This window comes from Pelophylax lessonae, assembly GCF_965119305.1.
Source record: "Pelophylax lessonae genome assembly, chromosome: 3".
Classification (NCBI taxonomy): Eukaryota; Metazoa; Chordata; class Amphibia; order Anura; family Ranidae; genus Pelophylax; species Pelophylax lessonae.
The window spans coordinates 466,700,125-466,988,482 of NC_138770.1; the positions used below are offsets into that span (position 1 = coordinate 466,700,125).

Genomic DNA, 288,358 nt, shown 5'->3' on the forward strand with positions numbered 1-288,358 from the left:
GCAGAGCTAGGGGAAGGAGATGAAACTCATGGCATTAACCCCTCAATGTCCTCACCTCTACCCGTATGATTCATTAGAACAAATATAATATAACAAAATAATGTGACCTCGTATACACTACAAGGCCAACTCACTAAAATACAAGGAATCCATACAATTATAAATAAAAATTAAAAATAAAATTACAATTAGAGAAAAAAATCTATATATGAAAAATATAAGAATGTGACAACATTTGATAACTCAATAATGAAAACAATAAATTCAAAAAATAAAAAAATGAAGAGGAAAAAGGGTAAAAAGGAAAGGGAACAATGGAAGGCAAAACTCCCCAAACAATGAAAATATTGAATAGTCTAAACTACATTGTGTATTTCAAGGTCCTCATTTAGACTATTGGGCGACAAGGAACCAAAGTTCTAAATCCAAAAAACTTTCCTCCTATAATGGTGCTGTAGGCCTGAACTTTAATGTAACAAACATACCTTTTTTTTTTTTTTTTTATAAAAAAAAAAGACTTGACAACAGACTTGCTGGATTGATTGGCCGCGGCCATTTATTAAAATATAAATACAATATATACTTAAAATGGTTCAGCTCAAGAGCTCGAACCAACCAAACTCCACACACAAATGTAATGCAGCTTAGCCAAAGAGCTCAAACTGCATATCCAATAACTTAAAATAAAAAACCATTCCAATTTAGGAATTTACAAAAACAAAATGACCGCGACAAATGGGGGCGGGAGGGAGGGAAAAACCTTCTTCCTCTGCTCCCGCTGACTGAGCCAGGGCTCACTTAAACTTCTTCTTTTATAGGCAACTGATTAACATAACGGTATTCAAATTTGACCAATTACCTTTTAGTGACCAGTATTTTACCAATCTATTTCATCCCTTTAACTGACCAATTGTATTTCTATGTTTAATGACCAATAACCTTACTACTTTAAAAAACTGACAATTTTTCCTTAACTATTGTCAAGCCACAGCCCCATATATGCTGATTGGGTACTTTTGGACCCCATCTGCATATTCATGGTGCTGTAGGCCTGAACTTTAATGTAACAAACATACCTTTTTTTTTTTTTTTTATAAAAAAAAAGACTTGACAACAGACTTGCTGGATTGATTGGCCGCGGCCATTTATTAAAATATAAATACAATATATACTTAAAATGGTTCAGCTCAAGAGCTCGAACCAACCAAACTCCACACACAAATGTAATGCAGCTTAGCCAAAGAGCTCAAACTGCATATCCAATAACTTAAAATAAAAAACCATTCCACCAGCCAAACACATAATTCATGTGTTTGGCACCACCACCACGCCAGCGGCCTTCTCAACACAAGTCTGTATATCAAGATTTAAAATATCATTGGCTATGTCAGATAAATGTATCATATCAGACCTATAAAATCCCAAAAGCCCACCTTCAAGATCAGAGTGTCGAAAAGAAAAACCCGAAATTGAAGGTAGAAATTTGGAAACAGCTCTATTAATCCGTTTCCTACTTTTTTCCAAGAACGCATAGTCATCGGAAAACCATAAGAGACGGGGGACAATTTCAGAAAAAACAAAACAACAACGAGGAAAAATAGAATGAAAAAACAAAAAATCTGCCTTAATATTCAAAAGAAGATCCACTGACTTCCTAAAACCCAAGTCATTGCCCCCTAAATGTACAATAAATATGTCAGGGGTAGGCCACTGAAGGCAAAGTCTATCAAAAGTGGCTGCCAAATACCTCCACGACATTCCCCGGTTGCTGAACCAAAAAAGTTGAATTTCTGATGAAGGAAATCCTAATTGTACTCCATAAGGACGAAGCTCAGCACGTTTGTAGGCCCAATAAATGTACGAGTGGCCAATCAACCACACCACTTTAGGAGTACCTGAAATTTAAATGCATGCGTTAGGCCTGATGTATGATCTAAATGCTTCAGATTGCCATCTGCCAATAGCTTTAATGGTATCTGAAGAAAAGCCAAATTTAGCCGCAGTAGTAGCAACACCCATCCTGAAAGAGTGTGCAGATATTGGCAGGTGGCTTAAGTGCAAAAACGACAGACAACATTTCAAAACAGAATTAAACTGATAAACTGTCAAAGGGGAACCCGAAATATGCACAAAAAATTAGGGGAAAGGCAAAGGCCGAACCCTAACATATGCAATAGACCATAACACCGGACAAATATTTCCAGAAGAACACTTGCGAAGAGACACCCAATTGCCTTTCCCCAATCTATCAGTTTTACTATGCCTCAGAAAAATATGCAATTTGCCATCTAAAATAGACACATCCGAAAAAAACAAGCCATTAGCAGCATGCTTAGCAGTAGCCAACAGCTCCGAAATTCGGAATGCGCCGAAATAACAGACACAAAATGCGCATTTGAACAACAAACTTTCATATGCGGAAGAACAAACTGTGTCAACCGCTGTGCAAAGTTGACCCAAAAGGGACAGAGATATAGCAAACCTCCGATCATGTGTGACCACCGACCTGCGATACCCCTTCAACGCGGTCCTTACTGAAAAAAAGTCCATAAAAGAAGGACCTCCATTCAGTTTAGCAAAAAATGAAACACCAGATAAGGATTTCAAAATATGAGAGAGGAATAATTCTTTTGCATCAAATAATACAAAAATTGTAGCACCACATTTTCATGAAAAGAATTAGGGGCAAATTTCATTTCACGTAGAAAAGAAAGCCACAATTCCCAAGAAGAATGGTAAGCACGCCAGGTAGAAGGTGCCAACACATTACAAATAGCTGAATCAACTGCGCTCATACCAGGCTCCAAAGGTGAGGAGGGCAAGGTAGGCCAACAACATCCGCTCCTGGCGCCAAAGCATGGAAACGGTCCATCTGCTGACGAGAAAGGGCATCAGCGACATCATTAGACAACCCAGGAACATATTTAGCCTTAAGCCAAATATTAAATCTCAAGCACAACAAAACTATATGTCGCAACACAGAAATAACTGGGAGAGAACGAGAAGCCAAACAATTCACTGCAAACACTACACCTTTATTGTCTGAATGTAAACGAATGCGCTTGTTACGAAATTCAGGGCCCCACAATTCCAGTGCAACAACAACTGGAAATAGTTCCAACAATACAATACTAGAGGTAAGTCCCCTAGAAATCCAGGTAGGATGCCACTTACAAGCAGACCAACGTCCGTCCCAGAATGCACCATATCCATGGGAACCAGCAGCATCGGTAAACAAATTAAGAGCAACTGACGAACAAAAACAGTCCTGCCACAAGGAAGAACCATTAATTCATCCAAGAACCGTAACCAAATCACCAGATCTTCTCTAATCTCAGAAACAACCCTTATAAAACGATGAGGCCCTACTAAACCAGAAATGGCCCTATACAATCTTTTAGAAAAAACTCTACCCATAGGCAATACTCTGCAAGCAAAGTTCAACATACCAAGAAGAGACTGGACTGTCTTAAGTCTCACTTTAGGTTTGCTCAAAACATAATGCAAAAGAAACTTTAACCTTGAAATTTTTTCTAAAGGCAAACGAAATTCCATAGTAACAGTATCAATGACAATGCCCAAGAATTCAAGGCAAGTCGTAGGAGCAACAGACTTACCTTCGGCCAACGGAACATTGAATTCAGCACAAACCGCCTGAAATTCCTTAAACATACGCAAACAATCAGATGTACCAGCAGAACCCATAAAGAGGAAATCATCCAAATAGTGCAAAATTGCACAGGAATTGCACCGATAAGATACCACCCACTCCAAAAAGGTAGAAAATTTTTCGAAATAAGCGCAGGATAGGGAGCACCCCATCGGCAGACACCTGTCAAAGTAGTAAAAACCCTCAAAAAAGAAACCTAGAGAGCTAAAAGCACTGGGATGTATAGGCAACAGCCTAAAGGCCGACTTCACATCCGCCTTAGCTAACAAAGCCGAAGACCCCACTATCCTAATCTTATCTAACGCTTCATCAAAAGTTGCATATGTAACCGAACATAAGTAAGGGCTGATCTCATCATTTAGGGACATACCATCTGGATATGATAAATGATGTATCACCCTAAATTCCCCAGGCTCCTTTTTAGCTATAATGCCTAACGGGGATATACGAAAATTCTCAAAAGGTGGATCCGCAAATGGTCCAGACACCCTACCCAGCTCAATTTCTTTAGCAATTTTTAGACGAACTATTTCACTAAAGGAAGCAATGGAAGGCAGGTTAGCTTGGATAATGCAACCTGAACCTGTAAAAGCAGGTAGAAAAAAACCAGAATCAAAACCTTGAAAAAGCAAAAAGGCATTTTCACTGTCTGGGTAGAGATGTAGCCATGGTAACATTTTTACCAAGCTCACCCGAGTTTCCGCTTTTGAGAAAAAGACTTTCTCTAGGATTTTGAGCCACCATACCTGAGGCCTTCTTAAAACATTTAGTAGCAGGATGTGACCCAGCACAAAAAGAGTATTCATGCCTAAATCTGCAGTTATTAGGCCATTTACATTGGCTGTCATTAAAACTGAAACATACACCTTTACGGTGCTGTCCCAAAGTCCCTGTTTTAGGAAAAACGACAGGCTTTTGTGGTAACAAAAGATTAATCCACAGCCCAACGTCTTTAACTCCCCAAGTCAGGGACTTGTAAATAGACAATTTCTGTCGAAAAGACTCGTCATAACCATACCAACCCAGACCTGGAAAACTCTTATACGCCTCCAAAATAATTTCCAGGTGCTGGAACAATCCGCTACACAGCTCAGGTCTCTTTTCCCCCAAAACACTCGCAAAGATGCAGAAACCCTGTAACCAATTGTTAAATGAACGTGGAGGAGATCTAAGCTTGTCCTCATGTACTTTGTCACCGTCAAATTTAGAAGGTCTAAAGTTAGGTAACAAGGATAAAACATCCACATAATCCCCATTCCAAATTTTTTCTTTCACACCATCTTTAAGATGAAACCCCAATGGGGAAACAGCACACGGCAATGCCTCCTTAAAATGGTGAGTAGGAATAGCAACAGAAGGTAGGGGGGGAGAAACACTGGCCATAACACCACTACCACTAGCCATCTCACCAGTAGGAATAAAAACATCATTACAATCACCCCATACCTCATGTAAATTAGGGACTACATTACCAGCAACATCGGATAAACAAGCAGGGTTAACAACATTACATTTAGGCATTAACTTGTCACAAAAAGACTGAAACATGTCAAAAAATTTTTGCATCACAGCATTAGACTGAGGCTCACCTTCAATACCTGCGCCACTAGTGACTGCAGGACCAGGAGAAGGCGACCGTTGAACCCTCGGAATCACCGTTGATGAAGGATCAGGGACGACCGACCTTGTACTCGTAGCAACTGCCGCTCTCTGACCATCCACCGGAGCTTCATCCCTCCCCCTCTTCGCTGCCCCTCTCGCAGCAGAAACGGGAACCGGACCGAACCTCCGTGGACGTTTTGATAGCCGTAGAGATCTCCTAGAGACTCCTCCATCTTCGGCCGACGAGCGGATATGACGACCGCGGAAGTCGTCACCGAGGTCAGGTCCTCCAACATTACCGATTTGCCGGCTTGAAGATGCGTCATTTCCTAGGTCAACGGGGGCCGGAAGAACGTCATTAGCAGGCGACGAAGATGGCGGATCCGATGTCCCGGCAACGACCGATTCAGGCTGCATCGACAGGCACCTCCGCAACCAGGCTTCTCCATCAGCACTGCTCGCTCTTTCTACCAACTGCTTCAAAAGCGACTCCATCCAGGCAAGTCACAGGCAAAAACCTTCTTCCTCTGCTCCCGCTGACTGAGCCAGGGCTCACTTAAACTTCTTCTTTTATAGGCAACTGATTAACATAACGGTATTCAAATTTGACCAATTACCTTTTAGTGACCAGTATTTTACCAATCTATTTCATCCCTTTAACTGACCAATTGTATTTCTATGTTTAATGACCAATAACCTTACTACTTTAAAAAACTGACAATTTTTCCTTAACTATTGTCAAGCCACAGCCCCATATATGCTGATTGGGTACTTTTGGACCCCATCTGCATATTCAAGGAGGGAAAAATGCTTATTGTCAGTAAGCATACCTTTGGGAATAGCTTCTATCGCTATCACGTCTAGGTATGCCTACTTGACAACAAGCGTTTTTCCCTCCTTTGTAGGAGGTACATTTTTTGGATTTACAATTTTGTATCCTTGTCGCCCAATGGTCTAAACGAGGCCAGGCCAGTTAAGTTCCTCCACCCAAACCCACTCATCCATGTCTTTATGGACCTTGCTTAGTGCACAGGTCCAAATCATTTGGCGAAGGGGGATTATGGTGTGCGGCTGTTTTTCAGGGGTTGGCCCCATAGTTCCAGTGAAGGGAACACTTAAGGCGTCAGCATACCAAGACATTTTGAACAATTTCATGCACCCAACTTTGTGGAAACAGTTTGGGGATGGTCCCTTTCTGTTCGAACATGACTGCGCAAAGCGAGGTCCATAAAGACATGGATGAGCGAGTTTGGTGTGGAGGAACTTGACTGGCCTGCACAGAGAAGAGAGAGAGAGAGGGAGATAGAGAGAGAGAGAGTCAAATATAGAGCTTAAAGCACACCACCACTTGTTTTCCTTGCCCATTTTTATTAAAAGAAACTTTATCAAGCACAAAAATAAAAAGGGATCCATGGTCAGGTTATTACTAAAAGCCCAGAACACACCTGACAAATTAGTATGCTGGCTGTTCTCAGAAACCTCCAGGCTCCAGGTCCCGAAATTGACTTTATAAAACACTGAGGAAACTGAAAAGCCAATTTCCTCTCCATGACACAAACTCCCTGGAGCCCCTCAACCCTCCTGGTTGAGAATTCTGGGTCACAATTTCTTTCTGGACCCTGGCAGGGCAAAGCTCTGCCACATACCCCTTCTCTGTTTTTCGACCCCAGGGCGGACGTAACACACCATCCTACTTTCTTTAACCTCCCTGGCGGTATGATTATGTCAGGAATTCTGTACCAAAAGCGGTACAATTTTTATCATGGAAATTTGGCGTTATGTATTATAGGCCTACAATTCTTAGTAATTACTGACTTAAACCTGACCAAAACAAGACTCTAGTAGACATCCCAGATGTGATAAATTTGAAACACAAACGCATGAATTATAATCTAATCAATAATATCATTTTATTATATAATATATAATAGTATATATATATATATATATATATATATATATATATATATATATATATATATTATATTATATAATAAAACTATATTATTGATTAGATTATAATTCATGCATTAAATTATATATATATATATATATATATATATATATATATATATAGGTGTGTATATATATATATATATAGGTGTGTATATATATATGTGTGTGTACATATATATATATATATATGTAATGTTATGTGTGTGTTTGTGTTTTGTGCAACGTTCAACGTTTGAATTTCCCTCCCTAGTTCCGCTCCCATGCAGCATTGCTGCTGCAGGGAACGGAACTAGAAAGTCATCACACCAACGGAGGACGGACGAGCGGCGGGGATCTCAGATGGCTGGCGATCACAGCAATGGGAGATCATCACTGGATCGCCAGGAGAAGGTAAGACACCGCTGCGCGCTCTGCCTATCCACCCCGATCGTGACTCGGGGATTCCGATAACAGCATGGAAAATCCACCCCGAGTCACGCTCGGGGATAACGCTAGGCAGGTTAACTGGGAACCTCTGTACCAGTTATCACCCACAAGGGATAAACCCTGTCTCAGGTGACTTTCCCTGTATCCCCATTACTTTTTACAGGTGCGCTTCCAAAATCGACACCTTTTCTTTGGGACCACATTAATCACTTTACCAGTGGGGACTTACCAAGGACTTGTTCAGTATTTTCTAACTCTTTTCTCTTTACCTCCAAAGGAGTCACATTTCTAAACACCTTTTTAGCCATAAGTGCGGGCTCTTGAATTTGTGTTACGTTGGTCCCTCCCTGCATTCTATGTATGGGCACTTTCTTACATTCTGACCTTAGCCCCGCTGGTTTCCCCATGGTAACTAAATCATCAACAATTGCCAGTGCCTTGCACTTTTCCTCATTGTCAGAACTATCAACACATCTCACTTCACCAGTGTTCTGCAAGACAGGGTCTGGAGGGCAATCACATAAAGCAGAGTGGTTGTCTCCCATGGCAATGTCACTAACCACTAACTCCACTGGCACATGATCCTCTTCCAGCAACTGTCCCGACACCTGATCACTATTATATCCATTGTGGCTTGTGGGCACAACCTCTGCGATGTGCTCAATCTCGCTTAGCACTTCCATCTTGTGAGGGATACTATCTGCAACAGCAGCAAGCAAGCCCTTGTCCAAAAGCTGCTCTGCAGTCCCTCCATTTAACACAGCAGAAATTGTGTCCACCTCACTATTACCTTCAGAAATTTCTTTCCATCATGCTAAAAGCTTTATGGCCATACTATCCCAGTCTGTCCTGTTGGTGCTCCATTCAGCAGCACTCCACAGCACTGCTCCATCTACCCACGAAGACACAGGACACAGGAGTGGCTCGCAGCAGACACATTGCACATATCACTTTGGTTTAAACCATGGGTGTCCAACCTTTTGGCTTCTCTGGGCCACATTGAGTATAGAGAAATTGTCTCGGGCCGCATATAAAATATATACTATACATAAAGTATAGAACACATGGTGTTCAAAGAGAGTTTGGGACTTTGTATGAGATGTGGCCAGTTTGCACATGATGTTGTGAATCGTAATTCATATACATATGAATAAGGCTACTTTACTTTACCTGGTCTGGGCTCATTCTTGTTACTAATATTAGTTCATTATCCCTGCATATATACTACTGGCTTGATATATATATATACTCTTTTGTACAGCCTTGTGCTACTACCAAGTTGAGCCCTTCAAGACCTCCTATTAAGATTAAGATTTCTACTACACTATGGACCTTACGCTCTGACCATGTGCGGGGACACCACTCTCTCAGTTCCCACCTTGGACTTTTTTTTTTTTCCGGGCGATTTTAGAACCTCACTGACACTCAATATTCATATGTAAGTTATACTTCTTACGCAATAATTACAAAATATCCTCTCATTGGATGTAATATCATTCATGTATATATATTTTTTAGATACTATGATCACGCCTGCTCCTGAGGAAGTTAAAATGTATTTCACGAAACGCGTTGAGCTTATGAGGCAAACAATCCTCCTACAAGCTTCATCATGCATATACTTCTTTTTCATTCATCCTAATTATCGTTATCTGGAACACTTCCTTTATTGTCTGTAATATACTATTTATGGTTTTATCAGATATTATATATACATACCTTGTATTCTATTTATTGCTGTTGTATTATACTTGTACAATGATGTTAACTGCCATTCTTATATATTAATAAACACGTGATGTTAATTGATTCTATACTTGTTTTGTGCTTACCAGCATATGTATATGAATTACGATTCACAACATCATGTGCAAACTGGCCACATCTCATACAAAGTCCCAAACTCTCTTTGAACACCATTTGTTCTATACTTTATGTATACATAGGGATGGAGACCCAATGGCAAGAGACTCATTCAAAGTCCCATTTATTCCCTATTTTTCCCCCTCCCCTTCTTTCCTCCCCTTCCCCTTTATTTAAAAATATATACTATAGTTAAGGTATATAAGTAATAAAACGCTGCCACGCCCTTCCCGTGCTGCCGCACCCACCCCCCCCAGCACTAATTTAACACAACTAGTGGATGATCCCCTCAAAGGCTGCCTCTGTGGCCATGCCCCCGACTCGACTTCCTTAATCCCCAGCAAAAAAAATAAAACATTGTCAGGGGGCAGTGGGCCGCATTGCCGGGGGCCGCATGCGGCCCCCGGGCCGCAGGTTGGACATGCCTGGTTTAAACTAAACTGTGGCAATATATTTTTTACCATAGCAGGTTGCAGTACCACACCCTCACCCCTGAGCAGATGAAGCTTCATTTAACACATCAACCTTTACATTTTCATTGCCAGACTGCATTAACCCATTAACACCATGACCATTTTCATCCCTTTCAGATTTGTCATGCAACACATTCTCATCACCAAGTTAAAGAACCCTCTTATCTATCAGAGCTGCACCACAGTTGTCCAACTTCAGCTCCAAGACACAGAACTCCCTGGAGGTTTCTAGGGACACCTCTGCAGCCTTATATACTGTTGCTAGGGGAGATAGAATACCCAGCTTAGAGGTCACCCCTACCTCATTCAATTCAGAACCTTGTTCAACTGACGCAGCAACAGTTTCATACAAATTATTAAGCATCACATTATCAGCTTCAATTTTAACACTTGTCTCCCCACTGGACAGGGCAGAGGCGTAACTAGAACCTTCAGGGCCCCGGTGCAAGAAACCATGAAGGGCCCCCCAGACCCCTGGCGGGGCCCTTACCTCCAAGCCCGGGGCTCTTCCCACTGATCCCGGGGCCCTTTACTCTCGTTTTGGGGCCCTTTATTACGGTCCCGCAGCGGGACTCTTTCACAAGTTCTGCAGTGGGCCCCATTCCTGCCATCTTGGAGCCTCCCCATGGTGGTGGAATGCCAGGACCGGTCACAAGTGTGACCTTTGCGATCCTGGAAGTTCACCCACTGGTGTCAGTAGATTTTATTTTTTGGTATTTTAATTGTAATATTTTTTATCATTTTAATTTATTTTTTTTTACAGTGTCACTGACTATGACTCTGTCCATTCAGAAAAGGAAGGAGCTGGTAAATTACATATTTACCGACCCCTTCCTGGTTCTCTATTGTGACACATCCCCTGCAGCAGCCGACAGAAGAGGGAAGGGAGCACAGTGGGGGGGGGGGCAGCACAGTAGGGAGGGGGGGACCAGGGGAGCACACAGAGGCACAGAGACAGCAGAACACAAGTGAACTGGATAGGAGGAGTGGGGGGGGGCAGCATACAGAGGAACCAATCTCCTCCATTTTCCTCCTACAGCTACAGGAGGAAAAAGGAGGACAGTGATTTCTCTACATGCTGCCCCCGCCGTCCCTCCTATCTGAGTGTACATGGGAGCTGTACAGGCCCCCCTGGAGCATGGTGCCCGGTTGCAATTGCAACCCCTGCAACCCCTGTAGTTACGCCCCTGGGACAGGGCACTGCAGTAAGGAAAGTCCTTTTTTGCACAGATAGTGGATCACCCATTTGGGGGTCACTTTCACTCCAGTGTGCGCAGACACATAGTCAGTCTTTCTCACCCAGTCTGCAGACTTAAAATCATAGCCATTTCTATGGGCAACTGCCCTTCACTTAAACTTTTGGATAGCCTGTCCTTCATTCCAGGCACTCAGATAAGACTTCAAGATACTAACCTTTGGCAGGTAAACCTCCATTTGCACTGAAACTGGGAGAATGGGCACTTGGAGATAGTATGCCCCCACTCACTGCACCACAAATAGCACACATGGCTCAATGTCTTGTCCAGGCTTCCCACACTCTTTCAAGCTTAGGACTCTGAACATCAATAGCTGGTCTTCTTGCACCAGGGTTGCTAGGGACAACAGCAGCCACAGCCTTCCTCTTTCGCAAACTCTGTTCAAGCATGTATGAGGCTTATCCAGGCAGTAAAAACCCCTCCAGCCGCAGAGCTCTGTTTGTCTCTGTCTCTCATTTCAGCCATCCTTGCTTCTTTGACCGCCCCATCTTTACAGTCCCTCCACAACAATTTTGCATAGTCCAGCAAAAAAAAAAAATAAAAAAATTAGAGCACTGTCTCTTTAAAGCAAATTGCTTTTCTCTTGCAGGTTCTCCTCACCTGCACACACAGATCGTGCAGTTTCATGCACCAAAACACAGTTCATATAACAGATGAACTTATTTTATTACAGGGATCGCAAATAGTGGCCAATGCCTTCTCAACCAATTCTAGGGACTCATATCAAATGTAGAGCTTTTAAAGAATACCATCACTCACTTTTCTTCTTTTTAAGGGCTTTCCTCGCCTGTTTTTATTAAAAAAAAGTTAATCAAGCACAAAAGCAACAGGGTTCCCTCACAGGGGTAATCAGCATCTCAGTCTTACTTCAAAACAAACGATCATTCAGCCCTTTTGGCTTGTACTTGCTACCATTCTGGCCTTAAACTCCAGGCCTTTGTCTGTCTCCTACAAACTGGTTGCCTGCCAACTGGTGTACACAGCTAACAGGCCCATGCTGCACTGGCTCCCACCTCTCTCCTAGGTGGAACCCTCCTGACTCCTGGGCCAGACCTCCTGTCTACTGGGTGGAGCCCAGAACCATGGTCAGGTTACTACTAAAATCCCAGCACACACACCTGACCAATTGGTATGCTGGCTGTTCTGAATAACTGGATCCAGAATTGGAGATTTCATTCCTCCCGGATCACCTAGAAATCTCCAGACTCCAGGTCCCAAAACTTTAGACTTAAGAAAACACTGAAAAACTCAAAAGCCAGTTTCCTTTCCAAGGAACAAGCTCCCTGGAGTCCCTCAACCAACCTGGTTGAGAATTCTAGGTCACAACCACTTTCTAGACCCTGCCAAATATATACACGCACTCACACGCACACTGTACATACATGCACAGAGAAATGTTTATTTACAAAGTCCGGCACTGTAGACACTGAGCAGGTCAGCTCTCTGGAAGAAGCCCCTGCCATTTAGGGATCTGTACATTGTCCGTTCTGCTCATTAATGTCACCTCTCACTTTACCAAAGCTGGGCCTGGCAGAGCTGCAAACTGTCAGTAGAGGGAGAGCAGACCGGATATTATCTCACAAAAGTGAGTACACCCCTCACATTTTTGTAAAAATTTTATTATACCTTTTCATGTGACAACACTGAAGAAATGACACTTCGCTACAATGTAATGTAGTGAGTGTACAGCTTGTATAACAGTGTAAATTAGCTGTCCCCTCAAAACAACTCAACACACCCCTAAGTGTCAATGTCCTAATTGGGCCCAATTAGCCCTTTTCCCTCCCCGATGTCATGTTACTTGTTAGTGTTACAAGATCTCAGGTGTGAATAGGTAGCAGGTATGGTGAATTTGGTGTTATCGCTCTCATTTTGCCATACTGGTCACTGGAAATTCAACATGGCACCTCATGGCAAAGAACTCTCTGAGGATCTGAAAAAAAAGAATTGTTGCTCCGTGATGTCGTTATGGAGGGAGGAGTGGGAGAGAACTCCAGTGGCAACCTGTGAAGCTCTGGTGAACTTCATGCCCAAGAGGGTTAAAGCAGTGCTAGAAATTAAGGGTGGCCACACAAAATATTGACAAATATTTTTTGGGTCAAATTTGAACATTTTTGACTTAGGGGTGTACTCACTGGAATCATCTCTTTATCCATTAAGAGCCATATGATATGACTATCTGCTAAAGACTTTTGCAATTTCATGCCCGACCTTGTCATTTTCACTAAATTTATGGGATAGACTGTTGGCAACAAATTCAGATCCATGTACAACCCCCTAGCCCCACCACTTCATAATTCTGCTTTCACCCTGGGTCTCCCTATGCAAAACTTTAACTGGTAGACCTACAAGGGTTTACTGTGAATTGCAGATTTTTACGACAGCTGTGGCGTTTTATCAAAACAATTCCTGCGGGAAATGATCCAACTATCACATACAGAATATGTTTACAGTTAGTAAATTTTTTAGGCTCTTTAAAGTGCAATTCTGATTTATCCTTTCCAACCCCAATGGAACACCTAAGCATTTTGAACAGCATACAGGCCACATATCTAAGATTTACACCATACTCACATCCACATCTGTGTCTGCCAAATTGTTCTATATAGAGAAATGAGAATAAGACATACAGTTGTGTTCAAAATTATTCAACCCCCAATGCTGTAAAGGGTTTTAGGGAATTTAGTGTACATTTGTAATTGTATTCAGAATGAAATCCTACAAGGATTTCTTAAAGAACCATATGCAACTAAAATTACATCAATTGGTTTTGTAATACAGTAGTAAATGTTTCTTTTGTGAATTCTTCATTGACACAATTATTCAACCCCTTAAAGACTACCACTCTGAAGAACAGAGGTTAATTGAAGTGTTTTCAATCAGGTATTGAAAACACCTGTGGATGTCAGGGAGCAGCAATAAAGCCTAAAAAGCACCAATTAGGTAGCTTTAAAATGACTGTGATATTCAGCTCCTTCTAGACATTTACTGGTGTGGTTACAAACATTGTGAAGTCAAGAGAATGGTCCAGGAAGACAAGAGAAGAGGTGATTACTCTTCACAGGTGTAATGTTCCGGTACCTTTGGTACCCTAAATTACACTTTCCACAAGAGTATGCGCCCCACCATTTACTTTTGGAAAGGTGCGCATACACCTTTAAGACTGGAGCTGTCATCACCCAGCGCCGGACTAGATGGCTATTTAAAGCGCCGGTTCTCACTCACATGTGTTCGTTCAAACACCCTTACCTGGATGCTAACCTTGCTTGAAGCTTCCATGCTTGCAAGCTTACCTCGCTGATGGAACCTCGCCGCGCTGATCCCTGTATCCCGCTACTGGATCATCCGCCTCTCCTGAACCACCCTTCGGCTGTATCGCTAATAGTGCTAAGTACCCCGCAGGGGAATTCTCTATAAACTTATACTAAGCTTACACTATCTAGCTCTGCATAGTAAAGACTGTTTATTACATCTGCATAACTAGATTGCTAGCTCTTGAGACTACTGCTACTTTTCTGCACTGGGTTGATCTCTTTTGTATGTCCACCTGCTATTCTGTCATCTGCTACCATACAACATTGCTAAACCTTCCTGCATCCATCTGCTACTGTCTCACCTTCAAGTGACTATCACCTACCACCTCCACTCAACCTATCCCTCAACCTTCATCATTGTATTACCACATACATAAAGTCATTCTAGGAACCAGCTTGCTAATTGTGTGTATTTACTGGCTGAAATAAGACCTTCCACACATGATGAGTCATTGAGGTTGGGAATGGTATCTCAGCATATCTCTTACATGACTACTGACGTGGAACTATTTCTGCAGCTGAAAATCCACACCATATAAGAAACGCAGGAGCGTTACAGATTGAATGAACCCAATTTAGGCTTGGCCTATCAGAAGCCGTTAAGGACGAGCTCGCCCGAGCAGATCTGCCAAAAACCCTGGATGCATTAATACAAAATACAATTTTTTTGCTCCATTGAGCAAGAAAGGACCGGGATTGAGAGAAAGTGAGTCTTTCGTCTTTCGTTGAGCCTGGATAGATACCAAAAGGCAAACTTATCTTGCCTATAAGGTGAGAGGCTAGAGCACTCAGAGGTGATACACAAGGTGAAGGAGATCACAGTCACTAAATCGCATGAGTTAAGCACGGATATAAAAGAGGAACGTATTCACACAAGCCATTTTGGATTACTTTATATAATCTTTTTTTTGGACTATTTTATTTTAATTTTTATATTTGAAGGATCGCAATTGAATTATTCACAGATATTGTTTCTAGCACCATTTTTAAGAGAAAATTGCATGGAGCACTTTATTTTGAGCACAATATATATGTGTTTTTATTTATGAATCAGATTGAAGACCTACACTGAATTTATTTATTTATTATTTTTTGATATCACTGGTAAAGAAGTAACACTCCGATTGTTATTTATTTATTTATTCATTGATACACACCATACTCATATAATTATTTATTTCAAGAGATTCTCGACATTGATTGATTTTATACATTTGCACTTTTATCACCTAATTATTTAAAAATATAAATTTTATATTTATTACGCGGAGCACTTTGACAGCAAGAATTGTACACATCACTGCCATCAACCCAAATAGAAATTCATTAGAGCCTATCCCTGAAGCGCACCACTACCCTTAGAATTATATGATTTACTGCCTTAGTAACAGTCCCAGTGGCGCTGCAGCAGGGAGACTCTAGCCATCTCAGACAGCGCAGGGATCACACACCCCCCGATACAACTCAGTATTACCATAGATAGAAGACTACGAGAAAGAAAGGCTGAAAAGATGGGAATGCCATTATCCGTTTCCTCTCGGAGTCTGGCCGTTCCTATGGAGGTAGGAACCATACGCCCACCGCTATCAACTATGGAAAAAGCCAAAAGACGAAATGAAAATCTCTGCTTGTACTGTGCATCCCCGGATCACAAGATAAACGTCTGTCCCCTAGTCAACAAAAAGAAGGGTGAGTGTTCACATGTCTCCCTAGGAGGATTGACAACTTCATTCACTAACCCCTACATTTCTGTTTTTTTGACATTACAGTGGGACCAGAACAGGATTACTACTAAGGCCATGATTGACACAGGATCTTGTGGAAATTATATGGATATATGTTTTGCTGCTTTAAATAAAATTCCTATTATTTCTAAACTCAAACCTGTCTCAGTAAGTCTTATTACCGGTGTTCCGTTATCCTCTGGTCCGATCACCGATCAGACACAAGCACTTCTAGTCACTATTAACGAGTCTCATAGGGAGACTTCTACCTTCGATTTAATACCATCACCCCACTTTCCCATTGTGTTGGGACTTCCCTGGTTGCACACACACCAACCAACCATAGATTGGAAGAAACGGTCCTTGACCTTCCCTTCTTGTTATTGCGAGGAAACGTGTAACCTCCCGTTTTCCGGGAAGATTCTGTCTGTGGTGACAGATGAGATTGCACCACTATGTTATCAGGATCTTTCTGAGGTTTTTCTTGAGAAAAATGCTCAAGCATTACCTCCTCATCGAGACTATGATTGTAGCATTGATCTACTCCCAAATAGCAAATTGCCGTTCGATCATGTTTATCCTCTTTCACAGGATGAACTTGCCCATCTCAAAACCTATTTGGATGAGAACTTGGAAAAAGGTTTTATTAGACCTTCCACTTCTTCCACAGCAGCAGGACTCTTTTTTGTTCGCAATAAAGATTCAAGTCTCAGACCTATCATCGACTACAGGAAATTGAATGCTATCACAATAAAAGATCGCTATCCTCTACCGCTTATCCCTGAGCTCATTGAGCAGGTGCGTGGAGCTACCTATTTTTCAAAATTAGACCTGAAAGGAGCATACAATCTCATTCGAATCCGTGATGGACACGAGTGGAAGACTGCATTCAGAACTAGATACGGATTGTTCGAATATCTTGTGATGCCATTCGGCCTATGCAATGCCCCTGCAGTTTTCCAACGATTTATAAACGATATTTTTAAAGACTTACTAGATGTCTGTGTTGTGGTATATCTGGACGATATACTTATATATTCACGGACCCTGTCTGAACACATAAGACATGTAAGACTTGTATTATCGAGATTGCTTGCACATAATCTTTATGTGAAGCTGAAGAAATGCTTGTTCCATAAAGATGAGGTACTCTTTCTAGGCTACATCATATCCAAAACAGGAATCGAGATGGACATGAGTAAAATATCCTGCATTCAGGATTGGCCTACACCAACTACACGCAAGGCGCTACAGCGATTCCTGGGATTTTCAAATTTCTACAGGAAGTTCATAAAAAACTTTTCTGCTATTGTGAGACCCCTCACACAGCTCACTAGCATAAAAATACCATTTAAATGGTCAGAAGAAGCAAATAAGGCTTTCCACTTGTTAAAGACAAGGTTTACTTCCGCTCCCATATTACGCCATCCAGGCCCATCCCTCCAATACATTCTGGAGGTAGATGCGTCAAACATGGCAGTAGGAGCAATACTCTCCCAACGACCTACCCACACTTCACCACTTCATCCAGTCGCTTTTTTTTCTAAATCCCTGAGCAGTCCCGAGATAAATTACCCCGTGGGTGAAAAGGAACTGCTTGCTATAAAATTGGCTCTGGAGAATTGGCGACATTTACTCGAAAGCACCCAACTACCAATAATTATATACACGGACCATAAAAACCTCCAATATCTTCAGACTAGCAAAACTCTCTCGCATCGACAGGTACGATGGTCACTATTCTTTCTAAGGTTTAACTTCCTAGTGACCTACACACCTGCAGATAAGAACAAAAAGGCGGATGCACTATCACGACTAACTGAAGAAAACTACTTTGAAATCCCTTCCGTTCCTATAATACCTCACAAACGCATTATTGGAGTTGTCCGTTCCTTAAAGGAAGAGGTTCTGCATGGTATAAGTTTGGATTCACCCCCACCACAACTAAATACTGATGCAGAAGGCTTCCTCTACTACAATGACAAACTTTACATACCACCTACCCTACGCACCAAGATCTTGGAATTATCGCATGATGTGCCTATGGCAGGACATATGGGTATGACAAAGACTTTCAATTTGATTTCTCGGCAATTCTGGTGGCCTGACATGAAAACATCTATACAAAAATTCGTCTCTTCATGCAATGTCTGTGCCAGGTCCAAAATTGACACTACGAGACCATCCGGTCTACTATGCAGTCTACCAATACCCCAAACTCCATGGGAGGTTTTGTCATTGGACTTCATCGTAGAATTGCCTCCTTCCAAAGGATTTAATACCATCTTGGTGTCAGTGGACCATCTGACAAAGATGGCACATTTCATTGCTATTCGCAGACTACCTTCGTCCAAACAAACGGCAGAACTCCTGATGAAACATGTCTTCAGATTACATGGTATCCCAAAAACTCTTCTGTCTGACCGTGGATCCCAATTTATTTCTAAATTCTGGCAAGAACTATGTCACATACTACGGATTGAGCGGAAGCTCACTTCTCCTTACCATCCGCAGACCAACGGACAGACTGAAAGAGTCAACCAATGCATCGAGCAGTATTTACGTTGTTACACTTCTTACCAACAGGATGATTGGTTGGATCTTCTCCCCCTGGCAGAATTTGCCTACAACAACGCAACTCACAGTACAACCAAGCAGAGTCCGTTCTACTTGAACTATGGGTTCCATCCCTCTATTCTCCCTCCACGCATCCTTCCTTCAAATAACCCAGTAGCCTCAGACTATCTTACCCAAATAAAGGATTCTCTGGGTTTACTAAATACTACCATTGCACACGCTCACAGTCAACAAAAGAAGTACTATGATCTTCGTAGAAGACCTTCTCCACAGTATACTATCGGGGACCTCGTTTGGCTCTCAACAAAAAAACTTGAGACTGAAGATCCCTAGCAAAAAGCTTGGACCTCTGTTCTTGGGACCTTTCCCAATCAAGAAACTTATTGGAAAAGCTGCAGTGCAGCTTACATTGCCAATGGACCTAAAAATCCATCCCATTTTCCATGTGTCGCTACTAAAACCCCATGTTCCGGACCAAGGAATAAGGCCTAATATTCCACCTCCCCCTCCTGTACAAGTTGAAGGTGGAGAAGAATACGAGATAAAAGAGATTCTGGATTCTCGTATCTACAGAAGAAGACTTCAGTACTTGGTTAGATGGAAGAACTATGGGCCCCAAGACGACACCTGGCTAAACACCTCTGACATACATGCCCCTAGATTAATCCGCAATTTTCATGCGAGATACCCAGACAAACCAGCTCCAGAGGCCTTCAGGAGCAGGCCTTAAGGGGGGGGTATTGTAATGTTCCGGTACCTTTGGTACCCTAAATTACACTTTCCACAAGAGTATGCGCCCCACCATTTACTTTTGGAAAGGTGCGCATACACCTTTAAGACTGGAGCTGTCATCACCCAGCGCCGGACTAGATGGCTATTTAAAGCGCCGGTTCTCACTCACATGTGTTCGTTCAAACACCCTTACCTGGATGCTAACCTTGCTTGAAGCTTCCATGCTTGCAAGCTTACCTCGCTGACGGAACCTCGCCGCGCTGATCCCTGTATCCCGCTACTGGATCATCCGCCTCTCCTGAACCACCCTTCGGCTGTATCGCTAATAGTGCTAAGTACCCCGCAGGGGAATTCTCTATAAACTTATACTAAGCTTACACTATCTAGCTCTGCATAGTAAAGACTGTTTATTACATCTGCATAACTAGATTGCTAGCTCTTGAGACTACTGCTACTTTTCTGCACTGGGTTGATCTCTTTTGTATGTCCACCTGCTATTCTGTCATCTGCTACCATACAACATTGCTAAACCTTCCTGCATCCATCTGCTACTGTCTCACCTTCAAGTGACTATCACCTACCACCTCCACTCAACCTATCCCTCAACCTTCATCATTGTATTACCACATACATAAAGTCATTCTAGGAACCAGCTTGCTAATTGTGTGTATTTACTGGCTGAAATAAGACCTTCCACACATGATGAGTCATTGAGGTTGGGAATGGTATCTCAGCATATCTCTTACATGACTACTGACGTGGAACTATTTCTGCAGCTGAAAATCCACACCATATAAGAAACGCAGGAGCGTTACAACAGGAAGGGCAATGGCTATAAGAAGATTGCAAAGATGTTAAACATACCAAGAGACACCATAGGAAGCATCATTCGCAAATTCAAGGCAAAGGGCACTGTTGAAACGCTACCTGGTCGTGGCAGAAAGAAGATCCTGACTTTGACTGCTGTGCGCTAGCTGAAGCGTAGAGTGGAGAAAAGTCCCAGTGTGACTGCTGAGGAACTGAGAAAAGATTTGTCAGATGTGGGCACTGAAGTTTCTGCTCAGACAATACGGCGCACACTGCTTAATGAAGGCCTCCATGCCAGAACTCCCAGGCGCACCCCCTTGCTGTCTCTAAATAATAAGAAGAGTCGACTGCAGTATGCCAAAAGTCATGTGGACAAACCACAGAAGTTTTGGGATAGTGTTCTGTGGACTGATGAAACAAAATTAGAACTGTTTGGGCCCATGGATCAACGCTATGTTTGGAGGGGGCCTATGAAGAAAAGAACACCTTGCCTACTGTGAAGCATGGCGGGGAGTCAATCATGCTTTGGGGCTGTTTTACTTCTGCAGGTACAGGGAAGCTTCAGCGTGTGCAAGGTACCATGAATTCTCTTCAGTACCAGGAGATATTGGATGACAATGTGATGCAGTCCGTCACAAACCTGAGGCTTGGGAGACGTTGGACCTTTCAACAGGACACTGATCCCAAGCATACCTCCAAGTCCACTAGAGCATGGTTGCAGATTAAAGGCTGGAACATTTTTGAGTGGCCATCACAGTCACCAGACTTAAATCCGATTGAGAATCTCTGGTGGGACTTAAAGAAAGCAGTTGCAGTGCACAAGCCTAAGAATGTGACTGAACTGGAGGCTTTTGCCCATGACGAATGGGCGAAGATACCTGTAGATCGCTGCAAGACAATTGTGTCAAGCTAAGCTTCATGTTTAAAAGCTGTTATAACTGTAAAAGGATGTTGTACTAAGTACTAAGATTGAATGTCACTTGGGGGTTGTATAAAACTGATAATGATGTGAGCACAGAAAAGACATTTGTGGTTATTTCATTATAAATGTTATGTTATATTTGTCTGACCTACACGTGCCTCTTTGATTTAATTGTAAGCAGGATGACTGAATGATCAAAATCAATGTCAAACTGGCCAAAACAATCAATTTCAGTGGGGGTTGAATAATTTTGAACACAACTGTAGATGAGACTCTTGAATTGGATGATTTGTACAAGCTAGCATAGTGCATTTCTAGAACATACAATAATGCCTCAATAATAGAAGCAACCTTGAAAGTACTTTTGAGGTGATATATGCTTCCAACAAGAGTGGCATGATGTGTCCCAGGAGCCTCCCCACAACGTTTCAGTGGTACAGCCTTCCATACTTGGTGGACATGTCCTAAAGTAAAACAATTTTGGACATGTATCTACAACCTTATCCAGTCTCTCAACCAAGTAAACCTTAAAAAATCACATCAACAGTCTCTATTAGGTTGCCCAATTGGGGGGGGGGGGGGGGCTACTGGGACACACAAGGAGATTAATTGCATTTATCTTTGACAAATCTCCATTGCCAGGTCTTGGAAGTCGCCTGCAATTCCATTTAAACTGGTGAAGACTAAGCTGTCCTGGATCATGGTTAAGAACATCTCTTTCCTAAATGTTAAAGTTAAACAGTTTGAGAGTTTGGGGCCCCTGAATCAAATATTTAGCTGGAACCACATGATACGCTAGTGATGGAAGTATACATGTGGAATGGATGGGCTGCATATTTCTCTCTGCTCCCTTTTTTCCTTACTCTTCCTTTATCTTTTTTTGAAAGTTCTCTTTGTCACTTTGGAACAATGTCCAAAGGAAAATGGATGGAAGGCAGCCTAGGATTCTAGGAAATGAACCTCAGCTCTGTGGGGCTCCCTGAGAGATCTAACACCGTGAATCTTGGGTGTAACCTGCCTATGAATTTAGTATATTATTTACTGAAGAGGGGATTGTCTGGTCAATAAAGTTGTGACATATAGTGGCTTTCTGTAGTGAGACAACATTAAAGGAGTTGTAATGGCAGGAAGATTTTTTTTATCTTAATGCATTCTTTGCATTACGAAAAAAAAAACGTTTTTTTTTTCTTTGATGTACCTGCTGCTAGGAATATCATTAGGCACTGCATCAGTTTTCCCTCCCCCTCCTACTCCCATTTCCCCCCCCCTTATTATCTTCCCCTCCCTCTCTCCCCCCCATATTCCCTCCCACCCTAGTCCCCCCCCCTTTTTTTAAGATTTAAATTTGTTCTCGTTCATTCACCCACTTGTGACTAGTCTCTGGTTAGAATCTACAGTATTTCAAAGTGTTGACACCTGACTTTGGCATATGCTCTCTGGGTTCATGCGAATTACCTTCAATAAAATGTTGTTAAAAAACAAAAAAAAAGATAAAAACCGTTCTGTGTGTAGCAGCCCCCCTCAGCCCCCTTAATGCTTACCTGTGCCCCTTCTCTGTCCAGCGATGTCCATGAGTCCCTCGACTGTCCGGTACTCTCCCTCCTGATTGACAATCATGGTGCCATTCGCTCCCGCGGCTGTAAATCAAAGTCAGTGAGACAATCAGGGGAGAGAGGAGGCGGGCCGAATGGCAGTTCCTTGTCTGAATGGACACACCGAGCTGCAGCTCTGCTCGGGTGCCCCTATAGCAAGCTGCTTGCTGTGGGGGCACTCGATAGGAGGGAGGGGCCAGGAGCAGCAAAGAGGGACCCGAGAAGAGGAGGATCGGGGCTGCTCTGTGCAAAACCAACAGCACCGAGAAGGTAAGTATAAAATGTTTGTTATTAAAATAATAAAAATTAGACTTTGCAATAATTTTAAGGCCAGCCATACACAGAGGTGAATTTCTTTCCTGCAACCACAGTTAATCCCTCCTGTTGGGCCATTGTCTTCTCCCCGCGAGAGGGTGGGGAAGCCTTCCCTGCCAAGAAAAGACAGTGATTATTGCAAGCGGCTAAAGCAGCCGGTAGCGATAATCACAGGTAAAATCCGACATGTTGGTTGTACCCAAGTTGATTAATCGATCAACTTAGTACATTCAGCCTTCCCATACACAGTGGAGACTCGAACCGTGTATGGCCTGCCTTAGGCAGGCCGAACTACAGGCCTCTGTTTACATATGAAAGCCCTAGAACCCTTGGTCTGATGCCCTATGTATGTGAATGACAGGAATGTTTCCTCTGTAATTGTTTTCTTTTGTATGATGAAAATTTTATATTATGATATATGTAGTAGCTATGTACTCTCTGTATTGCTTTTGAAATATAACAAATACAAATTATTAAAAATGAAAAATGTTTAAGATTTTACAAAAATCTTTTCACAAAAAAAAAAAATAGTCCATTTTCACCATGAGCTGTATACTGTCCCATTGGGTCCCAAGCCCTACTTCATAGAAGCCCTGGTTTTCATACTGTACACTGCATTAAAGATGGCAAAACATTCTGAATAAGCTTTATGCAGTTTGAATGGCCCTATAATGTTGGGCAATATTTGCAGTGTACATCAGTGGTTTCGGATGTGCATTTAGACATTTGGACAATAGCGGGGAAAAACAAGTTTGCATGGCTCAACACATCGTTTAGAGATGTGGAATAATCCTCCTATTTTTAAATATGTGATGGAATGAGACATGTGAATACCTTCTGTCTTAACCACTTAAGCCCCGGAGGATTTGGCTGCTAAACGACCAGAGGGTATTTTGCGATTCGGCACTGCGTGACTTTAACGGACAATTGCGCGGTCGTGCGACGCTGTACCTAAACGAATTTGGCGTCCTTTTTTTCCCACAAACAGAGCTTTCTTTTGGTGGTATTTGATCACCTGTGCGATTTTTTGATCACGCGCTATAAACAAAAAAAGAGCGTCAATTTTGCAAAAATAGCAATATTTTTCCCTTTTTTTTATATGAAATTCCCCCCAAAAAAAATGTAAAAATCAAAATTTTTTAATATTTTCGGCCAATTTGTTTTATGCTACCTATGTTTGGTAAAAAAAATCGCAAAAAGCGTATTTTGATTGGTTTGCGCAAAAGTTATTGCGTTTACTAACAAAGGGAAAGATTTTTGTCATTTTTGTTGTTTTTTTTTTTAACGCGTAATGGCGGCGATCTGCGATTTTTTTTGCGGTACTGCGACATTGCGGCGGAAAGATCGGACCCTTGACTGACATTTTTGACACTTTTGGGGTTACCAGTGACATTTCTACAGTAATCAGTGCTATATATATGCACTGTTACTGTAAAAATACACTGGTAGTGAAGGGGTTAACTTTATTTGAGAGGGAGGGGCTGTGTGTGTCCCTAGGGGCGTGATTCTAACTGTGATTGGCTGTGGCTTCAACTGTATGCAGAGTGATCAATGGATCTACATAGTAGATCCATGTGATCAGCTCTCATACAGAGAGGAGAATGACAGGCAGCTTGTTTACACAAGCTGCCTGACTTTCTCCCTCTCCCCCGCCGATCGCAGAGTGGCCGGCGGCGATCGGGTCCGCCGGTCACACGCGCGGGGGGGTCCGTGACCACGCGGGAGCGGGAGCGCGCCTCCGGCGGCGCGCGCTCGCTCCCTAAACCCTCACAGGCGAGCGACGTAGACCTACGTCACTTTGCCTGTGAGGGGCTGACCGCCGCCGTAGATAGTCGTGCGGCGGTCGGCAAGTGGTTAAGAATGAAAAGGGGGCACAAGGGGTAGTGGATGCCAAGTGTTATAAATGAGATTTAGAATAAAATTAATTCATTTAATTTGAAAAAATATACAAAGTATATACCACGCGCCAAAGATGGGGTTCCAGGTGGATATATAAATAAATGGATGGGAGATTCTAATAAATGGAAATAAAAGCAGCTGCTGTACAATAAAGGATATAGTGTAAAAAAAATGGACTTTAAAAGAAAAGGCCACATTTAGCTAGTAAGCGCTGTATGTGGCCTTTTCTTTTAAAGTCCATTTTTTTACACTAATTCATTTAATTTGTTGGTTAATTAAAGGCTGTGGCCCCTTGAAGAGCGCAGCTAGCATTTATGGCGGGAAGATTAGATGCGCACGCATCTTTCCAGAAGCTTCTGGGCTACCTTATATAAAGGGCTGTCCAGTCAGAGCTGCTCACACCTGACTGGACCATTGACGAGCTCCCCAATCAAGCCCCCCCCCCCACCCCGTCGTAGGCGCTCTTATGTGGTTTGTCACCCTTGATGCAAGGGGGGACTTATGTTCATAATTGCTTTGATTAGATTTGGCTTGAGTCCTTTGACTAAGCTGTGTTTTGGTATTAATTGATTGATTTATTTAATTATTTGATGTTTATGGATTTAATAAACTTCTTTTCATTTTAAACCAATAAAGTGCCGCGTCCATTTCTATGCCAATTAATAAATTGTCTGAGTCTTATTTATGTCGTTGTAAATATGTTTATTTTAATTTACTGAGAAATGCATCCTGCTGTCCCATACTTTACTATGATACACGCTGATTAGAGTGAGGCTTTTTGTATTGCTTCTGCATTCTCACCTGTACAAAAAAAAAAAAAAAAATACTTACTTTAACCCAACTTTAAATACTTCTGAGAGGTGAGTCACCATGCCTCCCGGGCACGCAAAATCCCATGAGCATGCATTCTTGCATCAGGCGGAGACACATTCTATAAGGCTATCCCAGGAGGCAGCAGTGAGACAAGGTGACGTCCCCAGCATTTCTAAGACATGTCAGTAGCTGCCAAAATTGATGAAGTCAGGTGACATAATGCATAATGCAGAGCCGAGTGACATCACAACATTATACAAGGAAGTTACCGGGACATACCAGCAGAGTACAGCAATATTGATTTTAATGCTATTTTGTCTTAAGGATTTGTATTTAAAAAGTGGTGTACCTATTTGTACTTAGGCTTGGTGAACAAAAACATGTGAGTGTGATACTTTTATGTTTTTATTAAATGTGTTTCTATTGAAAGCGCTATGAGAGTTTTAAGTGACAATATCTGAGAAGATAAAGCAGAGGAATAAAGGCGGATGGTGCAACCAAACCTTTAAAGGTCAACACAGGTCAACTCATTAAGGTGAGAGCACAACCAGAGTGGAGATAGATAGGGTGGCTTGCAATGAATTACCGTATATGGACATTGGTACAAGGTAGATTTCACAGCACAGGAATATGTTTTTCAATACAGTGAATACATTTTATTTTTTTAATATCTATATTTTTTGGGCAATGGAAGAAGGAACACATCCTCATCACATAAAACCATTTATTGATAAAATCACCTACTGTAAAAACATGGAAATGCACACTCCCATAAATCAAGTATTACATCCAACACTCAAAAATATCTCAGTGTAACATAAGAGGTCTTGGCCCCAGCAGCACACACAGGCTGCGAACTGATCTCTGTGCTCACAGGATGACATCGGACAAGCCCGACCCTACGCGTTGCATTGCGATGATGTCTTCGGGTTACCCTATTTTTAAGTGTCAATTGTAATATTTGATTTATGTGAGTGGGCATTTCTATATTTTTATGTGGTTTTTAGCAATAAATGGTTATGTAAGATGTACATGGTGCTTTCTTGTTTCCGGCAATATTTGATTACAAAAGAGTCATACTGAGGAGGTCCTTTGGAGGATATGCCATTGTGGTGAATTGAAAAGTGGACCCATTGAATCATAGGTTCTGGTGAGTCTTTCTGTGTGACTAGTGGAGGTTTCACTTAGAGTATTGAAGATTCAGAACACAGGACACTGTTGGAATATAACGCATGTTTATTGTAAAACAACACTTTTGAAGCACTGGACACTTTGCACAACATGGGGATGGATTGATACATTATCACATTTGGTGTTTTTACGGATATTATTTATTGCACAACATTTCTTTTTTTTGTATTCATATTGTATTTTTTTGATTCAAGTAATTTTATTTTATGTATTGATGCACATATTTCATGCAATTGATTGATTTGTTTTTACCGGCATACCCCACTTTTAAGTACACAATGGGACCAGAGCATGTATGTAAAACGAAAATGTACTTAAAGTGAAGCAATACATTTTTTCATTTCTCAATGCATGTAAATACACTAGCTCCATAGGAAATCTTGGTCTGCTTGACATGGCACTGCTGACAAGGACACCAAGCTTGGGGAGCATGTTAAGGGGATCCAGGGCTATGATATGGTAGATTACCTTGGCAAGCTGGCTGGCCACAAATAGGATATGTTGTAGTCCTGGGTCCCCTCTCGGTGCTCCCTACGTTTGGTATCCATGTCACTTATGGTTTGGGAGTAGAGCCATGTTAAACTGACCAAGATTTCCCATAGACACCAAAGTTAAAAACAGGGAGTAGTGCCATGCCAAGCTGACCAGGCTGTGTCTGTACTTGCGAGTGTATGTAAAGTGAGTGTACTTAAAACGGGGTATGCCTGTATATATTTATTTGATTAATATGGAGAGGAAATGTGTTATAGTTAGCTTTTTTTTAATTTATTGATTTGCAGCTGGGAGGTATCAATTGATGTTTCTTAAAACATCAATGTATATACAGTATATACATTTTTTTAATATTGATTTTCCCATTTCATATTGATTTTCCTATGTTTGATAATTGTAAGTGGCACTGCATTTTTTTTATATAGTTTTATTGTAGCAGGTCTAATTTAGTATAATGCATTTTCAGGCCTATTTAACTCATAGCAAACAGTAAGATTTCAGCTCACTGGTATCAGCTAATTTAATTGCTGGTTCTTATAGATTACTTACTTGCACGTAACTGTCTCTGTTTACTGTCTTCTCTTTATCATCCCTTTAGCAATCAGAAAAAGACAAAAAAAATAATTATTTTATCTGTTTGGACCATTCCGGACTATCTATTAAAAGGAACAAGTACACATTCGCTGTTATTGAATTCAAATACAGGCTGCAATATCTGTACACTTGCAGACATCTGAGATGACTCAGCATCTATTGAAAAAATACTAGTTCAAAATGATTATCTAGATTTTTTTCTCATGTTATTGTATTTTTAACCCTCTGCCAAGTGTTCTAGCTTGATCATGCATTTTGATTCATTTATTTATTGCGAGTAACTATAAATCTTGATTGTAACCTTTTTTTTCTACACAATTCATTCATTAAAATAAAGTGAATGCTCTGAGATTGAGGCTGCTGTAATGATGTACACAGATGAGGACCACGCAGCAATTTCATCAGGATCAGCTTCAGCTTGAAGCTGTCAGCAATGTGCAGCTGAGCACTGAGCATGTCTCTGAGGAGCAGCCTGCAAGCTGCTCATTATGCACAAAGGCAGCAGACGGAAGAGAAACACAACAGACTAAAGCATCTCTTCCTGTAGAGCAGAATGAAGAGATTTCTCTTTCTATAAGCTCTTTCATTATATGCTAGGGAAATGACTGACTGGCTAGAGAAAACGTATTTCTGAACAAGATGGGGAATCAGGATGGGAAGCTAAAGAAATCCTCTGGCGATGGGCAGGAGAGAATAGACCCTAGGCCTGATGATGGAGAGAATGCAAAAAAAGGAGGCAGAAGGACCCTAGGAAAACGCAGCGACCACCATGGTAAGAAAAGAAGCAAGTCTGAGTCAAGATCATCTGTATTTTCCAATCTGAGGATAAGAAAGACACTATCCAAGTCCAGAGATGGCACCTGCGATTCAAAAGAGGATGTCCTGGGGGGGCCAAATATGCATACGGAAGAGATGGACAGTACCCTTTCTATTGCTACGAAAACTCCAGAAATTAGCATTTCAGCAGATGAAGGAGGCCTCTCTGATACAGATGCTGATAATTTTGTCTGCAAGTCCTTGACAGCAACCGCTGCAAATGAGACGCAGGAGGGACAAAAGACCAGTTCGGGATCTGACACGGATATATACAGCTTCCATTCAGCCACAGAACAAGATGATTTGCTTTCAGATATTCAGCAGGCAATTAAGATGCAGTTCTCTCAGGAAGGGTGCAGTGAAGCTGGCGAATTGTCGAAAATGTTTCAAGGACAACTCACAAGCTCTCACACTTTATTTTGGGATGTCAGTGAACAGTTCCCATCTAATAAAGAAAAACTGCCTGGCAGCCCTCAAGAAGAAAAGAAAAAAACTATAGTCTCTAACGGTATTAGTGGAGGAACACCTGAAATTGTGAGTACCCACATTGCTTTGGAAAAACAATTTCCAAATTCTGCAGATGATAGGCAGATAGTACTAAAGGAAATTGATGAGGTCTCTTCCATACCCGATACAGTTTCCCCAGCTGAGATTACCAGAACATGTGACAACACAGATGGAGCTATAGTGGCTCAACATTACATAGAAAATAAAATAGATGATGCAACTGATATGACTGAGGAGAGATCTGATTTATCTAAAGAAAATTCTGCTGAAATACTTTCTAGCACTGCAGATGTCCCTCAGGAAAGTTCCTTAGCTAGTGAAAACAGTACGGAAGTCAAAACCTATCCTGCAGCTAAAACAAGCAGGTCTCCAAGTTCATGTTTTAATACTTTAGGCCCACCGCTATATGGTTACCAGTATCAACAATTGCAGCACTTCAAAAAAGGAGAAGGTAAAGAAGGCGATAACTTGTCCAGCAGTTTATCAGGGATCAACAGCAAGTCTGCAGACTGGACAACTGAACTAATTAAGGTGCAAAATAAAAACCTGACCAACAGAAGTTCTCCAGATATTTTATTGTATGGATCAAAAGATGGTGCTGTCTCCAAGAATACTGCAAATGTCCCTCTGTCTTCTTTAAGCTTTCCCAATATACTTTCAGGTGAGAAAATATTGAATATTCTTTCATTGTAAAATAATCATTGTTTTAGTTATTTCTATCAGTTTTCATAACTGCTTGATATTTACATTTGTTTATCCTACCGCCATTGTATAGGTATGGTTACATGGGAATCTGTAAATATAAAACTGGCTATTAATTAAAGTGGTATTAAAACCAACAATGTAATAATATTTTGCAGCTTATCTATTGTTAGATGTGGTAACTGTATTCATTTTCTTTTTTAAGGCTTTTTTCCTCTGTTTTTACCTGGTGTTCTGGCCATTAACATACCTCCTGTATTAGAGCCCCTCCCCCTTCTCTGGATGAATGAGATCAGGAGACACAGTTGGACAGTCTGGGAGAAGGGGAGTGTTGAATGTACTAGCAAATTTAAATTTCCTTTTGGGATAAAGGTTTTTTCATTAATAAATAAAAGCTGATCATTGTAAGCACCCTTATCAATGTTAAATGGTTTGTCTCATCCCTGTAATTGAGACAATCTGCAAGAGAGCAACAGACTTACTGGCCAGATCACCAAATTAAAATAAAAGAAAGAAAGCCTATAAAAGAAATTGAATGCAGCCATCTCATAGTTACATAGTAGGTGAGGTTGAATAAAGACAATAGTCCATCCAGTTCAACCTGTGTAGGTGTGCGTGGCTGTAATCATCTCACATAGCCCTGAATGTTCTGATCCTTGAGATGTAAGTCTAAGAGTCTTTTGAAAGCCACCATACTTCCCGCAGAAACCACCTCTTGTGGTAGAGAATTCCACAATCTTGTAGCCCTAACAGTAAGGAACCCCCCTCGTTGCCTGAGGTTAAAACGCTTCTCCTCTAATCGCATTGTATGTCCTCGAGTCCTCATGCAATCCCTTCGAATGAACAGCTTTTTTTCTAAGCTGAGATCCCCATTAAGATATTTATAAATTGCTATCATGTCCCCCCTCAGACGTCTCTTCTCCAGGGAGAATAAATCGAGCGATTGCAGACGCTCTTCATAGTTAAGGTCCTCCAACCCCCTAATCAGTTTAGTTGCCTTTCTCTGGACTCTCTCCAGCTCCAACACATCCCTCCTGAGGACTGGCGACCAGAACTGGACAGAATACTCCAGATGAGGTCGGACCAGAGTTTTATAAAGTGGAAGGATTATAGTCTTATCTCTGGAATACATCCCTTTTTCTTCTCATCTAAGAATTGGTAAGCCGCAATATAATAAATGTTTGCTTTTAGGTTTAATTCCACTTTGTGTTGAATTATTTAAAAAAAATATTTATGCTAAAAGTAATTTTCTATTAGTTCCTGTCTTCTATCATTAGTATTAGATAGTCAATACATTACTACACTTTGTTTTGACCCAAGGAAGACCAAATGCATATGATAATTAAAGCATATCTAAACCCAAGAAAAACAATTGGAAGTATTGCAGCTTACCGGTCCTTAGATGTGGTGGTTGCATTTGTTTTTTTTTTTTAAACTTTTGTTTCCTTTATTTTAACTGGTTAATTCTGCCATGTATTTACTTCCTGTCCTAGGGTGACCACTGTACTGAGCAGAATTGTCACTGTAGAACAGGAACTGTGTTAGGACTACATAGTACAGTGTTATAGTGGCCATACACAGTGTGATAACATTGAACAATCAATGCCAAATTGACATAATGATTGAATTGAACATCGAGCATGGCAAAAATGGAATGAGCTGGTGTGTGATGAGTGACAAATAATGTTGGTTTTGATCGACCCACGTTGATCAGTTGTGCCAGAAAAAATAGACTGTACAGGGTCGATCAGTGATGGAAGTAAACAGAAGTTGTTTCCCTCACGATGTTAGCGTGTGAAAAGAAGAAAGTAGTTAACCGTCTTTTGTTAGAGGGACATCAGTCCCCTTAGTGCCCACCAGTGTTGCTAATCAGTGCCCTCCAATGCTACTAATCGGTGCCCACCAGTGCCATCTATCAGTGCCCATCACCACTGCTAATCAGTCTCACCACTGCCACCTATCAGTGCCCATCAGTGCTGCCAATCAGTGCCTCATCATTAGTGTCACTGATCAGTAATGCCTATCAGTGCCACCTATCAGTGCCCATCAGTGTCACCTATCAGTGCCACCTCTCTGTGTAACCTATTAGTGCCCATTAGTGCCACCTATCATAGTCCATCAGTGCCCCCCTATTAGTGCCCATCAGTGCTGCCTCATCAGAGCCCACCAGTACCGCCTCACCAGTGCCCATCAGTGCCTCCTATCAGTACATATCAGTGCCATCTATCAGTGCCCATCAGGGGTGCCTCATCAGTGTCCATCAGTGCAGCCTATCAGTGCCCATTAGTGCCCATCAGTGAAGGAGAAAAATTACCTGTTTGCAAAATGTTATATCAAAATATGAAAAAAGCTTTGTGTTTTTCAAAACTTTCGGTCTTTTTTTGCTTAGTAAATAAATAAAACCCCAAATGGTGATTGGATACCACCAAAAGAAGCTCTATTTGTGTGGGAAAAAAAAATGATAAAAATTTCATATGGGTACAGTGTTGCATGACGCATGGAGTTCAATGGGGCTTTTTTTTTTGGCATCACCTGATTAAAGCCAGAGGCTCTAATAGGGCGATGCAAAGGGTGGATCTGGGGCGCAGAGCAGTGCGTCCCGAGCCCACCCATTGTGTGACAATAGCGAATGAAAATTTGCTATTGTCACACGGATCCTCCTCCTGGCCAATCAGGGAGCGCATCCGATACGCGCTTCCTGATTGGCCGCAAGGCAAACCCCATGCCATTGGCCGAGGAGTAGGCGGGAGCGGGAGGACTCGAGGAGACACGCCGCCGGGGGATTGAAGAGAAGCCGGCCGCCGGGACACTGAGGAGAAGGCGCTGCTGCGACAGTGCTCCAGGTAAGTGCACTGGTCTGGGGGGGCACACTGCATTGAAGGGGGCACGCACGCACGATGGTCTCTGCATGTATGCTGGTCACTGCATTGAAAGGGGGCATGTATGCTGGTCACTACATTGAAAGGGGGCATGTACGCTGGTCACTACATTGAAAGGGGGCATGTATGCTGGTCACTACATTGAAAGGGGGCATGTACGCTGGTCACTACATTGAAAGGGGGCATGTACGCTGGCCACTGCATTGAAAGGGGGCATGTATGCTGGTCACTACATTGAAAAGGGGCATGTATACTGGTCACTGCATTGAAAGGGACATGTACGCTGGTCACTACATTGAAAGGGGGCATGTACGCAGGTCACTACATTGAAAGGGGGCATGTATGCTGGTCACTGTATTGAACGGGGCATGTACGCTGGTCACTACATTGAAATGGGGCATGTATGCTGGTCACTGCATTGAAGGGGGCATGTACGCTGGTCACTACATTGAAAGGGGCATGTACGCTGGCCACTGCATTGAAAGGGGGCATGTACGCTGGTCACTGCATTGAAAGGAGGCATGTACACTGGTCACTACATTGAAAGGGGGCATGTACGCTGGTCACTGCATTGAAAGGGGGCATGTACGCTGGTCACTGCATTGAAAGGGGGCATGTATGCTGGTCACTGCATTGAAAGGGGGCATATAAGCTGGTCACTGCATTGAAAGGGGCATGTACGCTGGTCACTGCATTGAAAGGGGGCATGTATGCCGGTCACTACATTGAAAGGGGGCATGTACGCTGGTCACTAAATTGAAAGGGGGCATGTACGCTGGTCACTACATTGAAAGGGGGCATGTACGCTGGTCACTACATTGAAAGGGGGCATGTACGCTGGTCACTGCATTGAAAGGGGCATGTACGCTGGTCACCGCATTGAAAGGGGGCATGTACGCTGGTCACTGCAATAAAGGGGGCAAGCTGGTCACTGTTTTGAAGGGGGCACGCTGGTCACTGTTTTGAAGGGGGCACACTGGTTACTGTGCATTGTAAGGGGGCATGCTGGTCACTGTGCATTGAAAGGGGGGTCACTGTGCATTGAAAGGGGGCACGCTGGTGTCTCTGCATTGAAAGGGAGCACACTGGTCTCTCTGCATTGAAAGGGGGCACACTATACCTTAATTACCACACTTTTGCAACCTCAAAGTCACACAATTGTTTACGGCGTTTTTTGCTGCAAAGCAATGCCTATTATATTTTTTTGTTTGCGCCCCTTCAAAAATTGTGAGCACCAGCCGCCACTGGTCGAGTGGCAGAAAGCACAGGAAGATATCAGCTCACAAGATTTAGGCTGGATTTTATTTTTATTTTTTATTTTTTGCATTTGTTAAACAGATGTGATAAACCATTTTTAGTTGTATATTTAAAAGACCAAAAGGGAGCAAGTAATATAAAATGATTGTTATAGCTTACTCACACTTGAAGCTATTTATACTTGTGTGTGTGTACATCTTTTTACCTTATACACAGACCACTGTGACTTGCTCTTGTCGAGCCTTGGCATCAGGCTTTCCTCGCTGAATTTAAACCTTGTTACTTAAATAGACATTTGTGCTAACCTATTCAGTGATGTTGGCATGATGACGCATCCTTTGACAGGCCTGAAAATTTGCACTGCCCTCAAAGAAGAAAAAGGCAGTGAAAAGTAAATATACACAGAGAATGTGAAGGGGGAGATTGCTGCAACATACTGTGGACCACTATAATACATCTTTCAGTCTTACAGTAGGTCAGGTAGCTTTACATATGACAAGGTAACTCTACAGTTGTGCTGTACCCTTATATTTTGGTCCTAGATGGATTTTGGTAGATTTGGCTTGAGGTTGTAAGTTTGAATATTATGTAAAAGATTTATGTGTTGCGGATTTATTTGCAATTCAAGATTTTTCACAGAAAAAAAAACAGAAAAAGCTCCTTATCTGACTACAACTGCACACATATATCTTCAAAATACAAAAAAAAAAAAAGAAGGACTACTGTACACTACCTACAAAATGTACTTTTATTATCCATACAGCTGTATAATCAAATAAATATAACAAATAGGAAACAATAAATCACACCACCAACATGGGCACCCATTGATTGTCCAGTATGTGCACATACTCAAATGTTTCCCACCAGAAAGATATCTCTTTGTAAATAAGTACTCTGCTGTCAGAAAGGATGAGCTAATTGTATAATCTGTTGCAAAAATGTGCCAAAGAGGATATTCCACAAAAGGAGGACATTTTTGTCTGTGTCTGTGAAATAAACCAACACTAATGAGCAGTATCGAAAAATGTTATGTGGACCATACACGGTGCTATTAATCAATCAGTCTAAACTAATCTAAACTTGAGCTAAAAACTGATTGCACAACGAACATAATTTGATTGATGTTACATACACGTGTACCCCAAGTGTCCATTGATCATATCAATGATGCAGAGGGCACGTGGGGTGTGAGGGGAGGAGGAGGGGGATAATCACTCAGAATTCTCTTGAGATTGTTACTCATGCCACTACTGACCACATTATGGAGATCTGTACTTTTTGCGAGGTCCTCACTTCCATGACCTGTGTTCATGGCAATACTCCCACAACTCCCGGTGTAGACGTCCCCGGACAACTTTCTGTTCATAACATTACGTATTGTTCCTAGAGCTGTTTTTTACATATATTACATCTTCTCCTGAGGAAGTGAAATACAATCCACCAAACGCATCAAGCATTGAGGATGCGATCTACATATTACAAACATGTGTCTGATTTTACATATGAATTTTTGCCAATTTTGTACCAACAATGTATTGTTTTATTGACATCCATATACAAACAGCTCTTAATCCAATATCAGTATGCTAAAATGTGTTATGATACAACTTAATCATTAATGAACACTTCCACCACCACATGTATGGATTACTGTAATCATGCACTTTTTATAATCTATTGATGAAGCCTCCTAATAAAATCCACTCTCAACATAATTTACATCCACTTTTGGCCACTTTTTTACTGTGTTATGGCTATATATAAACACAGGTAGCCACATATATATTGTGAAGGATTAGCTCGGTGGTAGGCGTGGATGACCCCTTTGGGGGTGCGTTTTCACAGAGAGATAGCCGAGCAGTGGTTGCAAACAACACTGATTTATTCATGCAATTTACTTCACACAATTGCAAGCCTCAAAACAGCCAAAATAAAATAAAACAAAATAAATCCTTGCCACTGTGGGCAGCTACCTTCTCACACACTGGAACCTATCTAATGAAGTCTGTCCCCAACCTACTGTTGGGCAGACTTGGCTGGTCATACAGCAGACTCTCAATAGTCCATGTTTTATCTCTCCACCACAGCACATGTTCATTTAAGCTGTCCCTTTGTTTCTTCACACTCCTCTCATTGAACACAGTTCATTTGTTTGTCTCTCCACATAGCAAGCAGTGCATTTATTTACCTTGAGAAGTCTTCACAACTGGTTACCCTCCTTAGCACACATCACTTCAGGGGGTCTTCTCCCATGCCCACACAGCTTATCGGGAGGCACTCATCTGACTGTCCTCCTTCTCCCAGCCCACACGGCGACAGGAGGCAGCAATCAATAGGACTTCCTTTGTTCAAATTATAGAGGCCTTCATTTCCTCATTCTGAACAGCTGAAATCTGTTCAACTTCTTGCTGGCTAGGTTTTCTGTAGCCAACACCCTATATTAATTAGTGAACTTTCTAAATCAGGTGGAAATGTATCTCCTGCCTGTGACTACATTCCCAGATTTACCTGACTTCCTGTCACAATATATATATATATAGAGCCAAATACAGGACCATTTTGGAAGAAAACGTGATGGAGTATGCAAAAGACCTGAGACTGGGATGGAGATTTGTCTTACAACAAGACAATGATCCAAAACATAAAGCAAAATCTACAATGGAATGGTTCACAAATAAACATATCCAGGTGTTAGAATGGCCAAGTCAAAGTCCAGACCTGAATCCAATCGAGAATCTGTGGAAAGAACTGAAAACTGTTGTTCACAAACACTCTCCATCCAACCTCACTGAGCTCGAGCTGTTTTGCAAGGAGGAATGGGCAAAAATGTCAGTCTCTCGATGTGCAAAACTAATAGAGACATACCCCAAGCGACTTATAGCTGTAATCTATAAGCAAAAGGTGGCGCTACAAAGTATTATGTAAAAGTGGATATTTCTGCGCTAATATAATTATAAAAAATTAGTATTGTAGGGTGAGCTGCTGCACAAAGGAATCACAGAAAAAACCCATAGTGGAAATTAAACGAAAATGTGCTGCGCTAGAAAATAGTGAATAATGAAATCACCAAAAAAAATACAAAAAATATATAATACAGAAAATATATATATCACTCTGTATGTGTGTCAGGATAAGGTAACCTGAAATTAATCAGTATTCCTTAAAAATGTGAATTTCACCAATGTATATCAATAATCACATAAATCATAAATCATCCAGTGTAAAATATAATAAAGTGAAAAATTAGGATAATAATTAAATTAAATCCCAATAAAGTCCATGCAAAAATTAGGAGAAAATCCAAGAAGGTGTGCCACAAGATCCCAAAGAGTGCATCCACGCAATTCCTTGTAAGAATATAATAGACACCAACGTGTAAATCACCCAGGGAAAATCAGATGGCTGCTTACCAGAACGGGTAGGTCTCTCAAGCTAATGAGTAGACCACAGAAAGCTTAAGTGTAATGCCAAGGATGGCCACAGGATGTCTCCTTTAAACTCTCAATGGCGATGTCCACATAGTGGGAAACAAATTACGACAGGGACATAGTGTAACTCCGTATACAAGGCATTTATTTAAAAGTAAAAAGCAGATAAAACCACTCACATTTGCGATGTGAATTCAAGGCATCTAAAGGTTACAGGTACGCTGGAAACGAACGAACATCTCCCTCGCTGTTAGTATCTAGGTAGCCGGCTTGTTGGGGGCGTGGTCTCGTCACGTCTGGGTCACCCGACCGGTTTCGCTATAGGTTAGCGTCATCAGGGGTGTGACCATCAGACGTGACTCCACGCCTATATACCCCATATTCATAAGGCGGGCGGGGCCGCGCATGTCTCCAGGATATCTGTAAGAGAGGGCGGAAGTGAGCACCCTGGATGGCTTCTTGTGTGGGCGGAAATACATCACATGAAGGAGGGCGGAAGTAAAAACACTCAGCATTACATGAGTGAGAGCAGAAATGATGTCAGTGATAATGAAAAAACTTTTCAGCGTCTCCAGGACTATTTTATCCACTGCAGTTTATTTATTACAATGGATAGATATCGACCAAGTTACCAATTGATATTCATATGTTTATGGGGTAACATAAATAATAATGTGACTAAATTAATAGTATATAAAAAATAGTGAAAAAATGTGTAGGAAATAAATTGTGCACAACGCCATCTAGTGGATAAAAATAATTATGCAAACTAGTGAATCTTATAAGAAAAATTAATTCTGAAAGAAAACAAAACGAGGTGCTTAGTCCCGATCTCATACAGATACAAATGGTATCAAAGATATAATTTGGAATTATAGCCTGGAGATGTTCGTTCCTTACATCAATCATATTATCAGTAATGTATTCCGTCATATCACCATATATTATTATCACATAAAATCAATAAAAGATTAATAAAAAAATTTTTTTTTTTTTTTTTTTTATTAAAAAAACAGATAAAAACAAAGAAAAATAAGAAAGTCATATTAGCTATTATTAATAAAACTGTTTACGTCCCATTCTACATTTAAGCCGAATGGCACGTAAGACTTGAGACAATAAATCCATCGTGTTTCGGCCCTTGAGATTTCTCTCTTGGCATTGGAGCCTCTCCAATGAGGAGTATACTTGTCAATTGCTGTGAAAAAGGTATGTTTAGGGTTCTTATGATGGCATAAGCTATAATGTTTGGACACGTTGTGTCCAGGGAAACCCTTTCTTATATTACCAACGTGTTCGCCAAGGCGAACCTGCAGGGCCCTGGTAGTACGGCCAACATACTGTTTCCCACATTTACATTGTAGCATGTATACAACATTTTTTGTGCTGCAGGTGATAAAGGAATTGATTGAGTATTCCCTTCCTGTCTGTGTGGAAAGAAACTTTTCAATCTTTCTTCCTTTAAAGCTATTTATAGCGCAGATGTTACATCTGCGGCACGGATAGTATCCTTTTAATTCAGCAAAGAATGTGGGTTTTCTTGGGATTTCTATTACATTCTGGGCTATTTGATGTCTCAAGGATGGGACACCTCTGTAGACTACCGCAGGTTGATCTGGTAAGGTTGGACCCAGAATGCGATCGTTTTTTAGCACAGGCCAATGTCTTTTAAGGATTTTTTTGATGAGGTAATGTTGGGTTGAAAAAGTGGTTAGAAATATGTCTTTGAATTTATTTTGTTCCAAGACATCACGCCTCTTGGGAACCAATAGGGTGTTTCTATCCATATTAATTACCTCACTAAGGGTGTTATCAAGGGATTGTTCATCATAACCTCTATCAATGAATTTATTTCTTAAATCTGAGGCCTGTCTTATGAAATCCCTGTGGTGTGTACAGTTACGTTTTAAGCGTAAAAATTGACTTTTAGGTACACCCGTAAGCCAAGCCTGGTGGTGACAGCTATCTTTGGGAATAAAACTATTTCTGTCCGTTTTTTTGAAGTGAGTCCTTGTAACCAAGGAGTTGTTAGATACTTCTAAATTAAGGTCTAGAAAGGTGATACTTGTAGAACTACTATTATGTTCAAGCTTAATGCCTCTATCGTTAAGATTAAGGCCCAACATAAAACTGTCTAAGGAGGCGGAGTCGCCATCCCATAGGAGGAGGACGTCGTCGATGTACCTCCTCCACAAAACAAGTTGAGGGGGACGGTTACCAAAAACGACGTCCTCCTCCCATTTTGCCATAAACAGATTTGCAAGGCTGGGCGCAAATTTCGCGCCCATGGCGACTCCGCGATCCTGCAAATAATATGTGTGGTTGAACCAAAAAAAATTGTGTGTCATGGCAAACTTGAGTAATTGGAGCACAAAATTTCTTTGCTCTATTGGTATTGTACCATCCATCTCTAGAAAGTATTTGGCTGCCTCTAAACCATGGTGATGGGATATGATCGTATAGAGCGAATTCACATCCGCTGTTGCCATTATGTATCCATCCCTCCAAGTCAGATCTTGCACCAGGTTTAGGACATGGGTGGTATCCTTTAAATAAGATGGCATCTTGGTAACCAGTGGCTGAAGAAATTCATCGATATATTTCCCGATACGGGAACATAGAGAATCTATGCCACTTATAATAGGGCGTCCTGGAGGTCTTAAAGGGTTTTTGTGTACTTTTGGTAAAAAGTAAATAACCGCTAGTCTTGGAGCTAAAGGGATGAGGAAAGTTTTTTCTTTCTTGTTAAGAATGCCTGTGTTATAGGCTCTATCAATAATGCCTTGGAGTTCTCTCTTATATTTGAATGTGGGATTGTTTTTTAGAATTTTGTATGTGTCCCTGTCATCTAGGATCTTTTTCATTTCTGAAATATAGTCTTCTTTGTCCATAACAACCACCCCCCCGCCTTTATCAGCGGGACGGATGACAATGTTTTTGTCGTTACATAGTTGTTGTAACCCTACTTGTAATGCGTCATTGGTTGGGGGTTTCTTAATACGTATTTTCTCAACATCTTTAATTACTAGGTCTCTGAAGACCTGGACCGAAGAGGAGGATCCTCCGGGGGGGTTGAAAAGTGAAGCGTTAGCTAGTGAAGTATGGATGTATCCATTATTGTTGTTGTTTAAGGTCGAACGGGTGGGATTTGTGATGAGGTATCTTTTGATATTCATTTTTCTTACATATTTTTGAACATCTATAAAGGTATTAAACTTGTTTAGAGTCTTCGGAGGTGCGAATTTTAGGCCTTTGTTGAGAACCAGTTTCTCTTCCTCCGAAAATACCTTTTTAGATAGATTAAAGATGCCTATATCCGTTATACCCGTCTTCTTTTTCGACCTGGTGCGCCTCCCCCCTCTGGTCCCTCTCTTTGTTCTGGATCTCTTTGGTAGGAATAATTTTCCCTGTGAAAATCCATAGGGTGTTGTTCTCTATTTTGATTGGAATTATATGTTTGAAAGGGAGGTCCTGAAGGTTGTAAAGGTCTCCTCGGTGAATAAAACGCTTCTGGGCGTGGTTCCCTATTACGGTACCAACCCTGATTAGGTGTATGTGTCGGATGTTGGGTAATGACCCTATTGACACTTGGAGTGTCAAAATCTTGATCCTCCAACGGCGCATACCGGTTATAGGTGGAAATGGATCCACCCCTTCTTGGTGTCATATTATGATAATTTTCATTACGTGGGGTGAAATTTGGGTTGGAGAAATTCCCATTCCTTCCTTGGGGGGGTCTTGGTGAATACCAGTTATTAGAAGGGTGTCTTGGACCTTGATTACCCCAATTAGGGGGTGGTGGTCTCTGATAATTATGTTGGTTATTCTGAATGGGTCTATAATTGTTCCCAAATTTATTTGGGCGTGGGGCCCCTCCTCCTCCTCTATTTCCCTGTTGGTTTTGTCCTCTTAGGGGGGTGTTATTCCCTCTAATATTAGGGGGTTGATGTAATGGGGCAGTATTAGCAGGTAATTCCATGGGTTCTTCTTGATTAGAATCCCCCGCCACAGTGTTTTGTGGCCTGTTACTCTGCCACTTAAACACTGTGTTGTTCTTGTAATCAATGATGTCTCTATTAAACTTACGTTTTTTCTTATTTTTTTGATCGTTACCCTCTTTCTCTAGGTGTTTTGAGAGGAGTTCTGATTTTTTCTTATATTCCTCACTGTCTTTTAGTTCTGTTAAGGAACTTTTTAGACTAACAATTTCAGTATCAATTTTAGTTAGTTTCAACTTTTTCCTAGATATCAAGAATTGAAGGAAATTAATCCCTGCTTCATTAAAATAAGTGAACCATTCATCAATATTCTCATCATTAGGCGGATTTACCTCCCACCTTAGGCTTCGTGGGACCATTTTGTCAGTGACATAGCGTTCTAAAAAAGCTATGTCCCAACTGACATGTATCTCTGTTGTCATGAGATTCTTGAGTCTCATGAACTGGCCTCCGAGGTCGTCCATAGTGTGTGGACTCCCATCAAAGACGCCATCTAAATCCAGAATTTGTTTACTACGGAATTCAAAAATATCCATGTTTAGTGAATAAAAGATTCCCTTTTTTCAAAAAACGTGAATTAACGAAGAGCTGCAGAAAAGATTCTATGCAAAAAAACAATGTAAAAGTGGATATTTCTGCGCTAATATAATTATAAAAAATTAGTATTGTAGGGTGAGCTGCTGCACAAAGGAATCACAGAAAAAACCCATAGTGGAAATTAAACGAAAATGTGCTGCGCTAGAAAATAGTGAATAATGAAATCACCAAAAAAAATACAAAAAATATATAATACAGAAAATATATATATCACTCTGTATGTGTGTCAGGATAAGGTAACCTGAAATTAATCAGTATTCCTTAAAAATGTGAATTTCACCAATGTATATCAATAATCACATAAATCATAAATCATCCAGTGTAAAATATAATAAAGTGAAAAATTAGGATAATAATTAAATTAAATCCCAATAAAGTCCATGCAAAAATTAGGAGAAAATCCAAGAAGGTGTGCCACAAGATCCCAAAGAGTGCATCCACGCAATTCCTTGTAAGAATATAATAGACACCAACGTGTAAATCACCCAGGGAAAATCAGATGGCTGCTTACCAGAACGGGTAGGTCTCTCAAGCTAATGAGTAGACCACAGAAAGCTTAAGTGTAATGCCAAGGATGGCCACAGGATGTCTCCTTTAAACTCTCAATGGCGATGTCCACATAGTGGGAAACAAATTACGACAGGGACATAGTGTAACTCCGTATACAAGGCATTTATTTAAAAGTAAAAAGCAGATAAAACCACTCACATTTGCGATGTGAATTCAAGGCATCTAAAGGTTACAGGTACGCTGGAAACGAACGAACATCTCCCTCGCTGTTAGTATCTAGGTAGCCGGCTTGTTGGGGGCGTGGTCTCGTCACGTCTGGGTCACCCGACCGGTTTCGCTATAGGTTAGCGTCATCAGGGGTGTGACCATCAGACGTGACTCCACGCCTATATACCCCATATTCATAAGGCGGGCGGGGCCGCGCATGTCTCCAGGATATCTGTAAGAGAGGGCGGAAGTGAGCACCCTGGATGGCTTCTTGTGTGGGCGGAAATACATCACATGAAGGAGGGCGGAAGTAAAAACACTCAGCATTACATGAGTGAGAGCAGAAATGATGTCAGTGATAATGAAAAAACTTTTCAGCGTCTCCAGGACTATTTTATCCACTGCAGTTTATTTATTACAATGGATAGATATCGACCAAGTTACCAATTGATATTCATATGTTTATGGGGTAACATAAATAATAATGTGACTAAATTAATAGTATATAAAAAATAGTGAAAAAATGTGTAGGAAATAAATTGTGCACAACGCCATCTAGTGGATAAAAATAATTATGCAAACTAGTGAATCTTATAAGAAAAATTAATTCTGAAAGAAAACAAAACGAGGTGCTTAGTCCCGATCTCATACAGATACAAATGGTATCAAAGATATAATTTGGAATTATAGCCTGGAGATGTTCGTTCCTTACATCAATCATATTATCAGTAATGTATTCCGTCATATCACCATATATTATTATCACATAAAATCAATAAAAGATTAATAAAAAAATTTTTTTTTTTTTTTTTTTATTAAAAAAACAGATAAAAACAAAGAAAAATAAGAAAGTCATATTAGCTATTATTAATAAAACTGTTTACGTCCCATTCTACATTTAAGCCGAATGGCACGTAAGACTTGAGACAATAAATCCATCGTGTTTCGGCCCTTGAGATTTCTCTCTTGGCATTGGAGCCTCTCCAATGAGGAGTATACTTGTCAATTGCTGTGAAAAAGGTATGTTTAGGGTTCTTATGATGGCATAAGCTATAATGTTTGGACACGTTGTGTCCAGGGAAACCCTTTCTTATATTACCAACGTGTTCGCCAAGGCGAACCTGCAGGGCCCTGGTAGTACGGCCAACATACTGTTTCCCACATTTACATTGTAGCATGTATACAACATTTTTTGTGCTGCAGGTGATAAAGGAATTGATTGAGTATTCCCTTCCTGTCTGTGTGGAAAGAAACTTTTCAATCTTTCTTCCTTTAAAGCTATTTATAGCGCAGATGTTACATCTGCGGCACGGATAGTATCCTTTTAATTCAGCAAAGAATGTGGGTTTTCTTGGGATTTCTATTACATTCTGGGCTATTTGATGTCTCAAGGATGGGACACCTCTGTAGACTACCGCAGGTTGATCTGGTAAGGTTGGACCCAGAATGCGATCGTTTTTTAGCACAGGCCAATGTCTTTTAAGGATTTTTTTGATGAGGTAATGTTGGGTTGAAAAAGTGGTTAGAAATATGTCTTTGAATTTATTTTGTTCCAAGACATCACGCCTCTTGGGAACCAATAGGGTGTTTCTATCCATATTAATTACCTCACTAAGGGTGTTATCAAGGGATTGTTCATCATAACCTCTATCAATGAATTTATTTCTTAAATCTGAGGCCTGTCTTATGAAATCCCTGTGGTGTGTACAGTTACGTTTTAAGCGTAAAAATTGACTTTTAGGTACACCCGTAAGCCAAGCCTGGTGGTGACAGCTATCTTTGGGAATAAAACTATTTCTGTCCGTTTTTTTGAAGTGAGTCCTTGTAACCAAGGAGTTGTTAGATACTTCTAAATTAAGGTCTAGAAAGGTGATACTTGTAGAACTACTATTATGTTCAAGCTTAATGCCTCTATCGTTAAGATTAAGGCCCAACATAAAACTGTCTAAGGAGGCGGAGTCGCCATCCCATAGGAGGAGGACGTCGTCGATGTACCTCCTCCACAAAACAAGTTGAGGGGGACGGTTACCAAAAACGACGTCCTCCTCCCATTTTGCCATAAACAGATTTGCAAGGCTGGGCGCAAATTTCGCGCCCATGGCGACTCCGCGATCCTGCAAATAATATGTGTGGTTGTTCACAAACACTCTCCATCCAACCTCACTGAGCTCGAGCTGTTTTGCAAGGAGGAATGGGCAAAAATGTCAGTCTCTCGATGTGCAAAACTAATAGAGACATACCCCAAGCGACTTATAGCTGTAATCTATAAGCAAAAGGTGGCGCTACAAAGTATTAACTTAAGGGGGCTGAATAATTTTGCACGCCCAAATTTTCAGTTTTTTATTTATTAAAAAAGTTTGAAATATCCAATAAATTTAGTTCCACTTCATGATTGTGTCCCACTTGTTGTTGATTCTTCACAAAAAATTACAGTTTTATATCTTTATGTTTGAAGCTTGAAATGTGTCGAAAAGTTCAAGGGGGCCGAATACTTTCGCAAGGCACTGTATATAAAATATTTACGTATTTACTATTTACCAATTGTTTTGCACGCACCTCATTAAGAGTTGGTTCACACTATGGCGACACGACTTCGGGGGCGACTGGTGAAGTTCACATAATGGAAGTCAATGCAAGTCGCTCCGACTTCGGTCAAAAGTAGTGCAGGAACCTTTTTCTAAGTCGGAGCGACTTGAGTCGCTCCTATTAGAACGGTTTCCATAGCACAGAATGGAGCACGCCTGACAAGTCGCGGTAGTGTGAACTGGCAGTTAATCGCTTGGGGTTTAAAAAAACAATAAACCTGTACTATTGATTTTTTTTTTTTCTACAACCGATTGACTGGGTCATTTAAAGCATTATTTGTCGCTTATCACTTGGTCGTGCCTTTTTGTCATGCTCAATCAATGTTAGATTCCACTGATCATTTAGTTTTATAACACCGTGTTTGGCCATCATTAGTATTTAAGAGGTAAGCTGTATGGACGTTTTAAAGCAATTTCCTCAGCTTATCTTTCACAATCTGCACAATCCCATAAGACAGCCACACCCTCTAGAAGGATACCTGCCAGAAGTATGGTGCAGAAACATGATTTATGATATTGTATTGTATAGTGAGAGATGAAGGTGAGCCACACATTATACAACTTTTGTTCCTTGAAGAAAATAAGCTTGCTCAATTCCCCCCAATCAACACAGTCACATCCCTCCTGCTTTGCTATTGTATTCTGACAGAGTGAGGTTTCCTATCCGTCAGAATATAATGATCACTGTTGGTGGCTATACCACCAGCAGTGATCGCAGGAGAAAAACCCGACAATTACACTAAAGTCCAATTCGTCCAAATGCCTGCATTTGCTTTATTGTTGAAGTCCTATCCAGCAATCACTTGCTTTTTTGGTATCCATAGGAAGTCTGCAGAAAAAATAGAATTAGAACATCTCAAATATTTCAGACTTCCCAAAATATGAATCTCTTCTACAGGTGCCTAGACCTGGGCACCCAAGGCACATGCCACAGATCTTCAACTAAGTACCCTTAGTCTCTTTTAAGATATGGAGAAGATACATTCTATGCATTATACAGTATTGAAATATTGTATAGTGTACTTTAATCCCTTTATTATTTATTTTGTCATCATAATGTAACATTACTGTTTTCAGACCAATTCATTTTTGTTCAGTTAAAAATGATTATATTTGTCTTAGATTTGATTCAAAGTGGTCATCAGGTATCCTACCAGCCCCTCAACATTGTATTCTGTGTGCCCAGAGGGGGACTTGATCTGTGACAATCCTTGAAAGCCCCTGCTCTAGTCATGGATCTGGTATAAAACACACAGTCCCAAAACATGTCCAGCGTAACAACAAATTGCAGAACAAGTAAAGCAATCCCAGGGCTCAAGAAGAGTAGAAACAAATCAAAATTCACTCTGTGAGAACATGAGTCCCTTCAATGATAATAGTGTAAGTAGCTAAGGCAGCAGTGTCAAGCAGTATAAGTAGTAAAACAGGACACTCTGGTGGTACTCATTCCATGTGCTGGTGACCAAAATCCTAAGAAACCGGCTGTTTGTCCAACCACATTGTACATTCACCTCCATCCTGTTACTCATGGAGCTTACAATCTAAGGTTCTTATATCGTGTGCATACACACTTGGTCAGTTTAGACAGGAAACAATAACCCTACCAGTATGTCTTTGGATGGTGGAAGGAATATGAGGTGCCTGGAGGAATTCCACACAAGCACAGGGAGAACATTCAAACCCCATGCAGATAGTGCCTGGTTGGGCTTCAACTAAGGTCCCCAGTGCTGCAAGCCAGAAAAGCTAACCTCTAAACCACTGTGCTACTCACAAAACTATACAGTTTTGCTTTCCCCTTCTTGCAGCAGATTACTAATTTACTAATGGGGATCTTTATAGTGGGAAGCATCTGAGCATATACACATACTAGAAACTTCAGGATCAATACATGTGCTTGGGTAGCAATGTTGTTAGTGTGAGATTTATTGCTCTTAAGTGGTTGTAATATTTTATTGAATATACAGCTCTAAGAATAATACAAGTTATATTTTGTGGCAGTGTACAGCTTTCCCAATTTGCTTTGTATTTTCCAAGACATGTAGTGCTGCTGTGGTCACATTTTTATGGTTTTTTTTACTCCATGACTCTAGACCAGTATTGTGAGTATTATAGTCTCTGTTGTTTTTTTTATTTTTTAAGTAATGGTATGTGTCAAAATAACACAACATGACAAGATAACATAAATGGGTACAAATAGGCCATGAAGAACAATCCCCAATAACATACTTAAAAACAAACCGAATACAAGAATCAGAACTTGTGAACATGGCCTTCAAGCTGTCATACCCACGATATCAACACACATCATGAAGCTTCTTGAAATATTTTTGAAAATAGGGGAGAGAAACACCCTAGGGTGCCTGAGGGAAAAAAGGGAATTTGTAAATGGAGAGAAAGATATATAGGTAGGGGTAGAGGAAGAGGCGGAATGATAGGTTGTATGGAAGGGGTGGAGGTCCACGGTGGGGTGCGACAGGTCTTCAAATTACATCCAATACAGAAAATGTTAGCAGGTTAAGATAACAATAAGTCTCTGTTGGTTTTAAAGAAAAAGATTTTTACAAACATATTGTATAACTCCTTCTTTATCAAACCGTCTGATGCAAAAGTGTGCTGTGTCACAAAGCAAGTAGAATATTGTCAATTTTAGGGCAAGTTGGAATCAGAATACTTCCTACTACCTTGTATTAGGCAAAACAGACAGTCCTAATTTCAGACACTGATAAAAGAGCATGGTGCTGTAACCTAAACCCAATCAATGCAAATGATCTTCTAAAAGAAATGGGTATAGCATACCAAGACACAGTATTTTTTAAGTCATTTTCATATTTTCATATAGTAATGACTCTTTTCTTTGTGCAGATTTTTTGTAACCTGCATATGTATTTATTAACTAAATATATAACTTACATTTACAAAAAGCTGCTGTGAAATATGTTTTGTTAATTAAATTAATTGATTAAAAATGGATATACGGTATCTCCTACGTAAGAACATCATCTGTGCACAACTATGGCAATCTGCCATGACAACCACTGAATTATATTTCTTATGGCCCTCTACATTAGGTGGTGTAGAGGTATATGAAATGATTCTCTTATCACTGTATTTTGTTCTAACCTAATAAAATGTAAAACTGGATCTACACATTATCACGTATTCACACTTCCCTTTTACTGTATATGCTGGCATATAAGACGACTTTTCAACTGTAAAATCATCCCCCAAAAGTTGGGGGGTCGCCTTAGAGAACTACAACAATAGGACTACCAAGCTGGCCCAAAACTAATGTTCCTAATTTGTCAGCTGGCTGGATGTGCGGGATACTCTATGTATCGTAGCTTCGGCTACATACAGTATACTGCACTGAGCCAATCACGGTGAGTAATGTATTCTATTTATGAATACATAGCCAGCTCAGATTGGCGGAGTCAGAGAGGCGGGCTGATAATGTTACAACCTCTGACTCAGCCAATCCGAGCTGGCTTTGTATTTATTAATAGAATACATCGCTCGCCGTGATTGGCTCAGCGCGGTATACTGTATGTACCCGAAGCTACGGTACAGCCTTCCTACTTGAAGTAGCTTAACCAAGGTGAATTGAGTAAATCCTTAATGGAAAAGCATAAAACGTGAGTAAGAAACCAACTGATATCCTTTTTTGGACTGTTTGCTGAGATTTCTGGCCTTTTCTCTTGCTCTTAGATATCAATTTACAATATACTTAATGTTATCAGTCAAAAATTTTAAAACATGCTCCAATTGCAATCTAAGCAGTTAAAGTGTATTAATAACCTTAACCGCTTGCCGACCGCCGCAAGTAGATATACTGCGGCGGTCAGCCCCTCACAGGCAAAGTGACGTATATATACGTCACTAGCCTGTGAGGCTCTGGGGAGTGAGCGCGCGCCGCCGGACCCCCCCCCCCCGCGCGTGTGACCGGCGGACCCGATGTCCTCCGCTCACTCTGCGATCGTCGGGAGAGAGGGAGAAAGGCAGGCAGCTTGTGTAAACAAGCTGCCTGTCATTCTCCCCTGTGTATGAATGATGATCATACGGTTCTCCTATGTAGAACCGTTGATCACTGTTCATACATCTCAAGCCACAGCCAATCACAGTAGAAAGCACGCCCCTAGGGACCAGTGATGGTAGTAACTGCGTTTAAGTAAACGGCGTTACTTAACGCAGTTACTTTTCAGGGTAACGAGTAATCTATTTGATTACCCGTCCTATCCCTGTAACGCCGCTGCCGCTACTTTCGGCCGCGTTACCGCAATTACATCTACCGCCACTAGATGGCAGTAGATGTAATTGTATTCCCCCTCTCCTCTACAGGGCCGCTTTAAGCAATAATTGGGGGCCCCCGGCCACTTGAAGCATTGGGGCCGCTGCACCCCCGGCCCCGCTGCGCTCCAATCGGATACACTGATGTACTTTCCTACGTCAGCCGCTATGAGCGGCATGACGTCACATCCGGCGGGAGCGGGCGGCTGCGCGGCGGTGGATCGTCGGACTCACTGCAAGCAAGATGGTAACAGCGCAGATGCCGATCCGATCCCTCCCACAACAAAGACAGACGCCAGCATTCACAGCCAGGTAAACTGTGTTCCACCCAGTTGTGCCAAATGTTATATTTCTGGGGGCAGCGTCAGTGAACATACTGTATACAAAAGTGGCTTGAATGGGAGGGTGGCATCAATTTCAGAGATCCATAGTGCCTTTTTCGGAAGAAAACGAAGGTCAAGTTTTTATGTGGACTAAAACACCAACATATTAACAGAGCTATTTGTTCATTTCCTTCTATTCTCCCAAGTGGTCTCTCTCTCATGCTATTGATGGATCAGTGAAAAGACATGTTACTTTAAATTTATTAAGCCTTTACCTTTTTTGTAATGAATTCAATTTTGGTATTTCTTCAGCTTTACAACATTGCTGCCCCAGCAAAGAGTTTACGTGATTTCAAAGTGCAATTTGTCCCTTTCCACAAAGACCTTGGATACCGGCACAAATACATATATAAGGGCTCTTTCACACGGTCCGCTCCGCAGGCGGATCCGTGTTGCTCAGCGGGGATCGATCCGCGATCCCCGCTGAGCCGGGCGGATGACAGCTCCGTCTCCGCTTGCAGAGCGGAGAGGGAGGTGTCTCAGCCCCCGCTGCCCTCTATGGGGGATCGGATGAGAGCGCTTGTCCGCTCTCATCAGATCCGATCCGCTCCGATTACTGAACGGATGGAAAAATAGGGTTTCCATCCGTCCAGATTTCAAGCACAGGATCGGATGCGGATGGCAGCGGGTGTCAGCGGAGATGTCTCCGCTGACACCCGCTGCCCCATAGAGCTGCATGGAGGATCCGATCAGATCTGCCTAAAAAACTGACAGGCGGATCTGATCGGATCGCCCCTGTGAAAGAGCCCTAAGAGTCCGGAATTACGACAGATACTGAGGAAAGCAGGATACATGCGACTTAGGATAGCTATATACCGCCTGATATAAGGAAACAGTGCAGCAGATCTGAGCATTATTTCTAGCCATTAAACGTGTAGAATACTTTCAGTTTTCAAACAAGTTAGTCACAGAATTTTTTCTTTTCTCTGTACTTCACAGAGCATGTACTGCATCCATATGTCAGCTGATTCAAGGGAAATGTGGGTCCTGGCAGTTCATTTTAAAGTAAAACGATCACGTTGTATAACAACTCATTCAGTTTAAAATAGAAATGAAAGGCAAAACATTTTTTTATAGATATAGAAAAAAAACACTATATCTTTTTCCCTTTTTAATAAACAATCACATTTACTCTGTTCTCAGCTGCATAAGAGCAGGGGAGGAGAAGCAGCAGCTTGAGCTTGCCAGTGAATGGCCTTGCAGCGGGGGAGTGTCAGGACAAGTCTGATCATTGGAGGAGAGTACACCAGGCTGCCTGGCTGGTGGTGGCGTGGCACACTGGTGGTGACTTGGCACACTGGTGAAATAGCCGCTCACCTCCAAATCACTCTTAATGAGTGTTTGTACCAATAGGTAATAGGTCTCCAATGTAGACGGAGACCTACCACACCAGCCGTCAGCGACAATGGCGACAAAAAAAGTCAAAGTTACTTTGCTGAGTAACTAATTACTTTTTCAATATGGTAAGTCAGTAACTCAATTACTTTTTGGGAGAAGTAATTTGTAACTGTAACTAATTACTTTTTTAAACTAAGATGAGCAACACTGCTAGGGACACACATAGCCCCTCCCTCTCAAAAAAGTTAACCCCTTCACTGCCAGTGTATTTTTACAGTTACAGTGCATATATATAGCACTGATTACTGTAGAAATGTCACTGGTAACCCCAAAAGTGTCAAAAATGTAAGTCAAGGGTCCGATCTGTCCGCCCCAATGTCGCAGCACCGCAAAAAAAATCGCAGATCGCCGCCATTACGCGTTTAAAAAAAAAAACAACAAAAATTACAAAAATCTTTCCCTTTGTTAGTAAACGCGATAACTTTTGCGCAAACCAATCAAAATACGCTTTTTGGGATTTTTTTTTACCAAACATATGTAGCATAAAACAAATTGGCCGAAAATTTAAAAAAAATTTGATTTTTACTTTTTTTTTGGGGAATTTCATATAAAAAAATGTGAAAAATATTGTTATTTTTGCAAAATTGACGCTCTTTTTTTGTTTATAGCGCGTGATCAAAAAATCGCACAGGTGATCAAATACCGCCAAAAGAAAGCTCTGTTTGTGGGAAAAAAAGGACATCAAATTCGTTTAGGTACAGCGTCGCACGACTGCGCAATTGTCCGTTAAAGTCACGCAGTGCCGAATCGCAAAATACCCCCTGGTCGGAATGGGGGTAAAATCTTCCGGGGCTTAAGTGGTTAAAGACATATGACATAACCTCAGACATGAAATATGAAGCTTGGTAGTCCTAAACCTGGAGTCCGCTTAAGGTTCACATTTTATACTCCAGCCTGATTAGTGGGTGTAAACGGCTGCTAAACAAGACCCACATCATGGGGTAGGGGGGTAGTCTTATACGGCGAGTATAGCCCAAAACCTATGTTTTAACTGGAAAATTAGGGGGTCATCTTTCACGCCCAGTTGTCTTATACGCCGGCATATACGGTAATTAAACCAACTTAAATCTCTAAATCAGGCATGTCCAACCTGCGGCCCGAGGGCCGCATGCGGCCCAGAACCACAGGCGATGCGGCCCACTGCCCCCTGACAATTATTTTTTTTTTTTTTGCTGGGGAGGAAGGAAGTTGAGTCGAGGGCACAGCCACAGCTGCTTCCAACTAACTGTAGGCAGAGGCTGCCTTGGAGCCTCTGTCAATGATAGACAGCACATTGGTGACGTCTATCATAGGAGCCGGTCCAGGAGGCAGAACTTCGTATGACAGCGGTCGTCGGGTAAACGGGAGTTTCCCGCTCTGTGTAATCCAGTGGCTCTCCTCTCTCTTCATTGCAGACTGCATTGGATGGGCATGCACTGGTCAGGCTACATTGGATGGGCACTGATCAGGCTGCATTGGATGGGCATGCACTTGTGAGGCTGCATTGGATGGGCACTGATCAGGCTGCATTGGATGGGCACGCACTGGTGAAGCTGCATTGGATGGGCATGCACTAGTGAGGCTGCATTGGATAGGCATCCACTAGTGAGGCTGCATTGGATGGGCACTGATCAGGCTGCATTGGATGGGCATGCCCTGGTGGGGCTGCATTGGATGGGTTCTGATCCAGCTGCATTGGATGTGCATGCACTGGTGAGGCTGCATTGGATGGGCACTGATCAGGCTGCATTGGATGGGTATGCACTGGTGAGGCTACATTGGATGGGCACTGATCAGGCTGCATTGGATGGGCACGCACTGGTGAAGCTGCATTGGATGGGCACTGTGTAGGCTGCATTGGATAGGTACGCACTAGGCTGCAAGTGCCGTGCGATCCCCCGACTGCCGCGGTAGACTTAAGATGTCTACAGTCAGTGACAGAGCCGCTGCTTCCTGTATAGTTCCAGCTCTGTCACAGGCGGAGTGATATGAAATGCACTCCGCCTGTGACAGGAGCCATACAGGAAGCAGCAGCTCTGCTCTCTACTGCAGCCGCTGCTTTCTCCAGCAGTACTCAATGTCATGACCAGCAGTAACTGCACGACCAGCAGTAACCGCCAGCAGTCTGCAAAATAAGTAGAAAAGGTATGTGCATTAGCGTGTGTAAATTGTTGCGATATGTTTTTTAATAACTAGTTGTGTTTTGTCATAATATGTCATGTCCTTGTTCATATATGTATGAAGGACATGACATTTTCTGGCTGCCTAAGTCATATGTGCTAGGGGTGCAACTATCCCCCAGCACATAATTGTAAATATCCCAGCATGTGCAGTGTTTCTGACTCCTACCACCATGACCACTTCAAATCACTGAAGTGGTCATGGTGGTTAGAGTGTTCCTTTAATATCTCTACACTCTGTATCACTAGTTCAAAAGCAATTCACATTACTAAACTATACCTGAACTGTTGCTTTATCCCATTATGAACCCTAATTTACTAGCGCGAAAAAAGTTATTATGGCATACTGGCAAAATGTAAAATTGGCTAAGTTATAAATAAAGGAAATGACCCTGTAGCAGAACAATTAAAGTATACAGTAAATAAAGGAAAACTTTTTTATTTTTTTCGTTTTACATAGAATGTCCGGTGCACTGTTAATACCAAGGAAATTAAATGATAGAAAATCCAACATTTTTGGTTGTCACCAGGACAGAAAAAAGAGAGGAAGGCTAACGTGATTCCGATATTCAAAAAGGGCCAGGCATATCCCGGGAAATTATAGGCCTGTCAGTTTGACATCAATACTATGTAAACTTCTGGAGGGGATGATAAGGGACTATATCGTAGAATATGCTAAAGACAACAACATCATCAGTAGTAACCAGCACGGGTTTACAAATGGGCGTTCTTGTCAAACCAATCTCTTAGCATTCTACGAGGAGGTGAGCTGTGAGCTAGATAGGGGGAGACCAGTGGATGTGGTGTACTTGGATTTCGCTAAGGCGTTTGATACAGTTCCCCACAAGCGCTTAATTTATAAAATAAGGTCTGCAGGTATCGACAGCAGGGTTCGCTCTTGGATACGGAACTGGCTAAAAGGGCGTGTTCAAAGGGTGGTAATAAACAGCGCATACTCAGACTGGTCTGAGGTAGTAAGCGGGGTGCCCCAGGGCTCAGTCCTGGGGCCAACCTTGTTCAATTTATTCATAAACAGCATTGAGTACGGGATCAGTAGTTCGATATCAGTTTTTGCAGATGACACAAAATTGGGCAGGGCAATAACTGCACAGCATGAAGCAGATATCCTACAGAATGACCTGGACAAAATAACGGAGTGGGCAACGACATGGCAAATGAGGTTTAACATGGAGAAGTGTAAGGTTTTGCACTTGGGGACTAAAAACATAAAAACACAATACACGTTAGGAGGGGAACCCTTGGGGGAATCAAAAATGGAGAAAGATCTGGGAGTCTTGGTTGATGATAGATTAGGCAACAGCATGCAATGTCAAGCGGCAGCTGCCAAAGCCAGCAGATTATTAGCATGCATAAAGAAAGGGATGTATTCCAGAGATAAGACTATAATCCTTCCACTTTATAAAACTCTGGTCCGACCGCATCTGGAGTATTCTGTCCAGTTCTGGTCGCCAGTCCTCAGGAGGGATGTGTTGGAGCTGGAGAGAGTCCAGAGAAGGGCAACTAAACTGATTAGGGGGTTGGAGGACCCTAACTATGAAGAGCGGCTGCAATCGCTCGATTTATTCTTCCTGGAGAAGAGACGTCTGAGGGGGGGACATGATAGCAACTTATAAATATCTTAATGGGGATCTCAGCTTAGAAATAAAGCTGTTCATTCGAAGGGAGGGCATGAGGACTCGAGGACATACAATGCGATTAGAGGAGAAGCGTTTTAACCTCAGGCAACGAGGAGGGTTCTTTACTGTTAGGGCTACAAGATTGTGGAATTCTCTACCACAAGAGGTGGTTTCTGCGGGTAGTATGGTGGCTTTCAAAAGACTTTTAGACTTACATCTCAAGGATCAGGACATTAAGGACTATGTGAGATGATTACAGCCACACACACCTACACAGGTTGAACTGGATGGACTATTGTCTTTATTCAACCTCACCTACTATGTAACTATGATTCCTGGTGTCAACCAGGGATTCCCTCATTTTGGATATGTTTCTTCAAACTTCCTGTTTTGGCTATGGGACACATCCCTAATAGGACACAGATAGCAAAAAAAAAAAACCTCTTCCTTATTTTATCCAAAATGAAAAAAAAAAAAAAAAAAGTTTTGCTTTAGGTTTTACGTTAATTATCATACTTATGCAATGTTAGGTATTATAGTGAACCAAACCCGTTCTAACATCCAAATAGCATCATGTATTTACCTAAACACATATGTATTATACTTTAACATCCATGTAAAATATAAAATAATGAGCATGATCATATTTTAACAGTTTAAAAGTTTTAATAACTTGCAGGAACATTTTTTTTGCTTAAACATTGTACCATGTTACTTCAAATGATCACTTTGAAGATTATATCTTTTGATTTATGAATTATTTTTTATTTAATTAAGAGCTAAAAGTAATGTTTAACAAATAATGTAAATTTTAAAAATGAATTAATGCTAAGGAAATTCCTAGAGACAAATATTTTCAGGGAGCAAAACTTGTGGCTTTCCATGAAAATTAGTGACAGCTGACATCTGTGGGATGATATTCATCCCGTTTGATGCTGTGATTGGATACGGATGGCTCTTGGTTGCTTGGTGGTGATATGCTTCAATTTTCCCACAAAATGTTATAAAAGATTGAATGTCTGGGAATAAGGATCAGGTTTACTGCTACCATAAGTTTGTATCAAACTTCCTAGATATTGAGCAAAAACGTTGGCTGCCAAAAATAAGGAACAACCTATAATGTTATGCATAGCCCATGTCCTTGGTTTGCAAAATTAAATGATTATTAGTGATAATTTAAAGAAAAGAAAAAACAGGCCGCTTTCTATAAAATATGGGCTCACAGCATTCATATTGTCAATGTGACAATTTTTTATTGTATTCTTTTTTTGGCACTAGTATGTGTCCTCAATTGCGATGCTCAACTTCCCATGCAGTTTGTTTGACAAAAGCTTGCTTATTAGCCCTACAGATGGCCAGAATTAAAAAACAAGTTTTGCCGCCATAGACTTCAATAGGGTTCAATGCAAAGGTCGCAAACTCCAAACTTTGAACAAGATTTGCAAAACTGTTCGGGAACTGTGATGGGTTTTCTTGTATTTACTTATTTGTATATTATCTATCCATTAACTATAGGACAAACCTTGCTGGAAAAATTATTTAACCAACAAAGAAATGCACCAGAGAATGCAGAAAAACTTTGCTCTGAAATCCTCACTGTTGGCTTACTGCTTCCTTTCGGTGACTGCTTTCGTGAACAGTGCAGCAAAAGTGCAGAACAGATTCCTTCCAATACACAAGTAAGTTTTATCACCTTTGTTTTACCATTTCAGGCTGATTCATGTTACAACCAGTGCAGCTTTAAAGAACCGATTCCAAAAAAGTTGGTACAAGTGTCAAAAAAGCTTGATTTGTTTTAGTTGTGTGAAAAAGAGTATTTGTCTGGAAAAAAAAAACTGTTAAAGTAAACCCTTAGCATGCTGAAAGTAATTACTTCAGGAAACCATTCTTGTTAATGATAAAAAGTAAAAAAAAAATTTAAACCACTCCCAATTGCTCCCAATACATCCTCCATCCCAAGCCTCTTGTCCTCAAATTAAAGTAATTCTAAAGGCAGAACGTTTTTTTTTACCTTAAAATGGTTGTATACCTCAGTCATGTTATCTGAATAAAGTATAAACTGTATATCTGTAGTGTTTACTTCTCTCTCTCCATAGCTCTAACTGTCATTTCTCTCTGTTCTTTCGTTCCTCTGTTATCAGCATGAGTCACGTCTGACAAGTTTTCCAGACACTTGTGATAAATTTGTGACAGAGAAGAGTGCTCAGCACACAACTTGTGTATTCACAACATCTGTCCATCCTTCCTTCCTTTTTGTGTCACGTGTGAGGGGGGGTGTGTTCCCCCCCCCCCTTTCCTCCTATCAGCTCTCATACACTGTACAAGAGCTCTAACTGCAGCTCCTTGCGCCCTCCTCTGTAATACTGACAGATAAAGGATTTTATCTAAATTCAGCACTTTTCAAGGGATGTATAAAAGAGAACACTGCAGATAAACACGTTATACAAACTTTATACATAGTACACTTATGTAGGTAGATTTGTTTCATCTCTGTGTATCATCTGAGGCCAGTCAGTTCAATGGGTATATGAGAGGGTTTACAACCACTTTAATGCAACATATGCATTAAGGTAAAAAATCTTCTGCACAAAAATGGAAGGCTCTCTTGACTCGCTCTCTCTCCTTATTGGCTCAGATACAGCAGTGGGAGCCATTGGCTCCTTCTGCTGTTAGTCCCAAACAATGAGCAGGGAGCGGAGGGCCAGGGCTAGGAGCATCATCAGTGGAATTAGAGAAGAGGAGGATCCGGGTTTGTCTGTGGGAAACCATTGCACAGAGTAGGTAAGTATGATATGTTTGTTATTTAAAAAAATAAAATGTGAGCCTTTAGAATCACTTTAACCACTTCTGGACCGGAAGTATTTTCTCCCTTAATGACCAGGACATTTTTTTGTGATTCATTACTGTGTTACTTTAACCTCCCTGGCTGTATGATTATATGCCCAGATTTCTGTGCTAAAAGCGGTACATTGTTTTGCACAGAAATCTGTTGTTTTACATTTTAAAGCTCACCTTCCCATGCGATCCCCCGCGGTCCTCCCCCGCCATCCTCCCGCTGTCTTCCTGCTGTGTGCTCGGCCGATGCCGGCACCTGTCTTCCGATTCCCTTCCCTGCGAGCGTTGCGACGCAGGGGGGTGGAACTGTCAGCAATTTCAAAAGTGTAAATACACTAAATGACATGATACAAAGTTGTGATCCTAACGGATCGCAACACTCGCAGCCATGCACAGAGCGAGGAGAGACAGTGAGGACAGCGGGGAGGACAGCGGGGAGGACGGCAGGGGATTGCAGGGAAGGTGGGTAACATTGCGGGGTAATCCCGAGTGTGGCTCAGGGTTACCGCTTTTGGTACTGAAAATTGACCCCAAGCCACACTCGGGAATACCGCCAGGGAGATTTACGGACAATTGCGTGGTCATTCGACACTGTACCGAAATAAAATTGATGTCCTTTTTTCCCCACAAATAGAGCTTTCTTTTGGTGGTATTTGATCACCTCTGCATTTTTTGTGCCATAAACAAAAATAATAATAATAAAAAACAATATTTTTCACATTCTGCTATATAACATTCCCCATAAAATTTTTTAAAAATCAATATTTTTTAACATTTTAGACCAATTTGTTTTCTGCTACATATTTTTGGTAAAAAAATTGCAATAAGCGTATTTTGATCGGTTTGCGCAAAAGTTATTGCGTCTACAAACTAGGGGAAAGATTTATGTCATTTTTATTGTTTTTTTTTTTTCACTAGTAATGGCGGTGATCTGCAATTTATAGCGGGAATGCGATATTGCAGCAGACATATTGGACCCCTAACTGACATTTTTGACACTTTTTGGGGGGGACCAGTTACATTACTACAGTAATCAGTGCTAAAAATATGCATTGCTACTGTACTAATGACACTGGCAGGGAAGGGGGTTAACCCAGGGGCGATCAAAGTGTTAAATGTGTACCTAGGGCCGTGTTTCTAACTGTATGGGGGTGGGGCTTGTTAAATTATCATAGAGACATGTGATCCCATATAGAAGGATCACAGGTGCTCTGTGATCATTCCAGAGAGAAGAACGGTCGGCTGTGTTTACAACAGGTGACCATTCTTCTCTCTCAGCGGGGAGCGATCACGGGTGTCTGCGGCGGGTGGTCCGAAAGCGGTTAAGTAAAGTAAAAAGGGTTGTGTGGCATCATTAGCTTTTATATTTTCAGTCCCTTTTGTATGAAATCTTCATACAAAGTTACTGAAGTTCCCCAGTCACCCACTTGACTAACCCCTTTCTCCATTTTTAAACAGTGCATTTGTTTTTATCATTTATCAAGCCTCATCCCTAATTTGAATATCACTAAATAAACATCAGACAACAATTAGTAACCTGAACCTAAACCTGAGACGTTACTGTTAATATCAATTTGAACACTAAACCTCAACTTTTTCTTGTTACATAATTTATGAGGTTGTGAAAAAAACAGGTTCATTCAGTTCAACCTATGTGATCCATAGCTTACTATCAGAGAAATAAATGTTAAATACCATATTATACTATAGAGTTTTACACTTTATTCTATATTATGCTATATATAAAATATACTGTATTTTTCATATGCTAAAAAAAGCAGTAACTGCTATAATAATGATATTGCCATCATGCTGAAAAAAAATCTTGGGATAAACAGCACTACAAAACCTGCAATGAAATCTATATGTTAAACTGATTTGGTCCAACCTCCACATATAAGATTTGGTCCAACTTTCACAAATAATTTAATAAACAATATACAGTAAATGTGTTGCAGTGCCCCAAAATGCACAAATTTATCGAGTGGGGCCCATTAAAAAAAGTAAAATTTTTGTGCATTGTGGTGTTTTCGAAGGACGTGTATTTGGCATGTTCGTTGACACCACACACTGCATAAGTGTGCCTAATCGCTAGTATACATGGGCTTTTGAGGTTACTTTGAGATCAAATGTACACCTCTTCACAATAGTTTAACCACTCTGTCAATGAGAAAGCAATAACTTTAACGATGGGGGTTCACCTATTTTGATTATTATTCTGTTATTTTTTCATACGTTTTTTTTTTTTTTTTTACAGATTTTATAACACAAATAGCTGTCGATAATAATGATAATTATAACCATAAGGGAAGTACAAAGGTTGCCATTTCTGACCCCTTACGTAAATGATGTCTGTCCATTGTACTGGTTCACTGGTCAGAACAATTGTGCAGATCAGTAAGTTCAGAACTCCCGATCTCTATTGAGTCCTGTTGCGCAAGCAACGTTTTAGAGTATTTGAAGCATCTTTCTGGTCTGGTGATTTGTAGGGATTTGTAGCTAGCTACATTATTGTTGTAGCTAACTTCCACGTAAATTCAGAAGGAAAAAAAAAACTGTGTGTGATGGTCATCAAGCACCTGCATTGGATAACATATTGCAAGTAACTCTTATAACTGGTGATTCTGTCAGTTGCTCCGTGATTGAGCTGCAAATCACTTGGAATTCCTGGGACACAAATACTTTTTTGACTGCACTCCAATTTTTTTTCAACCAACAAAAATCCTAAGGGGGACAATTTTGTAGCTTCTGCAGTACAAAAAATCCAGCCTATTTTTGGGTTGGCTCTGATGAGCTCCAGAAAGAGAAAAGTTGTTATCCATACCCATCAAAATTTGCTTTTCCTAGAAGCTCATCATGTCAGCCTACCTTGTCTAGGTTTATCATCAGGCTCGCTGCAATTGTGATTGATAGCAGTCAGTGGGTGTATAGAATCAACCCACTGCCTGCTATCAATTGCAATAAAAATGGACTTAGGATTTTCCAATGAAGGTACTGCTAACTAGGTTATGTTACGTTTTTTCCTAAATTAATAATAAAACATCTGCCACATTGTTCAGAATGCACATCAGGAAAGGATCCACTGCTTTTAGCACTATAGATTGATGTGAAATAATAAAGCGATGAAGGGCAAGAATAATACACAGCAGTAAACAAAATATTGCCACAGATTGTTCCAGTACAATCCACAGGATCCAGCTTTTGAGCTTTTTTTTTTTTTACCTTAGTAATGTTCACTGCTTTGCCACGTAACCTAAGTCTGCTGTTATACAATGTTTGGAGCTAATGTTGCAAATGCTATTGAGACTCAAACCTTTAATATTACGTAATCTGTAATTATCGCCAAGTTTTAAAGCATCAGATTGTGAGACAAAACTCTTTGCTTATTACAGTAACACAACCTAGCACCCCATGAGCTAGGTAACTGCCTCTCAAGTCCAATGAAACATCCCTGTATTTCTTCTGCTTGTGCCTTTCATGTCGAGAAAACCCCTTTCTTATGTCCGTAACCATTTTATGGGGAAAATCCATAAGTTATTACATTTACTTTCTACTGCTTCTTAAAGATTTTTGTAAAATACCAAGTAGTGTTTACATTTTTTTCTTCCAACAGCAAGATGAATTTGCCACAAGAGCTGCAGTCAATCAACCTACTCACTCACTTAATTCTTTGGAAGAATGCTTTACACAAAGAAGTCAAGTTGCACAGTCACCTTCATCCATCTCATTTAAGGAATCTGGTAAGATTTAATATTTCTAAAGTATTATAAGTGAATAATTTAACCATATCTCACTAACAACTTTTGAACAAGAACAAAGAACACTAAATCTTATAGGATTTGGGGGGTTGGGGAAAGGATGAAGGATGTTTTATTTGATTTTGTGTTGCTACGTTCTTTTTTTAGTTTGTTGTGTACAGCATATATTTGTTGCTAAACGGTTGTTGTAGTTGCCGCTTTTAAAGCGATTGTAAGATCTCGTTTTTTTTCCTATAAAAATAACAAACATGTTATACTTACCTGCTCTGTTGCAGTGGATTTGCTCAGAGAAGCCTCAATCCCCCTCTTCTCAGGTCTCCTGGCCCCCTCCCTCCTGTTGAGTGCTCCGACAGCAAGCAGCTTGCTAAGGGGGCACCCGAGCCAAGTCACAGCTCCCTGTGTCCATTGAAACACAAAACCTCAAACCAGCCACACCCCTGGTCTCTCCTGATTGGCTAGCCATTGGCACCACTACTGTGTCTCAGCCAATCAGGAGGGAGACTCACGGACGGCTGAGACACTCGTGGACATCGCTGGACAGAGGGACCTCAGATAAGTGTTAGGGGGGCCAGAGGGGGACTGGTGCACACAGAAGGTTTTTTATCTTAATGCATAGAATCCAATAAGATAAAAAAAACCTTCTAACTTTACAATGTCTTTAAGCAGCATGCCCCTGCATTGCTGTGTGGTGACTGTGCATACCAAAGGCACCACACATTACTTCCTATAACAAAGATTTCAGTAAAAGCTAGACATTCCATTTACAATCCAAAAAAATACTTTGATGAATAGCAGGTAAAAAAATTAAAGGTAGAGTTGCTGCCTATGATAGTAGTTGGTAGTGAGCATATCCTGCAGGCCCCACAGCTAGTTGTAGGACACATTTGCCTGGTGGACCAATACAGCCACAGCACACTTAGCAGATAGTTGTTAATGTGAAGCTAGCCAATTTTTAGCAAGCTATATATGCTTTCATTATATTGGAGATGCCACTACCTCTTGATACAGTAGGTTTAGTAATCCTGTCAGTAATAAAACCTCTTGAAAAAAAATTAAAACTGAAGAAAATCAGATTAGGAAGCTGCTGCTGTATGTAAGCTAAGAAGAATAAAAGGAAATTCCATAGCCAAATGTGCACTGCTAGAGAACACTGTCTGCAAGACTGTCCATGAAAATTGTGCTGTTCCTGTACCACCACCTTTGGCTGTAGGGCACTCCCCCCCAAATTATAAGTTTCGTGGGGAAAAAAATTGCAAATAAAGAAAAAAATGCCTATACAATTGCGACACAAGTCATTTTGTAATTAAATGTTATTAAAAAATGACCTTTCCTTTTCAATCTGCAGCTCTGTAATTTTCTGAAAATGCAATATGGCTACCTGGAGGTGTTCTGTACACTAAATGTGTACACAACACCCCCCAGAAACATAATTTCCTGCTTGTATGATTGGCTCACCAATTCTCCCAGAACCCTGCACTAAAATACAAGTCAGATTTCGGGCATCCTCTGCAACAAAAATGTCAGTTTTGATGAGATACTCCCAGTAGGAAATCACGTCTAAAGGGATGCAGGCCCACCAGCTTTCCTCATTAGAGCCCTGCAAGTGCACAGCTGATTGATAATTATAAAACCACTCCAATTAGATTCACTTACCACATGGACACAGACAAATATACAGGGATTTCTTCAGAATACCAAAAGGTAGGAATTTGCAGCAAAGTTTGTTAAAATCCTTGTAATGTAAATAGATCACCCAGAGGGTCATGTTTTTTTTTTTCAAAAAAAGTAAAAAGTGGAGTTACACTCTAAGGGTTAGTGTCTTTTCAAACATCAGCTTCGAAGCTGCATGAAAATGCCCTCTGCCCACTGTACAGCATTTTTTTTTTTTTTTTGCATTGGTGCATGCTACCCTTGGCAATGCTAGGCTTCCCATGCCTTTTGATTGACAATAGTTTAGCCCCACAAAAGGACTGAATTGAATATCAAGGTTCATGCTTAAAGACTTCAATGAGGTTCAGAGAAATGTTTGGATTTTCCAAATTGTATAGACATTTAGTGAAGGTTTTTAGTCCGGAATCAGCAGCAGACATGACCAGATCTGCATGGCTACACTCAGGAAACTGGGACCTGACTGTGTATGCTTTAAGTGAGATTCATTTACAGTGAAACAAATTCCATCCAAACTCCAGCACACAGCAAACATGAAAATATAAGTAAATAAGAAAAAAAAAAAAAAAACCCTGACAGAATACCCGGCTAATAACTAACAAACAGAAAGCCAAACCAACAGCTAACTATATACAATATATACAAAATGGGGAACCCCGAAAAGCAGAGGAAAATTGGAGGTGCAGGGAGCAGATGAGAAGGGGGGAAACAAAACTGGGATCAGGAACAAGGGGGAGCAGGTACAAATCAGCATGGTACAGGGTCCAAGTGCAAGATCTAGGTATAAAGAATCTGGCAGCAGCAAAACACTGGCGCAAGAGGCTTTTAGTAGGGAAAGGCCTAAATACCCTCCCAGCAGCCAGCATCAGGTGGAAAATGATTTTTGGATTCTGCTAGCTGACATCTCTCCTTTAGGAAACCACAATGTAACCAGCAGGTTATCCAGGTCCTGACAGTATTATGTTTTTATAACAGTAATGTCAACATTTCAAGGGTTATTTTCTAACCGCATAGTACTTACATAGTTACATAGTAAGGTATAAAAAAGACACAAGTCCATCTGGTAATCAGATTTTCTCTGGATCATCTTTACCTATAAATGTTAGTATCCAGTTATATTATGTACATTTAGGAAAGACTGCAGGTTTTTTTTTTTTAAGCAATCTATCGAGCTGGCCAGAACCACCTCTGGAGGGAGTCTATTCCACATTTTTTACAGCTCTTACTGTGAAGAAACCTTTCCATATTTGGAGATGAAATCTCTTTTCCTCAAGATATACAGAGTGGCCCCTTGTCCTCTGTGATGACCTTAAAGTGAATAACTCAACACCAAGTTCTTTAAATGGACCCCTTATGTATTTGTACACATTGATCATATCTCCCCTTAATCTTCTTTTCTCAAGAGAGAATACATTCAGTTCCTCTAAGCGCCCTTCTTTGCACTTTCTCCAGTTCCCCAATATCCTTTTTGAGAACTGGTGCCCAAAACGGAACTGCATATCCTGGATAAGGTCTTACGAAGAAATTTGTACAGGGGCAAAATGATATCTCTCTCTGGAGTCCATACCTCTCTTAATAAAGGAGAAAGGATTTTGCTCACTTTGGAAACCGCAGCCTGTCATTGCATGCTATTATTAAATTTGTGATCCACCAAAACCCCCAGATCCTTCTCCACTATGGATTCCCCCAGTTGTCCTCCCCCTAGTATGTATGATGCATGCATATTCTTAGCCCCGCAAGGGCATAACTTTACATTTATCAACATTTATCAACATTATACCTCATTTGTTACCTAGTTGCCCAATTAAACAGTGCATTGAGGTTGGCTTGTAAGTTGGAGACATCCTGTAAGGACGTTAATCCACTGCATAGCTTGGTGTCATCTGCAAAGACTGAAATGGTACTTTTAATCCGAGACCCTATATCATTTATAAAGATATTAAAAGGTAAGGGCTCCAATACTGAACCTTGGAGTACACCACTGATAACCTTAGACCATTCAGAGTAAGAATCATTAACCACTACTCTATGCATTCTTTCTTTTAGCCAGTTTTGTATCCATTTACAAACTGATCTTTCCAAGCCTGTAAACGTTACCTTACAAATTTAGTGTGGGGAACTGTGTCAAACTGCAATTGCAAGAAAACTGTTATTAAAGAAATACATGTGCTGCCATGCTGGTCTTCTTAAAATGCTGTTTGCCTAGCTATTGCTAGCTTTGATTTTCTACTGTCTGATCCATTGAGGGCATACATTTGATTGTACCCTAGGCTAAGTAAAAGTCACACACTTTTGTTCATTTTTATAAACAATCTGATATTTTACAATTTTATGTGATCTGATATTCACACTTTTGCTACTAGAATTGATTTGTCAGCAGGGACAACATTGGGTTTTATGGCACACTATGTAAAAGTTAGTATTAAATGAATCTCCATGTGGTCCTTTAGGTAAAAAATAGAATTGATTATTTAGGTATTCATTCATTTCAAGAGAGAATTTCAATGTGTTATAGTCTTTAAAACATCCATATTTTGTACCGTGTAATGTTCGACTTGTAGACCACAGCAACTGGGCCATTGAAGCTTTAGCTACATATTATATAAATGTCCATTACAGAAAAGAAAGAAAGAATATTGCTCATAGTTTTAAAGTGACATAGGGAAAATAACGGATACTGGATCACGAACCTTTGAAAATCGAACTAAAGACTTTAGCCCTGTTTTTGATGCATTTAGTAACTACGGTCTCATTTAAACTGGATCCTTTCAAATTGCATGGCCCCAGGACCTTTATATTTGTTAGAAAAAAAAAGATAATTTCAGAAGCAGATTTCCTTGTATGGCAAGAAATACTAATAGAGACATTGGACCCAATATAAGCTACACCAATTGTACCTATTATAAGATTAAAATTGTGCCTGCTATGAAGTTAGAATTACCAGTAGCTATACATTGTGGGGTTCAGCTTCAAGCAGAGAGCTCGCAGGATGGTTATCAGTTTGGGAACAAGATGTGGTCAGTGATTAACCCCCATGCAGCCTGCTACAAACCTTCTACTGCCATCCAGTTACCTCATGAACCACTAAATCCAGTGGCGCAGATATACTCCATTCACAACTGACAGGGGATGTTTGTCACAAGTTGAACAAATAGTAAAGCATTATGTGAAGATCCTAGCACAAACACACATACAGCTGGCCATAAAAGATATTGTTGCAGATACACAAGCAATATTTACTCAGGCTGTAAAAAATGAACTATTTGCAAATCTGCGTCTGCATTGCGCAAAGGAACTGCCAAACATTGATGGATTATTATTTGAGTGTAGTGCTGTATTGTGACAGTGTTTTAATAGGAGCAGACTTAACAGAAAAATGTAAGCTGAGCTCAGCTAAATATTCTGTTGATATACATGTATCTATAACTGTTTTACCTGCCAAAGTATTGTTTATTCTCCAAATCAAGTCCTATGATTCAGGTATGCCTGCAAAAAAAATTTGTGTAAATAACACTGGATACAAAAAAAGAAAAGTATATGATTATACAGCGAAATATGGCAAGAGATGGAAAATAATATCTTTTAAAAAAAAAAAAAAAACAGTTACAAAAAATATATGTACAATATATATATATATATATATATATATATATATATATATATATATATATATATATACACAGTATATATAAAACTAATAATATAAAAAATTGAAGATGCAGTTATTCAAAATGATCACATTAAACATAAATGGAATTACAAAAAACAACACGTCCACCTAGGTATGTTGCTCTTACTATCCTGTGCCAATCAGCACACAAAAGGTTTCCAGAAAATAAAGTAGGGAGAGTCAACTGTCTAGTATGAAAATGTATAATGCTTTAGACAATCCTTGGAAGGAGGTGTCCAGAAGGTGGCTTAGGAAGTGATATATGATTGAGAGGGGGGGACTTTCTAGAGTCTTCTTACTCTGCCAGGGGGGTTCCAGTTCTCTTGGGGATGCTGCCTCTGAAGGAAGCTTTACTGAATCAAAGATTTCAGTCTGGGCCTAGGCAAGAGTTAGAATGAGGAACTGGAAAAAATTACAAAGATAATTTTTGGTACAGCCTGTGCCTTAGCAGGAGCTGAGGGAAGGCAGGGAGCTGAGGGAAGGGAAGTGTCTAAGGAAGACTGGTAAAGGATCAGTGTCAGAGGCAAAGTCTGAAGTTCTGGTCTGTAGAAGGATCTATTGTCTCCCTCACTGAGGATCTCTCAGTGTTGTATGGCTCCTAGAACACTGTGAGTAGTACTTGGTTTGGGACTTTCATGTGTTCCTGCAGTATAGTGATGCTTAGTGAAAAGCTGTCCTACTGTTATTTTTTCTATTGTTTGAAATATCCCATATCCCTAAATCCCTCTCCCGTTAAAGGTATTCATCAATACATTTTAAAAAGACATCACCTAGACTAAGCATTTATTTGTCAGTGCATGAAACTGTGTCTGTGGCAGGCTGTCTCTGTTCTAGCAAGGAGGTCTGGGTACATTCTCAGTTGCTCTTTTGGGTGTGAGCGCTACACAACATCTCAATCTAAATAAACAGAATCTATAATACCTGTGTCACAAAAGAAGAGTAAGAGAACAAAGATTGTGCTTGGCAGAGACTTGTGCTGAGGTTACTGCCATTTTGTGGTTGCCTTTTTCCATTTTTGGTAGGAAATCACTAATGGAATGGAATGTCCCTTTTTTTTATTATCATAGATTTTCTTTAACTAAATGGCTCATAGAGACTGTGCAGATATTTTCTGAAATTGGACTCAAATTTGACTATGGAAACCTATGTTTTTCAGATTTCTTAGGACTTAATTTATTATGAATATTTTCTAAAGGCAAAGCCATCTTTGTCAGTCTTTTCTTAGACTTTTGAATAATGTGCACTCTGGAAGTAGTCATAAGACACTGAGATGTATTACACTCTCAGTTTGACCTTGCACATAGAGTTTCCAGCTTGCAGGATAACAATCTGTGCACCAGCAGACTGAGATTGATCATCACCAGGGCTAGTTAACTCTGCAGTTAACCTCTTACACACACAAACAGTTGCCCCCACCAAGTGTTTTTCATAAAAACTTGCACCATTCACAGCATGAAACTTGCACCATTCACAACATCTACTGTTGCATATCTGACCTTTACAAAATGTCTGAAACACTCAGACAGGAATGAAACAGTTAAAACAATGGATTCAGAAATTCAGTTTAGCCATTAAAAATATATTTGTATTAAAAAAAGAAAAACGTTGCAAGAAAATACTTACATAAAGATATTACAAAACAGACAGTAAAAAACAGTAAAATAAATGGGATTACAAATGAAAAATACTTTGCCTGGTTTTTGGCACTGTGTGAAGTGAAATTAGTTTGCAGTGTAAGTCCATCTAATATAACAGAGTCACTGGCTCTCATAAATGACTCTTAGCATTCCTTCATAGTTTTGATGGATACGACAGCTGCAGCTGCAAATTGTAGTAATCTTTTCTGATCCCTGATGAGGGTGCTTAAAGAATTAACCCAAAAAATCAAACGGGATTGAGGGGTGTAATGTATTATGCTCCAGAGAGCACTCTCCTAATGCCCATTATACTTGCTGCATCCATCATTTCCTTAAGACAAGGTGTTATAATCCGGAAACCAACATATTTTTTAACAGAAGGAAATTACAACTCATTAGACACCAAATATGTTATGTATCTTTTGCAGATATCACTTAGGAGATCTATTTTGTTTCATTTGCTTGCTGGACCTGGTAGTTTAGGCTTGTTTGGTGTCCAAGTGATTGGCATCTTCCTATATATTAGTGTAAGCACTTTTAATGAATGTAAATCTGTTACAGTGAGATTTATGAAGACTGTATATAATGTAACTCAGGGCAGTTCATCTGTATGTCAGTATAGGACAAATCTCCCAGTCTGGCAGATGTGTATCCCTCCCTAGACCCTTTACGACTATTTACAATAGAACATTTATGACATGGTTCCAAGAGCAGTACTTTAAAGTCTCTGGATAATTTTTTTTTTTTGATAGCTCTGCTTTGGTTCTGTCATGTGGCTGTTTTCTGTCAGTTGTGTTTTAACTGGATTTTTGTTGTACAATGTGTTACTTTACATGCCTGCTTAGCACAGACAAGAGATATACTTTTTTAGAAATGTGTGTAAAATTTCAGCTTGATATACTGAACAGCGGCTCAATGTCCTTCCTCTTACTAGCTATATGCAGATGTCTTTGTATGGAATAAAAAAAAATATTCATATAGATTATGGAAGAAAGGCACCAATATGAAAAGATACCAAATAATTTTTGTATTAATTAAAAATAATGACATGTATTTTTGAATGTTATTTATGTAAGTACAGCAGAACTGTCTGTGTGAGGATAAGCCAGCATTAGGTGCCAATTAGGTGTTCTGCAGGCATGTGTTGACAACAGGAGAGAAAAGTACAGCAAGTGAAGGGTTGAGGTCACGACTCACGAGTCTTCTGCTGCTTTTTCATTGTCCAGTCACAGGTGGGGGCATGTAGTTTACCAGGCTGTATTGCTTAACAGCAGTGCTAAAATAGTCAGGTCACCAATTTAGTGCAGCAGTCTGCCATGGCCAAGTAAATATTAGAACTGCTTTTGGTTCCCAAATTGCTGGTGGAGCAGCAATTTTAAGAAAAGCTGAATGGTGTCATTGGCCTTAGCACACGACATAGCTGTATATTCAGGTAAATTCTTTAAATAAACTAAGACTATAAAAAGGAAACTTAAAGCATACCTATTGGTAAAATTTTATATCATTATATTAATTTCCACATTAAGTTTAATTTATTTCTAGCATACTTATATTAATCTAAATGATCTTAAATGTTATAAATGTGCTTTGTGATAAAATCCCGCACATTCATTTCCTTGAATTGTAAAACCTATTTACTATGATCTGTGAGTAGGCACAGTCACAGAATTTACAGAGCCTGCCTTCCAAATTAAAGAGGTCCTGAGAGAAGGAGTTTCAGGACGATGAAAAGAATCACTGCTTGCAGACAGCAAGGTACCAGGGGATATGTAGTCCTTAGAAATTAAAAAATAAACAGCTGAGGAGAAGCAGTAAAGCATGCAGGGAATGCAGGAAGTTGTGGAAAGAGATGGCCAGCACTCACATTATGAAAGAAGATTTTTCAATTAGGCTTATATTGAATTGTCAAATGTAACTATTTTTTCTATTTCTACTGTGATACTAATGTTATAAAATGAAGGCATAGGCTGTAACCATAGATTTTGTTTAATGGCAGTATGTAGGCATCCCCTAGCAGCTCCACATGGCTGGATTTTCCAAGCTGGGACCCTACAGAATCAGTTCCCAGTCCTGGTACTCAGCACAGACATCTATGTCTGTCGCACATGTGCATGATGGTGGGTCCTGGATGGTCTTTCCTCCATCCCCTGATCCACATCAAACTTCCAACTCATGTTTGGAGCACACTCTCATGCAAGGTCCGGTGATTTATCATGGTTGCAAGTTAGGGCTCTGCAGATCCAGCTGAATGCCTGAGAACGCCTGAGACTCTTGAGGCTTGGGAGCTCAATTAACCTTTAGGAGAGCGCCAACCGCCATGATCTCCTAGGCTGATTAAGCTTGCACTTTACACTTGAAAGTATTTATTCTTCTCTGCACTTTACTCACCTTTTCCTGAACTGTGCAATGTGATTCCTTTAAAAAATTACTTGACTTTTCCTGCATTGATGTACAATAATGAAGTACAGTTGATTTTTATAATGTTACAGAACATTTTGAAACGGTTTCACAATTCAAACACTCAATTGCTTAGTGTTGTTATGGGAACCAAATGATTGTCATTACAATCCAAATGCATGTTGCAGTAACAGTCCCAAACATGGTAACAGTTCCCAGAATATTGCCAATTTATTTATTACAGGTGTTGTATAGCGCTGTCAATTTACGCAGCAATATACACATGCATTGTACATGTACATCCGTCCCTGCCCTCAAGAAGTTTACAGTCCAAGGTCCCTAACTCACATGCATACATGAACATACTAGGGCCAATTTGGACAGGAGCCAATTTACCTACCAGCATGTCTTTGGAGTGTGAGAAGAAACAGGAGGAAACCCATTGAGGCACAGGGAGATCATGCAAATCCAGGCAGGTAGTGCCATGGTTGGGATTCAAGCCAACGACCCCAGTGCTGCTAGGCTGAAGCGCTAACCACTAAGTCACTGTGCTTATCTTGGTTCCACTAATGCTATTCAGGAAGGTATCCTGTGGTGCTGATTTACTTAAAGCCCAATTGTCAAATTTGTTTTCCCCATGCAGTGGGGCAATGTATGACTACTGATTTTATCTAGGGGTTTATACTCACCTGATCCCCTGGAAAACTTTGCTCCTCCATGGTCTTGCATCTAGCGGTCGATTTTTCCTGTGTATGGAGCAAGTCCAAGGTTGTTTTTAAGACCGCTGGAGCATGGGGGTGCTGGACCTGTCATGTGCAGGAAGGATCAGTGGATCAGATAAGTATATCTCCGCTGTCTTCCACCCTAGAATAAAACGAGCAGTTAACCCATGTAGTGAGAGCACAGCCCCACTGCATGTGAAAAGAAAATGTGCCTGGAGTTCTGCTTTAATAAACTCCTTGGTCAGGTCCTCTCCAGGCATTAGACCTCATTGCATCCCTTTTCCCCAGAAGAAAACGTGCCTCCTCTCTACTCTTGTATCCTGTTTCCTTTGCACACAGAAGCAGAACAGAGCCAGGTTACTATTGAGTGCACACTTTAAGGGGGAGTGATCACACATTAAAGGGGAATATCTTCCTACACATAGGCATATGTAATGGGAACTATGCAGAGGTCAGTTTGTCATTTTTTGCCTGGAGGGACACATCAGGAAAAAACACCCAAATCATCATCATGGCAAGTGTTATGAACAATGCCAGGATGCTGAAACTAAGCAGAACAGCATTTCCATAAAAATGGAAATTCTGCAAAAAACAGCACAAGACAATGCTTCTTTGTAACAAATTATTAGTGAATTGGTACCTGGGAGCCTTGAAATCCATGGCAGGGTTTTAGGCAACCACTGATCTCAGCTAAAATGGCCAATGCTCTTTCAAAGTTAAAGGGAGCAGCACTAATACATTTGGTAAGGCTCTAGTGTTGTGGATAAAATGGCTGACTTAATAACTGACTTCAGTAGCTGTATTTTGTGGCTCCTGGGGTACTCTGGAATCTAACTGAAGCTATGTGCAAACACCCCAGCATGCTACAGTGCACTCATTAATAGTAAGCAGAAAACACTTTAAAGATACCTACTATTTGTGCAGAACCCAACAAATTTAAAGATATGGTTATATTGCTTGGAAGAGCAGAGGATTCTGACCAGAAGTTTTATACAGCTTGATATTAGAGTTTGAAGATTGATAATTATATTTTCAATAGAAAATTAGCCACTTTGACCAGCAAATATTACAAAATATAAAAATCTCTACATCGTATACAAATCTGAGCTCATTAGCTTAGATAACCTATCAGACCTTTAATGCTTCTCAGGGCACTGTTGAGCTCTGTCATTTTGCATTTCAGGAGTAGCTCCAGCTGTCCCTTGTTAAGAGTCCATTCACACTAACGCGGTCCATTGACTGCTACAGGACCCGTTCTAATAGGAGCGACACAAGTCGCTCCGACTTAGAAAAAGGGTCCTGTACTACTTCGGGGTGACCTCGCAGCGACTTGCATAGACATTCATTATATGAAGTCCGTGCAAGTCGCGCCGAAGTCGCGGTGCACGAGAATTCACAAGTCGCCCCAGAAGTAGTACAGAGTCGTGCCACGGTAGTGTGAATGCGGGTTAAATTATGTTTGCAAGCAGTGTTTGCAGGTATTATTGATAAATACATGGCAATGCAAAATTGAAAAGAGAAAACATTTATTTCACTCATAAACAATTTTTATAAACTTTGTACCTGAAATGTATGTTTTGTGTTATTATAAACAAGACATCTTAATTAAATGTACACTCTTTATGTACAATAACACTACTTGTTTTTATTACATATTTTGTCTATAGGTTGAATAGAACATAAAATAGTTATTGCATGACAATATTTCTACAATAAAACTCTTAATAACATTAATGTGTATTGATGCAATTGTTGACTTCAAGTTAAGCTCTTTTACGGTTTTATATGAAAAATATTTAAAGTTAAATATTGGTTTACCTGCAACAGCTCACTTACATTTATATGCATATAATGCTTGTACATCAGTATCATGCATTTAATCTGGGCAAAAATGCTAATCTGTATGGTGCAGAGGTTAAAGGGGGGAGAGCAAGAGATAAAAATGAAAGGTATGAGGACATATCCCTGAAATCCAGAGAATACTTAGAATGAATTAAAAGCATATAATCAAAAATGTTTGGTGATAGTATTCTGTGTGTATCCGAGTTTCCTTTCATCCTAATAAAAATGTATCTTACAAATTTAATTTTATCAGAGAAAAGCTCATCTGCATTTGGACTTTCCGAAAAACCAAGAGAATCTGCAGAGGAACATGAGGTGAGTAATTTGGCAGCAAAGCATTCAGCTTATAGGTGTGTGAAAAATATTATTTTTAAACTGTCTATGTCAATAAAGAGTTTGCTTGGTTACTTTTCATGTGAAACACCAGTTTAAAAATAGATTAAGCAAGATATATATATATATATATATATATATATATATATATATACATGTATATATATATTTTTTTTTTCTTTTATTGTTGTCGAATATAAGCAGCACCTGATAAACCCTTTGTAGTAGAAGCAACACATCTAATGCTATACTTTGGATAGATTTCATTAAAAGGGAAAGTAAAAGCAGCATACGTACGGGTAGCTCCGCCTCCTCTCCTACCCCATAGGACCCCACTCCCATAAATGTTTGCTCCATGCCAGGAGCCGTGTTCCATGACTAGCCTACTCCAGCAGATGGGAGGGAACTCCTGCTGCCATGGAGTCCATCAGGAAAGGGAAAATATGGTAAGTATTTGATAGGAAATTTTCAGTTTTCCTGACAGATTCCATGGCAGCATACGTACAGGAAATCCCTAGCCATACACACCCGGGTGGGCAACTGCTGGTCAAACAAAAAAAGGTTTAATTCCTCAGTTGTAGGAGGACAAAAAATAGTTGTAGGAGGACAAAAAATAAACACGGCTCCTGGCACGGAGCAAAAACTTATGGGAGTGGGGACCTATGGGGTAGGAGAGGAGGTGGAGCTATCCGTACGTATGCTGCCATAGAGTCTGTCAGGAAAGTAAAAAATATGCAAGGGAAAAAAAAAAAGAAAAACAGTATTTTTGCTTGCATATGATTGGATGAAAGAAGTCAGTAGAGCTCCCCCTCATATACTAAGCTTTTAGTAAATCCACCCGGTTACATTTAGTAAATCCACCCCATTACATGTAATAAAATATATTTATTTTCTCCTGTCATTTCAATCGTTTTTTGGAGACTTTGTTTGTGAATATACAAGCATATACAATATTTGCTTCAAAAAGACCTCCTAATTAGGGATGATCGAACGGTTTGGGTCGACCATCGGTTCGACCTGAACAATGGGTGTTCGAAATTCGGCCGAATTCCGAACTTTTTGTGGTAAAAGTTCGTAATTCGGCCACCAGAACTGCCAAAAATGCAATGGGACAGGAACTGGGCTTTAAAAGACCATGATTGGCCTAGAAACATCAGTAAAATGTGATTGGAGTGACTACGGGGTCCAGAGCCCAATGAGGAGTGAATACACCCCCCATACGCCCCCCAGTATATAACATAGCCCAGCCAAAACTCTAGCACTGTAATACAGGGGCTGTGGAAGAGATTGGAAGCATTTGTGTTGGTCCAGTGTCATTTTGCAATTATTAGTGTGAGGAAAGGAAAATGCAGTGTAGTTAGGGTACTATATACCACTATAGTTAGATTCTAGTTTTGTAGGGATAGCTTTAAGTGTCAGGGTGACCGTAGTGTAGTTTAGGGTGACCTGACTCTGCCATGTCAGGGTGACCGTAGTGTAGTTTAGGGTGAACTGACTCTGCCATGTCAGGGTGACCGTAATGTAGTTAAGGGTGAACTGACTCTGCCATGTCAGGGTGACCGTAGTGTAGTTCAGGGTGAACTGACTCTGCCATGTCAGGGTGACCGTAGTGTAGTTTAGGGTGAACTGACTCTGCCATGTCAGGGTGACTGAACTCTGCCATGTCAGGGTGACCGTAGTGTAGTTTAGGGTGAACTGACTCTGCCATGTCAGGGTGACCATAGTGTAGTTTAGGGTGAACTGACTCTGCCATGTCAGGGTGACCATAGTGTAGTTAAGGGTGAACTGACTCTGCCATGTCAGGGTGACCGTAGTGTAGTTAAGGGTGGACTGACTCTGCCATGTCAGGGTGACCGTAATGTAGTTAAGGGTGAACTGACTCTGTCATGTCAGGGTGACCGTAGTGTAGTTTAGGGTGTACTGACTCTGCCATGTCAGGGTGACCGTAGTTTAGTTTAGGGTGAACTGACTCTGCCATGTCAGGGTGACCAAACTCTGCCATGTCAGGGTGACCCCACTATGCAGATTCTGGGTTAGGGGTATACATATATACATATAATATATATATATATATATATATATATATATATATATATATATATATATATATATATATCAAAAACAACAATTTTTAATAACTTTTTTTGCCTGATTCATAGTCCCTGGGGCTTGACCCAGAACCCTAGGCACTTTTTAGGGGCTTTTATTGGTTTTTATGGCTTCAAAATTGTGTTTTTTGATTCCAGAAGTTCGGGTCCCATTGATTTCAATGGGGTTCTGGAATCCAAACCAAACTTTTGGGAAATTCAGGTGTTCTGGTCGAACCAAACTTTTCAAAAGTTCGATCATCCCTACTCCTAATCACTCCATACATAAAACAATATACATGCATGTATACTATATGTCATATGTAGTGGGGATACTTTACTTTTTCACAATTATTTTTAGAGATATCTTCCCACAGACAAGTTCCCATTGAAATCCTTTATCTTTTTAGCTATCTATAAGGGGTTAATTCTTCCCACTGACCATCACAATAATGTATCATGAGTTGTAGATATAGTAATTTGAAGCAGGTGTTTACTGAGACTGGAAAAATGTTTTAAGGGTTCCTCTGTGTTGAAAAGGTTAGGAAAGGCTGCTTGAAAGTGCAACTATAGGCAAAACTTTCTTTTTAATTAGATTGAGTAATGGGGGGGGGGGGGCGTGGTTGAAAGCCTGACAGTTATTTTTTTTTCCCTATCCCTTCCTGTACCATAGCCAAAACAGGAAGTGAGAGGAGATCTCTGCAAATTAAGAGAATCTGTTTGGACCCCCAGGTCAGCAGAACTAGTGCCCCAATCAGAAAATGTTCCCTCTATTACTTTTCTGGGAACAACCCAAGTTGTGGGAGTTTCTTTTACTTTCACTTTTAGTAATGAAAAACAGGACAAACAGAGAGAGTGAATCTCCCTAACGAGGGCACAGACAGCAGTAAAAATGTAATATGTGTTCTAATACCTCTCCACCTTATCCAAAACAAAAAAAAAAGAAGTTTTCATTTAGTAAATACAAAATATCTTTAAAAATGTGAAATATTGAATGAAAATAGTATAAAAAAATCGCACACATATAGAAATACCCTTCTTCCACCAATAAAAAAGACAGCATTGCCTTTTTTTATTGATGGAAGAAGGATATTTATATATGTGTATGATTTTTTAATACTACTTAATTTATTTTTTGACATTTATAAAGATATTTTGTATTTATTTAATTTAACTTAGCTATTTTTTATACACCGTGTGTGTCCTAAGAAAACAACTTCCTTTTTACTGGTATTCTAGTCACCTTTTTTCTTTGTATTAATACATACAGAATTAGTGAGTTGGCATATTTCTATGGTTTAAACCATTTTACCTCTTGATTAGCAATAAAAACATGACAAGGCTTCTTCTCCAATGTATCCATCCCACTGTATATCGCATGAGATAAAATACCGCATGGTTTAATTATATAAATACCGCATATTTTAGATTTTTTACAAGTTTTTTAAGTGAATGCCAAATTTTTTTTTGCAAAACGCAATTTTACTGCATTTGTTCAAGAGGTAGATACCGCTTTGTGAATGGAGCCCAGTTTCACATATCAGCACTGAAACACCATAAACTAGCATGAATTGTGTTCCTTGGGTACTGTCCCACTGTATTGAGACAATTTCAGCTATTAGGAATGGTGAGCAGATTTAGGACCACTGGTAAAATGTGAAAAGGCACCGTCAGTTTCTTAAACACTGTTGTATTGTGATTCATTCAATATTTTTCTGTCAGTTATGGAATATTTTTCTACTTTTTATACATGGAAATGCCTTGGAATGTGAATAAAAAGATACAATATTTATACTTCAAAATAGCTCTTGTTATATAATGCCACAAGCTTTATGATGAAAAAAAAACTTGATTTTTTGCTTATCGTACCTATTATTTTCAGTTATTGAAGAACAACTGAAGGCAGAACTTTTATTTTTCATTTTGAAGTGGAGATGGATTAGAACACTTATCAGGTTTTTATTGCTGTCTGTGCCCCCATTAGGGAGATTCACCCTGCCTATGTGCCCTGTTTACCAATATCATTGAAAGTGAAACCAAAAGAAAATCTTACATTTTGGGTCGTCCCCAGAAAAGTACCTTTTGTAGGGGAAATCTTCCAATGAGGACACTAATTCTGGTGACGTTGGGGTCCCTAAGGAATTCCCCTAATTTGCAGGTATTTCCTCTAACTTCCTTTTGTGGAAGGGAAATCTCCCCAATGGGACACAGATCAAAATCTGACAAGGGTTATAACCCCCCCCCCCCCCCCCCCCGCTCTATCCAAAATGAAAAAAAAAAAAAATGTTTTGCCTATAATTTTATTTTAATATTAAATTTAATTAAAGTGGTTGTAAAGGCTCAACCTTCTGTGTGTGGTACCCCCCCAGCCCCCCTAGCACTTGCCTGAGTCCTATCTCAATCCATCAATGTGCATCAGAGTGGCGGCTTTTCCGGGTCTCTTCCTCCTCATTAGCTGAGACAGCAGTGGTTGCCATTGGCTCCTGCTACTGTCAATCAAAGCCAGTGAGCCATTGAGGAGAGAATGGGGACACACAGAGCCATGGCCTGGGAAGCTCAGGAGCTGCTTGCTATGGTGGCCTTTGGAAAGAGGGAGGGGCCAGGAGTGCCAGTTGGGGACTTGAGAAGATGACGATTGGGGCTGCTGTGTGCAAAACCCCTGCACAGAGAAGGTAAGTATGACATGTTTGTTATAAAAAAAAAAAAAAAAAACTGCCTTAAATATCAATTTAATATTATTGTGCAATTACTGTGTTGCTAGGCAAAATCATGGGGGAATTTAAACTGGTATTGTTTAAAGTTTGCCAGGGTTGAGTAGAAATTACGTAAAAACAGCATGTTTAAGGAGTAATATAAGAATACAGATATTTTGAACAGCAAAGTTTCGGAGTAATTATTTCTACAGTTTTTTGAAGAGTGAACATTTTCATTTTAACAAAAGTCCAATATCTTTTTTAAATAGGGCAAACATCTGAAGTATGTGTCTCCCAAGGAAGATCATGCAAATATAATTCAGCAGCTTGAGCAAACAATTGAAGATTTAAAGGCTAAACTTGCTGAACACGAAAAGCAATATAAACAATCAAACAGTTCTACAACTGATGCACAAGATCAAAATACTGAATTATGTGTATCACTAAAAGATGGGAACCAAAACACATTATCAAGGATTGTTGAAGGAAAATCTGTACAGACTTCACCCACAGAGGAGTTTGTCTTAAATGGAGCAGCTTCAATAAGTGATAATAAAGTTGTACAAGTCTTTTCACCGGTTTTGGAAAGAAACTCGCAGCTTACATATTATTCTGTAGATTTAACTTCAAAGTCACAACAGTCTGAGTCCACAAATAACTCAACAGAATACAAAAAATCTCAACCAGACAATAATATTGCTTCATCACCATTAACATGTGGAAATGCTGTTACCAATGTTTTTTCTGAAGGCCCGACTACAACTGAAACAGAAATTAATTATTCTTACAGTAATGCACATCATACTTGTTCAGATGTGACCAGTTCTTCCTTTATGGGGGATCCTTTACTAGGTCCCCCATCTCATTCATTATCCAGCTCATATCAATCTATTCATAATCACTCTAGGTTTTCTCCAGGTCTAGCACTGCATCCTTCTGCCTTCTCATCTGAAATGTCACGTCTGGTTCCATTTTGTACTACAATTCCTCCTCCACCTCCTCTTCCACTAATACCTGGATTAAATTTAGCCAATGGTCTTCAAGCTACTCTACCTCAACAACAATGTAACAACTCAATTCCTCCCCCACCACCACTACCTCAGCAATCCTTTCATTCTGCCGATCCTCTATCACAAGTACCATGCCCTTCTACAGTTCTTGTTTCTTCACCACCTCTGCCTTTTTGTGCGGGTACTGAAGTTTCGTCCCTTCATCCTCCTCATCCACCTCCACCACCTCCTTTATCCTTACTTACAGGTACCACTACAGTGCCTCTATCATTACAGCAATCTCTGTTACCAGGCTCTGTTGCAATTTCTGCTCCTCCTCCTCCACCTCCTCTTCCAGGTAGCAATGCAGCTTATCATTTTCAACCATCTTCTATAACTGGTGTAAGAGTAGATTGCCCTCCTCCACCTCCCCCACCACCTTTACCACCACAACTAAATATGGCTGCAATTCCTCCTTCACCACCCCTTTTACCACATGGTGCTGCTGCGATTCCTCCTCCTCCTCCTCCTCCACCACTACCACTACTAGGTTTTAACTCAGTTTACCATCTTCAGCAAACTGAATTGAATTCAGTTACAGTTCCTCCTCCTCCTCCCCCTCCTCCTCCACCACCACCACTACTAGGTTCTATCAGCCTTCAATCTATTCCTCTATTCCCTCCACCACCACTACCAGGCACTACTGCAATTCAATGTATTCCCCCTCCCCCTCCACCACCACCACTACCAGGCTTTACTTCTATTCAATCTTTTCCCCCTCCTCCTCCTCCACCACCACTACCAGGTACTACTGCCATTCATTCTATTCCCCCTCCTCCTCCTCCACCACCACTACCAGGCACTGTTGCAATTCAATCTATTCCTCCTCCACCACCACTACCACAGTCTGCTAATATACCAGCTCCTCCTCCACCACCTCCATTAATTCCTCCTCCATTTGGCATCTCACAAAATTCCTCATCATTTTCATGTTTTGTTCAGACTCAACCACCCCCATCATTGCCAGGTTTTCTACAACCTCCTCTGCCACCTGGATTATTAATGGGATTGAGTCATGACAAAGGAACCAGAAAAGTTGCTATTGAACCAACAAAACCCATGAAGCCCCTTTACTGGACAAGAATTGAATTACATGCAAAGAGGTATTTCAGTAAAACTTCTGAAATGTATATGTGTTTGAACATGTTCAACAGAACTGCAAATAGGCATAATTGGTTTGTAATGCAGTACTGACTATAGCATACATACAAGTTGCCTGATGTAATGTGTTTATGGTTAACAATCTATCAATACAATTGTTAGTGCCGGTTCACACTACCGCGGCACAACTTTGGGGGCGACCTGTGAAGTCGCGTGCACGCGACTTCGGTGTGACTTGCACGGACTTCATATAATGAATGTCAATGCAAGTCGCTCCGATGTCGCCCTGAAGTAGTACAGGAACTATTTTCTAAGTCGGAGCGACTCGAGTCGCTCCTATTAGAACGGTTCCCGTAGCACTGCATGGACCGCGACTTGTCAGGCTGACCAGTCGCTTCACAAGTCGCGATAGTGTGAATGGGCACTTAATCAGAAATAATTGTTTAATATTACCATCCTAACTTAAAAATATTAATGACCGGATGCATGATCATTCAATTAAATGACATTTAGACATTGAAATGAAAGGAAACAAGTAGATATCGAAAATTACCAGGATCTTATGATTTATTAGAATGATCAGATGTTTTGTGTTTGCATGAGTGAGCACATATTTAATATGCATTGCTGACCGATACATATGATCATATCGGAAAGCCTTGAAAACTGTTTTGTGTATGGTCACCCTTGAACTGTAGTTTTTTCTTTCTTTATTTCCTTTTTCAGTCTGTGAGTACCTATGTGGCATACAGAAATATGTTTGCTATTTTTCTGTATGCAATCTTTCAAAACATGTTTGCCAACCATTCTCCACCAAGCTAATAAAAAAGAAAATTGAAGGTTGGCAGATTTGCAAAACAATGGGCATGTGTCGAGGTGCAGCATGGTGTGGCGGCAGTAAACACAGAGAGTCCATTTGTGGAGAACAGAATTTGTGTTACTGCAGCATCAAGTAGTTCACAACAAACCTGGCAGGAAGACACCCAACTGGGAATGCTCACAGCATACAGCAGCAGTTTGTAGCAGAGCAAGTCTCAGATATGCTAACAGCATCTGTCTTGAGGGGCAGAATGCAGCCTAGCCAGTCCCCAAATGGGCAGGCTTCCAGGAAGGGTGGCATGTTCCTCCCCTTTCTATACTTGTGTGGAACTTCTTCCTGCCACTAATTACTGTCTCTGTCAGACGGGTGATCTGTCTCTACACTACCCACACAAGAAATGTGCACCAAGCCTGGGAGCAAAGGCCTTAAATAGGCTCTGCCTGACCAAAGATGGCTGCTAGAGTCACATAGGGTGGCAGCATCCAATCAGCATCCAATTCCCTAGACACCCAGGAAACCATAGAGGAATCATATTCCTCTTGACTCTCCCCCTGTAATGCCGCTGCAGTTGAACGCCACCTGCAGTGGAGGACCTGCCTACAAGCAGATTATTGAATTTGTCATACATTGGTAAAACAAGAAAAGAGAAAGGGAAAGAAAAGGAAAATGTATGAGAGTAATAGATGAAAAAGTGTTAACTGCAGTTAATGCCACTCTGAATGGATGCAGCTAGCAAAATCCACACTGCAAGGAGTGGCAAACTATATTCACAATAATGCCATTTTGCACATGCTAAATAGGCATTGGGATCATTTTACAGAGGTTTGCCAAGCTGTAGTCAAACTATGGAACTTTATAAAAGAAAATACAAAGTAGTTCTTACATACCATGTTTAAAACATGCTGAAAGTACAAACCTTTTCATGTTTTGAGGGCAGAAATCTGCAAATGAATGAACTACATACATAACAACAGGGGAATTTATCTTTATTATCTAATTCTGTAGAATACATTTAACAACACTTCCTTAATTGAAAACATCAACACAATTGAACAATAACCTTTACAAAAATGGGACTTCTAATATGCAATTGCCACTACAGCAGTAATTTCATGTCCAATCATTCTACTGCTGTTCCTGTTACTGGAAAGTTTCAGATATACATAGAGATACTGGAACTCCAAAACATACAGTGCCTTGCGAAAGTATTCGGCCCCCTTGAACTTTGCGACCTTTTGCCTCATTTCAGGCTTCAAACATAAAGATATAAAACTGTAATTTTTTGTGAAGAATCAACAACAAGTGGGACACAATCATGAAGTGGAATGAAATTTATTGGATATTTCAAACTTTTTTAACAAATAAAAAACTGAAAAATTGGGCGTGCAAAATTATTCAGCCCCCTTAAGTTAATACTTTGTAGCGCCACCTTTTGCTGCGATTACAGCTGTAAGTTGCTTGGGGTATGTCTCTATCAGTTTTGCACATCAAGAGACTGAAATTTTTGTCCATTCCTCCTTGCAAAACAGCTCGAGCTCAGTGAGGTTGGATGGAGAGCGTTTGTGAACAGCAGTTTTCAGTTCTTTCCACAGATTCTCGATTGGATTCAGGTCTGGACTTTGACTTGGCCATTCTAACACCTGGATATGTTTATATCTGAATCATTCCATTGTAGATTTTGCTTTATGTTTTGGATCATTGTTTTGTTGGAAGACAAATCTCCGTCCCAGTCTCGGGTCTTTCGCAGACTCCATCAGGTTTTCTTCCAGAATGGTCCTGTATTTGGCTCCATTCATCTTCCCATCAATTTTAACCATCTTCCCTGTCCCTGCTGAAGAAAAACAGGCCCAAACCATGATGCTGCCACCACCATGTTTGACAGTGGGGATGGTGTGTTCAGGGTGACGAGCTGTGTTGCTTTTACGCCAAACATAACGTTTTGCATTGTTTCCAAAAAGTTCAATTTTGGTTTCATCTGACCAGAGCACCTTCTTCCACATGTTTGGTGTGTCTCCCAGGTGGCTTGTGGCAAACTTTAAACTACACTTTTTATGGATATCTTTAAGAAATGTCTTTCTTCTTGCCACTCTTCCATAAAAGGCCAGATTTGTGCAGTATGTGACTGATTGTTGTCCTATGGACAGAGTCACCCATCTCAGCTGTAGATCTCTACAGTTCATCCAGAGGGATCATGGGCCTCTTGGCTGCATCTCTGATCAGTCTTCTCCTTGTATTGGCTAAAAGTTTAGAGGGACGGCCAGGTCTTCGTAGATTTGCAGTGGTCTGATACTCCTTCCATTTCAATATTATCGCTTGCACAGTGCTCCTTGGGATGTTTAAAGCTTGGGAAATATTTTTGTATCCAAATCCAGCTTTTAAATTCTCCACAACAATATCTCGGACCTGCCTGGTGTGTTCCTTGTTCTTCATGATGCTCTCTGCGCTTTAAACGGACCTCTGAGACTATCACAGTGCAGGTGCATTTATACGGAGACTTGATTACACACAGGTGGATTCTATTTATCATCATTAGTCATTTAGGTCAACATTGGATCATTCAGAGATCCTCACTGAACTTCTGGAGAGAGTTTGCTGCACTGAAAGTAAAGGGGCTGAATAATTTTGCACGCCCAATTTTTCAGTTTTTTATTTGTAACAAAGTTTGAAATATCCAATAAATTTTGTTCCACTTCATGATTGTGTCCCACTTGTTGATGATTCTTCACAAAAAATTACAGTTTTATATCTTTATGTTTGAAGCCTGAAATGTGGCAAAAGTTCGCAAAGTTCAAGGGGGCCGAATACTTTCGCAAGGCACTGTATGTACACAAGCTGAAGGATGGAGTCATATTTTGCCAACCAGATCCATTTTTCACCACTCAAACTAGTTACCTGGATTTCACTTTTACATTTCTACAAAGATATATGTTTGTTATTTTAGAAATATTTTTTGCTGCAGCAGTTAATCATTAATTGCACTCTTTGTTTGCTCACAGAGATTCTAACAACCCTCTAGTTTGGGAATCTGTTAGTGAACCCAAGGTAGATGTTCATGAGTTGGAAAGTTTGTTTTCAAAAACTGCAATAAAAGAAAAAAAGAAACCTATTTCTGATACAATAACCAAGACAAAGTCAAAGCAAGTAAGTTACAATATAATTTATTACTGTATAGCAAATATGATTAGGTTGTTTACTTTTGTAAAGGCTGGAAACTGCATAACAGCTCATTTTGGGTAGCAAATGAAATACATGTTTGTCTTTTTTTCATGTAAAAGCATATAAATAACTTTCATTAGTAAGCCTGCATAATATAATTCATTTAAGACACAATATTTAGAATGTATACACTGCTCACAAAAAATGAAAGGAACACTTTTTAATCAGAGTTATAGCATCAAGTCAAATAAACTCCTGGGATATTGATCTGGTCAGTTACATAGCAGAGGGGGTTGTTAATAAGTTTCAGCTGCTTTGGTGTTAATGAAATTAACAGGTGCACTAGATGGGCAACAATGAGACAATCTCCAAAACAGGAATGTTTTTACAGGAGGGGCCTCTGCCATTTTTTTCCCTACTCATTTTTTCTGACTGTTGTTCACTAGTTTTGCATGGCTAGTGTCAGTGTCACTACTGGTAGCATGAGGAGATACCGGGACCCTATAAAGGTTGCACAGGCAGTCCAACTTCTCCAGTGTGGCACATCAAAACGTGCCATTGCCAGAAGGTTTGCTGTGTCTCCCAGCACAGACTCAAGAGCATGGAGGAGATTCCAGGAGACAGGCAGTTACTCTAGGAGAGCTGGACAGGGCCATAGAAGGTCCTTAACCCATCAGCAGGATGAGTATCTGCTCCTTTGAGCAAGGAGGAACAGGATGAGCACTGCCAGAGTCCTACAAAATGACCTCCAGCAGGCCACTGGTGTGAATGTCTCTGACCAAACAATCAGAAACAGGCTTCATGAGGGTATCCTGAGGGCCTGACATCCTACAGTGGTCCCTGTGCTCACTGCCCAGCATCGATTGGCATTTGCCATTAAACACGAGAATTGGCAGGTCCACCACTGATGCCCTGTGCTTTTCACAGATGAGAGCAGCTTCACCCTGAGCACATATGAAAGACGTGAAAGGGTCTGGAGAAGCCGTGGAGAACATTATGCTGCCTGTAACATCATTCAGCATCACCGGTTTGGTGGTTGGTCAGTGATGGTCTTAGGAAGCATATCCATAGAAGCATGCACTGACCTCTACAGGCTAGACAATGGCACCTTGGCTGCCATTAGTTATCAGGATGAAATCCTTGGACCCATTGTTAGACCCCACGCTGGTGCAGTGGGTCCTGGGTTCCTCCTGATGCATGACAATGCCCAGCCTCATGTGGCAAGAGTATGCAGCCAATTCCTGGAGGATGGGGGAATTGATACCATTAAATGGCCCTACGCTCCCCTGACCTAAATCCAATAGAACACCTTTGGGACATTATGTTTCAGTCCATCCGACGCCATCAGGTTGCACCTCAGTCTGTTCAGGAGCTCAGTGATGCCCTGGTCCAGATCTGGGAGGAAGTACCCCAGGACACCATCTGTCACCTCATTAGAAGCATGCCCCAATGTTGTCAGGCATGCATACAAGCATGTGGGGGGCCATACAAACTACTAAGTGCCTTTTTGAGTTGCTGCAATTAAATTTTAGCAAAATGGACTAGCCTGCTGCATCCTTTTTTAACTTTGATTTTTGGGGGTGTCTTTGAATTCAGCCCTCTGTAGGGTGATCATTTTCATTTCCATCAAACGACGTGGCATCCTTTCATTCCTAACACATTACCCAGTCCATATCGGTTTACAGTGTGTGTGTATATATATATATATATATATATATATATATATATATATATATATGCTAAAGACCCCCAAAATCATGCAGTTTTGAACAGTAGGAGGTATTAATGATGAGAAAGATCCAGCTAGGTATAAGTCAGTATATAATCCAGGATATTTAATAGAGCACCACAGATACTATTCTGGAGCTATAGGTCAAAAATCTCTACTGCCTGTTTTTGTAACTTTACTGACATGTGTCAGATTCAGGTAGTTCTTAACCAACTTGGCGGTAATCCCGAGCGTGACTCGGGGTGGATTTTTCATTGCAGGATCAGTAACCCCGAGTCACGCTCGGGGTAGATGTGCAGAGAGCGCAGCGGTGTTCTCTTACCTTCTCCTGGCGATCCAGCGATGATCTCTCATTGCTGAGATCGCCAGCCGAGAGTCCCGCCGCTCCTCCGTCCTCCGTCGGTGTGATCACTTCCTAGTTCCGTTCCCTGCAGCAGCAATGCTGCATGGGAGCGGAACTAGGGAGGGAAATTAAAAAAAAACAAAAAAAAACGTTACACAAAACACATTTTATATTATATTATATATATTATATATATATATATATATGCACACACACACACACATATATATATATATATATATAAAATGATATTATTGATTCAATTATAATTCATGCATTATATATTATATATATATATATATATATATATATATATATATATATATATATATATATATATATATATACACACACACAGACACATATATCTATATATAATATATAATGCATGAATTATAATCTAATCAATAATATAATTTTATTATATATATTATATATTAAATAATAAAATAATATTATTGATTCGATTATAATTCACGCGTTTGTGTTTCAAATTTATCACATCTGGGATGTCTACTAGACTCTTGTTTTGGTCAGGTTTAAGTCAGTAATAACTAAGAATTGTAGGCTTATAATACATAACACCAAATTTCCATGAAAACAATTGTACCGCTTTTGGTATGTAATTCCTGACATAATCATACCTCCAGGGAGGTTAATAGCACCACTTACCAAAATAGAAAAATTATTATGTTCAGTTCATAGATAACTGCCATTACCCCCTCCCTGTCACTGGTTGTTAAGGGCAATGTTTGTTTCACAGCCAACAGCCTTCTGGCAACCAGTGATGCTGTAGTGGGCAGCGCCTGATGAGGAAGCTGAGATGCTAGCTCCCCATCAAGTTTGCTCTGTCCTTGTAATTTACAACAGGCAGTGGGTGGATTCTATTGCCAATAGAAAGCTGTCTATTAGCTATTAGCTGTGTCTGTGTGACAGCTGGAGTGGCGGAAGGGGGGCAAGCTCAGCTACACTGAGGCAATGGTGTCTGTTTGGACATTCTGCCTTCAGTGCGCCTCCACACATGGTTCCTATGAATGAGTGTAGTAAGTGGGTAGGTCTATAGTGTAACGTTGGTCTGGAGAAGAAATCTCTCACTTGCAATTTGTACATAAATAGAATTTACCAAATGTGCACCAAATAAGATAATATTCTTTTTGCGACATTTAGGATACCGATTTTACAAAAAAAAAAGACATACCGGGGTTGATTTACTAAAACTGGGGGTGCAAAATCTGGTGCAGTTGTGCATTGTAGATAATCAGCTTCTAACTTTAGCTTGTTCAATTAAGCTTTAACAAAACAACCTGGAAGCTGATTCATTTCTATGCGGAGCTGCACCAGATTTTGCACTCTGCAATTTTAGAAAATTAACCCCAATATGTGTAAAATATAAGACTGGTTTTATTGTCTAACACTCCTTTAAAAAAGCTTTTCTACTACAGACAAAAGTCAATACATTTCCATCAATTTATCATCCAGTAGGTTTATATTATCTTCCTAGAAAAACCCCACAACCCACTGCTTGACTACTTTATGTTTCTGTCTAATACTTTTACACTCATTTGTACTTTTCCTGTCTTTTGGAGCCAATTAATGCTGGAATGAGAATAATTTCAAATATGTTTCATTGCGATATTTAAAAGAGATGGATCTGTAATATTATACCAAGATGAATAGGATTGGAAGACATAGTTAATTAATGTTTTATTCTCAACAGGTTGTTAAGCTCTTAAACAATAAAAGATCACAAGCTGTAGGAATATTGATGTCTAGTCTTCATTTAGACATGAAAGATATTCAGAATGGTAAGCATGATCATTTTTTAAAAAAACTACAATATTTTAATAAATTAAAGTCTGTGTTTACATGTGTGTAAAATATGATCTAAGTAAGCGTCAAATGGGAATATTTATGTGTATCCATGTCAGGAAGAGTTAATACCTATATATGTCAAACACTAATATGTAATTATTTTAGACTTATTTAAAGCCTTCTGGCATACTGCTAGGAAGTAAAAATAATGCAGTAGTAGCATCTTGTATTATGCTAGCCATTAATTAGTACAGGAGATTTGTCATTTAAGTGATAACCTTTTATTGGTTAACTCAAGTTAATAAGGAAACAAGTTTTGGGGGACTTGTTAGCGCCTTTCCTCAGGATTTATACAATTCTGTAAGAAAAGAAGCAATTGATATAAGGGGTTACTAGTTAAAGTATACACTTTCTGAAAATAAAAATATAAAAGCACAAATAAATAGAATAAGTCGTGTTTATCTAAAATAATGAGGGTAGTCAGAAACAGCTGTGATGATAAAGAAGTTTGTTACGTGAAGCAGCGATATCGGCATCAGTAGGACCCCATGATTGTAGGCATGCCTCTCCCTAACAGATATTACCATTAAAGTGGTTATCAAGCACATACAACTTGTACTCAATTTAAAAACATATATGTAAACTGTTTTAATATTGCTAAAGAATATGTTATTCTCTTCAACTACTCATGTGATTCATTTATCATCGCAGATCATGTGCTAAGCACCCCTCTGTAAAATTTCAATATGAACAGTAAGGAACCAAAGTTGTAACCACACCAGAGAGTATAGGCACAAAATTAAGTGTAAAGGATTTTTATCGAGTAATAGTTAAAAAAATAAAAATAAAAAAACAATAATAATGAGCACAGAAAATGGCGTGAACCGCAAAAAGCAACCAATACCCAAGGAAACCTAAAATGATCTAAAGCACTAGAGAAAGCAAGTGAATATAATAATTGGTAAACAAGTACAAAGACAAATTATATAAACAATATACACCCGGCAGGGAAGATGCAAAGATGTGAGTTCTCACCTCGGAAGTTCTCACTTCGGATGCTATAGTGGAGGGACACAGCAATGGCAGGGTCCCCTCCTGCCTTTGTGCCAATTGTCTACTGCATGCTGTACTACCAGGTTGTCAAAACAACTGCCCAGCTCTACTGATTATATTAGGAAAATGGCTCTCCCACTGTAATCAGTAGATCTCCGTTGTAAGTATGATAGCTGGCCCTGCTCTGTATCAGGAGTGCTGAGAGTTCCCCTGACACATGGAGCACAGAGGACCACCTGTCAAAGTGACAGCAGAATCAGATGGGATAAATTAGGAGGTTAACTAGGAAAGACTAGGAAAGTTATTTTTCTATAACTATCCTTTTTTTTTTAATCTCCATAAGAATTTCAGGTTTTACAGGAATTTCCCAGGGTAGGTTTTCTGATAGTGACAACAGTGTAGCTTCTGTATTATATGTTGAAACTGCCACTTAAAGTCTTCATCAAAAGCCCATGTAACAAGGTTACACTGCAGGAGCACAACTGGCAGACAGGAATAGAGAGTGTTATTGTTGTATAACAGGAAGTACCCGAATAAAAACTTTAATGGCAGGATCACCATGTATTGATGAATTGGAAAGCTGGTTTTAGCTTTGATTGACTGAGCTGTCTTACAGGGCTATGTAAATCTTCAGATTTAGAAAAACAAAACAAACCTTTGACAGATTACATAGATCTATTATGTATTTCATCTGTGTATTTGTCTTCTTTAAATGTTAGAGTACAGATTAAGAGCTGAGGGAAATTTTAGGGGTTAGTTTACGTATTGGGGTTTGGTTGGTGAATGATTCGACGTTAAGCCTGGAGCACGCAATGAGAATATTAGACTAATGATCATCCATTTTTTATGCATGCTGGTCTCATATTCAAAACAAATAGATTACTAAAGTTTAAAAATTCATGTAAGACAGAATACAACTTCCCGTAATCATAACTTTGTATGAACTGCCATGATCAGCTCTCGAAAGCTCTGTTCTAATGATCAGATTATCAGACGATCGCTCAGAAAGCTGTATTTTTTATCTGATTTTCTCATCACGTGTATTAGGCAATATGGTTAAGTTACTAGGTATTTTAGAGAACTGGGACATCTTGGATCACTGTGTAACTTTGACATGTTTTTGACACTGAAAGCTCTTCAATGAGAACTATTATGTGGGACTCCTGGGTTGTGTAAACTAACATACCACTGAGACTGGGACTGAGTGTAGTAGGATAGTTTAGGGAAGGTGAAACTTTTGAGTTGAAACTAGCTGGCAAAGAGCACGTGGAAGCTCTCCTTTAAAAATGCCATAGGCAGCAAGCTTAATCTAGAGTGAAATAAAGAAGCTGCCATTGTGGATTTCCCTAAAAATATGCTTTTTGCTGTTCCATCATGCTGACCTTGTCAGGCTTACTATATATCAAAGGAGAGATTTAAAAGCCAAAATATGCACTAAAAAAACCACATTTTTAAATTTAAAAGATGTGTATTGTGTAACACTTGTTTTATATTTTTTCTTATTTTAGCCATTTTAAAAATGGACTATTCAGTTGTTGATTTAGAAACTCTTCAAGCTTTGTATGAAAATGTAAGTATTACTTGACAAGATATTTTAATGTATATACGGCTAAAATGAATTGAAATTATATCAATATTAGTTGATGGATATTTTTTTCCCCTATCTTTGTAAGGCCCGTTTCACACTTGTGCAACCTAAAATTCGTGCAATTTTTCAGCAATTTGCAGCGATTTTGCCGCGATTTTGACTGGACTTGAAGCAATGCATGTGTAACCTTGAGGTCTATGGACCTCAAAACGCAGTCGGACTAAAGTAGTGCAGAGACTACTTTGAAGTCATTGCGACTGGAAGCCGCACAGATATGAACGGTACTCATTTGAAATCATGGAGTATGACTTGTCATGGGACTTTGCAGTCACAAGTCGCAGAACAAGTTGCACAAGTATGAAAGGGGCCTAAATCAAAATGTCTATGATCCTAAAATAATGAAAGGCAATTTAGGTGTTAATGATCATATATGGATGCATATGTATGATCTAGTGTTGAATCTCTACCTGTTGGAGAACATCCTGAAAAGCTCCTGCTCACAGCATAGGACAGTGATGGGGAACCTTGGCACCCCAAATGTTTTGGAACTACATTTCCCATGATGCTCATGCACTCTGCAGTGTAGTTGAGCATCATGGGAAATGTAGTTCCAAAACATTTGGGGTGCCAAGGTTCCCCATCACTGGCCTAGGAGATCATTTTTATTGAAATGATTAAACATTTCATACAATAAAATAGATGGAATGTTGATTTTTGACTAAAGTAAAAAAATTTAGGATTCTCTAGCTGCATGAGTTTTTTTTTAACTGCGTAAATTTTTTATCACATTATTATTTTCTCTTTAAAACAAAATATTACAAGAGTGTTTTTTTACATGAAATCAAATGGTAAAATAGATTTATATTTTATATTTTTTTATGTTTTTATACTTTGTGATATAAATAAAGATTTCAATATATTTTTACAAATTATTTCAAGTCATAACTTACTTTGAAATATTATGTGTTGCCACTTGAAGTCCCATGTATGAGGTTTTTCCATCCATGTATATGTAATTAAGGGATATGGGCAAGCATCATCTACAGTTCAGACTAATGCTATAGATGACATTTTGGTACATCGTAGGGTCCCTTCCTCAAGGCAACATAGTATTGTACTCTGTGGGGCCTCTACAAGCTGACTACATTACCACATGTAAACTTTATTGGAATGTTGGTGACTTTTTGCATTCCTAGTTGAAATCAGTACATAACCATACGCTTGTTTTTGTTGGTTAAGAGCTTTATAGAGTGTAGCTCACACACAAACTTTATCAGTTATTATTGTTATCTGCCTCTCTAGTGGGGAGATTTTTCCTCACTTCCATTTAGGAAATTTCTGGTTTCAAAGGGACAGGAAGTGAGGGAAATGTAAATGTTCTCCAGTCTGTCCAAAACTAAAGAAAACATATTTGGCTTGAGAAAGGCTATAACTGCTGCTTTTATTTATTGCTAGTATTTATATGCAAACCCCTATTTACAAGGAGTATTGCACAGGGTTTTAATGCCTTAAAATATTGCTTGATTCTGGCGTATGTGTGAACTGCATGGTCTGAACCAGGTGGAGAAAGTATTCAAATTCATGAAAATATAGTTTTCAGCAGTTATTAATTAAAACTACTGAAAAACTTTATTTTTATGAATTTGAATACTTTCTCCACCTGGTTCGGACCATGCAGTTCACACATATGCCAGAATCAAGCAATATTTTAAGGCATTAAAACCCTGTGCAATACTCTTTGTAAATAGGGGTTTGCATATAAATACTACCAAAAATCAATAATATAATATTCATGTGGTAAAATCAGCTGTTCCGAATGATAAAACCTCAAATTATTTCAAAACATGATTTTTGATTGCAAAAATGACTGAATAACCCACAGTACTGAATATACTGCATGAATTCTGCTTTGGTGAATTGATCAGATAAGGTTTGCAATGTCAAGGTCAGGAACTAAATATCAGTAGGTGGCTAGGATAGATACATTACTTGAAAGTAAAATAAAGCACAAGGTTCAATAGAAGCAAACAGCAGACTGAAAGGTGATGCGCTAGAAAAAATGAAGCAATTAGAACAGAACAAAAGGTTAGGCTAAAATCGGTACAGGACGTAGTGGGATTGATTTACTAAAACGGAAGAGTACAAAATCTGGTGCAGCTGTGCATGGTAGCCAATTAGCTTCTAAATTAGATTTGTTCAAATAAGCTTTGACGAAAAAACTGGAAGCTGATTGGTTTTTATGCAGTGTTGCACCAGATTTTGCACTCTCCAGTAAGGTTTGAAGTACATGACAAAATCAGGTACATGATACATGTCACTACTGGCCTTATTTACATAGCTAATTGTCAAGTGCCATCCCTGCCTATCCCTGCTGACTTGCTATCCTTTTAGTATCGCTTTAGCAAGTTCAGAAGTTATAGCCACTCCGAGGTTGTGGACAGGGAGTTTGTTCATTATGCGACAGTACACCAAGAACCAACAGCTGTAATTTTGTCCAACACTACTAGCAGTTAGGTCATAGATGTACTACAGACCCAGAGTGAGAAATTACCCACTATACCATCAATTAATTTATTAAAACAGTGCAGGGAGCGCAACATTGGGGACTGCCTTGACAGAGGCAGGGCATCATTTTGAACCTTTTCTTTTATACACAGCAATGGTTGTGTCAGATGGCACCAAGTCAGATTGCACTTAAGTATTAGAAACTTAAGAGTACTTTTTTTTTTGCACTAACGGTTAATATTTATGAGGAAGTTTTGGGGGACTAGCCCCTTCTTATGAGTCTAAGCAGTACTGCTTGGACTGAGAAGGGGGTATCCCCCCATAAGCCTGTCTTACAAAACAGTTTTTGTTGTTTTAACTAAGTATCAGTGTAATTATATTCCCTGTGTTGTTGTTTTTTTTTTTTTTTGCATTACCTTGTTATTATGGGCTCAAATCCTGTTGTAGTTGCAGTTTGCAGTGTTATTATTGATCAAATTCCATATGTCCATGCACTGCTGCAGGTAGCCTGTCTCTATTCACCAGAGGGACACACAACTTGCTTTTCTGGGTCATAGTTTCCAGTGTATGCCTCGCCATTTCCTCTGTGTTGCATCACAAATGTGTGAGAGCTAATGGGATAAAACACATCTCTTCCAGAATAATGAGATTTTTGTTATTTGCTAGATCTACTTAGTTTATAGCTTTCACCTGCAGAACACTAGACTGAGAAATCCAGGCATTATGGGATATGTAGTTTCCTTACAGGAAATATCAGTTCTCGGACTACAGACAGAGGTCATGCATTACCACTTGCCTACAGGTCACTTTCACTCTCTTCCTGTCCAAACCAATTTTCATCTTTTAGCGCTGTCACACTTTGAATGACAATTGCACGGCCATGAAACACTGCACCCAAACAAATTTTTAAAAAGATTTTTGAGACAGATTAAGACAGATAGAGCTTTATTTTTGTGGTGTTTAATCACCATTGGGTTTCTTGTATTTTGCTAAACAAATAAAAATGTTTTTTTTTTAAATACATTTTTTTTCTTAGTTTCTGTTAAAAAAAAATCTCCTTCACAATGTGTGCTGATGACACTGCACTGATGGGCAATGATATGTTGCACTGATGGGCACTGATATGCTGCACTGATGGACACTGATAGGTTGCACTGATGGGCACTGATGGGCAACTGAAAAAGAGGAACTGATGAGGCTGCACATATAGGCAGCGCTGATCGGCACTGATAGGTGGCAATAATAGGTGGCACTGATAGGCATCACTGATAGGCACTGACTGGCAGCACTAGTGGGCACTGATTGGCAGCACAGGTGGGCACTATTGGGGCTCCACTGATAATCAGCACACAGATTATCAGTGTAGATGTCCCCTGTGTGGATTTACTGGTTATTGGCTTTCCTCTCCTCACGCGCTGTGAGCGTAATGAGAGGATTGCAGATAACTGGCCAATCCTGTTTACACTGTGATTAGCTGTGATTGGACACAGCTGATTATGTGGTAATGAGCCGCTGTGATTACCCCGATCTGTGATCACTGCCGATGCGTGTTGCAGGGGGCACGCGGGGAGCATGAGCACAGGAGGGCATCATATGAAGGACTCCCTGTAATTTGCAACTGTGTTGTAGCCATTGTGATGGTGTTCACCATCACTGGGAGTGAGGGACAGATACTTGGGGGACGCTGAGAGAATGGTTTGGATGGCTTCATATGGGACAGTAATATTTGTCAGCAATATCTCTCAGGAAATGTATGAAGATGAATGGTTTAACTTTTCAGATTGCTAGAATAGTGCAGGAGTGTCTCATAGACCCTTGCTAGATAGTGAGATGGGGTGGGGTCAGTGGTGGGATTCAAAAATTTTAGTAACCAGTTCCGACTTTCCCAGCAGAATGACCAGCGTGCCCCCTTTCAATGCACAGTGACCAGTGTGCCCCCTTTTAATGCAGAATGACCAGTGTGCCCCCTTTCAATGCACAGTGACCAGCGTTCCCCCTTTCAATGCACAGTGACCAGCGTTCCCCCTTTCAATGCACAGAGACCAGCGTGCCCCCTTTTAATGCACAGTGACCAGCGTGCCCCCTTTCAATGCACAGTGACCAGTGTACATGCCCCCTTTCAAAGCACAGTGACCAGCGTGCCCCCTTTCAATGCAGTGACCAGTGTACATGCCCCCTTTAATGCACAGTGACCAGCGTGCCCCCTTTCAATGCACAGTGACCACAGCATTGCCCCCAATCATTGCAGAGTGCCAGCCACAGCATTGCCCCCAATTGCAGAGTGCCAGCCACAGCATTGCCCCCAATTGCAGAGCGCCAGCCACAGCATTGCCCCCCAATGATTGCAGAGTGCCAGCCACAACATTGCCCCCAATTGCAGAGCGCCAGCCACAACATTGCCCCAATTGCAGAGCGCCAGCCACAACATTGCCCCAATTGCAGAGCGCCAGCCACAACATTGCCCCAATTGCAGAGCGCCAGCCACAGCATTGCCCCCAATGATTGCAGAGTGCCAGCCACAGCATTGCCCCCAATTGCAGAGCGCCAGCCACAGCATTGCCCCCAATGATTGCAGAGTGCCAGCCACAACATTGCCCCCAATTGCAGAGCGCCAGCCACAACATTGCCCCAATTGCAGAGCGCCAGCCACAACATTGCCCCCAATTGCAGAGCGCCAGCCACAGCATTGCCCCCAATTGCAGAGCGTCAGCCACATTGCCCCCAATTGCAGAGCGCCAGCCACAGCATTGCCCCCAATTGCAGAGCGCCAGCCACAACATTGCCCCCAATTGCAGAGCGCCAGCGATCCCCACGAGACCCATGCACTTACCTCACGGACGGTCTCGCAGTCGGCTCCCCGCGTCTCCGAGTCCTCCCGAGGCGCCTCCTCCTCGTCCAATGGCACGGTGTTTGCCTTTCGGCCAATCAGGAAGCGGGAGGACCCGCTCCCTGATTGGCCAGGAGGAGGATCATGTGACAATAGCGAATTCTCATTCGCTATTGTCACAGAATGGGCGGGTCGGGCGCACTGCTCCGCCCCCCGGCCGCCACGTCTGCCCGAGCGCGGGACATTCAATTGTCCTGCGCGTCCTCAGACGCGCAGAGGGATTCAGCCGGTTCTGCGAACTTGCAGAAAGTTAGCCACCGGTTCTATGGAACCGGTGCGAACCGGCTGAATCCCACCACTGGGTGGGGTGTGTTATTGGTAAGTGCCTATATTCCATTGTTCTATTGTTTCTGTCTGCCTAAAGATAAACCTATTATGGGATGTATATGTGATTGTGGATTAGCTGCTAAGGGGGAGGGGGTTGTGCCACAGTGTATATCTCTTTGTGCATGTTTTTGAATAAACAGTTTGAGTTTTACTTCACCCTCAATCTAGAGTCCTGTCTCTCATTGGGGGAATCTGCTACAAGGGATTGCTATGCTCTTCATACTCCCTTGAATAATCACTAAGCTCTTGTAAGAGCTTGTTCCTGCTTCACTCTCTGGGGAAAGAGAGATTCACCCTCTTGAACCTGGAGCCTTGTCGTAGGTCCAGGGTGGGTAGGAGACGGTGAGACCCCAACCAAGCTGCGGCAGTTCGTGGGGTCTGCGGTGGTTATGGTGTCTGGTGGAGTGCTTGGAGCCCTTGGGAAGCACTAGGAGAATCCGTCAACGGAGGTACCCAGTCGGGGTGCCGGTTGATCCGTTACAGCCGTCATTCCGCTATAGCGTGGTCATGAAGGGGTAAACTGTGCAGTGCCATACTGCTTGCCTCACATTTTAACACAAACAAAAACATCAGACACTGGGATGTGAAAATGTACACTACTATAGGGTGTGCAAAGAGAGCAACTAATGGCATCATAAAAACTACATGATCAATGGACATCTTATGCAGGTGAAAAACACAAGAAGCAGAAAGGAAAGTTTATAATGCTTTTAACCATTAGTACAAATAAAAAATGTATCATGGACAGTACTCCAATGTGTTGTTGCAAGTGAACCAATACCAATACAGTCATTAAGCACAGAAGAATTGGAACTACATGGGAAGTACAGGATGTAAGATATATAAAAAAGTGAGTGAGATAACTTTTATTTAGCTTATGTTTTTATCAACAGAGAGCTGTATCAGACGAACAGGAGAAGATTGAAAAACATATCAAATCTTCAAAAAATAAGGAACAGCCAAAACCCCTGGACAAACCTGAGCAGTAAGAAGCAGTTTAGTTTCTTGTTTGATATGTGGTAGTAAACAGAACATTACAAAGTAGATAAAGTATTCATTTATTCTGACATAATATTACACAGAGAATAACTTGGCAATGCATACGTAGCACTGTGGGTGAAGAAGACAGTAGGACTAAATGAAGAATGACATCTTTGTTTCTCCCCCTAGAACCAATAGATCAAATTTGGGCTGTGTGGGTCTGTTCTCTGTTTGAAAAATAAAGCTGTAATTCAAAGGAAAAAATTTCACAACAAAGTGACGATAATAGCAGACATCCCAAGCACTTCTGCACATATGCATTTATATATTGCATTTTAAATATGTTTGAAACATGTTTTAAATCTTCTAAAGTGCATGATTTTTAAATGTACATTCCAGTCAGAATGCACAAATGGAGCACAGCTACCTATTCAGTACTTGTTTCCAACAAATTCATTACATTTTTTTTTTTGCCAGACATTTGATGATCTTAGAACCCCTTAGAATGCAGGAAAGGCATTCTCTAACATACAGTTGCATGCTCCTTGCTACCATTTCTTATACAAAGGCAATCAATTATCATCAAATGCATCTTCAAGTTGATCTATAGAGAAAATAAATATAATTATATAAATGACTAGACATTAAGCCCGTTAAATTAACGGGCGCTAGAACATATGTGGTCAAACATTTGTAAAAACAGACTTGTTCCAGTAAGGCGTACTTTGCTACTAAAGTCAGTTTGCTTATAAATGTTCCTTTAATAGCGTGTCTATGTTCTGCGATTTTTTTCTACAGTAATGCACCTACAGTCGCAGATTTCATTCAGGCGTGTTTTGCGTCTGCAGTCTTTCTATTTGCAAAGGTCCCGTTCAAAATGTGTCTTTACTTTCCATTTTTTTGTAAGGTTTCGCAATCACACTCGCAAATTTTCTGTAGGCGTACTTTGCTACTAAAGTCAGTTTGCTTATAAATGTCCCTTTAATAGCGTGTCTATGTTCTGCGGTTTTTTTTTACAGTAATGCACTTACAGTGGTAGATTTCAATCAGGCCATGTCCCTTTAACAACGTTTCTACAGTCGCAGATTTGCTTTGCTGAGTGTGACTGGTTTTTTCCTCTGTTTAAATGATCCTTTTCCTGACAGCAACAGCTTTTTTCCTTAAAAAATTAATCATGGCTCTATTCGCTTTTTTCACCACAATAATTACAGTCAAAGGGTTTGCCAAGTATAAGTTTCCTCATGCAATTCCAAGTATAAGTTTCCTCATACAATGTCCTTTTATTATCTTTAAGTCTCTCCCTCATCAGCCTCCTTGTCCAACCTGTCACACACTGTGCACTGTGTCCCTGTTGCTCTAGCAATCTAGCAATCCAATCTAGTGTCCCCATCAGAGTGCCTCCTTACATCAGTGTCCCCATCGGAGTGCCTCCTTACATTAGTGTCCCCATCGGAGTGCTCCCTTACATTAGTGTCCCCATCAGAGTGCCTCCTTACATCAGTGTCCCCATCGGAGTGCTCCCTTACATTAGTGTCCCCATCGGAGTGCCTCCTTACATCAGTGTCCCCATCGGAGTGCTCCCTTACATCAGTGTCCCCACTGGAGAGTGCTCCCTTACATCAGTGTCCCCACTGGAGAGTGCTCCCTTACATCAGTGTCTCCACTGGAGAGGGCTCCCTTACATCAGTGTCCCCATTGGAGTGCTCCCTTACATCAGTGTCCCCATTGGAGTGCCTCCTTACATCAGTGTCCCTATTGGAGTGCTCCCTTACATCAGTGTCCCCATCGGAGTGCCTCCTTACATCAGTGTCCCCACCGGAGTGCCTCCTTACATCAGTGTCCCCACTGGATAGTGCTCCCTTACATCAGTGTCCCCATCGGAGTGCCTCCTTACATCAGTGTCCCTTTATGTGTCCGGGTCAGAGTTCCCCTGTATGAGCCCCTGTTAAAGTGCCCCTGGTCAGAGGCCCCCTTTAATAATGCGGTCAGAGTCTCCCTTTAATAATGCGGTCAGAGTCCCCCTTAATAATGCGGTCGGAGTCCCGCTTAATAATGCCGTCAGAGTCCCCCTTAATAATGCGGTCGGAGTCCCCCTTAATAATGCCGTCGGAGTCCGCCTTAATAAAGCAGTCGGAGTCCCCCTTAATAATGCCGTCAGAGTCCCCCTTAATAATGTGGTCGGAGCCCCCCTTTAATAATGGTGTCGGAGTCCCCCTTTAATAATGCAGTCGGAGTCCCCCTTTAAAAATGTCACCGGAGTCCCCCTTATTAATGCAGTCGGAGTCCCCCTTTAATAATGCGGTCGGGGTCCCCCTTTAATAATGCCATCGGAGTCCCCCTTAATAATGACATCGGAATCCCCCTTAATAATGCCGTCGGAGTCCCCCTTTAATAATGCCGTCGAAGTCCCCCTTTAATAATGCCGTCATGGGGTCTCCCTTCGAAGGCAGGCTCTCCCCAAGCTGTCCACGTTCCAAGCCTCCTGGTAGGTAAGGGCTACACTGGGTCTGGCTGGGGGCCGAGACCGAAAAAGCCTGTGGTGTACGTGCCTCTGGGGTGGCAGCCCAGGGGTGCCTTAATTCTCACTGGTGAGGGGCAGCTTGCCTTGAGTTTTTCGGCACCTTGGTCACTGCACCATATACACCTTTTTCGCACCTGCCTCATGGGCCAGGCCTTTTGGCTTAGACCAGAGGAATTTTTTATTCCTGCCCAAGGGCCTGCCTTTGTATTTCACATTGGCACCCAAGCACTTCTCCACTTTCCTTCCCCCACCTTTTTGTTTGTGTGTGATTTTCTTTGTTGTGTGTCACTTCACTTTCACCTTTTTCTTCCTGCACGACAAGTACGGTGTGGGTCTTTGGGCCTGCCTTGAACGTCTTGGGAGGGGCGGATATGGCCTTCTGGCTAAGTTCGCCCTCTCTCATGGGCTCTCCCTTCGGGGGAGCCCCACCTAGTACTTGGGGAGGACTGTTTCGGCAGTCCCCCTAGAGAACGGGGTTTGCCTGGTTTAGCCAGGCAGACCATTTGGAAGTACCTCAGTCCCTGTCAGGAGTCTTGCGCCCCGGGGGATCAAGGTCAGGGTCCAACCTCTTTGGAGGCCAGACCATTTCGCACACCCTGTGCAGTTTTTGTGTTCTTCACGTTTTGCGTGTGTGCACTTTTTATTCACTGGGTGTAAGTCTTTTGAGTGTGTTCACACACCATGGGCTTTAAAAAAAAAAGAAAAGTCCTGCCCTAACTGACTGAAGTAGGGTGGGGCGAAGTCTCTGCACTCCCAACGGCTGTCTGTGGGGCACATGCACAGTAGCGCAATCCCACGGACACAGGGACAGGATGCAGAGACATTTGGATTTTATTATTATATAGATGCAGTCTGTCTCTAGCATTAAAACAGCAGTATTACATAGTTAGGTTGAAAAAAGACACAAGTCTATCTTGCTCAACCAATAAAAAACAAAAAACAGTAAAGAAAACCCAACCATACCATCCCATATACACAATCCTATACCCGCAATTGATCCAGAGAAAGGCGAAAAGAAAATCCAAAAAGCATGATCCAATTTGCTACAGCAGGGGGAAAAAAATATGTCCTGGTCCCACAAGAGGAAAGCGGATATTCCCTGGATCAACTTTACCTATAAATATTAGTACCGATTTATATTATGTACACCCAGGAAAGAATCCAGGCCTTTTTTTGAAGCAATCTAGTGAGCTAGCCAGAACCACCTCTGGAGGGTGTCTATTCCACATTTTCACAGCTCTTACGGTAAAGAAACCTTTCCGTATTTGGAGACTAAATCTGTTTTCCTCTAGACGTAAAGAGTGCCCCCTTGTCCTCAGTGATGACCTTAAAGTGAATATCTCAACACCAAGTTCACTATATGGACCCCTTATGTATTTATACATGTTGATCATATCCCCCCTTAATCTCCTCTTCTCAAGAGAGAATAAATTCAGTTCCTCTAATCTTTTCTCATAGCTGAGGTCCTCCGATATTGGGCAGGATCAACAGATAATACTATATTACAAGGGGGACATGCAAAAACAAAAGCTATTGTGTTAATGCTATTGACAGGCTGCATCATATGACATTGTTTTATTTTGCCCATAGTTATTTTTTTAAATGCATCCTAAATGCTTGTTTTATTTTACTAAAAAGTGCATTTTGAATGTCACAGAGGGATGCTTTTAAAGGCACATGCTATAAACAACACTTTTCTTACACCAGCATGGCAGCATACTACTATGCTGTCATGCATTGGCAACAGGAAAGGAAAATTACAGTAAGTATTTGATACAATTTTCTGTTTTCTGTTCCATCAGTTGGGGTGGCCAAATGCAATATCTAGTCATCAACTGAACAAGTCTAAATTGATTAGATGACCCTGATATGTATGAGTATCAGAAGGCCCTACCAGATATCCCAGACCAATATAGGGAGAAACTGTTATGGGATTTTTTTGGCTAATCGCTATTGTTCCCCCCAAGATAAAATCTTACTTTTTTATCAACAGGTAACTGCTAGCTTTTTTTCTAGATAGGTGAAGTAATACTAACATTTTAACATGTAAAAACCTTATTAACCTTATTTCAAAGGTGTCAGCAGTGCCAGGACATGGTCATCCAGTGTCCAGGGCAAGGATGCCAAACTGCGCCCCCCTACTTCCCTTAGGGTTAGGGTCAAGGCGCCCCCCATCCCTGCAATAAACCATTGCACCTAGGGCAAGCATCCCTCCTGCCCACCCCTTGTCCCGGCCCTGGACGTCAGTGAGGTTTTTGTCTAGTGGTTATTTTGTGCTTCGCTGCACAAAAATTATTGGAGGCATTGCAGTTTTTTTATTAAGCATTTCCAGCCAATATGCTCCACATATGAATCAGAAACCTCATCCACCATACTGTACTGTTACTGTACTGTACTGGGCTTCTTTTTCATTTTAACCAGATATGGACTCTGGGCATGTTAAACATAGCCAAAAACACTTCATCTAAATACCTCCTCCGCCTCCTTCTTCAGCTGTATTTACTGACAATTCCTGGCTGTCATTTTGTTTTATTTACACAGGTTCCGATCTTTCCACTCCAGTGTAAACTGACACTCGCAGAACAGCATCCTTAATGTCAAGAAGAGTTACAATGAATCAATGTTATTTCTTCATTGTAACTTCATTTACAGCAGATCAAAGGAGTGACCTTTAATCTGCATACAATGTAGAGCAACCATTCAAATGATAAAATAAAATAGACAGTTAACATTTAACTTCCTCATAACTTTTAATTCATTTTTCAAGCTTCCTCTGAAAATTTTCACCTGCAAATAATACACTTCCTATCCCTGGGTGGTTACATCACTCTATCATTGTACCTATGAAGAGAGCCATGGTTGCCACCCTAGATGGCTTTTCTGATATGTACTACAAACATGTCCTCATTTCTTCATCCCTATTACATGGGAGGCAAGGCAATTGGTAGTTTACAGACCATATCTAGGATGAAAGATATTCTTCTGTGCAGTTCACAGGAAGTGACAAAGACCTGCATTTCTGGCAAGATCAAGGGTATTTTTTTATTTGCTGAAAATGTTGTTCATTTGAAAAAAAAAAAAAGAAAGAAAATGAAATCAGCCAGCATATCTAAGGACTGTAAGCTGCAAAATATTGTATATTTTTCTTGGGTTTATTTATTCTTTAACCACTTTAGCCCCGGAGGATTTGGCTGCTCAATGACCAGGCCCTATTTTGCGATTATGTGCAACGCTGTACCCAAATTAATTGATGTCCTTTTTTTCCCCACAAACAGAGCTTTCTTTTGTTGGTATTTGATAACCTGTGCGTTTTTATTTTTTGAGCTATAAACAAAAAAAGAGCAACAATTTTGAAAAAATAACAATATTTTTCACATTTTTTTTATATGAAATTCTCAAAAAAAAAATGTAAAAATCTAAATTTTTTTAACATTTTAGACCAATTTGTTTTCTGCTACATATGTTTGGTAAAAAAAAAAAAATCACAATAAGCGTATTTTGATTGATTTGCGCAAAAGTTATTGCGTTTACTAACTATGGAAAAGATTTATGTCATATTTATTGTTTTGGTTATTAGTAATGGCGACAATCTGCAATTTTTTTTTTTGCAGGACTGTGACATTTCGGCAGACAGATCGGACCCCTGACTGACATTTTGACACTTTTGGGGGTACCAGTGACATTTCTACAGTAATCAGTGCTATAAATATGCACTGTTACTGTAAAAATGACACTGGCAGGAAAGGGGTTAACTTTACTGGTGGTTAAGTGTGTCCCTAGGAGCCTGATTCTAACTGTCAGGGGGCATGGCTAGGGAAGTAACCACAGAGACATGCGATCCTATATAGCAGGATCACATAGCCTCTGTGCTTACTTCAGGGAGAATGACAGACGGCTGTGTTTACACGCGAGTGTTCGGAGGCTATCGGAGCCGCCGGTCACATGCGCTTGCTCCCCAGGAAACGAGTGGGGTCGGGAATGCGCCGCCGGCTGCGTGCGCTTGCCCCATAGAAAATGTACGGTGGGGGGGGGGGGGCAGAAGTGGTTAAAAAAGAGTATGGTTACTGGGTTGTGTAAATCTTAGCAATCCAAAAAGCTAATAAGATATGTAGCGCCAAAGGATAAAATAATGAAGCAAAGTGAATATCAAGTATCTTACAAAGATTAATCAATAAATAAATAAGTGAGTACCACAATAAAAATCAATAAATAAATAAGTGAGTACCACAATAAAAATCAATAAATAAATAAGTGAGTACTACAATAAAAGTGCGCGTGCTCCTAAATCATGTGATGATAGATTTGATTGATTTATCTTTGTAAAGTATCTTTGTAAGATATTATTTTATATTCACTTTGCTTCATTATTTTATCCTTTGGCACTACATATCTTATTAGCTTTTTGGATGACTTTTAGTGTTAGGTGAATGCACTTTATGTAAGCAGCCCTAGGTCCCCCCATTTGGCGATCTTAGCCAACCATTGGGATTTTATTGATTTCTTCTTCTTGGTCAGCGCTGATTAACCATTCAGATACACCATGTGTAAATCTTAGGGCTAGATGTAGGGAAATAAAAAATAATTTGGGACATTTAGGTGTTTGCCTAGAGTTTAGCTTTAACCACTTAAGCCCCCGGAGGATTTGGCTGCTTATTTTGCGATTCGGCACTTCGTGACTTTAACGGACAATTGCGTCGTGCGACACAGTACCTAAACTAATTTGACGTCCTTTTTTTCCCACAAACAGAGCTTTCTTTTGGTGGTATTTGATCACCTGTGTGATTTTTTGATCATGCGCTATAAACAAAAAAAGAGCGTCAATTTTGCAAAAATAACAATATTTTTCACATTTTTTTATATGAAATTCCCCCAAAAAAATGTAAAAATCTAAATTTTTTAACATTTTCAGGCCAATTTGTTTTATGCTACATATGTTTGGTAAAAAAAATCGCAAAAAGCGTATTTTGATTGGTTTGCGCAAAAGTTATCGCGTTTACTAACAAAGGGAAAGATTTTTGTCATTTTTTTTTTAACGCGTAATGGCGGCTATCTGCTATTTTTTTTGCGGTACTGCGATATTGCGGCGGACAGATCGGACCCTTGACTGACATTTTGACACTTTTGGGGTTACCAGTGACATTTCTACAGTAATCAGTGCTATACATATGCACCGTTACTGTAAAATTACACTGGCAGTGAAGGGGTTTACTTTATTTGAGAGGGAGGGGCTGTGCGTGTCCCTAGGGGCATGATTCTATCTGTGATTGGCTGTGGCTTGAGCTGTAGGAACAATGATCAACGGTCCTACATAGTAGAACCATATGATCATTGTTTCTACACAGGGGAGAATGACAAGCAGCTTGTTTACACAAGCCGCCTGCCTTTCTCCCTCTCCCCCGACGATCGCTGAGTGACCGGCGGACATCGGGTCCGCCGGTTACATGCGCGGGGGGGTCCATGACCACGCGGGAGCGTGCCACCGGCGGCGCGCGCTCGCTCCCCAGAACCTCACAGGCTAGTGACGTACCGATACGTCACTCTGCCTGTGAGGGGCTGACCGCCACAGTATATGTACTTGCAGCTGTCGGCAAGTGGTTAACTATTTGATAGTTGCCGATAACAACAGTATTTTGTACCTTTGGTATGGTACTGGTGTTGAGCTCAACCAAAGGATAAAAACAATGGAAGCCACTATATATAAGCTGTTGCAGCTAATAGTGGCATAAAAAAAAAAAAAAACTTAAAGAACACTTGTACTAAGAGAAATATGAAGGGTGCCATTGTGATCACCCTTTGATCACCTTCCTCTTCTGCTAGTTACCTGGCTGTTGTCTGACTTTAATGCTTTCTAAGGCATTGACCAGGAATTAGCAGGTATATTAAGAGAAGTTCATTGCTAGGATTTACATATACTTTAAAGATGAACGCTGAGCATAAAAAAGAGACACAAATTAATGCTGCTCTTTTAATACAAGCAGTGTATTGTAAGTACACTGTAATAGTTTGACATAGTATCAGTCTTGTGCAGTCCTTGTACAGCAGGGTTGCGTATGAAAGGAAAAAGAAGTACAATGAGGCAATCAGTTTATGTGCTGATAAAAAGCATGCTGAGAGAAGGGGAAAGCAGAGTGATGGAGAGATTAGCTTATCACTGTGCTGCTTCTCCTTTTACTATACAGTCACAGGCTGGGGAAGGTCTAGCGTTACCAGGGCTCAGAGGAAGAGGGTTGGTCTTTAGATTAGAGACATTAAGTGACAGAAAAGAAGTACCGCAGAGCATATCTCTGCGTTAAATGAGAATACTGTAACAAAATCTGTCTTTGTTATTTTATCTTTTAATGGTGTTATCATTTTTCTTGTTTTTTTTTTTTAGCTGGATTTCTGTTTTATGCATCAGATATTGGCTAAAATAAATGACAAACATGTTAAACCCCCTTGCTCTGTGCAATTGTTTTGCACAGAGCAGCACTGATCCTCCTCTTCTGGGGTTCCGACCCAGAGCTCCTGGCTCCTCTGGCCTTCCGAGTAACCCGCCCCCCAAAAAGGCCGCTTGCTGGGGGGTTACTCGTGCAAGCCTAATCCCGAGTCGCACTGTGTGCATCTATTGATCTATTAACACACGGTGCAGCTTGGCTTTGCTCCCCGCTCTCTTGTCACTGGATTTGATTGACAACGGCAGGAGCCAATGGCTCCCGCTGCTCTCACTGAGTCCACTAAGAAGAGCTTTGCACAGGATCAAGATTGGGCTCAGGTAAATATTTGGGGGGGGGGGAGACTGCACCTAAAAGGGAGAGCAGAGAATTCATTCAGGTAGAAAAAAAAAAACTTTTAGCATTTACATTAGAGATTGCCTAGTTATGAATCACTGCACAGGTGTGTGTGTAATCATTGTTTGGAAAATGCATGTTTTTCATGGCAGCTGTCAAATTTCAGAAAGGTTTACAGTGTAATTTCAAAATGTATCATGTGCATGGATCATAAGGCAAGTCAGTTAAAAATAAATGTTTCAGTCATGTTCCCACCTCTTTGTAAATTTAAATAATGGAAATAAAGTCATGTAAACTTTTCCCTCTTGGCTACTTTCTTCAAGCAGAATTGAATCATTAAAAACACTTATTTAACATCAATGAGTTAGAAAGAGAGGTACATTGTTTTTTCTACTGTCTGTTTCTATACTGTCATATTATGCTTCTAAAATGTTTGCTAATGCTGCTGGTCTGCTGTATTTCACCATATCTAAAATTTGCTCCTTTCACTTCCTGCAGGTTCCTTTATGAGTTGACAACTATACCAAATTTTTCAGAACGAGTTTTTTGCATTTTGTTGCAGTCAACAATATCAGAAAACATTAGTGCCATTCATCGAAAACTTGAATTGTTACAAAAAGTTTGTAAGGTTAGTTACATGTCTAAACGTGAATACCCGTGCTACAAAGATGAATGGAAGTATAACTATGTGTACAATTTTACATAAATAAATCTCTAACAAAGCTGCAAGGTGTTAGAACATCTGGCATATGAAAAAATTCAAATAAATCAGCGCTGCTTCTATATACCTTCTGTGATATACATTATCTATTTCCCAATACATGCAATTTAATTGGGCACTTCAGTTCAACAAAACCATGCATATAGCCTTTCTAATTTAAATATAAATTAGTGCACGTATTTCCCAATACGTGCAATTTAATTGGGCGCTTCAGTTCAACAAAACCATTCATATAGCCTTTCTAATTTAAATATAAATTAGTGCACGTATTTCCCAATAGGTGCAATTTAGTTGGGCGCTTCAGTTCAAAAAAAACATTCATATAGCCTTTCTGATTTAAATATAAATTAGTGCATAACAAAAACAAAATCAATTCAAGTCCTTCAGTGCTTTTCAAAGTGCTCGTGCTTGGTAATGAATGAAGTGAAATCAACGTGCCACTCTGTGCTCCCCTCCTGAATTCACACTCAGAGACAATAAGATGTAAGCCAACATGTAATGGTTATCTCAGCACAAAGAGTGTTTGGGCTACTACTCCTTCTGCTCATGCTCACGTCCCAGGACTCAGCAGTGAGATAGGAACCGGAAATAAAGCCTTATAGCAATACCGTGGGTAATTATGATGTTATCCCTTCTTCCTCCATAATAAATGCTCATAGATTATATATATATATATATATATATATATATAGGAATGAGAGGAAAGCATCCATAGCGTAAAATTGTTTGATTTATTAAAATAATGTATAAATGAATACACTTACAAGAAAAAAAATGAGAAAATGCTTGTAATTCTATCTATGGTGGATGCTGCTGTGGCGTGCGTTCCAACCAGCGGAAGTATCGTCACTTGTGGTCCCTTGCTTAGGGAACACAAGTGACAATACTTCCGTCTTTGGACGTATTTGGAACTTCTAAACACTGTTCGGAAGCATGAGGAGTCACATAGTAAGATTATTGTTATACTAATTACCCATAGCATTGACATTTTTATCATCAATTGATTTAAATTAAAGCAAACTTTCAATTATAATTTTTTTCTTTTGTAAACTTTGTTTCTATTTAAGCCCTTTTTAAGCCTTAGCTATTTTGTTTCTTTCATTCTTGTTTAGATTTTAAAAGACGATCCTGCAGTTCTGTGTGTTTTAGGATTGATTCTTGCAATTGGTAACTACATGAATGGAGGAAACAGGACGAGAGGACAAGCTGATGGATTTGCATTAGATATTTTGCCAAAACTGAAAGATGTCAAAAGCAACGTAAGTATGGTATTTTCAAAATGAGGTCTTAGAAACATTAAAAGAAAACTCCAACAGAAATACAAAACACAATAAAAGAAGTGACGTTAACAGCTGTATATCTATGACTGTTTTTTGATTTTGCTACATTACTATTACTATTTTATTCCATAATTTTTGGGGAGGTCGCAGGAAATGAATCCACTTGCAAACACTGTCCTGCTTCAGGGGGTTCCATACAGAATCCTAGACATTAACAATAATCAAACTGAAACCATCATTGAATCCTTCCCCTTCCTTCCCTCTTTCTCTTAGCTGCTGTGAAGAGGTTTGAAACATGCAAAGAAAGCACTGCTGAACATAGCACTGCAAAGGCATTCTCTGCTAAAATCTAGCCCTTGTTCATATTTTTGAGAAAATATTTTTATTTTATTAACTTTGTTACAGCCAGCAGAAACATGCAATTTTTCTTTAAGAAACCAAGGGCTCAAACGTAACACAGCCTTCAAAGTGTAAGTGTTACCAGGGTAGGATTTACTTCTCAAGATTTATTGGACCGTTTTTGCAGATTCAAATACGTTGCTGTTTTCTTGGAAAGCTCATGCTTACATTCCATTCACTTTCTCCTGTGAGCTTAGTGCCTACCTGCTACAATCACAATCATTTTTTTTTTTTTTTTTTTTTTATTGTAACAAGAAAAGAACTGCAGAATAGATAGTGAACCATTTAGAGAAGTTGACAAAGAAACACAAATGATTGGCCCTTTCATAACAGGGGTAATTTATTGTGGGCTAAAGAAAGGGCATTACACAAAGTTTGGCAAAGCACTGCAGTGATTGGTAGGAGATTGGTGGGGAATTATGAATGCTGTTTTAAAAGGCATATTTGTTGTGGTTTTATTGTGCTGTACCTTTTATTCACTTTTGGAAAGTTTTGAGTATTCTATGAGTTGAACAAGATGAATGCTGTTCTGTAATATGGACCAAAATAAATACAAAATCAAATAGCACGCCATCATTGCAATGAATCCATATTATTCACTTTCCTTGTACAAATGAGCATAATACATATTAAAACAGGCTAAACAAACCCCAAGCAGCAAGGCATTCCCCTGAAAAAAAGAGGAACACCTACACAGGAATCTCCAAACTTTCTGCACAGCGGGCCAGTTTACTGTCCTTCAGACTTTAAGGGTGCCACACTGTTGCCATTGGGATAAAAAAGGTTCCCACATCAGCGGGGGGGAATTGTGCCTCATTGTTGGTGTCAGTGGGAGGAATCATGCCCCATCATTGGTGTTAGTGGGTGGAATTGTGCTCCATCATTGTTGTCAGTGGGAGGAATTGTGCACCATCATGGGTCCCAATTGTTGGTGTTATTGGGAGGAATAGTCCTCCATCATTGCTGTTAGTGAGAAAAGTTGTGCCCAATCGTTGGTGTCTTTGGGCCCAATTGTTGGTGTCAATAGGAGGAATTGTGCCCACCTTTGGTGTTATGGGGGAGGAATTGTGCCCCTTCACTAGTTTTAGTTTGGGGGGGGGGGGTGGAATATGCCCTATGGTTGGTATCAATAGATGAAATAGTGCCTCAAGGGCCAGATAAAAGCAAGCAAGGGGCCGCATCTGGCTCCAGAGTCACAGTTTGGAGACCACTGACCTATACAAAACAGAGCCAAATACTTAAATTAACCTTTGCCTTAATATTTTATCCTCCCTGGCGTTATGATTCTTTCAGATTTTAGGTGCTGAAAGCGGTACTATTATTTTGCATGTAATTCTTAAGAATGAGCAGCCCAAACCAACTATTTACATATGATTTTTTTTTTCACTGTGCGTTCTTCTGTATAACATCTCGGGTATGATAAAGTTTGAAACACAAAATCATAAATTATAATATAATAAAAAACTATAAATAAGTTAAAGTATGTATGTATACATATATACTGTATATATAAATATATATATATATATATATACGTGTATATATATATATATATATATATATATATATATATATATATATATATATATATATATATATATATATATATATATATATACTTTGTATATATATATATATATATATATATATATATATACATAAAAAGTACAGCTAAACTGCAGGAAAGGGCACTGAGGGCAAACTAATGTGAATTTATTTTATTTTGCATTGTATCAGTGTTTGGTGTGTTTTACATTTGAATTTGCCGCCGGTTCCACCCCCCTACGAACGTCACGTCGCAAGAGACGGAAGCCGGGGCACAGAGAGCATCGGGAGGAAGATCCGCCGCCACACACTTCTGGGATACATCGCTGGACCCCGGTGACAAGGTAAGTAACCCCTCTACCAGGATCCAGCGATCTTCCTAGCAGTACCCCGAGTGTGGCTCGGGGTTAACGCTTTTGGCACTGAAATTTGACCCCGAGCCACACTGGGGAATACCGCTAGGAAGGTTAAACATGTACAATTATTGCGTTAAAGCAGACATTAAATAATAAAATACTTTAGGTTTTGTATAGGTCACAAACCCAACATATAATCTGTGTTTGCGAGGGGCAAATGCTCCCACAGTTTCTGCGGATATAAGAAAGTACGATTTGATTTTGTTGTGGGAGCTTTAGAAAACCATTGCTTGAGCCTTTACTTTGCCCTAACTATGCCGTAGGAAAACCTTGAACTATGTTAGCTATCGATCAGTGCAGACACTTTGTAGTTTAGGTGATACTTTTTATTTACAAAGCCCAAGGAAGGGATCTATAGGGTCCTGATAGCTTGCATCTTTAACAACTTGAATTAGCCAAAAAAAGGTATCACTTTAACTAAAACCTTCCTACTTTGTCCTAACAATAAAATAAATAGGTTTACTATATAGCAGGCATAGACTTTAAATACTTCCTACAGTCCTACACCGCCCTGATCTGCTACAAGCTCTGAAAACTGATTTTTCAAGTATGTGGAAACACATAAAAGCCCCTTCCACTTCTTATATCCTAGCAGATTGTTATACCATAAATGTTTGCAAACATTTCCACCTTCTGAGTCCCTTCCTTATACCCAAAAAGATTGTAAGCTCTTCCACCTTTTAAATCGCTTCTATTTACCCAAATAGATTGCAAGCTCTTCCACCTTCTGTATCTCCCTCAAATACTTTAGTAGATTGTAAGCTTCTCTGCCTTCTGTATCTTTCCCATTTGCTTTAAAGCGTTGTAAGCTCTTCCCCCTTTTATATATTACCCTAGACTGTTACAAACTGTTAGCTCTTTCATTTGTATGCCCCCCTTATACTGTAATAGACTGCAAACTCTCCCCTTTTCTGTATGTCACCCATAACCCCAGACCTGGTTACAGAGTCGACTGATATAATACAGACAGCAGAATTACTAACTGTAAGGCAGTGGCTTAGTGTTGTCAGACTGGAACAGTAAGCAATATTACTGGCAGGATTTCTATATAAGAAACTTTGCAACAGGCTCACAAGTAATGATTTGCTTGAAAAAATGTATACAGTAACCAATTATAATAAAAAAATTATTTAGGGTTTACATATACTGACTATTTTAGGTAATTTCTGTCAAAGGAAGCAATCCACTTGCTTTGTCTGGCAGAAGTGTATTGTTTAGTGATATGTGCCTAAAATGCAATACTGTATTTAACCCAGTAGGAAGGACAAGCACATATTAGGAGTTTACATGGCTAGAGGACCTAGAACAATTTAGGAACTAGAGGACATAGAGGACCTAGAACAATTTAAGATCTAGAGGACCTAGAGGACCTAGAACAATTTAGGAACTGGAGGACCTAGAACAATTTAGGAACTAGAGGACCTAGAACAATTTAGGAACTAGAGGACCTAGAACAATTTAGGAACTAGAGGACCTAAAGGACCTAGAACAATTTAGGAACTAGAGGACCTAGAACAATTTAGGGACAGATGGAAAACTGGCAATGTGGGTGGGAATAGTTTTTTTTACAGAGACAATGGTAACTTATTTTTTTCAGCCATCCCACTGGGCCATAATACTGTTGCAGGATCCCCCATGGTTAGTTTTACTAACATTAAAGCGGAGTTCCGGGCACAAAATCAATATTTTTTTTGTGCCCGTCCGCTTCTTCACCTTCACCTGAAAAGGAATTGGATAGTTAGGTTTTTTTTTTAAAAAAAACTCACCTTGTAATTGAAGATCAAAAATACTCACCTCAATGTGCTTCCTCCCTCTGTGCCGCGGCTCCTTCGTCACTTCCTCCTTCGCAAAGATTCCTGGGAGCTGAACGTCATCGCTCCCAGGAATCAATGCGACGGCACCGACCCCGCTCGTCACTTCCGGGGCATGCCCAGAAGCTGTGGAGGAATGCGGCGCCACGCCGGAAGTGATGAGAGGGACCGGTGCAGGCGCATTCTGGGAGAAGAGGACGCGGAAGAGGACGCGGAAGAGGATCGCGCCGGCTTCAGCTGCCCACAAGAGAGATGGAAACGCTGTGGAAGAAATTTTATAAGTAAGTATTTCTTCTTGCAGGTAAGTGCGAACCGGGACAGATCAGAGGCTAGCCATTGTGGAATGTGCTAGCCCTGACTGTCCCGGGGGTATGTTTATTGAATCTGTGCCCGGAACTCCGCTTTAACATCACTGGATTTATGCTTAATTGGTATATTTTAGAAATGTTTCACTGTGACTAAGACTATATAATTTCAATTTTGTAAGGATTCAATGCTTTATAGTAATTTGTAAAAGAAAAAAAAAGTAGAAAAGGTCACAATTTGTAAGCAAATAATATGAAATAGACAAAAGATCTTCATTGCCAACCTACTTGTTATTTCTAAGACGTTTTATATGTTAACAAAACTGTATTGCATGCAAAAATTGTTTTTTTTTTTTTTTTATTCAGGGACAACATACCTAAAGGCATGTACCACTTTCATTGAAAAGATGGAAATACTCTGTATCCTGCAAGTCATATGAATATATATGGTTGGGTTTCAAAAAACACACATCAGCATGAGCAGGTTAAAACTATGTGGGGTGATGTACTAAAGGCAAATGTGGTGAAGCTCTGCTAATATCCATCATACAATCACGTACAAGCAAAAATGCTGCTTTTTTATTTTCTTTCTATCTGATTGGGTATTCTTTACAAAGCAAAGCTTCAACTCATTCACTAAGCTCCTGGGAAAATGAGCACAACTGCACTTGCAAAGTGCGTAGTAAATTTGCCTTTAGTACATAAACCACAATTAGTGTGAGTGCTTGCTGCTTTTCTTCAGATAAGAGGAGAGCGGCAAAGCACTTTATACAGCGAAAAAATGAAATGAGTGATTTTATGGCTATTCATATCTGTCAGGTTTAAAAGGTTTCCTGCTTTTTCAATGAAAGTCAAAACTATCTTTATAACAAAACATTATATGTGCTGAAATGAAAGTGAAACCAAACCTAAAACAGCAAGCATTATGCTAAATGATGAATCTCATAATCATTGTTTACACTTGTGGGTTTTCTGATATGCCCTGCTGAGCAGTGTGATGAATACCTTTATGTATGGTAATATTATAAATCACTTTAAATCCATTGCACTGTATGACTCCCCCAAAAAAAGCTGAATTTCTTTTCTCATCATATTGAATATGTAATTATGTTTAAAAATCTTGGTGTGTCTGCAACTTGACGTTTTTCTTTTGAAAGTATTTAATTCTTCAAGCAATCTCGTCAATTTAATAAAATTAAATAGGACCATAACTTGACTTTTGCTAGTATGCAACAAAAAATGTTCAGGTCAGTTTTAAACCCATGATCATCAGAATCAGTATGATGCCAGTATGGGATGTGAATAGGGTTGGGATGTTGTCTTCTTGTGGTGTTTTCCTGAAAGGAACAGGAATATGCATTCAATTCTTGCTGACCTGATAAATGTCTGATAATTTATCTTTCATAAAATGTCAGATTGTAATCCTTTTTACCCCAGGGACAGAATTAAAGAAAAAAATAACATTATATTGTCTCTAACATATATGACTGATAAGTTTGAGTCAAAGCTCCGTCTGCTTATTGAGACTCAGGCTCTCATAGAATGAAGGGTTAGTAATCTTCAGTATCATATAGTAGAGTTAAATTTAAGCAAAAAATGTTACTTAGAAATTCAGAAAAATATAACGTTAAATATAACAAAAAAAAAGGCAACAAAGCAGTTACTTCCTGAACATTGAATCTTAACTAACTAGTAAAACAGAAATCGAATTTATTATAAATAATTAATATAATATATTGTACTGTACACATCTGTTGTACATAAAAAAATGGTGTTTTATGGCCAGTAATAACACACTTGTTGGTTAGATTATGAGACTATACAAAACTTTAAAGTGTCATTTCAGACCCCAATAAAAAATTAATTGAGCAGGTACATTTCCTTGGCCTGTGGCTAAACCTTTAAAACCTGTAATAGAGCTGCCAAAGAAAACTTAACATCATTTTATTAACTTTAACAGCATCTACTGCAATGGTCACACCATTTCATCTAAACTCTCCAGCCTCATTCTTGCGTGCATACATCTTGAAAATTTGCATTTGATTAAATCAGAAGTTTTTTGAAGACCACTTTAGCCCAAACCAGATCCAATTATTTTGGTCCTGTTTGATTTTTTTCATTTCACTTTTATGAGTAAATATTTTGTTGAAAATGTATTTACATCACCTAACCAAACTCAGGGCACTGCCATGTATTTCAGTTTTAGGAGCCACTTAAAAAAAGAAGAAACAAGGGCATACCCTATATGAAGAAGAAACAAGGGCATACCCTATACCAGTGATGGCAAACCTTGGCACCCCAGATGTTTTGCAACTACATTTTCCATGATGCTCAACTACATTGCAGAGTGCATGAGCATCATGGGAATGTAGTTCCAAAACATCTGGGGTGCCAAGGTTCGCCATCACTGCCCTATACCTTAAACTGATTTTTTTTTTCCTTAAAAATGCCTCCATTTACTTGGAGTTATTTTTGACTGTTTAAGTTAGCTTGGAAAAATAGTTTTAAACAAGAAAAAGTAAAGATGATGCATAATACCTCTTAAATGTATTTTTTAATTAATTTTATAGAGTTGACATTGTTGGCATTGCTCAATGGACAACAATGATCCAATAACTTTACTGTAGCCTTATCTGCTTAGATTCATAGGCAAACTTCATAGGCAAACTTATAGCCTAATGCTTGGTGCCTGAATGGTATAAACCTATTCTCGTATATTGACTGAAATATTAATAATAATCATAAAGCAATTCCTTTATTTAGGGTAAATAGATGCACAGTAAATGTGCTGTGAAATAAAATGAAGACATTATTGCAAGTATTGAAAGGGTTTCATACCCTCAGTGATGCCTTTTCCGTCATGCCTTTTTATATGATTTGTAATTAAGAAAGAGCACAGATCAAACACAATTTCTCAACATAACTCTAGAAATTAGTAAACAGTGTAAACTCCTTATACCCTTTCATTTTCTAAAATGGGTCATCCAGTAGATCAGTTTAAAATCCACTTTAATAAAGTGACTGCTAAATTTAGCTATAGTAGTGATCACACTTCCCATCTAAAGGGAAGATTATAGGATCAGTAGGATGAGCATACTAACACCAAGAGTTTTTAAACATGAGGAGATTCATTATCTATTGCAGTGCTTGCTGTGTCATTTCCTTTTCAGCACATAGTAATGTTTTGCTTTACTTATTTTTCAGGTTTGTTTCTACGATTTACATGTGTGTGTACTTGATGTGTTGGAAGATCGGGCAGCTGTGATCTAATAATCTGGTAATAGGGCTTTCCCATCCTTTACTGAATTGCAAAGATTCAATCCACTGTTGATTTCTTTGATTATTTGTAATTCAAACAATGGTGCTTACTTTCCTGTTAACGGACAGACTCTGACTATTGTAGTGATATATATATATTTTTTTAATATCCGTGTTCTTTAACTTTCAATATTTTAGCTTGATTAAATTAGAATAGATTATAAAAGAGAACACCATGGCCCTAAATTAGCTACTTTAGATTTGGAGAAATTATTTCATGGTATTTGCCTTTTATAAAAATATAAATTAGAAAATCTGCAAGCATTGCAAACTGTACATAAATGTATTTTAGTACTTGTAGATGAATTTGCCAAACTAACAAATGTTAACATATTTTATAGCATTTGAAAAATAAGAATTGGATGTATTAATTTGGTAGTGGAGGCGTGTGAAATGATTGGTGATATACTACTTATTATTTTTTAACTAAAAAGAGTACCTAAAGTGATTATAAAGGGAAAAAAATGGAAAAATAAGAAACTTTTATACTTATCTGCTCTGTGCAATGGTATTGCACAAATCGGCCATTTACCGTCTCTTGTGGGGTCCCCCATCAGTGCTGTTCTCTCCTCCTCTTCTCAGAGTGCCCCATAGCAAGCCAGCTGCTATGGGTGCACTTGTGCAGATGCTTTTCTGAGCTGGGCTATGTAAGTCTATAGAAACACAGAGAGCACCTCAGCCCCACCCCCTGCTCCCTCTGTGTCCTGTGAGAGCAGGGAGAGGGAAGATCACAGCTGCAGATGGACACAGAGCTGGATAGAGAAAAGACTCAGGTACTGTAAGTGTTTAAGGTTTTGGGAGAGGGAAGCTGGGTGATATTACTACTGTGACATTTTATACCTTAATGCAGGGAATGCATTAAGATAAAAAATGTCTTGCCTTTAGAACCACTTTAATGGTGAAATTTAGGAGAACACACTGTCAAAATATGTATGTCTGATAAAGGAATTGTAATTTACAAGAATTGTAAGTAACACATAAAAGTAGAAAAAAAGTGTGTTTTTTAGTTTTGTTTTTTTTTGTCTATGGATTGCATAAAAATATTTTTTTGAAAGACAATATCATTAAAAGATAGCACTTTTGTCCTAAAACTGTATTTACTTAACCTTAAATCCTCCTATGTAAAACAGAACACCTATTTGAAGCAATCTGTGTTTGTATACTTCTCCTTGCATATGGAGGTTTTCACAGGGCCAAACATGCTTCTTTTTCATTCAGCTCCGCACTGGTTGATGGTACATGTCAGGTAGGATAAGAACATCATTACAGTAAAGCTCACATAACAGTGATTGATATTTTGCCAACAATATATCTCCCCAAGCTAATACACACCTTTTCTAAATGTGAATAATAAAGATAGTAAAGCAGATGCATTGGGGGGGGGGGGGCAGATGAGTCAAAAACAAATGAGGCTGGAGTTCTGTTTTAATAACTGTTGACATAGGACATCAGCCAGAAAACTGTTTTTAATCAGTCAGCCATCTCATAGACTTGAGTTGTGAGAAGGACCAGTAAAGCAGGACCAGAACAATTCTGTAAGCCTTGTTTAAAGAATCTTGGCATACAGTTTGCAAGACCTGCTAATGCACAGGTATCTACTTGTTTTAGGCTGGGTTCACACTAGAGCGAGTAGCGCCAATAAAATGCTCTTAGATTGTGAGTGCAGATGCCAGAATTTCTTTACTATATAGAAGTTCATAACACTAAAAAGATGTCCAATTAAGGACTTAACTCAGTTCTTTATTATCTCTTTTTACACACTCCATGCTCATTCATTTCTCTGCTAAATGCATGTGTTCATTGTATCAGAGCCACTTGTTTTCTAGTGGTGTAGAGCAGAAGTGTATCACATTGTGGAGGACTATATATTAGGTTCTAAATATTTGATTGTTTGTTTTTTTTGGGATATTGGGATACAAAATAGTTGAAAATCATTTTTTTTCCAGCTTTCATAGTTTTTGAGACACTCTGTAAGGGACCCATATACAAAAATGATTTTGTTTGCAGCAGCTTCAGAAGCACTTGTCATATACAGTATATTACATACATTTTACTGATAATAATATTGATCACAGAACATTGCCATATTATGAACTTTAAATTAATTCCATCCTCTAGCATTAGGCCTGGGCCATGTTTTGCATACTTGGCTGCCATCTAAGGCCTTATTTAATAGAAATCGTTTTTTAGTGCTGAAGGTGCCCTTAGATTTTTAAATGACAGTCCCCAAATAAAACTGTTTAGGTCGAGATCTTGTCTTGATCTAACCTCTATGGAGCAGCTGAACATACCACCCAGCTAATCTATCTTTGGAAATAATGATTAGCCAGAAAAGAAAAACATGTGCAACCCACCTTTGTTTTTACACAGTCAGAATTTGCTGTAATTTGTCTATCTACAAACCTTTTTCATAGATATTTACTTTTTTAAAGAACAAGAAAAAGTAGTCTATCCATCACTAAAGCATAAAGAAAATGGAATTGGAAAGTTTGATTGTTAAAAAATTTAAATAAACAAAAACACTTGTTTGATATATCTTTCTTTTGTCTTTATCTAGGATAACAGCAGGAATCTGCTTTCATATATTGTTTCATACTACTTGCGCCATTTTGATGATGTAAGTCTGCATGCTTTGCTTTATGTTAATATAGCATATAAAATGTACCTGGATGGGAAACATGCATTGCTATGACAAATGCTATGAGTATGAGGGGACAGTGTACATAAGTATTGGTATTTTAAAGGTCACAAGGGAATCCTATGAAGTCATTCGAATTTAGGGTACAGAATAAGGTAACAATTAACATAACAGTAAAGTTTCGTTTTTCACAAAAAAATACCACAGCTCAAGTCCTCCCCTAGATGCAACTAGAAAAAAAGAGCCTCTTAAAGGTTCTGTGTGATGGTTTTTGATTTTTTTGGGATTTGATCACCAACAAAAAGCAATAGATGCAAACAAATAATAATAATAAAATCGATGTTTATTATGTTTTATATAAAAGTCTTAATTAGATAGACCATACTAATATGGTCTATCCAACTAGGACATAACATTATTATTGTCTATTTTAGTTTTGATTTATTTGACTGTATGTATGTAATGACAAAGAATTCCATGAGCACAAGGGAAACATCACAGATTTACCAGCCTGCTACTGATTGAAACTTGATCTGAGGAATTCAATAGCGTCACTGTGTTTAAGCCAGCCGTAGATGGATTGAAATTTTTCAGATTCAGCAAAAGATGATCGACTTCTGTTCAACCAGCCTGTCCGTTTTTTGCCAAATAAACTATAGCAGGCAACACTGATCATTATATTCTGAGGGCAGGGAGGTATTCCCCCATCATCATTAAGTATGTTGATGGGGGAATCAAATCATTTTTTTTTTTAGTTCAACCTGCTGGTTGAATGAAAGCAAATACATAATCTATAGCCTGCTTAACCACTTTGGCTCTCACACCTGTTTACCCCCTTATGGACCAGACCATATTTTCAAATTTCTGCTTCATGTCTATTCATGAGTCTATAACTTTGTAATTGCTTATGATATCGATACATACAGTCAGGTCCATAAATATTGGGACATCGACAAAATTCTAATCTTTTTGGCTCTATACACCACCACAATGAATTTGAAATGAAACAAACAAGATGTGCTTTAACTGCAGACTTTCAGCTTTAATTTGAGGGTATTTACATCCCAATCAGGTGAAAGGTGTAGGAATTACAATAGTTTGTATATGTGCCTCCCACTTTTTAAGGAACCAAAAGTAATGGGACAATTGGCTGCTCAGCTGTTCCATGGCCAGGTGTGTGTTATTTCCTCATTATCCCATTTACAAGGAGCAGATAAAAGGTCCAGAGTTCATTCAAAATGTGCTATTTGCATTTTGGAATCTGTCACTGTCAACTCTCAATATCAGATCCAAAGAGCTGTCACTATCAGTGAAGCAAGCCATCATTAGGCTGAAAAAACAAAACAAACCCATCAGAGAGATAGCAAAAACATTAGGTGTGGCCAAATCAACTGTTTGGAACATCCTTAAAAAGAAAGAACGCACTGGTGAGCTCAGCAACACCAAACGACCACAGAAAACAACTGTGGTGGCTGACCGAATAATTCTTTCCCTGGTAAGGAAAACACCCTTCACAACAGTTGGCCAGATCAAGAACACTCTCCAGGAGGTAGGTGTATGTGCGTCAAAGTCAACTATCAAGAGAAGAATTCACCAGAGTGAATACAGAGAGTTCACCACAAGATGTAAACCATTGATGAGCCTGAAAAAACAGGAAGGCCAGATTAGAGTTTGCCAAACAACATCTAAAAAAGCCTTCACAGTTCTGGAACAACATCCTATGGACAGATGAGACCAAGATCAACTTGTACCAGAGTGATGGGAAGAGAAGAGTATGGAGAAGGAAAGGAACTGCTCATGATCCAAAGCATACCACCTCATCAGTGAAGCATGGTGGTGGTAGTGTCATGGCATGGGCATGGATGGCTGCCAATGGAACTGGTTCTCTTGTATTTATTGATGATGTGACTGCTGAAAAAAGCAGCAGGATGAATTCTGAAGTGTTTCGGGCCATATTCTCTGCTCATATTCAGCCAAATGCTTCAGAACTCATTGGACGGCGCTTCACAGTGCAGATGGACAATGACCCGAAGCATACTGCGAAAGCAACCAAAGAGATTTTTAAGGGAAAGAAGTGGAATGTTATGCAATGGCCAAGTCAATCACCTGACCTGAATCTGATTGAGCAGGCATTTCACTTGCTGAAGACAAAATGGCCCAAGAACAAGCAGGGACTGAAGACAGTTGCAGTAGAGGCCTGGCAGAGCATCACCAGGGATGAAACCCAGCATGCGTTCCACACTTCAGGCTGTAATTGACTGCAAAGAATTTGCAACCAAGTATTAAAAAGTGAAAGTTTGATTTATGATTGTTAATCTGTCCCATTACTTTTGGTCCCTTAAAAAGTGGGAGGCACATATACAAACTGTTGTAATTCCTACACCGTTCCCTGATTTGGATGTAAATACCCTCAAATTAAAGCTGAAAGTCTGAAGTTAAAGCACATCTTGTTTGTTTCATTTCAAATTCATTGTGGTTGTGTATAGAGCCAAAAAGATTAGAATTTTGTCAATGTCCCAATATTTATGGAGCTAACTGTATATTGTTTTTGGGGGGAAAACTGGGCTTTCTTGAGGCCCTTTTTTTTACATTTATTTGCATTTTAAGGGGAAAAAGAGTAAAAATCTGAAATAAAATGTATTTTTTCAAGTTTGATCAGTATATATTTTGAACACAAAGACCATTACTGTGGGAAAAACATAAATTTTATTCTGCTGCTTGTTCTATTTACTGCAACATTAACATAACATTTTTGGTACAAAGCATGTTAAAGTTACTAACAAAAGAAATAACTTTGCATATATGAAAGTGTTAAATCGTGGTTATACATTTTAAAATGAATGGGTTAAGTAGTAAAATAAGAGCATTTCTTAGTTCCTTAAGAGTTTACTAACTCCTTGTGCACACAATAAATCAGGGATCTTCAAACTATGGCCCTCCAGTTGCTCAGAAACTACAATTCCCATCATGCCTAGTCATAGCTGTGAATGTCAGAGTTTTACCATGCTTCACGGGACGTGTAGTTCTGCAATAGCTGGAGGGCCGTAGTTTGGAGATCCCTGCAATAAATATTCTTTTGTGTCAGCTCACTCACAGATCTGCCTGACAGAGAACAGATAGAAGAGATAAGATAGCTACTGCATTACTTTTGTTTTGGCTTACACTGTTACACTGAGGCTGGGTTCACACTATTGCAAAGTTAGACATTGCTGTGCAGATTACATGCAATGTCTGTGAGATGCAAATTCAGCTATAAAAAACTATGGCTGAATTTACGTTGCATTCAAACAAAAATGATGCAGGACCGTTTTTAGGGTCCGCACTGGAATCGGATTGCATGGGTGTTCACCCCTATGGGATCTGATTCCTGCACCATTTGGCAGTTCGCTCTGCAAAACCGATCTGGGGGTGTCATTAACTTTGTATTGACACCCACAGCGGTTTGCATAGGTCAGTGTGAACTGCCTGCGAGAGACATGCGATGTGGGAACCCACACTGGAATTGCGCTGGTTCGTTCATCACAGTAGTGTGAACCCAGAATGAATGCTCACTGTGATTGGCTGTCAGAGTGATCATTTAAAGAGGAAGGCTTCTAAATGGCTCCCAGTCATTTGGTCAGGAGCTCATCTTTCTACAGATACCAGGTCTCAAGGGGGCTGTGCACGGAGGGAGCAAGGGGAGATAAGAAACTGGTGGGCGTACAAGAGATGTGTTGTGTACAGAGGAGGGGGTTTTGGACCTGTGTGAGACAACAAATGTAGACAACTGGGTAAGTAGAAACATCCTCCCATTTTGCTTCATTTAATTCAATTAATTTTGCCTTCACAAGACCGAAAAGGCTTTTAAAAAGGCCTAAGTGTGTGACTGTTTCAGCATCCACAGGCATGTTTTGCACTTATCAAAGAGATAAACACTTTCAGTTGTATATTTAGTTGGCCAAAAGTAAGAAATTAGATCAATTATTACAATTTTTAACAGATGCACTGCTGCTGTTTAGAGTACTTACAGCGCATCTGTAAAATATTCACAGCACCTTCACCTTTTACACATTTTGTTATGTTACAGTCTTATTCCAAAATGGATTACATTCATTATTTTCCTCAAAATTCTTAAAACATAACCCCATAATAACAACATGAAAGAAGTTTGTTTGAAATCCTTGCAAATTTAATAAAAATAAAAAACGAAAAAAATTATATGTACAGAAGTATTTACAGTCTTTGCTCAATACTTTAATAAAGCGTCTTTGGCAGAAATTACAGTCTCAAGTCTTTTTAAATATGATGCTACAAGCTTGGCACGCCTATTTTTTTGGGCAGTTTTTCCCATTCTTCTTTGCAGGACCTCTCAAGCTCCATCAGATTGGATGGGGAGCGTTGGTTCACAGCCATTTTCAGATCTCTCCAGAGATGTTCAATTGGGTTCATGTCTGGGCTCTGGCTGTGCCCCTCCAGGACATTTACAAAGTTGTCCTGTAGCCACTCCTTTGTTATCTTTGCTGTGTGTTTAGGTTCATTGTCCTATTGGAAGGTGAACCTTCACCCCAGTCTGAGGTCCAGAGCACTCTGGAGCAGGTTTTAATCAAGGATGTCTCTGTACTCTTCTGCATTCATCTTTCCCTCAATTCTAACTAGTCTCCTAATCCTGCTACTGAAAAACATTCCCACAGCATGATGCTGCCACCACCATTCTTCACTGTAGGGATGGTATTAGATGATGAGCGGTGCTTGGTTTCCTCCAGACATGACACTTGTCATTCTGGCTAAAGAGTTCAATCTTTGTTTCATCGGACTAGAGAATTTTGTTTCTCATGGTCTAAGAGTCCTTCAGGTGCCTTTTGGCCAACTCCAGGTGGGCTGTCATGTGCCTTTTACTGAGGAGTGGCTTCTGTCTGACCACTCTGCGATACAGGCCTAAATGGTGGAGGTCCAGAGCACACTGGAGCAGGTTTTCATCAAGGATGTCTCTGTACTCTTCTGCATTCATCTTTCCCTCAATCCTGACTAGTCTCCTAGTTCCTGCTACTGAAAAACATTCCCACAGCATGATGCTGCCACCACCGTTCTTCACTGTAGGGACGGTATTAGGTGATGAGCGGTGCTTGATTTCCTCCAGACATTATGCTTGTCATTCTGGCTAAAGAGTTCAATCTTTGTTTCATCGGACCAGAGAATTTAGTTTCTCATGGTCTGAGAGTCCTTCAGGAGCCTTTTGGCGAACTCCAGGAGGGCTGTCATGTGCCTTTTATTGAGGTGTGGCTTCTGTCTGGCCACTCTACAATACAATTGTATTCGCTATAATATTTTTTCTTTATTTGCTATTTTTTTCCCCACGGAAGTGGAGTTACCCTTTAAGCTTTCCTATTTTCCTTTTAGTGTTAAAGGTGCTTCACAGATTAATGAAAAATCTTAAGAAGCAGGAAAGGGAGGGGCAAACAAGGCTTTTACAACAAGATTTGAGAGTGGCACTTACATCTCAAGATTTATTGATCATTTTGACAAAAGGTTTTCACTGAAGGAAAATTCCTCTTATGCATTTCTTTTGTCATATGCTTGGTTCAAATGGCTTTGGTTTGAAACAGGTTTACTGTAAATATTTAAAAATTAACTTTTATAGGTTTTATCATTTTAACTGCTGTTTTCATTTACAGAATGCGGGTAAAGAAGAATGTGTTTTTATACTGCCAGAACCTCAAGATCTTTTTCAAGCTTCACAGATGAAGTTTGAAGATTTTGTAAAAGATCTTCGAAAAATAAAAAAAGACTTGAAAGGTATGTGCAGTTGTTTCAAAAATCTTTTTCATACAAATGTGAACATTTGTACACACATATACTGGCCAGTAACACACCTGTATGAGAGGGCCTCCACTCTGGATGAACGAGCACAGGGGCACCTTTGGACAGCAGAATTGACAGTCTAGGGGGAGGTGAGTGTTAGCTGCACTAGCAGATTTAAATACACTAACAAATTGAAGCCAAACTCCAGCTCACACTTTATAAGCAGTTACAGAAATATTTTTTTTTCCTTTTGGGATAAAGGTTTTTCATAAATAAAAAAAAGCTGATCATTGAAAGCTCCCTTGTCAGTATTAAATTATTTGTCTCATCCCTGTAACTGTGAAATATGGAAGAGAAATTGTTCTTTTGAAAAACAACAGACCAACAGGTGTGAATAAGGGAAAGAAAGTCTAAAAAACAAAACTAATGAAGCCACCACATATAAGTATTGGTAGGCTGCAATATAATAAATGTTTGCTTTTGGGCTTTATACCGCTTTAACTCCAAATTGTAGCTTGATAAAAAAAAAAAAAAAACATAATTACATGTACAGTGAAAGGTAGATGGTAAATGTGATGTGGCACGTCTCCAGGATCAGCAGAAATGTCCCAGCATTGTTTGTAAGCAGTGGTTTCTCTGCAAAAGTACAACATGTTCCCTGCCCAGTAATGCCTCGTACAAACGTTCAGATAATCGTATGAAAAAAAAATCACTTTTGACTTGATCGCACGATAATCTTATCGTTAGTACACAGCTTTCAACAGCTGATCACGACATTTTGTCCAACAAAATCCGAAGGGACAAACACGAAAAATCACTTTTGACTTGATCGCACGATAATCTGATCGTTAGTACACAGCTTTCGACAGCTGATCACGACATTTCGTCCAACAAAATCCGAAGGGACAAACACGAAAACTTCTGTGGTACGATAGCCTAGCAAACAGTGGCGGCCGGCCCATAGGGGGCGCAGGGGCGCCGCCCCCCCCCCCCCCCAAAAAAAGAAAAAGAAAAAAAAAAGATTTAAAAAAAAAAAAAAAAAAAAAAATTTTTTGCCCACAAGGGGCGCCCGTCTCATTGGTGCCTATGGGGGTGGGGTTTTCCACCCGCAGAGGCGCCGATAGACGGCCTTCTGGGGCGTAACTGTAGCGCAGAGCTCTGCGCTCCACCACCCCTCTTTCGGCGTCCGCCGCATTGGTGCCGATGGGGGGTGGGGTTTTCCACCAGCAGAGGCGCCAATTGGCGGCCTTCTGGGGCGTAACTGTAGCGCAGAAAAATGCGCTACACCACCCCCTTTTGTGATGTCTTGGATCATGATTGGTCCATACTCCAGCCTGGACCAATCATGATTCAGGACATCCATGGTGACCTCGTTGGGGGCGGTGCCGGTGCGTGCATCAGTCACTCACCGTCACCGCCCGGTCACTTTCCCGCCGCAGCCCGCGAAGAAGAGGAGTCGCGAGGAGGGGAGAAGCCGCCGCCAGGAGCCGAGCAGAAGAGGACGGACATCAGAGTCGCGAGGAGGGGAGAAGCCGCCGCCGGGAGCCGAGCCGTCGCCAGGTAAGTGCCTATTCCACCACCTGCGCCATGCCTGTGCCATGCCTATTCCACCACCTGCGCCATGCCTGTGCCATGCCTATTCCACCACCTGCGCCATGCCTGTGCCATGCCTATTCCACCACCTGCGCCATGCCTGTGCCATCTGTGCCATGCCTATTCCACCACCTGTGCCATGACCTTACTACCACCTGTGCCATGACCTTACCACCACCTGTGCCATGACCTTACCATCACCTGTGCCATGCCTGTACCATCTGTGCCATGCCTATTCCACCACCTGTGCCATGCCTGTACCATCTGTGCCATGCCTATTCCACCACCTGCGCCATGCCTGTGCCATGCCCATTCCACCACCTGCGCCATGCCTGTGCCATGCCTATTCCACCACCTGCGCCATGCCTGTGCCATGCCTATTCCACCACCTGCGCCATGCCTGTGCCATCTGTGCCATGCCTATTCCACCACCTGTGCCATGACCTTACCACCACCTGTGCCATGACCTTACCACCACCTGTGCCATGACCTTACCATCACCTGTGCCATGCCTGTACCATCTGTGCCATGCCTATTCCACCACCTGTGCCATGCCTGTACCATCTGTGCCATGCCTATTCCACCACCTGCGCCATGCCTGTGCCATGCCCATTCCACCACCAGCGCCATGCCTGTGCCATGCCTATTCCACCACCTGCGCCATGCCTGTGCCATGCCTATTCCACCACCTGCGCCATGCCTGTACCATCTGTGACATGCCTATTCCACCACCTGTGCCATGACCTTACCACCACCTGTGCCATGACCTTACCACCACCTGTGCCATGACCTTACCATCACCTGTGCCATGCCTGTACCATCTGTGCCATGCCTATTCCACCACCTGTGCCATGCCTGTACCATCTGTGCCATGCCTATTCCACCACCTGCGCCATGCCTGTGCCATGCCCATTCCACCACCAGCGCCATGCCTGTGCCATGCCTATTCCACCACCTGCGCCATGCCTGTGCCATGCCTATTCCACCACCTGCGCCATGCCTGTGCCATCTGTGCCATGCCTATTCCACCACCTGTGCCATGACCTTACCACCACCTGTGCCATGACCTTACCACCACCTGTGCCATGACCTTACCATCACCTGTGCCATGCCTGTACCATCTGTGCCATGCCTATTCCACCACCTGTGCCATGCCTGTACCATCTGTGCCATGCCTATTCCACCACCTGCGCCATGCCTGTGCCATGCCCATTCCACCACCAGCGCCATGCCTGTGCCATGCCTATTCCACCACCTGCGCCATGCCTGTGCCATGCCTATTCCACCACCTGCGCCATGCCTGTACCATCTGTGCCATGCCTATTCCACCACCTGTGCCATGACCTTACCACCACCTGTGCCATGACCTTACCACCACCTGTGCCATGACCTTACCATCACCTGTGCCATGCCTGTACCATCTGTGCCATGCCTATTCCACCACCTGTGCCATGCCTGTACCATCTGTGCCATGCCTATTCCACCACCTGCGCCATGCCTGTGCCATGCCCATTCCACCACCAGCGCCATGCCTGTGCCATGCCTATTCCACCACCTGCGCCATGCCTGTGCCATGCCTATTCCACCACCTGCGCCATGCCTGTACCATCTGTGCCATGCCTATTCCACCACCTGTGCCATGACCTTACCATCACCTGTGCCATGACCTTACCATCACCTGTGCCATGCCTGTACCATCTGTGCCATGCCTATTCCACCACCTGCACCATGCCTGTGCCATGCCTATTCCACCACCTGCGCCATGCCTGTGCCATGCCTATTCCACCACCTGCGCCATGCCTGTGCCATGCCTATTCCACCACCTGCGCCATGCCTGTACCATCTGTGCCATGCCTATTCCACCACCTGTGCCATGACCTTACCACCACCTGTGCCATGACCTTACCATCACCTGTGCCATGCCTGTACCATCTGTGCCATGCCTATTTCACCACCTGTGCCATGCCTGTACCATCTGTGCCATGCCTATTCCACCACCTGCGCCATGCCTGTGCCATGCCCATTCCACCACCAGCGCCATGCCTGTGCCATGCCTATTCCACCACCTGCCCATTGCCTGTGCCATGCCTATTCCACCACCTGCGCCATGCCTGTACCATCTGTGCCATGCCTATTCCACCACCTGTGCCATGACCTTACCATCACCTGTGCCATGACCTTACCATCACCTGTGCCATGCCTGTACCATCTGTGCCATGCCTATTCCACCACCTGCGCCATGCCTGTGCCATGCCTATTCCACCACCTGCGCCATGCCTGTGCCATGCCTATTCCACCACCTGCGCCATGCCTGTACCATCTGTGCCATGCCTATTCCACCACCTGTGCCATGACCTTACCACCACCTGTGCCATGACCTTACCATCACCTGTGCCATGACCTTACCATCACCTGTGCCATGCCTGTACCATCTGTGCCATGCCTATTCCACCACCTGCGCCATGCCTGTGCCATGCCTATTCCACCACCTGCGCCATGCCTGTACCATCTGTGCCATGCCTATTCCACCACCTGTGCCATGACCTTACCATCACCTGTGCCATGACCTTACCATCACCTGTGCCATGCCTGTACCATCTGTGCCATGCCTATTCCATCACCTGCGCCATGCCTGTACCATCTGCGGCATGCCTATTCCATCACCTGTGCCATGCCTATTCCATCACCTGTGCCATGCCTATTCAATCACCTGCGCCATGCCTGTACCATCTGTGCCATGCCTATTCCACCACCTGTGCCATGACCTTACCATCACCTGTGCCATGCCTATTCCATCACCTGTGCCATGCCTGTAACATCTGTGCCATGCCTATTCCATCACCTGCGCCATGCCTGTACCATCTGCGGCATGCCTATTCCACCACCTGTGCCATGCCTGTACCATCTGTGCCATGCCTATTCCACCACCTGCGCCATGCCTGTGCCATGCCTATTCCACCACCTGCGCCATGCCTGTACCATCTGTGCCATGCCTATTCCATCACCTGTGCCATGCCTATTCCACCACCTGCGCCATGCCTGTACCATCTGTGCCATGCCTATTCCATCACCTGTGCCATGCCTATTCCACCACCTGCGCCATGCCTGTACCATCTGTGCCATGCCTATTCCACCACCTGTGCCATGACCTTACCATCACCTGTGCCATGCCTGTACCATCTGTGCCATGACTATTCCACCACCTGCGCCATGCCTATTCCACCACCTGTGCCATGGCCTTACCATCACCTGTGCCATGCCTATTCCATCACCTGCCCCATGCCTGTACCATCTGTGCCATGCCTATTCCACCACCTGTGCCATGACCTTACCATCACCTGTGCCATGCCTGTACCATCTGTGCCATGCCTATTCCACCACCTGCGCCATGCCTATTCCACCACCTGTGCCATGACCTTACCATCACCTGTGCCATGCCTATTCCATCACCTGCGCCATGCCTGTACCATCTGTGCCTTGCCTATTCCACCACCTGTGCCATGACCTTACCATCACCTGTGCCATGCCTATTCCATCACCTGTGCCATGCCTATTCCACCACCTGTGCCATGACCTTACCATCACCTGTGCCATGCCTATTCCATCACCTGTGCCATGCCTATTCCATCACCTGCGCCATGCCTGTACCATCTGTGCCATGCCAATTCCACCACCTGTGCCATGACCTTACCATCACCTGTGCCATGCCTATTCCATCACCTGTGCCATGCCTGTACCATCTGTTCCATGCCTATTCCATCACCTGCGCCATGCCTGTACCATCTGTGCCATGCCTATTCCACCACCTGTGCCATGACCTTACCATCACCTGTGCCATGCCTATTCCATCACCTGTGCCATGCCTGTACCATCTGTTCCATGCCTATTCCATCACCTGCGCCATGCCTGTACCATCTGTGCCATGCCTATTCCACCACCTGTGCCATGCCTGTACCATCTGTGCCATGCCTATTCCATCACCTGTGCCATGCCTATACCATCTGTGCCATGCCTATTCCACCACCTGCGCCATGCCTGTGCCATGCCTATTCCACCACCTGCGCCATGCCTGTACCATCTGTGCCATGCCTATTCCACCACCTGTGCCATGCCTGTACCATCTGTGCCATGCCTATTCCATCACCTGTGCCATGCCTATACCATCTGTGCCATGCCTATTCCATCACCTGTGCCATGCCTGTACCATCTGTGCCATGCCTGTACCATCACCTGTGCCATGCCTGTACCATCACCTGTGCCATGCCTGTACCATCTGTGCCATGCCTATTCCATCACCTGTGCCATGCCTATACCATCTGTGCCATGCCTATTTCATCACCTGTGCCATGCCTGTACCATCACCTGTGCAATGCCTGTACCATCACCTGTGCAATGCCTATTTCATCACCTGTGCCATGCCTGTACCATCACCTGTGCCATGCCTGTACCATCTGTGCCATGCCTATTCCATCACCTGTGCCATGCCTATACCATCTGTGCCATGCCTATTCCATCACCTGTGCCATGCCTGTACCATCACCTGTGCAATGCCTATTCCATCACCTGCGCCATGCCTATACCATCACCTGTGCCATGCCTATACCATCACCTGTGCCATGCCTATACCATCACCTGTGCCATGCCTATTCTACCACCTGTTCCATGCCTATACCATCTGTGCCATGCCTATTCCATCACCTGTGCCATGCCTGTACCATCTGTGCCATGCCTATACCATCACATGTGCCATGCCTGTACCATGACCTCAAAGTCATGCAATTTTTTTACCTCGTTTTTTGCCGCGAAGCAATACCTATTACATTTTTGTTTTTGCGCCCCCCCAAAAATTTTGAGCACCAGCCGCCACTGCTAGCAAACGACAATCGTTTAATCAGTACAGTATGCGTCCGCTAAAAATCGATAGACAAAGACCACGCATGATCAGAAACACAAAAATAACCCAGAAAAAGCCTGGCTGCCATTGTTTTTGTTTTTCACCATCCGATACAAAGCTACGCAACCAGGAAGCTTTTCCAGAATCGTACGAAAAAAATCATACGCTAAGTACGCATTGTTGAATTCGATATTAGTATAATGCAACAAAATGCGAACGATAAGTCGTCCGATTATCTGAACGTGTGTACGAGGCATAAGAGCTAAGACTAACCAATGCTCATGCTCCCTGCTGATTGCAGAGCTCTAGCTCAAACTGGGGGTGTCGTTAAGATTACATTGACACCCCCAGCGTATCGCATATGGCAGTGTGAACTGCCGGGGGTGTGTGTGCGATGCGGGAACAGGCTGCGAATTCGCAGCCTTCCCGCACTCGCACAAGTGTGAACCGAGGCTTATTGCTGGGTCAGTTATAAGCAATTCCACAAGTAAAACATTTACTATCTACATTTTCCTGTGCCTTCAATGTATTTTTATGTTTTTTTTTTTGTTTTTTTTTACCAAACATAATACAACTGGGCTTCCAGAAAGCGATATTATTCTAGGAAGTTATAAAGCTTGTAATCATTCCAGCAACCAGTAAATACAGGAGCAAACCAAACTTTTCATGGGCCCTATACTAAACAAGATACAAGAGTAGTTCTGCCACCAAGAAAATATACAGTATATATTAAGAAATAAATTGTATGGATAAGAAAATTTTACAATATTATATTTTACATCAGGATTAATAAACTATTTCAAAGATGCTGTAAAAGAAATATAGGACAAACATAAGTAATTCCTAAAATTCTCTGGACAACTCGCTATAAGGTCTTTAACCACTTCAGCCCCGGAAGGTATTACACCCTTAATGGCCAGGCCGTTTCTTGCGATTCGGCACTGCGTTACTTTAACGGAAAATTGCGTGGTCGTGCGAAGCTGTACCCAAATACAATTGATGTCCTTTTTTCCCACAAATAGAGCTTTCATTTGGTAGTATTTGATCACCTCTGTGGTTTTTAGATTTTGTGCTATAAACAAAAAAAGAGCGTAAATTTTGAAAAAAAAAAAACACCATATCTTTTGCTTTCTGCTATAAAACATTCCCAATAAAAATATTTTAAAATTACATTTTTTATCAGTTTAGGCCAATTTGTATTCTGCTACATATTTTTGGTAAACAAAATCCCAAAAAGTGTATTTTAATTGGTTTGCACAAAGGTTATAGCGTTTACAAACTACGGGATAGATTTCTGGACTTTTTATTTATTTATTTATTTTTTATTAGTAATGCCGGCAATCTGCGATTTATAATGGGACTGCAACATTGCAGCGGACAGATCGGGCCCCTAACTGACATTTTTTACACTTTTTGGGGATCAGTGACACTAATACAGTAATCAGTGCTAAATAATATGCACTGTTACTGTATAAATGACACTGGCAGGGAAGGGGTTAATACTGGGGGTGATCAAAGGGGTTAAATGTATGGCCAATATGCTTACTGACTGTGTGTGTGTGTGGGGGGGGGGAGGGTTCTGTAACAGGCACAGAGAGATCGCTTAGCTGAAACTGCTGATCTTTCCCTGCCTGTCTGACAGAAGATCCACCTGCTTTGTTTATATAAGCAGGCGGGTCTTCTCTCGGTTTCTCGGACGATCGCGGGAGGGCAGCGGCAATCGCTGCGGCTCCTTCTGCGGCCTGCCTCCCGCTGTGTCTAAACACAGCGGGAGCGTGGCTCCGGTGGCGCGGGCAGCTGAAACCACATGCACTACGTGACTGGACGCAGCCGAGCCGCCCTGCCACAGTAATATTACGGCAGGCCACCAGCAAGTGGTTAATTACATAAATGCATGCAAAGCTTTCATACTTGAGAAGCCTTTTGGTCAGGTGCTTGCTTTCCATTTCTTCAGTAGTAGTTCACACAGCAGTATGTAAACTGGATTGCGTTGCCTGAAAGTAAAGAAAAAACCATTGGCATTAAATTCCACATAAAAAAACTTTAAAGTGGTTGGAAACCCTCCCATCTACCCAGGGAAGTGACTAGCATCAGGGGATACACAGGGATGAAACACAGAGATGAAACACATTCTCCTACATACCTGTACCTGTTTATCTGCAGCCATTTCTTCTGTAGATCATTCTAAAAACACACAGACCAAAGGATTTTTTTCTAGGATCCAGCAGAAGGGGGTGGGGATCTGAAATTTCAAAGTGCAGATCTCAGTGAGGGCAGCTCTGAGCCCATGATTGGAGGGAAGGGACACACCCCCTTTAAAAAGTACATGGATAACATGCACAGCTGGGCACACCAGTCAGAGGCTGTGTGCTGGAGCTCTCTCCCCATCACCTTTTTATCACTCTGTGTTGGGAAAACCTGTCTGAAGTGACGCATGGTGATAACAGAGCAACAAGGCAGCACAGAAAAATCGCACTCAGTACTTTGGATAGAGGCAAACTAAACAGATCAGAAGGATGTGCTTTGTTCACATTTCATGTGTGGGGTTTACAACCACTTTAAAAATGGAATCTCAGAACAGTGCACATCAATCATGAGAACAATCATGCTGATAGAGTGTGAGAGGGTTGAACATGTAGTTATTGGAATGTAATGATTGGAATGCATTGGGAAAATACCAGAGGCGTAACTAGAACCTTCAGGGCCCCGGTGCAAGAAACCATGAAGGGCCCCCTGGACCCCTGGCGCCCTGGGGCCCTTTACTCTAGTTGCGGGGCCCTTTATTACGGTGAGGGAAGGGAGAATTCTGAAGGGGGGCAGCACAGAAGGGGGGGACCAGGGGAGCACACAGGGGCCCAGAGACAGCAGAACACAAGTATACTTGATAGGAGTGGCGGGGCAGCGTACAGAGGAACAAATCTCCTCCATTTTCCTCCTGCAGCTACAGAAGGAAAAAGGAGGACAGTGATTTCTCTACATGCTGCCCCCGCCACCCCTCCTATTCAGGTGTACAGGGGAGCCACATGGGCCCCCTTGAGCATGGGGCCCGGTTGCGATTGCAACCCCTGCAACCCCTGTAGTTACGCCCCTGGAAAATACACTATGTGTATGTGACATTAGGTAATATTAAAGTTCTAATGAATGAGCTCTCACACATATTTTTAGAACAGTCAGGTTTGTGAGCTACCATAGTGCTAAAGAGCTGTGTCCTTATCGGTGCCATGTTCTGAGAGACCGGCCTCTTTATTTTGGCCTCTTTTTAAGTATCCACAACTTGTTAAAGTGCATTGTGAGATAACAAAAAAAAATTTAGTGAAGGAGACCGAAAGGAAAAAATTATGCATTTGTAAATTTCAATAGATTGGGCTGAAATACACATTGGATTTCTACTATGTGCAGATTGGTTTGCATATCTTCATTTATTGTTTAATTCATTTGTCACCTTTTTTTCTTTTAAAAAAAAAAAATCTGCTGTTGAGAATAACATTAATCATCCACAAAAAAAATTAAAAATCATAAAATTGTTCAAATGTACATTTATCAAAAAGAACATTATTATTATTATTATTTTTTTTAACAGCATGTGAGACCGAAGCAGCAAAAGTCTATCAGAAATCTTTGGTGGAATATTTACAGCCTTTCAAAGACAACATAGAAGAGTTTATGAGCAAAGGTACAGTTTATATATCCTGTATTATCCTATCGATAACATGATGGGGTTCAAAGACAACATAGAAGAGTTTATGAGCAAAGGAACAGTTTATATATCCTGTATTATCCTATCGATAACATGATGGGGTTCAAAGACAACATAGAAGAGTTTATGAGCAAAGGAACAGTTTATATATCCTGTATTATCCTATCGATAACATGATGGGGTAAATTATAATTATTGTAAAGCCTGCTCTATAGTAGAAATGCTTAAAGTTTATTAAAATGTCAATACAGAGTGCACAAAAACGCTTCAAACCCCTATCCTATCCTTGTATATCCAAATATTCCCAAAAAATTTAAAATATAGGCTTCGGGTTTGTGTTTTGTAGAAAGTGGGTAGCATCAGAACAGTAAGTGCTCACCTGAATGGGCAGCAAACAGAAAGAGCTCTGAAGTGTGGGACTTTTTTTATGCATTTGCTGCCAACAGCACCATTGTGGCCTGCAGCCTCTGTCTGCAGCATACTAGCCATAGTAAAAGTACAAGCCAAATGGTACCAAATGCATTTATATTTGGTATTTTAAAAATATGTTTGAGACTTTGTGCATCTTTTTACAGAGGCTGCTGTAATTGAGTGGGAAAAATTAGAGAAGAGGCTTGCTCCTGTGCAAGAGGTCACAGAATGTGATCACACTACACTATCTGCCTAGCATAGCTTCACCAATAGCAGCCCCCCTTCTCCCAAGGCAAGCTGGCCTACTGGTACTTGGTTGCCCCCTGGACCTATAACACGATGCTATATACCGTGACCTGGTAGCCAAAGAAGCTAAGCAATGAAAAAACAAAAAGTATCTGTGGTATGCAGAGATGTATAGTAACGAAGTAGAACTACTTAAGTACTGTACTTAAGTACCGAAATGCGGTATCTGTACTTTCCTAGAGTAGAATTTTTTTCTCCTACTTCTACTTTTACTTCACTACATTTTTTCGATGATTTCAATACTTCTACTCAAGTATTTTTTTTTTGTGCTTCATAGTTACTCGTTACTTTTAAAAAAATTACCACTGCCAGAACAGTAGATGGCAGGTTGCATAAAGCTCAAAAAAATGTGTATAATGTCATTTGTAAATCAGCGCATACGAAAATAAAGGCTGTGTATAATAAAAGCTGCTATACCAAATCTTTCCAATGAAAAGAAAATATGAAACAAACAAATAAATGGTGCTACAGCGCTTAAAGTGCATCAAGAAACTGCTAAAAAACACAGGTTAATCATTTGAATAAATCATTTGAAATAATAAAAAATAATATGATGTTCAAACTTTTGACTTCTTTCTTTAATAACTTCATAACACAGTACTTGTACTTCTACTTTCAGTACTTGAGTAGAATTTTTTTTTCAAAACTACTGGTACTTTTTACTTTTAGTACTTAAGTAGCAAATTTTTTGAAAAAACTACTTGCAATACTTAAGTAAAAAAAATGTTGAATACTTTAGTACTTCTACTTAAGTAACTTTTTCTCCGAGCACTTCCACTTCTACTCAAGTCACTTTTTGATCGAGCACTTGTACTTTTACTCAAGTAGAAATTTCGAGTACTTTATACAAGTCTGGTGGTATGGGATATATTGATGCCTGTAGATGGTGGTAAAGCCTGGTGCCTTGGCAGGAGCATGCTAAGGAATGTATTCAGTAAAAAGTCACATGGTGAGTTCAGACACCAGGCAGATATACATAGTCAGTAAACAGGCCAGTGGTCAGTGCAAACGGCAAAAAGAGACAAGGTTAATAATCAGAAAAGAGTAAATCTAGGCGTAGGGCAGAAGAGATGGTCAATAACAGGCTGAGGTTGATCTGGGCAGAAGTGAGAGACGTGGCCTGTACACAGAGGAGACAAACAGATACAGGCAGAGCAGCTAGTGAAGCACATGAGTAAACCTATCATAAGCCCCAATTTCATGGCTTGTGAGGTTTATATCAGACACCAACAGAAGAGAGGAACACAGGCCAATGGGAGGAAAGCAGGGAGGACTGAGTTGCAGGCATTGTCTGGCAACAGAATGCCTCCAAAGGCTGGAGCAAAGGCATTGTTGTAACACAGGATGTCATGGCCAATAAGAGCAGAGAGGAAGAGTCCAAGGTGTTATATAACCCAAGCAACAGGAGACTGACTGCTGTAACCTTTAGTGTCAACAGAGGAGTGCCAGGAAATGAGCTGATAGGTGTGGGTCTTAGCAATGGAAAAGTTCAGGGCAAAGTGAGTCTTTACAACTACACTGCTCAAAAAAAAAGGAACACTTTGAAAAAACATCAGATCTCAATAGGTAAACATATCATGCTGGATATGTATACTGATATGGACTGTGTAATGTGTTAGGATTGAAAGGATGCCACATCGTTTGATGGAAATGAAAATGATCACCCTACAGAAGGGCTGAATTCAAAAACACTCCCAAAATCAAAGTGAAAAAAATGATGCAGCAGGCTAGTCCATTTTGCTGAAATTTCATTGCAGCAACTCAAAATGGTACTCACTAATTTGCGTTGCCCCCACATGCTTATATGTATGCCTAACAATATTGGGGCATGCCCCTAACGATGACAGATGGTGTCCTGGAGTATTTCCTCCCAGATCTGGACCAGGACATCAATGAGCCCCTGAACAGGCTGAGGTGCAACCTGGCGACCTCGGATGGACTGAAACATAATTTCCCAGAGGTGTTCTATTGGATTTAGGTCAGGTGAGCGTGGAGGCTATTCAATGGTATCAATTCCTTCATCCTCCAGGAACTGGCTGCATACTCTTGCCACATGAGGCTGGGCATTGTCGTGCACCAGGAGGAACCCAGGACTCACTGCACCAGCGTAGGGTTTGACAATAGGTCCAAGGATTTCATCCTGACATCTAATGGCAGTCAGGGTCTAGCCTGTAGAGGTCTGTGTGTCACTCCAAGAATATGCCATCCCAGACCATCCAGACTCACCACCAACCGGTCACATCCATCACATGTGCTCAGGGTGTACCTGCTCTCATCTGTGAAAAGCAAAGGACGCCAGTGGTGGACCTGCCAATTCTGTTGTTCAATGGCAAATGCCAATCAAACTCCACGGTGCCGGGCAGTGAGCACAGGGCCCACTAGAGGATGTTGTGCCTTTAGGTCACCCATAATGAAGTCTGTTTCTGATTGTTTGGTCAGAGACATTCACACCAGTGGCCTGCTGGAGGTCATTTTTATAGGACTCTGGCAGTGCTCTTAATGCTCCTCTTTGGACAAAGGAGCAGATACCGGTCCTGCTGATGGGGTAAGGACCTTCTACGGCCCTGTCTAGCTCTCCTAGAGTATCTGCCTGTCTCCTGGAACCTCCTCCATGCTCTTGAGAATGTGCTGGGAGACACAGCAAACCTTCTGGCAATGGCATGTATTGATGTTCCACCCTGGAGGAGTTGGACTGTCTGTGCAACCTCTATAGGGTCCAGGTATTGCCTCCATGCTACTAATAGTGACACTGACCCTAGCCATATGCAAAAGTAGTGAAAAACAGTCAGAAGAGATGAGTAGGGAAAAAAATATCAGTGGCCTCCAACTGTAAAACCATTCCTGTTTTGGAGGATGTCTCATTGTTGCCCATCTAGTGCACCTGTTATTAATTTAATTACCACCAAAGCAGCTGAAACTTATTTACAACCCCCTCTGCTATTTAACTAACCAGATCAATATCCCAGGAGTTTATTTGACTTGATGCTATACTCTGAATAAAAAGCGTTCCTTTCATTTTTTTTTGAGCAGTGTATAGAAAAAGTTACAGACTAGGCATATGAGTTATGACTCCATTATCTAGGTTCTTAGTTGATCTGGCAGTTCAGTTGAGGTGTTTTACCATACCAGGACCCTACTTTTTATTTTTATTTAGGGCTGTACTTATTTTACATTTCCTGATACTTATATACAGTATATTCTTGACGAGGACTCTGAATTACAGTGCCTTGCGAAAGTATTCGGCCCCCTGGAACTTTGCGAACTTTTGCCAAATTTCAGGCTTCAAACATAAAGATTTAAAACTGTAATTTTTTGTGAAGAATCAACAACAAGTGGGACACAATCATGAAGTGGAACGAAATTTATTGGATATTTCAAACTTTGTAAATAAAAAATAAAAAACTGAAAAATTGGGCGTACAAAAAAAGTGCAGCAAACTCTCTCCAGAAGTTCAGTGAGAATCTCTGAGTGATCCAATGTTGACCTAAATGACTAATGATGATAAATAGAATCCACCTGTGTGTAATCAAGTCTCCGTATAAATGCACCTGCACTGTGATAGTCTCAGAGGTTCGTTTAAAGTGCAGGGAGCATCATGAAGAACAAGGAACACAGCAGGCATGTCAGAGATACTGTTGTGGAGAAGTTTAAAGCCAGATTTGGATACAAAAAGATTTACCAAGCTTTAAACATCCCAAGGAGCACTGTGCAAGCAATAATATTGAAATGGAAGGAGTATCAGACCACTGCAAATCTACGAAGACCTGGCCGTCCCTCTAAACTTTCAGCTCATACAAGGAGAAGACTGATCAGAGATACAGCCAAGAGGCCCATGATCATTCTGGATGAACTGCAGAGATCTACAGCTGAGGTGGGAGACTCTGTCCATAGGACAACAATCAGTCGTATACTGCACAAGACTGGCCTTTATGGAAGAGTGGCAAGAAGAAAGCCATTTTTTAAAGATATCCATGAAAAGGGTCGTTTAAAGTTTGCCACAAGCCACCTGGGAGACACACCAAACATGTGGAAGAAGGTGCTCTGGTCAGATGAAACCAAAATCAAACTTTTTGGCAACAATGAAAAACGTTATGTTTGGCGTAAAAGCAACACAGCTCATCACCCTGAACACACCATCCCCACTGTCAAACATGGTGGTGGCAGCATCATGGTTTGGGCCTGCTTTTCTTCAGCAGTGACAGGGAAGATGGTTATAATTGATGGGAAGATGGATGGAGCCAGATACAGGACCATTCTGGAAGAAAACCTGATGGAGTCTGCAAAAGACCTGAGACTGGGACGGTGATTTGTCTTCCAACAAGACAATGATCCAAAACATAAAGGCAAAATCTACAATGGAATGGTTCACAAATAAACATATCCAGCCAGGTGTTAGAATGGCCAAGTCAAAGTCCAGACCTGACTCCAATCGAGAATCTGTGGAAAGAACTGAAAACTGCTGTTCACAAACGCTCTCCATCCAACCTCACTGAGCTCGAGCTGTTTTGCAAGGAGGAATGAGGAAAAATTTCAGTCTCTCGATGTGAAAAACTGATAGAGACATACCCCAAGCGACTTACAGCTGTAATTGCAGCAAAAGGTGGCGCTACAAAGTATTAACTTAAGGGGGCTGTATAATTTTGAACGCCCAATTTTTCAGTTTTTTATTTGTTAAAAAAGTTTGAAATATACAATAAATTTTGTTCCACTTCATGATTGTGTCCCACTTGTTGTTGATTCTTCACAATAAATGACAGTTTTATATCTTTATGAAGGTGAAGTAATCAATTAATATGATTACCTATAGCGCTTGCAAAAAAATATTTTTATATCTTTATGTTTGAAGCCTGAAATGTGGCAAAAGGTCGAAAAGTTCAAGGGGGCCGAATACTTTCGCAAAGCACTGTAGGTTTTTTTTTTCTCCTGTGGGTGCCATTCCGATTCCCGCTCTTGCCCTTCTCAGCTGTGACTCTGATGCCTTATCTATTGCTATATGTAGGTGCATGCTTGTACTTGTGTAGGTGTGAGGGCATGAGCACTCACACTGGTCTCTAGACATGTGTGATTTATTTTGTTACGAATTGAAACTTGGCAAACATTTTCTTTATTCGGCGATTCGGATGTATCCGATGAATCACAATAATAATACATTTCAATGAATTTGAAATAAATTGTAACAAAATGAATTATCCAAATTCATATTCAAAACTAAATCCGAATTTGAATTTGAAAATAAATTTAAATTCAGCAGTGAATTTGAAACAGAATTTGAAAATGAATTCAAATTCGAAATGGAAATTGCAATAAATACAGTAAGGTATAAAAATGAAATAAGATGATGATTCCTGCTTAGGCTGCCTTATAAAATAGAAAATAATAGAAAAGAACAGAAAATAAAGGAATATAATAAAAAAAAAATAGAAAACAAAGGAATAGAGTAAAAGATAATAGAATAAAAAAATAAAGGAAAAGAAAAGAAAAAAATAGAATAGAAATAAAAGAATAGAATAGAATAAAACAGAATAGAACAGAATAGAAAATAAAGGAAAAGAAAAAAAATAGAATAAAGAAGATAAGAATATAATAAAATAGAATATAGTAGAACAGAAAAGCAAATAAAAGCAACAACAAAAGCAAGAACAGAAAATAAAAGAATAGAAAATAATGGAATAGAATGGAATGGTACAGAATAGACTTAAAAAAAAAAAGGCAAAAATAGTTTTCCGAAATTCAAATTTAGAATTTTGAATTGATTTGAAAATAACGAATATGCAAAATGAATCTGAATATACAAAACAAATTCTGAAAGCAAATCATTCTAACATAACGAATATGATAAAACGTAATTATTATCTTAGCGAGCGAAACAAAACAAAACAAATTGTTCCATTCTTCCTTCACTATTGCTGATCAACTAGATGGATGGTTTGCCTCATCCAGACTTGGATGCCCTAATAAAAAGTCCTCATTTGAGTAAAGGTTATTAATTCTGAAATGTTGTCCATCAAGCTCTACCTGTTCACGGAGACAGCAGTTCTTCATATGAACAAAGATTAGCTAAACTGAATTTATTCTCCCCTCAGTAATTGGGGGAGAATAAATCCCCCGAATTTGGTGCAAATGTATTAATTTTAAATTCATTATAAAGGACAAGGGTGGGCACTCTGGGGGGAAAAGAGATTTATTCTTCAGTAAACAACTGTGAAAAGGGGAATAGGCTTTCTCAGGTACTAGTTCTAGCCAGCTAAATTGATTGTTTTAAATTAAAAATTGCATTCCTAAATTCACAGATTAGAATTGGATATTAACATTTATAAGTAATAAGGCCAAAGATTGTCGATCAAGGAAATATCCAAATGGGATCAGGAAGGAATTTTTACCCTGTTGGAGCAAATAGCACAATGCTTTATACAGGTTTTTTTTCCTTCCTTTGGATCAATTAGAGATGTAGAGTTCTGTTCATGGAGGTCCACTATTATTTATTGATGTATTCATTTTTATAGGTTGAACTTAACAGATTGGTGTCCTTTTTCAACCTGACTCTTTACAAATGAGCAGGGTGATTGTGGGGCAAACCACAAAAAAAGTGAACATTAAAGATAGAACACAAGCAAAATACTGGACACCTATGGCATTAAAAGTAATGCACAGTAAGGTCTTGTTAGGTAACTTATAAGGGTCCATACATGCACTACTTTTACTGCTGACCCATAATACACCTCCGACTCCTGGTGGACCCAAGATTTACATCAAAATTATGGTCTGTGGGTTTTTAGTAGTTTCTGTTGTTATAGGTATATACCATTCTAGTTGTTTCTTCCATGCCTGATGCCACATGGAGGTGTGGTCGTCACGCTCCTGCTGACAACTAATTTACTCAGGACATAATTTACATTAGTTGCAAGTTCAAGCTTGGCTCAGGAAACAAATGTTTTCCTTGTGGTTATTATAGGTCTTAGTCGGAACCACCTGCATTGGTGACAATTTTTTACAACCCCCCTCCCCCGTCATTCTGAGGGGCTCATTATACTTCTGTTTCACAGCATTGTTATTATCTGTCTGAACACAATAGCCTAAAACTCACACCACTTTCTCCTATGCAATCTGCTGTGCTTATTTTCTCTGTTGAGGATCCTTTGGGAGATTCCTGCCATTTTATTGTATCCTGGGGTATTTTTGTCAGAAAAGGAGTTTCTTCTCTCGTAGTTGACCCATGCTTGCCTAGTTTATATTGCTAAGATGGATTTGGTGGTCATGATTGGGAACTCCTGGTGGATACTGAACTTCGTGAATTAATCTCTGTTTAGGTCACATCAAGAGTAGTTTGGCCTTTTCTTAGATACCTTCTATGCTAAAGTTTGCCTACCACAGGAGAAGCTGCGAAAACTACATAGTCAGGTTCTTCAATACCAGCTTCCCTATGAAGCTGCATGTGAATGCTGGGATTGTTGGTTATCCACCTTTGAAGAAAGCAGTTCAATTTCCTCAAATCTACTAAGAAATTTACAACAGGACATTCTCATGACATGGGACTAAGCCAATCTCTCCTAAAAAAAAGCATTATTAGGTTATATGTGCTAATGGAATGATAGTAGCGCTGAAACACTATATAAGAGTTCCTGAAATAGACAGTGGATGTCAACTAAATATACAGTGTGGTAAAAACTTAGTCCTCACAGTCTTTAATTGACTAATACCATAAGTCTATTAACGGGTGAATATGAACATCAATCCTCCTTCCAGATCTTCAATAAACATAAAAGTCCAATGTTATTGACGGTAGTTGTTGGGTAAGTATTGCAAAACTCCCGTGTAATCTGGTCGGGTCACCACAAATCCACCACCAAGTGCAGGGGGACAATAAGAAATGGCCACTCACCGGATAGATATGCTCACCTACTCTCATAAGTGAGCACCACTCGCATAATGATCACAGATCCACATGTCACCATAGGATAGATTGAATCAAGCAAGAGATGGTTCCCAATCCAGTATAGTGTCCCTTTTTCTGCCAATGTCTCCCAAATCAATCGTTAGATGTAAGGGTTGCATCAGTTTTCTTTTCTTTGGCTTTTCCCTGCTGTCTTCACCTGGCGATCTGGCCAGTAACACATATCCATAATGTCCTTCTAGATCTGCTGGCTAAGGCATTGTGGCACAGCAATTTCCATCAACCCCGCCATGAAGGAGCAGAGACTGCCGTGTGACTTCTCAGGAAAGCCAACGATTCTTCCTTCGGAGAGCTTCAACCTGCCCAGGCGGAGTCACTAGAAGCTAGGAAGGGGCGGCCATGTTTGAGTAGTCAGACTTTGTCAGTAATACTCCGAGGGCTCAGGGAAAATGGCCGCCCGCCTGGAGACGACTTACAGCCAGGAGCCTCTACAGAGCGCTCTGTAGAGGCTCCTGGCTGTAAGTCGTCTCCAGGCGGGCGGCCATTTTCCCTGAGCCCTCGGAGTATTACTGACAAAGTCTGACTACTCAAACATGGCCGCCCCTTCCTAGCTTCTAGTGACTCCGCCTGGGCAGGTTGAAGCTCTCCGAAGGAAGAATCGTTGGCTTTCCTGAGAAGTCACACGACAGTCTCTGCTCCTTCATGGCGGGGTTGATGGAAATTGCTGTGCCACAATGCCTTAGCCAGCAGATCTAGAAGGACATTATGGATATGTGTTACTGGCCAGATCGCCAGGTGAAGACAGCAGGGAAAAGCCAAAGAAAAGAAAACTGATGCAACCCTTACATCTAACGATTGATTTGGGAGACATTGGCAGAAAAAGGGACACTATACTGGATTGGGAACCATCTCTTGCTTGATTCAATCTATCCTATGGTGACATGTGGATCTGTGATCATTATGCGAGTGGTGCTCACTTATGAGAGTAGGTGAGCATATCTATCCGGTGAGTGGCCATTTCTTATTGTCCCCCTGCACTTGGTGGTGGATTTGTGGTGACCCGACCAGATTACACGGGAGTTTTGCAATACTTACCCAACAACTACCGTCAATAACATTGGACTTTTATGTTTATTGAAGATCTGGAAGGAGGATTGATGTTCATATTCACCCGTTAATAGACTTATGGTATTAGTCAATTAAAGACTGTGAGGACTAAGTTTTTACCACACTGTATATTTAGTTGACATCCACTGTCTATTTCAGGAACTCTTATATAGTGTTTCAGCGCTACTATCATTCCATTAACATTGTTACCAAATATTTATATTTGTTCAAGTAGCAGCTTCAGGGTTATCATTTTATTTCCAGCAGGTGCTGGTGCATCCTAAAGCGCGGAGATAGTCACACAGTTTGGGCGGTTACTGAGGATTATTATTTTATCAGGTTATATGTGCTGTTCCAGATACATCTGTTATGGTGGCTTCTGTCCCCTGTGTTGTTGGTGGGCAAGTTCTTACTTCCTAACCTTTTAAGACAATATTTTGTTACTTTCCATTTGTCCAGTTCTAGTTCTAGTTGAAGGACATCTCTTACTATTGCCTGGATGTGATAATCACAATCAAGGTTTACTTCTCCATCTCTGTTTCTTTTAGGTAGGCTGATTCCTTTTTTGGTATTCCAGAATTCCCTAAAAGAGGTGTTTCCTTTCCCAGATCAACTTTTTTAGCAGATTAAACAGGTTTTTTTGGTGCAGGAATATACAGAAAATTGCGAGATAAAGCGCTTACTTCAATGTGCCTTGAACCTCAGTACAAAAATCCAATTTGTTTACTGTGCTGTTCATGTGCCCTTCTCCTTCTCTTCAAGGGTGCAGAAAAGACATTTGCATTTCTTGTGTTGCCCCTGTGCCTCCTTTCCTCCTCCTGCTTCTTTTCAGCTAATCCTGCCATATTCCCATCCACTGGTTATATAATAAGCCAGCTGACTTTTTATGTTATCCCAGGGCCAGCCCATAGGTCTCTGCAGTGCTGCTGCAGAAGCAGCAGAAAACATATCCCTAAATCACTCAATGCCCAAAATCTTCCTGCTAGCTTTACCCAGCACCCTATTTATGTTTTTTCATGGCTAATGCTACACCACAATGTCAGGTACTCAGCTGCCATTATTTTTCCCACAAGTCCATATACCACCTGCCCATTACTTTGCACAGAAAGTAATTTCTGCCCTTCACAAATATGTGGAATACCATGAGGCAGCAGGTAGAAGTAGAAATATGAGGCGAAGGAGGGTTAGGGTGTCAGGTAAGGAGGAGGGTGGGGGTGCTGGAAGTGAGAAGAATGGTTGGGCTTCTGGTGGTGAGGATTAGAAGTGTTGCAGTGCTGTTGATCAGGAGGAGGGTTGGGGTGAGGACGAGTAGGGTTGGCAGTGGTGTTGGTTGACAGTGCTGGCAGTGGGGAGTAGGAGGAGATTTGTAGGACAGCTTGTCCCTCTTCGATACATGGGGAAAATATGTGGAGATCTACTGACCTCAATTCAGAGGGATCCTAATAGGGCCTACTCTGTACTTTACGGCTTCCTCTTTGCTGAATTACACAACTGTAGGCTACCCACTCTGCCACAACACAGGGAAAAGGGCAGACAGCAGCAAATGGAGGAAGGAAATCTTTTGGTTGAGGGGATGGTCAGGCAACAAGCAAAGCTGAATTCAGAATCCTACTGCCATAATCTTCCCACCCTCCCCAATTTTCCCACCCTCTACTACTTCTTTTTTATTTATTTACAGTTTATCACTTTTAAACTTTTTCATGTATTAGCTTTTTTCTTGTAAGTCTGTCTCTGTCCTGTTTAACCAAACATGACAGGCAGGGAAGGCTGTATGAGTGCAATGATTACAAGTGATCATATCTCTGGAAGTAAAGGCAGTGGCGTATTTAGGTTTTGTGCTGCCATAGGCCTGACTAAACTTGTGCACCCCCTAATTTAAATATGACCCACCCCTTCCTGTAAAGGCCACACCCTTTCCTGTTTATGACCCACCCTGTCATCTGTAAACCACAACCACAGTCTATCAGTGCAGCCTCATCAGTTCCCATAAGTTCAGTCTCATCAGTGCCCATAAGTGCAGCCTCAGTAGTGCCCATCAGTGCAGTTTATCAGTACCCACCATTGCCACCTCATCAGTGGCCATCAAAGCAGCATATTAGTGCCCATCAGTACAGCCTATTAGCGTCCATCAGTGCAGCCTATGAGTGCCCATCAGTGCCTTGGGGTAGAGGAGAGTAGGTGGAGCATTTGGCTGCAGTGCCACACTTATTAGCATTGGCGGCCATCGGGCCAGTTGTGGTCAGCAGCCTGCGGTCTGTCCGAATGTCCTGACTGGAAGGTATTATCATACTAGTAGGTAGCAGTGTGACCGCTTTATGGGGGTACCAGACTGATTTGCCTCCTGGACCCTGACCCCCAGCCCAATTCACCACATAAGACTGGCACTATACAAAAAGTGTAGCGCAAGCCAGCGGGGACCCTTTTTGTGCCAGGAGGAGGCTGTTTTTTTCCGTGCAGGGTGCAGCTTTTTGCTGCCCCCTTGCAAAGTGCCGCCCTAGGCCTGAGCCTTGTTGGCCTAGGCCAAGATACAGCACTGAGTAAAGGTAGCACAGCCTTTTTCCTCAGCTGCAGGTGTGTATATACCAATGGAATACATATTGCTATGGTTTTGCAACAATAGCAAATTCCACTGAAACCAAAAGGAACTAAAGATCTAGATTGATATGGAGACCAAGCAATAGGTCTTCAATCCAGTCTTCTTTATGGTAGTAATAGCATGGAGGCAAAGCAAATCAAAGCTATTTTCTGAATATTTTCTGATTGCCATAGAAGACATTAGTCTCTGACAAAGTTGAAGAGTTAGATGAAAAGCACAAGCTGAGTTTGCTTTAGTAATCCAATGCAGAATCACTTTATTTTTTGAGAAAAGGAAAGGACAAATAATATTTTATCAGTTTATGTAGCTCATTGCGTAAGGCATAAGTGTATTTAGATACTGAATGCTACTGAATAGCTTACTGTTTCGTGGCTGCTTTACAAATAGTTACATAATTTTGCATATTCTTCTGTAAAGACATACTGACTATTTTCATTTACCTATTAGTAATGGCATAAAGAGTTTTCAAATAATAAAAAAAAAACACATAACTATAATGCAGAGGATACAGCAATGTAAAATTGGCCAGCACCAGAGCACCTTTAATCAGGGTTAATAGGTCTAACTAGTGTATTCCTAACTTTTATATGGGGCTAGGCATGTGTGGTGAATGTGGGTGATCATCTGAGCGCTGTGACACGAGGACAAGAAGCAAGGGGAGAAATTTTCACTGGGGAAGGCACGGATACACTTTGTGTCTCTGTTTAAGGAGTTTCCTGTTTATTTGTTTGATAAGGACATAGGCAGCTTTAAAAACATGACAGAGGCTCTACTCCTTCCCTACTCTATCCAAAACATACTAATAGATTTTGACTTGAATTAGGATTTAATCATGTTTAACCACTTCCCCCTGGGGGGACATCCATGGACGTCCTCCGGTTTCAGTGGCTATACAGGAATGATGCCTACACCTATAGGCATAATTTTGGTATATATCTCTTCAGCCAGTGATTCAGTACTGCAGAAGTGATCCAAGTGGCTAATTAGCCACTCGATCACTTCTGTGGATGGTGAAAGGGAGTCCGACTCCCCTCCCGCAGCCACCTCTCTCAGGCTCTCTAGTCTCATCGAGGAGCCCGGGAGCGTATGGCGGGTGGCGATGGCTGCACCGAATAGAGAGAAAGGAACTGACATTGTTCCTCTCTCTTGGTAACCTTGGAAACCGGGAGCAACAAGTATGCCGTCACTTCCGGTTTCACCTCTTTGTTTACCTGGCCACCAGCGGTCAGGAAAGCAGCCAATCAGATCTATCTGTGTCTGATTGGCTGCATGGGAGTTTGCTGCCATTCCATGGACAGATGCATTTTAAAAGTGTGACATGTTAGGTATTTATATACTTGGCGTAATATTGTCTTTAACATTTTACAAAAAATTGGGCTAACTTTAGGGTTTTTTTTTTTTTAATTCATGAAAGTATTTTTTTGTTTATTTTAAATTGCATTTGAAAAACCACTGCGCAAATACCGTATGACATAAAAAAATGACAACACCCACCATTATATTCTATAGCTTCTCTGTTAAAAATATATATAATGTTTGGGGGTTCTAAGTAATTTTCTAGGAATAAAAAAAAAGTTGATTTTTACATATAAGAGCAAAGTTTCAGAATTGGCCCGGATGGCAAATGGTTAAACATATTTAAAAAGGTGTTCTCTTGGCTGTGTACATTAGGTTTTAAAATGACCCTGTAACATTTTTAAAGCCCTCTTATCTCTAGAAGAAGACAGTAAATACTCCATTTTATTTGCTTTAATCACAACTAGTCTCCCAAAGTCTGCATAGAAACCAAGCACAATATAAAGGTTCTTTTTTCTGTGATAAGAGGTCAGAGGCCATAATTAATGAGTATAGGAGACACAGAGAATGACACTCCCAAAAGTTTTGTTTTTCCCAGCAGACTTTAGGGTACTGGTTTTAGTGACTGGAGTTGAGTTTGGCAGCAGCTAAAGGTAAGTTTTTACTTCTTTCTTCTACAGGTAGCAGGGCTCTTTTCAAAAATAAATTGCAACAGGGTTTATTAAAAATGTGTTTCATTTTTGCTGTCAAACTTGAGAAACAACCACTATATGTTTGTTATGTGTTCCCATCCACACAGCATGCCTAAAAATAATTTAAAAAAAAATGTTACTTATTTATTTGAAGCATGATTATACAGAAGACTCTTTAGGTAGCTTGTAATGTTTAAAACAACTTGCAAAGAAACATTTAGGGACAGATTGGTTTAAAAGTACATTAACATTCAATGTAAAAGCAAAGCCTTGATGCATTTAACCCTTTTTTAGCAGTGTGCACTTTTCAGTCAACTGATAATGATGTTTTGCCAGCACAGTACAATCAAAGATAAAGTTGTTCTAAAAGCTGGGCATTTTTTACTTTAATGCATTCCCTGCATTAAAAGTAAAAAAAATGTCCACTAGTTGTATCGCCCCCTTACCTCCCTTTATACCTATCGCATTTGGATCTAGTGCTGTGCTCATTGGCAGCAGCGCTGGTCTCTCCCTCTCTCTTTCCTTACAGGCTCAGAGACAGCCAATGTCTCCCGCTGCTGTCAATAAAATCCTGTGAGAAGAGAGCGGGGTCAGAGCTAAGCCATGCTGTGTGTATCAATGAATGCACACAGCTTGGCTCAGGAGCGAGCCTACAGGTGTGCTACCATAAGAAACAGCTTGCTATGGTGGCACACGGGGAAGAGGAAGAACCACCAGTGGGGGGCCCCAGAGAAGGTGGTTTCAGACTGCTCTGTGCAATACCAATTTATGATATGTGTATGGAAACATGTAGCAAGTATAAAGTTGGTGTTAACTCATTTTGACTGTTAAGGGTGAAATGCACCAAGTAGGGAACCCCAGGGTTTGATTTTTGAAGTTAAACAGCTCTGAAGATTGTTCAATATATATATAAATATAATGTCTTTCTTTCTTTTTACAGCAAATATTGACCATGAAACCACAGAAAAATTTCTTTCTGAAGTTCATTTAAGGTATTTGAAGTTTGAATATAGGTTGTATTAAATGTTATTAAGGAAATGCTGTGGTTCTGTAAGGCTCAGCCCCATGCTTAAGCCAGGAACTATAGCTGGTGAGTTTTCTGCCTTTAGCAGCCCCTGCTTTCTTAAGGTAAGCAGGCCTACTAGTACTTGGTTGTTCCCAAGTCTTAAAAAGCACAAAGACAGTCAAAGCAGACAGTTTCAAGGTCATGGCAGGTAGCAGACAAATGTAATCCAGGAAACAATCTGAGGTAAAGTAAGTTGGCAATCCAAAAGGGTAGACAATTCCAAGGTCAGGGTAGGTAGCAGGCAAACATAATATAGTAAACAGTTCCATGGTCAGGGCAGGTATCAGACAAATATAATCCAGTAAACAATGTGAGGTCCAGTCAGGCAGCATTCCAAAAGAGTAGTCAGGATGCAAGGCAGGGGTCAACAATGAGGAATTCAATGGTAGGTAACACAATAGGCAGGGCGTGACAGGGAGGGAGATAGGTTTTAGAGCCTTGGTCCTGTTATGCCTAATTAAAATGTCGGAGAAGCATAGCCTATTGGGACAGAGCAGTGAGAAGCAAAAGTGTGTGGCTGCTTGTTAATCAATAGGAAATGAAGGCTAAGAAGACAGAGCCAACCCTTTGCCTAACAATTAGGAAGCCCTGCACTAATCCGCAGCATCTGGTCAGTCAGTCTTCATTGATCGGCAATGGGGATGTAAGCAGCACTGGGAGCGGTTTAGGAAAGAAGTAGAAACATGAGACTAACTTGCATTTCTAATAGGTGCTCAGTTACTGAAGAAGGTTAGTCCATGTTTGATAAAAATATGAACTTAAAGTGATTGTAAACAATCACCTTGTAAAATAATCCATTCAGTTCAAATTAAAAAAATGTGGCTATAAAAAAACAGAATAAAAACATTATTTTCCCTTTTTATAAGTGATCAAATTCCCTCATTCATAACAGCTGGAAGGAGGAGAAGCAGCGGCACACTGAACTCCCCAGTGAATGCTGTGCAGCGGAGGGGGGGGTGTCTGATCATTGGAAGAGCACACTGAGTTCTCAGCATAGCTACAGAACTGACCACAGGGTGCTCTCCTGTTTAGTGCAGTCAGTTCTTATTTGGAAAGCAGAGGGACTGGCAGGATCACCAGTAATTTCACAAAGGAAGCAATAAAAAGAGAACACAATACTTTATCATACAAGTACATGCTACAGTAGGCATATATAAGGAATATGAAGTGCTGGGGTAACAAACGCTTTCATTTAACTCAGTACGCAAAGTAAATGTATACCAGGGTAAAGCTTATTTATTTTCTAATACACATTATGATAGGTAATTTGAGAGGGTTTGTCTTTTGTTTTTATTTTTCATATCCTAGAAGATTTAGTTGCAAAAATGCATTGAGCAATACAAAAATATGTGTGTTAGAAATCCTCACCAAAAAAAAACAAAAAACTGTCATGTTCCCTCGGCGTCTCTTTCGAGTTGGGCGGCTCCGGCGCTGTGAGTGGCCGGATCCGCGATGACGTCATGCGCGCGGGATTTCACTTTCCGCCGGACCTTCAGAGCACATGCGCCGCTAGTGTCAGCGGCTGCATGCAGGGCGAATATCTCCTAAACCGTGCAGGTAAACATAAATGGTGATATAACAAGTCCATAACATATCATTTACCTATGCATAACAAAGAAGTGAACTTCAAAGAGAAATACATAAAAGGCCAAATGTGTAATCTTGAAGCCCACGTGTAAGAATCCCAGACCATCCTCAAAGACACGAGTGCCAAATGATAAGAGATCAACAGCACAGAAACCATCCTATTGGGGGGCCACCACTCAGTATACTACCGCTTCCTCAGTCCTTTACTAGTTATCCAAAGCCAGTACCTACGCATGTTTCATCTGCTGCAATAGATATTTTCAGGGGAAAAAAAGACATCTATTGCACCAGACAAAATGTGCGTAGGATGCTGGCTTTTGATAACTAGTGAAGGACTGTGGAGGCAGTTGTACCCTGAGTGATGCTCCCCAATTGGATGTTTTCTGCACTGTTGATCTCTTAATATTTGGAGATCATTACTGTTTGGTAAGAGAACTGGTGCATTTGTCTTTGCAGTGGTTTGAGATTCTTACATGTGGACTTTCATCATTTTCAAGATTTCACATTTGGACTTTTATATACACTGCATTGTAAATGCAACACTTTTGGTTTTGCCCCCATTTTTCATGCGCTGCACTCAAAGATCTAAGACTTTTTCTATGTACACAAAAGACCTATTTCTCTCAAATATTGTTCACAAATCTGTGTTATGCCCCATAAACACGTGCAGATCGTCGGCCGACTGATCGGCTGTCTTTTGTCCCCGGGCTGTCGTGTCTGTTGAAAAGTGCAAAAGACTGCACAAGAATTTTGTCCGCCGACTACAGCCGACTGCAGAAGTGATGTCATGTAATGGTTAACTTTCCCTGTGTTTTTTCTTTTCTGAGCATGCCCAGTCTTGCAAATCTGCTGTCTGTCGGCCGAATTCTGTATTGACTGGCGAACAATCGGCCGCTCTGGTGTCGGCATACAAAAATTTTAATGCTTGCACGACAGATTCTTTTCGGCCGAAAGTGCGCTGTCGGCTGTCGGAAGCATCATACTAACAAGCCGAAAATCGGCCGATCGGTCGTCGGCCGAAGCTTTTCGGCCGACAATCTGCACGTGTGTACGGGCCTTTAAGCACCTTTTACAAGGGCTTTTCAAACAGGTCTGCCTGTCAGCGGCGGATGTCAGCGGTGACATCTCCGCTGACACCTGCTGCTCACCGATCCAATCTTGCCTGTGAAATCCAGATGGATGGAAACCCTATTTTCCATCCGTCTGGACGATTAGATTGGATGAAAATGGACAGGCGGTCTGTTTTCATCCGATCTCCCATAGAGGAGAGCGGGCATCTGACAGGTCTGTCTCTGCACACAGGGTGGAGACGGACCGGTCATCCACCTGCCCAGCGGGGTTCGGCGGATCGATCCCCACTGAGCAAAACGGAGTTCGCCGGGCGGAAAGCTCATGTGAAAGGATCCTTAGTGAGCACTTCTCCTTTGCTGAGATATTCCATCCACCTCACAGGTGTGGCATATCAAGATGCTGATTACTGCACAGGTGTGCCTTAGGCTGGCCACAATAAAGGCCACTCTAAAATGTGCAGTTTTACTGTATTTGGGGGGGGGGGGGGTCTGGGGGATCTGAAAACCAGTCAGTATCTGGTGTGACCACCATTTTCCTCATGCAGTGCTACACATTCCCTTCACATAGAGTTGATTAGGTTGTTGATTGTGGCCTGTGGAATGTTGGTCCACTCCTCTTCAATGGCTGTGCCAAGTTGCTGGATATTGGCAGGACCTGAAACAGGCTGTTGTATACACTGATCCAGAGCATCCCATACATGCTCAATGGGGGACATGTCCAGTGAGTATGCTGGCCATGCAAGAACTGGGATGTTTTCAGCTTCCAGGAATTGTGTACAGATCCTTGCAACATGGGGCCGTGCATTATCATGCTGCAACATGAGGTGATGGTCATGGATGAATGGCATAAAAATGGGCCTCAGGATCTCGTCACGGTATCTCTGCCATCAAAAATGCCATCAATAAAATGCACCTGTGTTCATTGTCCGTAACATACGCCTGCCCATACTATAACCCCACCGCCACCATGGGCCACTCGATCCACAACGTTGACATCAGCCCTGTACAGTGAAAAGCAGGATTCATCCGTGAAGAGAACACCTCTCCAAAGTGCCAGACGCCATAGAATGTGAGCATTTGCCCACTCAAGTTGGTTATGATGACGAACTGCAGTCAGGTCGAGACCCCAATGAGGACAACGAGCATGAAGATGAGCTTCCCTGAGACAGTTTCTGACAGTTTGTGCAGAAATTCTTTGGTTATGCATACAGAATGTTGCAGCAGCAGTCTGGGTGGCTGATCTCAGACGATCTTGGAGGTAAAGATGCTGGATGTGGAGGTCTTGGGCTGGTGGGGTTACACGTGGTCTGCGGTTGTGAGGCTGGTTGGATGTACTGCCTAATTCTCTGAAATGCCTTTGTAGACGGCTTATGGTAGAGAAATGAACATTCAATTCACGTGCAACAGCTCTGGTGGACATTCCTGCAGTCAGCATGCCAATTGCACGCTCCCTCAAAATTTGCGACATCTGAGGCATTGTGCTGTGTGATAAAACTGCATATTTTAGAGTGGCCTTTTATTGGAGCCAGTCTAAGGCACACCTGTGCAATAATCATGCTGTCTAATCAGCATCTTGATATGCCACACCTGTGAGGTGGATGGATTATCTCAGCAAAGGAGAAGTGCTCATGAACAGATTTAGACAGATTTGTGAACAATATTTGCGAGAAATAGACCTTTTGTATACATAGAAATTCTTAGATCTTTGAGTTCAGCTCATGAAAAATGGGGCAAAAACAAAAGTGTTGCTTTTATAATTTTGTTCAGTGTATTTCATGTTGACGTTTACTTCTTTGTTATGCATAATTGAATTATATATTATGGGACTGTTAACCTTACACACATATTTTTCTATCGATGACTATAGAGATATTGGTTTTGCGCATCCTTTAGATTTTTTATGTAAACCACTGTCAGTGGTTTATACAGCTCAATATTTGATTAGGCAGATAAAATAATTACATTTGCAAATAACAAGATTGCAAATTAGAAACAGCTTGAAGAAATAACAAAACATGTTTGAAATAATTACCTAGCAAAGCATGAAGAATAAAGTTATTCTGTATGTTGTTTTAAGGATATATTGTGTATTATGTTGCAGAGCACCATGTTGTATTCTTGCTTGCTGTATTAGGAAGCAGGAACAAGACATCTCCAAAATTCCCCTTTAAATAAGAGATTATGTATTTTTTTATATTTTAGCTCTTAGAGAATTGTATTACAAAAAGGGTCTCTGAGATAAAATCGAAAGATTAGATGACAACTAAGCCCTGTGAACTGCCTTATGTGCAATAGTGCAGTTTCCCCTTCCCACCTCACAGGCAGTGTAGATCTTTTCAGTTGGCATAGACGACTGATACATCCCCTGTTGATATAAATAGTAATTGGGGACATTTCTACCAGGTAAACCGGCATTTAGGCAAAAAGTAAAACCAGTTAGTGAATTGCTAATATTATCTACAAATAATAGAGCTGTCACAGGGAAGGATCACTCAATCCGTCTTCATTTCAGTTGTCTTTACTCTTCTGCATCCAGAATCCAGGCAGCTTCTTACAGGTTCAGGGAAATGGTGTTTTATAGAAGACTTCATCTTTCTCAGCTATATCTTATGACCATTCGTAGTCTTACATCCAAAGCAGAATCAAATCTGCTTGGTGATTATAATACATTTTTTAGCACTAATGCTTTGTTACATCATGCTTTCTTTATTGGAGAGGCAGAAAGAAACTTATTAGATGTTGTCTCAGATTACTGACCAAAGGAACTGGGCTGCACCATACTAACGCCTTGGAGATCCAGTGAATGTGCTGTTTGTATACATTTTAAGGCTTAATTTTTAAATGTAATTGTGTTACTTATGCAGCCCTTCTTATCAGAGAGCTTGTAGTCAACTGAGCCCTATACATTTTTGAAAGGCAAAGAAAGATAAAGTACACTTACGTGAAGCTTGTGTTGGCTAGCTTACAAACCCCTAGACCAACATTACCATGCCAAAAATATCTCATGTCTTTCCTCAGAAGATCTTCCTCTCTTATAATTTATTCTATGTGAGAAGAATGACTGGAGGTTTAAGGGAATGAGCTGCAAACAAACTTTATTTAGCTTCATCATTATCTGTCCAAAGTCGCAGACTGCAGCACCCCTACCCTTGACAGCTCATTAATTTTCAAGGCATGATTTAAACACATAATCACATCTTACAGAACACATTTGAACGTGGTGCTCCACCGACACCACCCGGCACCCATACATGGTGGGTTTCTTCCTAGGAGTGGAGGCCTAAATAGCTGCTGAGGGTAGGCCTTTCCAGAGGAATCCTGGACAGAAGGTTTGATGGTAAATGGCATGCAATCTGGCAAATATTTGTGAATCTCATGTAAACCTACACAATCCCAGTAGAATCCTCATAAATTAATTTATCTCTATTTGTGAATATTGTTCTACAGGTTTTTGGAAACTGTAGCCTATTATTATGTAAAGCCAAAACTTGGGGAAAAAGAGGTGTCTCCAAACACATTCTTCAGCATCTGGCATGAATTTAGCACTGACTTTAAAGATTCTTGGAAGAAAGAAAATAAGATAATTTTACAAGAAAGGTAGGTGATATGCAAACCTTTTATGTGGTAAGTTAAAAAAAATGTATCTGTTTTTTTCTATGGCTGCACCAACTATACCACTTGAATATTTTTATATGCAATTTGCAGCTTTTTACCTGTAGAAGTAACTAAAGTACAGTAACTAAAAGTCAGGTGATTTGTTTTTTTTACCTATTACTGCTTTGAGATTGTTTCTGCATTTTAGAGGATAATTGAAGTATTCTACTGCTTCTAAAAGCTGCAGAAACAAATGTAAAAATAACATGCACATTAACCACTTAAGCCCCGGAAGATTTTACCCCCTTCCTGACCAGGGGGTTTTTTGTGATTTTTTACTGCGTGACTTTGACGGACATTTGCGCGGTCGTGTGACGCTGTACCTAAATGAATTTCACATCCTTTTTTTTCCCACAAACAGAGCTTTCTTTTGGTGTTATTTGATCACCTGTGCGATTTTTTGATCATGCGCTATAAACAAAAAAAGAGCGTAATTTTTGCAAAAATAACAATATTTTTCACTTTTTTTTATATGAAATTCCCCCCCCAAAAAAATGTAAAAATCTAAATTTTTTAACATTTTCGGCCAAATTGTTTTACGCTACATATGTTTGGTAAAAAAAATCGCAAAAAGCGTATTTTGATTGGTTTGCACAAAAGTTATCGCGTTTACTAACAAAGGGAAAGATTTTTGTCATTTTTGGTGTTTTTTTTTTTAACGAGTAATGGCGGCGATCTGCGATTTTTTTTGCGGTACTGCGACATTTCAGCGGACAGATCGGACCCTTGACTGACATTTTTGACACTTTTGGGGTTACCAGTGACATTACTGCAGTAATCAGTGCTATATATATGCACTGTTACTGCAAAAATGACACTGGCAGGGAAGGGGTTAACTGTATTGGACAGGGAGGGGTTAAGTGTGTCCTAGGGGCGTGATTCTAACTGTAGGGGGACAGGTCTCCTAGTGTAAAAACAAAGATCAATGGTTCTACATAGTAGAACCGTCTGATCTTCATTTTTACACAGGGGAGAATGACAGGCGGCTTGTTTACATAAGCCGCTCTGTCTTTCTCCCGCTGTACCGGCGATCGTAGTGTGACCGGCGGACATCGGGTCCGCCGGTCACACGCCCGCACTCCTCTGTGAACGAGCCGAGGTGGGCGCGCGCCTCAGCGGGCGTGCGCTCGCCCGCTATTGGCTCTAAAAGGAGTGACAGGCGAGCAACGTAGACCTACGTCACTCTGCCTGGCCGGGGCTGACTGCCGCAGTAAATATACTGTGAGCAGTCGGCAACCGGTTAATGTAAGTACATTACATAAAAGATTACAAATGTCTGAAAATATGTATATAGTGTAACAAACGCTTGTGTGTATGAACCCTGAGTGTGTTGTATGCACATACCAACAAATATTCCGCTTTTACTTTAATTTTTTTTTTATCCGCAGCTTTACTGTTGGTAGTTACTACAAGTCTCATTGATGTGTGTTATATGTTATACAGGTTAAAGGAAGCTGAAGAGGTATATAAGCAAAAAAAGGAAAAGGCATCAATTACTGTAAAGCCAAAGCATGAATCTGGAATTGTAAGTATTTATATAAAACATGTATGTATCGGTCTGCCAAGTGTAAATCTTAGGAGATTTTACTTTTCCAAACACATTTTTTGTACCTGGTATTTCAGTTATTTTGAATATGTTTGTCCGTTTCGTGCCGGTTCACACTTATGCGATGCGGGAAGGCTGCGAATTCGCAGCCTGTTCCCGCATCGCAAACGCACCCTTGGCAGTTCACACTGCCATATGCGATATGCTGGGGGTGTCAATGAAATGTTAATGACACCCCCAGTTTGATCGCATATCGCAGTGCGATCTTTACAGTTCGCACAGGATGGATCTAACAAGTGTGAACCACTGTGCGATCCGATCTTGATGCGGCTCAAAAAAAGGGTCATGTGCGACTTTACTGCGGGTGCAGTGCGAATTTAGCCATACAAAGTGTATGGCTGAATTCGCACCGCACACCTGATTGCATATAATGAAGTAGCAGTGCGCTCCGATATTATATGCGATCGCCGCAGCCGCACATATGTGAACCGGCACTTCGAGTCAATAAAATTTAACTTTTATTTATATATCAATAAAATAATTGAAATTACTATCTCAATTGTGTGTTTATGTGTCCTACTGCATCCCCTTTTGATTTTATGCAAGGGTATCCTAAAATCTATATGTATAGGAAGTAATTGAAATCTCATAAAAGTAAAAAAAAAAAATCTCAGTCTGTTATTATATTTGTCATATTGTAAATAAACGGTTACTCGATTTCAACCTAATAAATTATTATAACTAGGGATAAATGCAAGAAAAGCTTAGGGTGTTAATCATAAAATGTAATAATATTCATATAGGTATATAAGCAGAAAACACAGATTATCCAAAGTGAATTCTTTACTCCAAAAAACTATTTTAATACAAACCCAAATCCAAAAAAGTTGGTACAAATTGTGAGTAAAAAAGGAATGGACTATTTTACAAATCTCATAATCTTATATTTTATTCACAATATAATATAGATAACATATTAAATGTTGAAAGTGAGACATTTTGAAATGTCATGCCAAATATTGGCTAATTTTGGATTTCATGAGAGCTACACATTCCAAAAAAGTTGGGACAGGCAGCAATAAGAGGCCGGAAAAGTTAAATGTACATATAAGGAACAGCTGGAGGACCAATTTGCAACTTATTAGGTCAATTGGCAACATGATTGGGTATAAAAAAGAGCCTCTCAGAGTGGCAGTGTCTCTCAGAAGTCAAGATGAGCAGAGGATCACCAATTCCCCCAATACTGCGGCGAAAAATAGTGGAGCAATATCAGAAAGGAGTTTCTCAGAGAAAAATTTGAAAGAGTTTGGAGTTATCATCATCTACAGTGCATAATATCATCCAAAGATTCAGAGAATCTGGAACAATCTCTGTGCGTAAGGGTCAAGGCCGGAAAACCATACTGGATGCCAGTGATCTTTGGGCCCTTAGACGGCACTGCATCACATACAGGAATGCTACTGTAATGGAAATCACAACATGGGCTCAGAAATACTTCCAGAAAACATTGTCGGTAAACCCATAACTAAGGGAATGTGGACATTTTGCACTATATTTAAAAAAGGCATTTATCTGTATCAAAGACTCATTCTTTAGATTCTCAGATTGTTTACTGTTGACCTATATTGATACGCCTTGCATTGCCCACAGTGATATGATCCTTTTGGTGATTTAGGTAGCCGGTTCTTCATTCCATATTTGTTTTTCTTTTTTTGTTTTAAATTGCTGTCTTTTCTGTAAATTTCTTCCTTTTTAGTAGGTTACATTTGAATCAATACTTTTTTCAGGTCCTCATCTGGTGTTAGGCTGGACCAATAATTACTGAATAACAGGAACATTTGTTGGCCAATCAAAAGATGCAGAAGAATGTAATTTGCATAATAGGAAATCAAGTAGCACATATGAGATCCTGTAGAACTAAAATCAATGTGATCTAAATAGATGTGAGGCAAAAAAAAAAGAATAGCAAGGATAGTGAAATTGAAAGGTTCTTAAAGAAGACAGATATTCAGATATCCAAGAACAAATTTCAAATGGGATGCCCTTCCAAAAGGTTATGGGGTGCAGGATGACAGAACCATAAGCACACAATTGAGAATAAATTGTAATGATTGTATTGCTATATAAAAAAAAAAAGTGAAAATGTGATTGATTTTTATAGGACAGACATGCAATAAGTAATGCATGTCACATTCATTAAACTAAAATCAAAACAACTGTCTGCCAAGTGCGTCATGGGAGTATATAAAGTGAACTTGCCAAGCTTTCAGGGCCATCTGCACAATATGAGGCAACCTGAGAATTTTGCCTCCAGCTGTCCCTCATTTGGTCAAGTTTAGGGTGGCAGCTAGAGCATGTTGGTTGTGTTTTTTGTGCAGTATCTATACTTGTCTGCCATGGCTACACATTTTATTAGCACAGTTGAGCAGCTCATGTCCAGCTCATCTGTACTGCTACCCACCTGACAGCAGTCACAGTCATACCGGCAAGCAGGCGCACATCTGCCTTGCCCACACTCTATATGAGGCTCAGAGTTTGCAAAGCTTAAAAGTGGAACTAAACTCCCAGAAATACTCACTTCTACATTCCAGCAATGTGACAGCTAAATCCCTCCCTGGCCACTGTCACCTTCTCCCTGGTTTCTTCTGGGTGCCCAATTTGCAGTCTCTTAATTGGTCAGATGGGTAATGACGGGGAATAACATAATTCTGCTCATGCACACAGGAGCCTGTCATTCCAGCCCGAGTGGATTGTGGAATGCACAGTGAGCTGTGCATGCGCAGCTCAGTGTGCATTCAATAGAAGACAGGTATTTATTATTGAGAAAGAGCCATAGCATGTCTCTTCTTCAATAAAAAGCTGCATGCTCACAGTTTTTTTATTAGTTAACTGAGCTTTAACTGCGCAAAGTGAAGCTAGAAGATAATGGGTTACTATACACAGCTGCTCCAGATTATGTGTGCTAAAGTCTTAGTAAATTTCACCCATCAGCCTCTCTATATGTTCAGTTAGGTTACTTGTGGTTAAATATCATTTCTGCTATAAACATCACCAGCATGTCTTATAAAGAATAGGTGGTGGTTTTCATCCTATAACATATTGTTGACGAAAAGTGAGATGGTGGCATATTACCCAGTCCCAACTGTGAGAGATGTACAGGTTTTTCCAATAAACAATGGTTAAGATGAGGAACATGATTTGCTAGGTTCAGAATCCATAACAACCAATCAGGATTTTCTCCTGTATTAACATAAGTGCAACACTATTTCCTTATACCATCCCCCAAAACAAATGCAAAATAAATTTAAACCAGCTAATAAACAGATCCTTACATTGTGTACCCCCTTGTTCACTCCTTTACACTCATGAAATCCTTATTTTTTGCAATTTGGGTGAATTAAAGATGAAAAGGGAGCTGGAAAAAAAAGAGACCAAATGAATATATGCAGCTAAGACCATGTTTGACAGTTTAAACATAAATGTTAAACTAAACAGTTTCACAATTAGATCCATATGTTTTCATAGGGTATGGTTGAGTTGAGTTACAGGTGAGTTTATGTGTTGGAATGGCTTTATAATTTTTTTAGTTTTACTAATTTTATTTTTATTTTATAGCATATGATTTTTAAATTTTTTGGTTTGTTAGGGCTGTTTAAAAGGATGGGAATGAGCCTAGTAATAACTAGTGTAGTAAATGAAGAATAGTATAGACTATCAATCTTAAATTGATTTAGAGATATGTATATTAGCCTTTATACACACACTTGTATATATACATACACACACATACATATTCACATACACCCACAGTATGTGGTTAGCAAAGGTTACCATGGTGACCATTAAGAACCTAAGCCTACAAGTTACCGGGGAAATAAAAGAAAAAAAAAAGTTGAGCATAAGAGAAGTTGCACATACCACCAGCTCCATGCCCCTAACCTAAGTCCATTTGTTTCAACACATAGGGCATTCAAGAGAGACTGGTAGCGGAGGAGGTTCAGGAACTGCTTGCACTGCATTTATTTTGAGAAGTAATGCACTGTAAGCATGTTTTTGCTGTTTTAATTTAGTACATTATATTATATGAAAGAACACTACTTAATGCTGTTTTGTGTTCTGTCTTTTTCGACTCAATAAATTATATTTAATAAAAGCAGAAGTGGATTTAGACCTTCGGTGATGCTGGTTATATGGGGGAACATCACTCTTTTTACCTTATTTTAATATATCATATAATTGAGGTCTCAGCTGCTGATAAAGGACATTTATGAGCAGTTGGGCGTTTTCAGCAGCCCCTGAACTCTCCTCTATGTTATTTTATCTGTCCATGTACACTGAGTCATTTATAGTCATTTAGAGGCAGTCGAGTTCAGTGGCATTTTTTAACCTCCCTGGCGGTATAATTGTTTCCACCCCCCTTCGAGCGCCATGTTGCAGGAGACGGAAGCCAGGGCTCACAGCATCAGGCGGAAGATCCGGCCGCCGTATACTGCAGTGACACATCGCGGGTTCCCGGGGACAAGGTAAGTACCTCTACAAGGATCCAGCAATGCTCCCTGGCGGTACCCTGACTCTGGCTCGGGGTTACCGCTAATGGCACTGAAATTCCACCCCAAGCCACACTTGGGAATACCTCCAGGGAGGTTAAAGCAAAAAATGGTTTCAGGACAGAAGTTTGTTGGCATTTGAAACATCAAATGCTTGTAACAGCATGTAAAACCATATAAACACTGTAACACATGTTTATAAGCATTTAATTTATAGGTGTTTTTAATGGGGATACATTTACGACCATTTTACAATGTAAAATTGCTTCTAGACCTAAACGCCGCTAAACGCACATAACTGGGGCATGTCGGTTACTAGCTGTCAAATTCCAGCATTCAAGAGAGGTTTTATAACGTCCCGTGTACATGAAGCCTTAGAGTTTAAAGCTGGGTATACACTCGTAGAATTTCTTTCCACATTTTTCGTTAAAAAAAAAGTTAAGAACATTTATTAATTTTTCTAATCACTATTAGGGTCAAATAGACATTAGCTTTCCACTCCAGTGACAAGAAAAAGTAAAAGGAGCATAACGGAAAATGTATCTCAAATGGACAAAAACAGTGTTGTGTGGTCTTTGTATGGTAAAGTCCAGTCATTCCAAAATAAAATGTGAAAAGCAAATAAAATCTTTGAAATGCTTTATAAATGTGCTGTGAATTTTCATTCAAAGGTCTGCAAGTGTATACCCAGCTTAACCCTCTTAGCGGTATTCCCGAGCGTGGCTCGGGGTTACATTTCAAAGCCAAAAGCGATAACTCCGAGCCACACTTGGGGTACCGCCAGAAGCATCGCTGGATCCTGTAAAAGAGGTCACTTACCTTGTCACCGGGATCCAGCGATGTATGCGAGCGGTATGCGGCGGCGGATCTTCCTCCCAATCCTCTCCGTCCCCCGGGCTTCCGTCTCCTGCGACGTGACGTTCGCAGGGGGTGGAACCGGCGGCAAATTCAAATGTAAAACACACGAAACACACTGATACCATTCAAAATAAAAAAAATTCACATTACATTGCCCCCCAGTGCCCTTTCCTGCAGTTTTACTGTACTTTTTATGTATATATATATATATATATGTATATATATATATATATATATATATATATATATATGTATACATACATACTTTAACTTATTTATGGTTTTTTATTATATTAAAATTTATGATTTTGTGTTTCAAACTTTATCATACCCAAGATGTTATAAAGAAGAACGCACAGTAAAAAAAAAAAAAAAAAAAAATATGTAAATAGTTGGTTTGGGCTGCTCATTCTCAAGAATTACATGCAAAATAATGGTACTGCTTTCAGCACCTAAAATCCGAAAGAATCATACCGCCAGGGAGGTTAAGTCCAATAAGGGTGGAACAGAGAATGTTTATTGTCCATTTCCCCATGTCCATACACTAAACCGCAGCATTTATTTGGATTAGCTGTGCTAGTATCTTCTATTTGGGTATGAGTAGAGGGTAGGAGTGCAGAAGGTTTCTTAAGATTAGAGAAAATATATTTATTTGCCATAATTCACCTTTTGAATTCTGATTGGTTGCTACACTTTGTACTATTTTTAATATTATTTTATTTATTTGCACCACTTATTGTATAGAACTGTGATTTGCCAAACTGTCCACAAGCTCAATCAATCATTTACAGATGGGTGCTAGTCTGTGTACTGGAGCATTTGTATTTTCATCTATCCACATACACTACCTATCCCCTGCAAGTGCAATTTCAAGTGTCTAAAGAGTAGAATTCAGTATTGTTTTATTACATTGTATTTTATTAAAATGTACTTGAAGCAGGCATGTTGCACAACTTTGGTTTCCTCTGTTTGAACTTGGAGTGTGAAAAATAAAGATAACTGTGCAACTTATTCCAGTGGAATGTGTTTTTGGGAAAATTAATTTGTTACAACTGCTTTTAATTCATTCAGTCTTTAGATGTGTATTGTGACACAATAAACTTGTTGTTGGGTTTAGGCCCCCGTTCACATTGGAGCCACTTGTCAGGACTCAGGAGTGACAAATCGCATCCTATTTCCGGCAAAGACACTGTTCAAATCAGTGAAGACTTTGCCGTGCCGCATGGATTAGAAAAAGTACATGCACTATTTTTGGCGACTTTGAGTGCAACTTAAATAGACATCTGTGCATGGAGCCGCACAGATGTCTTAAAAGTCGCACTGACATGCGGCTTTGAAATTGTGCAATTTTAGATGAAGGCGCACGCTTTCAAAGTTGCAGTTTTTTTTTTTTTTTTTTTTACCAAATTTACAGTGGATATAACATAGAATTTCTAAACATTTCAGTCTTATTTAGTGTGGCAAATATGGTATTTCTCCAAATATTATTAGAGTAGATACTAAGGGCATTTTATTTAGTGTTAGTACACCTAATAATGCATTTCTTTTTTGTTCTCCTTTGTAGAAAGCAAAACTGAGCCTACTAACGTGATTTTGGCACAAACAGAGCAAACATATGTGGAACTATGAGATGAATGTCAAGCTATTTTTTTTTTTTTTTTTGTATATAGAAGGACATTACTTTGGTACATGAAAAAAACAGAATCAGTACAAAGTTACTTATATTTTTTTCCCCAGACAAGACTGTATTGAGAAATATAAACTACTTCTGAGCTACAGAGCTCGAGGAACATAATGTGGTCTTCAATTATCTGTTTTGAACTCCCATAATAAAATATTTTAAGTATTACTGTGTGATGAATTCCTAAAATGTTCATCTTGCCATTTTAATCCTCTTTAAGCCACTATTATTTTACTAATTACTGGTTTTAGTTTAATATTCGTTCAACCATTTTCTATGTTAAGTTTATTTCTAGGTTATTAATGTACATAATAAATTGATATTAAATTAAAATGTGTATGATTTTTCTGTTGTAGTTATAGTCTGAGATTTTAAACATAGTTTCTAGAAGTGTTATACAGACAAAGCAATTGTTTTGAGCATCATTATAGAAATGAAAAGATAGTTCAGGGATGAAAAGCTAACCAACATAGGGGTTTATTTACTAAAGGCAAATCACTGTGCACTTGGAAGTGCAGTCGCTGTAGATCTGAAATGAGGGGAAGCTCTGCTGATTTCTATCATCCATACATGTGCAAGCAAAAATGCTGGTTTTTATTTTCCTTACATGTCCTCCTCAGATCTAAAGCGACTTCCAAGTGCACTGTGGATTTACCTTTGGTAAATAAACCCCAAAGTGTGCTTGAAATGTTGGTTGTAAAAAATACTGAGTCCACAGATTACCTATGCTGCTGCCATTCATAAATAAATAGCAAAAATATGAAAAATACTTCTCACTTCCACATTTTTTTGCTAAGGCCCTACCTGGGCAGAGGAACTAAATTTACTATTCATGAATATGCTTACGGGATTGAAGAGCACAGGTAAGACTTTAGTAATGTGCTGATGCTCCTTCATTGTTTGAATGGCAGAATTTGGAAAGTCAGGTGACTAAAAAATTTTGTTTTTTTTTTCCAACGCACGGACATCTTAACTACTTAACTCAAAGACCAGGCCCTATTTTGCGATTCGGCACTGCGTGATTTTAACAGACAATTGCGCGGTCATGCGACACTGTACCCAAATGAAATTGATGTCCTTTTTTTCCCACAAACAGAGCTTTCTTTTGGTGGTATTTGATCACCTGTGCGATTTTTATTTTTTGCGCTATAAACAAAAAAAAAGCGACAATTTTGAAAAATAACAATATTTTTCACATTTTTCTATATGAAATTCTCAAAAAAAATTGTAAAAAATCAAAAATTTTTAACATTTTAGGCCAATTTGTTTTCTGCTACATATTTTTGGCAAAAATTGCAATAGGCGTATTTTGATTGGTTTGTGCAAAAGTTATTGCGTTTACTAACTACGGGAAAGATTTATGTCATTTTTATTGTTTTTTTTTAACTAGTAATGGCGGCGATCTGCGATTTTTCTTTGTGGGACTGCGACATTGCAGCAGACAGATCGGACCCCTGACTGACATTTTTGACACTTTTGGGAGTACCAGTGACATTACTACAGTAATCAGTGCTATACATATGCACGTTACTGTAAAAATTACACTGGGAGGGAAGGGGTTAACTTTATTGGAGAGGGAGGAGTTAAGTGTGTCCCTAGGGGCGTGTTTCTTAATGTGATTGGATGTGGCTTTGTGTGTAACAGCACAGATCAACGGTCCTACATAGCAGGACCGAGTGATCTGTGCTTTTACACAGGGGAGAGTGACAGGCGGCTTTGTTTACATTAGAGATTTCTTCATCTCTACCCGACGATCACGAGTGACCGGTGGACATCGGGTCCGCCGGTCACACGCGCCGACTTCTTCTGGTACGAGCGGGGGAGGGAGCGCGCCTCGGGCGGCGCGCGCTCGCCCCCTATTCGCTCCCAGGCTAGTGACGTACTGGTACGTCACTTTGCCTGGGAGGGACTGACCACCGCCGTATATAGTCGGGCGGCGGTCGGCAAGTGGTTAACTACTTTAGCCCCGGAGGATTTGGCTGCTCAAAGACCAGGCCCTATTTTGTGATTCGGCACTGTGTGATTTTAACAGACAATTGCGCGGTCGTGCGACGCTGTACCCAAATGAAATTGACGTCCTTTTTTTCCTGCAAACAGAGCTTTCTTTTGGTGGTATTTGATCACCTGTGCGATTTTTATTTTTTGCGCTATAAACAAAAAAAGAGCGTCAATTTTGAAAAAATAACAATATTTTTCACATTTTATTATATGAAATTCTCAAAAAAAATGTAAAAAAAAATCTAAATTTTTTAACATTTTAGGCCAATTTGTTTTCCGCTACATATTTTTGGTAAAAAAATTGCAATAGGCGTATTTTGATTGGTTTGCGCAAAAGTTATTGCGTTTACTTACTACGGGAAAGATGTCATTTTTATTGTTTTTTTTTTAACTAGTAATGGCGGCGATCTGCGATTTTTTTTGCGGGTCTGCGACATTGCGGCGGACAGATCGGACCGCTGACTGACATTTTTGACACTTTTGGGAGTACCAGTGACATTACTACAGTAATCAGTGCTATAAATATGCACTATTACTGTAAAAATGACACTGGCAGGGAAGGGGTTAACGTTATTGGTGATCAGTGGGTTAAATGTATCCCTAGGGGCGTGATTCTAACTGTGGGGGGGGGCGTGGCTTGTGATGTAACCACAGAGACATACGATCCTACATAGCAGGATCATATAGTCTCTGCAGTTACTTCAGGGAGAATGACAGACGGCTGTGTTTACATCAGCCATCTGCCTTTCTCCCTCTCCAGCGGGAGATTGCGAGTGGCCGGCGGACATCGGAGCCGCCGGTCACTCGCGCGGGGATGTCAGGGAACGAGTGGGGGCGGGAGTGTGCCTCCCGCATCGCGCTTGCCCAGTCCTACGTCGGTTTGCCCAGGAGCGGCTGACCGCCGCAGTAAATAGTCGTGCGGCAGTCGGCAAGTGGTTAAAACCTGTAATGTTTTCATTAGCATTACAATAAAAAAATATGTTTTAAAGGTAAAGGTTTTAGATGAATCACCTAAATTTATTGACTGCACATGATATGACCAATTTAGTGGTATTTTGAATTTATACATTAATTCCTAAGATTAACAAAGGGTTTTTCACAGGTTAATATACTGCTACCCCATAAATGTAATTTAACGAAGGCTCTACAATGTGTTAACAAGGACAGGTTACACAATTTTAGTACGTTCCCTTTAAAATAACTACAGCAATTTAGTGACTTGGTAGAAAGAAGTAAATAAAGTTATTGTGTATATAAGATTTATTATAAACACACCACAAAACAAGTGAAATGGCATAGTATCACATAATAAAGAACAAACATTATTTAAAGTTTTCTTGCTGCTTCGCTTTTCTTGCTGGCAGTGGTGCTTCCTTTGCGTAGATGAGCTTATGTTTGCAATGTACTCTGTGTAAAGTCAAATTTTGAAAAAACCCCAACCTTGGATAAGCGTGTAGCCAGTTGACTGAAACCTTCCGTCTTAACCAAAGAAGGCAGATGTTTCATTAGCAGATATGAACCGCCACATGTTAATGCAATACCAGATATGAAGATCCCTATATTTACAACCTGTGAAAAAAAAAAAAAAAAAAAAAAAAAATTATAAATATGCACATGGATACCACACTGCCACATCAAAGGCACCTTATGAGTGTGATCTCTCACCCTAATTGTTCTGAGTTTTGTTTTGGGACCTATACAATATAGCAATGCAAAACAGAACAGGCTAATCTGAAGTCATCCCTTTCCTCAAAGGTATAGAAACATATAAAAAAACTTCTGATGTCATGTGTGTCTATACCAAATCTACGAAAATAAAAAAAAACACAATGTCAGCTGCTGATTAATTTTAAAGTTGCAAAAAAGAAAGATAGATACATATGGGCAGGTAAAAATATGATACGATACAAAGGGTCCCTGGAACACTTTTTAGCTGTTTTGTGTGTTATCCTGCTCATAGGCAGCTTTTTTTTTTTGTTGCTATAAACTTCTTCAAACCAAATCAACTTTTTTTAAAATTAAAAACAGACCCTAAACATACTACTAAAGGCTCTATTAATGGCTTCTTATATCATCAAACTATATGCGTTTACATGAACTTGGTCTCTCAGGGAAGTCCTGCCTACCTTATTTTGCCACTTCCAGCGCAGTATCACTTCATGATATCGTATTCTGCTGAAAGTTACCTAAAGCAAAATATACTGATAAATATGTGTAGTTGCTTTTTTTTTTTTTTGGAGAAAACACAGAATTCCTGTTTTTTTAATCCTTTTATGTAATAATGAATAGAGGTTTTTAACCAAGGTACCTCACATATAACAGTCTTAAATGTCATACATTATGTTTACATAATTAAATATCTTTTAAATATATACGATCACTCAGTAAAAGCGATGCAAAAAGGTAATTAAAAAAAAAAAAGAGGTACAAAAAACAGCCCATTCTTCTGGGCATTTCTAACACTATTACAGATGAGCGAGTCAAACAAAATGAACCTTAAACTCTCTGTTCGCCAAATATCTAATGCAGGCCATATACCAGTAATTTTTTTGTTCAGCCAGAACAAAAAAGAAGAAAATGCTTCAATTCTTTCATACACACACTCACCTAATGTGGAGGAGGGAATCCTCCCGAATGGGCCTTGGTATTCTGACAGCAGGGGAGACTTCCCCATCATCAGAATAAACTGATCAGCACCCCCTACCATGCATTACAAGGTGTTTGGTCTTGATGGTATGATATTTTTAAGGAGCGGGGAACAAAGGTGGTATTAAGCCTCATTTCCAAGCTGCTTGTTCTGCACAATGATCACATCATCCTCACATATACTTCTGCAAGATTGGATGATGTAAAATATTCCTCTGCTTCTCCTTTTCTTGCCTAAATAGCAACCTGCCTCCATCAACCCTTCATAGCAAGATCATGTAGGGTCAAATCTTCATATTTTAAGTAAGTGTTTTGTTTAAGATATAAATTAGAATAACCTGTTCATGACCATGGGACGGATTGCACCTAAATGGGGTGGGTGCAGCCGTACTGGGTGCGAGGATGGCCAAAAAGTTAGAGGGGCTTTTAAACTAGGGAATGGGGGGGAGGGTACAGATGTAGAATTAGCCAGTAGAAAGCAAGTTTCAGAGGGCAGAAATGGGGGCATTAGCGGTAGGGTGTTCGGAGCTCCTATACCCAGGGTGGGTACGGGGAAAAATCAAGAGAGCAGCCTAAAAACATCAAAATTACGAGGCTTGTATACCAATGCCAGAAGCCTGGCCAACAAGATGGGAGAGCTGGAGCAGCTGATGTTTGAGGAGGACTTAGATTTTGTGGGGATAACTGAGACTTGGTTTGACAGCTCTCATGACTGGATGGCGACCATTCAGGGGTATTCCCTTTATCGCAGAGATAGAGAGGGTAAAAAAGGGGGAGGGGTATGTTTGTATATTAAGAACAGTATACAGGTAAATATGAGGGATGATATTAATAATGGAGCTAAGGACGAGGCAGAATCCCTATGGGTAGAGCTTCAAAGGGAAGGCACGGTGGGGAAGGTAATATTGGGCGTATGCTATAGGCCCCCCAACCAGAGGGAGGAGGGTGAGGCGGACCTCATGTTACAGATAGGATTGGCAGCAAGGATGGGAAATGTCATTATAATGGGGGACTTTAATTATCCTGATATAGACTGGGCAGAAGGAACCGCGCATTCAGCCAAGGCTCGGCAGTTCCTAAATGTTTTGCAGGACAATTTCATGGGTCAGATGGTGAATGCACTGACAAGAAACAATGCGGTACTTGACCTACTGATTACCAACAATACAGACCTGCTCACGGATATAGAAATACGGGACAACTTAGGGAACAGTGACCATAGGTCAATTGGTTTCAGGATTACAGTAATAGGAAACACAAGGGTAATATAAGGACGCTGAATTTCAAAAGAGCCAATTTCCCTAAACTGCGCTCACTGCTAGAAAATATCAAATGGGATAGAACCCTGGGAACAAAGAACACGGAGGAAAAATGGGAGTGCTTCAAGAGCATACTTAACAGGGGGGTGGGCCAGTGCATTCCACAGGGAAATAAATTTAAAAGAGCAAAACTAAACCCTGGGTGGCTAAACTCCAACATAAAAATGTATATTAGAGCTAAAGAAAAGGCCTTCAAAAAATACAAGACTGAGGGGTCATTGGCAGCATTTAAGCACTACAAAGAGTGTAATAAGAAATGTAAAGACGAAATCAGGGCGGCAAAAATAGAACACGAGAGACATATAGCGGAGGAGAGTAAAAAGAACCCCAAGAAGTTCTTTAAGTATATAAACAGTAGGAAAGCGAGGCCAGAGCACATTGGCCCCATAAAAGATGATAAAGGAAAAATGGCCACAGAGGACAGAGCAAAGGCGGAAGTGTTAAATAATTTCTTTTCTTCAGTCTTCACAAAGGAATCGGGGGGCTACACCAACCTTGCTTGTAAGGCCGAACTAAATAATACACCTCAGGAAGTGCCGCCATGGCTAACAGAGGATAGACTTAGAGCTAAACTAGAGAAACTTAACATAAATAAGTCCCCGGGACCGGATGGCTTGCACCCAAGGGTTCTTAATGAGCTCAGCCAGGTGATTGCCAGACCATTATTCTTGATCTTTAAGGATAGTTTACAGACGGGTATGGTGCCAGCTGATTGGAAAAAAGCCAACGTGGTACCAATATTTAAAAAGGGGCCGAGATATATCCCGGGTAACTATAGGCCGGTCAGCCTAACATCAGTAGTCTGCAAAATTTTGGAGGGGATGATAAGGGACCACATACAAGACTTTAGTAATGAAAACGGTATTATTAGTAGCAATCAGCATGGATTCATGAAAAATTGTTCTTGCCAAACCAATCTATTAACCTTCTACGATGAAGTGAGCTGCCACCTAGATAAAGGTAAGCCTGTGGATGTGGTGTATCTGGACTTTGCAAAGGCCTTTGACACCGTTCCCACAAACGCTTACTGTACAAACTAAGGAAGGTAGGTATGGACCATAAGGTGAGTACCTGGATAGAGAACTGGCTCCAGGGGAGAGTACAGAGGGTGGTGATTAATGGGGAGTACTCGGATTGGGTGGGTGTGGAAAGTGGGGTCCCCCAGGGTTCTGTCCTGGGACCAATCCTGTTTAATTTATTCATAAATGATCTAGAGGAGGGGATATCTAGTACAATCTCAGTATTTGCAGATGATACTAAATTAGGCATGCCAATATCTTCTATGCAGGATGTGGAAATCTTGCAAGCAGACCTGAACAAAATAACGGGGTGGGCAACTACATGGCAGATGAGATTTAATGTAGAAAAATGTAAAGTAATGCACTTGGGGGCCAGAAACCAGAAAGCAAGCTACTCACTAGGGGGGGAACCTCTGGGTGAGTCTAGGATGGAAAGGGACTTGGGGGTACTGGTAGACAACAGGCTTGGCAGTGGCATGCAATGCCAAGCCGCCGCAAGCAAAGCCAACAGAATACTGGGTTGTATAAAAAAGGGGATTCACTCCAGAAATAAAGAGATTATTCTTCCCCTCTACAAGACTCTGGTCCGGCCACATCTGGAGTATGCTGTCCAGTTCTGGGCACCGGTCCTCAGGAAGGATGTGCTGGAACTGGAGAAAGTCCAGAGAAGGGCAACAAAAATAATTAGGGGAATGGAGGACATCAGCTATGAGGAAAGACTACAAGCACTTAACCCTTTTCTCTCTGGAGAAGAGACGATTGAGGGGGGATATGATATCAATGTACAAATACTGTACTGGCGACCCGAGCATAAGGAACAAACTATTCAGAGAAAGGAGATACAATAAGACACGTGGCCACTCACTAAAACTTGAGGAAAGGCGGTTTAACCTTAAAGTGCGTAAGGGGTTCTTCACTGTAAGAGCGGTAAGGATGTGGAATTCTCTTCCACAAGCAGTCGTATCAGCGGGGAGCATTGATAGTTTCAAAAAACTATTGGATGAACACCTTAAAGACCACAACATACAGGGGTATACAATGTACGGTTAAAAGCAAACACACACACACATCATAGGTTGAACTGGATGGACTTATGTCTTTTTTCAACCTCACTAACTATGAACCAGGTTTTTTTTTAAAGCTTAGATGTTCAGCAATGTTGGTATGTGCCAGTTAACTTGACAGTAAGATGATTAATTTTTCTGATTGACAGTGGGTCTAAGAATTAGAAACACACACACAGGTGCATGTTAGTTTCCTGCTGCAAGATTAATTAAAGCCTAAGTTTAAGCAAAAAACGGGACATTACTTACAATGAGTGTGGGTCCCTTGTGCTATTGTCTCCTGGTTTAGGAGAAATCTTGCTCCTCCAATATCCCTTCATCCCTACTGTCATACTTTCCAATATGGCAGGGGTTAATATAATTGAGGGAGCATTGCAAGGCATTCATCAAGAGTGCCCAGCTATGCAGTGCTGTATCTTGGCCTAGGCCGACAAGGCCCAGGCCTAGGGCGGCACTTTGCAGGGGGCAGCAAAAAAGCTGCATACCGCATGAAAAAAAAAAAACAGCCTACTCCTGACTCCTGCACGAAAAGGGTCCCCGCCGACTTGCACTACAATTTTAGTTTAGTGCCTGTCTTATGGGGCGAATTGGGCCAAAGGGCAGTGTCCAGGAGGCAAATCAGTCTGGCACCCCCATAAAGCAGTCACACTGCTACCTGTCGGTGTGATAGGCTGCACTAATGGGCACTGATAGGCTACACTGGTGGCCACTAATGGCTGTACTGATGGCCACTGATGAGGCCACACTGATATGCTGCACTGATGAGGCTGAAATGATGGGCAGTAATGAGACGGCACTGATGAGGCTGAACTTATGGGAACTAATAAGGCTATGCTGATGGGCACGGATAGACTGTGGTTGTGGTCTATGGTGTACAGATGACAGGGCGGGTCATAAACAGGAAGGGGTGTGGCCTTTACAGGAAGGGGTGGGTCATATTTAAATTAGGGGGTGCACAAACTTAGTCAGGCCTAGGGCAGCACAAAACCTTAATACACCACTGCAGCTATGTCTGCCTTTCTGCCCAGCTCCTCCATTCATAGTTTTATACATAGAAGCTGTATTGCAGCTTCTATCTATGAATGGAAGGGGCAGACTATTCAAACATCTGCTCGTCCTCCATTTATAGATTGCATGTCTGACCTGCAATAAAAAGTCTGCCTGCTTGCAATTTCTTTACATTTAAATTTTAGTTCCACTCTAAGGACTGGTAATCTGCAATAGATATTTTATTTTTGCTTTTGGGTTTAGACAGATTTTAGGGGCCCCTTCATACCAGAGTGCAGAGCATTGAGGAGTGATGTGCTGTTTTGGCACATCACAATTACTTTTTTTTGGACCAAGCTGGTCCAGACAAACTATTTGCCTCATTAACAGATGTGTCTGCTGGGAGTGTTGTATACATTGTATGTAGTGTAGAACCCTACCAGGCTGTTAGGTAAATGTAGTTATTAGCTTCTGCTGTAGCCAGAGTATCAGTGTTTTTTTTTCTAGTCTACTCAGGGCTGCACAGGCTGGGAGTTTAATTGCTTCCCCCACCTCTAAAAGAAGTTTCTGGAGATTAGGGAGGGGGAACTCAAATTGGCAGCCTGAATATTAAGCAAGGCCCAGCCAATCCCTGGGGGGGGGGGGGGGGGGTGTAGCCAGTTGATGGCTGGTAGAGCTGTTAAATAGATTGGGGCCCTGAAAAGATGGTCTTTTCTCACTCCTGAGGGGATGGACCAGTGACCTGAGAGGAGAGGGGCTGCTTGTCCCTTGTGCCCCTGAGGCTGGATGCTGAGCTACTGACAAGAGGCTGGCATTTATTGACTGATCCTGTTCTAGGATTCTGTGAGGTAAGCCTCTTATCTGATCTGGAAGCTACATTATGGTCCTCAGCCAAAATTAAAAGACTTTTTCCAGTTTTGCTGCATCTCATTTGCCCAAGTGTTCTGGAGTATTCCACACCACCCCAAATCCCTCCTTTAAGCAATAAAAGAAAGAAAAGGACAAACCCCTAGACTGATCAATGAGCCTGAGTGAATGGACTGTTGCTTGTGCCCGGCTGCCTCTGCACTGTAGTGAGAAAGAACCAGTTATATACAGAGGCCTCTACGGGGCAGCACTTTGGTAGCAATCAGAGGAAGCCCTGTATAAACTGATGGCATTTAAGGTTTCCTGTGAAAATCTGAGCAATGCTCAATCTCAATATTTTACTGCGAGAGTGGGACAGGAAGTCTCCATGCTGTTGCCGGAACACAGCGATGTATATTATATGTAGCTGATACTATGTACAGTTTATACAGAGCTCCCAGTGGGCACTGGGCACATCTGTTAGTGAGCAAAATAGTCCATTTCAACCAGCTTAGTCCAAACTAATTATTTAAAGTCACAAGAAAACAGGAGTTAGGCTTCAACTTTTGAAGTGTCACAAAGTTATACCTCTTATAAACTAAAGCAATTTTTACATTTCCTCTATGGGCCTATTTTTTTAGTGATAACTTTCTCACTACAAAAAGGCATAGCCCTGTTTTTGCAAAAATGAATACGTTCACCCACATTAATAAAATATAAGAATGTACATTTTTTTAAATTTGAATCCTGCAGAGCATTACCACTGTGATCAGTGCATCGTAGGCATAGTTCTCAGGCTCCTACATGTTTATACATCAGACCCAAGTCTGGGGCTGAAAAAAGTAAATAAAAACTCCCACTGCAGAGGTACCGTCGCAGATGAGACATGTACCTTTCCATTCACATATTCCTGTGAATGGGTCTGTGATGGTGGCAGAACTACCAGGGTAACAAGAATCGCATATGCAACTTGGGGCCCCCGGACCTGGCAGTGGGAGCGATCGGCAGCTCTGTGTGGTGCCCGTGGCATCTCCCTCTGCTCCTCTGGCCAGTAGTTTAGCTATACAGTGAAGAAGGAGGGGCCTCTTGACCCAGGCAGGCATCGGCTTCAGTGCACAAGCAAAGTGACTCACTTGTGTACTGAAGCTGGAGCCTGCCCAGGTCAGATGCCCCTCCCCTCTCCACTGATTAGCTGAACTGCTAGTTGGAGGAGCCATGGGCACCTCAGAGCTGCCAACTTCCCCTCCTCCCCCACTGCATATTGAACTGCTGGCTGGAGGGGCAGAGGGAGTTGGGGAGAACTTCAGTGCTGTTGATCAATATGTGCAGCAGAGGTGAGTCACCATGGGGGGTCACCGTGGAGGGGGGTGACCAAGTTACCCAAAGGACACTTCTGTGAGTGTTGAGGGGGGGTGTTAAAGACATATGTTGTAGGTTGAGGATGTGCTGGGGGAAGGGGGGATGGAGGTACAGAGATGTGTTAGGAGTGGGGGGGGGGGGGTGCAAAAAATGTAACTTTAAGAGGTTTCAGAGGCCAGGAGACGGAGGCAGGAATTTCAATCATGTGACCACTGTGATTGGCTGTCACAGCAGTCACATGATCAGAAAACTTCAGATTGCAAGTAACGATTGGGAGCTTTCCATTACTGGTAAATGTGCCAAGAGCACCCACCCTGGGCTCTCCCGACACAGTTACTAGTAGGTAACGAAAAGTACTTTGTTGACATTTTGGTATGCATTTATGTGGCCTCTTGGTGTTAAGACCCACCCGCCGAGAGGCCGCATACATGCGTATGGCCGGCACAAAGGTGTTGACCGCCTAAAATGGCTGACAGAACACAAAGCAAAAAAAAAAAAAGGTGTCCCTGAGAATTTTTGGAAAGGTTGACAACTATGCAGGAAGGAGGCCTGCTGCAGAACACCTAAAAGTGACCTGCTGCAGGGCCATAATAAATGGCACAGTGATGGGAGTACAGGGCCCTGGAATCAGTAGAAAAGGCACTATAACCAGTGGAAAGAACCCCAGTTTATATGGTCAGGGGGGCCCTTCATGGCTCCTTGCATCTGGGCCCTGAAGGTACTAGTTGCGCCTCTGGCCTGTAAATGGATGGTGCAGCCGATCAGGTATTAAATGAAAAAGCAAAAACACAAAAACAAAAAAAAAAAGCAACAAAAACAATGGGATGCTGCAGGGAGAGGCAACCATAATTCAGGTATGTCGAGGGGGAACAAGTTTTATGTTATATTCCAAATATGGTTGTAACAATAACGGTGTATACCCAAATGATGGCAAAAGTTTCATTAGGTTCTAAGAAAGTTTGGTTACAGTGCTTATTCAAAATTCATTAGTATCGTATAATGTACAGTATATGAAAAATAATTGATCTTACCATTGAGTAAAGAGGAATAAAAGCAGAAGGCATTATGCTGTGAAGAACATTGTCCACATATTTTCGAAAAAGGAACCATTTTGAATTTACATGAGCCCGCATCTGTTAATAAAAAAAAAACGAAAGATAGATGAGAGAAAAAAAAAGAGAAAAAGAGCGAGCGAGAGAGAGCAAGAGAGCAAGAGAGAAAGAGAGCGAACGAGAAAGAGAGAGAGAGCGAGAAAGAGCGAGTGAGCAAGAATTCAAAACATATATAAAAAAACTGTTTGGTTATCACAATCCGTAAAAAGATCTGTGAAAATCCCTGGTCAAAATATTGTGTAAAGACCCCCAACCCTTTTGGACAGAATGTAGCTGCTTGTGTAAATTGTTTTTCTATGTTATTGCTATTGATGTTTCATGCAGAGACACATTACCAAGCCTGGGAAGAGTCGGAGATTGTACATGGGAATGAAGGGGGAGCATGTTGCAGCAAACAGTGTGGCAAGAAAGTTGTTTTTTTAGGGGTGTTATTTACAGTCTTTCATGGGGATTAACAAGCAAAACGTAACCCTTAATAAAAAGGAGGAGAAAGGGGCAGTCAAGGATAAGGATATTTTTATCCCTATCCTTCCAGTCTAAGGTAGTGTAAGAGGACATGGGGCCACAATGATATTGGAGGAGAAGAGGTTTAACCTTAAACTGTGCAGGGGGGTTTTCACTGTTAGGGCGATAAGGATGTGGAACTCCACAATTCATGGTGGCAACAAAAGTTAGTACACCCCTAAGTTAAAATGTCCAAATTGGGCCCAAAGTGCCAATATTTTGTGGGACCACCATTATTTTCCAGCACTGCCTTAACCCTCTTTGGCATGGAGTTCACCAGAGCTTCAGTTTGCCACTGGAGTCCTCTTCCACTCTTCCATGATGACATCCCAAAGCTGGTTGATGTTAGAGACCTTACCCTCCTCCAACTTTCATTTGAGGATGCCCAACAGATGCTCAATAAGGTTTAGGTCCCGGAGACATGCTTGGCCCTTAGCTTCTTTAGCAAGGCAGTTGTCATTTTGGGAGGTGGGTTTGGGGTTGTTATGTTGGACCTGTGGCCCAGTCTCCGAAGGGAGGGGATCATGCTCTGCTTCAGTATGTCACAGTAAATGTTGGCCTTCATGGTTCTCTCAATGAGCTGTAGCTCCCCAGTGCCGGCAGCACTCATGCAGCCCCAGACCATGACATTTCCACCACCATGCTTGACTGTAGGCAGGACAATCTTGTCTTTGTACTGCTCTCCTAGTTGCTGCCACATGCGCTTGACACCATCTGAACCAAATAAGTTTATCTTGGTCCCGTCAGACCACAGGACATGGTTCCAGTAATCCATGTCCTTAGTCTGCTTGTGTTCAGCAAACTATTTGCAAGCTTTCTTGTGCATCATCTTTAGAAGAAGCTTCCTTCTGGGACAACAGACCAATTTGATGCAGTGTACGGTGTATGGTCTAAGCACTGATAGGCTGACCCCACCACTCCTTCAACTTCTGCAGCAATGCTGGTAGTACTCATATGTCTATTTTCCAAAGACATCCTCTGGATATGACACTGAGCCCATGTACTCAACCCCTTTTGGTCAACCATGGTGAGGCCTGTTCTTAGTGGAACCTTTCCTGTTAAACCGCTGTATGGTCTTAGCCACCGTGCTGCAGCTCAGTTTCAGGATCTTGGCAGTCTTCTTATAGCCTAGGCCAGTGATGGTGAACCTTGGCACCCCAGATGTTTTGTAACTACATTCCCCATGATGCTCATGCATTCTGCAGTGTAGTTGAGCATCATGGGAAATGTAGTTCCAAAACATCTGGGGTGCCAAGGTTCGCCATCACTGGACTAGGCCATCTTTATGTAGAGCAATAATTCTTTTTTTCAGATTCTCAGAGAGTTCTTTGCAATGAGGTGCCATATTGAACTCCCAGTGACCAGTACCAGAGAGATTGATTAACACCAAATTTAACACACCTGAGATCTTGTAACACTAACGAGTCACATGACCCCAGGGAGGGAAAATGGCTAATTGGGCCCAATTTGGACATTGTCACATAGGGGTGTACTCACTTTTGTTGCCAGCGGTTTAAACATTAATGGCTGTGTGTTGAGTTATTTTGAGGGGACAACAAATGTACACTGTTATACAAGCTGTACACTTACTACTTTACATTGTAGCAAAGTGTCATTTCTTCAGTATTGTCACATGAAAAGATATAATAAAATATTTACAAAAATGTGAGGGGTGTACTCACTTTTGTGAGATAACGTAGCTGAACAAGAGGAGCAATGCAGAAGGGTGCTGGAGACTAATGAGAGGAGTAGTATGGGAGATGGGGTCATTAAAGGCAGAGGAGTGGAGCAGTAAAGAGGAAGATTGCTTTCTGAGAAGGATGTGCAAGAGAACACACCCAACACCCCTCCTGTGCCCAAACGTTTACAAATACATAACCAAAGTATGTAATACAAAAACCAACCATTAGACTTACCGGTAACGGTGTTTCTACAACCCTTCCAGGACAGCAACACATGAGAGATGAGAGGCTCCACCCTACAGGAAACACAATCAGTTCACAGATGTTAAAGGCTCCACCCTTCCCCTTGTCCCTCAGTTGTAAAAAAAGTAATTCTCCAACCGATTCACAAGGGATATACAATCACTTAGGTACTTACCACCTATTGTTTACATTCTTTCCTCACCCTTTTAACTGGGCGGGAAGTAGGCCTGCTGTCCTGGAAGGTTCGTAGAAACACCGTTACCGGTAAGTCAAATGGACGGTTTTCTCCTCTGACCTTCCAGGACGGCAACACATGGGAGGACAATAAAGTAACCACAGGCCTACCTTAGGGTGGGACCACTGCATGTAGCACCTTTCCGGCCGAAGGCTAGGTCTTGCTGAGACAGCACCTCCACTCGGTAGTGCTTCAGGAAGATGTCTTGGCTGGACCAGATGGATGCACTGCAAATCTGTTCCCAGGAAGCTCCAGTTTTCCGGCCAAGGAGGTTTCCACTGCTCTGGTTGAGTGTGCTTTCAGTTATGCTGGTGCAGGAATGGTGCTTACACTGTGGTAAGAGGCGACTCCGGCTGTCACAGGATTGCACTTATATGATTGCATGTTTTTCAGCTATCTTTGGTAAGGGGTACCTTAGGTGTCCCTATCAGAGCATTCTTCTTTTTCTTTTTCCATACACTGGTGGAGTTCACACTATTCATCCAGTTGTTAGTCACTCATTTTGGTGTATTATTTTTTCACCCGTTTTTGTTGGGTTTTATGCTATTGCGTTTTTATCTTTCCTCCAATTTTTTGAGTCTACGCGAGAGATTGGTTCCAGTCTACTATCAAAGAGACGAGATTAGCTTCTGAGAACCTGCCTTTTGATTTACCAGCTCTGGTAAGCGTATACCCATAGGGAGCCTGTTTGGATACTGTGTTCCTGATTTATATGGACTTTATGGACTTTATTTTCCATTATTCAAGTTAGCGCGACTTTTCATAAAAAACGGTGCAGGAATACCTAAAAACTCATATGACATGGTAATGGCTTGTCTGATCCACCAAGAGACTGAAGTTTTAGACGCTTGCAGTCCCTTCCTTGGTCCAGAGTAGAGGATCAAATGGTGATTAGATCTCCTAAACTCCACGGTCCTTCGTAAATAAGTGAGGAGGCATCTCCTCACATCTAAACAATGAAATTTAATTTCCCCTTAATTCTTAGGACTATCACAAAAGGATGGTGTCTCTTGCATCCTGTGAAAGGATGATGCTACTTTGGGCAGATATAGAGGATCTGGCCGGAGGATAATCCTATCTGGGAGGATCAACAAAAATGGTTCTTTAATAGAAAGACCCTGTAAGTCCCCTACCCTTCTAGCTGTTGTAAAAGATAAAAGAAAGGCTAGTTTTAGGGTCAAAAACTTAAAGGGAACCTTTTCTATAGGTTCAAAGGGGTTTCTAGATAACGCCTCTAGGACCCTAGTCCTAGAGTTGCCCTGCCAAAGCCATCTAAGAAGCCGGACGCCCCTGCCAATTTCCGCCTTATCTTGTTGCTAAATAGCGATATTAAAATCCATGCAAAAATTCTCGCTAACAGATTAGCCCCTATCACTCCCAATTTAATCAACCCAGACCAGGTCGGCTTTGTGAAGGGCCGTCAGGCCCCTGACGGTACCCGTAGAATGCTTAACCTACTCAAAATTGCTGAACAGAGGGGGACACCAACAGCCTTTTTGACGCTTGACCCCGAAAAGGCTTTCGACCGCATACACTGGGTTTATTTAAAGACTACTCTCCAGCGGTTTGGCTTTGGTGGCCCTATCTTGTCAGCGATTACAGCTCTTTACACAACCCCCTCAGCTTATGTTTACACCTCAGCAGCAATGTCCACAAAATTCTATATAACAAATGGCACACGTCAGGGGTGCCAACTTTCTCCCATCATCTTTACGTTGATGATGGAGCCCCTGGCGATGGCCATCAGACAACACAAAGATATCAAAGGCATCTCTGTGGGTGACAAATCGCACAAGTTGGGGTTGTTTGCTGACGACGTGGTCCTCACTCTTACCTCCCCAGCCACCTCCCTCAAATTTGCATCGGAGCTTTTGGAAGCCTTCGGGCGCATCTCCTATTATAAACTTAACGTCCCCAAGTCCTCCTGCCTAACTCTGCACATATCCGCCTCCACTTTACGTTCTCTGAAAACCTTGTACCCTTTTAATTGGGTTAAAAAAACATTATCATACCTTGGGATCACTCTCACTTCCCCATCAAAAGACACATTCAAACAGAACTATCTTACTCTTTTAAATACGATCAAACTAGATTTGGACCACATTGCCAACCACGAACTTAGCTGGCTAGGTAGGGTAGCTACTTTCAAGATGCAACTTCTGCCAAAGCTTCTTTATTATTTCCGCACAGTGCCAGTCCATATCCCAATGTCTTACTTTGAATTACTAAACAGCATGCTCCGACACTTCCCGTGGAAGGGCAAGATGGCCAAAATACCATTTTCAGTATTGCTTAGATCAAAGGCAATGGGGGGCCCTGGCCTTCCCAATTTGTGCAATTACTACTATGCAGCCCTTCTAGATCAGTTACAAGCTTGGGTCGAACCCTGCATGGACAAGCTGTAGGTTTCTATTGAAAAGGCGATCCTCCTGGGTAGGCATCTCCCTTCCTTACTGACGGCTACCACCCTAAATAGACCGATGTACTACCCCCGTTTTCCATCCATAGATGCTACTCTGGAGGCCTGGAGGGTTGTCTCCTCCCGCCTCCAGTGTCACATCCCTACAAACAGCGCGGAGCTTTCCCTAGCAGCATATGAATTCCTTATTCCATCCTTAAAAATTCCCACAGGGATCAACCCTAAAAACACCTCCTATCAACTCTACCTTACACAAGCTAGCCGGTACCACTACTTTACCACTGCCCAACTCAAATACTACCATGTTAGATACCCTGAGACTAACTGCACCTTGCCGTCCGAAGTATGGCAATACCTGACCTCTCGACTACGCAAACCGAAAGGCATATTGTGGTTTTATACCTACTTACAATCCCGCTCTAAACCCAATAAAACCACAAGTATGCATAACTGGGAAAAGGATCTTCATGCTCTCTATACCCCTAAAGAGTGGGGATTGGCTTCCCCTTTAATCCTCAAAGCATCCCACTGTACAAACCATTGGGAACTGGCCATGAAACTTCTTCATAGGAGCTACTTAACCCCTGTACGCATGAACCACATATTCGGCCAATCCTCTGACTTGTGCTGGAGAAGCTGCGACTGCACAGGCACCTTGTTGCACATAATGTTTGGCTGCAGATGCCTTCGTACCTTTTCGAGCGCTGTGGCCAGGCTGATAGCCCAAGTCACAGGCCTGATCTTCCCCCTTAAAGCAGATCTTGCGATCCTGAACTTAGGGATTGATCGTTTTCCTAAGCAATACAGATTGATTATAACCCATATCTTAGTGGCGGCACGACTAGCTATCACATCTGGATGGAAATCACTTGACACACCAAACATTACGGATGTTATTAAAAGAGTACAGGCCGGCTCTTTGAGAAGGCTCAGCTAGAGAAGATGGCGCCGCAAAAGGTGAAAAGGACCCCAGCGGTGAAGAAATCCAAAAAGGCTACCTGGAGGTTCACTCTGGATCTTACACATCCTGTAGAACAGGGGTCTCCAAATATTTTAAACAAAGGGCCAGTTTATTATCCCTCAGGCTTTAGGAGGGCCGGATTGTGGCCCGCAGGGGCAGTAAATGTCCCGGGCTCCGCATCAATGAGATTAAATATGGCCTCAGGTTTGGTGGTCAATAGGTGAAAGGAGCAGTGTCCCTATTAGTAGGGGGAATAGTATCCCATCATTGGTATCGGTGGAAGAATTATAAGAATAGTGCCTCATATCAGTGGGAGGAATAGTGCCCCGAGGGCCAGATAAAGACTAGCAAAGGGCCACATCTGGCCCTCGGGCCGCAGTTTGGAGACCCCTGCTGTAGAAGATGGCATCTTTGACTCTACCAACTTTGAACAATTTCTCAAGCAGAGAGTGAAGGTCAATGGGAAAACTGGAAATCTTGGGAACGTTGTTCATTTTGAACGTCAAAAGAACAAAATTAACGTGGTTTCGGAAAAGCAGTTTTCTAAAAGATACCTAAAGTACCTCACAAAGAAATACCTCAAGAAGAACAGTCTGTATGACTGGTTACGTATAGTTGCATCAAACAAGGAGACCTATGAGCTTCGCTACTTCCAGATCAGCCAGGATGAGGAGTCTGAAACTGAAGAATAAATGTCTTTTAATAAAGATCTTTTATGCAAAAAAAAAAAAAAAAAAAGAGTACAGGCCGACTGCTCCTATGAGGAATTTTTTGCTTTTTACAATGGTTCTCTTAAAGGATTTTCGAATGTATGGTCAGCTTGGTATGCACATTTCCCGAAACCACATCCTAAATAGGATGTAGCCCAGGTTATTATTGTTTCTCTTGATGACGATATATCTTCAACATCTTTGGTGGTTTTTGTATTTTTTAGTTTCTTATTGTTTGTCTGAACTTTTTTCATTACACTTCATATTGTTGTTTTCGTTCCCCACCTACCCCATTGGACAGCTACTGACCTAGATGTTCACGCTCTTAACCCACGACCGCCCCTTAGGGCGTCACCTCCCCATTGGTACTACCCCCTGACAACTGGGTGGGGTTTGGACAAGGACACAGTTATTGTTCCCATTGTGGGTGTCCGAGTCCAAGACTCACCCTGAACGAACCTCAGGGAAGGTTCTCTGGCATTTTTATAGCATGATGTCCCTAGTGGCGGCATATATATCATACTACTGCCCTATAGTTATTGTGTTATTTACATTATTTATGTTGTACAGATGCCTCTACAAGTGTATGAACACAGCTATGTTTTTGTGTTTTAATATTGTCCGATTTTTGGACTCTTTGAATGTTTGTAAGCTCTTACTTACCTTGCTTGAAATTAATAAAAACGAATTGAACAGAAAAACTGAGAGAGCTGCTATTTTTACCCGAAGGGGGTTGATCGCCACACCCTTTTGTACCCCATCTTGTAAGAAATCTAAGATTACTGGGACAGAGTCGGAAGAAATCTGCAAGTGTAAAATGTTTTCCAAACTTTAAAGTATATTTTCCTTGTTACTGGTTTCCTGCTCAGGAGGAGTGTGTCTGAGCAGCCTTTTATTCTAAGGATCTGGTGCTCACTAACCAGGCTGTCAACTGGAAGAATTTCGGCCTGGGGTGCCAAACTGGACCCTGCGATAGTAGGTCTGGAAGGTTCGGAAGCTTCCAAGGAGACACCACTGATAGCGCCCTCAGGGTCGCAAACCATGCCCTCCTTGGCCAGCATCGTGCAAATAGGGGGAGGCGGGGGCTCGGGGAAAGACAGCTTCTTTAAAACTCGAGAGATTAAAGTTAGAGGGGGGAAGGCATAGGCTAACTCAAACTGCCATATCTGGGCCAGAGCATTCAGGCCCACCATCCCTCTTCCCTGTCAAAGGGAGAAGAATCTCCTTACCTTTCTGTTTTGTAGGCTGGCAAATAGGTCTATTTCTGGGCAGCTGAATTTCCGAACTAATGTCTGAAATACCTTTGGATTCAGCTCCCATTCCCCCTCTCTTATTGGATGGCGACTGAGGAAATCTGCTTCCTGCTTTCCCCTTTTATGTGAATGGCCGACAGGGAGATCTCCCATCCTTCGGCCCAGCCTAGGATTTCCTTGGCTAGTTTCAAAAGGTGTCTTGACTTGGTACCTCCTTGGTGATTCAGGTAGGCTACTGTTGTAGCATTGTCGGAGTGGACCTGAATCTCCATGCCTGAAATGGAACTCCTAAAGGCTCATAGAGCTTCACCCATTGCTCTGAGTTCTCTGAAATTGGGAGAGGCCTGGGCTACTTCCTTGCCCCAGGTGCCCTGGGCTTTGGCTTCCTCTAGATGAGCCCCCCACCCCCAGGTGCTTACTTCTGTGGTGACTTTCAGAGGGCTCCACTGACCCCCAAGGTCTGCCCTTTTGCAGAATGCTTGGTATTGACCACCACTTCAGAGAAGCTTTTACCTGAGGGGTGAGGATCACACTTTCATCCAGGGACTCTACCTTTTTGTCCCAGGAGGAAAGGTGGAAGAATTGAAGGTCTCTTGAGTGTAACTGCACCCAAACCACTGCTGGAATGCTGGCTGACATGAGCTCCAGGACTCCCAGGATCTCTCTCCTGGAGCACGAGGGGGCGATCATCAGCCCTTTTACCGAAGAGACTGCCTTTTCCACCTTTTCCCTTGGAAAGAAAAGACTTTGTACCGTGAGTCTATCCGGTACCATAAATAGGTCTGAACCTGCGACGGCTCCAGGGATGACTTTTCCATGCTGACCAACCAGCCTAGCGTCTGTAGGACTGTTAACACCTTCTGGGTGTTTGATCTCACCTGGTCTGCTGACGGATCAAAGATCAGTAGATCGTCCAGGTAAGGAATCAATGCTATTCCCTGGAGATGAAGATAGGTCATTGCTTCTGCCAGGATCTTGGTAAAAATCCTTGGACTGACCACTAGACCAAAGGGGAGTGCCCTGAACTGCCAATGTGAGATCCCCTCTCTGGTAACCACTGCAAATCTCAGGAAGGCCAGGAATGAATCGGAAAATGTAAGTAGGCATCCCCGAGATCCAGACTAGTCAAACACATTTTTGAACAGGTTTTTGAGGACTGCATAAATACCTTCCATGGGAAACCTCTTGTACTCTAGGGAACTTGTTTAAGTTTCTGGAGGTTTATCATAAGGTGGTATTTCCCCAAGGGCTTGGGTAACACGAACACGTGGGAATAAAAGCCTTGGTAAAGCAGACTTTCCGGCACGGAAACTATCACTAGTTGTTCCGCTAGTTCTTGAATCCCATTTAAAAGGGCTCTCCTTTTTAGTACATACTTAGGAAGATGTGGTAAAGTCACTACCAGTGGGGGTATTGATGAAAATTCTAGGCGGTAGCCTTCTTGAATGAGGTGAGAAATGTATTGATTGACTGAAATTTTCTCTCATTGGGAAATTAAATGAGACAGTCTGCCCCCCACTTGGACTCTGGAGGCACTTAGTACCTTTTGTGCTTGAGCCTGGAGAGGGGAAGAGCAAGCTACTTTTTTGCATACATCTACCAAAGCCCCACTTCTTATTGGGTTCCTTTTTGGCTCTTTGTTGACTTTGCCCCGGGGGGGGGGGGGCAGGAAAAAATGTCCTATATCTCTCCCCTTTGGGCTTGATAGGAAATGTCTTTCCCTTCTCAGATGATCTGGCCAAAACTTTATCCAGGCCTGGGCCAAACAGTAAGGACCCTTCAAAAGGTAGACCACACAGCTTCACTTTTGAAGTAAAATCGCCTTCCCAAGCTTTTACCCAAATGGATCTCCTAGCTGAATTAATGAGAGCGCCGGTCTTAGCTGAGGCTATCACCGACTCAACCGCTGCATCAGCCAGGTAGGCGACAGCTTTCCCCATAACTGAAAGGGAATACAACACCTCCTGAGACTTGCTTCCTTGTGAAAGGTGTTTTGTAAATTTCTCTGTCCAGAAACCTGCATTCCTAGCTACGCAGGTACAACAAGTGCTGGGGCCATAGTGGGTGAGTTGGCATCCCAGGCTTTTAGCAGAGATTCTGACTTATGGTCCATGGCACCTCTGATCTAACCTGTTTCGTCAAAGGAGAGGTCAGATCTTTTAGTCACCTGAGACAGGGAGGAGTCCCAATTTTGGACTCTTTAGGAATTTCTGCACCTCCTCTTCCTTAAAGGGGAATCACCTTTTCCATGCCTTTGGTCTAACCAAACTTCTTTCAGGAACCTCCTATTCTTGAAAAATTAAATCTTTTAAAGACTGGTGAACAGGAAATGTTTTGGACTGGTTTTTAACCAACCCCTTATACATTTTATCCTGTGCTGAGGTCTCCTTGGGGGGTTCCGGGATTTCTTCCGTGACATAAATAGCTTAAAGGAGAAGTCCCTCCAGATTTTCCAGCCCAAACAGATTTATGTTTAACTTGATCTCCTCTGCCTCACTCCACCTCCACATCAACCTCTTCCCCAGGTTACTACAGAGGTGCGAAAGGACTGGATAGTGGCTAGCGTTTCTTCCTGAACAGATTTAAGGAAATCCTTCATTAGCCCTGAGGCCTCCTTACCAGCCAGCTTGTTAATACACCTATAACAAAAGGGCTTGGTGTGAGATCTAGGCAATCTCTCCCCACAATTATCATACTTCTTAGAGGAGCTAGTGCTAGCGGATACAGGGGGTGCTTTATCAGAGGCCTCTTGGGTTCCACCTGGGGATTCTGCAAGAGAAGAGGAGACAAATAAAACATAACTCTTCCTGCCCCACATTAACTTGGCCACAGTAGCCCGAGAGGGAGAGCATGGGAACTACCAGGGACTAAGCATGACCCTGGTATTACCCCCACAATAAGGAAACAGCACTTATAGGGCCCCAATTTGCTCTTGCCAGCATCCAGCATCTTTCCCTCCTCCTTCTCCATGAGGTTTGTTCTGGCAGGCTTCACGCTTCTAGCAGCTTTCTGGCTCCTGTTAGCTGGAGAGTCTGCCGCCTTACCGCTGTCATGCTGGTCTGGCGTCTTCTCTGCGATTGACTCCCTCTTCCGGGTTGCACTCCGCCTCTACCTAGTACAAACCGTAAGTTTAGGTTTTCAGAACGAGACTTGGAGCACATTGAGTCCTCCCCAGACCGCCGCTATGTTCTGTGGCCAGACTTTCCAGCGTGGTACTGCTGCATGCAGGGGAGGACAGGAGGAGACCCCCACTGTAGAGTGGAAAATAAGCAGAGGGACCACCACAGTTGTTACCAACTGCCTGTGCCACTGAGGCAACCTTTGAGAAGCCCAGAAAAGGCGTGCAGGAGGAGTGCAGCCCTCACCGATGTTCCTGAACCTGCCTCACAGGGTGACCATCTGACTCCGTTTTCAGGTCAGAGAAAAAAACAAAACAAAGGTTTTGCTGTAGGAGAAACACAATCAATACTGAGGGACAAGGGGAAGGGTGGGGCCTTTTAACAGCTGTGAGCTGATTGGGTTTTCTGTAGGGTGGAGCTTCTCGTCTCATGTGTTGCCATCCTGGAAGGTGAGAGGAGAAACACCACTTTTACACCATTTTTCTGTAACCACAATTCCTATTATTTTGTTCCTTTTCTAACAGAATTGTAGATATAAAAAATGTAAAATAAAACATACCTCCTTGTAGTTGTACATAGCCAAATCAGAAATTGCATGGGCATCTGGCACCCTAAGTCTGGAAAACTCAGGAATACAAATTTCTAAAAAAAGGTTAATCAAGCAGTTGGTGAGAAGACAATAAAATCAAGACATGCACAGCCAGATGCTATAACGACTGCTTGACAGTAAAGTTGATGGATGGTTTCAGGTTTCCATTAATACAGTGGTTCTTAACCTGGGTTCGATTGAACCCCAGGGGTTCGGTGGGTCAGTCTCGAGGGTTCGGCACACCCTCCGCTAGTACCACTTCGCTGTCAGGGATTATTTCTCCAGTTTCGGGCATTTCCTTCCGCTCCCTCTCCGCGCCGTCATCATGGAAATACATAACATCCAGTGGCGTAGCGTGGGGGGTGCGGGGGGGGGTGTCGGCCGCACCGGGTGCAACATCTGGGGGGGGCGCATCCCCTCCGCAGTGTCATGTCACTCACTCTGTCATGATAGGCTGGCCGCCGCCGCCGCCCGCTGAGTCTGCTCGCACTCGCAGCGCTCTCTGCCCCTGGCTCACTCTCACTGCTGGCTGTGCAGCTCGGCTCTCGGCCGAATCCGATCCAGCCGGAGCCGGCTTTGCCCACTGTGGAGTGGTGGGGGGGGGGTGGAGACAGGCCAGGCATGCGGTGTGGAGAGGGACTGTCTGGGGGAGGGACTAACCCATGCAGCGGCCACCCAGCGCAGCGTGGGAGAGAACCACCAGGCAGCCGCAGCAGCAGAAGAGGAAAACCTAGCCTGTGATTGGGAGTCGGGACACAGGTGAAAAAAGGTAGGACTGGAGTAGTACTGGCTGTACTAGTCTAGTGACTGACTGTCTGACTGACTGTGTGAGAACACTGAGAAGACTATGTAAAGGGGATCTATTTTATGGGGAACCTGGCCTGCTGTAAGGGAGGAGATCTAAATGGGGGACGGGACCTCACCTCACCCTGGCCTGCTGTAAGGGGGGATCTATATGGGGGACATGATCCCCCATATAGATCCCCTCTTACAGTAGGCCAGGGTGAGGTGAGGTCCCTCATATAGATGCCCCCTACAGCAGGCCAGGGTGAGGTTAGGTCACTCTGGGGTCCCCCATATAGATCCCCCCTTACAGCAGGCCAGGGTGAGGTTAGGTCACTCTGGGGTCCCCCATATAGTTCCCCCCCTACAGCAGGCCAGGGTCCGGACCTCACCTCACCCTGTCCTGCTGTAAGGGGGGAGATCTATATGGGGGATGGGACCTCACCTCACCCTGGCCTGCTGTAATGGGGGATCTATATGGGGGACCTGGGATCTATATGGGGGACCTCACCCTGGCCTGCTGTAAGGGGGGATCTATATGGGGCCAGGTCTACCATATAGATCTCCCCCTTACAGCAGGCCAGGGTGAGGTGAGGTCCGGGGTCCCCCATATAGATCCCCCTCACCCTGGCCTACTGTAAAGGGGGTGATCTATATGGGGGAAGGGACCTCAACTCACCCTGGCTTGCTGTAAGGGGGGATACTGGACATAAAAACAAAGAAAAGGAACAGACTTTGTTGCGAAAATGACATGAGAGTGGCACTTGCCAAGATAAAGCCGTGCATTTCTGAACTGGTCTCTAAAAGACAACAGCAGAAGTCACACTAATTTGCAGTAAATATTCATTATGTTTTTGTTTTTGTGTGAAAATCATGTTTTAATGGTTTTGTTCTTTGTTCTTAATGGTTTTGTTCACTTTGTGCACCTATGTATAAATATATACCTAAAATAATATATACCTATGTTTTTGAATTTGAAAAAATCATATTTTATTTTTCCAATTAAGAAGGGTTCGGTGAATGCGCATATGAAACTGGTGGGGTTCAGTACCTCCAACAAGGTTAAAAACCACTGCATTAATATATGTTTGATCATGCAAAATTAATTTCAAAGAGGACTTTGGAAACCGTTGTACAGTTTCAGAAACACAGACAGATAGATTTATCCTACAGTTGCATCTAACATGGCTGTTTTGGATCCAACTATTATATAGGTTTTGGTTCACCAATCATGTCATTGTTGAGACAATTTAATGAAATCCTGGCTAGTGCACATTTCATTATTTTGCCAAATATTAATTAAACGGTTATTTTTTTCTGTGGAAATATTTGGGACTCATTTGATAACATACTTGTAAATATACAGTATGTTACACTTTTCATTGTTTTATTACTCAGGGAATCTCTAAAGCTTACTTATTACAGTGATACCAGACATACAGGTGTTATTTACAATGTACATTACTTGGTCTCTAAGTACATTTTAGAGTACTTTTTTTATTTATTTATTTTAAATACATTCACATATAATTTGTAGAAAACCTGCAAAAATACCATACATTCTACCAAACATGCTTAATTTAAAATAAAAGAAAATGCAATTTTTCATTACTGTTGCAGTCTTCGAGTTACTCATTCTTGAGTTGTTCACGCACTTGAAGGTGATTGAACCCAGTTCAGATTTACTGGGGGTCAGTTTTTTCAATGCTGGCTTTCTGAATCTATATTGTTTTGAGAGGCCCTGACACCAAAAGATTATAAATGCCTACAAAATAACTTCCTAAATATTTGTTAAAGGTGTCGAGCTATTTTTTTGCAAAAAATTATACTTAAGCCATAAAGACAAAGAAAATCCTCACCATGGCCTACCCTATCACTACTCTACCTTACCCCATTAGTCAGTTAACCATAGCACTAAACTATCCTAGGCCCTAACAATCAAAAACGAAATGTTCTTGTAGTTCCCAGAAGATGAAAATCCCTTTATCTGGAAGTTCAGAAGGCAATTTAATGTCCATGTGTCCCCAGCAGGCACTGCTGACTGTGGAATGTCAAGCTGAATCAATCAGTAGGTTAGTAAACCTAGATAAGTCTGGGAAAGGGGGTGCATGTTCCCATTTGTTCAAACTGCTATATCTGTTGGTAGCCAAACATTAACAAAAAAACAAAATATAAATTAAGAAAAATAAACGTTTTTAAACAAACACTCTTTGAATAAAGTAATGTGTAGGGAAAAGATTTTCAAATTAGAAACTGTAGACTTTTAGAGCCAGTTGTCAAATGCCAAAGTCAATGATAATTAGTATTTTATGGGTACATTAAGCTTCTAAAAAAAGAATTATGATATCACTTACCAAAATCATTTTTGTACTGTTCCATTAGCTCAGAAAATACAAGGCAATCTTCAAAACCCTATAAAAACACACAGCCATTGGATACTGACAGTGGTAAGCATCGTTATTTAACCACTTTTTTTTTTTTTTTATATAAAAAATAAATATCAAGCATGTCAAACTATTGTAAATTTAGGAATGTGAAATTAAGTAATAGTCCTAATTTGCTTTGTAGATAGAGCTAACTCACACTTGGTCTGGTCTATTGCTTACACTTATGTGTTCTCTTACTAAAAAATGTTATACGTTGATCTTACAATTTCTGCACACTACAAACACACAGTTTGGCTGTATACCCATTTTGCCAAACTGTTGTTCTTTGGAAATCATTGACAATGTTTATTGATGTGTAAATCCATACCTCCCAACTTTTAACTTCACAATGAAGGACACTTGAGGGAGGAAGTAATCTCTGCCAAAATATAGGTGTGGCCAAACTGTTAAGAGTGGGAGGGGCTTACGGGAGTGTGGTTAAACAAAAGTCGCACAGAGGTCGGCTGGATGGAGAGCAGAGGTTATCAGGGCAGAAGACAGGGGTCAGCAGGGTGGAGGACAGGAATCAGCATAGCAGGGAAGAGGGGGCTGTAGGGTAGTGTAGGGGGGGGGGGTTAGCAAGGCAGAGAAGAAGGGTCACAAGAGCAGAGGACAGGGATCAGCATGACAGAGGATAAAGGGTCAGTAGGGCAGGGTAAAAGGGGTCAGCAGGATGGAGGATATCGAGTCAGTAGGGCAGGGTACAGCGGTCAGCTGGACAGAAGACGGGGGATCAGTAGGGCAGGGTACAGGGGTCTGCAGGATGGAAGACAGGGGTCAGTAGGGTAGGATACAGGGGTCAGCAGGATGAAGGAAAGGAGTCAGCAGAACGGAGGACAGGAGTCAGTAGAGCAGGGTACAGGGAGCCAAATCCCCCCCCCCATTCCTCCTCTTAACCAAAATTCCCCCTCCCCTTTTGGCACAAATCCCCTCTTCCCCCCTAGCAACCTCTCCCTCAGTCAATCTTTACCTTTACCCTTACACCCCTCAATCTTTTCCCCTTACACTCTATACACTTCCCAATGACTGCCTCCCTCCACCTCTCAGTCACATAGGACCCCCCATCCAGGTACCTTTAGGCTAACAGCAGGTAGCTCCAGGGATTTGTAGGTGGGGCTCATGGACAAGGAGGTGAGCGGGATTAGAGTGAGGGTGCTGGCCAGTCACATGAGCCTGGTGGGTCCTGTCTGGAACTGCACAGGTGTCTGGGGGGGGGGGGGCATGTCTGTGGCCTCTTTTGGGCATCAGAGCAGCCTGGGCCAATTGCCACCCTGCCCCCTGACCCAGGCCACCCCTGCCATGATTTCTCCCCACTTTCTCCTCCTGAAAGCATTCCAGCCAAAGAGGAGGAGGAGGAGGAGGCAGGTTCAGCTACAAGCCGCTGTGAGTTGTTTATGTGTGAGGCATCCCACCGTTGGCTGCCTGTTATTTACACAGCTGTGTTTGCAGCATGCAGGGCGCCAGACATCCCGCACAAGCCGCAAGGCATGTGTTACTGGGGCCCATGCTAGTTCCAGTACTTGGCTACACTCTTGGACAAAGCCTTCATAAGTCAGGACTTGCATCAAGTCCCGGGACTGTTAGGAGGTATGTTAAATGCTTTATTAGGTTGATGTGCATGATATCAACTGAATTAAGTGCTGTAAACTTTCAAGGTTAGTGGAGGCAGTTTTAAATGCAATGACTGTGGAACACAAAAACAAGGTGGGACAAAAAATTTTGCAATTATGCTCTAATAAGGGTTGCTCTCTTGTGTAGGTAATTTGTAAAAGAAAAATAAGTGAACCTGTAAAAAATAAATAAATAAAAAAGTGCAGGTAGCAACCGCAACTATTGCAATCGACCAGTACTGCTGCTACAGAAATGCTTTAATCTGGTTGCTGGAGTCTTATCCTGGTTCACACATATGCAGGTTGTGTTTGGATATTCCATGTGCATTTTGCATTTTTCAACATACGTTTTTGATCCATTTCCATTCCCATCCAAGTCGATGGTACCAAAAACCTGGAAAAAGTCCCCGACCCTTCCAATAAAATGCATAGATGTGAACGTGACCCATAGGAAACCATGTTAAATGGACTGTAGTGTGTTTATGCAAAACTAAAAATGCACTAAAAAAATGCAAAGGTGTGGACCAGGCCTTAGTCTGACAGACGTTTTACTTCATTGTAAATCACCGGTCACCGCAAGGACACACAGATATGTGTCCCATTCACACTGCAATGCAGCCTAGACATACTGCATTTTATCTCAGCGCACCATACCGAATCGCACAAAACTGTAAAGCGCCCAGTGCATCACACTGCTGTTCAGCACCATGAATGAACTGCCATGTGCTACCTGCGCTTTTTTTTACAGCTCCGCTTATTTATTTTTTTTTTTTTACAAATTACCTACAAAAGAGAGCAATATTTATTAAAGCATAATTGTATATTTTTGTCTCACCTTGCTTTTGTGTTCCAAATTTTTGGATAGTAGGTGTGAAACTATGCACATGGTAACTTGAATATGGATGCAGCGCTGGCCCATCCCAGGGAGGCAAGCTCTGAAGGTGGGCTGGGTGACTATTTATTCTGTGGGCAGACTGAGGTCTGGGTTGTATCCCAGAGGGGAGGAGTTCTGGGGGAGGCACGCTGTCTCCCCAGGCACAAGCTGCTTTGAGAAGGCTTCAGGTGGGTGATCTAAGTGGAAGAATGCAGAGAGCTGGTTGCTTTGAAGAAGCTGACTAAGGGGAGCTGTCTGCCATAGATCTGCCTGGCATCACTGGAGGGCACCACTACAAAGATTGGAAGGCAGCATCCATCTGTCCTTGGGCCTTGTGAGCACAGACATTGCTGGATCTTGGGGACCTTGCTCTCTAGCTACCCCTCTGGTACCGAGTTACAGATAGCGGCTGTTGGTCCTGAAGAGCTCTGTCCAGATATTGTCCAGTAAGAAAAGGGGACTTTTCTCTAATTCTTGTACTACTTAAAATGGTTGTAACCCTAAAAACAAATAACATGCCCCTTTAAGGCATGAGCTATATATATATATATATAACAGTGCTTTTGCCATGTCAATTGTCCCTTCTTTATGTTCCACAATACCTGTAGGATCCTGCCAGTTCTGGTCCTCCCCTCTGTAAACTGACCACGTTTATCATGTCTACTGATCTTGGATAGCGTGGTCAGTTAACATGCCTCTGTCATTCAGCTATTTCCTCAGCATCTCTCCCTCCCACACTCCCTGTCTCTTCCATAGTCTGTAAGAGCTGATCTCCTCCCTGCACCTCCTCTCCTCATGCCTGTGGAATTCTATTCCCTGCAGCTGCTCCAGTGCTTTTAAAGTAAAGAAACATGTATTAATTACTTTGATCCTCTCTGCTGTAGGTCCCTGTTCAGTACAGTGTGTGTGTTTTCCTAAAATTATCATACTAAATACCTTACCAGACACGTGACCTCCCTCTGCTGGTTTGCATTCATCTGTGGGAAATCTCAGCCCCTGCCACTGTACTCACTTACTTGGGAAGAGAAGCAGGGGGGGGGGGGGGGGTCACATGACAGGGCAGCAGGTCTATGCAAACAAATAAAAATAAAAACACACTGTACTGAACAGTGGCCCAAAACAGAGAATCAAAGTCATAAATGTGACTTCACAAACACTTTAAGCAAGAAAGGAAGATTAAGTCCTCAGCATACATAGTTCTCAATTTTGGGGTAACCCACCACTACCCTCATCCCTATAACAAGTTCTCCAAAATTAAACACAAAAGCAACATCCCCCTAGACTGGTCTTTGAAGAAATTAAAGAAAATGTGATGTGCACCTGGCTATGAAAATGACTATGTGCCTGGTTGAGGGGCTGAAGTTGGGAAGACCTGGGCAAACACCCTGTGGCTCCTACGGGAGTAGCGCTACACATAAATAAATATTAGAAATAAATTACTTGAATTTTGAACTTACAGCATTCATTCCTTGTCCATAGAATGGCACCACTGCATGTGCTGCATCTCCCATTAGAACACATTTATTATCCAAGCAAAAGGATGAACACTTTACTGAGATCAAAGCTTGGGGTGGCAGCAAGAAAAAGTCTTTTTTCAGTTTGTCCCTTAGGAAAGAAAGTGTTAGAATATAAAACATTAAAAAAAGTAGACCACTTCACAGCATTAAAAGAAAACGCCACTTTTTCTAAAAATAAAAATATAACAGCTATAACTGCTACACAAGCTATCTTGTAATGGTTTTATTTTGTAGCACAATTTATAAAATTAGCTTTCCATGTCAGTATGGAGGCAAGGATGACCCAAGGCCCCTTTCACATCAGGGAAAAGCTGTTCTGATCAGAGCAGAGCTCACAGATCCCTTCTGATCAGAGCAGAGTGAGCAGATGACGCATCTGTTTTTCGCTCAGTTTCTGTAGAGCGGACACTGACAGTGCCCACTCTGCTGTATGGGCGGCCAGGAGTAAACAAACTCTGCTATCCGTTTACACCCGGCTACCCTCGATCTTCTCCAACTAAATGGCAGAGAACAGAGTCTTCTTTAAATTTTTTTTTTTTTTTAGAAGGGTGTAAAAAAGGCACACAAATCAGTTTACACCTGCCTGCCTATAGGGATAAATGGACGTTCTTATCAGGTCCAACTGAAAAATTGACAGATGGAACTGATTACAAAGCCCACAACAGAGAAAGGTGTAAAAACAAGTGCGCTAAAAGGTTTGTTAAAATATTTGCAATGTAAAAAGTTCATCTGAAACAAAGCTGCTAAGTTTCCTTTCCTGACCTATTCATGACTGTACATATTTCGTAAGTCCCCTCCCTCCGTACAGTATATGATGCTATTGTGTGAATCGGGAAATCTCTATCTATAGGAATTTTCTATGTACCTCAGAAAACATTAGCCCAACACAATAAGGACCTTAACCTGTTCACATCAATGGACCATGTTGTTATACTCACAACACTTTGTAATGGTGCTGACATGATACCATGTGAAAACTTTGCAATTGTTGCTCACCCTGTTTTGTCTAGTATTGGATGTCTATGAGAAATTGCAGCAGTGCTGTAATACTATGCAAAAAAAACCACAGGTTAACCACTTCTGGACCGGAAGATTTTCCCCCTTAATGACCAGGCCAGATTTTGCGATTCGGCACTGCCTTCATTTAGCAGACAATTGCACGGTTGTGCTACGCTGTACCCAAATAAAATTTATGTCCCCCCCCCCCCCCGCAAATAGAGCTTTTATTTGGTGGTATTTGATCACCTCTGCAATTTTTATTTTTTGCGTTATAACCAAAAAAAGACAATTCTGGAAAAAAAAACAATATTTTTCACTATCTGCTATATAACATTCCCAAAAAAAAATTTAAAAAATCAAAATTTTTTTAACATTTTAGGCCAATTTGTTTTCTGCTACATATTTTTGGTAAAAAAACAAAAACCGCAGTAGGCGTATTTTGATTGGTTTGCGCAAAAGTTATCATGTCTACTAACTACGGGAAATATTTATGTCATTTTTATTGTTTTGTTTTTTTTTTTTACTAGTAATTGCGGCGATCTGTGATTTTTAGTGGGACTGTGACATTGCGGACAGATTGGACCCCTAAATGACATTTTTTACACTTTTGGGGGGACCAGTGACATTACTACAGTAATCAGTGCTAAAAATATGCACTGTTACTGTTATAATGACACTGGCAGGGAAGGGGTTAATGTGGGTGATCAAGGGGTTAAATGTGTACCTAGGGGCGTGTTTCTAACTGTATGGTGGTTGGGCTTGTGAAATGGTCACAGAGACCTGTGATCCTATACAGAAGGATCACAGGAGCTCTATGACCATTCCAGGGAGAAGAACGGTCAGCTGTGTTTACAACAGCTGACTGTTCTTCTCTCTCAGTGGGGAGCGATCGTGGGTGTCAGGCAGCAATCGGAGCCGCCAGCCCCGTGCATCGAATTCCCAGCTGCCAAGTGGGGGCAGGAGCGCGCCGCAGGTGGCGTGCGCTCGCTCCCTAGCTGCAGGCACATGACCAACATAGCCCTACATCATTTCGTGCAGGAGGCTCAGCCTGCCACAGTAAATATGCGGTGGGCGGTCCGGGAGCGGTTAAGAATTATGCACAGCCGTTTTTACCTTTGTGGAGGAAATACCTATACGAACACAAATACATGTATTTGTAAGATATACTTTGCAATTTAAAGGTATATTCAATGAAATATTTACTCTCCAATTAATTCCACAGAGTCTGGAAAATATGTCTTGAAGAAGTGTAGCACTTGATCCTCTGTGCGGAGCTTTTCAAAGTCTTCATATGGCATGAAGAGTGTACAAGTAAATGTTTTATCCTGAAAATGTAACAATAATTAAAAAAAAGATTGTGGAATGAAAATACAAAAGACTATCTGTACTAAAGCATATATGTGTGTGTAGTACTGTATACTCAAGCAGCGTTAATCAAAACAGTACCTATCAGTTTTAATCCACAAACTGAATGGCCTCAAGCAGGAAGGCTCTCTCCTTAGAAAACCCGGCATGTTTTACAAAATGGAGTGTCATTGAAACTCCAAGTATTACATTTTATTGACAAAAATCATATAAATATTTAAAAACATTTTAAACCTATTCTTAAAAAGGAGAAAATGCAGAATTGTAAACTAAGATGGAAATCAACCACTTTAGGACCGGAGGATTTTCCTGCTTTACGTCCTTTTTGTCCCACAAACAGAGCTTTCTTTTGGTGGTATTTGATCACCTCTGCGCTTTTCATTTTTTGAGATATTAATAAAAAAAGAGCGACAAATTTGAAAAAATAATAATATTTTTTTATTTTGACAGTTAAAAAATATCCAATATATTACATTTTTGGCATATATTTAGGCCAAAATGTATTTAGCTATATGTCTTTGACAAAAAAATTCTCAATGGGCGTATTCTTAACCACTTTAAGACCAGAAGATTTTACCCCATTCCTGACCAGGCCATATTTTGCGATTCGGCACTGCGTTACTTTAACGGACAATTGCGCGGTCGTGCAACGCTGTGCCCAAATTAAATTGATGTCCTTTTTTTCCCACAAGTAGAGCTTTCTTTTAGTGGTATTTGATTACCTGTGCGATTTTTACTTTTTGCACTATAAACAAAAAAAGAGCGACGATTTTGAAAAAATAACAATATTTTTCACATTTTTTTATATGAAATTCCCGCCGCCCACAAGGGGAGGAATCCAGCGACGTAGGTCTATGTCGCTGGACGATAACGAGCCACTTTGCCGCAGTAAGCTCAATGTGAGCAGTCAGCAAGTGGTTAAAATGATCAAAATAGGAAAAGGTGTGTGTTCGTATATATGTACATACAGTATGTATGTCACTACTATTTCTATAACCCTGTATATTGAACACGCTAAGATGCCAATCTAAAAGGTTTTTTAAAACATCGAAACCATTACCAATTGTGGAAGGGCGTTTGACATCATTATGGCTCTAACAGTAAAGAATCCTTTATGCATTTTAAATTTAAACTGTTTGCAGTCCAGCTTTAATGAGTGGCCACAAATATTTTTACGTGACCTGAGACTGAATAGTTTTCTCCCTATGCTAGAATCACCATTTAGACATTTCTGTATTGCAATCATATCTCCTTTTAAGAGTCTCATCTCCAAGGACAAAAAGTTTATTGTTTGTAGTGGTTCCTAATAACTGATGTCTTCCAGTCCCCTTATTAGCATTTTTGCCCTTGTCTGGACTCTCTCCAGTTCCTGCACATTCTTCCTGAGGACTGGTGACCAGAACATACAGTATTTGTCAGGTATGGGCTCATATGGGTGCCACTAAATTTGCTGCACTTTTAAGCATCTTTTCGCTTGCTTTCTGGCCCATTTACACCCTTGAAGGTTAATTGTGGTGCATTTAACATACGTCTGTGGTTGTAAACCTCAAACATGAAATATGAACAAAGCATATCGTCTATAGCATGTACTTGTCTCAATTAGGAACACCAAGTGTAAATTTCTGTCTGTTGACAGCAGTGGCGGCAGGTGAAGTTTTAAGATGGGGGGGCGCAAGACCCCGCCCTTCCATTTTGACCTCTCCCATTTCTCAGAAGCCCCACCCCTTATAGACTCCACCCATTTTTGTCCCCTGTATTTTGCTTGCGTGAACCAATTCTCCCAATATATCACATATTAAGGGGTCCATCAGTACTAGTATATCCCATAATAGGGAACAGGGGCCCTATTATGGGATGTACTGCGAGAGACATCCTATTATGGGATACATGGACTGAGAGTGGCACAAACCCCACAGTACAGACCCCCCCAGCACAAACCTCACAGTACAGACCCCCCCAGCACAAACCCCTCAGGCACAAACCCCGCACAAACAACTCAAGCACAAACCCCACAGTACAGGCCCCTAGCACAAACCCCACAGTACATGCCCCCTTCAATATAGTGACCAGTATAAATGCCCCCTTTCAATGTAGTGACCAGCATACATGTCCCCAATGCAGTGACCAGTATACATGTCCCCAATGCAGAGCTATGCATGCGTGCCTCCAATGCAGTGACCACCAGTGTACATGTCCCCAATGCAGAGATATGCGTGCGTGCCTCCAATGGAGTGACCACCAGCGTACATGTCCCCAATGCAGAGCTATGCGTGCGTGCCTCCAGTGCAGCCAGTGACCACCAGTATACGCCCCCCCAATGCAGAGCTATGCGTGCGTGCCTCCAATACAGCCATTGACCACTAGTATACATGTCCCCCAATGCAGAGCTATACGTGCGTGCCTCCAATGCAGCCAGTGACCACCAGTATATGTCCCCCAATGCCGAGCTATGCGTGCGTGCCTCCAATGCAGCCAGTGACCACCAGTATACGTCCCCCAATGCAGAGCTATGCGTGCGTGCCTCCAATGCAGCCAGTGACCACCAGTATACGTCCCCCAATGCAGAGCTATGCGTGCGTGCCTCCAGTGCAGCCAGTGACCATCAGTATATGTCCCCCAATGCAGAGCTATGCGTGCGTGCCTCCAATGCAGCCAGTGACCACCAGTATACGTCCCCCAATGCCGAGCTATGCGTGCGTGCCTCCAATGCAGCCAGTGACCACCAGTATACGTCCCCCAATGCAGAGCTATGCGTGCGTGCCTCCAATGCAGCCAGTGACCACCAGTATACGCCCCCCAATGCAGAGCTATGCGTGCGTGCCTCCAATGCAGCCAGTGACCCCCAGTATACATGTCCCCCAATGCAGAGCTATGCGTGCGTGCCTCCAATGCAGCCAGTGACCACCAGTATACGTCCTCCAATGCAGCCAGTGACCACCAGTATACGTCCCCCAATGCAGAGCTATGCGTGCGTGCCTCCAATGCAGCCAGTGACCACCAGTATACGTCCCCCAATGCAGAGCTATGCGTGCGTGCCCGACAGAGCAGTGCACTTACCTGGAGGCTGGAGCCCTGTGAGTCACGGCGGCTTCTCCCTCTCCTCTTCTCCAGTCTCCTCTGCGCTCCGCTCTCTGCAATGCCGGTCCACGCGACGTCAGCGGGGTCAGAATGGGGCCATGGGATGTCCTGGATGATGCTTGGTCCAGGCTGTAGACTGGACCAATCACAGCCAGGATATCAGGAAAGTGGGGGTGCCCAAGCGCAATGACTTGCGATCAGGTTACGCCCCCAGAAGGCAGCCAATCGGTGCCTCTTCTGGGTCGTAAACCCCACCCCCCCATAGCCACCACATAGGCCGGTGTAGCGGCGAACACAATTTTTTTTCAAAACTTTATTTGTTCATTTTGTAATTTTTTTTTCAAAACTTTATTTGTTCGTTTTGTAATTATTTTTTTTTCTTTTTTTTAGGGGTAGGGGGGGGCGGCGCCCTGGCGCCCCCTATGCACGGGCCACCACTGGTTGACAGGGGAGGGATCTCAAGCACAAGCTTGTGACTGAAAGCCTTAGCTCCGTTCCTATGTGCTGTGTAAAGGGGGGGTGGTGTTCCCTTCCCTCCATCGGCTCTCAGAGATCTCTTCATTGAGCTCTGCAGAGTGTACCATGAGTTCTCTGTCCCCTTTGACAGCTCAAATAAGCTGTAGAAAATCTTAACTTTGAAGATATGTAGAGAAGAGAAGATTGCGGATAAACAGGTACAATTTATGTAGGAGTATTGATTTATTCTCTGTGTATCACCTGCGGCTTGTCACTTCACAGGGTATATGTAAGGTAAGGGTTTATGACCACTTTAATGCATGTTAAATTGCATGTTAGCATATGATGCATTAAGGTAGTCCATTAATTTGAAAAAGCTGTCTAACTCTCCACAGCAGATCACAGAGTGAGTCTGTAGCATTTTTTCCAGTGCAGCTCACAGCAGCGTACAATAGTCCTTGCTATGCAGGCGTGCTAGGGAAGTGTGTTGCTGGGCCTTAAGGAATAAATGCTCCACATCACACTAACATGCGCTACCATGCCTTACTGTACTGGTGTGAATTTGCACCAAGTGTTCTGTAACTTACGAAACACGGCAGCTCTAAAATGCAACAGTAAAAATTGGACGGGTTTACTTCAAAAGTACAAAATTATGTAGACTTAGAAATTTAGCAGCCTAGCACAAGGTTGGATATCAAGTGGATAGATGCCTGCTTTTAAATAACATAGAATGAACTGTTCTAATCTATTCAGGCAGATTTTTTTTTTTGCTGGTTCGGTCACTTGATTAAAGTGGTTCTAAAAGTTTTGATACCTTAATGAATTCTGTGCATTCTGTGCATTAAAAGTAAAAACCTTCTGCATGCAGCTCTCCCCCCGCCCCCACAATACTTACCTGAGCCCAATCTCAATCCAGGGATGTGCACAAGAGGAGCTGCTCTCTCTCTCCCCATTTGATGGAGATAAAGCAGTGGGTTGTTGGCTCCTGCTGCTCTCAATCACAGCTAGTGAGAGAGCAGGGGTGCGTCAATGGACACACAATGCTGGCTCAGGAGTAGCCACACACCAGAGCAAACAGCTTACTATGGGGGCACTCAGCAGGTGGGTAAAACATGTTTGAAATTTAAAAAAATGTCTTTAGAATCCCTTTAAGACTATGTGTGCTGGAAGTGCCCAAAAAAAGAATTTAGGTACCAGTACTTTGGAAAAAATAAATACATAAATAAATGACTGTCAGCAAACACATTTCATGGGTCTGAAACTGAACTTAAGCATCATGGACTGCAAAAGAATGAAATGAAAACCATTTAGCAAGATATGCCTAAAGATTTCTACAAAAAATAAACCTAAAAATAACCTATAATGCATTTTCGTTTTTTACCCATCAGATGCGTGCATAATAAATAGAGAGATTATTAGAAATGGATGGGCAAATCTCATTGAATCTTGTGGAGGAATTTGTTGAGCTAATATTTACTGGGCTAATTTCAATTTTGATAAATACAACCCGACTACCCAATCTGTTTCAAATTCCTAAAGTCCTCCATAATATTGTTGTACAATTTCAGAAAGAAACGTGAAGAATCATTACTGAGGTGCAACGCTTTCTGCAAGGGAAGCATTCTCAGTGTGCATGGAGTGAAATGTAGGAATTTCAACAAAAGAAAATGTAAATCGTGTTCCTATAGACCAGTTACATTGTCATTGTTCCAACATAAAATAAAAGCAAGCATCTGGCAATGTGAAAATAAACCGCTTCTATCAGACAGAAGACCCATCAAACGTACTTAAAGCAAAACACCAGTTCAAACATTTGGCTTTTTTGACCTAAAGGTCCATGCCGGTTTTAATGCTGCTACTGTACTATTGGTGAGATTGTCCCTCTGTCCCTGTGGTAGCTAAGGCAGGAAGTGCACAAAAGCTCTCCAACACAGACAAAGGCTTTTTGTTATTAAAGTGCTTTCTGTGTCCATGTTGGGGAGACTCCCTAATGTTTGGTTATCAATCTTATTAAAAGCCTATGCAGCAATGAAAACATGGCCAAAGTCATAATGATTAACAGAAATAATCAAATCCAAAATAGATTTTGACTGGACATTGGTTCTAAAGGTAGATTGGCTTTAAAGGTAATCTAATTTAACATCTCATATACATAAAAAAAAAAAGGATTTACATACCAAATTAGGAAGTGCGATCATCATAAATGTATTTCTTGGCCATATGTGCAAGTAATTAGGCTCTATAGCAAACTTGGAAGAAAAAAAGAAAAAGTGAAACAGTTAGACAGTAAGGTCTATAAATGAGTTCATTTCCATACTTTTCCGTCTAGTACTCAAAAGACTATTCTTCAATCTTCATCTGAAAGTATAATTTTACAGTTTGATGTTACCTATTAGAAACATGCAGCTTTCCAGTTGGCTTATTTTGAGTTAAATGATCTATGCTGTCTTGATTTAAAAGTGGAAGTCCAGGCTAGGACTAACTTGTCTTAAAACTGCTCCCAACTCCCCCCCCCCCCCCTTCCCTCCTTCTAACAGCTATAGGCCTGTACTGTGACGTCACTTATAGACTTACTATGGGGCACCCATTTCCGGTTGTCCCTCTTCCCTGAAGTTGGCTGCTAAGGAAGTCATGTAACCAGACCAAAGCTCCCCAAGAAAATCTAAGTACAAGTATCTTCCTTCTAGAGGGTAGCTAGTATGGATGGCTAGTATGACAGTTTTAGGCTTAGTTCAAGCCTGGAATCCCATTTTAACTACATTTTTTCTTCTACTGCCCCTGTCTTCCATAGGGATCAGAGCTAAAGCAGTGGATGGTAAGTAGTTAAATTTCCTGTTGTGTTATGGGAGGATTTAGGATTCTTGTTGCATGCTCCTGCCACTGTCAGACCTGAGGGACAGTGCTAAGCAAGACATGCTGTCGTAGGAATGGCTGGCCTCTCCCTCCACAGGCAAAGCTTAGACACGAAAGAAGCTGTGTCACCACATAATGCTGGGGGCAAGAAAAAAAATAAAAAGGAAGGAAGAAGAAGGTCATAGTACTGTCTCTCTTCAGTCTGAAGTAGTTGATAGGGAAATTGCATTTTTCTTATTCCTTTATTAGGGTTGGCCTCACAAATATTTAATAAAGCTTCTAATATCTTGGTTATTTTATTAACTTTTAGTGGACTCATGTCATTGGAATGTTATTGTTAACTGATGACCAAGTCCTTGAGAGTCATATTGCAAAGGGAGTTAGCTTGGACATTGTCTTTTCCTTACATTCAAGGCCTATAAACCATATCCAAATCCATATCAGGTCAGTATTGTAAGCCATAGCACATTCAGAAAGTGTAGGAAATGTATCAGATACTTAGCTGGCTTATTGGAGATGCATTTAGGTGATTTTTGTTTTGTAGCCCATGATTGGACACCGGATCACGATTTTGTTTTTGTTCAGTAAATTTGAGACTGATTTACAAATGAAACTGTTGTATCTTCAGAAAGTCTCAATTTGTGATAATAAGAGCATTGGTCTCTGGACTGTTGAAGTTTCAGAGCAACGAGAGTTTTTGAATTTCTAAAACGATGAGCTGACCGCTCAGATTGATACTGCAGTAATGTAAAGAGGTGTGTATGTCCAAATTGTTCATAGCTAGCTAATGTTGACAGGGGAGGGCTGGCAGCCTTAGGCCTGGGGGACAAGTCCAGTCAAGTGGCCCTCTGACATCCTAAGTCTCCCGCAGCAGCCGGGAGATTGCACGGCACTAGCAGGAGTCCGTGAGCCGTGGCCAAAGAGACTACCGCAAATCGCAGGAGACTTGGGATGTCTTGGACAGATGCCTCAAGCTAGTATAGAATGTAAACATTCAAATTAGCTAAACAAGGTTGTACAAGGGCATTTATTCCAACTTTGGGACTTGAGAATGAGGGACAACTAGGGTAAGAAAAGACATGTGGAGCACACTGTGGTGAAAATGCACTTAATATTGAGCTGTCTTTGAAGGAGCATGGGTTAACCAGAGTTAAAGCCTACACATAGTATAAATACTTACCCTCCGAAAGGTTTTACCCCTTGATGACCAGGCCATTTTTTTCAGATTCAGAATTGCGCTACTTTGAATGACAATTGCGCGGTCATATAACACTGTACACAAATTACATTTATATCATTTTTTTTTTACACAAATAGTTTTCTTTTGGTGGAATTCGATCACCACTGTTTTTTTTTTTTTTGTAAGATCTACATAAAAAAACACCGAAAATTTTGAAATTAAAAAAATATTTTCTACTTTCTGCTAGAAAAAAAATATCCAATTAAAAATGTTTAAAAAAAATCAAATGTCTTCATGAATTTAGGCCAAAATGTATTCGGCTACATACCAAACTAGTGAAATAGCCACCCACTCCGAAAATTCTTTTGAATCCTAAATAGCGCAAAAAAGCTCTATAAACAGAAAAAGAGCGACAATTTTGAAAACAAAAATCAAAATTGTTGAATTTCTGCTATAAAACATTCCCAATAAAAAAAATTTAAAAAATAAAACTTTTCATCAATTTAGATCAGTATGTATTCTGCTAAATTCTTGGTAAAAAGTGTATATTGATCAATTTGTGCATATTTTATTGTGTCTACAAACTATGGGGTACATTTATGTTTTATTTTTTTATTTTTTATTGTTTTTACTAGTGATCAGTGCTTTTTAGTGGGACTGCGACATTGCGACAGACAAATCTGACACAAAGTGACACTTTTTGGGGACCAGTGACACTAATACAGTGATCAGTGCTAAAAAATGCACTGCTACTGTATAAATGACAATAGCAGGAAAGAGGTTAATACTAGGGGTGATCAAGGGGTTAAGTTTGCTCCTAGGAAATGCTTTCTTACTGTGTGGGGGATGGATGTACTAGAGAAAAAAAAAAGATCTGTGTTTCAGCTTCAGCTTTCAGCTTAGCTGAAACACCAGATCTCCATCTTCTTGTGACAGAACAGCCATCTGCCTTGTTTATAAAGCCAGACCGCCGTTCTGTCATTTTCCTGCATTATCGCAGGTAACATGCTGATTGGCTCCTGCTGTGTCGCGCCCCCTAGAACCCATGCACAAAATCACGCACCAGTATGTGATTTTGCGCAGCCAGGCCGCCCTGCCACACTATATATGCGGTGGGCGGTCTGGAAGTGGTTAAGCTGGAAGAGTGGGTCCTATAGTCCTTCACTAGTTGGGGGATCGGGGGTGTGTAAAACATGCTGAGCTCTGAGGGGCTTATGCTGGGACCTGTAGTCCTTCACTTTTGGGGGGGGTTAAAAAAGCAAAAGCAAAGGACTACACGTCCCAGCATGAACCCTGGCTGAGATCTAATCATGTGACCTCCTCCTTTGCGGCCAGCTTACGCTCCCGTGACACAAGGGGGAGCCCTAGGGGACCTCAGGGACAGTGGCGGCTGGTGCTCAAAAATTTTTTTTGGGGGGGGGGGGGCGCCCCCTTTCAATGTAGTGACCAGCATACATTCCCCCTTTCAATGTAGTGACCAGCATACATGCCCCCTTAGACTGCAGTGACCAGTGTACACGCCCCCTTAGAATGTAGTGACCAGCGTACATGCCCACTTAGAATGTAGTGGCCAGCGTACATGCCCCCTTAGAATGTAGTGACCAGCGTACATGCTCCCTTAGAATGCAGTGACCAGCATACATGCCCCCTTAGAATGCAGTGACCAGCACACGTGTCCCCTTAGAATGTAGTGACCAGCACACATGTCCCCTTAGAATGTAGTGACCAGCACACATGTTCCCTTAGTATGCAGTGACCAGCACACATGTCCCCTTAGAATGTAGTGACCAGCACACATGTCCCCTTAGTATTCAGTGACCAGCACACATGTCCCCTTAGTATTCAGTGACCAGCACACATGTCCCCTTAGTATGCAGTGACCAGCGTACATGTCCCCTTAATAGGCATTGCTTTGCGGCAAAAAATGCTGTAAAAAATTGCGTGACTTTGAGGTCGCAAAAGTGTGAAAGGGGCCTTCAGTAATTAAGGTATAGTGTGCCTCCTTTCAATGCAGAGAGACCAGCATGCCCCCTTTAAATGCAGAGAGACCAGCGTGCCCCCTTTCAATGTAGTGACCAGCATACATTCCCCCTTTCAATGTAGTGACCAGTGTACACGCCCCCTTAGAATGTAGTGACCAGCGTACATGCCCCCTTAGAATGCAGTGACCAGCATACATGCCCCCTTAGAATGCAGTGACCAGCACACATGCCCCCTTAGAATGCAGTGACCAGCACACATGTCACCTTAGAATGTAGTGACCAGCACACATGTCACCTTAGAATGTAGTGACCAGCACACATGTCCCCTTAGTATGCAGTGACCAGCACACATGTCCCCTTAGTATTCAGTGACCAGCACACATGTCCTCTTAGTATTCAGTGACCAGCACACATGTCCCCTTAGTATGCAGTGACCAGCGTACATGTCCCTTTAGTATGCAGTGACCAGCACACATGTCCCCTTAGTATGCAGTGGCCAGCGTACATGTCCCCTTAGTATGCAGTGACCAGCACACATACAGTATCCCCTTAGTATGCAGTGACCAGCACACATGTCCCCTTAGAATGTAGTGACCAGCACACATGTCCCCTTAGTATGCAGTGACCAGCGTACATGTACCCTTTCAATGCAGAGACCAGTGTGCGTGCGTGCGCTTACCTGGAGCCCTGGAGCAGCTGTGGCGGCACCTTCTCTTCAGTGTCCCGGCGACGGCGGCTTCAATCCCGATTCCCCCGGCTTCTCCATGAGTTCTCCCGCTCCTGCCTCCTCCTCGGCCAATGGCATGTGGTTTGCCTGCGGCCAATCAGGAAGCGCGTATCAGACGCGCTCCCTGATTGGGCAGGAGGAGGATCCGTGTGACAATAGCGAATTTTCATTTGCTATTGTCACCCAATGGGTGGGCTCGGGACGCACTGCTCTGCGCCCCGGGTCCACCCTTGGCATCGCCTCTGGCTCTAATTGGGTGATGGAAAAAAAAAAAACATTGAGCTCCATATGTACATGCGTCCGGCGCCCCTGCATGCAGATTAGGGGGCCGGACGCATGGACAGGGGGTGGCGGTGCCCCTGCGCCCCTACCGAACCGGCCGCCACTGCTCAGGGACCCAATACCTTTACCTGTATAATACAGGTATGAGACAGGTATATAGTGCCAGGAACAGTAAGATATCAATATACAGGCTGTATACAGTGCCAGGGGGTAGCAGAGTACAGGAAAAAATGCTCCACATGTTGTCCACACATGACACTTTTTTTTTTTGGCACTCACTGGCTGCTCTTCTCCAAGTCCCGACCACCTCACCGACACCGCAGCAGGTAACTTGACTCTGGACTGAGACTTGAGAGGTGCTTCGGATGGAGGATCTGCTGTGCTGCTGCACCTGCGGAGTGTCTTGTCTTGAAATCTGGATTGCCATTTTCCACCCGTTGCAGTTTACCAGGCTAGCCCTCTCTTCTGCATCGGCCCCACGTTGGAAGATGGATGGAGGGAGGAGCCAGAGGTGGGTGGGGCCGGGCGGCTGGGGCCAGTAATCGGCGCGGGGGATGAGGAAGATCCTCCTCCACTGACTGCAGCGCTTTGGATGATGGGTCCTCCTCTCTGCTCTGGAGACCGTGACATCACTGGTTGCTAGACGCTAAGTGACTGGTGATCTAGCAACCAGGTCTCCAGAGCAGGGCAGTCGCCGGCCGCGGCCAGTAAGTGATAGTATGAGTGCCTCCATTTTCCCAATGCATACCGACTGACCCAAGAAACTCAGCGGCCTTTTCTCGGGGGGATCAGATCGGCCCGGGGGGAAATTGCCACCCTGCCCCCCTGCCCAGCCCGCCCCTAAATGCTGAGGACATGGTACTTGTATGAACAGATATTAAATGCAAGTTGTATTGTCTATATTAAATGACAATGTTAGCTAAATGAAGACAAAAAGGTAATGCCAAGTATGGCTGATTTGTAAAAATAAGTTTTGCTACTGATGTTTGAGGGTCATCTTGTGTGAGAAAGTATTTGGGACTCGGAGATGAGAAAGCCTGCTTGCATCTCCATATTCCTCACCCTTCCCTTTACATGTTGTGTGTGTCTGAATAAAAAAGGGAGAGAAACTGCAGCAGACAATGCCTGACCTGTGTGAGATTGCAATTGACCCCTCACCCCTCTCCTTCAATGGACAATGTTCCTGCATGCTTGCTTAGGTGAGGAACTCAACCCCCTCCCTTCACATACCTGTGTGTCTGTATGAGGGACAAAGGAGCAATTTGTGTGTTTGTGTAAGAGGAGAGAACTGAAGAGACATTAAAAGATTGTGGCTGTGTAAAGGTTTTTTTTTAACATTTAAGAAATGAGTAATATACTGTTAAATGGGATGTTCAAATGCAGGCAAATGTGAAAAAACTTTGTGAGGTAAAAAGAAAGTGTTTAAATACTTTTCTGAAATAAAATTCTAGTTGAAATTGTTGTTTGTTTTTTTTTTGCCATGTGATTCTAGAATTAAGTTGAATAGTTATAGAAAGCAAGAAAATGCACCACCAAGTGGCGGCCAACTGGATGCATCTAAACTATGTAAATATGCCACATCCTAACATCTAGATTAAAGAATGGGATTGGGAAAACATGGACTTTACTGGCATAGGTATATAAAATATAGTATTTATTGTTGACAGATTAAAATATAAAACAAGTAAATGGCAAACAATTGGCAACACATACAAGGCACTGTATGTATATATATATATATATATATATATATATATATATATATATATATATATATATATCTACTCGCTTCCCGAGGTACACAGCTCACTTCCCCAGGAGAAGCACAGATATAAATAAATATGAAAAAAAAACTAATGCACTCACAACATACCATGCAGGTAAAGAAACAAATTGAGTCTTCACTGTTACATAGCAATATTTGTTTTTTACCTACAAACATGTTGCACTCATTTATACATGTTGCCCTCTGAGGAACGATCCACAGTGGATCACTTTCCAAGGACACATGATAGGAGGTAAGGAGAGGATATGTTAAATACTCACTACCTATTTTAACCCCTTAAAAAAAAAATGAAGAAGATTGGGGGGGGGGGGTTATCGTTGCCTGGCTAAATAGATGGAGGGAACTGAGGTGGAGTTCCTGCAGCAGTGGCAAAGCCAGCCAGGAACACCAGCGTGAATGAGGGTGCCTGGGGCACCTGGGAATGAGGAATGATGGTTGTTCCTCAGGGAAGCCGTTGCCTGGAAGTGATGTCACAAGCTGGTAGAAGTGGTATGTGCCGGGCCTCGAACTGGGGGCAGCGTTGGGATTGGTGGGTGATGTGAGCATGAGAGCACTTTATGATCAGAAGAAGGGGCCCAAAACATGTAATCTGTAGCTGTTGGTTTGCATTCCGATTATACGCTTCTTTGGCTTCAGTGTGCCTTGGATCACCTATGTCTCTGCTATGGTACAGCGCTCTTGCCCATTTGTGTTCCTCTTTATCTCATCGGTTTGGAATAGCAGCGGCCTATTCAGACTGCATTCTCCCCAGCTAGATGGTGGAATATGCGCCTGAACACTTGTGTTTTTAACGATTCATTAAGCTAATGGGTATACAGGCAAAAGTTACATTTTGTAACAAAGATTTCTAATGTAAACAATTACCATAAAAAGTATAGCATGTGGTTTTATTGAACTCTTACCTCTCCATTTTTGGGCACAAAGGTCAATTCTTTATAACCATGAGGAATATATACATGGCTGTAATTGAAACGTGTCCTTTTCATAAATTGCTTTCGTACAACAGAGAAAGCACCATCACATCCGACAACCAAATCTGCATTTGTATTTATAGTATTTTCAAAATCCCTGAAAAAAAAAAGTAGAATACCCTTTCTGTAGAATGTTATATTCTAGTACACAAATAGTATATTATACAATATGATTTCCTGGCAATAGACTATGTGCCTATGGCCAGGGATTTTTCTAAAAAAGTACCCATACCATGTATTCTAATACACTATACTTTTCTGTAGTGTTCCTAGAAGGACCAGAAAACAACCTAAAAAAAATGTTTTATTTTCGCTTAATTTTTCAGCAACCAATGCAAAAAAAGCAACAAACTCTTTTTCCATTACACATTATCAAGTTTGTGCATACCTTATGATGTCAATGGCCAACTCCATATTGGTTAGGCAAATAACCATCTGTTTGTAATTAAATTCGGTTAGTAATTGAATTCTATATAACTATGTCAAACAGACCTGCTGGTGTCAGACACTGTACACAGTCAACTGTTTTATTAGAAGGAGATTATGGCCAAACCTAGAATAGACCACATCGATAAAAAGAATTATCCAAGACAGGTGTCATATGTATATTGTACCACTACTGATTATTGTAAGGTGTGACAATTCCCTCTTATATTTTATTAGGACAAAATCACACAGTAGATGATGATGATGATGATTAATTTTCACAACTCCTTGTGAGAGTGGGAAGGAAAGCTGAGGAATCTATCTTTCCTGGACAGACCCAGGAAAGATATGTTCCTCAACTTCCCTCCTTCAGCAGCTCAGAGCGCCCGCACATGATGAGGCAGGGGTAGGTGGGCAAGTGATCCGCAGCCAAGTTAAAAGCCCTCTACTGTCAGAACCGTCATGTTACTAGCCTAATAGTATGCAGGGTCTCAAGACGACCAAACTACCTTAGGAAGCACTTCCCTAATTTCTTCCAGAATATTGTCACTCCAGTGGGTGACCCATTGTCCTTGGATCCCCTCAGTTGTATTACCAGTACTACCTGAGACTTCACTGAGAGGGATGAGGTTTATGAGGATAAATGCAGATAGAGGTTTGTGCTCTGAACTGTTTGACTGGTAGACTACATATTAACCTGACTGAGCCATAGGGACATTGCTGCAAAGTGATTATGTATCTTTCGTAATCTGTTTTGTATTACTCTACAATGTATGCATGTTCTCTGGCATCGTAAACCTGATTCACAATTTTACTTCTAACTTTGTATCTGTTTAGTAGACTTCAAATTACAGTTAATACCCTGTCAGATTGTTCGGTCGATTACCTATTCTGTAAAACTGTCACTACCAGATTTGTGGTATTTACTGCAGTTTTTGTATTTCATTTAGAAGAATTGACTCTTCGCTTTTGCATGTCATGTCATAATTCCAAAAAAAACCCACAAATATCACACGGTATAACCGTTAGTGAATTGACTCCTGTGTCTCTCACTACAGAGTGAAGCAGACTCTGTTTACTAAAGTCATGACTAGTGAAGCACAGGCCAACAGTGCCAGTAGGTGCAGCACTGGCCACTCATGCTTGCACTATACCCTTTCCACTAAATGGCACTGTACCAATAGAGATGGAAAGCCTGACACAGGAGGACGTATCTTCACAAGACCAGAAGAAGTACTGCTAAAAGATGAGAAAAAAGGAAGCTGTCAACTTCTGAGCAGGCTCTGTAAAGGGCTGCTTTACTAAAGGATTTGAGAGCGTTCATGTGTGAAGATTTACTTTAATTATCTGATCACATCTAGGTCTCAATAGGTTAGCTAATTAACTGGCTGGAAAGCACATTTTAGTGACCCCAGGACTGGACACACTTTACCAGCTTGACCATGGTGGCAAATCTATGCTTATTTGCCTGGCTCACTGCTGTTCTGAGTAGATGTTTTTTTAGTACAAATTTGGCACTGATCATGTACTCAAAGTAAAAAGTGACTGAGAGAAGAAGTAGAAAGTGTTTGTTTTAATGCCAATGACAGCAGGTGGGCCTGTGCAATAAAGTTGCTAAAATGCTTCCAATGTATGTAACTGTCTTAAGGAGAACCATTTTTCTCACAGCAAATATAAAGTATACATATTTAGGTTACAAAATATATGTAATATACAAATGATACATAAAATATACACAACAGCCTTCACAGCAGTGGATTGTTAGTTTGTAAATAGTAGCCCAAACACTATTAGTTAGGGTGCTAGTTCCAGAACAAAAAGGCAGCATGCACAATCAAGGTTGCTAACATCTTTGCAACATTTGTAAGTGACCAGGTTAGGATTTCGTTTTTTTCACAGCAATTTGGAATTGATATTAGTAATGTACATAAAATGTAAACAGATTGATTCGATGCTTGGCCGACCAGTAGGTGGTATACAATGGCCTGTTTCTGTACAGGAGCCTGAAAAAAATGTGGGAAGTACCCAAGTACATTTTCTTTTCACACACAAATTGTATTCCAGCATCTTTGCAGGTTAGTTGTACTGGAGTTAAGAGAGCTCAGGAAGTTTATGGTGTTGGTGCAATGGCGATAGAGATACTAAATATATAATATTTTAGTAGTAAAACTAATATTATCAATTGGTATACAGTAAACCCCCCCTCCATTGCGGGGGTTATGTTCCGGACCCAGCCGTGAAAAGTGAAAATCCGCGAAATAGAAAAACTATATTAAAATGCATTGTAGGCATGTTTTTTTTTACTGTCACTGTACGCGTAAAAGCATTTTAAGGTCTTTAAACACACTTTTAAAACAATAGAAACTCATTTAAACACATAAAAAATACGGAGAGACATAGCAAGAGCTATGGAAAACACAAAAATATCTAATTTTTAATGATTTATATAGTAAAATAGCATTACAAAAAAAAAACGCAATATTCCGGGACCTCAAAAACTGGAGCGGGGGTTTACTGTATAGTATAAAAAAGCAGCTTCAATACATTTTATAAACCTACCTACGAAAGACCAGTGTGCCAGACTCAACATTGTAGTCACTTAATTTGTGATCAAAATGCATCTTCACATTTGGATACGTTTCAGCAGCTGTTAAGAGTTTAAAGAAATACTCATGTTAAAAAAGGATATGTCACAAGGGTAACATCTGTGCTGCATTCTTCAACCCTTCCAAAAATACTAGCTGCATGGATTGCTAAGCTGATCCTCTAGGCTTATCACAAGCTGACAAAATGTTTGTTTTATTCCTTTAAAGTCCCTGCAAATAGAGAAAACACCTGAAATGAACTTGGGTTCTAAATCCTATTGTAGGCTGACAGCACACAACATTTTTGTGGGCTGTTTGGTGTCAGTCCTACCCAGTTGCCTTTTTTCTAAGCTACTCAAACCCACCCACTCTCCTCGCCTCTGCGATATCCACACACTCATTTTTCATTCAAATTAGGAACTAGGAGGTCCAACATTTTGCTTACTAAATGGATATAAAGAAATGCTTTTTTTAGGGTATATTAAACAGGCCAAAGTGTAGAAAAATACAAGCATGATTCCTGGATAGAATTCACATACATTTGAATAAGGGATACCTAAATTGGTTGTAACATGATCACCTTGCAAAATCAACTTATTCAGTTTAAAACATACATATTTGTATCGATATAAAAATACATTATAAATACCTTTTTTTCCCCTTTATATATGATCACATTCCATCTGTTCTCAGCTACATAAGAGCTTGGGGAAGGAGAAGCAGTGGCACAATGAGCTTCCCAGTGAATGGCTGTGCAGCAGGGGGGTGTCAGGACAAGTCTGATCATTGGAAAAATTCCCAGCATTACTAGGGAACTGACCATGGTGTGGTGTTCTGCATAGTGTGGTCAGTTTTTTAATAGGAAAACAGAGGGACTAGCAGGAAAACCAGGGATTTCACATAAAGAAAACATGATACTTTTTCATACAAGTATATGGTACAGCAGGCATATATCAGAAATAAGAAGTTTAGGGGTAACAAACGCTTTAAATATATTTTAGCTTATTTTGTACAGTTTGCAGTTTTTTAAATTATGTATTATCTGTATATGTAGTAACAGGTCTGCTAATGCATCCTCACTCTCTGGTAACATGATAACTCTCTCCAGCAACATAGAACTCTCTTGGATCACTTTTGTGCAGGTCAGTAACACATGCATAATTGTGCGCTCTTGACCTGCACAGAAATGTGCTGCTCTTTAGAACATGCACGGGGTGCCATTAAATATTCATGGCACCCCCACACATTGGAACCTATGAATTGGCTGCTGCACCCGTGAAATGTGCATGCAAAAACACATGCACCAGTGTGAACCTAGGCTTATAAAATGGCAGCATGTGCTTGTGTCATGCATGCAGTTTTGTGTTCTTGTGAAAAGAGTTTTCAATAAATTTACATCAAACATGTATCACTCACCATCCAGCAATTCTTTGTTCAAGTTTGCTCGATCAACTGACAGGATATACTGAAGTGAAAAATAATTATATTATATTATATATGATATGGAATTTTACATAAATATTTAATACAATTATGTAAGCAAACTTAAATTTTCACATTATAGTAACTACTAATGACACAAGATTTGGATTATTTCATAGTCTAAAATGTAAACTAATGCCAAATGGAGTTTTTCAGTGTAGTGAAATTCCAGATGTGATAAAATGGGGAGAAGATCTTTGTGGGTTTTATTTTCCATTAAGTGGTAGATGGTGTAAATGTGTCCCACGTTGCTTTCCCAGATTAGTGCAATAGCAACCAGGCACACCGCAATAGCCAGCCTTCTGGCTCAGTAAAACAGTCAAGGGGTTACCTTTTAAAATTGCTTGCTGTTCAACTTGAATGGGAAATAGGGCATAGGGAGCTGTGAGATATTGAATGTTATACCAAATACCTTCAGCTTCAAAATAGACTTCACTGTGCTTCCAGGCATTAACAAAGCCTTTGACATTTTTTTTTATCCATCTCCTGAATTGTGCCTGTCCACAACTTTATTCCAGAGATCTTTTGACAGTGCCTTGCCACCCATTTGTTATAGTGTTCTTCAGTTGAGCTATTAGGGACTGAAATGCTCCAGAAAACCGACCGTTCGACTTACCGGTAATGGTGTGTTTCTACAAACCTTCCAGGACAGCAACACATGAGAAATGAGAGGCTCCACCCTACAGGAAACACACTCAGTTCACAGCTGTTTAAAAGGCCCTACACTTCCCGTTGTCACTCAGTTGTAAAAAAGTAGTTATCCAATCGATTCACAAGGGATATACAACCACTTACCACCTATTGTTTACATTCTTCCCTCACCCTTTTAACAGGGTGGGAAGTAGGCCTGCCATCCTGGAAAGTTCGTAGAAACACAGTTACTGGTAAGTCGAACAGTCGGTTTTCTCCTCTCACCTTCCAGGACGGCAACATATGAGAGGATAATAAGTAACCACAGTAGAGATTGACCAATTATCTGCAACACCGATATATCTGGGGCCAATATGCACTTTCCCTGATATATCTGTATCTGCCTTTGGATTTACCGATATTGCCGATATTTTCATGACGTTCTGCCTTCTAACACCGCCTCCCACGCCTGCGTGGGCCATATGTGACGCCATTTCACTGCGCACTGCACAAGATCTCTGCCTTAAGACCGCCTCCCACAGTCCGGTCTGGTCACAGTGCTAGCCAACCATCCACCCACAGGCCCTGGCCTCAGCCACCCACCACAGGTTGCCAGCCACCAGCCATCCGACCCACAACAGAACAGGGTGCCAGCAGGCCAGCATCCAGCCACCCACTCCACAACAGGGTTCCAGCGAGCAAAGCAGCCACCCAGATGACACCAAGACAGCCAACCGCCAGCATGACCAGTGACCACACAGTGTTCTAGCAAGCCAGCTACCCACAACAGGCCAGGGTGAGTGAGTGACACCAAGCCAGCCACCCACACAACATGGTGACCCCAAGCCAGCCACCCACCACAGTGTTCCAGTAAGCCAGCCACCCACCACAGTGTTCCAGGCAGCCACCCACCCACACAGCACAGTGTTCCAGCAAGAAAGCCACCCACAACAGGGTGACACCAAGCCAGCCAGCCAGCCAGCCACCAAAGTGTTCCTGCAAGCCAGCCACCCATAACAGAGTGACACCAAGCCAGCCACCCACCACAGTGTTCCTGCAAGCCAGCCACACATAACAGGGGGACACCAAGCCAGCCACTACCACAGTGTTCCTGGAAGCCAACCACCCATAACAGAGTGACACCAAGCCAGCCACCCACCCACCACAGACTGTTCCTGCAAGCCAGCCACCCAGAACAGGGTGACACCAAGCCAGCCAGCCAGCCAGACACCCACCACAGACTGTTCCTGCAAGCCAGCCACCCAAAATAGGGTGACACCAAGCCAGCCACCCACCACAGTGTTCCTGCAAGCCTGCCACCCATAACAGGGTGACACCAAGCCAGCCAGCCCCCACAGCGTTACTGCAAGCCAGCCACCTATAAACAGGGTGACACCAAGCCAGCCAGCCCCCACAGTGTTCCTGCAAGCCAGCCACCCATAACAGGGTGACACCAAGCCAGCCAGCCACCACAGTGTTCCTGGAAGCCAGCCACCCATAACAGGGTGACACCAAGCCAGCCAGCCACCCACCACAGACTGTTCCTGCAAGCCAGCCACCCAGAACAGGGTGACACCAAGCCAGCCACCACAGTGTTCCAGCAAGCAAGCCAACCACAACAGGGTGAAACCAAGCCACCCACACTGCCAGGCATCAGCCACCAGCACCAACCCACAACAGGGTGCCAGCAAGCAACCCACACTGCCAGGCATCAGCCACCAACTCACAACAGGGTGCCAGCAAGCAACCCACACTGCCAGGCGTCAGCCACCAATCCAAAACAGGGTACCAGCAAGCACCCACACTGCCAGGCATCAGACACCAACCCACAACAGGGTGCAGCAACCACCCACACTATCAGGCGTCAGCCACCAAATCACAACAGGGTGCCAGCAAGCAGCCCACACTGCCAGGCGTCAGCCACCAATCCAAAACAGGGTGCCAGCAAGCAACCCACACTGCCAGGCGTTAGCCACCAATCCAAAACAGGTTGCCAGCAAGCACTCACACTGCCAGGCATCAGCCACCAACCCACAACAGGGTGCCAGCAACCACCCACACTGTCAGGCGTCAGCCACCAACCCACAACAGGGTGCCAGCAAGCAACCCACATGGCCAGGCATCAGCCACCAACCCACAACAGGGTGCCAGCAAGCAACCCACACTGCCAGGTGTCAGCCACCAAACCACAACAGGGTGCCAGCAAGCACCCACACTGTCAGGCATCAGCCACCAACCCAAAACAGGGTGTCAGCAACCACCCACACTGCCAGGCGTCAGCCACCAACCCACAACAGGGTGTCGGCAAGCAACCCACACTGCCAGGCGTCAGCCACCAACCCACAACAGGGTGCCAGCAAGCAACCCACACTGCCAGGCGTCAACCACCAACCCACAACAGGGTGCCAGTGCCAGCAGCAGCAGCAGCAGCAGCAACTTCAGCAAGCCATTTTTTTAAATCTATTCTGTGTCTTTCAAATAGAAATGGAGATGGATGAGGAGAGAAAAAGTAAAAGTGTGGTCTGGGACTATTTCTCATCTCAACCTTCTCCAGGAAAAGCAGCAGTGTGCAATACATGTACAAACAACATGATGTAAACATAAACAAAAAGAAGGGCACACCAGCCTAGCGCATTATCCTCAGTAGGCTTTTATTGGTAAAATATTAAAAAATGGCTACTCACGAACATGCAATGTAAACCAGCATATCAACTCCATCGAACAACGTCCATGATGTTAGAGTCCAATATCTCGTAAAGGTGAAAGGCTAACGCGTTTCGAGGCAGTGCCTCCTTCTCAGAGGCTCTGAGGAAGAGGCACTGCCTCGAAACGCGTTAGCCTTTCACCTTTACGAGATATTGGACTCTAACATCATGGACGTTGTTCGATGGAGTTGATATGCTGGTTTACATCGCATGTTTGTGAGTAGCCATTTTTTAATATTTTACCAATAAAAGCCTACTGAGTATAATGCGCTAGGCTGGTGTGCCCTTCTTTTTGTTTATGTTTACAGTGTTTTGTTGACCACCCCGGTCGTAGAGGGCAGCAAGGCTTAGCCATTAGTGGATGCCAAGTGAGAGTCCTGGGATAGAGGCAGTCCAAGAACCTGATTCTGAGGGCAGGAGCAAGGTGCTAAGCATCGCAATTTTCTTTCTGGAGAACAAACAACATAAGCATGGGATCAATAACTGCAAAAAACAAAAATATGTCAAATCTTTGGGCCTATATAAGAGGTCATCATATTGAATTGTATCATACATCACAGAAAAAAAACAAAATATCGGTCTCAGTATCGGCAACAAAAAAACGATATTGGTCGATCACTAAACCACAGGCCTACCTTAGGGTGGGACCACCACCTGTAGTACCTTTCAGCCAAAGGCTAGGTCTTGCTGAAACAGTACCTCTACTTGGTAGTGCTTCAGGGAGGTGTCATGGCTGGACCAGGTGGCTGCACTGCAAATCTGTTCCCAGGAAGCTCCCATTCTCGGCCCAGGAGGTTGTCAGTGCTCTGGTTGAGTGTGCTTTCAGCTTTGCTGGTGCAGGAATACCTGAAAACTCATAGGACATAGTAATAGTTTGTCTGATTCACCTAGCGACTGAAGGTTTAGATGTTTGCAGTCCCTTCCTTGGTCCAGAGTAGAGGATCAAAAGAGGATTAGATCTCCTAAAACTCCCTGGTCCTCTGCAAAAAAGTGAGGAGGTATCTCCTCACATCTAAACAATGACATTTCATTTCCCCTTCATTCTTAGGACTATCACAAAAGGATAGTAAGGTTTTCTCTTGCGTCCTGTGAAAGGCAAATGCTACTTTGGGCAGATATAAAGGATCTGGCCGGAGGATAATCCTGGGAATCTGGGAAGATCAACAAACGGTTCTTTAATCGAAAGACCTTGTCAGTCCCCTACCCTTCTAGCTGCCATGACAGCTAAAAGGAAGGCTAGTTTTAGGGTCAAAAACTTAAAGGGAACCTCTTCTATAGGTTCAAAAGGGTTTCTAGATAACGCCTCCTCTAGAACCCTAGTCAGTTCCCAAGGAGGGAACCTATCTCTTGTGACATGAGTAGCTCTATGCCTAGCCGTCAAAAATCTTGTAACTAAAGGTTGTTTTGCTAGTCTCGCATCTAGAAAAACTGAGAGATCTGCTATTTGTTCCCCAAGGGTGTTAACTGCCACACCCTTTTCCACCCCATCTTGTAGGAAATCCAAGATTATGGGGACAGGGGTGGAAGAAATTGGCTTCTGCTTACACCAGGTACAAAATATTTTCCAAACTTTTAAGCATATTTTCCTCGTTACTGGTTTCCTGCTCAGGAGGAGTGTCTATCACTTGGTCTGAGCAGCCCTTTAATCTAAGGATCTGGAGCTCACTAACCAGGCCGTCAACTGGAAGAACTCCAGCCTGGGGTGCAAAACTGGTCCCTGCAATAGTAGATCTGGTAGGTTCGGAAGCTTCCAAGGAGGCGCCACTGATAGCGCCGTCAGGGTCTCAAACCACGCCCTCCTTGGCCACCATGGTGCAATCAGGCAATCAGGAGGAGGCAGAGGCCTGGGGAATGACTGAGCTTCTGTCGAACTTGAGGGATTAGAGTTAGAGGGGGGATGGCATAGGCTAACTCGAACTTCCATATCTGGGCCAGAGTATCCAGGCCCACCATCCCTCTTTCCTGTGAAAGGGAGAAGAATCTCCTTACCTTTGTTTTGTAGGCTTGAAAATAGGTCTATTTCTGGGCAGCCAAATTTACGGACTACATAGTTACATAGTACATAGTAGTTGAGGTTGAATAAAGACAATAGTCCATCCAGTTCAACCTGTGTAGGTATGTGTGGGTGTATTAATTTCCTATAGCCCTGAATGTTTTAATCTTGGAGATGTATGTCCAAGAGTCTTTTAAAAGTAGTCATACTCCCCGCAGTTACTACCATTTGTGGAAGAGAGTTCCACAATCTTATTGCCCTTACTGTAAAAAACCCCTTTCGTAGCCTGAGGTTTTGTAAGTTTCTCTATCCAGAAATCGGCATTCCTAGCTATGCAGGTTGCAGCCAGTGCTGGGGCCAAAGTGGATGAGTTGGCATCCTAGGCTTTCTTTAGTAGAGATTCTGACTTATGGTCCATGGCATCTCTGATATTCCCTGTGTCCTCAAAGGAGAGGTCAAACCTCTTAGTCACCTGAAACAGGGAGGTATTCAATTTTGGACTATTTTAGGAATTTCTGCACCTCTTCCTCAAAGGGGAATCACCTTTTCTACGCCTTTGGTCTGACCAAACTCCTTTCAGGAACCTCCAATTCTTGAAGAATTAAATCAAAGACTGGTGAACAGGAAAACTTTGGACTGGTTTTTAACCAATCCTTTATACACCTTATACTGTGCCGAGGTCTCCTTGGTGGGTCCTGGGATTTCTTCTTCCGTAGCATAAAAAGATTAAAGGAGCCCCTCCACATTTTCCAGACCAAACTGATTTCTGTTTAACTTGGTCTCCTCTGCCTCACTATCTGGTTCCACATCAACCTCCTCCTTAGAGCTAAGCTCAGACTTTGACTGACTTCCTGCCTCTCCTAAGTCCTCCTCTTCCCTAGCTTGAGCAGGGGGGAAGACCCTGAGAACCAGGCAGAAAAACAGATGACCCTGCCTTGGAAAGTAAACTCTCATGAGAAGAAGGGCCCTCTTTAGGGGTTAGCTCATCCGGGTCTGTTACCTGGGCTGAAGCTACAGAGGTGTGAAAGGACTGGATAGTGGCTAGCATTTCCTGCTGAACAGATTTAGGGAAATCTTCATTAACCACGAAGCCTCTTTACCAGCCAGTTTGTTAATATACCTATAACAAAAGGGCTTGGTATGAGATCTGGGCAATTACCACACTTCTTAGAAGAGCTAGTGCTTGGATACAAGGGGTGGTTTATCAGAGGCCTCCTGGGTTCCACCTTGGGATTCTGCAAAAGAAGAGGAGATAAATACAACATCACTCTTCCTGCCCCACAATAAATTGGCCACAGGCCCCCGAGGGGGAAAGCATGGAAACTACCAGGGAATAAGGCTGACACGGGTATTATCCCACAAATAGGGAGACGGCACTTGATTTGCTCTTGCCTGCAGCTACTTGCACCACCTTTCCCTCCATGAGGTGGCTTACGGTGGGCTTCACACTTCTGGCAGCTTTCTGGCTCCTGTTAGCTGGAGAGTCTGCTGCCTTACCACCACCATGCGGGTCCGGCGTCCCCTTTGTGCTGGACTCCCTCTCCCGGGTTGCACTACGCATGCTCTGCCTCTACCATTTACAAACTGGAATTTCCGGGTTCAAACCGAGACTTGGAGCGCGTGGAGTCCTCCCCAGGCCACCGCTATGTCCTGCTTTCAAACTTTCTGGCGTGGTTCCTGCCTACAGGGGAGGACAGGAGGAGGAGACCCCTGCTATAGAGCGGGCAACAGGCGGAGGGACCACCACAGTTGTAAATGACTGCCTTTGTCACCGAGGCGACCTGTGAGAAGCCCATAAAATGCATGCAGGAAGAGTGTGGCCCTCACTGGTGTTCCTGAACCTGCCTCACAGGGGGACCGTCCGACTCAAAGTCTTCAGGTCAGAGAAAAAAAACAAATGTTTCGCTGTAGGAGAAACACAATCAATACTGAGGGACAAGGGGAAGGGTGGGGCCTTTTAACAGCTGTGAACTGATTGTGTTTCCTGTAGGGTGGAGCCTCTCATCTCTCATGTGTTGCCATCCTGGAAGGTGAGAGGAGAAATGTGATTTTAAAAAGGGGGGGCGCGATTCTTTTCTAAAACAAATGTATGTACATCATATGCATTAAGGATTATCATGACAGCGCTTGGGGAATGGTAAAGATAGCATTAATCCATTGCCGCTGGCATCACGGAAATTAGCCTTCTTCCATGGCGCTAAATACAGTATCTCATAAAAATTAGTACACCCCTCATATTTTTGTAAATATTTTATTATATCTTTTCATGTGACAACACTGAAGAAATGACACTTTGCTACAATATATCTAAAGTAGTGAGTGTACATCTTGTTTAACGGTGTAAAGCATCACGGTGAGTACACAACCACTACACTGACACATAGGCACACATTTAACCCCCTGATCACCACCCAGTTAACTCTTTCATTCCTTGTCACAGTGTCTCTATATACAGTATACAGATAATTTACTGATCACTGTATTAGTGTCACTGGTAATGCCACTTAGCGCCAGCAGAAGTTAGCAGTAGTTAGCATCAGTCCCAGATAGGTTTAGGGTACCCACTATATATCCCCTGATAAGCTAGTTAGCATCAGTGTCAGTCTTCGTATAGTGTCAGGGTCATAGTTACATAGTTACATAGTTAGTGAGGCTGAAAAAAGACACAAGTCCATCCAGTTCAACCTATGATGTGTGTGTGTGTTTGCTTTTAACCGTACATTGTATACCCCTGTATGTTGTGGTCTTTAAGGTGTCCATCCAATAGTTTTTTGAAACTATCAAGGCTCCCCGCTGATACGACTGCTTGCGGAAGAGAATTCCACATCCTTACCGCTCTTACAGTGAAGAACCCCTTACGCACTTTAAGGTTAAACCGCCTTTCCTCAAGTTTTAGTGAGTGGCCACATGTCTTATTGTATTCCCTTACTCTGAATAGTTTGTTCCTTATGCTAGGGTCGCCAGTACAGTATTTGTACATTGATATCATATCCCCCCTCAATCGTCTCTTCTCCAGAGAGAATAAGTTCAGTGCTTGTAGTCTTTCCTCATAGCTGATGTCCTCCATTCCCCTAATTATTTTTGTTGCCCTTCTCTGGACTTTCTCCAGTTCCAGCACATCCTTCCTGAGGACCGGTGCCCAGAACTGGACAGCATACTCCAGATGTGGCCGGACCAGAGTTTTGTAGAGTGGAAGAATAATCTCTTTATTTCTGGAGTGAATCCCCTTTTTTATACAACCCAGTATTCTGTTGGCTTTGCTTGCAGCGGCTTGGCATTGCATGCCACTTCCAAGCCTGTTGTCTACCAGTACCCCCAGGTCCCTTTCCATCCTCCAAATCCGCCACATTTTCTAATAAAGTTTTAACCCCCTGATCGCCCCCAGTTTACCCTTTCACTCCTTGTCACAGCCTCAGACAGCGTCAGATTTTAACCCTTCGATTGCCAGTAACACTAACACATACACTATATACCTCCATTACTAGTATAGTGTCCATATCTTTAACCTGATCAGAACCATACTAGCATTCCCAATAGTTTAATGTTCCCAAAAACATGACATTAGCAGGATCAGCCCTGACATCTGCGTTTAGCCCCTCCGCCCAGCCCCCAAGAAGTGCAGTATCAACAGATCACTGTCACTTCCAATACACAGCACACAAAAATCGCAGCGTTAGCAGAGTCAGGATTTATCTCTGCTAGCACTAGCAGTTATTTTTTTTTTTTCATAGCGGTTTCAACAGTCCTCGACAACCAGGTGTTTTTTTTTACCTTTGAGTCACACTAGGTACCTGTATATTTAGTGGCCAAAATGTCAAACAAAAGGTACACTAGTGAAGAGGCCTACAGGGTACTAAGCATGACGACAGATGAGAGAGATGGGGATTCCTCACTTTTAGAATCAAGCTCAGTATACAAATCAGTAGAGAGAAGCAGGACCCTCACAGATAACAGGGACCTCTACTCCGTCAGAGTCAAGGTCAGACATACCCGACCCCGTTCTGTTGCTGAGGTGCAACAATCATACAACCATATGATTCTCGAATGCAGCAGTGTCAGTACTAATGCCACTCAACATTCTAGTGAACTGGCGAGTACCAGTTGCCTAGTACACCCTGGTCATAGACAAACTAGTACTGCAGTATCACTTGGTGATGTGGAGAGTATCATAAGTGCAGTTCAAGCTGGTGCGGTGGCTAGAACAAGTAGTGTCCCGTAGCCTGTAAAGCCCATAGTGCCCTTCCTGATGCACTTGCAAATCCTGATTGGCAGCCCAGAGATTCTGCAGCGCCCGTACTTCCTCCATTCACTGGCCAACCCGAAATTGCCACTTTTTAGACACCTCTTTCAATTAGGAATTGGCGCATGTGGCGCCGTGCAATCTAATAGCTGGGGCTTCCCCTAATGGGGGAATTCCTTGCAGTGAAGTGGAAAGACAAACGGAAGGTTTTCTTTCTGTCTTCCATTCACGCAGATATGGCAGTCCAAATTACAACGGCGACTGGTGTTGTTGAGAAGCCCCTCTGTGTCCATGACTAAAATCGTAAAATGGAGGGGTGGACTTCAATGACCAGATGATGGAGCCGTACTTAATTGCCCTTAAGACCAGATACTGGTACAAGAAAGTGTCTGTATACTTACAATTGGCTCTTTTCAATGCTTATGTACTATACAAAGCATCTGGAAGAAGTGGATCCTTCCTAAAATTTATCTATCTATCTATCTATCTATCTATCTATCTATCTATCTATCTATCTATCTATCTATCTATCTATCTATCTATCTATCTATCTATCTATCTATCTATCTATCTATCTATCTATCTATCTATCTATCTATCTATCTATCTATCTATCTATCTATCTATCTATCCAGAAGGTGCTGTGGCCAAATTTCCCAATAAAGATGCAGTAAGGCGGCTGCGTGAGAGGCATTTTCCCTGTTACCCCTACCCAAAGAGCACCCCAAAAAAGAAGCCATTCTGTAGCAAGCGCCAATATAGGCGTTACACCCGCTATTTTTGTCCCTCCTTTCCTGGCCAACCTGGTCTCTGCATCTGTGACTGTTTTCTTCGCTACCACACACTAGTGGAGTAGTTGTATAGGGTACAGCACGGCACAGTCTAGGGCACACTTTCACACAGGGTCTCAAAAGAGGTTAGATGCCTATCAAATTTTGAGAGACGCTAAGGCCCCTTTCACACGAGCTTTCCGATCCGATCAGCCTGTCAGTTTCAGGCGGACCTGATCGGATGCTCCATGCACCCCTATGGAGCAGTGGATGTCAGCGGTTACATCTCCGCTGACACCCGCTGTTATCCAATCTGGTCCGTGAAATCCAGATAGATGGAAACCCTATTTTACATCTTTCTAGAGGATCGGATTGGTTGAAAATGAAGTAAGCGGAGACAGACCTGTCATCCGCCTGCTCAGCGGGGATCGGCTGATGAGGAGGTACTAATATGCCCCACTGATGGGCACTGATAGGTGGCACTGATGGGAACTGAGAGGTGGCACTGATGGGCGGCACTGATGGACAGCACAGATGAGCAGGCACTGATGAGCACTGACTGGCCACACTATGGGCACTGATAGGCACCGTTTTCTACTTTACTGTAAGTAGGGCACTTATGATCAATGCCCTGATTACCGGTCTTAGATCCTCCTTTGAGGAGGAGCCGCTGATCCGCTGTCCTCGCCACACACTCTGACAGTGTGAGGCGAGGAAAGCCGGTAAATGGCATTTCCTCATTTACATGTGAACGACTGTGATTGGACACAGCTGATCACATGGGTAAAGAGCCAAGTCATTGGCTCTTTACCAAGATCGGGGTATTCCTAAAACCGCTGTGTTATAGGAACACAGCGCGGCCCCAATCTCCGCACTGGACGCGTGAGATCGGCCGATCTGGGGCGCTGTCATATGACGTCGTCCCAGAATGAGAGCCGCATGGCTCTGCCATCATTTGACGGTGGGCGGGCGGCAAGTGGTTAAGCCTTGACATGTTTGGGATCTATTTTCTCGACATTAGACTGTAAACACCTCAGGTGCAGGGAATAGTATGAGGCAATGGGAATCCATGTGTTCCCTGTAGCAGATTGTCATTTGTATAACATTACCTGGTGTCGCTTTCCATAAGGTATAGAATATTTTTTTCCATTCCGGGGATGAATCATTCTTGCATACATTGGAATGCCCTTGGCTACAATCTGAAAAAAAAAAAAAGTAAATTTTTTAACCACTTAACCTTAGGTAGGTTTTAGCCCCTTTTTTGCTATTCAGAACTATGCTACTTTAACTGGATACTTTTATACTTTTATATTTATAATTTTTTCACACAAACAGAGCTTTCTTTTTGTGGCATTTGGTGACCACTGGGTTTTTATTATATAAATAAAAAAATCCCAATAAGTGTACATCAACTGGTTTGTGTGAAATTTAAAGCAGCTACAAACTATGGAATAGTTTTTTTTTTTTTTTTTTAAACAAACCATATGCATATTTATACATTTAAAAATTCATCAATCCTGATGTACTAACTACCTATCTCAGCCTAAAATGGCCAGGACAATACTTATACCCCACAAATTACCCCTTTTTGGAAAGTAGACAGTCTGAGGTATTTAGTAAAAGGCATGGCAAGTTTTTTGAAGTTGTGGTTTTTGTGTCACAATATTTTGAAAAATAATTAAAAAATGTTTTTTTATTCACAACAAGCTTTTTTGTTTTTTGGGTTTTTTGTTTTACATAAAATCACCAGTGCAATACAGTGTCATCATATGACTGGTAGGTGTAGCAGTGATCAAGGATACTGACTGGTGACAGTATGTTAAAAAATAAATAAATAAATAAAAATGTTGTTAACATGCTGTCATCAGAGTGATACAACACATTACTACTCTTGTTATTGTTTATACAGTGACGTTCCCTATTACTGTATAAGCAATAATTTTAGCTGTAATGAATGGGTTATTATCCATTACAGCTTAGCTACTGTTGACATGTTGTGATTGGCTAAAGCTAATCAAATAGTACAGGTAGCCAAGTACCATGTGATAGCTGTGAGCCAATCACAGCTTCACAGCACTAAGCCAGCAATCAGGAAAGGAAAACATTCATGACTGTTTTGTTAACATAGTAATCATGTGATCGATATGGCTATTCAGTGATCACAGGATACCTCAGCTGCTCATAGCAGCCGGGTATTGGTAACATTAATCCACCGAACACATCGGTCATAGGAGCGGCATGCAGCATGCCCATGCGCAGCCAATGCTCATGAATGTGGCTGTGCCTTTACCTGCCATCCCCTCGCAGTATAACTACTGTGAGAGGTTGGCAGGTGGATAAAGGGAGCTCTACTTTACCTTTGTATTTATTCAATCCTTTCTTGACCTTACAGCTGAAGTTTAGTTTACCATGAATTTTAATGCTGCAGCTTTAGTTCCCTTACTTACCTGTAATGAAGTATGTCCCAAGTCGTGCAGATAGCTGGATCCTGCAGAAATCTCCACTGCAGGGAGGCTGGTCCTCCTCCTGCCTCTGAACTTTAATGATACTGTCAATATTGACCGTTACCCATGTACTTATCTAGTTGTAATACTGGGCACAGACAGCATTCCTATATATTAGTATGAATCTCCTGCAGAGAGTCCCCCACTTCTAGGCATGTCAATACCACCAAAATCGATCATATAAATAAATGTAATAAGGTTTGAACCCATTATGTTCCTAACTTTCAAAGTGGAAAGATAAACATATTGAAATCACCACCTTTTATAGTACACTGATATACCTTGCTGCTTCTCATTATTGACAGAGACCATATAAGGCTCTGCCTGTCATTTTATCAATCTATGTGCATCTTAAAGGTGAAAAAAGGGTGCTCTCCAAATGTTACATTGTGAAGTCATCATGCACACATAATGAGGATGCGGCATGGTGTCATCATGCATACACATAATGGGTGGACCTGTGATGTCATGATGCCATACAGAAGCTGTGTAACTCGAAGGAGACAGTGTGTCCACCCCCAGACACATCCCCAGGAAATCTAAAGGTGGCGGATCATCCCCTCCCCCCTCCTCTCCAAAACATATTCCTGGGTGTATGTAAACATCCCAGAATTATTGCGCAATTAACTCTCCAGCAGTGCTATTGTTAAATGAATGTACCTGTAGGGATATAGACAATACTTACCTTTAAAACAGTTTAATGGATTACAACATGGTACTAAATGAAATCTAAGCTGGAAAGTATACCAAAGTTTTTATGCTCTGCATTTTGTACTTTTTATCCAATTCCTGAATACTGCATAATAAATTTTGGAGACAATTTTGATGATTTGAAGAGTCCCATTTACAATATTTGGATATTCAACTATATCTAGAGATGAGGGCACATTGATGTTAGGATCAACTACATATATTTCACGCAAAATATTCAGTATTCAACAGCAGTTGTATAATAAATGGTGTCACTTGTTGCATTGAGTTACTCTTTAAGACTCCAATAGGGTGAGTGAAATACCAATTTGGAGGTGTACCCAAACCTTTTTATGCTTCAGCTATGGACATTTGAGACCCATGTAAGGCAAATTAAAAAAAAAATTATCTCTGGTTGCAGAGATATTCCTTTCAGTGATACTAAATATTATGAAAAGACATTGATAATCTAATCACCCCTTCCCTTTAGATTGTAAGCTCCATGAGCAGGGCCCTCCTACCCCTTCTGTATTGAACTGTATTGTAATTGTACTGTCCCCCTTTATATTGTAAAGCTCTGCGTGAACTGTTGGCGCTATATAAATCCTGAATAATAATAATAACAACAACATACACAAAGCAAAATTTAGTTTTTTTGGACAGTTGTACCAAAGACAAAAAATAAAAATACTGGATATTGTGTAAGAAATTGTATCAAAGGTGGCAAATTTGATATCCTACTAGCTAGATCCTTTATCCTTTAACCACTTAAGCCCCAGCCCTATTTCGGACACTTTTTGTTCACAAGTTAAAAATCAGTATTTTTTCCTAGAAAACTACTTAGAACCCCCAAACATTATATATATTTTTAGCAAAGACTCTGGAGAATAAAATGTCGGTCATTGCAATATTTTTTGTCACGCGGTAATTGCGCAGCGGTCTTTAAAACCTTTAAAAATTTTTGGAAAAATTTTGAAAAATCACATTTCACTGCATTTAAAAAATACTAAACAGTAAAGTTAGCCCATTTTTTTTTGTATATTGTGAAAGAAGATGTCACGCCGAGTAAACAGATACCCAACATGTTACGGTTTAAAATTGCGCCCCCCCCCCCGTGGGATGGCGACAAACTACGGTCAATAGAGATCTCAATAGGCGACGCTTTAAATTTATTTAACGGTTACCAGTTTAGAGTTAGAGTGTAGCTCTTTTTTTTTAATTATTGCTAACACTCTGGCGATCGCGGCGATACCTCACATGTGTGGTTTGAACGGCGATTTCATTTGCGGCTCGACTTCCATATACGTTTTTTTTTTGTGCCCGAGCTAACAGTGACAGGGGCGGCTAAATTTTTATTTTATTTTTTTTCCCATTTATTTTATTTTTTTTTTTTAACTTTATTACAGTTTTAAAAAAAAAAAAAAAATCTGATCACTTTTATTGCTGTCACAAGCAATGTAAACATCCCTTGTGACAGCAATATGCAGTGACAGGTACACTTTATGGAGGGATCGAGGGTCTAAAAGACCCTAGACCCCTCCACTACACTTCCCTGTATGCAAAATGCCGAAAACTGCGTTTTTGCATACAGCCGTTTTTCAAATTTGCCGCCTTTTGCAGCACAGTAACCCAGAAGTGACGTCATGGACGCCGCCTCCGGGTTACGTCATCGGAGACCCGATCAAAGCCGTTTCCGGCATTGATCGGGACTCCATCCAGCCGGCGGACGTTCCGGCTGGGTGCTCGGGGCTCCCAGTGGGACGGGAGCCCCGGTAAAAGCCACGGAAGGCGGCGGGAGGGGGGGCATCCCCTCCCGCCCCCCGGGTAACAATCCAGCGGCTCACGAGCCGCATCGGTCGGTACCGACGGAAAGCCAACCGTCGGCTCTAAACCACAGTACCGGGGTGATGCCTCTAGCTAGAGGCATCATCCCGATACTCTACCGCAAAGTTTACCGACGTACCCCAACGTTAGTATGCGGTAAGTGGTTAAAAAGGATATCGGGGAACTGGAGAAGGTGCAGAGAAGGGCAACCAAATTGTTGAGAGGCATGGAGGAGCTCAGGAGCTCAGCGGGAGATTAGATCAACATGTACAAATACATAGGTCCATATAGTGAACTTTGTGTTGAGTTATTCACTTTAACCACTTCTAGACCGGAAGGATTTGCCCCCTTAATGACCAGGCCATTTTTGCGATTTGGCACAACGTTATTTTAACTGACATTTGCACGGTCCTGTGATGCTGTACCTAAATATATTTGATCAACTGTCTGATTTTTATTTTTTGCGCTATAAACAAAAAAGGAGTGACAATTCTGAAAAAAAAAAAAACTATATTTTTCACTTTCTGCTATATAACATTCCCAAAAAAATAAAAAATAAAGTAAAAATCTATTTTTTTCATCCTTTTAGGTCAATTTGTATTCTGCTACATATTTTTGTCAAAAAAAAAACCCAACAAGCGTATTTTGATTGGTTTGCACAAAAGTTATCTGGCCTACAAACTAGGGGAAAGATTTAGGTCATTTTTATTTATTTTATTTTTTTTTTTACTAGTAATGGCAGCGATCAGCGATTTTTAGCAGGACTACAACATTGTGGCAGACAGATCGGACCCCTGACATTTGACACTTTTTGGGGGACCAGTGACATTACTACAGTAATCAGTGATAAAAATATGCACTGTTACTGTAATAATAACACTGGTAGGACAGGGGATAACCTAGGGGTGATTAAAGGATTAAGTGTGAGCCTAGGGGAGTGTTTTCTAACTGTATGGGGGAGGGACTTGTGAAATTAACACAGAGACCTGTGATCCTATATAGGAGGATCACAGGCGCTCTGTGATCATTTCAGAGAGAACAACGGTCTGCTGTGTTTACATCAGCAGACCGTCCTCTCAGCGGGGAGCGATCGCGGATGCCCGATGGCAATTGGTGCCGCCGGTCCTGTGGATTGGCATCTCCGCTGCCTACTGGGGACGGGCTCGCCCCCAGGAGAGCTCCTGCGAACCACCATACAAATACGGTGATTCGCGCAGCCGAGCCATTCTGCCGCAGTATATATGCGGCAGGCGGTCGGCAAGCGGTAAAGGTCATCACAGAGGACAAGGGGGCACTCTCTATATCTATAGGAAAAGATTTAGTCTCTAATACGTAAAGGTTTTTTCACAATAAGAGCTGTGAAAATGTGGCTCCCTCCAGAGGTGGTTCTGGCCAGCTCAATAGAGTGCTTTAAAAAAAGGCCTGGATTCTTTCCTAGGTGTACATAATATAAGTGGGTACTAATATTTGTAGATGACGTTGATCCAGGGAATATCCGATTGCCTCTCAGGGGATCAGGAAGGAATTTTTCCCCCTGCTGTAGCAAATCGGATCATGCTTTGCTGGGGTTTTTTGCCTTCCTCTGGATCTTCTGTGGGTATAGGATTGTGTATATGGGATGTATGGTTGTGTTTTCTTTTTTGTTTATTGATTGAGCTAGATGGAATGGTGTGTCTTTTTCAACCTGACTATGTAGATTCAATTAACATTACTTTTTCCCCCCTTATATTCCAATATAAAAATCAATAACAGCACATAATATACACAACACCCATTTATATTCAAAAGGAGCCTGATTTACTTTGCCAAATTTTCAAGTTCATTAAAATTCCAGCATAAAAGGGAAAAAAAAACACACACACATTGTGTGCAATGAAGGGTTAAGCTCCAGCAAACTATTGAAATTGATAAACAAAATAAATAATGAATGCATAGTGAACTGGCCTTCACTTCCTATAATCCCCTGTGACCTAGCATAAGTGCTATTCAAGGTTCATTTCAGTGCTGATAAGCAAGTTTTTGGAAGTAAGTAAAACAAAACACAAATGTTAAGTTAAGGTTACAATTGTTAATGTTCACATGAGAATTGCTCTCATGCAAGGTTTAAAAGAAACCATTCCACTATATTGTGTCATTCAGACGTGCACTTACTTATAGGAAAAACAAACCTAAAAAAAAAATACCACACCAAACATAGCCACAAAATAACTTTCCTATATCTGGCATACGATGGTTGTTGTGTTGTATATAGGGACGAGGTTCAGGTTTGCAGCTACTTTGAGTTTGTGTGAAATCCCTAGGATTCATGAAACTTACAAGACACAATCTTTTGGCCACAAAGTTCACAGGTTTGGGGCAGAAATATATAACTTAGTGTATGGGATACACCCCTGGTTTGGTTGAAACATAAAAGCCAATATTTTGGAGGAATGACAACCCAGCAACCCTTCTATATTAGAGTGGGCCCACAGCAGCCATATTGTCAGTTAAGTGTTGGAGCTGGTAGTGAGAGCTGTGAAAAAAGATACCCTTTTTTGGCATTGGGGATGACTTATTTGACAAGAGCTTACCTATTAGCACTTAAAAAGGCTAAAACTGAGTAATAATTTTGCCCCTATAGATTTCATTGGGGTTTGCCAGAAAGTTCCTGATTTAACTTTCAAGCCAAATTTGCAAAAGGATTTAGAAACCGAGCCTGGGCAGATACGCTCATCCCTAGAGGTCTGTTAAAGCTATGAGAAAAACAAACCACAAATTTTTACTGCAGCATCCAAACTACCGGATCTGAAATTTTTACACATCAAACCAATTTCCAATATGGGGCTATCCCAATATTTTTACTCAGAAAACCCATCAAGGAGGATAACAAAAGGACAATAGGCATCCACATCTTTATGAGAGACCACCTCAAAACTGTTTCTTCTGTGAATATAATTATGCTTGACAGCTACAGTGTTAGTTACTCTTAAATTTCTTTCTGTTACATCGCTTATGAGAAAGAAAGAGATAGAGGGATGGCAGCATGATTTTTTTTAAATCACATCCCAGCAAAAGGCGTGGTACTCTGATGACACAACACTTCTCTGCTGACAGAAAAAAAAAAAAGTTAATAGGTACGGGTTAAATTACTAATCAGCCAATTACATGGCAGCAACTAAATGCATTTAGGCATCTAGACATGGTGAAGACAACTTGCTGAAGTTCAAACCGAGCATCAGAATGCAGAAGAAAAGGGGATTTAAGTGATTTTGAACGTGGCATGGTTGAAGGTGCCAGGCGAGCTGGTTTGAGTATTTCAAAAACTGCTGATCTGCTGGAAATTTTCATGCACAATCATCTCTAGGGTTTACAGAGAATGGTCAGAAAAGGGAGAAAATATCCAGTGAGCACCAGTTGTGTGGATGAAAATACCTTGTTGATGTCAGAGGTCGGAAGAGAATGGGCAGACTGGTTCAAGATGATAGAAAGGCAACAGTAACTCAAATAACCACTGGCTACAACCAAGGTATGCAGAATACCATATCTGAATGCACAAAACATTGACCTTTGAAGCAGATGGGCTACAGCAAACGAAGACCACACAGGGTACCACTCCTGTCAGCTAAGAACAGGAAACTGAAGCTACAATTCACACAGGCTCACCAAAATTGAACAATAGAAGATTGGAAGAATGTTGCCTGGTCTGTTGAGTCTCGATTTTAGCTAGGTCATTCAGATAGTAGGGTAAGAATTTGGCCACAACATGAAAGCATGGATCCATTTTGCTTGTGTCAATGGTTCAGGCTAATGGTGGTTGTGTAATGGTGTGGGGGATCTGTTCTTGGCACACTTTGGGCCCCTTAGTACCAATTGAGCATTGTTAAATGCCACGGTCTACCTGAGTATTTTTGCTGACCATGTCCATCCATTTAGGACTAGTGTACCCATCTTTGAATGGCCACTTCCAGCAGGATAATGCACCATGTCACTGTCAAGTTCTTACCTTGCCCTCCTGTTGGGAGCCATCTTTGACATGTGCAGACTGCTGCCTCTTAAAGACTCTGATTGCATCATCACTTGCCTGCTGCCTGGGCATTGCACAGTGATGATGCTGCACACCTGACTATATCTATGACCTGATGGGTTGTAGTCCTTACCCTTGTGTTTGTGCTCCAAGGTGCATCTCTGCTAGACTCACTTCTGGATTCGACCCCGGCTTGAATGACTACCTGCTTCTGGACTTGACCCTGGCTTGTTCCTGCTCCCACTTCCTCACTCTTGCTGTGCGTTTATTATTGTTTGCTCAAAAAAAAACTGCTTTATTTTACCCGCATCCCTGTGTGGTCTGGTTTCCGGGCACCATGACAATTGGAGTGTTTACTCTCCAAAATGTGGTCGTTTCCACTGTCCTGGTGCTCCAGACCCTCCATAAAGGTGATGTGATAGGTATTCAAGAATTTGGATGTGTAATTTATACCACCGGAACATCTGAAGGTGTTTCTTGGGTTTTGGGTGGTTAGGCTGTGAAAAAGTCTCCCGCATGTGGTATCGCTATACTTGGGAGGAGTAGCAGAATGTGTTTTGTGGTGCAATTCTGAGTATATATATGAGAAGTGTTAGAAATATCTTAATTGACAACTTTTTTTTTTTTTTCCTTAAACAAACAAAACACCACACCACCATAGAATTTTCATTTTATTTCCTGCATTTTCCAAAAACTTTTGGCAAAAAATGAAAATTTTCAAAAGACTCACTATGCATTTCAGAAAATACCTTGGTGTGTTTGCTTTCCAAAACGGGGTTTCCACTGACCTAGTGCTGCAGGGCCTCCATAAATGTCATAGGCAGTTGGGAAATTTAATGTGTAATTTATGCTCCTTGAAAGCCCAAAAAGGTACTCTTTGGATTTTGGATATCTACATGCAAAAAGTCTCACACGTGGTATCCTCATACTGGAGAGGCCTAGCAGAATGTGTTTTGGGGTATAGTTATAAGTATACCTATGCTGTGTGAGAGACATACCTTTTGTGAATGACAACTTTGTAATTTTTATCACTTTTTTTGGAAAATGAAATCTGTCCAAGCATTTTAGGGCCATAAGAAATTATATAGGTAGCCAATACATCAGGAATAAATCAATTTTCAAATTACACACACACCAAAGCTTGCAGAGAAGATTACTTTCACACAGATAAAATAATTTAAACCCATTTGGGTTATTGTTACCAATGAAATGTTGCAACATACATTATGGCCTAAATTTTTGCAAAACCTTATAATCAAAACAAAGAAAATCTACCCCCCCCCCCATTTTTTTTTATTTTTAATTTATATAAAAATGTGCCCAATCGGCACATTAATTGTAAAGGTGTATGCAGGGCTTTTTGTAGAAACCTGACCATGCTTCTAGGATCCACCTCGACAGAACCAGCAGGTCTTTACCTAGGAGTCATGAGGGCTCCACCTAGAAGACAGGTGAGACCCAGAACAGCAAGGGGCTGCTAAGTGTGCAGACCCAAACTTGGGTGTAAAGACTGCCAGTCAGAGACAGACAAGTGCAAAAAGAGTTAGGCCAGAGGAGCAGTGACGAATGTTAAGGTCAGGAAGCTAAAAGTCATTTGTTGTTTTTTGGATGAAACAGCAATGCTGAATACCCCTGCGAGGGAAACTCATGTTTTACTTTATGAACTTTTTAATAAAAATGGACAAGAAAAGCCCTTAAAAAGGAAGAATTCAGCAAGTGGTTACGTCCTTAATGTGCTATCACTTGATGCTAGTTTTCTCTAGCACGCACACACAAACACACACGCATATACACACACACTTTTTCGCCAAGAGACAAAGTCGCACCAATCATCAAAATGCTAATCTGGGTTACAGTAACAGTGCTACTACCAGTGGAGAAACGAATCTTAAACAGCATTGGTTTGATAAGTGAATGATGTATCGTTTGCAAGAAACAATGTAAAGGGAAACTTTGTACTCAGGAGGCGACACGTACTCAGGAGGTGACAGAACAACATTTTAGTAAACAAAAAGAAAATCAAAACTGAAATAAAATATTGACTAAATTCCCATCCTATAAAACCAGGGCAAAAAGCCCCCCTAAATCACAATAAGAACTTACATGCAAAAACAATGTTAAAAAATGGTATGTATTCATTACAAAAATATGTAAATTAAGGAAAAAATACCTTTTCTTCCACCCCAACAGCTTTGAGAGCTTGGCGTCCTCTGTGTGAAAGTGCCAAATTAATACTTCTCCCACTCACAGTTTTGGCTGTTCTTATGTCTGTTGAAAATGAAATAATTAGCACAATGGATAGTCTCAAATCATGGGTGCGTATTTAATACATATTGGGCCCCATTCACACTTGTGCAAAAATAAAAAAAGTGTGTCTGCCCCACCTCCCCCCCCCCCTTTCTATCTATACCAGACCCTTAACCAAGCATGCAGCCTGGCCGGTCAGGAAAAAGGGGGGGAGGAGACAAGCAAGCACCTCCCCCCTTCTGAACCATACAAAGCCACATGCCCTCAACATAAGGGGTTGGTGCTTTGGTGCAGGGAGGTACAATGAAGCCCTGCACCGCCATGCTCTGAACTCTTGACAGACAATTCCATCTTCACCCGCGCCGCGATTACGTCACTCCCTTAGTTCTGTTTTATCAGGGAAACAGAGCTCCTGATATATAACGGGCAGCTGTATCACTGACAGCAAAGTGCCAGTGGTTACAAAAGGCTGCCGTAATCGGCAGGACAGAGCTGTTTGTTTGAAGACTTAATTCTGCACAATGCAGCAGATGGCCAGGTGATGCCGAGGTAGTAGGAGCTATGGCACCGCTGTACCTCGTTTTGCCTCTGCCTGGTCCTGGCTCTCCTGCAATGCACAATTATTTATTTCAGTAGGTATAAACGTAAGTATGGCTTAAAACGTTTGGGTTCATACCCTTTGCCATTCATGTGGTGTATAACGAATAATATACAGTATGTTTTGGTATAGTTAGGGCTTTTTTTCCTCAAAAAATAAGTGCAAGTACCCCCTCCTTCCAAGTCACTCCTTGCCTCTGCACCCTACCCACAGCCAAGCACCGTCCCTTGGTTCCACCCCCTAGCTACCTCCCAGTACTTTTTAGAGAAAACAGAACCAAGTATTGTTTTTTGATGCTTTCTAAGTATTTTGTATGTAAATTTGGTAATAAGAAGAAAAGCAGTAAAATAGATAAACTGCAGCCAGCGAAAATACCCTCCAGCAACAGTAGATCCCCAAGAAACAAAAGACACCCCCAGCAACAATAGACCCCCTTCAACAAAATACCCCACGCAGCAACAATAGATCCACCAAGAGAACAATAGACCCCACCAGCAACAATACATCCCCCAGCAAGCAACAATAAATCCCTCCTGGAAAGAATTGGCCTCCCAGCAACATAAGACCCCCCTTAGCAACAATAGACCCCTCCCTCAATAACAGATACTCCCAGCGAAAATAAATCCCCCCTAGCAGATACCATTATTAGACCCTCCAGCACCCAGTGTCATTACATAAACTCAGTGCTGGAGGTGCCGGAAAGGCGTTCCCCCATGTTCCCCCTGAAAAAAAAAATAATCCCCTGGCTATGTATGTCCTACCTTCTCTTGCTTCATAAAGATCGACTTGAAATCCCTTTTTTGCAAAGAAGCATGCATTTAATCCGCCAACCTGCAGAATACATACGAGAAAGATAAAATGTTATTGTTTTATTAATAGCCCTATATCCTAAGGCTCATGTATTACAATATTACATTCTGGAATACAGGTTACTAACTGTCAAGTGCTGGAAACTTTTAATGGTTCAAAGTGAGTGTTTATTGGGCACACAGAAATGCAGACAGCAACATATTTACACCAGTAGATAAACCTTTTCAGTTATTTGGTCAACACAGAGCTGATTTACTAAAGAAAATAAATCGGAATGGGTTTTAATCACCATAATATGCTTGCATCTCATCTTGCTGCCTTCATTTTCTTATATCATAACACGGCACTCGTCCAATGTCGTTTAGCTGAGCAATAGCTCAGCTTCGTAACCATCTAAATATTGTTCAGATAGGCAAAAGGTCCTTGCTACCTCAAAAAGGCATAGCCTTTATTTATAAAGAGAAGTAGGAATTTATACAGTGCTAGTTTTGTGAAGTTTACTCTCAGTTGCCCTGTGAGGTGCTCTCTGGATTCTGACTAAAAGAGGTAAAATTAAACACACAAGCAAAGTGAAGTTAACCTTTTGGTTTTAGCACAGTTGGGCCAATTTGTTTTCTGCTACATATTTTTGGTAAAAAAAAAAAATCACAATAAGCGTATTTTGATTGGTTTTGCGCAAAAGTTATTACGTTTACTAACTACGGGAAAGATTTTTATTGTTTTTTTTTAAATTAGTAATGGCAGCGATCTGCGATTTTTTTTTTTTTTTGCGGGACTGCAACATTGTGGCAGACAGATCGGACCCCTGACTGACATTTTTGACACTTTTGGGGGTACCAGTAACATTACTGCAGTAATCAGTGCTAAAAATATGCACTGTTACTGTAAAAATGACACTGGCAGGGAAGGGGTTCACATTACTGTTGTTCAAGGGGTTAAGTGTGTCCCTAGGGGCGTGATTCTAACTGTCAGGGTGCGTGGCTTGTGAAGTAATAACAGAGACATACAATCCTATACAGCAGGATCACATAGCCTCTGTGAATACTTCAGTGAGAATGACAGACGGCTGGGTTTACATCATCGCCCCCTAGAGTCTTCTGAGCGAGCGATGTAGTACTATGTCGCTTTGCCCAGGAAGCATAAAATTGCGGCGGGTGGTCATTATGTGGTTAAAACTTCAAGCTAAACTCCACACATATCAAAAAGGCACAATTTATACAGCTATCTAATCAGCACCCAGGGGCGTAGCTACAGGGGTTGCAATTACAACCGGGCCCCATGCTCCAGGGGGCCTGTGCAGCTCCCCTGTACACCTGGTTAGGAGGGGCGGCGGGGCAGCATGTATAAAAATCACTGTCCTCCTTTTTCCTCCTGTAGCTGCAGAGGGAAAATGGAGGAGATTGGTTCCTCTGCCCCCGCCACTCCTCCTATCCAGTTCACTTGTTTTCTGCTGTCTCTGGGCCTCTGTGTGCTCCCCTGGTTTCCCCCCCTCAATGTGCTGACCCCCCCCCCCACTGTGCTCCCTCCCCTCTCCTGCCGGCTGCTGCAGGGGATGTGTCAAAATAGAGAACCAGGAAGGGGTTGGTAAATATGTAATTTACCAGCTCCTTCCTTTTCTGAATGGACAGAGAGTCAGCGACATTGTAAAAAAATAAAGTAAAATGCTAAAAAATAATACAATTAAAATACCAAAAATAAAAACTACTGACACCAGTGGGTGAACTTCCAGATCACACTTGCGACTGGGCCCTGGCATTCCACCACCGTGGGGAGGCCCCAGGATGGCAGGAAGGGGGCCCCCGCTGCAGAACTTGTGAAAGGGCCCCTCTGTGGGACCATTATAAAGGGCCCGCAGCGAGAGTAAAGGGCCCCAGGATCAGTGGGAACAGCCCCAGGCTTAAAAGGCAAGGGTCCTGGCCAGGGGTCCGGGGAGCCCTTCATGGTTTCTTGCACCTGGGCCCTGAAGGTTCTAGTTATGCCTCTGTCAGCAGCGGCCAGTCCATAAGGGGCAGAGGGGCACCACCCCCCTAATCTCTATGCATCGGCCCCTAACGCATATAGATCTACGAGGTGTTTTTTTTTTTTAGCACATAAGAGCTGTAGGCACTGTGCCCGGAGCCCACCCCCTTGTAACATTAGCGAATGAACATTCACTATTGTTTTCCTACTTCACCTTCCGGCCAAGCAGGACAGGAAGCAAGTCCTAAGACTGGATTGGCTGGGAGCAAGGCGCCCGCGACTTGAAAGGGGTAAGTGCAGAGCTGGTGAGCGGGCAGGGGGTTTGTTTGCTGCCCCCCTCCCAAAAAATTGAGCACCACCTGCCACTGTATTTAATCATTAATACATAATTAAAGTTTGGTAAGCAGGGCTGCTGTTTCACGGGACCCCATACAGCCTACCAGACCCTCAAAATTAGCGAAACAATATTTTCACTAAAAATACACTAAAATCATTAGTGGACACAAATGCATCATTAGTTTTTTCATTCATTCTAAATTTACAAAATTCCTGTGTAGCACCCTCCTAGGTAGGTGCTAGGAAAACCATAAGGGAGGCCCTGTCTGCTTATCAGGGGGGGCCTAATTGTTTAGCTAGGCTGTCATGTGTTTCCAGGTTTGACTGTTGGGCTTGGGGAGTCTCCCCATTGTATCCAACAAGGGCTCTCATTGGACAGTGGAGGAAACCTGGCCAATAGCACACCAGGGCTTGAATCTACCCCAGAGGGCAAAATCTGCTGCGGTGGATCCTGGGAGGGGATATAAGTCTGAGGGGAGCACATGACAGGGTGTGTTTGGCAGGAAGCAGAGTCCCAGGAGGAGGGTGACGGCTGTCTCTCCTCCTGTCAGCGTCAGGAAAGGTGCCCTTGGCGGTCTGCCTAGAGGACAGAAGGTTGAGCTGAGCTGCAGAGAGGGATCCAGTGTGCTGTGGACCGAGTGGAGCTGCTGGGGCAGAAGTTTCCAGGAAAGCAGTGTCGTGAGTACTATAAACTGCCCAGGGGTCTGCCTAGGATAGGGGACCACTCCAGAAGGTCAGAGGGATCCAGGAGCCAGCTAACCAGGAGGAAGCTTAGCAAGGGGTGCCCGAGTCTAAGCCCTGAAGGGAAATGTGTGTGTCAAGAGGGTGTTGGTGCGGGCCCTGAAGCGTTAAGCAGATGTACAAGTAGCTACCTCAAAGGAAAAAGTGTTAAGGAAGGTTTTACAAGGACTTTGTGCCACAAGAAAGTGACAGGAGTCAGTTCAGTGCTAACAGACCGCAAGTCAGTGTTCATTAGCGCCAACCGGCATTGACTGGCATTCAGCAAGCGTCAAGTCAGTTGTCCCCCTAATATTGTGCATAGTTGAGCCAGAAGAGTATCCCACTCTTCCTTTCTCCCATCCAAGTTCTCAATAAACTAAAAAACCCAAAGATACTGGACTGATTCTTGTCTCAGTGCTCACACTTGGAGAATATGCATAATTGTGCTACTGTTGCTAACGGTAACCCTGGCAGACCCATATCCAGCAAAACGGCTGGGAATCCTGCTACACCTGCTAAATCTAAAAAGATAACATTGAATTGAGTGGGGATGCAGCAACATATCCATAGAAACACAATGGAAAAAAACTAATAATAAAAAAAATTATATATTGAAATGATTAAGGGTGGGTTCACACCATAAAGGTGCTTCTGAGTGTGCCTGTTTCTGAGTGGTGAGTTTTACACAACCTATTCATTTTATTGGGTTGCCAAGCACGCAGGAATGTGCAAAAATGACTGGTGTGCTGCCACGCAGCTTTAACTGTCTAGCAGTTGTTATTACATGTTATGTTATGCTATGTTATTGGTATCTTTCTTGCACCCCTGCTGTTTCTGGTTAGATGGTTTCTTCCATCCTCCATTTTCCTGCTGTAACTGCCATTTTGTTTAGATGTTATGAGGAGACTGCAGAGTGTGGAAGCTGTGTAACTTCATTGTAAATTTACCTATGGAAAAGCCTCTATGTTTATGCCTTTGCTAACTTGAAGCATAAAGAAGCATTGGAGAACACCTCTGGAGTCTTTATTCATTGAGTAAGCTATCTGTTAGAGCCATCATTCAACCTGCTGCACACACTTGCAGACTGGGGGTCTACAAGAAGGTCACGGGTACAACCGATGCTGAGACAGAACAGTAAATTTACAAGAATACACATCTTCGGAGAGTGCATTTCCAAGGGGTGCTTGAAGTGGGTTTCCAGTTGTTTCATCACACAGGTATCTCTGCAGCTTCAGAATAGTAAATTTCCAGCTTCAGAAATGTAAGTACCACACCTGTGTGTCACCAGAAGCATTACACTGCATATGAAACCAGCCACCTACTGAATGCTTCATTACTGTTACAGCCTTCTGAGGTGATCCAGTTTGAACTAGTTCCAGCACAAGCCACTATTGTAATAAAAAATACCTCAGCCCAGCCTGCTTAATAACAGAAGTCACTACTTACAGAGCTGAGCTCTGGCAGATTTCTAACAAGACACCAGAAATACAGTACTTATTATGTCTGACAGAGATCTCACAGAATTACCTGAATTTAGTCAAGATAAAGCAGACTCCTTACTTCATTCTGCTCGTCCTGTCAGAGCCCCTCATCCATCCTTGAAGGCAAGGGAGGTTTATCAAGCAAGTAAGGAAGAAACATCTAGTAACCTGACTGCATTGTGGGAAAAGACTTTAAGTTGTATAACAGCCACTAATGAAACTAGCAACAATTCTGGGCAATTGAACACTGCTCTCTCAAGGGTTAAGTAAGCATTTGAGAATTATAAAAGAATTTCTGAGAAGTACTATTCCCTATTGTCACATTCCAACATAGAGGAAGCTGCATTGGAATTAAAAGGACTTTACTTCTAATGACCAGCAGAGGCATAGCACATATCTTGAAGCAAAGGCACAGATAGAATGTAGATTGGCACAGCTACATGAAACTATATCCTGTAACTCTGCTTCTTCCAGACACTCAGGAAAATCTTCTAGGTCTGCCCGCTCATATCATAAATCTTCTTCTAAGTCATTGCGGTCCTGCTCTATAAGGTCAATACTGAGCGACCAAATACTCAAAGCTCGCCAAAAGGTTGCAGTAGCCCAGGTTCAAGCCGCCTGCTCTGAAAAAGAAGCAGCCATCAAGGCAGAAGCTAAATGCAAGGAAGAAGAAGCTAAATGCAAGGAAGCAGAAGCTAAATGCAAGGAAGCAGAAGCTAAACGCATTCAGGCAAGAATACAAGCAGAAACAGAGGCTCAGCTAGAAATTCTTCAGAAGAATAGAGAAAAGGAAGTAGCTTTAGCAGAGTTATCTGTCTTGGAACAAGCCCTATTGGAAGAAGAAGGAGCAGCTTGTACCAGCTTGGCTGCTTTTCAAGACCCTGTTGAAAGGACCCTACAGTTTGTCTTAACTCAGAACCACGACAATACAGTCCCACCTACAGTTGGAGATTCTTCTCATAATCATCCAGCAAGTGGATCAGAAGGCAATGTGTCGCCAAAGCAAGCTGGTCAACTAGACACACCTACTAACAGAGACCCTCCACAACTACCACACGTCACAAAATCAAGTGAATCAACCTACGCAGCTCATGTGCCACCACAACCCTATGTGCATAGAGATTACAAGGGCACAGCAGAAGACTACAGAATGAACTCTATACCCCCTTTGATACAGCTCTCTTTGACTTCAAATGCTCAGAGACCTTCAGACGACAGACCCTTACCTAAATTAAACCCATCTGCAACACCTTTCTCTCTACCTACCAGCCAACATCAGATACCAACCATGGTCCAAGACGGCGCACCATCAGTAGACCCTGTGGCTATAAAAACTGAAAGCACTGACATTGCAGAGTTCAGCAAGTATATGATTTGACGAGAGTTGATTACAACTGGACTGTCTGGATTTGATGACCACCCAGAAAACTACAGGAGTTGGAGATCTACATTTAAGGCGGTAACCAAGAACTTGGACATTGATCCTCAAGCAGAACTTGACTTACTAATAAAGTGGTTGGGGCGTCAATCTTCAGAACAAGTAAAGAGACTTAAATCTGTCTACATTTATAACTTTAAAGCAGGCCTTGATGCTGCCTGGGAACGTCTAGAACAAGACTATGGGAGCCCCGAAGTCATTGAATCTGCCTTATTCCAGAGGCTAAACGACTTTCCTAAAATCTCTGTTAAGGACAATCATAAGCTTAGAGAGTTAGGTGACCTCCTTCCTGAACTTGAAATTGCTAAGTTAGATCCTAGTTTACCAGGTCTTAGCTATTTAGACACTGCTCAGGGCGTAAATCCTATTGTAGCAAAGTTGCCTAGTTATCTTCAGGGAAAGTGGACTAGTGTAGGATCAAAGTATAAGTATGAGCATCGTGTTTCCTTCCCTCCCTTTTCTTATTTTTCAGAGTTCGTGCGGAAGGTTGCAAGATCCAAGAATGACCCAAGCTTCTTCTATCCAGATACAACCACCATTCCTTTAAGTACTTCAAGGGATATTGCCACCAACAGTAAATTCAAGGATTTAAGGCATCCTATTGCCGTGAGGAAGACTGCAATAGCATCCAACGTCTTGGCTACAGACATCAAAGCAAGCAATCTTAATCAACAGTGTCCTATTCATAATGCGCCACACTCTCTCTCCAAATGTCGGGCATTTAAGGACAAGCCTATTGAAGAACGCAAGTCATTTCTCAAAGAGCATAATATCTGTTTTAAGTGTTGTGCATCCTCCGATCATTTAGCTAGAGACTGTAAGATCGCCATCAGATGTTCTCTCTGCAACAGTGCCAAACATGTGGACGCTCTTCATTCAGACCTGTTCAAAAGGAAACCTTCACCCGGCAGCAACCCCAAGACTACATCAGATGATGGCGGGGAGAGAACTGAGCAATATGCCGACCCCGTAACCACAAGGTGTACAGAGGTATGTGGAGAAGGGCTTCATAGCAAGTCTTGTAGCAAGATATGTCTTGTAAGAGTTTTTCCTGAAGGATGTCCACAAAAATCCATAAAAATGTATGCCATACTCGATGATCAGAGCAATCGCTCATTGGCCAGTACAGAATTCTTTGACCTATTCAACATTCAAGGAGAGACCTGGTCCTATACCATGCAGACATGTGCAGGAAAGGTCAATACTTTTGGAAGAAGAGCCCATGGCTTCGTAGTTGCATCAGAATATGAGGACACAGAGTTTCCTCTTCCAACTCTAATTGAATGTGATCAACTACCGAACAACAGAGAAGAAATCCCCACACCAGAGGTTGCACGTCATCACCCTCATTTGAGCCACATTGCTAACTACATTCCACCACTTAACAAGGATGTTAAGATTTTGATTCTACTAGGGAGAGACATTCCTAGAGTTCATAAAATAAGAGAGTTATGTAACGGTCCAGATGATGCTCCTCAGGCCCAGAAACTCGATCTTGGATGGGTGATAATAGGAGAAGTCTGCTTAGACCAATCTCACAAGCTCTTGGATGTAGCTTCCTACAAAAACTAATGTTACCTGTCAATTGAGGAAATGTCCATCGCACTATTATGTGAAGGAAAGACTTGATTTTAAAAACGAAGTTCCATATCAACCACTCCAAGGTATTAACTGCAAGCTCACTTCTCAAAAGGACTTTGGTGATTCAGTGTACCAGACTACTTGTGATGACAACAAGATTGCCCCTTCAGTCGAAGACAAGGAGTTCATCAAGATTATGGATGAAGAGTTCTTCAAGGACAATTCTAACAGACCCAAGTTTTTAATGGACCAGTCTTCTACAAACTCAGAAGAAATTATCGATTTCCACCTGGAGGATCCAGATACTGATCCGGAAATCCGGCCTGAAGTTGTAGCATTGAGTTCCAACATCTGCTCAAGAAGAAATTTGGAGGATGAAGATGACTCCACAGATATGGGGGATGGAGCTGATGAATGGATGCAGGCCAAGACTCTGGTTAAGCCTCCGGACCAGCTGGAACTCAGCGACGCTGAACTTAAGGAGGAATTCACTCGTATCCTGACTGCAAACAACCCTCATGCCCTCCAGAACATTGTGAGGTACAGTTTTAAGGAACGGGCCTACAAACCCATTAATATCCTGGACCAGCTGGCCGTACACTTCTCCCTGGATGGAAACATGTCACACAAAGACTCTGATGAAGCGCGGCGACAGGGGGCGAAGTTGGGAGTCATTGAAGAGACTCAGACCAACGACTCCACAGAGCCGGGAGACAAAGATACAAATGGGAAGTCTGACGCTCAGGCTAGTGAAGAATGGACAGAAGGTGAGGAAATACCATCCAGGAACAAGAAGGAGAGAAAACTGACCAACCAGTTCAAATATAGCGAGAGAGCGTCCCAGAGCATTAACAAACCCCTGTGGGAGCGAGCTTCTCAGACAGAGCTACCTCCAAGGGCCACCTTCTCCGCCACTGCAAACCAGTGGAAATTCAACCCACCACACGCTTCACACATGGGCGGAGCTTGTGAACATATGATTGGGATGGTAAGGCGCATACTGGATTCTATGTTGCTTGATGTGAGTTCTTCACGTCTTACCCATGAAGTACTTACTACATTCCTTGCTGAGGTCGCAGCAATAATCAACTCAAGACCGCTGACCGCTGTATCCACAGACCCAGAATGTCCAACTGTTTTAACTCCAGCTGCATTATTGAGCCGGAAAATTGGACAGATCCCAGCGCCAAAGAGCATCTTTGATGAAAAGGACATATATAAACGTCAATGGAGATACGCTCAATACCTTGCAGATTGTTTCTGGGACAGATGGAGGGGGGAATACCTCACACTTCTTCAAGGACGTAAAAAGTGGCAAACCCAGAAGCCTAACTTAAAGGAAGGGGACATGGTTCTTCTAAAAGACAAGCAAACCGATCGGATCCAGTGGCCAGTTGGAGTTATTACAAAGGCCATTGCTAGTGATGATGGAAAGGTCCGAAGTGTGGAAGTCAGGATTGTAAAGGACGGGAGCCCAAAAACCTTCCTGAGACCAGTCACTGAGACAGTCCTAATTATGCCTGCTTCCAAAAATTCTGATTCAGTGTTATGTGTAGGAGTCACTTAGACCTCTAGCATAGTTAGCTTAGAGGAGAGGGCTACATAGCATTCTACTGTATGCAATGTTAATTGTATGTTTATGGAAAATAATTGTGTAGTGGTATCTCACGATACCAGGCGGGGAGTGTGCTGCCACGCAGCTTTAACTGTCTAGCAGTTGTTATTACATGTTATGTTATGCTATGTTATTGGTATCTTCCTTGCACCCCTGCTGTTTCTGGCTAGATGGTTTCTCCCATCCTCCATTTTCCTGCTGTAACTGCCATTTTGTTTAGTTGTTATGAGGAGACTGCAGAGTGTGGAAGCTGTGTAACTTCATTGTAAATTTACCTATGGAAAAGCCTCTATGTTTATGCCTTTGCTAACTTGAAGCATAAAGAAGCATTGGAGAACACCTCTGGAGTCTTTATTCATTGAGTAAGCTATCTGTTAGAGCCATCATTCAACCTGCTGCACATACTTGCAGACTGGGGGTCTACAAGAAGGTCACGGGTATGACCGATGCTGAGACAGAACAACTGGAGACCCGATTTTTAAAAGTGTGCCACATCAAACTGCATGCTACTGCAGTACCATGTGTTTCGGTGGCTGTGAAAGCACCTGTGTTTTCAAGATGTGTGGGGGTGCCATTAAAAATGAATAGCACCTGTGCACATCTGCAGAGGGCAGTTAATTTTGTGGTATGGGAAAATGCCATCTCTTGCGTGCATTCCTCCACCACAAGTGGCGTGAACACTTCTGTGAATAACCTAAAAGGTTATTATAGGTAAGGGAAAGTGAATAAAATGAATAGGACTGGAGTTGTGGAGGAAACTGGACTAGCTGCGAGATTTAATTAGAAATCTTATAATGATGCCAGATCTAAGCTATAGGTGATGGAAAATGGGGTACATTAACCAAATTAGTTAGTAAATATTAACTAGAAGAAGAAGATGAGCAGTAATACATGGATTTGCAGAGGGAACTGAGTCTGTTGGGCGATGACAGGGTAGGGTGGAGAAGAAGCAAAGTTGCACTGCATTTAGAGGAACCAGAGGTTTTCATCAGTAAACTAAATTATGCCATTCTGCGGAATGGGAAGCCCAGATACATACAGAACACTAAGCCACACTGGTGCAGATAAGATAAGATAAGATAAAAAGGCAGCTATAGGAACAAAATGTAGCTGAGCAGCTGTTGTGACTGTATCAGGGAGGCAGAGAACGGGGGAAAGTAGATAAGAATATGCACTACCCCCTTGGGGGTTGCTGGTAAATCTAAGTTCTTCTGTGCTGCTTTGACCCTGTAAATCGTCCAGCCCTCCTGACACTAGGTTCTAGGTTCGGACATGTTGCATATACCTTTAAGTAACACACTGACACAATAAGAAAAAGATTTAACTGTACTCAGAAAAAGAACTTGCAAAAATATATCAGTCAACTAGACCCTGGATAAGCCGCCAGAGTTCAGTTAAACCAACATCAAAAAGACAGTGAGAAACAGGTTTTAATAACACCAAATGATACTAATAAACATAGTCTCTTGGAATATGCTTGTAAATTTCTCAGAAAACTATATATTATTACTGTGAAGCATTCTAGCTAAAGGGGAACTCCGGGCCGGCCTATAGCATCTGTATCCTGATGAGACATGAGGTAATCTAGATACCAGTAACGTGTCCCCTTTAAAAGCAGTAATATGATAGTATCCTACTTGCAAGGCCTTGCTAAAATCTTCACCGGCAATTGGAGCTCATAAACTGAACAGTTCCCATTGTGAATCAGTGTATCGCAAGCAACGCAGAATAGTTGATTTTAATCCTAAAAGATTTGGTGGCTGATTCAATTGCAAAGTTTCTGTGTTTAGTGTAACAAGAACTGTAACAAATGCGGTCTGAACTCTGAGAAGGTGCCCTCTCACCAAATCCTGATGTCTATCAATGAGGGTCCTGGAAGAACAGGCGATGGCAATCCTCCACACTATGTGGCCTCGAGATGGCTGCGCTCTGCTGTCCCTGTGAGCCCTGCTGACTCCAACCAATCAGCGATGCTGCAAGGATATCTGCGATGTAGCGATGTACATCGGTCTCGCCAGGGCTGAGTCTGCAGGCATATGGGCGGTGTGCAGTAGGCCACACTCTGCCATCTCTCTCTGTACAGCAGACTCATGTGCAAACGATGGATCCCGGGAAGCAAGAGGGCGCAGGCCTATTCAGCAGATCCATTTTTAGCCTCTCCTGAGATGCTCCTCTGTAATCCAAAGCTTGCTGGGAAATATAGTTCCTCAACAATCCAGCCGTATAGTCATAGCCTTACAGAGGAATTCCCACAATACCGTTCTCCCTGTCTCTGCAATATGATGATTTACCCTGAGACCAACACTAGAGTGATACAAAGACAATCTGAAGGAACAGAAGGTGAGTCTGCTCTATCAGATAGTGGTAGTCCAGTACCGGCTACATCTAGATAGGCTTGGAAGTTGGAGCAGCAAGGTCAGCAAGGACATGATCGGTCAGATGGTAAGAGCAAATTAATAAAGGACTGCAGTGATATAATGGGGCACAATCAGAGACATAGGTTTGCACAGATGGTGTGCCAGGTATGCCTGGGCACACCCTAATCCCTACATGCAGTGCCGATTCCCCACTGCCTGTGCTCCCCCCCCCGTGTTGGGCCTCCCCCTCCACCTGCAGTGCTGCCGGCTTCCCTTTTCTCCTCTCCTCCCGGCTGCCTGGGGGGATATTTCAGTATGGAGAGCAGGGGAAGGGGCTAGTCAAAATTTTCTAAATTAACACACTCACTCACTGCGTTAATTTATAATTAAAGCAGAGTAAACTATGCTTCAATTTGTGAATGAACAGGAAGCCGTTCAGCACAGAGCACTTTCTATTTATTCACGGTCCAGTACAGCTGAGGCTGCAGAGAAAAGCATGTATGTTTGAGCGGGGTTTGGGGTGCAAACCCTAATGCAATTGCCTGTGAACAACTATTATAAGAGATGTCAGGCACACAGATCTAAGCATGAAGTGGGAATCAGGAACCAATGCGCTAACCAGTAGGAGAGTAAGTAGCAGGTGCAAGAGACTGTGTAATAGAGCTTAATAGCAGCCAATTTTCAGTGTCACCACTTGCAATAGTAAATGTTAAAATAATATATAATGAATATATATATAAAAATACACAGATATAAGTGAATCAGATAAGGTGATTGTGCATAAAATCAATACGAATAGATGAATAATTAAATCATAGCAATGTCCATAAATGCACATATAGTAAATTATTAAAAGTAAAACTATACTGAAATTAAAGTGACTAGTGCTCCAAAAGTGAAATTCATCAAAAGGCATAAATGGAAAAGTGCTAATTTAAATAATAATGAGAATCCATTCATAGTGAAATACAGAGTAAAAAGCAATGATATAATTCAATTAAATTCATAACAAAATAAAGTGATCATTACAATACAACCCAGTGCAGGAAGTCCATGTGAATGTGCAGAGAAATATAATATCCAATAGTGATCCAAAACGTGATGTAAATCAGTCATACAGTGTCGCCGATGTGAACAATCCAAACACAGAATCCAACATTGCATGCAGTGGCTGCTCACCTCAATATAGGTAAAGTAAAGCATTTCAGCATATGTAAGGGAATCCTATGTAGGGTTCCAATGATGACACTGGTTCAGCTAGCATGGGATATGCACATCTCCTTAGATTCGCTCATTCAAAATTAAATGGGGGCTCCATAGTGTAGTACTTAAAATAACATTAAAATTTATTAAAAAGCAAATAAAAACCTTACAGTAAAATAAGCAGAGATGCGCAGACAAGTGGACGGCTAGGTCCCTTGCATTCAGCGGCATGTCATTTCCGAACTTCCGGTCACAGCCGTAGACCGGAAGTGACGTCTACCCGGCTCCTCCTGACGTGCTGCGTCACTGCAGATTGTGACTTTATCAAGGGTAATTTCTGTGTTACAAGTGACAGCTCTCATCTTCCAGCAGCTTTCACAGAACTCTCCCTGCATGGCACTCAGAGCAAGGACATGGGAGGGACAGCTGCCAGCTCACAGTGTAATAAGGGCTGCAGGGGAGAGTAACATGCTGAGCTTAATCCGTGTGTCTGGATACCAACGCCCCCTGCTGGTCGATCTTGCTGCCGTTTAACATGTGCTGGTCACTGGGGAAGAGGCAGAGCTGAAAAACAGCAGGGGTTAAGTTGCTACTGAGAAATGAGGGGGGGGGGGGGTCATGTGTGCAAGGGCAATAGCTGTGCTGGTGCAGAGATCAGAGCTGAAGAAGATGGCTACAGAGGAGAATGGATGAGATGGGGCTGGGGGGAGGAGGGTTGCAGAGGTAAACTCTGCAAAAAGCACTCCTAAACCCTGCATTCTGAGCATAACACATTTCTCAAGCCTGCATTCTGAGCTTAATGCACTCCTTAACCCTGCATTCTGAGCGTAAAGCACTCCTGAACCTTCCATTGGGACCAAAAAGTATTCCTGAATCCTGCATTGTCTGCATAAATGCACTCCTGATTCTGTGCATAGTGCCCTCCTGATTCCTGCAGTCTGAATGTAACACACTCCCGAACCCTGCACTCTTTGCATAAACGCATGCCTGAACCTTGCATTATGAGTGTAACGCATACCTGAACCCTGTGTATTCTGAGTGTAACGCAGTCCTGAATCCTTCATTCTGAGTGTAACGCAGTCCCGAATCATGCACTCGCTGCATAAACACACTGCTGAGCCCTGCACTCTATCATAAACACACTCCTAATTCCTGCATTCTAAGTGTAATGCACTCTTGATTCCTGCACTCTGTACATCGTGTACCACTGGACTCCTTATACTGAACATAAGGCACTAATGTACCCTACATTCTGAACGTAACACACTCTCAAACCATGCATTGTGAGCAGAATGCACTGAAACCTACACTCGGTGCGTACCCACTCCTGAACCCTGCACTTGTGTGTTATACACTCTTGGCTTTACTTAATGCCCCTTTAAGACCCTCCCACTGATGCAATCTGGCCACACCCACCCCATGACACATGTCTAGGGGCGTGATGGGGATGAGTTCTTGCACCTATTCTCTGAGAAAAGAAGATATACAATAAAAATAAAAATTCAGCGCTTAAAATCAAATGGATGGGTAAGCAGCTGTACACCAGGATAGGTCAAACCTACCAAAAACTATAATATGCAGTAAAAGAAAATAAAGTGCAGCGCTATAAAATTACAAATAGTGCATAAAATCATTCACATTAAAAATTTATAAAATGGACAATAAAAAGCATGTGGATCATAAATCATAAAGTCCTTAAAAGCTGATTTCCAAAGTGAAAAGCAGGAATAATTAAAGTGACACTGCAAACGTGACTCCTCCACCACAGATAATACAGCCTCTCACCTCCTGTATTCGACCACTAGGGGTCACAACACTTTGTATCAGTAAGCCAGAGACAGCCAGAAGATCTGTATATCCAGGATCCAACAGGTTCTCAGAAACTCATGTATGGCAATCCGGAAAAGATAAATAAAACGATCTAATGCTCTCCGCTTAATTAAGGACATTTATTAAAGTAAAAAATAAAGCATCACTCACAAGCAAGGCACTGTCTTAGTGCCAGATGAAAGCGAAAGTGCAGACATGTGTTCCAGGATCTCAGAGAGCTGCGGGTGACGTCAGACTCCTTTCCCCGTATGCATTACGTCAATAGGCATGACTTCCTCAGCAGGGGTAAGGAGGGAGACCGCACCCGCTCATTATAAAGGCATCTCATAGCAACCAGAAGCCAGGTCATTACAAAGCAGGAAGTGAAGGGGAATGGAAAACCTCCGCCCCTGTCAACCAAGGACCAGCCCAGCTTCCTGTAGACACAGGAAATAAGAATAACAGAGCTGAACAGCAGTGGTCAGAGGAAATATACAACACGGATTAACCCCTGCAGCTCACCATCAGTGACTAAATAAATTATGGCAATATAATTGGAAATGACCGAATAATTCACTGCCTAACATAGACAGTCGAGCAAAATATTAAATATTAAAATAAATATCCAATTTAAAACCAATATAAAATCGGAATATGACAACAGCCGCAGCTCTCCGATTGGAACATCATACAGATTAAAAACATATACATATAAAACCTGCGCATAGAGAAATACATATATTTATAAATATAAATATAAAACATACAATATGCATGACCTACATGATACATGCAATAAAATTCCAAAAGAAAAACTGAATAATAAATAAAACAGATCTATTAACTATTAGAGATAAAACAATTCAAATCAAAATCAGCATTTAAACCTCCTGGTGACAGCACATAGGTCCAATAAATCCAGAAGGATTCTCTGCGACTCAATTGTCGCACAAAATTCCCACTCCTCCAATGATGGGCTGTTTTTTCAATGCCCCAAAATTTTAAACTGGTAGGGTTGCAATTGTGGTGTTTCTTAAAGTGTCTCGGCACGCTATGATTAGTCTTTCCTTTCCTGATCTTACTCATATGCTCACCTATGCGTACATGGAGCGGTCTAGTAGTTCTACCCACGTATTGCAACCCACACCCACACTGGAGCATATAAACTACACCCCGTGTGGTGCAGGTGACAAAATCTTTTATTACGTGTGTCTCATGAGTGGCAGTAGCAATAAACTCCTTTCTCCTTTTTAGATTTGCTTTAGAAGTCTTGCAAGCGGCACATCTGCCACAAACGTAAAACCCCTTTAATTCTAGGAACAACCTGTTCTCAGCTCTAGACGGGGGGTCAACAACCCCAGGTGCTAAGCGATCCCTGAGAGTCGGAGCCCTCCTATAGATGAACTTAGGTCGTTATGGAAGGGCGGGGCCTAAAATACAATTGCTTTTTAATATGGGCCAATGTTTAGCTACAATGCCCTCAAACTTTTTAAACTGGACATTATAGTCCAGAACCAGATTGAATTCATTGTTGGCAGGTGTCTTTTGCGTTACAGCAAGAACTACCTCCCTATTCACTGAGCTGACCTTCACTATTTCATTATCAATAAGTGCCGGATCATAACCCTTCTCAAGAAACCTCTTAGCAAGTACTTGCGACTGAGACCGGAAATCCTCTTCCGAGGAGCAGTTGCGCTTAATGCGCATGAATTGCCCTCTTGAGATATTACATAGCCACAGATGGTGATGGCAGCTGTTCTTAGGTATGTAGGAGTTCCGGTCTGTCGGCTTGAAATAGGTGCGAGTTTTTAGGGCTCCACTTTCCTTAAATATCTCCAGATCCAAAAACACGATTTTTGAATCGCTAACATTCCATGTTAACTTAATGTTTTTGGTATTGACATCAAGCCTCTGCATAAAACATTCCAAACTGGACATATCACCCTTCCATACCAGGACCAGATCGTCTATATAACGATGATAGCAGCTTAACTGAGGGGGACAGTTAGCAAAAATGGCTTCCTCCTCCCAGTGTGACATAAAGATATTAGCCACACTGGGAGCAAACCGTGCCCCCATAGCTACTCCCTTTGTCTGTAAGAAATACCTCTGATCATACCAGAAGTAATTTTTCAGCAGGCAGAAGTCGAGACACTCCAGCAGGAATTTACAATGCCTAGAAGGTAATTCAGACTTGGATAGGGCCAATTTCACCGAGGTCAGGGCATCCTCGTGATTAATGATAGTATATAGTGACCCCACATCTGCGGTCACTAATATACTATCCGAAATGTCAGGTAAGTCAGACAACACTTGTGTCGCATGCTTAGTGTCTTTTAGGTATGCAGTGGTGCCAACTACTATCGGTTGGAGAAAACAGTCGATGTACTGACCAAGTCTGGCCGTCCCAACTCCTTTTTAAACCTAACCATAGGATTACTCGTGAGAGGGGAATATGTTTCCCCATTACCGAGCAACCGCTGCATCTCCTCCCGATAATGGGCACCACTCATAACAACCAGTCTTCCTCCCTTATCCGCAGGGCGGATCACAATGTCCTTCCTACCTTCTAATGTTTTGATACCTTTCTTAATCTGCTGAGGGTCATTTGCCCTCTTCAGCTTAAGTAAATCAAGATCTCTGCAGACCAGATTTTTAAACACTTCCAGATGTCTGGTATCAACATTCGGAGGATTGAACACAGACTTATTCCTCAGTTGTGAATGGATAGTGGTGTCCGTAGACACATTTCTTTGGACTGGGTTTGATAAAAAATACTTTTTAATATTCATTGACCTGACAAATTTTTGAATATTGATATAAGTATCAAACTTATTCATATTTTTTACAGGTGCAAATTTTAACCCCCTATACAGGACTTGGACCTCATCCTCCGTTAGGGTAACACCACTAAGGTTATAAATCCCTGTACCTATTGGGGTTTTGGCCTTTTGTGCCCTGCGTCCTCCCCTACATCCTCTTTTTTTCTTTTTCCCGATCTGTTCATGGGATACGATGGGGGGTGCCTCATGTTGGTTCCCTTTGGGGTTGATGGACCCAGTGGAGGATCCCTCCAGGGGGTCCTCTGCACCCCTAAAAAATGAGAGATTTCCATTCCCCTTCACTTCCTGCTTTGTAATGACCTGGCTTCTGGTTGCTATGAGATGCCTTTATAATGAGCGGGTGCGGTCTCCCTCCTTACCCCTGCTGAGGAAGTCATGCCTATTGACGTAATGCATACGGGGGAAGGAGTCTGACATCACCCGCAGCTCTCTGAGATCCTGGAACACATGTCTGCACTTTCGCTTTCATCTGGCACTGTGACAGTGCCTTGCTTGTGAGTGATGCTTTATTTTTTACTTTAATAAATGTCCTTAATTAAGCGGAGAGCATTAGATCGTTTTATTTATCTTTTCCAGATTGCCATACATGAGTTTCTGAGAACCTGTTGGATCCTGGATATACAGATATTCTGGCTGTCTCTGGCTTACTGATACAAAGTGTTATGACCCCTAGTGGTCGAATACAGGAGGTGAGAGGTTGTATTATCTGTGGTGGAGGGGTCACGTTTGCAGTGTCGTTTTAATTATTTCTGCTTTTCACTTTGGAAATCAGCTTTTAAGGACTTTATGATTTATGATCCACATGCTTTTTATTGTGCATTTTATACATTTTAATGTGAATGATTTTATGCACTATTTGTAATTTTATAGTGCTGCACTTTATTTTCTTTTACTGCATATTATAGGTTTTGGTAGGTTTGACCTATCCTGGTGTACAGCTGCTTACCCATCCATTTGACTTTAAGCGCTGAATTTTTATTTTTATTGTATATCTTCCCAATCCTATTTAATTTGGCTGCTGATCTGATTTATATGGATATCTTCCGTTATATAGAAGCCTGTGAAATCAGGCTAGATGATGTATTTTCACGGGTGGCAGTTCCCAAGGAGCCCAGTGATTTGGTGTACAACTTTAAGAAACTGGGGCATATCTTTGAGAAAAAGATCAAAACCTGGTGGGATATTGTGTCCTTCCAGCAATATTTATCTGCCAAGATTATCCCTCGCCGTTTGCGTTGGGATATTCCACCTAATGACCGATTAATGGATATTGATTCTAACAAAGAGTGGGGGGATTTTTTCACCTCCAAGGGTCTAGAGCTCTTATCTTTTTTGCTATCACGGAAGCAGAGGAAGATGGAGACTCTAGAAACCCAAATTGATACTATCAAAAAATCCATTGAAAAGGATAAAGACAAACCTGAATTTATTAGGTTGTCTGATGAGCTTAAAAATAAGCTTATTAAATGGGATAAAGAGTCCCAAGATAAGAAAAATAAAAAATTCCTCAGGGATGTGGGAGATTTTGGAGCAGGCCTGATCTATAGGTGGCAGGTCCCGTCTGGGAATGCCACAGTGCCCGATATTAGTACAGGTGCAGCACCTCTCCCACATTCTACTGAGGAGGATGATCTACCCGAAGTGGTGTCCCAATCAGGGACCCCCCGTCCCAATCTTCCTTTAAGGACCGGTCCACCGCCTAGAGGGAGAGGCCGTGGAGGAATAAAAGGGAGAGGGAGAGGGAGGGGTAGAGGTAGAGGCAGAGGTAATCTACCTAGTTATCGATAATCCTCTAGGGACGATTGGAATAGTGGTGTATATCATCAGGATGACCATTATTGGCAAACAGTCCCATATCAGAATAGAGGAAGTTTAACTTATTCGAGGGGTGGCCATCCAACTATTAACCGTCCAATTCCCATGGATAATAGGTTCCAGCCTTTGCAAAATTATAATGATGACTCTCATTTTTTAGGGGTGCAGAGGACCCCCTGGAGGGATCCTCCACCGGGTCCATTAACCCCAAAGAAAACCAACATGAGGCACCCCCCATGAACATCGTATCCCATGAACAGATCGGGAAAAAGAAAAAAAGAGGTTGTAGGGGAGGACGCAGGGCACAAAAGGCCAAAACCTCAATAGGTACAGGGATTTATAACCTTACCCTAATGGAGGATGAGGTCCGAGTCCTGGATAGGGGGTTAACATTTGCACCTGTAAAAAATATAAATAAGTTTGATACTTATATCAATATTCAAAAATTTGTCAGGTCAATGAATATTAAAAAGTATTTTTTATCAAACCCAGTCCAAAGAAATGTGTCTATGGACACCACTATCCATTCACAACTGAGGAATAAGTCTGTGTTCAATCCTCCGAATGTTGATACCAGACATCTGGAAGTGTTTAAAAATCTGGTCTGCAGAGATCTTGATTTACTTAAGCTGAAGAGGGCGAATGACCCTCAGCAGATTAAGAAAGGTATCAAAACATGAGAAGGTAGGAAGGACATTGTGATCCGCCCTGCGGATAAGGGAGGAGGACTGGTTGTTATGAGTGGTGCCCATTATCGGGAGGAGATGCCGCGGTTGCTCGGTGATGGGGAAACATATTCCCCTCTCACGAGTAATCCTATGGTTAGGTTTAAAAAGGAGTTGGGAGGTCTTGTGGATATGGGCAAAGAATGGGGGATTTTAAGCTCTAAGAAAGCGGCCTATCTAAATCCCCATTTTTGTAGAACCCCTATAATCTACTTCCTACCCAAAATCCATAAACATCAAACCAGGCCTCTGGGCCGCCAGATCGTTAATGGAATTGAGTCTGTGACGGCCAGACTTGGTCAGTACATCGACTGTTTTCTCCAACCGATAGTAGTTGGCACCACTGCATACCTAAAAGACACTAAGCATGCGATCCAAGTGTTGTTTGACTTACCTGACATTTCGGATAGTATATTAGTGACCGCAGATGTGGGGTCACTATATACTATCATTAATCACGAGGATGTCCTGACCTCGGTGAAATGGGCCCTATCCAAGTCTGAATTACCTTCTAGGCATTGTAAATTCCTGCTGGAGTGTCTCGACTTCTGCCTGCTGAAAAATTACTTCTGGTATGATCAGAGGTATTTCTTACAGACAAAGGGAGTAGCTATGGGGGCACGGTTTGCTCCCAGTGTGGCTAATATCTTTATGTCACACTGGGAGGAGGAAGCCATTTTTGCTAACCGTCCCCCCCAGTTAAGCTGCTATCGTCGTTATATAGACGATCTGGTCCTGGTATGGAAGGGTGATATGTCCAGTTTGGAATGTTTTATGCAGAGGTTTGATGCCAATACCAAAAACATTAAGTTAACATGAAATGTTAGCGATTCAAAAATCGTGTTTTTGGATCTGGAGATATTTAAGGAAAGTGGAGCCCTAAAAACTCGCACCTATTTCAAGCCGACGGACCGGAACTCCTACATACCTAAAAACAGCTGCCATCACCATCTGTGGCTATGTAATATCCCAAGAGGGCAATTCATGCGCATTAAGCGCAACTGCTCCTCGGAAGAGGATTTCCGGTCTCAGTCGCAAGTACTTGCTAAGAGGTTTCTTGAGAAGGGTTATGATCCTGCACTTATTGATAATGAAATAGCGAAGGTCAGCTCAGTGAATAGGGAGGTAGTTCTTGCTGGAACGCAAAGGACACCTGCCAACAATGAATTCAGTCTGGTTCTGGACTATAATGTCCAGTTTAAAAAGTTTGAGGGCATTGTAGCTAAACATTGGCCCATATTAAAAAGCGATCGTATTTTAGGCCCCGCCCTTCCATAACGACCTAAGTTCATCTATAGGAGGGCTCCGACTCTCAGGGATCGCTTAGCACCTGGGGTTGTTGACCCCCCGTCTAGAGCTGAGAACAGGTTGTTCCTAGAATTAAAGGGGTTTTACATTTGTGGCAGATGTGCCGCTTGCAAGACTTCTAAAGCAAATCTAAAAAGGAGAAAGGAGTTTATTGCTACTGCCACTCATGAGACACACGTAATAAAAGATTTTGTCACCTGCACCACACGGGGTGTAGTTTATATGCTCCAGTGTGAGTGTGGGTTGCAATACGTGGGTAGAACTACTAGACCGCTCCATGTACGCATAGGTGAGCATATGAGTAAGATCAGGAAAGGAAAGACTAATCATAGCATGCCGAGACACTTTAAGAAACACCACAATTGCAACCCTACCAGTTTAAAATTTTGGGGCATTGAAAAAACAGCCCATCATTGGAGGGGTGGGAATTTTGTGCGACAATTGAGTCGCAGAGAATCCTTCTGGATTTATCGGACCTATGTGCTGTCACCAGGAGGTTTAAATGCTGATTTTGATTTGAATTGTTTTATCTCTAATAGTTAATAGATCTGTTTTATTTATTATTCAGTTTTTCTTTTGGAATTTTATTGCATGTATCATGTAGGTCATGCATATTGTATGTTTTATATTTATATTTATACATATATGTATTTCTCTATGCGCAGGTTTTATATGTATATGTTTTTAATCTGTATGATGTTCCAATCGGAGAGCTGCGGCTGTTGTCATATTCCGATTTTATATTGGTTTTAAATTGGATATTTATTTTAATATTTAATATTTTGCTCGACTGTCTATGTTAGGCAGTGAATTATTCGGGCATTTCCAATTATATTGCCATAATTTATTTAGTCACTGATGGTGAGCTGCAGCGGAGCTTCAGGGGTTAATCCGTGTTGTATATTTCCTCTGACCACTGCTGTTCAGCTCTGTAATGCCCCGTACACACGTGCAGATTATCTGAAGACTTTTGTCTGCAGACTTACCAAAACCATATAATATGAGGTCAAACCTAAACACTTTCAATTTGTATGCAATCCGGCAGGCCCTTGCACTACATAGAAAAGGTAAGTCTGCAGACAAAAGTCTTCAGATAATCTGCACGTGTGTATGGGGCATTATTCTTATTTCCTGTGTCTACAGGAAGCTGGGCTGGTCCTTGGTTGAAGGGGGTAGAGGTTTTCCATTCCCCTTCACTTCCTGCTTTGTAATGACCTGGCTTCTGGTTGCTATGAGACGCCTTTATAATGAGCTGGTGCGGTCTCCCTCCTTACTCCTGCTGAGGAAGTCATGCCTATTGTTCAATGAAACAATGCCATCAGATAGCAGCAATCTGAGCATATAGGTTTTAGTATTACACGTGCCAATCCTAGAATTTGCTACATAAAGAAATATGGAAGATTGGGAAGAAAGGATTTTCCAGGCACATAAGTTACTTAAAAAATACAATTTTATTAAATTCCATCACATATAAAATTAAAGGGGGGGAAGAAAAAGACAAATAACTCACAAGACAAAAAAAAAAAAGGTCTAATAAAATTGACAGAACCCAGAATTGGCTGGGTAGTCAAATGGGTAACATACAGCAGTTCTACTAGATTTAGTCATACATAGATGAATGCTGATAGTCACAATTTGCGACTATATATACATATTATATACTCAGGTAATGGTGACAAAAAGTAGTAGTTCGATTGCTCGAGTTGCTCAACATGTTTCGCCTCATATAGAGGCTTCGTCTGGAGCCTGCTTGTAATTAGAATGGATAATTCTGTGTATTTGTAATGCAGGACAAACATCACCATCCGGAGCGGACATCATGGCGGTTTAGGACAGAGCTGACACAAGGATATATATACATCTTTATCTGCTGGTATATTTTGCTGGCTCCCTTTTCCCACTGAATATATGGAGATATGCTTGTATAGCGCATTGTTTGGCGATACCCAGGCCCTACTACCCCTGGTTTAATCATTCCTGTCTAATATTGAGCTCTGTACCTACCCATGAATGCCCCTTCGTTATCATTTATTATGTCTCTGTGGTGACGTTTGTCCTGCATTACAAATACACAGAATTATCCATTCTAATTACAAGCAGGCTCCAGACGAAGCCTCTATATGAGGCGAAACATGTTGAGCAACTCGAGCAATCGAACTACTACTTTTTGTCACCATTACCTGAGTATATAATATGTATATATAGTCGCAAATTGTGACTATCAGCATTCATCTATGTATGACTAAATCTAGTAGAACTGCTGTATGTTACCCATTTGACTACCCAGCCAATTCTGGGTTCAGTCAATTTTATTAGACCTTTTTTTTGTCTTGTGTGTTATTTGTCTTTTTCTTCCCCCCCCTTTAATTTTATATGTGATGGAATTTAATAAAATTTTATTTTTTAAGTAACTTATGTGCCTGGAAAATCCTTTCTTCCCAATCTTCCATATTTCTTTAACTCATGCCTATTGACGTAATGCATACGGGGGAAGGAGTCTGATGTCACCTGCAGCTCTCTGAGATCCTGGAACACATGTCTGCACTTTCGCTTTCATCTGGCACTGTGACAGTGCCTTGCTTGTGAGTGATGCTTTATTTTTTACTTAAATAAATGTCCTTAATTAAGCGGAGAGCATAAGATCGTTTTATTTATCTTTTCCGGATTGCCATACATGAGTTTCTGAGAACCTGTTGGATCCTGGATATACAGATCTTCTGGCAGTCTCTGGCTTACTGATAGAAAGTGTTGTGACCCCTAGTGATCGAATACAGGAGGTGAGAGGCTGTATTATCTATGGTGGAGGAGTCACGTTTGCAGTGTCGTTTTAATTATTCCTGCTTTTCACTTTGGAAATCAGCTTTTAAGGACTTTATGATTTATGATCCACATGCTTTTTATTGTGCATTTTATACATTTTAATGTGAATGATTGTATGCACTATTTGTAATTTTATAGCGCTGCACTTTGTTTTCTTTTTCTGAGAAAAGAAGCCCTGGTACTAAAGTATCACTTTTAGTGATTTCCTGTGATATTGTCAGTTTGTAAACTCAACCTGGTGTGTCAGAGGAGCTGGGGTTGAGACGTTTTGGGCAACGAACAGAGGACCCATCCAATCCAGCAGCCCCTACAGGAGCAGTGCTACAGTTGCCTAACCTATAGGGCACACACATCCTGTTACATGCAATTAAAGCAGAACTAAACGCTCTCAAACAGCATTAACCATGTTTAATTCTCATTATGCTAGCATTCGTAAATGCATACATCCCATGAGTCTTCATGGTCATGGTTTGCTTTCATCTGGAGGAGAGATGGATGGGCTTTCTTAGCTAAGCACACCCTCCTGCCGGCATGCCTTAGCTAAGGACAGATTGATTCCTAAAAGTAAGTGCTACATGAATCATCTGCTCTTATTCAAGATGGCCATGGCTGGAAATGCTAGGGACTGTTTTTCAAAGTGATTTCTCAGAAAAATAAAGCATGGAGACATGGATGGGTGAGTTTGCTTTTAATATTAATAAGGAACATGGGCTTGTTTAAACTTGCTTCAAAATGTGGCTTCGGACTAGCTATTTAATGCTCTCTAAATGACAATCAAAGCCCCTGTTACTAAATAAAATGGTAAGCTTCCAGTCCTGTTTACACATTGCTTATGCTATGCTTCAAAAATATTACCCTATGGCACTTTCTTGGTGCTTCAAAGTGTCTCTGGAGCCTCCATAGAAGTCTATAACAAAGCTCGCTAAAAGCACTTCCGGCTTTTAAGAGATTTTTTTTCAGCTTTAGGTTTGCTTTGTTTTGGAAGTATTGCAGGTATGCGATATCACAGGAAGCAATGGGAAACCAACAAGCAACCTTTCCATCCAGATTTAAAGCTAAAAAAGCCACTGATGGACTTTTAATTTCAAACATGCGTACTACTAAGGAAAGCAGTATATTGGAAATAAATGCAATCTATATATATATATATATATATTGTGACAGGAAGTCAGGTAAATCTGGGGATGTAGTCACAGAGAGGAGACACATTCCCACCTGGTTTGGAAAGTTCACCAATTACTATAGGGTGTCGGCTGCCAAAGGCAGCAGGAAGGTGTAAAGAAGTTGAAAGGCCTTCAGCTGTTCGGAATGAGGAAATGAAGGCCTCTATAATTTGTCCAGAGGAAGTCTATGGATTGCTGCCTCCTGTGGTTGTGAGCTGGGAAGAGAGAGGACAGTCAGACGTGTGCCTCCCGACGCCGTGTGGGCATGGGAGAAGGACTGCTGCCTCCTGTCGCCGTGTGGGCTGGGAGAGGAGGACAGACAGATGAGTGCCTCCCGACAAGCTGGTGAGCATGGGAGAAGACCCCCTGAAGTGATGTGCGCTAAGGAGGGTAACCAGTTGTGAAGACTTCTCAAGGTAAATAAACAAACTATTTCTATGTGGAAGAAATAAAGGAATGTTTGCCAAGCAAAGAGAAAAACAAAGGGACAGCTTAAATGAACATGTGCTGTGGTGGAGAGATAAAACATGGACTATTGAGAGTCTGCTGTATGACCAGCCAAGTCTGCCCAACAGTAGGTTGGGGACAGACTTCATTAGATAGGTTCCAGTGTGTGAGAAGGTAGCCGCCCACAGTGGCAAGGATTTATTTTATTTATGTTTATTTTGAATTATGCTGTTTTTGGAGCTTGCAATTGTGTGAAGTAAATTACATGAATAAATCAGTGTTGTTTGCAACCACTGCTCGGCTATCTCTCTGTGAAAACGCACCCCCCAAGGGGTCATCCACGCCTACCACCGAGCTAATCCCTCACAATATATATATGTTTTGTCTGTGTAATCTGTTTCACTTTAAATTGGATAACAGGTTATGCTTTCAGCAGCATCATAATATATATTTCCAACTCATATACTATATAGTTAAAGGTTTGGGGACACCTGACCATAATACTTGTTGCTTTAACAGCCTCCATCTTCTATAAAGGCTTTCTATGAGATTTTAGAGTGTTTCTGATATTGTAACAGCAACAACAGCTGGCTCTAAGAAAGAAGTCACTTCCGGTTCATGTGTATATATTCTGGGAGTATCTGGTGCAGATGTCACATCTGGTGTACAGCATGAAGCAGCAGGAAGGGGTCTGGACCAGAGCGAAGCAGGTGGCATACATGGTGTGTAACATGGAACATGCATCATGGAAAGCTATAGCAGAAGGTGAGCGGGGACCAGAGATCGAGGACTGAGCGGCAGAGGATCGGCAGAGCCAAGGGACTGGGAAAGGGGAAACTCGCAATGTCACACGTGCTGCGCAGCATGGGAGCAATATAGCAGGAGGTGAGCAGGGAATGGAGAGAGAGGAGGATCAGAAGACCTGAGGCTCAGCAGAGCTGGGGGTTACTACCAAGTAGGGAATCAACAGAGCTGGAGGCTACTACCAAATGGGAGATCAGCAGAGCTGGAGGCAACACTGAGCAGGGGAACAGCAGAGTTGGGGGTTACTACTGAGCAGGGGATCAGCTAAACAAGGGTACCAAAGAGCGGGGGATCTGCTAACCAAAGCATCAAAACACATCAAAAAAGCATGTTGAAGCAGTAAGCGATTTAATGCGTGTTTACATTGAAGTAAATAAGCCCTTATAGCATTTTCAGTTTGTGCTGCTCGGAAAAAAATTTAGTTCTGCTTTATCCACTTGCCGACCAGCCACCGTAGTTATACTGCTGCAGGTCAGCTCAGTTAAGCTAAAAGACGTACCTGTATGTCGCTTTGTGTAGCAGATAGTGGGGGCGCGCGAGCACCGATTGGCTAGAGGGGGAGCCAATCAGCAGGTCCAGTGGACACGATGTCCGTCTGGCACCCGGGATCGCTCCCCATGGAGACAAAAAGACTGTCTGCCAATGTAAACAAGGCAGACCGCTGTTCTGTCAGTGATAAATGCAGGGATCCTGTGTTCCTCCTATTTGGGAACACAGGTCTCTGTGTTCATCCAGTGAGTCCATCCCCCACACAGTTAGAAAGCATCCCCTAGGCACACATTTAACCCTTTGATCACCCCTGGTGTTAACCCCTTCCCTGCCAGTGTCATTAGTACAGTAAGTGCATATTCTTAGCACTAACTACTGTAGTAACGTCACTGGTCCTCTCAAAAGTGTCTGATCTGTCTATCCCAATCCCACTAAAAATAGCTGATTGCCGCCATTACTAGTAAAAAATAAATGAATAACTAATTATGCCAAATCTTTCCCCTAGTTTGTAGACACGTTAACTATTGCGCAAACCAATCCATATACACTTATATTTTTAGGTAAAAAAATATCTGTGGCAGAATATATATTGACCTAAATTGATGAAAAAAATTAAATTGTTTTTTAACAGAAAGTAAAAAAAAAAAAAATATTGTTCTTCAGAATTGTCGCTCTTTTTTTTTTTGTTTATAGCGCAAAAAATAAAAACCGCAGAGGTGATCAATTACCACCAAAAGAAAGCCTATTTGTGGGGGGGAAAAAAAGACATCAATTTTATATTTGGGTACAGCGTCGCACAACTGCGCAATTGTCAGTTAAAGTAAAGCAGTGCCGTATCGCAAAAAAATGGCCTTGTCATTAAGGGGGTAAATCCTTCCGGTCCTTAAGTGGTTAAATATGGCTTTAGAGTTATGAGGCAAGTTCATTTTATTGGCTTGCTCAAGTGCATTTATTTAAGTGAAAGGAGAGGAGATTAGTAACACTTAAGCCTCATACACGCGCAACGAATTTCCGCCGACCGGTCGTCCGTCTTTTGTCCAGAGTGGTGTCTGTTGGTTGGAATGTGCTCTAGACTGCACACAAATTTTTCCACACGACAGAATTCTACTTCAGAAGTGATGTCATTTGTTGGATTGCTTTCTTTGTGTTCTTTCATCTCTGAGCATGCCTAGTCTTGCTCATAAGATATTTCCCCATCGAAATCTGTACTAATGAGACGAAAATCAGACGTGTTTTGACGGTCGACAAAAATTATATGGCCTGCACACCAGGATTTTTTCGGCCGAACAGTCGGAGTCGGTTGTCGGAAGCACCATACTAACAAGCCGAAAATCGGCAGATCGGTCGTCGGACGAAAATTCCTGGCCGAATTTAGACTCGTGTGTACGGGCCTTTAGTGTAGAGGTAGTTTAGTCATTGGAAAATGTTTTTAAACCTGCTTGAACAATCTTCCAATTTAGGAGTGATTAAACACGCTGCTGTTACTATAGACTTGAGATGGCGGTCAGTTCAGGTGTCACTAGGTACAGCTGAAAGTATGGGTTGAGTTAGGGTGCTTTCACATTGCTCTCTTGAAAAAGTGTGGGAAAAACACACGCCTTTTTGATGCATTTTCTGAACCCCTGACTCAATCATCCACCTGTGAAACTTGAATACGTGACAAAAAACAAAAAAAACGCACCACAGGTGCAGTTTTTATGAGTTTTCTGCAGAAATAAATTATGCATTTTTTGGTGCGCTTTTGAAAAGTGCACTAAGGGTACAGAATGCAGGACTTTTAAAACTGACCGCACCCGCAGTGCACTGGTGTAAAGGGTTTCATAGGATTTATATTTTAGAATATCATTATTGTATAGGGTTTAAATAGTGCAAACAGTTAGCGCAGTGCTTTACAAGACATTTTGCATGCATTTTTCTTCCACTTTTTTACCCATAAATGCATCAAAGATTCATGTGAAAGGACAGTAAGAAATGGGCTACATTCAGAGCACTTTAAAATCTTGCTAATGGAACGTGTACTGTTCCCATTTTTCATAGGAAGATGAATAATTGTATGACTAGGAATCATTAGTGTGACAAAGTCAGTTTTATCCAATGGCCTGTACACACGATCCGAAAATCGGATGACAGATCGTCCGTCTTTTTTGCATGCTAGTTGCATATTGAAAATTAAGAGTTTACTAAAGTTAAGAAAATTTGTGTATGACAGAATAAAATATTGTAAGTTGTATTTATATTGTATTTTGGAATTCCAACTTGTACTGATAAAACAAAAATCGTACAAGAAAAAAAAGTTTGCTTGTCCGATCGGATAATGTTGGATGAAATGTCGTGATTGGCTCTCGAAAGCTGTGTACTAACGATCCGATTATCATATGAACGATTTGAAAGCTGTATTTTCCATCCAATTTTCAGATCGTGTGTACAGGCCATTAAGAACCAAGTAAATGTGATCAGGGTCAGTTACAAGGGTGCACGTGTGTTGTAGTTAGAAAGTTGATCTGCCCAGCTCAAACAAGGGTTCCTGTGATCAGATAAACCTCTTGCCGACTGCCTATCACACTTTTATTGTGGCAGGTCGGCTCTGTTGCACGAAACGACATACCTGTACATCATTTCATGCAATACACACTGGGAGGGGTCTAACGTGCGCTACTGGAGGCACAATCGTGCACTGATTGTACACAGGGCATAGCTCATAACTGTCCCTGATTTGGAACAAAGTCCCTCTGTTCTCCCCATTTGTCCCTCATTTTGGTTTGATCTATGTGGTTGTATATACAATGCACTTTTTATCTTTCAAAAGGTGTTCCTCAGTGCTAAACCTTTCATCCAGTTTCTAAATTTCTGCATTTGTAAATTTCATAAGTCAGTTTAACCACTTACCAACCGCTCACGTTGCTGCTACTGCAGCAGAGCGGCTTGGCTGGGTCTGGCGACGTAGACCTACATCGCCAGATACCTCCCTCCCTTGGCGGCGCGCGTGCCCCTGGAGGCTCGCCCCCGCTGTATTCAGACACAGTGGGAGTTGGGCCAGGGGAGGAGAGGCGGTGATCACTGTCTCTCTTCCCCGATCGTCAGGGAAAAAGTGAGGAAATCTGCCCGCTTGTGTAAACAAAGCGAGCGGATCTCCTCTTTGACAGGCAGGGACAGATCACAGGATTCAGCATAGCTGAACCTGCGATCTGTGTCTGTGTCACACAAACCCCTCCCCCCACACACGTCAGTAAGCATGAGGCATACATTTAACCCCTTGATCACCAACAGTGTTAACCCCTTCCCTGCCAGTGTCATTATTACAGTAACAGTGCATATTTATAGCACCGATTACTATAGTAATGTCACTGGTCCCCCCAAAAGTGTCAGTTAGGGGTCCGATCTGTCCACCACAATGTCACAGTCCTGCAAAAAAAAAAAAAATTGCAGATCGCCGCCATTACTAGTAAAAAAAAAAAATAAACAATAAAAATGACAAATCTTTCCCGTAGTTAGTAAACACAATAACTTTTGCGCAAACCAATCAAAATAAGCTTATTGTGATTTTTTTTACCAAAAACATGTAGCAGAAAACAAATTGGCCTAAAATGTTAAAAAAAATTTGATTTGTAAATTTTTTTGGGGAATGTTATATATCAGAATGTGAAAAATATTGTTTTTTCTTTTTTTTCAAAATTGTCACTCTTTTTTTCAAAAAATTAAAAATCGCACAGGTGATCAAATACCACCAAAAGAAATTTCTATTTGTGGGGAAAAAAAAGGACATAAATTTAATTTGGGTACAGTGTTGCACGACCGCGTAATTGTCCATTAAAATATGGCCTGGTCAGGAATGGGGTAAAATCTTCTGGTCTTAAAGTGGTTAAAAATACACTAATTGAGAATTTTTTTGTCAAAGACATGTAGCTAAATACATTTTGGCCTAAATAGATGACAAAAATTGAATATATTGGATATTTTTTAACTGTCAAAGTAGAAAATGTCAATTTTTTGGTAAAATTTTCGCTGTTTTTTTATTAATATCGCAAAAAAATGAAAAGCATAGAGGTAATTAAATACCACCAAAAGAACGCTCTGTTTGTGGGAAAAAAAGGACGTAAATTTCGTTTGGGTACAGCATTGCATGACTGCGCAATTGTCATTTAAAGTCGCAGTTGAAAAAAGTGGCCTGGACGTGAAGCAGGAAAATCCTCCGGTCTTAAAGTGGTTAAAGGAACAGTAGTAGTAAAAAAAAAAAAGGGGGGGGTTTAAGTGACCATTTTTTGTATAATTCGTTAAGGGGTGTGTGTCCTATGCCTACATACTTTTGCTAATAGGGACCCTCATTCCCATCTTAAAATGTTGGGAGGTATGACAGGGAATGCCAACCTGATGTCCGCTGGCCATCCGCAATCGTTCCCCAGAGAGGCAGAACGGCGATCTGTCTATGTAAACAAAGGCAGATCGCCGTTCTGACAGGGGAGAAGATAGAGATCTTGTGTTCCTGCCAAGCAGGAACACTGATCTCTGTCTTCATTCAGTCAGAGCAACCCCCACACAGTTAACCCTTTGATAACACCAGCTAAACACACAGTGTACCTTTTGATCGCCCATGATGTTAACCCCTTCCCTGCCAGTGTCATTAGTAGTAGTAGTAGTAGTAGTAGTGTCACTGGTTCCCAAAAAAGTGTCAGTTAGGTGTCGGATCTGTCTGCTACAATCCCTCTAAATATTGCTGATCGCCACCATTACTAGTAAAAAAAAAAAAATATCACATAGTTTGTAAACGCAATTAATTTTACACAAACCAATCAATATACGCTCTTATTGGGATTTTTTTTATTTTTTTTTAACCGATAGTATGTAGCAGAATACATATTAGCCTAAATTAATGAAGAAATTAAATTTTTTTTCAATTGGATATATTTTAAAGCAGAAAGTAAAAAAATATTGCTTTTTTTCATTATGGCGCAAAAAATAAAATCCGCAGGGGCGATCAAATATCACCAAAAGAAGGGTCTATTTGTGAGAAAAAAAAAAAAAAGACATACATTTTATTTGGATACAGCATCACAATTGTCAGTTAAAGTAACGCAGTGCAATATTGCAAAATTTGGCCTGGTCCTTAAGAGGTTAAAACCTTATAGGGCTGAAGTGGTTAAACATACTAACCTGAGCATCAAATTAATCTCTAGTTCCATTCGTCCACAATTTGCACAGAAGCCAAAAAAACATCTATTTCAAGTTTTTTTTTTTTTTTTTTAACAGGAAATACTAATTGGCCATAGAAGATTGTTATCATATATGTAGTCAAAGGAGGTGAAACTATTCCTAATTTACTGTAATAAGTACACCATGAATGACAAACACCTACTATCATCTCTACAGGATTGGGCAGGCCATAGACGGTGCAAATGTCTTTCCTGCAGCCACACAACCATTGTTTTAAATGATCCCTTTCATGCTGGTTGCAGAAAGATAAACAAACCTCTATTTGCATTTACTAAGGTTTGTACTAGTGAATGCATACGGTCCTTAATCTTTCAGAGAACCTGCACAAGGTTAGGTACTATCAATAAAAAATGTTGGCATTACCTTTATGCTAATTGCCTTTGTAAACTTTGATCAAACATCCACATGTTAATGTAATGAGATAAAAAAGAAATTACATATTTTTATTGAAGAGAAAGATTTAAATTATAATTTAAAAATGACACTAAAACAGTTATTGAATAACAGCTATTGGCAGTGCCAGGACAAGTTCATCGAGCGCCAAGGGCAGAGATGCCAAACTGTGCCCCCCATTCCCTTACGGTTAAGGTCAGGGTGCGCCCAATCCCTGCAATAAACCGTTGTGCCCAGGGTAACTTTCCCTCCTGCCCACCCCTTGTCCCGGCCCTGGTTATTGGAATACTATACGAGAAGTGAATTTTCACCTAGCAAAGTGAATTAAATGACGCATAGCGAACATTTCCTTTCTTCTTTAATAAATCAACTACAATAAACAAAACTTACACAAGAGCTTGCTAAGACTATGGTTAGAATGAAAATTTAAGTTAGCATGAGTTCTGTTCACATACTAGATTATGGGATGGATCTACTAGAGGCAAATAGACAGATCGTTTTAAAGGTTGTACTTTTCAGGGGAATTTGTATCATAGTTACATAGTTAGTCAGGTTGAAAAAAGAAACAAGTCCACCTGGCTCAACCAATAAAAAAAAAAAAAAAAAAAAAACAGTAAAGAATACCCAACCATACAATCCCATATAAAAAATCCTATACCTGCAGTTGATCCAGAGGAAGGCAAAAAAAACCCCAGCAAAGCATCAGGGCTTACTGAATGGCGTGAAGATCTGTTGACTTCAGCATCTAATCAAGTGCAAGCAAAAAAATGCTGTGAGTTTTTTTTCCTTGCATGTGATTGAGTATTTTTTTGCAAAGTGAAACTTCACCGCAAACACTAAGCTCTGGGGCAAATTCAGTTTCAAAGTGAAACTTCCATTACAAAGTTAACAGCATATTAGCCTTTAGTAAATCAATTATATATACACCATATACTGTGCACTGGTACCTTTTACAGTCTACATTACTTACCAAGCCCCCTCCAACAATTGAGATTTTCTTTTTCTGATTATTAGCCATTTTCAGTACAGCTGTGTATGTGGATGCTAAACTATCAGAGCTTAGACTGGCAGGTCAACTATTGTGCACATAGATTTCAAAGAGACTCAAATCTGCTGACATAACAATGATTAAAGTCTATGTTTGCTTGTGAGCACAAACAGTAACACAAGCTAATGTTTAATGCAAGGTTGAAACCTGTATGTGTCCTTTCTCTGAAAAATTCCTTCCTTTCTACTATTATAGGGTATGGCCCGTGCCACCCCACTCCTCCCATCTTGCAGCACCTACATCCAACATCTGAGAAAAAACATGTTCTGTTAACCACTGGACTGGAAGATTTTCCCTCTTAATGACCAGGCCATTTTTTGGGGATTGGGCACTGAGTTAATTTAACTGACAATTGCACAGTAGTGCAACGCTGTACCCAAAATAAAATTGATGTCCTTTTTTCCCCACAAATAGAGCTTTCTTTTGGTGGTATTTTATCACCTCTGTGATTTAGATTTTTTTGTGCTATAAACATTCTGAAAAAAAAAAAAAATATATATTTTTCACTTTCTGCTATATAACATTCCTAATAAAAAAAATTAAAAATCAAAAATTTTCATCATTTTAGGCCAATATGTATTCTGCTGCATATTTTTAGTAAAAAAAAAAAAAATTCCAATAAGAGTATATTGAATGGTTTTTGCAAAAGTTATCGCGTCTACAAACTAGGGGAATGATTTATGTCATTTTTATTTATTTATTTTTTACCAGTAATGGTGGCAATCAGGGATTTTTAGCGGGACTGCAACATTGCAGCGGACAGATTGGACACCTAACTGACATTTTTGACACTTTTAGGGGGGACCAGTGACATTACTACAGTAATCAGTGCTAAAAATATGCACTGTTACTGTACTAATGACACTGGCAGAGAAGGGGTTAACACCAGGGGTGATCAAATGGTTAAATGTGTCCTTATGAGGTGCTTTCTAACTGTGTGGGGGATGTACTTATGGAATGAACACAGGGACCGCCGTTCTGTCTAAGCGGGGAGTGATTGCGGGTGCCCAGCAGCAATTGCACCCGCCGGACCCACAGATCAGCTTCTCCTGTGGCAAATGGGCACGTGCGCACCCCACTCGCAGTCCTGTGAATCGACGAACAGTTACTCCATTTTACAGGACAGAGCCGACCTGCAGCAATATCAAATATCCTAACTAGGGTTGAGCGAACCCGGACTGTATTGTTCGGGTTCCTACCGGACTTTTGGGTATTCGGTACCCGGACACGGACCCGAACATTTCACTGTATGTTCGGGTACTGTACGTTGTTCAGTAATTTTGTTTGATGTTTTAGCGCAATGCCTCCTAATGGCATGGCTGTGATTGGCCAGTGCAGCCTGTGACCCAGAGTCTATATAAGCTACGCATCACTCTGCTCAAACTATACTAGGGAGAGGTTCCTGATGCTGCTGAGGGAGAGATAGGGAGATTATTGTAGGGTCAGGCTGGATATTGCTTTGAGGGAAAGCATAGGAAGAATCTTCTTCAATCAGACAGCGATCTATATTGATTTGATTGTGTGGGGGTGCAGTGCACGATCTTTTTGCCCGGAGGGAGAGATGGGAGATTATTGTAGGGGCAGGCTGGAGATTGATTTGAGGGAAAGAATAGGAAGAATCTTCTTTAATCAGACAGCGATCTACATTGATTGTATTGTGTGGGGGTGCAGTGCACGATCTTTATGCCCTGACCTGAGCCCAGTGAGGAGGAGAAAAAAAATATTTTATCAGTCTGTTAGGTGGGCGGCGTGCAATGTGTGGTGCTGCACATTTAATGCAAGCTCAGTGCATATGTGTCTGCTTAATCTGCATTTAAAAAAGAAAAAAACTTTTTTCCTTCATATTTTACTTTGACATTGTAATGTTCTGGTACCTTTGGTACCCTAATTCCACTTTTCCTAAGTATATGCGCCCCACCATTCTCTTTTGGTAAGGTGCGCATACACCTTTAAGACCGATGCTGTCATCACTGAGCGCCGCTGGAGCGGCTATTTCAACCTCCGGCGGTCTCACTCACATGTTCGTTCAATGCCGCATAATCTGCCTTGAAGCTCTCATGCTTGCAAGCATACCTCGCTATCGGAACCACGCTGCTGATCCCTGTATCCCGTTACCGGATCATCCGCTCTTGCCGAACCTCTCCTCTACTACATTGCTACTAGTGATAAGTACCCCACAGGGGAAACCTCTATAACCTTCATACTAAAGCTTACACTATCTAGCTCTGCATACTAAGGACTATTACTACATCTGCATTAACTAAGATTGCTAGCTCTTGAGCCTAATACCATCTGCTCTTGCACTGGGTTGGTCTATCCTGTATGTTCACCTGCTACTCTATCATCTGCTACCATACATGATTGCTTAACCTATCTGCATCCCATCTGCTACTATCTTACTTTCAAGAACATTCCTTTCAAGTGTCTGTCATCTACCATCTCTATCCAACCTGTCTCTTCAGCCTATCATCACTATATTACTATACATATAAGTCACTCTAGGAACATCTTATTGAGTGTGTGTATCTACTTGCTGAATTGAGACTATCCACACATGATGAGTCTTGGGAGTTGGGATTGGTGTCTCAGCGTTTCTCTACATGACTACTGAAGTGGAATATTTCTGCAGCTGTAAATCCACATTATACATAAAACGCAGGAGCGTTACAGATTGAACGAACCTCAAATGGATTCAGCAGAAATAACCACTCAGGTGACACAATTAAAACAGCAAGTAACTGCGTTAATACACGCACTTGCTGAATTAAGAGAAGAAAATCAGGCTCTGACGCAGCAGGTAACCAGACTGACACAACTTACCACTGCTCAGTCCCCTGAACCCAAAATAAATCCTCCTTTGGTATTTACAGGCGATCGCAAAAAATTTCGCGAATTTAAAAACGCATGTGAGTTACTTTTCTTGCTAAAACCCCGTACCTACCTTACTGATCACATTAAGGTTTGTACAATTATTTCTTACCTAACAGGCGATCCTCGGGCCTGGGCAGACTCTCTTTTTGAGAAAAACGATCAGCTTCTCAAATCCTATACCTTATTTCTAGCAGAACTTACTAGCCTATATGATGATCCCAATAGGCAGAGTACTGCCGATCTTCAATTAAGGTCCTTGAAACAAGGTAGGAGACCTGTGGAAGACTTTGTCGCAGAATTCAAGAGATGGACCCTTGATTCAGAATGGAATGATGCATCTCTGAAAACTCAATTTAGGCTTGGCCTATCAGAGGCCGTTAAAGACGAGCTCGCCCGAGCGCATCTGCCAAAAACCCTGGATGCATTGATACAACTCAGTATCACCATAGATAGAAGACTACGAGAAAGAAAGGCTGAAAAAATGGGAATGCCATTATCCAGTTCTTCTCGGATTTCGGCCGATGACCCCACTCCTATGGAGGTAGGAACCATACGCCCACCTCTATCAATTATGGAAAGAGCCAGAAGACGATCTGGTAATCTCTGCTTGTACTGTGCATCCCCGGATCACAAGATAAACGTCTGTCCCCTAGTCTACAAAAAGAAGGGTGAGTGTTCACATGTCCTCCTAGGGGGATTGACAACTTCAATTACTAACCCTTACCTTTTTGTTTGCTTAACATTACAGTGGGACCAGAACAGGATTACTACTAAGGCCATGATTGACACAGGATCTTGTGGAAATTATATTGACATACGTTTTGCTGCTTTAAATAAAGTCCCTATTATTTCTAAACCTAAACCTGTCTCAGTGAGTCTTATTAACGGTGTTCCTTTATCCTCTGGTCCGATCACTGATCAGACACAGGCACTCCTAGTCACTACTAACGGGTCTCATATGGAGACCACTACCTTCGATCTAATACCTTCACCCCACTTTCCCATTGTTTTGGGACTTCCCTGGTTACACACACATCAACCAACCATAGATTGGAAGGAAGGGACCCTGGCCTTCCTCTCTTGCTATTGCGAGGGTACGTGTAACCTCCCGTCTTCCGGGAAGATCCTGTCTGTGGTGACAGATGAGATTGCACCACTATGTTATCAGGATCTCTCTGAGGTTTTTCTTGAGAAAAATGCTCAAGCACTACCTCCCCATCGAGACTATGATTGTAGTATTGATCTACTCCCAAATAGCAAATTGCCGTTCGGTCATGTTTATCCTCTTTCACAGGATGAACTTTCCCATCTCAAAGAATATTTGGATGAGAATTTGAAAAAAGGTTTTATTAGACCTTCCACTTCTTCCACAGCAGCAGGACTCTTTTTTGTCCGCAATAAGGACTCAAGTCTCAGGCCTATCATCGACTATAGGCAATTGAATGCTATTACAATAAAAGATCGCTATCCTCTGCCGCTTATCCCTGAACTCATTGAGCAGGTGCGTGGAGCTACCTATTTTTCAAAATTGGACCTGAAAGGGGCATACAATCTCATTCGAATCCGTGATGGACACGAGTGGAAGACTGCATTCAGAACCAGATACGGATTGTTCGAATATCTTGTAATGCCATTCGGGCTATGCAACGCCCCTGCAGCCTTTCAACGATTTATAAACGATATTTTCAGAGACTTACTAGATGTCTGTGTTGTGGTATATCTGGACGATATACTTATATATTCACGATCCTTGTCTGAACACATAAGACATGTAAGACTAGTATTATCGAGATTGCTTGCACACAACCTATACGTGAAACTGAAAAAATGCTTGTTTCATAAAGAAGAGGTACTGTTTCTAGGCTACATCATATCCAAAACAGGAATCAAGATGGACATGAGTAAGATATCCTGCATTCAGAATTGGCCTACACCAACCACCCGCAAGGCGCTACAGCGATTCCTTGGATTTTCTAATTTCTACAGGAAATTCATCAGGAACTTCTCTGCCATTGTGAGACCCCTCACACAGCTCACTAGCATTAAGAGACCATTCAAATGGTCAGATGAAGCAAATAAAGCTTTTCACCTGTTAAAGACAAGGTTTACTTCTGCTCCCATACTACGCCATCCAGACCCATCCCTCCAATACATTCTGGAAGTAGATGCGTCAAACATGGCAGTAGGAGCAATACTCTCCCAACGACCAACTAACACTTCACCACTCCATCCAGTCGCCTTCTTTTCTAAATCCTTAAGCAGTCCAGAGGTAAATTACCCCGTGGGTGAAAAGGAACTGCTTGCTATAAAATTGGCTCTGGAGAATTGGCGACATCTACTCGAAGGCACCCGATTACCAATACTTATATACACGGACCATAAAAATCTTCAATATCTTCAGACTAACAAAACTCTCTCTCACCGACAGGTACGATGGTCACTATTCTTTCTAAGGTTTAACTTCCTAGTGACCTACACACCTGCAGATAAGAACAAAAAGGCGGATGCACTATCACGACTAACTGAAGAAAACTACTTTGAAATCCCTTCCGTTCCTATAATACCTCACAAGCGTATTATTGGAGTTGTCCGTTCTTTGAAGGAAGAGGTTTTGCATGGTATAAGTTTGGATTCACCCCCACCACAACTAAATACCGATGCAGAAGGCTTCCTCTAATACAACGACAAACTTTACATACCACCTACCATGCGCACCAAGATCTTGGAATTATCGCATGATGTGCCTATGGCAGGACATATGGGTATGACAAAGACTCTTAATCTGATTACCAGACAATTCTGGTGGCCTGACATGAAAACATCTATACAAAAATTCGTCTCTTCATGCAATGTCTGTGCCAGGTCCAAAATTGACACTACAAGACCATCCGGTCTACTATGCAGTCTACCAATACCCCAAACTCCATGGGAAGTTGTGTCCTTGGACTTTATAGTAGAACTACCTCCTTCCAAAGGATTTAATACCATCTTGGTGTCAGTGGACCATCTGACAAAGATGGCACATTTCATTGCTATTCGCAGACTACCTTCGTCCAAACAAACGGCAGAACTCCTGATGAAACATGTCTTTAAGTTACATGGTATCCCAAAAACTCTTCTGTCTGACCTTGGATCACAATTTATTTCCAAGTTCTGGCAAGAACTATGTCACATACTACGAATTGAGCGGAAGCTCACTTCTCCTTACCATCCGCAGACCAACGGACAGACTGAAAGTGTCAACCAATGCATCGAGCAATATTTACGTTGTTACACTTCTTACCAACAGGATGATTGGGTGGATCTTCTCCCTCTGGCAGAATTGGCCTACAACAACGCAACCCACAGTACGACCAAGCAGAGTCCGTTCTACTTGAACTATGGGTTTCATCCCTCTATTCTTCCACCACGCATCCTTCCTTCAAATAACCCAGTAGCCTCAGACTATCTTACCCAAATAAAGGACTCTCTGGGTTTGCTTAATACTACCATTGCACACGCTCATAGTCAACAAAAGAAGTACTATGATCTTCGCAGAAGACCTTCTCCTCAGTATGCTATTGGGGACCTCGTTTGGCTCTCAACAAAAAATTTAAGACTGAAAATCCCTAGCAAAAAGCTTGGACCTCTCTTCTTGGGACCTTTCCCAATCAAGAAACTTATTGGAAAAGCTGCAGTACAGCTTACATTGCCAATAGACCTCAAAATACATCCCATTTTCCATGTGTCACTACTGAAGCCCCATGTTCCTGACCAAGGAATAAGGCCTACTATCCCACTTCCTCCTCCTGTACAAGTTGAAGGGGGAGAAGAATATGAGATAAAAGAGATTCTGGATTCTCGTATCCACAGAAGAAAACTTCAATACTTAGTTCGATGGAAGAACTATGGGCCCCAAGACGACACCTGGCTAAACACCTCTGACATACATACCCCTAGATTAATCCGCAACTTTCATTTGAAGTACCCAGACAAACCAGCTCCAGAGGCCTTCAGGAGCCGGACTTAAGGGGAGGGTACTGTAATGTTCTGGTACCTTTGGTACCCTAATTCCACTTTTCCTAAGTGTATGCGCCCCACCATTCTCTTTTGGTAAGGTGCGCATACACCTTTAAGACCGATGCTGTCATCACTGAGCGCCGCTGGAGCGGCTATTTCAACCTCCGGCGGTCTCACTCACATGTTCGTTCAACGCCGCATAATCTGCCTTGAAGCTCTCATGCTTGGAAGCATACCTCGCTATCGGAACCACGCTGCAATCCCTGTATCCCGTTACCGGATCATCCGCTCTTGCCGAACCTCTCCTCTACTACATTGCTACTAGTGATAAGTACCCCACAGGGGAAACCTCTACAACCTTCATACTAAAGCTTACACTATCTAGCTCTGCATACTAAGGACTATTACTACATCTGCATTAACTAAGATTGCTAGCTCTTGAGCCTAATACCATCTGCTCTTGCACTGGGTTGGTCTATCCTGTATGTTCACCTGCTACTCTATCATCTGCTACCATACATGATTGCTTAACCTATCTGCATCCCATCTGCTATTATCTTACTTTCAAGAACATTCCTTTCAAGTGTCTGTCATCTACCATCTCTACCCAACCTGTCTCTTCAGCCTATCATCACTATATTACTATACATATAAGTCACTCTAGGAACATCTTATTGAGTGTGTGTATCTACTTGCTGAATTGAGACTATCCACACATGATGAGTCTTGGGAGTTGGGATTGGTGTCTCAGCGTTTCTCTACATGACTACTGAAGTGGAATATTTCTGCAGCTGTAAATCCACATTATACATAAAACGCAGGAGCGTTACAGACATACAGTGTTTAGACAGACACTGCTTTTCTAACCTGCTCTTCAAGAAAGCACCAATGTAAGGGGAAAATAATAATTTTTCAGTATTTAGGGGAAAAAAATTATTTTTCAGTACCCAACCTGTCAGGCGTGCGGTGTGTAGCGGCCATTTCATGCAAGCTGAGTGCATATGTGTCTGCTTAATCTGCATTTTAAAAAAGAAAAACTTTTTTCCTTCATATTTTACTGTGACTTACAGCGTTTAGACACTGCATTTCAAATCTGCTATTCAACAAGACCAATTAAGGGGACAATTATTTTTCAGATTTTCATTCATACGCTACAGTGAGATACACCCATTGCATACTGTTATATTCCGCTTTGCAATAAAAACCCATTTAGGGGAAAAAAAAGTTAATTGCAGCCTAGTCTGCATATGTTACAGTGAGATACACCCATTGCATACTGTTATATTGTGCATTGCAATAAAAACCTATTTAGGGGGGGGGGAGTTAATTGCGGCCTAGTCTGCATATGTTACAGTGAGATACAACCATTGCATACTTTTGTATTGCACATTGCAATAAAAACCCATTTAGGGGGAAAAAAAATTAATTGCGGCCTAGTCTGCATATGGTACAGTGAGATACACCCTTTGCATACTGTTGTATTCCGCTTATCAATAAAAAACCCATTTAGGGGAAGATCCAAAATTCGATAAATATGAGGAGAAGGTCAAATAAGGGACATGGCCTGGGTCGTGGTGAAGCTCCTGTTGCAAGGAGAGGACGTGGTCAATCTGTACCAGCTACATGCACAGGTGAAACACCTTTCTCAGCTGCGAGTAGGCGACAGAACCTGCAGGAGTATTTGGCAGGGCCTAATGCGCCTTTACAAATGTTGAGGCCAGAACAAGTAGAGGCGATAGTAGATAGGGTTGCTGACAGTGCCTCCAGTTCCTTCACATTGTCTCCCACCCAGTCTTCTGCTGAAAGGTCAGAGTTGGCACCTGCAGCCGATGTCCATCAATCTTTCACCTCACCCCCTTGCAAATCAGCTAAGCAGTCTGAGCCCCAAGTCATGCAGCAGTCTCTTCTTCTTTTTGATGACTCTGTTAGCATGGTTTCCCAGGGCCATCCACCTAGCCCTGCCCCAGAAGTGGAAGAGATTGAGTGCACCGATGCCCAACCACTTATGTCTCCAGATGAGTACATGGGAGGACCATCGCAGCACGTCTCGGATGATGACTGTGGTGGTTCGCACCGTCACTGACAGTGAAAAAACTATGTGACAGATAAATTGATGGTTTGGACTGCTTCAGTTGGTCAGACTTGTAACAGATGCATGACATCAGCTCAAACACCTGTCTTCCACGGATTGTAAATTATGCTGATTTGCTCACCTATTGTTTACTGTGGGTTCTCAGTATTTACACTATAATAATGTATATTATATCTTGTTTTACCTTTGGTGCCGGCAGTCTGGGCTTCCAGGCTGACTTAAGTACGCTGAGCTAATTAGCATGTGAATAATAACCTTGTCTAGATGGGATTATCCATGAGTCAGCTGTACCTCGTTAGCTATTCATTGTGTGATGTTTTGGGTAAATATTCATGTAGTGACCGACCTACTTCTAAAGTGTATAAAAGTCTGCTTGTTTTAATAAAGGAGTTAGTTTTTTCCAGTATGCAAGCTAAGTGTCAGGCTAGTTTTGTATGACAGCGGCTGGGATTTGATATCTATGTTCATGACTGCGAGGAAGCCGTATACTGACGGAAGACCACAAGTACAGTGTGGGTCTGAGGATCCGTCACAATGACGAAACACAGGTGCCAACTGCTGCGGAATTCCAAATTGTGGAGACCGACAAGGGTTGCAGGGGTGAAGACTGGGTGGAAGACGATGTGGAGGACGATGAGGTCCTCAACCTGTAATGTTCTGGTACCTTTGGGTACCCTAATTACTCTTTCATAAGTGTATGCGCCCCACCATTCTCTTTTGGTAAGGTGCGCATACACCTTTAAGACTGATGCTGTCATCACTGAGCGCCGGACTGGAGGGCTATTTAGATCGCCGGCTCTCACTCACATGTGTTTGTTCAAACTGCTTTGTGCCTTGATGCTAACCTGTCTTGAAGCTCTCATGCTTGCAAGCATACCTCGCTGTCGGAACCACGCTGCGCTGATCCCTGTATCCCGCTACCGGATCATCCGGTCTTGCCGAACCTCTCCTCTGCTACATTGCTATTAGTGATAAGTACCCCACAGGGGAAACCTCTATAACCTTTATACTAAAGCTTACACTATCTAGCTCTGCATACTAAGGACTATTACTACATCTGCATTATCTAAGATTGCTAGCTCTTGAGCCTACTACCACCTGTTCTTGCACTGGGTTGATCTCTCTTGTATGTCCACCTGCTACTCTGTCATCTGCTACCATACATGATTGCTAAACCTATCTGCATCCCATCTGCTACTATCTTACTTTCAAGAACATTTCCTTTCAAGTGTCTGTCATCTACCATCTCTACCCAACCTGTCTCTTCAGCCTATCATCACTGTGTTACTATATACATAAGTCACTCTAGGAAACATCTTATTGAGTGTGTGTATTTACTTGCTGAATTGAGATCATCCACACATGATGAGTCATTGAGAGTTGGGATTGGTGTCTCAGCTTTTTTCTACATGACTACTGAAGTGGAATATTTCTGCAGCTGAAAATCCACATCATACGTAAAACGCAGGAGCGTTACAGATTGAACGAACCACAAATGGATTCAGCAGAAATAACCACTCAGATGACACAATTAAAACAGCAAGTAACTGCGTTAATACACGCACTTGCTGAATTAAAAGAAGACAATCAGGCTCTGTCGCAGCAGACTGACACAACTTACCACTGCTCAGTCCCCTGAACCCAAAATAAATCCTCCTTTGGTATTTACAGGCGATCGCAAAAAAATTCGCGAATTTAAAAACGCATGTGAGTTACTTTTCTTGCTAAAACCCCGTACCTACCTTACTGATCACATTAAGGTTTGTACTATTATTTCTAACCTAACAGGCGATCCTCGGGCCTGGGCAGACTCTCTTTTTGAGAAAAGCGACCAGCTTCTCAACTCCTATGCCTTGTTCCTAGCAGAACTCACTAGCCTATATGATGATCCCAATAGGCAGAGTACTGCCGATCTTCAATTAAGATCCTTGAAACAAGGTGGGAGACCTGTAGAAGACTTTGTCGCAGAATTCAAGAGATGGACCCTTGATTCAGAATGGAATGATGCATCTCTGAAATCCCAATTTAGGCTTGGCCTATCAGAGGCCGTTAAAGACGAGCTCGCCCGAGCGGATCTGCCAAAAACCCTGGATGCATTGATACAACTCAGTATCACCATAGATAGAAGACTACGAGAAAGAAAGGCTGAGAAAATGGGAATGCCATTATCCAGTTCTTCTCGGATCTCGGCCGTTGACCCCGTTCCTATGGAGGTAGGAACCATACGCCCACCTCTATTAACTATGGAAAGAGCCAGAAGACGATCTGGTAATCTCTGCTTGTACTGTGCATCCCCGGATCACAAGATAAACGTCTGTCCCCTAGTCTACAAAAAGAAGGGTGAGTGTTCACATGTCCTCCTAGGGGGATTGACAACTTCAATCACTAACCCTTACCTTTCTGTTTGCTTAACATTACAGTGGGACCAGAACAGGATTACTACTAAGGCCATGATTGACACAGGATCTTGTGGAAATTATATTGACATACGTTTTGCTGCTTTAAATAAAGTTCCTATTATTTCTAAACTTAAGCCTGTCTCAGTAAGTCTTATTAACGGTGTTCCTTTATCCTCTGGTCCGATCACTGATCAGACACAGGCACTCCTAGTCACTACTAACAGGTCTCATATGGAGACCACTACCTTCAATCTAATACCTTCACCCCACTTTCCCATTGTTTTGGGACTTCCCTGGTTGCACACACATCAACCAACCATAGATTGGAAGGAAGGGACCCTGACCTTCCTCTCTTGCTATTGCGAGGGTACGTGTAACCTCCCGTCTTTCGGGAAGATCCTGTCTGTGGTGACAGATGAGATTGCACCACTATGTTATCAGGATCTCTCTGAGGTTTTTCTTGAGAAAAATGCTCAAGCACTGCCTCCCCATCGAGACTATGATTGTAGCATTGATCTACTCCCAAATAGCAAATTGCCGTTCGGTCATGTTTATCCTCTTTCACAGGATGAACTTTCCCATCTCAAAGACTATTTGGATGAGAATTTGGAAAAAGGTTTTATTAGACCTTCCACTTCTTCCACAGCAGCAGGACTCTTTTTTGTCCGCAATAAGGACTCAAGTCTCAGGCCTATCATCGACTATAGGCAATTGAATGCTATTACAATAAAAGATTGCTATCCTCTACCGCTTATCCCTGAGCTCATTGAGCAGGTGCGTGTAGCTACCTATTTTTCAAAATTGGACCTGAAAGGAGCATACAATCTCATTCGAATCCGTGATGGACACGAGTGGAAGACTGCATTCAGAACCAGATACGGATTGTTCGAATATCTTGTAATGCCATTCGGGCTATGCAACGCCCCTGCAGTTTTTCAACGATTTATAAACAATATTTTCAGAGACTTACTAGATGTCTGTGTTGTGGTATATCTGGACGATATACTTATATATTCACGATCCCTGTCTGAACACATAAGACATGTAAGACTAGTATTATCGAGATTGCTTGCACACAACCTTTATGTGAAACTGAAAAAATGCTTGTTTCATAAAGAAGAGGTACTGTTTCTAGGCTACATCATATCCAAAACAGGAATCGAGATGGACATGAGTAAGATATCCTGCATTCAGGATTGGCCTACACCAACCACACGCAAGGCGCTACAGCGATTCCTTGGATTTTCGAATTTCTACAGGAAGTTCATTAGAAACTTCTCTGCCATTGTGAGACCCCTCACACAGCTCACTAGCATTAAAAAACCATTCAAATGGTCAGATGAAGCAAATAAAGCTTTTCACCTGTTAAAGACAAGGTTTACTTCTGCTCCCATACTACGCCATCCAGACCCATCCCTCCAATACATTCTGGAAGTAGATGCGTCAAACATGGCAGTAGGAGCAATACTCTCCCAACGACCAACTAACACTTCACCACTTCATCCAGTCGCCTTTTTTTCTATATCCCTAAGCAGTCCAGAGATAAATTACCCCGTGGGTGAAAAGGAACTGCTTGCTATAAAATTGGCTCTGGAGAATTGGCGACATCTACTCGAAGGCACCCAATTACCAATACAATATACACGGACCATAAAAATCTCCAATATCTTCAGACTAACAAAACTCTCTCGCACCGACAGGTACGATGGACACTATTCTTTCTAAGGTTTAACTTCCTAGTGACCTACACACCTGCAGATAAGAACAAAAAGGCGGATGCACTATCACGACTAACTGAAGAAAACTACTTCGAAATCCCTTCCGTTCCTATAATACCTCACAAACGCATTATTGGAGTTGTCCGTTCCTTGAAGGAAGAGGTTTTGCATGGTATAAGTTTGGATACACCCCCACCACAACTAAATACTGATGCAGAAGGCTTCCTCTACTACAACGACAAACTTTACATACCACCTACCATACGCACCAAGATCTTGGAATTATCGCATGATGTGCCTATGGCAGGACATATGGGTATGACAAAGACCCTTAATCTGATTACCAGGCAATTCTGGTGGCCTGACATGAAAACATCTATACAAAAATTCGTCTCTTCATGCAATGTCTGTGCCAGGTCCAAAATTGACACTACGAGACCATCCGGTCTACTATGCAGTCTACCAATACCCCAAACTCCATGGGAAGTTGTGTCCTTGGACTTTATAGTGGAATTACCTCCTTCCAAAGGATTTAATACCATCTTAGTGTCAGTGGACCATCTGACAAAAATGGCACATTTCATTGCTATTCGCAGACTGCCTTCGTCCAAACAAACGGCAGAACTCCTGATGAAACATGTCTTTAAGTTACATGGTATCCCAAAAACTCTTCTGTCTGACTGTGGATCACAATTTATTTCCAA

At 41.7% G+C, this 288,358-nt stretch overlaps 2 protein-coding genes across 2 annotated transcripts; one reads left to right on the forward strand and one right to left on the reverse strand.

The window, feature by feature from the left end:
• The first annotated feature begins 28,804 nt into the window (after positions 1-28,804).
• On the forward strand, positions 28,805-166,852 carry LOC309551828 (formin-2-like). The gene is given in 19 exon segments (XM_082252525.1): positions 28,805-28,823; positions 28,826-30,202; positions 57,084-57,247; positions 62,017-62,143; positions 74,351-74,412; positions 79,480-81,362; positions 85,177-85,321; positions 89,126-89,213; positions 91,782-91,843; positions 98,474-98,565; positions 108,348-108,477; positions 109,683-109,829; positions 120,202-120,261; positions 125,934-126,054; positions 136,128-136,220; positions 151,484-151,535; positions 157,714-157,863; positions 159,364-159,445; positions 166,436-166,852. Coding segments are annotated over 19 exon segments (4,866 nt in total). The 5' UTR covers positions 28,805-28,819; the 3' UTR covers positions 166,463-166,852.
• Positions 166,853-169,834: 2,982 nt separating this feature from the next.
• On the reverse strand, positions 169,835-274,645 carry KMO (kynurenine 3-monooxygenase). Its single transcript, XM_082251414.1, has 15 exons — positions 274,498-274,645; positions 240,965-241,034; positions 239,529-239,626; positions 229,447-229,536; positions 217,934-217,982; positions 216,492-216,579; positions 213,438-213,603; positions 205,903-205,974; positions 200,030-200,151; positions 197,768-197,915; positions 193,755-193,812; positions 190,588-190,670; positions 178,822-178,923; positions 170,677-170,736; positions 169,835-170,119 (listed from the first exon to the last, which is right to left on the reverse strand). Exons 1-15 carry the CDS (start codon positions 274,543-274,545, stop codon positions 169,940-169,942), a joined length of 1,434 nt encoding a protein of 477 aa, XP_082107540.1. The 5' UTR covers positions 274,546-274,645; the 3' UTR covers positions 169,835-169,939.
• Positions 274,646-288,358: the final 13,713 nt, after the last annotated feature.

Excerpts from the sequence above, each read along its gene's own strand:
- KMO (XM_082251414.1), bottom strand. The coding sequence starts at position 274,545 with ATGGCTAATAATCAGAAAAAGAAAATCTCAATTGTTGGAGGGGGCTTG. Across the intron at positions 241,035-274,497 it reads CAATTGTTGGAGGGGGCTTG|GTTGGCGGATTAAATGCATG; the intron begins GTAAGTAATGTA and ends TGTATTCTGCAG. Across the intron at positions 239,627-240,964 it reads TCTTTATGAAGCAAGAGAAG|ACATAAGAACAGCCAAAACT; the intron begins GTAGGACATACA and ends CATTTTCAACAG.